This window comes from Molossus molossus, unplaced genomic scaffold, assembly GCF_014108415.1.
Source record: "Molossus molossus isolate mMolMol1 unplaced genomic scaffold, mMolMol1.p scaffold_m16_p_14, whole genome shotgun sequence".
In the NCBI taxonomy this organism is placed as follows: domain Eukaryota; kingdom Metazoa; phylum Chordata; class Mammalia; order Chiroptera; family Molossidae; genus Molossus; species Molossus molossus.
In genome coordinates, this window is record NW_023425349.1 from 793,007 (window position 1) to 1,065,910 (window position 272,904).

The window sequence follows — 272,904 nt, forward strand, 5'->3', positions numbered from 1 at the left end:
GTAGGATAAGTTTGCAAACGTTCTCACACTCCTCCATGACGAGGACACTCAGTCAAACTTGGCTTGGCACTGGGACAGGTTTCCCAGCACACAGCAACTACCGAGGGGCAGCGTCCATGGGTGCTGCAGGGGCCAAGAGCCCTCCAGGCTGGGAGCAGGCTGAGTGCAGCCAGGAGGCCACCGGGCCTGAGCGTAGCCAGCCTGGGAAGTGGGAGGAAAAGATGGCAGGCAGCCCAGGCCCAGATGCCACGTAAGGCCTTCTTCTTCCCCTGAAGAGCTTGGCAGCCACAGGAAGGCTGCGCACTGAGCAACAACACTGCGAGGAGGCTCCTGGGAGCAAAGCACGGGCTGTGGTAAAGGCAGGCGTGGCCCAGCGATGGCCCCTGAGCAGAGAGAGCCAGACCCCAAAGGAAAGGCAGTGCTGTCTTCTCCAGGTGGTGCCGTCACCGTGGTGAGTCCTGCAGGAGCAGGCCCAGACGTCGGGAGAGCTCAGTCCACACTCGGCAGAAGGTGCCCGTCAGCCCTCCAAGCAGTCAACACAACCCAAACCTAGAGGCCAGGCCAAGGTGAGGCTGGCTGAGGTCGCTCAGGGGAGGATGCAGAACAGGGCCCTGGCACACTTCTGTGCCCAGAGGTGGGGCTCAGGGGAGGGTTCTGCACACAGACCAAGAAGAAAGGCTCCCTGGGGACCAGAGAGTGAGCTGTTCTGGAAGCCCAGTGAAGGACACTCACTGCTCCTTCCTCCCTGGACTACTACGCCAGATGCTATCGAGAGGTGGAGTAGAAGGCTGAGGACTAAACTGCGAACTCACAACACCAAGGTTAATGGTGCCTGCTCAGAACAGGCTCAAGAAGGCGGGCTTGGCAGGTCCTGGAAACAGCAAAAGCAGAGTGAAGTCTGAGAAACTGAGATTTAATTTACAAAAAGGTGAAGAAGCATGTGAACGCAAATGTCCATGTTTTCAAAGCCAGGACAGCAATGAACATTCAAGCTGAGAAGTAGCTAAGGCATCCATTGTGCCAGCCCCTCGGAGCTCCCGAGGCCTGGGGCAGCACTACCCAAGCCTCCACCTTCTATTCCATTACCATGCACACCTTGAAGGACCGGATAAAGATAGGGAACAGCAACACACACCCAGTCGCTGCTTCCTGGGCTGACCACAGGCCTGCCCTCCAGATGGTCCAGCAGCCACAGCAGCCACAGCAGCCGGCTTCCCGACTGCTGACTCATCGCCCCCCGGCCGGCCCTCTCTCACCCATGAACTGGGAGCATTCCTCCAGCCTTGCATTCAGCCCTCTTCCTGGACAATGGCTCTCTCCTCCTCGCCCTAGACTACAGGATTCTCGTCCTAGACAGCCCAACGTTAACACCACCCAGGACTTATTCAGGCCAGGGCAGCACCAGCAAAAAACAGGGAGTGAGTCACAATGAACAGCAGAAACAGGAGTCATTAACTTTAACAAATTTTGTTTAAGCCCTGGCCGGTATGGCACAGTGGTAAGAACGTCCCCCATGGACCAAAGAATCTCGAGTTCATTTCCGGCCAAGGGCATGTAACTCGACTGCGGTTCATCCCCAGTCCCAGTTGGGGCTGTGCAGGTGGCAACCAATTGATGTGTCTCTCTCACATCGATGGTTCTCTCTCTCCCTCCCTCCCTCCAGCTCTGTCTGAAGATTAATTAATGTAATCCTCAGGTGAGGATTCAAAAAAACAAAATACAAACTTTGTTTAAGCCAACAGATATCCAAGGCATCCTCATGTCAACATGTAACCAACATGAAACAATTAGTATCAGAAAATAATTCAAACTCCAGTGTGCATATCACAGGCGGCACATGTCAGCTCGTACCGACACATTCCCAGCATTCGGGAAGCAGGCAGGGCTGTGGCCAGCCTGCTGGAGATGGCAGCCACCTCTGCACTCCAGTCTATACCTGTGCAGAAGACAAATCTGCTCCAAGACTCCACCTAGAGTCCTGAGCAAAGGCCCTGTGGTCTCACCTGAATGGCTGAGCGTTTCCTCTCCGCGCCTGTGACACTTGATCTTCCCTTCACAGCCACCGTCAGCTCTGACTGCAGTCTCTCCCACAAAACAAGCACCACGCTCATTCTCATCTGGCTCCCAGTGCAGAAGCTGACACAGAAAGCATTGAACGTTTGCTAAAAAAATGAACGAACAATGGATACATGGTTCCTGCCTGCACTTGGAAGCCAGGCCACCACCAACACAAAGTCAGAAGCCAGTTCTGGCTCCTTTTCCTTTTACGTTGAGTTACACGTTTACAAATCACTTAAAATGTGCCAGATAACATTCAAGGTGTTGCTGGAAAACTAATAAATGCTAAAGCCCTACCTTCGAAGAGTTTACAGTCTGGCTACCGAGATGGTGGTAAAGTGCTGTCCACCAGAGGCCAGCAAGCACAGCCCACTGCCTGTCCCTGCCAGCCAGGAAGCAAACGGCGGCTTTAGGTTTTTACACACACGTTAAAATCATCAGATGTGCACATCAGGGCACACATGGCTAGGCTCCCGTGTCCACAGTGGTCAGGGGTCTGCATCTGTGATGGGACGCAGAACGCGGTGATGCAGGCCAGCGCACAGGCACCCGGAGGACCACCCCAGCACCCTGCAGCCAGACTTCCTGCGGCCGTAAGCAGTGTACGCCACAATAGAGAAACAAGGAGGGACGGTGCACTGGGAATGCCACGTTGTCTGCCCATGGTCACTGGCACTGAGTCAGAGGACACCTCAGCTGGGGTGAGAGACAATATTCGTTGACATTACAGACAAAGTGCTCACTATACACTGCACCCCTCCCAGCAGAGGAACGACCAGAAAAGTCGGACTATTCCAAGTGAGACGGACTCGAGCAGAGCTGCGCCGACTCACCACAAGCACACTGCTGGAAGCAAGGCCAGGGAATCCTGGATGCAGCAAGAGAAGCCGCTCACACACAGGGACACCAGTCAGACGGACAGTGGTTCTCATGGAGACCTCGGGGCCAGAGGCAGCAGGGGACACACTCACAGTGTTAAAAGAAAAAGACTGTCGACCAAGAATTCTATACACACAAAGTTTCTTCATAAAAGAAGGAGAAATTAAAGCATTTCAAGATACACAAAGGGATGATCTGTCACTGGCAAACCCACCCTTCAAGAAACACCGAGGAACTCCTTCATACCAAGGACACTAGACAGGAGCGTAAATCCACACGAAGAAATGAAAGAGCACCAGAAAAGGCAACTGCGTGGATAAATGCATAAAAGACCGTATAAGTTTATTTTTAATTGTAACTCTTTTTTCTCCTGTATGATTTAAAAGACAACAGCACAAGCAATAACTGTAAATCCGTGTGGATGAGCATACAATGTATAAAGATGTGCTTTGTATGAAAATAACAGAAGAAGAAGGTCAAAAGCAAGTTTTTGTATACTATTTTAATACAAGTGGTATTATTTCAAACTAGATTATCAATTAGAATACTAAATAGTAATCCCTAGAAAAACAAATAAAGAAATAAAAAATATAGTCAAGCCTGGCTGGTGTGGCTCAGTGGTTGAGCGTCGACCCAGGCACCAGAGGTCACCGGTTCAATTCCTGGTCAGGGCACATGACCAGGTTGTGGGCCCAATTCCCAGTGGGGGGCACGCAGGAGGTGGCCAATCAATGTTCCCTCTTATTGATGCTTCTATCTCTCTCTCCCTCTCTCCCTTACTTTCTCTCTAAAATCAATAAAGAAAAAAATTTATTTTTAATATGTAGTCAAACAAGCCCGGGCCAGTTTTGCTCAGTGGTTAGAGCATCGGCCTGTGGTCCAGAGAGACCTTGGTTCGGTTCCCACTAAGGGCACATACCTCGGTTGCGGTTTGTCCCCGGCACTGGTTGGGTCGTGCAGGTGGCAGCCACTCGATGTGTCCCTTTCACATCGATGTTTCTCTCTCTCTCTCTTCCTCTCTCTTCCTCCCACTCTATCTGAACAAAAAATGGAAAATGTCCTCGGGTGAAGTTTAAAAAAAAAAAAAACAATCAACAAAACAGGGAAATCTAGGAAATACCGAAATCAAACAACACACTTCTAAATAACCCATGGATCAAAGAAATCACAAGGGAAAACAGAAATATTATGAACCAAAAAAAAATAAAAACACAGTATTTCAAAATTTATAGGAGGCAACTTGATTTTGTTTCTAGAGCTACCAAAACAGAATATACCATCCACTGGGTGAATTAAATCACAGACACTCAACCTCAGTTCTGGACCCCAGCAGTCCAAACTCCAGGTGTCAGCCAGGTCATGCTTTCCCATGGCCCGGGAGCCGTCACCCTGGGCTCTCCGCTGCGGTGTTGCCCGGGCCCCTGGCTTGTAGGCCATCGCTCCCGGCACAGGGCTGCCGTCACTGCGCCGTCACTGCACCGTCACATCACCTTCCCTCTGTGCACGTCTGTGTCACAGGCATTCTCGGCTCTTATGCTGACACAGATCGCATCAAATTAGGGGCTCACCTACTCAAGCACAACCTCATCTGAATGCATCTGCAATGACCCTATTTCCAAATAAGGTCACATTCTGAGGTGGCAGGAGATGGGACTTCAACATATCATTTTGGGAGACACAATTCAACCCACAACACAGCTGAAGAAGTGTTCTGAGCCCAGCCGGTGTGGCTCCGTGGCTGGTGTCGTCCCACGGACGGAGCCGTCCTGGTTTGATTCCCAGTCAGGGCATACGCCCAGGTGCAGGCTTCATCCTCATACAGGGCGTGCAGGAGGCATTCGATTGATGTTTCCCCCACATCGATGTTTCTCTCTCTCTCTCCCTTCTTCTCTCTCTAAAAAAATCAATAAAAACATTTTTTAAATGCAAAATAATGTTATTTTTCTAAAGCGTTTTAAGGAAAATGTATCACTTTGAACTTCTGTATCAAAAAAAAACCTCAAACCAAGACCCTAAGCTTCCACCTTGAGAAACGAGAAAAAGGGCAAACAACATCAAAGCAAGCAGAAGAAATGAAAAAAATAAATGAAGAGCAGAGTAGAAATAAATAAAATGGAGAAAAGAAAAACAATACAGAGTAGCAACAACATCAAGGTACTCCTTGGAAGTCTCACTGTGCCTAGCAAACCTTTGGCCAGTCTGACCACGAATACGGAGAGGACTGAGAAACTAGGATCGGAGCAGAAGATGAACATGACTACCACCTCTCTAAAAAACAGAAAAGACTGTAAAGAAATACTATAAGCAGCCGATGCCAACAAAGGAGACACCCTAGAGGAAATGGATACATTCCAGAAAGACACTAAGAGCAAAGAATAACTTGAGTACACAAAAAACCTAACTACCTCTAACAAGTAGAGAGATTAAATTAACAATCAAAATTCTTCCAACAAAGAACAGCCTAGAACCAAATGGCTTACAAGTAGAGAGATTAAATTAACAATCAAAATTCTTCCAACAAAGAACAGCCTAGAACCAAATGGCTTCACAGACAGGTAAATTCTGCCAAACATCTAAAGAAAAAATGCAGCCCTTCACAAACACTTCTATAACACAGAAGGGATGAGACACTGCCCAACGCACTCTAGGGCCAGTCTACCCCGACACCAACGGCACAAGACGTCACAAAAACAAAACAAAACAAAACAGAAAAACTACAGACCAGTACAATATCCCTTATGAACACAGATACAAAAACACAGATACAAAAATCCTCAACAAAATACTAGCAAACCAAATGCAGCCAGATGTAACAGCATGAGACACCTGATGAAATGCATTTACTGCAGAAACAAAGTTTCTTCAACATATGAAAAGCAATGTACTGCACCATATTAATGAAGGACAAAACCATAAACCATATGGTCATCTCAACAGATGCAGAAAAGCATCTAACAAACACAAACCCACAAAGTAGGAATAAAGGGACTGTCAAGACGGCGGGCAGGTAAACACGGGATCGCCTCCTCCCACAACCATGTCAAAATGACAACTAAACTACAGCACAACCATCCTTCAGAACCACCTGAACGTAAGTCCTACAATGAGGACACTGAAGAACCACATGGAGACTGATAGGAGGGGTGGAGGCAGACGGGCTGGTCCCACACCCACATGTGGCAGATAGAATCAGGAGGGACACCTCGGCTGGGAAGGTCCTCCCTGAGGACTGAGGGGTCCCCGACCCACACCAGGCGCCCCGCTCAGGGTTCCAATGCCAGGAAGAGAATCCCCATCACTTCTGGCTGCAAAATTAGTGGGAACTGAGGCTGAGGGAGGCTGAGGCTGCTGGAGCCCCTGGCAGCTCCTCTTAAAAGGGCCTGCACGGACTTACTCAGACCAGCTTCCTGTGCACTCCAGCGTGGGGGAGGCAGCTTGAAAGGCACCAGAGACATACCGGGAAGAACTGTGTTGTTTGGCAACAGGCGAGACAGGAGGGCCAGCTTTCTCTCGGACACATGCTGGCGGAGGCTGATGTTCCTTTGGGGAGCCCTTCCCTGGGAGGCAGAGGGCAGCCATAGCTGGGCCTCCAGCACCCTGGCTCATTCTGTTTGCCCCGCCCTGGTGATTCCCTGAGGTCTTGCCCTACTCAACTTTTGGGCCCACCCAAGCTGTCTCCAGTGGCTTTACCATAGGATTGGCCTGTCTTGGATCCTGCTTTAGAGTTTCCTAAAATCTCTCAAACAAGCAGCATCTGGCCTCAGCAAGCCCCATACCTCTCGTTAAGTGGCCCCAGGCCTGGCACTAGAAGCAACCAGCCTTGGTTCACAACTTGGTTTTCCTGCACACCTCCAAGTCCAGCACAAGAAGCAGCCATCGGCAGATCACTCTGTAGCTTATGCCTGGTGGCCCCGGGTAGAACACAGGCAGTGGCTGATCTTGCCCCAGAGCCAGCACACCCAGTGGACAGCTTCAGACCACATCGAAACACCACCACCCAACCACCTCCACAAGTGACACACTCAATGAGCAGACTCAGTGGGTACCAGAGCCCTGCTGAAGTAAGTCTTGCTCTGTGTGGTGGGCCCTGCACAGCTGATCCTCCAAGGTAGTCAGAGGCCAATGGTCAGTGGGTACAGCCAGTCCTTGCAGCTGATCAGCCTGAGTAAATCCCTCCCATTGATGTGCCAACAACAATCAAGACTCAATTACAACAGAAGGGTATACAGTCCGCACTAAGGGTGCACCTCGTGGGCCCAGACAGGGTGATCAGGGAGGCTGTGCCACTGGACCCACAGGACACCTACTATAATAGGCCACCCTACCAAGCCTAGGAGACGTAGCAATTCTACCTAATACATTGAAACAATCCCAAGGAAACAGCCAAAATGAGGAGACGAAGAAACATATCCCAAATGAAAGAAAAGAATAAAACTCCAGAAAAACAACTAAACAAAATGGAGATAAGCAATCAATCAGATGCAGAGTTCAAAACACTGGTTATAAGGATGCTCAAGGAACTTAGTGAGACATTCAAAGAACGTAGTGAGAACATCAACAACATACAAAAGGACCAGTCAGAAATGAAGGATTTACTAACTGAAATAAAGAATAATTTACACAGAATCAATAGTAAAGTAGGTAAAGCCAAGAAGCAAACCATTGATTTGGAATATAAGGAAGCAAAGCCACCCAATCACCCCTGGCCAGTTTGGCTCAGCAGTTGAGCATCAACCCACAAACCAATGAGTTATGGGTTCGATTCTGACCAAGGGCACATATCTCGGTTGTGGTTTGTCCCCAGCCCTGGTTGGGGTGGTGCAGGAGGCAACCAGTCAATGTGTCCCTCTCACATCGATGTTTCTCTCTCTTCTCCTTTTCTCTCCCTTTCTCTCCCTCCCACTCTGTCTGAAGATAAAGAGAAAAATATCCTCAGGTGAGGATTAAAAAAAAAAAAAAATCAGAACAGCAAAAAGAAAAAAGAATCCAAAAAAATGAGGACAGTGTAAGGAGCCTCTGGGGCCACTTCAAGTGTACTAACATTCACATCATAGGGGTGCCAGAAGGAGAAGAGAGAGAGAGCAAGAAATTGAAAACCTATTTGAAAAAATAATGATAGAAAACTTCTTTAACTTAGTGAAGGAAACAGACATACAAGTCCAGGAAGCACAGAAAGTCCCAAACAAGATGAACCCAAAGAGGTCCACACCAAGACACATCATCATCAAAATGCCAGTGGTTAAAGACACAGAGAGAATTTTAAAAGCAGCAAGAGAAAAGCAGTTTGTTACCTACAAAGGAGCTCCCATAAGACTGTTAGCCGATTTCTCAAAAGAAACTTTACAGGCCAGAAGGAAGATATTCAAGGTGATGAAAAGCAATGACCTACAACTAAGATTACCCTAACCTACAAAGCTATCATTTAGAGTCGATGGACATATCATGAGTTTCTCAGACAAGGAAAAGCTAAAGGAGTTCATCACCACCAAACCAGTATTATATGAAATGTTGAAGGGTCCTCTTGAAGAACAAAAATATGAACAATAAAATAGCAATTAATACATATCTATCAACAACTAAATCTATAAACAAAATGAGCAAGCAGAACAGAAACAGACACAAAGATACAGAGAACTTTTTGTTGCTTGCCAGATGGGAGGGGGCTGAGGGGATGGTTGAAAAAGGTGAAGGGACTAAGAAGTACAAATTAGTTGTTAGTCTGATGAACCTCAAAGCGAAGGGGGGAGGGAGGGCGCGATGAGATAAATCAAAGAACTTCTATGCATATATGCATAACCAATGGACACAGACAATAGTGTGCAGAAGGCAAGAGGGGGGCAGGATTGGGAGGAAGGGGGTCAATGGGGAAAAGGGGGGATCTGTAATATATGCAACAGTAAAGGTAAGTTAAAAATAAAGAAATAAAAGGAGTAAAGGAAACCCTCAGCCTGATGAAGAGCATCCACGAAAACCCGAGGCTGACTCCGTACGTGATGAAAGGCTGACGCGTCCCCTGAAAACAGGTGACACGGGGAGGGTGCTTCACCACTGCTCAACTTTTTCCTGGTGGTCAGTAAAAGGAAGCAGTCAAGGAAGAGAAAGGAAAGGTGCCCAGATCTGAAAGGAAGAAGTGAAACTAGCTCTCCTATTCCCAGTGACATGCTCGCGTGCAGAGATAACCCACAGGAACCCACACACAAACACGACCGCACTCACAGAATCCACAGCAAGGCCGCACGATACAAGATCAACATGCAGTCAGCTGCCTTTCTACATACTACCAATGGCCAATCCAAACGTGAAATTAAGAACACAGTTCTGGCCCTGGCCGGTTTGGCTCAGCGGTTAGAGCGTCGGCCTGCGGTCCAGAGAGACCGGGTTCGGTTCCCGCTAAGGGCATGTGCCTTGGTTGCAGTTTGTCCCAGGCCCTGGTTGGGTTGTGAGGGTGGCAGCCACTCGATGTGTCCCTTTCACATCGATGTTTCTCTCTCTCTCTCTCTCTCTCTCTCTCTCTCTCTCCCACTCTATCTGAACAAAATATCAAATAAAAAAAAAAAAGAACACAGTTCTACTACAAAAGCATCCAAAAAATACTGAGACATATACGCAACAAAAGAAATGCAAGATTAATAGGACATAAAAATCTGGTTCAAGAAATTAAAGACTTAAATAAATGAGCACATCTGTATCCACGGATCAGAAGACAACATTAAGATGACAACACCCCAAACTGATCTACACATTCAGCACAATCCCTGCCAAACCCCAGAAGGCTTTTTGGAGATATTAACCTGATCCTGAAATTCCTAGGGCAGCGAAGAGACCCGACCGAGCTTCAAACGTCTTGGAAAGGAAGGATGGAGCTGGAGGGCTCACCTGTCCCCTTTCCTTTCACTTATCACATGGCTCTGGTCCTCAAGACGCGGTGATGCTGCGGGAAGGACAGACACGCACAGACCAAGGGAACAGATCTGAGAGCCCAGGAGTAAACACTCACACTTATGCTCAATTAATTTCCAACAAGGATGCCAAGACCATTCAATGGGGAAAGAAGTCTTCCCAACAAATGTAGGGTTGGGCCAACTCGACGTCCACATACACAAGAACACAGCTGTGCTCCTACTACTATTCACAGGATACTATATATTATAACTCTGGCATCCTCCACAGAGATTAACTCAAAATAAAGATCTAAATGTTATAAAACTCTCAGAAGAAAACAAAGCTTGTGACTTAAATTATCAGGCAGTTAAATGACACCACAGGAAGAAACAGAAAAACGCCTTCATGGAAGCGTGAGTGCTTCAGAGGACACCACAAAATCAGGGATGGAAGAACAACTCACACAACGTTTACCTGCGAACCATTAACCTATTAAGAGACTTGAATCCAAAACACAAGCAGATCTCGAGATACTGTGGGTCGGTCCAGTCCAGACCAATGCCCTAACGAGAATCCAATTCTTCCTGCTGGTTGTGGGCTTGCCTGCAGTTTGTAAAAGAAACACCACCTGTGGAACGTAATGAAGTGAAGCGCAGTAAGACAAGGTGTGTACAGAGATCTCTTACAGTCCGTAACAAAAATACAACCAAATTGAAAATGGGCAAAAGATTTGAATTCCTACAAAGAAAATATCTCAATAGCTAATAAGCTCACAAGAAGATGTTCAACTCCACTGATAATCCAAACACACAGTGAACCCGCAATGCAGGTGCCACTTCACACTCACTACGAAGGCTACTCCGGAAACATGGACTGTGACGAGTGCGGCAGGGATGCGGAGAAACTGGAACTCACACCTTGCTGGTAGGAACATAAAAGTGTGCGGCCACCCAGGAAACAAGCACAGATGGAGCTGTCATGACCCAGCAATTCCGATGCCAGGGTCAGACCAGGGAACGCAGCAGAGGTCCACGCAGGCTCGGACTCGAACATTCACTGCAGCCTCCACCAGCTGACGATCGTGCAACCAGCCCAAAGGTCCACCTACTGACAACCAGATGAACATATGTCCATGTCCATACAAAATGCTTTGGTTTTATCCTCACCCGAGGATATGTTTACTGAGGGAAGGAGGGAGGGAGAGGGGAGGAGAGAGAGAAAAACATCTACTGGTTATCTTCTGTATGCATTCCAACTAGGGATCAAACCTGTAACCTAGGTGTGTGCCCTGACCGAGAATTGAACCCACAACCTTTTGGTGCATGGGACAACGCTCCAATCAACTGAGCCACCCAGCCAGGGCTACGAAATTCGACCTGATCATAGAAAGGGCAAGGCACTGACACATGCTACAACACGGGTGCCCTTGGAAACACTGTGCTAAACGAAAGACAGTCGGAAAGGCCACCTGTTGTGCGACGGGCTCTATGTGAAGTGTCCAGAAGAGGCACCTCCAGAGACTGCCAGGGCTGGCGATGGGTGTGGGGTTTCCTTTCAGGGCGATGGGAATGTTCTAGATGTCAAAGGCGGTGATAGCCGCACAACTCTGAATGTAGGAAAATACCGCACTGTACACTTTAGTATGTACGTGAATTTCATAGCATGAGAATTACATTTCAGTAACAACTAATATGGCCCTGGCCAGTTTGGTTCAGCAGTTAGAGCATCACCTGTGGACCAAAGAGTCCCAGGTTCGGTTCCCGTGAAGGGCACGTACCTCGGTTGCGATTGTCTCCGGCCCCGGTTGGGGTTATGTAAGTGGCAGCCAGTCGATGTGTCTCTGTCACATCGATGTCTCTCTCTCTCTCTCTCTCTCTCTCCTTCCCTCTCTCCCTCCTGCTCTATCTGAAGATAAATGCAAAAATGTCCTCAGGTAGGATAAAAAAGAAAAAAAAGGAACATGCCCGTGAGCTGATACGGACGCTGGCAATACCTGTCGGTGTGAAGACATCTGCAAAGAGGAAATACTGAAAAATACCAAATATCAGCATCAGAAGAGGAACATCATCTCCATGACTCTCCCGACAGACAACACTAACTCTGAACCCCCAATAAGCAAAAGGTTATCCCTCCAGAACTTCCAACCTTCCGATTAGATCTGCATTTCCAGGGGAAACAGCAGTCGATTCTAACATTTTACTCTGTCAGCACTGTGGAATGACCCCTGACCTTGACTTTTGGTGCACAAAGCCTAAGCAGCTGCTGCCTGCCTCTGCAGGACAAGGGTGCCGACGGGAACGCACCTTCCCAGAGCCACCAAGCCCGCCTGTCCCAGTGAGGGCACCGCCCACTCCACTGTCCAGCAGAGCCCAGCCTCTGGCCCACAGCTGGTCTGGAGTCATCCTCCCCCTCCTCACCCGGCGCACCAAGTGGGCTGCCGCAGGGAAGGGCCCGGCCCACTCAGCGGTTGCTGTGAACCATCCACACAGCAGCCAGAGGGACCTTCCAAAATGTGAACTGCTCACGCCACACCCTCCTACAGCCTCCCACTGCCTCCACGAGGAGGACATGGACCCTGGGCGTGGCCTCCACGGCTCCTAGTCACCTCAGCTAGCTCCATGCACAGACACCCAAGGAAGATGACAGCCAAACATCCGCAAAACACTTCAACAGTGATGTCAAGACACTAATACTCGTAAATTTTCAAACGTTCTCAACTCCTAAGGTTCATTCCCACACACCGTGGGTCTGGCTCACAATCCCTAGGCCAGGTGGCCCTGTGGGCTCTCCTCCCCACAGCCACCACTGTGCCCTCCACATCAGAGACGCACCTTCTCTGCATTCACCAGGAGCAGGAGGTGGAGGCCCTCTGTGAACTCTGCTTGACCTTGGACGCCTTGCCACAGCAGCTCCCCACACGCGCTCGGGCAGGGCTGGCTCTAGCATTCACCAGTCGTGTGAGAACGTCAGCAAACGTCTCAAGAGCAGTGATACGTACCCCATGTAGGCGATGCTAACATCCAATAAGACAATGCAGCAGCAGGGCTTCCCAGGGTGCCCATGAGCTCGGCATGGTCAAACCCAGGGTCAATTCTCTGTCTCCGCCTCACAGGACCTTAGAATTGCTGAGAGCTGACCACTCCCGCCCTCACGAAACTTCCTCCTCACCCAAGTTCTACGATTTCAGCCCCTTTGCTGGCTTCCCTGGCCTGACAGTGTGACCTCAGGGGCCTGAGCCCACCGACCTCTTCTGCACGAGGTGCAGGCCTCTTCTGAACTCTGTGGCCCACCTCCTGCCCAGCATCTGCGCCTCAACGTCTAGTGGGCACCGCCAGCCTTCGTCCCCACAGACGACACCGCACTCCCCCAGGGCTCGCTTCTCTCAGCCAACACTCCCCTTCGCTCTCCCTTCACATCACATCGAGTGCGACCTATTCTTAGCATCTCAGCTGTTCCCACTCTTGTCCAAGCCCTGACCTGTCCCTGGGACTCCTTCCCTGTCTCCTGGATGTCCTCCTGTGCCTACCCCTGCCCCACACAGCAGCCAGAGCACTGCACCCACCCACCCAGACCCCTCCAGTGGCTGCCTGTCCACTCAAAGTACAAGACCTTACCTGGCCTGACCCCCTCGCTCCACCTCTGTGTCCTCCGCACCTCCACTGTGCCACAGCACCCTGCCCTCCTCCAACCATCAGGTGACCATGGGCAAGTGACTCACCTCTCTGGCCTTGGTCTCACCTTAAGGCTGGGCTAATAGTTCTTGACAAGCAAACAAACACCCACCCCAGGGAAAGAAGCTTTCCGTAACTCGGGAAGGGCCGCTTTGTTTTAGTGCCAGGCTACCTGTCACAGTGGTCTCCCGAACGATAGCCAGCAGAACTCCCTGCAGGTGCGAATGGCCCTGACACCACGCACGGCGAGAAGAGCAAGCACGCCCGGCCGGTGGTGCTCAGTGGTTGAGCGCCCTCCCATGTACCCCAGAAGGGACACATGCCTGGGCTGTGGGCTCAATCCCCCAATAGGGGCATGCAGCCGGCAGCTGATTGATGTTTCTATCTCTCAGGGATGTTCTCTCGTTCTCCTTCTCCCTTCCTCTCTCTAAAAATCAACGAAAACATATTTTAAAATAAACAGAGAAAATGCAAAACAACCTTGAAAGAACACACGAGATAACCCACAGTTCACACACATCCCAGACCTCAGGATCTGCACATTACGACCTTGATCTGAAAGCCAATCTGTGCCGGGGAGAGGCCGCCCTCACTGACTGCTCACACACTCACACATCAGAGCGAGGCCCTCACTGACCGCTCACACACTCACACATCAGAGCGAGGCCCTCACTGACCGCTCACACACTCACACATCAGAGCGAGGCCCTCACTGACCGCTCACACACTCACACATCAGAGCGAGGCCCTCACTGACCGCTCACACACTCACACATCAGAGCGAAGCCCTCACTGACCGCTCACACACTCACACATCAGAGCGAGGCCCTCACTGACCGCTCACAACACTCACACATCAGAGCGAGGCCCTCACTGACCGCTCACACACTCACACATCAGAGCGAGGCCCTCACTGACCGCTCACACACTCACACATCAGAGCGAGGCCCTCACTGACCGCTCACACACTCACACATCAGAGCGAGGCCCTCACTGACCACTCACACATCAAAGCGAAGTCCTCACTGACCACTCACACACTCACACATCAGAGCGAGGCCCTCACTGACCACTCACACATCAGAGCGAGGCCCTCACTGACCACTCACACATCAGAGCGAGGCCCTCACTGACCACTCACACACTCACACACTCACACACCGGAGCAAGGCCACGCTCCTTAGCAGAGCAGGCGGGCCTCCAGACGCTGTCATGACAGCGCTCCAGAGCTCCCACACACGAGATGAACAGTGCTCTCTGGCCACAGAGGTCACCCTACACAGCAAGGCTAGGTAGTGGGCTCAGCCTACAATGCCAGCCGACGCCTGACCCTGCTTGCTGAGGCCTGTGAAGCTTCAGTGATGACCCAATAGGCGCTGCTTCCCTGGAGCTGTGAGCTCCGCCCTCCCTGCTGGGTCCCTAGAACCAACCAGCCTCCTCTGCACTTCCGGGCAGAATAGCCCCTCACCACAGCCTCGACCTGAACCTCGAGGACCTCAAGAATGCTAGCTCTCTGCCCAGCAAATGTCTTCTTCTCTCAGCTCCCCAAACAGCACCTCAGCAAGGTCCTTGCTCACCAAAGCTTCGCCCAGTGCCCAACACCTCTGGATAGCATGGCGATGTGCACGATCCCGGCCCCTGCCCCTTCTGGAATGCCCATTGCACTGCTCTGTCCACCCGAGGTGCCAATGCAGACAGGGTGCCAAACAGACCCCACTCCTCAGCCCAGAGTGCTGAACTGGGATGGGGAGGCTGCCCCAAATCCCAAGCAATGCTAATGATGTCTGACAAAACCAAAATCAGGCCCCAGCCGGGCAGCCCAGCTGGCTGGGCACTGTTGTGTGCACAAAAGGTTGCTGGTTCGATTCCCATCAGGGCACATGCCTGGGTTACAATACAGGTTCAATCCCCCAGATGGGGTGTGCAGGAGGCAACTGATCAATGTTCTACTCTTATATCAATGTTTCTCTTTCTCTCTCCCCCTTCCTCTCTCTCTAAAAAAACAAAAACAAAAATTAATACAAATATCTTTTGTTTTTTTTAAATCCTCACCAGAGGATATTTTTCCATTTATCTTCAGATAGAGTAAGAGGGAGGGAGGGAAGGGGTAGGGGAGAGAGAGAAACACTGATGTGAGAGAGACACGTCGATGGGCTGCCTCCTGCACGACCTGGACCAGGGCCAGGAACCAAACTACAACGGAGGTACGTGCCCTTGACCGGAATCAAACCCACGACTCTTTGGTCCCATGGGCCAACACTCTAACCACTGAGCCAAATCAGCCAGGACAATAAAAAAAATCTTTTAAAACAGAACGAAACAAAAAGGGACCGCACACCAGGAGAAAGGGCCCAAGCCGAGCCCGCGGAGGTCGGTGTGCAGAGCAGCACAGGGAGAACACAGAACAGCCACGGCATGGGCACCCTCCTCCAGAGGGTTCCCGACCAGGCCTCCGCACCTGCCAGGGTCACTGCTGTCCTTGACCCCCCCTCCCCCAGTCATGACAAGCATGCATGAGCCCGACAGCTTCTCAAAGGATACAGCTGTGCCCACACCAGGGAGGGTTCCTCCAGCCTCAGGACCCAGCAGAGTGAACGAGGACAGGGACTAAGTCCACCCATTTCTGTAACTCACACACATCTTTGTTTTATTATTTTTTATTTATTGATTTGAGAGGGAGAGGAAGGGAGAGAAAGAAAGAGATACATGGATGTGAGAAAGAAACATCGATCGACTGCCTCCTGCACACCCCCTACTGGGGATTAAACCTGCAACCCAGGCACGTGCCCTGACCGGGAATTGAATTGGGACCTCAGCCCATGAGTCGACATTCAACCACTGACCCACACCGGCCGGGCTCACACGCATCTTTAAAGCAAAGTTAAATGATCCAATACAACAGTAACCGGAGGCACAAAGGACGGCGGACAAGCCCACCCAGGTCTAGCCAGTGTCTCGACCACACAGTCCTGAGCACTGCTTGATCCCATAGTTCACAGCAGACAGGGCCAAGAATGGAGACAGAAATCAGACTAAACAAGCAGCAAGGGTTACATGCTCCCTGGCAAGCTGTGCAGGAAGCCAGAAGAAGCTGCGCCCGAGGGGCACCTGCCCATTCGAATGGCCTGGCCGAGTACACTCAGGAGCTTCCCCGGTTCACAGCCGAGACAATTAACAAGTAGGAAGCCTGCCCGGCCATTGTGGCTCAGGGGACTGAGCGTCATCCCACGGACTGAGAGGTCCTAGTTCGACTCCTGGTCAGGGCACATGCCCAGGCTGTGGGCTCGACCCACAGTGGGGAATGTGCAGAGAGCAGCCGATTGATGTCCTCTCTGACATTGATGTTACTGTCTCTAAAAATCAATCAATCAATCATTAAACATTAAAAAAAAAAAAAGTAGGCCCTGGCCGGTTTGGCTCAGTGGTTAGAGCGTTGGTCTGCGGTCCGGAGAGACCCGGGTTCAGTTCCCGCTAAGGGCGCGTGCCTCGGTTGCAGTTTGTCCCCGGCCCTGTTTGGGTTGTGCGGGTGGCGGCCACTCGATGTGTCCCTTTCACGCTGATGTTTCTCTCTCTCCCCCCTCTCTTTCCCTCCCACTCTATCTGAACCAAAAAAAAAAAAAAGTAGGAAGCTTGAGTTTACTGATTCTCTGACTTCTAAAGAGGTTTTACTTGTTGGCCAGACTGCCTGGCTAAAAACACCACAGGACACCACGTCACCCCTTTCCCTCTCCTGTGAAACAGAGAGATGGGAAAGTAACCCTACCTGCTTGATAGGGTTGTGAAGGATTAAGGAGAGAACCCCACACAAATCACTATAGGGTACTTAACTCTAATACACACTGGAAAAAGAAACAAAACCAGCAGACATTACCATGAGTCTCACTCTCCCTGATCCCAATCACAGGAACACAAGGATCCTTGCCAGGGCCAATGAGGAGGCCACCAGGTCACATAGGTCTCATGTCTGAAAAATAATGCAGCTCGTCCGCCTGGTGGCACCGGACTAGGTGCCGGCAGCAGAACCCAGCGAGGATCCTGAGCTGCTGTGCTGACAACAAACCACTCCTACAAGTCCCAGTGTCTCCCACCCTGATTTTTATTTTTTACTCCTTTTTATGAGATAGAGGTATGGGGCCCTAAAGAAAGCTTCTAAAGCTTTCTCCAGCTATTGGGGTGACCTGGGTTAGAAATTGGCCTCATAAGACCAGTTACCCCGCCTCCAAGCCAGGATCTAGGTCAGTATGTTTAACGATGGCTTCCTCCTAATCTCTCCAGGAAGGCAGTGGGATCCTCCTGAGGGTCCTGCTCACAACTGCTCTCTCGGTGTAATTAACTGGCTTAGATGGGCCATGCCGCACTCCCTCCAGAAGGCTCCCTGGGAAACGCCGCAGCCCCCGGGATCGGCCAGTCCCGCAGCCACTCCCCAACTGCATGGCACCTCTGTGTCTTGGCTCTTTCTCCCTTGCTTAGGGATTAGGGACTACAGTGAGGACTCTGTGTATACTTGCCTGGGTCTTCTGAGCATTTTCCTAAACCCTGTTGGATTTGGTGTAAATCTTTCATAGAAAAAGGGGCATGTACTCTTGTAGGGGTCCCGATCAGTCCCACTACTTCTTGTGAAGGGCAGGTTAAAGAAGGCTGAAGAGGCCCTGGCCAGTATGGCTCAGTTGGATCAAGTGTCGTCCCATGCACTGAAAGGTCAAAGGTTCAATCCCCAGTTGGAGCACATGCAAGAGGAAACCGATCACTGTTTCTCTCTCATACCGATGTTTCTCTCTCTCTCCCTGAAAAAAAAAAAAAATCAACAAAACATAACCTTAGGTGAAGATTAAAATCATTTTAACAAGTAGGCTGAGCCCTGGCCGGCTCAGTGGTTACATGGATCAAAGGGTCACGGGCTCCATTCCTGGTCAAGAGCATGAACCTGGGTTACAGGTTTGATCCCCAGTCAGGCGCATGCAGGAGGCAAACAATAGATGTGTCTCTCACATCAATGTTGCTCTTTCTCCCCCTCCCGCCCTCCCTACCACTGTCTCTAAAACAAATCAATGGAAAAAATATCCTCGGGTGAGGAGTAACGACAAGAAAAAGTAGGCTGAAGAGGCCCTGCATGTGGGGGAAAGAGGACCGGAGCCTGGCTGGGTTTTTCTTCTTCCTTCGGGGGCCGAGGGTGGGACAAGGAGAAGCAGAGAAACAACCAGGAATTACGAAGGGGGGGCATGGTACAGGGGCAGGGTCTGTGAGTGGCTCAGTGATTAGAGCATCAGCCCGTGGACCAATGAGTCTCGGGTTCAATTCCAGTCAAGGGCACGTACTCGGTTGCGATTCATTCCAGCCCTGGTGGGGTCGTGCGGGAGGCAACCAGTGGATGTGGCTCTATCACATCAATGTTTCTCTCTGTCTCTCTCTCTCTCTATCCCTCCCTCCCACTCTATCTGAATATAAACAGAAAAATATCCTGGGGTGAGGATTTCAAAGGGTTATCCCTGAGAGCCCAGAGGCTTGCATGAATGGAACCTCTACCCTTTTCCCTGGGGAACAGCAAAGCAGGTCTAGCTGTGAGAGAAGATTAATGGAGCCACTGACGTGCAAACCTCTCTCTCCCGATTCACACGGAGTCCAGGCCTGTTCTCAGCAGCCCTGCCCTTTGAGAAGCCCAGTGCACCCCGGCCGGTGGCTCAGTGGACGGCGCGTCACCCCATGGACTGAGAGGTCCCAGTTCGATCCCGGTCAGGGCACATGCCCAGGTTGCAGGCTTGATTCCCGGGGGGGAGGGGGGACATATAGGAGGCAGCCTATCGATGTCTCTCTCTCTCTCTCCCTTCTCTGTCTCAAAAAAAAATCAATAAAAACATATTTTCTTTTAAAAGAGGCCTTGCCCTGGCTGGTTTCACTCAGTGATTAGAGCGTCGACCTGCAGACCAGAGACTCCCGGGTTCGGTTCCCACTAAGGGCACGTGCCTTGGCTGCAGTCTGTCCCTGGCCCCAGTTGGGGTCATGTGGGTGGCAACCAGTCTATGTGTTTCTCTCACATCAATGTTTTTCTCTCTCTCTTCTTCCCTGTCTCCCTCCAGCTCTATCTGAAGATAAATGCAAAAATGTCCTCGGGTGAGGCTAAAAAAATAAAAAGAGGCCTAGTAGGGAGAGGCAGCTACCCATAAAAGGAAAGGAAGTGTCCCTGTTAAACTACCCCAGAGTCCCTGAAAGTTGCAAATAAAGAAAAAATGGTTAGAGGACTGTAGGAGTTGAGGGCCATCCCTTTCCCTGGTTTCAGGGACCTTAGGGAGTATACAGAAAAGGTGTTTTAAAAGACCGGGGACTCAGACCCTAGCCAATGTGGCTCTGTTGGTTGAGTGCTGTCCCATGAACTAAGAGGTTGCAGGTTCAATTCCCGATCAGGGCACATGCCTGGGTTTCAGGCTCAATCCCCAGTAGGAGGCAAGCAGGAAGCAGCTGATTGATGTTTCTTTCTCGCCCTCTCCGCCCTTTTCCCTCTCCCTCCCCCTCTCTAAAATCAATAAAAACATTAAAAATAATAAGACTGGGAACCTTGGAGGGATCAGAACAGATCCCAGTGAACTTCGTATTTTAATTAGACTGGCCAGACAGAGTGCAAACCCTACCAGCCTTCTCTAGAAAGACCATAAATTGCTAGGTACCCCTGGGTACGAGAAGGCGCAGGCATTGTGGGAAGAATTTGCCCCCGTCCCAGAGCGGAAACGCTTAGTTAGGAAGGGAAACCGGAGGGATGGCGAGGGCCAAGGAGAGAGACCCATGGGAGACACGTGCAGCACCACGGCGCCAAGGAGGAGGCCACCGGAGGCTGCGAGGTGTAGACGGAGGGCGGCAGGCCAGAAGCAGGGCCTGCGAGCAAGTCACGCCGGGGCTGGCCGCGGCAGCGAGCGGCCAAGCAGGCTATCGGCAGAAGCTGGTCTTGGGAGGTGGGGCAGTAGAAGGTGTGGAACTTGGGAGATGCCGTGAGGGGCTGGTGGCGCCCAGAGGTAAGGCAGATACAGCAGGACCCCTGGTGACGGACGGACGAGGAAGGAGGATCCGAGGGCTCGCAGCCTCAGGCCTGGAGGTGTGCAGTGAAAGCAGTGAGCGTCCCGAGCTCGGAGGCTGGGCCGGGATGGCGAACCAAATGAGAGGGTAAGAAGGGGCAGAGTCAGGGAGCAAGCCCAAGCTCTCGGCCTTGGAGGCCAGCTTTCCTGTGTTGACTTCAGTTCTGTTTAAGATCTGTAGTCCGGACAAAACTCCAGGGATTCTGTGCAGGGGCTGGAGTGTTCTGCTTCTGGGCTGAGCTTAAACGGGCTGTCACCTCCCGAGTCACCAACCCTCTCAGGTGTCTCGTTTCTCCCCTGGCTAATGCAACCATGAGGACTCGCAGTGCCAGATGACCAACCTTCCCGTGCGCATCCCCAGACGAGTCCATTACTTCCTGACAGCTGAGCTGGAGCACCCGCACATCTTGAGGGAACCCCCTGACACCTCTGCAAAGATTCTTAATCACCTAAGGACACCCGAGATTCAAGCTGGAGGGAGGACATGCCCCCTTCTCTTCGGAGCCAAGGAAGTTCAGGCTCTTATTCATGCGGAAAAGTTTTGTTCAGACTCTCAGAAGGCAACTAACAAACTGCCAGTGTTCAATAGTTCCCTGGTGGTAGGTGCTGAGGAAGGAGACTAAGAGCACAAGGAAGCAGGAGGGAGCCATGCTGGACGGACGACTCAGGAAGCCAGTCTCAGAAGCGAAGGAAGAGCCCTCGGGGTGCAGCCTGGGCAAACTGCTGCGGCCTTCCTCTCCCCTGGCTGCAAGCCTTGGGGAACCCTGAGAGCTTGAGGAAAGGGAGGAAGGACGCGACCTGGAGAAGGAAAGCTCAGGCGTGCTGCAGAGGGGGTTCACTGGCAACGGCGAGGACAACCCAAGTTGGCGCCATACTGGTGCAAAATGGCAGTGTCAGACCTCGGCTCAGCCTCGGGACTCGAGTTCTAGCTAAGAAAGCATTCAGAATTGAGACTCAAACTACGAGACAAAGTTCACTTAGAAAGCCGCAGGGATAGAAGAAGTGAGCCACAGAAGACATGGGCTCAGGAAACAGGTGACAGAGGCAAAGGAAGGGCCCTGGAGCTTAGGAGAGACGGGTACGTGTCTTGAGAGGCAGAAGAGGGAGGAAAGGCGCAAGCATGCTCCAGAAAAGAGCAGGCGCCCTGAGATTTTAATTTATTGATTTCAAAGAGAGAGAGGAAAGGGAGGGAGAGAGAGAGACAACGATTAGCTGTTCCACTTATTTACGCATTCATTGGTTGATTCTCGTATGTGCCCTGACCAGGGATCAAACCTGTAACCTTGCCCTGGCCAGTTTGGCTCAGAGGTTAGAGCGTCGGCCTTCGGTCCAGAGAGACCCGGGTTCGGTTCCCGGTAAGGGCATGTACCTCGGTTGCAGTTTGTCCCCGGGCCTAGTTGGCTCGTGTGGATGGCAACCACTCAATGTGTCCCTTTCACATCGATGTTTCTCTCTCTCTCTCTCCCTCCCACTCTATCGGAACAAAAAATTGGAAAAAGAGGTCCTCTGGTGAGGATTTAAAAAAAAACCTGTAACCTTAGTGTCTCAGGATGACACTCTGACCAACTGAGCTTCCCAGACAGGGATCTTAATTGTCTGACAACTGCCCTGGCCGGAGTGGCTCAGCTGGAGTGTCATCCTGTGCACAAAGTCATGGGTTCAATTCATAGTCAGGGCATATACCTAGGTTGTGAGTTTGGTCCCAATCAGGAAGCGTGTGGGCGGCAACCAATGTTTCTCTCCCTCTCTTTCTCTCTCTAAAAAATAAATTAAAGCCCTGGCCAGTTTGGCTCAGCGGTTAGAGCGTCGGCCTGCGGTCCGCAGAGACCCGGGTTCGGTTCCCGCTAAGGGCACGTACTTCGGTTGCAGTTTGTCCCCGGCCCTGGTTGGTCGTGCGGGTGGCAGCCACTCGATGTGTCCCTTCACATCGATGTTTCTCTCTCTCTCTCCCTTCCTCTCTCTCCCTCCCACTCTATCTGTACAAAAAATGGAAAAATGTCCTCGGGTGAGGATAAAAAAAATAAAATAAAATAAAAAAATAAAAAATAAATTAAAAAAGAAAGAAAACAGAGAATACCAACAAAACCAAAAGTTGATTCTTTAAAGAGACAATAAAATTGGCAAAACTTTAGCTAAACTGACCAAGAAAAAAAATATATTGAAAGAAATTTTAAAAGACCTAAATAAAGGGAAAGACATCCTATGTTCATGGATTGGAAAACTTAATATCACTATCATAATAAAATTCCCCCAAAGCAATCTTACAAATTCAATGCAATTCCTGTCAAAAACCTAGACGGCTTTTTTTTTTTTTGCAGCTTGGACTCGCTAATCCTAAAATTTGTAAGGAATTGCAAGGGACCCAGAAGAGCAAGACAAAGCTGGTGAACGCACACTCCCCGGCCTCAAACACACCACAGAGCCGCGGTGCTCAGGAGTGTGTGGTCCCGCACAGGAACAGGCATGAACTGATGTGCCACAGTCAGAGTCAGCTGATTTACAACCAAGATGCCAAGATAATTCCATGTGGAAAAAAGTCTTTTCAACCAATGTAGCTAAGACAACTGGATTCCCACATGCAAAAGACAAAAACAGGATCACTCCATATATATAAAAATTATGTCAAAGTGGATCCCAGACAAAAACACAAGAGCTAAAACTACAAAACTTTTAGAGGAAAAACAAGACTTCATAACATTAGATTTGCCAACAAACTTAGATATGATACCAAAAGCACAAGCAAAAAAAGAAAAAAGTAGATAAATTGGACTTCATTAAAATTAAAAACATTTGCACTTCAAAGAAGACTATCAACAAAGTAAAGAAACAACCTACAGGGAGGTGGGCGTGGGGAGGGGAGGTTAGTAGGGGAAAAAGGAGAAGAACATCTGCAATACTTTCAACAATAAAGATAAAAATGAATAAAAAGAGAGAGAGCGCGCACCGGGCTGGTGTGGCTCAGTGGTGGAGCATCAACCCACGCATCAGGAGGTCCTGGTTCGCCCTGGCCCCTTTGGCTCCGCGATTACAGGGTCGGCTCACAGCCCTAGCTGGGGTCATGTAGGTCATGTAGGAGGCAGCCGGTCGATGTATCTCATGTATCTCTCACGTAGATGTTTCTCTCTCTCTCTCTAATATTTGCTAATCAAACACTATAAGAAATTTGTATCTACAATCTTCAAAATGTAAAAAACACAACTCAACAAGAAAAAGGCAATCCAATTGAAATGGACACAGGATTTCTGTAGATGTTTCTCAGCTGTAAAGAAGACGTACAACTGGCTGATGAGCGAATAAAAAACGCTCCCCATAACTGGTCATTAGAGAACTCCCGCCCAAACTGCAGCCACCACTTCACACCCTCGAGCACAGCTACAACCAGAAAGGCAGTTTGATGAAGAGCACTGGCAACAATGTGGAGAAACTGGAGCCCTGGGGATGTAAAATGCTACATCTGCTGTGGAGAACAGTGTGGCAGTTCCTCAAACTTACTGCAGGCCCTGGCCGGGCAGCTCAGCCAGTTAGAATGTCGTCCTGATACACCAAAGTTGCGGATTCGATCCCCCATCAGGGCACACACAAGATCAGCCAACGAACACATACCTACGTGGGACAGCAAACGGGTATTTCTCTTTCTTGCTCGCTTGCTCTCTCACAAGTCAATCAATCAATCAATAAACAGGCAAACCCCAAAAACGACTAAACGAAATAACCAAAATGCATACTGGCGCTTAACAACATTAGTCCTCAGAGAAATGCAAACTTGAACACACGACGCCCCGACCAGAATGGCTAAGAAAAGGACAATGATACTGGACGTGAGCAACTGACATCTCACACTTGTGACGTGCACAAACCCCGAATATGCATGTTCGCCATGACCCCACACGCCATCCTAGGTACACGCGAAGGAACGTGTGCCTGTCTTCCAGGAGACACACGCAAGGACGTTCACATCGCCTCTGCTTGGGACCCCAACACTGGGAACAACTCAGATGTCCACATGGAGAAAGATGGGGTGGGGGGGCACTCTGGTCAGATGATGCCCAATTCCCCACCAGTGAGCCACAGCGCGGGCGAGCTCACAGAAGTGTGCTGAGGGGGAGGCAGACGCCAGCGCACACTGCACGGCAGCCTCCGCATCAGGTCCACAGTCAGGTGGAACTCACCGCGGTTTCAGAGGTGGAGAAAGCAGTGACCCCTGGGAAGGACAGGACAGACCAAAAGGGCTCAGGGGCTTCCATGGTTCTGGTTATGTTCCCTGCTTGATCTAGGTACTGGAGACGTGTATGAAGACATACACATAACGTGTGCCTCTTTCTTTTTCTCTACAGAAAAAGATTTTCTGTAGAAAAAAAATCTACAGGTTATAGATTTACAGCCGTTCACATAGAAAATAACACAATAATTAATAAATGATAATACAAGAATAAACTCTATTTGCATACTCACAACTGAAAATCTACTTTTTCTTTTTCAATCCTCACCAGAGGATAGGTTTACTGATTTGAGAGAAAGAGAGAGAAATATCAATGTAAGAGAGAAACATCGACCAGATGCCTCTCCTGTGTGCCCCAACCAGGGATCAAACCCACAACTAGGTATGTGTCCTGATGGGGAATCGAACCTGAGTCATTGTGGTGTACGGGATGAAGCTCCAACCACTTGAGCCACCCAGCCAGGGCCACTGTACACCGACTGTGCCCCATTCTGTATTTGTGTCGTACAGTAAAAAAGTTTCCCTGATGCAATCCTCAGGCTTTGGTTAAAGGTCTCCCTGTTCCTGAATCTTGTTAAGGGCTGTGACTGGCAGACCACTTCTGTAAGAGGAGAACAGAAGGCAGACTGGGCGGACATGGGTGCACTTGGGTGCACTTGACCATCACTGGCCCACACAATGACGGCATTCTGTTTCGCCCCAGTGTTCAAGGAGTTCAGGACACAGGCAAACAGCGAGGCTGAGGAAGCAACCAGGACTCCCTTAAGCCTAGATACTAACCTTAAATCCTGACCAGGAGGCAACCCAGACTCCAGGAGAGAAATCAGCAACAATCAACTAGGCAAACAATGTTCGGGACACAGGACAGCGCCCTCCAGGCCTTTCTCAGGCCAGCACCTACCAGGAGGCTATGGGTGTCGGGTGCCTGCAGCAGCCGGAACCTGTGTCTCCCTTCCCACAGCAATGGCACTTCACGGCAACAAGCACTTTTTCCTTGCGATTTCAGCTAATAAATGGAGAGACTGCCATTTTGCAACCCCTGACGGTTAATGGCTCTGAGCAATAATATCAATGATTGTTAACAACAAAAAGCAAGTTGAACAGACTTATTATGCTGATTAAAACAACTCAATACTATACCAGTTCCTATGTACTCTTGCAAAAAAAAACAAAAAACATTAAGACAAACTTATACTGGCGGAGCCCCTTGCCCTGGGCTGTCCAACCGAAACATAATGTTAAGCCACAAGCTGAGCCATGTGTGTAATTTTAAATTTCTTACTAACCACATTTAAAAAAGAACTAGAAACACAAACTACTTTTAATGCTATTTTATTTAACCCAATATATCCAAAATACTGTATTCCCACAGGCAACCACCGCTTTAACGTATGAATGTGGCCCTTCAGGGTCCCTTTTTTGCATCAAGTCTGGGAAATCCGGTGTGTACTTGGCCGGTACACATCTCAACTCACACGGACCACACACAGCTCAGTGGCCAGCAGCCACACTCAGCAGCCACGAGGCTAGCGGCGACCCCACTGGAAGCCGCAGCTCCAGGTCTCAAGCATCCGTGACGGGAAACGTAAGGGAGGGAGCAGCATGTTAAACACATCAGGAGGATGCAATTCGCAAAATTAAGGTGATGGGAAACTTTGGAACATATGAACCACCATCTTCGAAACTTAATTGCAAGAGAAAAACAAAGACAGGGAACTCAATACATTGAGATTTAAGAGAGATCAAGGGCCATGAATAGGTCATACTTTGTTCCTAATCTGAAATAAGAAATCTGAACAATGACTGGATATTTACTGACTGGGACGTGAATACTAACTGCAATAGTCACAGATGAAACATGTCTGAGAACTGTGTCCAAGTAACTGAGGAGGGAGGGGACCAGCCATGAGCAGGGCACTGCTGATGCAGGGGCAGGTACACGGACTTCATTCTCACCATATCTGCTTCTGAACAGGTCTGAAACATCCCGTAACACAGTCTACAACACCTACGAACGACCGGCTTGTGTGCACCACACTGAAACACTGGGGGACTGCCAAGAAAGAGCTGAGTGGCTGGGGGACAAAGGGGGAGATGTCTCACTTTATATTTTCATACTTTTTGAGTTTAATCATGTAGCTGTCTTATCTACTAAAAAAATTAAATGTGCACATACAAACCCAGACACCATCCGCTGGCCTCTCTGCACCCTACCAAGCCACCAGGCCCAGGCCTAGGCACTGGCCCCTGCTCCCATGTGGGCCCTCCTTCAAGCCACTCACCACACCACAGCCAAGGTCATCTTTTAAAAATATTGTTCCAGCCCGGTTGGTGTGGCTCAGTGGCTGAGTGTCGACCCTGCACCCAGAGGTTGCCAGTACGATTGCCAGTGAGGGCACATACATGCCCAGGTTGGGAGTCAGATCCCCAGTGGGGGGCATGCAGGAGGAGGCCAATCAATGTTCTCTCTCATCAGTGTTTCTATCTCCCTCTCCCTCTCCCTCCGTCTCTCTAAAATCAATAAAGAAAAAAAAAATTTTTTTTAAAATATTGTGCCCTAGCCGATTTGGCTCAGCAGTTAGAACATCAGCCCGCGGACCAGAGAGACCCGAGTTCGGTTCCTACTAAGGGCACGTACCTCAGTTGCAGTTTGTCTCCCTGGCCCCAGTTGGGGTTGTGTGGGTGGCGACCAGTGGATGTGTCTCTCTCTCTTCCTCCCTCTCTCCCTAACACTCTTATCTGAAGATAAATGCAAAAAAAAAAATGTCCTCGAGTGAAGATAAAAAAATATTGTTCCAGCCCTGGCCAGTTTGGCTCAGCGGTAGAGGACCAATGAGCCACGGGTTCGATTCCAGCCAAGGGCACATACCTCGGTTGCAGCCCATCCTGTTCAGGGTCATGCAGAAGTCAACCAGATGTGTCTCTCTCACGTCAATGTTTCTCTCCCTCCCACTCTATCTGAAGATAAATACAAAAAAAAAAAAAAATCCTCGGTGAGGATTAAAATAAAAATATTGTTCCATGCCTAAAATCCTTCAATGACTGTCTACCCGCTTGTCACCACAATGGCATGACCCTATATGACCTGGTCCTGCCTCTCCAGCATCACCTCATAACCCCCACCCTTTCTGACCCAGTAATTCCACCGAGTACAGAGGGGTACATGCTCACCCAGTTCATACTCAAGGAAATTGGACGTCTGGGTATTAAACACCACATGGCTATTAAAAGTGTTAAAGATGCACCTATATGCATGTATGCATAACCAATGGACATAGAAACAATGCTAGGGGGGTGGGGGATGCAATGGGGAGGAAGGGGTCTAGGGGGTAAAAAGGAGAAACATCTGTAACAAAAATAAATTAATAAAAATTGGAGAGAAAAAAATGAAGTGTTAAAGATGCAACTGCCCGCAAGCAGAAAGCAAACAGCACACACTGATACAGCCGGTTTTCAACATGAGCATGCACATCGTAAGGTCAGAGAAGACATGACACAGCTGGCATGCTTGGGTTCTAGGTTTAAATTTTCTACATTTGCTAAAGCCCCTTATCTTTTCTTTGAAATGTACTTACTACACCTCAACACTCCAATTCCTGCCTCATCACCTTCAAGACCCGGAGGAACATGTCCTCAAGGCTCAGGTCTGGCCGCGGCCGGCAGGGCTGCACAGCTTAGGCCTTTCCTTGTTTTCCCTTCACTGATGCCACCTCATTTCCTGCTTGGTAACATTTGCTCTACCACACAACTAAATTCTGTAAAATCAGGCACCCATCTCAAACACATGTACACCCTCATACACAACACTTCAAGTGGCCCTTCATAAACAGAAGGTGTTCTATAAGTGCTTACAGACCCCTCAGAACAAGCATCTCAAATACACTCTGATCAGAACTTACAAACCTATTAAAAAGTGGGATACAGAAAACAGTCAAAAACTTCTTTCAAAATAGCCTGGCTGGTGTGGCTCAGTGGTTGAGCATCTACCAATGCACCAAGAGGTTGCTGGTTCAATTCCTGGTCAGGGCACATGCCCAGGTTCTGGGCCTGATCCCCAGTGCGGGGCATGCAGGTGATAGCCAATCGATGTTCTCTCTCATCGATGTCTTTATCTCTCTCCCTCTCCCTTCCTCTCTCTCTAAAATCAATAAAGAAAAAGCATTCAAAATAAAATACCACTGAGAGCGCTATTATTGGGAAAGTGACCTCTCACCCAGGAAGACACCATCTCAAAGGAAATGCCACCTTCCAAGAGTTTAAGGAACCATTTCAACTTCTTGTTTCTCAAAACAAATGCTTCAAAGAGATTTTCTCTAGCAAATGAAAGAGCCAGAAGTTAACTAAAAGCAGAGCAGTAAATGGGAGGACTTCTCGATTCTGGACCTGGTGCTTCTTGCTTCCCACCTGTCAGGTCACTGGCTCCACCAACTGCTCCCCCCTTACCAACGTAAGGGCGTTCATCCAGCACTGTAAGTCCAAACTTACATACAACAGTGACAAATGACAAAGAACATCACATTCCTAAAGAACCAAAAATATGGTTCTTAGGAGCTAAATTACTTTCAAAGACAAACTCAATAAAATGTGTCACATATACACCACTGTTTTATGACATGACAGGAAGTAGAAGCAGGAAACCAGGGCTCCAGCCCCCACGCTGGCACTGACCACAGGTGGGCTCTCCAACCACCAAGCTGTCCACAGACGTCCTTGTGGGCAGGCACGGGGCTGAGGTGCCTCACTGCCCTGAGTGACCCGTGAGACTCCAGAGCACAGACTACACAGTGAGATCCTTCCACAGGATGCTGTGTGTTCAGTGTGGCTGAAATTTTGCTTCTCGCCCTGGCCAGTTTGGCTCAGCAGTTAGAGCGCTGGCCCACGGACCTAAGGGTCTCGGGTTCAATTCTGGTCAAGGGCACATACCTGGGTTGCAGGTTCAATCCCCAGAGCTGTGCAGGAGGCAACCAATCAATGTCTCTCTCTCTCTCTCTCCCTCCTCCCCTCCCTTCCACTCTCTCTAAAAATCAATGGAAAAACATCCTGGGGTAAGGATTAAAGAGAAAGAGAAAAAGAAAATGCCCTTCCCTAGAGCTACAGTGAATGTTTCTGACTTCTAGATGGCAGGGTGGACATTCCACCCCCTTCTCTTATCGAAAGTCGGCTGAAGGGAGAAGAGGAAAGAGAAGCAGACTCCGCCTAGGAGCATGGGAACCTCCACAAACATAACTAGGGAGACGCAGGGTGGGGACCCCGCAGCACCATGGAAAGGCTCAGAAGTGGGCCGCCTGCAGCTAAGGAGGAGTGTGGATGTGAAATGCACGTCAGGAGCGCTGGGCTCTCAGGTGTCGAGGCCCCTGCACACTGGGGCAAGCACTCCTCTCTGTAGCCACGGAGACCAGAGGCCAGCTCTGCGGAACCACTGGAAATGGACCACACTTGGGAGCAGCGGGCACAGAGACAGGAGTAAGCTCCTCCACTGAAAACAGACATTCGGTGAAGGCTACCCACGGAGCCACAGGCAGGCCTCCTCCTCCCCCTGCCCTCTAGCCTTCGGGAACATCCACTCACACCAACAAGGCAAGACAAAGGCGAAAGACCCTTCACGGAAACCAAACCAGCAGACACTAACATCTGGAGGAGAGCCAACAAATACATGAGTCATCACCCTCCAACAAGTAAACAAGACCCCTAAACAGCTTTCCATGTTTATTACTCTTTTTTAAAAATTCTCACCCGAGGATATTTTTCCATTTATCTTCAGAGAGTGAAGGAGGGAGGGAGAGAGAGAGAGAGAAACATCGACATGAGACACATCAATTGGTTGCTTCCCACATGACCCCGACCAGGGCCGGGACAGTACCACAACCCGGTGCCCTTGACTGGAATCAAACCCCACAACTCTTTGGTCCGCAGGCTGACGATCTAACTGCTGAGCCAAACCGACCAGGTCTATTATTTTACTCTCAACGGTGAAGAAACAGCCACTGAACCGTCTCCAGCATGAGAGCAAGGTCCAAAATATACACATCAAAAAGCATGTAGGAGAAATAGGAAAAATGCAAGAAACAAACATTTTTTAATTATTTTTTATTTTTTTACTTTTAGAGAGAGAAGGGAAGGGGGGAGAGAGGGAGAAAGAGAAAGAAAGAGAGAGAGAGAGACATCTATGTAAGAGTAGAATATCAATCAAATAGGATATTTTCCCATTAATTTTTAGATAGAGTGGAAGGGAAGGAAGGGAGAGAGAGAAACATTAATTGAGAGAGACACATCAATAGGCTGCCTCCTGCACTCCCCCTACCGAGAATCAAGCCCAAAACCTGGGCATGTGCCCTTGACCAGAAATTGAACCAGCAACTTCCTGGTGCATGGGATGACACCCAACCAACTGAGCCACACTGACCAGGGTGGCTTTTTAATGATTCGTTTTTAACTTAACTGTAGTTTTATTTTTATTTTTTATTTTTTGGTACATGCCCCTAGCGGGAACCAAACCCAGGACTCTCTGGTCCGCAGGCCTACGCTCCAACCGCTGAGCCAAACCGGCCAGGGCTTAACTGTAGTTTTTAAAAAGCAACTAAAATTCAGATAAAGATATTGTACACATAAAACAAGAATGGGAGGCATTAAAAAAGAACAGAGAAAATATCGTGAAAGCAGAAGTTAAAATTCAGTGAGCCCTGGCCGGTTTGGCTCAGCAGTTAGAGCATCAGACCTTGGACCAAAGGATCTCAGGTTCGATTCCTGGTCAAGGGCACTTACGTGGGTTGCAAGTTCAATACCTGGACCCAGTCAGGGTCATGCAGGAGGCAGTCAATTGATGTGTCTCTCTCAATGTTTCTCTCTCCCTCCCTGCCTTCCACTCGATCTAGAAATTAAAGGGAAAATATCCTCCATGAGCAGGTCAACAGAGGGGAGCATTAACAACAAAAAAAAAATCAGTGAAAGAATTGGAAAGTAATAAAAAATACTCCCTAAAAAGTAGAACAAAAATATCAACACGTGACAAGGAGAAAACATGTTTAAAATGAGAGTACTAAAAAACCCCACATTCAAATAAAGGCATTAGAAAAGAAGAGCAGAGAGAAAATAGCCCGAGCACCTCTACTGCCTCAAATACATTGCACAGAAATGTCCTATAAATGGAAGGGCATCAATCTCCAGACTTCTGGGCCATTGAGCACACCACATGATAAATGAGAAAGGGCTACCACTGAGGCAAATCACGAAAAGTGGGGCAATCAAGGACGCAATGATCCCGAAAGTGAAGTTAGAAGGGAGAATGACGCTTACCAAGGATTAAGAATCAAATTGTACTTCTCAACAGCAACAATGAAAATTCTAATAAAAAATTATAAAAAAAAAACAAAAAAAAAACAACTCAACAATACTGGAACGATAACCATAAAATTAAAATTACTTCCACCTGGAATGCCAAGCTCAACCCAAATTGTCCTTGAAGTGTGTTGGTAGGACGAACTCACGTTCAGACACTCGAGTCCCAACAAACTCCTGCGAAGGGACTGGAGCCTGTGCCCCAGCACCAGGAGCATGTCAACAGAGGGGAGCCCTGACACAGGGTGAAGGTTCACTTCCCCAGGAAGGGGAAGACTGCCAAGGTGACAGTGTGCAGTAACCAGGAGGACAACCACCCTGACTAGGGCAGGGTGGCCGGGGAGCACCGGGAGACGCTGGTGAGCTCACAGGGCTGAGCGGTGAAAACTTAAAATGAAAAATGTTTTACAAAAAGAACATTATTCTGAGGTTCAAAGGAAACCGGACAAATGAAAAATAAGGCAATTATTAACTCCAAGGAAGAGGAAAAGGCTGTACAAAAGAAAAAATTGTAGTTTACTGTCCAGCTCAGCACAGCACAATAATGACCTGAACAGACCGATGGAGATTCTGGATATGGATTTAACCACAACTGTGAGTTACCTAGGTAACAGAACGTGAGAGAACCGAAATCACCTCTACCGTGAGTGGGAGCCCAAAGATAACCCCTAAAGTTGGTGACGAAAAACTAGAACAAAAAGAGCAGTACGTAAGGACACAGCACGTGACTTACGCCCAGAAAGCAGAGCTAGACTGACGAGTGGCTGCTGCCTTTCTGCAAGGGTCCTCTTTAAATATCTCTGGGCACTATCTGACTTTTTAAACTACATGCCTGTACATATATTACATTAAAAAGCAAAAGAAGAGGTTAAAGAAAGATACGCAGCAGCCACCTTGCCAGAAAAGTATAGGGCTGGCCTGGGCTGGCCTCCTGCTGAATGGTGACATTCTGCTGGGTCAAAAGCCTTAAGTCAAGTAGGCCACCCTGGGCCCTGGTGCTGGGAGATCCTGAACACACAGGAGACCCCAAGAGCCCCACGTACTAACCCACAGAGTGGAGGTAGGGGATGCACTCCGGTAGCTCAGAAGTTCCTTTTAGTGTCAAAAAGTTGCGACTATCCACTATAGTTCTGAATCGAGGACAAGAGGAAAGAATAGACGTGTTTTGCGAGCAGGGGCTCTCGGGCCAAGCCCCCTGAACCCATCACCTCTGCCACAGGTTCTGGAACCCCGGGCCTCACTGTGCCTGCTTCCTTGTGTGCAATGAGGATACAACAGCACCCACGTCCCAAGCACACCAGCAGGCGTTCAGGAGCGAGTTCCCGCAGAGGGAGCACTGGGGCAGCCCTGGACACAGGCAAGGCTTGGTGAACACAGGCTGTTGCCATCAAGGGCTCAGGAGAGCCCTCCCCTCCAGGCTGCCTGTGGAATCAGAGACCGCCGGAGCCATGTGCTCATCAAGTATTGATCAAAAGCCTACTATGTGCCAGGCACTGGACAAGCCCTTCTTCCACGTCTCGCTCTCCTCACCTGCAGCACGGGACACGGATGGGACACGGATGGGACTCACCTGGGGGCATGCACGGTGCCTGGAACACAGCAGGCGCTCAATTAAAGGTACCGTGAAGCATCACCCGGCTTCTCCCCCGCAAGCCTGGCGTGCCTTCGGAATCCAACGGACCTTTTTGTCCCTTGAAGGTTGCAGGAATCCACAAACACTCCTTGCATTGAGTTTAACGACTGCCCCGCGCCTCACTCCCCACAATGCAGGAGGAGAGACCAGTGAAGGCAGCGTGCACTGCCCGGATCACCCAGAGCGCTCTGTGCATCGGCTCGGCTTGCGGATCGCCCGCCGGCCGGCCCCGCGGCGCTCGCTGCACCTGGAGGGACTGCGGGGGACCGGCCCGGCCACCTCCTCCCCAGGCCGGTCCCGCCGAGAGCGCCCAGCCCTGCACGTCCACGCGCCCTCCGGCGGGAAGCCGGTGTCCGGCCCCGGGTCTGACTCCGGGGCCGCTACCCTCCGGCGTGAGCCCGGGGAAGGCCGGGAGCGGGAACAAAAGGGGAAGTTTCCCGGTCCCGAGCCCGGCCCGAGCGCGCACTCCCGGTCTGACAGCCGCCAGGCCCGGGCAGCATTGTCCGGGTGCAGCGCGCACCGCCAACTTTTCCTGGAAGACGCGGCCGTCCCGCTCGGAACAAAGTGGAAGGTCAGCGGGGCGCAGCGGAGGCGCCGGGAGCGCACAGCCTCGCCCCGCGCCGCGAAGTTGGCCGGCGCGCCCCACTTTCCTTTTTGTCCTCGCGGCTCCGCGGGCTCGGCCGGGCCGGCGGGGGCGCGGGCGGCGGCCGGGCCTCCCCCCCTCCGCGCCGCCCCGCCCGCGCCCCGCGCCCGCACAAAGCGCGCCCGGCGCCGCGCGGCCCGCACGCCCGGGGCCTCGGCCCGGCCTTGGCCTGAGGCGCGGCGGCGGCGGCGGGGCGAGGAAGCGCGGGCCCGTCCTCCGGCGCGGCGCCCCCGCCGGCCCGCTCGGCGCCCCCGCCGCGCGCCCCCGCCCCCTGCCGGCCCCGCGCAGCCCGCCCGCGCCCGCCGCCGGCCCGCCGGCTCCGCTCCTCACCTCGGCATCGGCGGCGGCCATGGCCCGGGCCCGCAGCGTGGCCCCGCCCCTCCCGCGCGCCATCGCCCCGCCCGCGCCTCGCGGCCCAGGGCGGGGCGGGCCGGCCGAGCGAGTCTGCGCCTGCGCCCGCGCCCGCGCCTGCGCGCTGGGGCCCGGACAGCGGCGTCCGCGGCGCGGGCCTGCGCCGGCCCGAACCGAGCCGCGCCGGCCGGGCGGGGGCGTAGCCGGGCGGGACGGCCTTCCCTGAGGCGCCGCGGCGGGCGGGCGTCGCCCTCGCGTTTTCATAACTCTCCTCTCGCCCCACTTAGGCGTTCTGGCGGGCTGGCCGGGGGCGGGGAAGGACCCCTGACCTCTCACCCCGGACACGTCGTTCCGTGGGCCCTCTCGGAGGGCGGGCCCTGCCCTGCGTCCTAGGGCGGTGCCCGGCGGGGGGTGCGCCCGGCTGGGAGGTGGCCGTGGGGGGCTGTGCAGGTGATGGGGGATGCCCCAGCTGGGGGCGGTGTCCCGCCTGCAGAGCCGCCCCCAGGAGCGGGGGGTGGCCCGGCCCGGTGGGGACGTCTCGCTGGGAGCGTGAGCGTTGCCTCGGTTGAGAGGTGCTCCGCTTCGAAGGCGTGGCGACGAGGGGCAGTGCCCAGTTTAGGGGTGCTCCAGCCAGGAGTACGTCGGGGCTGTGAGGGCGGATGCTTTCTTGGGGAAGGTGCCCCACTAAGATGCGCCCAGGTTAGGGACAGTGTCCTGATGGGGGAGCTGCTCCCGTCTGGGGATCCCCTGGTTAAGGGAGATGCCTGGCTTGGGGGTGCCCCAGCCGGACAGCGTCCCTGAGCACCCCAAGCTCCGTGCCCAGCACCTGCCTGCCTGCGCGCTCGCCACCCAGTGGGCACAGGGCTGGCAAGACCGCCTGCCCTGGACGGCGCTGGCCGAGCCACCCGTTCGCCACATCCAGACCCGCGTCTCCCCTCCCCTGGAGCGCGAGGAAAGAAGCATGGGCCGAAATTGGGGTTTTCTGGCCAGTCTTCGAAACAGGAACTGAGGAGGTCGAGTTGAAGGTGAATCTGCCCCCCAACCCCGCGGAGGCACAGTCTCATGGAACAAAGATGCCGGGAAAACGCCAACCTGTCATTGACGGCGCACAAGGCGCGGAGGAGGAAACGGACCCCTCGACCTACCGGAAAACCTTCCAGGTTTTCTTTGGGCAGCCTAAGCCCAAAGGCCAGGGACCCCCGAGTTCTGTCTGGAGCCTCAGGAGCAGTGTTCTGTCTTGGTTCATACCACCCAATCTGACGCACCTTCACCCACACCTGCCTCTCGGGCTGTCCTCTCCATCTCCACTCCTGCCTTGCGCCCTAGCCTGTCCCTTCCCTGAAATGCTTTTAGCTCAGGCATCTGAGGAGCTCACTTCTCTACCATCCTTGGGTCTGAATACTATCTCTTCAGGGAAACCTTCTGGAGCCTCACAACTTAAAAATTATACTGCTTGGGCCCTGGCCGGTTTGGCTCAGCAGTTAGAGCGTCGGCCTGCGGTCCAGAGAGACCTGGGTTCGGTTCCCGCTAAGGGCACGTACCTCGGTTGCAGTTTGTCCCCGGCCCTGGTTGATTGTGCGGGTTACTCGATGTGTCCCTTTCACGTTGATGTCTCTCTCTCTCTCTCTCCCTCCCTCTCTCTCTCTCTCTCCCTCCCACTCTATCTGAACAAAAAATGTCCTCGGGTGAGGATAAAAATAAATAAATAAATAATAAAAATTATACTGCTTGGCCCGGCCAGTGTGGCTGAGTGGCTGAGCGTGGACCCATACACCAAGAAGTCACCAGTTCGATTCCCAGGCAGGGCACATGCCCAGGTTATGGGCCCATACCAAGTGGGGGGCATGCAGGAGGCGGCCAATCGATGTTTCTATCTACTACTCTCCCTCTCTCTCTAAAATTAATAAAGAAAAAAAATTTTTTTTAATTATGCTGTTTGCCCTGGCTGGTGTGGCTCTGTGGTTGGAGCGTCGGCCTGTGCACTGAAGGGTAACAGGTTCGATTCTCCATCAGGGGTTCGTGCCTGGGTTGCAGATTCGATCCTGGGGCCATATGTGGGAGGCAAGCAATCAATGTCTCTCTCCCCACTCCTTCCACTCTCTCTAAAAATCAATGGGAAAAGTATCCTCAGGTGAGGATTAACAAAATAAATAAAGTTATCCAAACTTAAAAGAAAAAAAATGTTACAGCACCCCAGAACTTCCCTGGTTCATTTTACTCCATAACCGTATTTTTTAGTTTTTGTTTTTCCTTTATTGGTGTTAGAGAGGGACAAGGACATAGAAACATCCATGAGAGAAACATTGATTGGCTGCCTCTTGCATGCCCCTAACTAGGGATTTGGCCCACAACCCTGGCATGTGCCCTGACTGGGAATGGAACAGGGGACCTCTTGGTGCAGGAGTCAATGCTCAATCACTGAGCCACACTGGCTGGGCTCCATAGCTATATTCTCTGTCTTTCCCACTACAATGTAAATTCAGAAGGCCAGGGAGCTTTGTTTTGTGTGCCCTAGTGCCTAAAACCATAGTTAGCGTATAGGGTTCAAACATTTGTTGAATGAAGATATGAAGGAAAATTCTTTACCAGGCAAATAACAAAATAAATGAAACGTCAGAAGTAGGCTGCACATTCCTGAATTGCACCCTAAGCGCAATCCACCCTTCCCCTTGCATGATCACAGGTAACACGCCAGCTGCTGTTCTCCACACATGACGTGTTAACGCTAACCATCAGGTCAGTCATGAGATAGACGTTGTTCTTATCCATAGTCTGTAAATGTACAAACCAGAGCAAGAGAGTTGGGTGGATTCAAGGCCACCCAACTGTCAAGAGGCAGAGATGTGATCTGAACCCATGTGGACTTTCCTTTCAACTGAGGCCACAACTTCTGGCAGATGAATTAGATGATCTAATCATGACATACTTTGTGCTTTTCTCCAGTGTTTACCCTCTCCTTGCCCCACTCACTAACACATTTCCAACAGCAAAGGGTGGCCAGTGGGATGGGTGCAAAAGTGATACAATCTAGTTCCCAGCCCGTTCCCCCAGAAGTTGGAGGGGCAGGCCTAGTAAGCTGGGTGAGGGTGAAACCCATAACAGCTACCCTGTATCCAGGGGTGGAAGTCTGGACTAGAAAATGACAGCTACATCACCAGGCCCAAATCCTCCTCCTCTAGACTGTTTATTATGTTCAAAAAATAAACTTGTCAAGTTGGGGGCACAGGGACTTGACCTGTCCCCTCATAGTCCCATGAGCTTGTTATAGATCAAGGTAACTGAGACCTGTGGCCAACGTCACCCTTCATCATATGGCAAAGTCTTAACCCCACCTCCAGTGTTTCCCAAAATGTGTCCGGGGATACTGGTAAGGTGGAGCGTAGAAAGTCAGCAGGATGCCCCTTTGGGAAACGTCTTTCTGCAAACCCTGCCGTTTATTTGCTCTTGGGTTCCTGGAGTCCTAGAGAATCCGTTGAGACGCAGACCTCGGGAGCAGGCCGTGTTCCTACTTGGATGGGAGGCGAGGAGCAGCATCTGAGTCCGACGTGACACTTGAGGCCAAGGCTAAGGACAAACCTCCCCCTTCACCCCTGCGGGACTTCCTTGGGCGCAGGTCTAAACCGCGGTGCCTGCAACGACGGTGCTGCCCGGACCGCCCAAGGTGTGTGTTTGTGAGATGGAACAGGGTGGTCTTCTCCCCCTGACAAACTCATTTTAAATACACGCTGGGGCTCCAGACACGAAACCCAGCTCCCAGGGCACTTCCTTAGGCAGAGCCGGGAGTCCGAACAGCTAAGGTCCCGGGTTCAAATGACCCAACATGCTTAGCTCCCAGGGCTGGCCCCATCTCTGGGGCCCCAGCGCTCGCTCCCCCAGCCCGCGACACCCAGAAAAAAGAGGGGCTCGGGGCCGCGGAGGCGCGCCTAGCACCAGTGGGGCGAAAGGGGCTGGAGCCCTAGATTTGGCGGCCGAGAGGGAAGTGTCGAAGGGGGAGGGGCCTACGGAAGGGGCGTGATGGGAGGGGAGGAGCGAGAGGGGCTCCTGCCTAGAAGGGGCGGGTCCAGAAAGGCTCAAGCCCAGGAGGGGGCCGCCCGGGGGAGGGGCCTAGAAATGGATGAGGGCGGGCCCGAGGGCCCCAGGCTGCGCTGCGCAGGGCGGCCGCAGGAGGGCGCCTGAGAGGCCGGCCTGCGCCCAGCGCTACAAATGAAATGCTTTATTTACACCGTGTCTGTCCAGCCCTGGCGGAGAGAGGCCGGCTGCAAGTGGCCTGGAGGAGGCAGAGGGGCCAGCGAGTCCTGAGTGGGCCGGGCCAGGCCAGGAGCAAAGACACGAGGCCCTGGGCACCCGGTCCTACGGTAGAGGTCAGCCAGCCCGGAGAAGGCAGTACGGGGTCAGCTCCCGGGGATCAGGCCGGGGTCCGCACTGCCGCAGCTCTGTTCATAGGACGGTGGGGCCTCTGCAGAGAGAGAGTGAGGTCCGCATAGGGCCCATGGCGCCTTCCCACCCAGGCCCCAGGCCCCCACTCACCATAGGGGTGGCCCCACAAGCTGTACTCCGGTGGCAGGACCGAGGTACTGGTGGTGGGCACTGGCCCTCCAGACCCGTCTGCGAAGTAGGGCACAGTGGCACCTGTGGAGATGCACAAGGCAGGGGGCAGAGGGTGGGAGGCAGGGCTGCCGCCCTGAGGACAGGGTTCAGGGGCGCCAGACGCCGCACCAAAGGTGGCAGGCGGCAATGGCTGTGAGTGCCTCTTGTCTGTGAAGTGGGGGTGGCGAGCCACAGCCTCGGCCTCTTCCTGGGGTGGTGCAGAGGGCACCACTGAGGACGGAGCCCCAGGAGGTGGCCCAGGGCCCGGCTGGGGACTCAGCGGAACTTGGTTCACTGCGATATTGCCGATGAAGACCGGGAGGGTCACCGAGGCTTCAGGCGCCTTCAGGGAGACCTGCGAGGGATGGGTGGTGAGGGTCCAGACCGCCCGGCCCACTCTCCCCAGTCGCCCCCAACCCCAGTACCTGCAGGTAGTAGTCCACGTGGATGAGGGTGCAGCCTGGCAAGGCTGACTGGGGCAGGGCGGGCACCAGAATCTGCTCTTGCCATTGCGTCCGCCTCCAGGCCTTGACTCCGGCGCCCTCCACCTCCGCGATGGTCCGCACGTCATAGATCCAGCGCTTGGCCTTATAGGACACTTTCTGGGAAAGGGCCGGCCTGTGAACCTGGGCAGGCAAGTGACCTATCCCTCCACCATCCCATGGGGACTCTGACCTGCAGCAGACTGGCCACCACAGGGCCGGTGTCCTTGCCCGACTGGTTCTCGATGTCAGCCTGCAGCCGCAGGACCTGTCCCACCACATAGCCTCGCAGGTCTGTGCTGGCCGTGAGGACCACGCTGCCCGTCTTCACCAGCTTGTAGGAAAACTTCTTGGTGGTGGAGGCCACATTGGGTTGCTTGAGAAGGAGGGTGGAAAGGGAGTTGGTGGTGTGGGCAGGCTGGACCCCTGCGGACCCTGGACAAGCCCACTCAGCCCTGCCATGCCCCGGCCCTGGACAAAGCACAGTCGGCTCAGGACAGAGAAGTCACTGTTCTTCTAGACCCTTGCCCTCTTACCTTGGCTGGGGACAGGGCATCAGGTAAAGGTGGGGGCCACCCTGGGGCCACTGGCCCATCCTCACCTCGATGTCTGGGATGCTGTTCAGGTTCAGGGGGCTCAAGATGTAGAACACACAGCTGCACTGGTGATCCTTAGAAAAACGTGGCGTGTCGATGGTGGCCCTCACCTGGTACACAATCTTCCCAAAAGGGCCCTCGAAAGACGTGGGTGCTGTGGCTGGAAAGAGAACATAGACTGGCACCCAACTGCCCCCTCCACCTCCCACCCACCCCCACTGTTACCACCAGGACTGGCCAGGCTGGGTCCTCACCAGGAAGCAGAAACTGGAAGGGGAAGTTGTGCTCTCCAGTAGGCAGGCTCCCTGCAGAGACAGGAGGGAGGTGTGGGGGAGAGGGGACCTCGAGAGCCCAAGGTGACCCCAAGACAGACGCAAGCACTGCATCCAACCAGCTCACACTACATCTGGTCTAGCTGCTGGGATTCCCAGCACCACAGCAGCTCAGGGCCAGGGCCTGGGCAAAGGATGGGGGGGCAAGAGTTTGGCTTGAACAACGGGGACTCAGAACTGTTCCAGAGAAGAAGCTGGCCCCCTTCAGCCACCCAGCCCCTGTCGGGCGATGCCCAAAGCCGGCCAGGAAGAGAAACCCACCAGAGTGCACAGTCGTGGGAGAGGGTGGGCCAGTACGGTGTTCCCAGAGGCAGATGGAAGAGTGGAGTGGACATCCAGGCTCCCACACAGACTCACCTTTGTCAGCCAGCGACAGAGCGCTGTTGAAGTAGCCCTCCTCCACCATCCACGATGCATCGTTGGCCTTGCTGGAGACCCTGCAGGCGCCCGTGCAGCTCACCCGAATGGCTGCAAGAAGCGGGGGACGGTGAAAGCCCCGCCAGCTGCTAGCCTGGCCCCTCCCTGCCCCCAGCACAGGGATTCAGGCAGGGCTGGCAGCACCCAGGAGCCAGGCAGCCCCACCCAGTTGGGCCCTGAGGAGGCCAGCAAATGGTTTGCTGCCTTTTAGGAGACAGCTTCAGCCCATCCCCCATCCCAGTGTGTTGACAGGGAGCCAGGATGGTGAGGCACGGAGTGACATCTGTTCTGCAGCCCAGGAGGGCCCCAGTGGTCACCCAGAGGACCCCTGGGCAATCCCAGCTGGATAACCTTGGCTCCAGCCACTCCTGGGCCCACCAGACCTATGAAAACCCTGCTCTCTATAGGGGATGCTTGGGGCATGGATGAGGAACTGAGGCCTATGGGGCTGTTGACCTCTGACCCCACCTTCTACTGCCTCACAGCCAAGTCAGTTAGAGGGGGCGGCACCCCTTCATGCTCCAGGAAGCTAACTGCTAGCCCTCACGCTGCAGGAATGTGGTCAGACCCGCCTGAGTAGAAAAGTATCCAATGCTGACACACTGGAGTCAAGTGTGGGGATACTCTTGACTTCCTGGGCCAGTACTGCCCAGGAGAGGTGATTTTCTGCATCCAGAGAAGTCTTGGTCCTCTCCCCCACTCCCCGGTGGAAGCATCCAGCCAAGAACCATTAGCAGCTGAGATTGCAGCGCATCACGCATGCTCAGAGTCCAATGTGATCAGAAGGCTGTGGCTGGACAACCAGCCCAGCGAGGGTGGTCACCACAGCTGGGAGACCCAAGCAGGCAGAGGGGCAGAGGCTTGGTGACAGGTGACCTTGCAGTTCCACCCCTCCTCTCTCAGCAGGGCTGAGTCAAGGCCAAAGACTTCAGCATCCCTGCCCAATTCTACTTCCTCCTGCTCTGAAGGGTAGGTGACTCAGAATCTGACACCTTACTGATAGAGCCACCAGGTAGGAAGGTGCCCAGGGCCAGGGGTCAGCCATACCAGCCATGTCCATAGTCTCCACAGGGTGACTCCACCTTGCTGACACAAGCTTCCTGTTGGTCACCCACAGCACACCCAGTCTCCTTCATGACCCTGGCTTGTCCTCCATCCCTATCAGCACTGCCAGTGACCAACCTTCTGCCTCTGTGCCAGCCCCGTCTCAGCTCTGGGAACTCAGCCCCCTGCTTTCTGACCCACAGTCCGTCAGCCAGCCCCTCTGAGGTCCAGACCTAGAAGTGTTTCCACCCTGACATTGGGAACACCAGGGCCCCTACAGACCAACACAGCCCCAGAGCAACCAAGCAGGGGTATGAACAGGCAGAGAAGGAGAGAGGTGACTGTGACAGGAAGAAGATGCCACACTGCTCTTACCCTCCCCGTGAAAGGGTGCAGCCCCCTTGGATCTAGCTGCCCTAGGGATGCTGGGATCAACAGAGTATGCCAGGAGGGCTGCAGTGGTCCCCAGACTAGCCCAATACCAGCCAAGCACTGCCAAGTGACCCCAGTGTATGACACACACAGCTGAAGAATGCCAGGCCCACCTCTGTCTGATTTCCTGCCCACAACTCCTTGAGACAGAATAAAACAGTTGTTTCAAACCACTTAGTTGAGTGATGATTTGTTACTTAGGGGTTTACATAGTAGCAAATAACAAGAGCAGATATCCACCTCACTAGAAGTCAGGGAAACTCAGAGGGCTTACCATTGTAACCCATCAGACTGGCAAATAGTCAGCATTTTGATGTGTTAAGAGGAGGTGGGATATGGACACTCCCTTAGAGTAACCAAACACAGGCCAACGCGAGCCTGGAGGCGCGCCAGTCAGGATGGGCCCATACGAGGGGGCCCAGCTGTTCTTAGAATCTCACTATTTGCCCAGGAGCCTTGTGCGCCACTGCTCCTAGGGGCAAACAATAGGGGCATAGCCCATGTCCCAGAGCACAGTGGCTGAAAGACTCACCCACCCAGCTGGCCCTGGCCCCCAGAATTCAGGTGAACCCAGCACCACAGCAGCACAGGGCCATGGCTTGGGCAAAGGATGGAGGATGAGAGTTCAGCCTGAATAACAGAGACTCAGAACTGTTCCAGAGACTGGCGCCCAACCCAAACCCAGGAGAAGCTGGCCCTCTTCAGCCACCTGGCCCTATCAGGTGATGCCCACCCAGCTGGCCCGGGCCCCCAGAATTCAGGTGAACGAGCTATGGGGGCACCTGACCCCAGAAAAACAAACAGTATCAAACCAACCTTGGGTGACCCCAGAGGGGCCCAAGTTCTGTAACTTTCTCAATGCCCATGCAAAGAGCCCCAACATGTACTGACACAGAGGCCCCTTGGGGGAACCCTGACTGAACAAGAAGCCTCCAGTCATTGTCTTGGAGTCAAAACATCCTGTTCCTGTCCACCCCCTTCTCCTAGGGGAACAATGGAAGTGTAGAAGATGAACACACATCGCAAGCTGTCTTGTCCCATGCTGGGGGCATCTGCTCCTGGAGCAGAGCACAGTCATCACACCAGCATGTGTGCCCATTGCACAGGACAGGGGCAGGTGTGTTCTGGCAAGGCGCAGCCTCCACTGCACAGCACCGAGTGCGGCTGCAGAACCACCCTGCTGTACCACAGGTCTGACGCTGTCAGCTGTACCGGTGCTCAGGTGTATAACAGAAGGCAGGCACTGCACTGACGGGTATCTGTGTATGGACAGTTGGGCTGCTCTAATTCTCTAAGGAAAATCGCCATGTGGGTTGTGTTCCAGAGTGACTTTGAAACTTCCCTCTCGATCCAACACTTCCACCGGTCCAGCAGCCCTCCTCCCTTGCACACCTGCAGTATGGCCATGAAGACTTCCGCTCATTCCTCATCTGGTCCCATAGGTCTCTCCCGCCCTCCGCCAGCTCCCACAAACCTGGAGCAGCCTGGCCTTTGCCACGTCCTTTCACTAAAGCTCTAGCCACAAGCCACTTCTCTTTGTCCTGGTTCCAAACCTGTCACATGAAAATAACAGCACCCCTCTCCCAGGGCTGCTGTGAAGATTCATAGACTCGGACCACTGGACGTGGGGAGGATGGTGTCTGGCCCGTGGTGAGAGCTCAGTGAGCTGGTGGAGCTGGGGACTGGCTGCTGTCCCTTCCTCTATGTCCTTCTCGGGCATGGAGGACCTCCCCACTGTATCGCTGGCTGGTAGTAGTTCAACAAGTATCTTTTCAATCAAAGAAAAAGAAAGAACCACAACCATTCTTTTCCCACGCCCGGGCAGGGCTTGGAAAAAGCCCCAGAGCGACTACAGCACCCACATTCCCTCTGCTCCCAGGGGTAACCTGAAACAAACCCTCTTTGGCCTGAAGTCAGTGGCCCTTCTAGTCCCCTGCCCATTCCCTCACCTTTTCCTCTCCTACTGAGAGCCAGGAATCCCTGTGCTGTGCTCTGAGGGTAGAGCCCTACGTCCCATCCAGGTCCCCGTCTACACCTCAGACAGCACACCTCAGACAGGAGGCCAGCACCTGTGGAGAGTGCTAGCTAGCAAGGGCCACTGCAGCAACTGGATGCCCAGTCCCAAAGCCCCAGATGTATGCACCAGCACAGGGACAGGCCAGGAGGGCTCAGGTTAAGTTCCCAGACACCAGCTGCGCCGGGGCCTGGGGCACACAGGGATGAGCAAGACACCCCAGCCCACAAGAACAAGCTTAGACTGGATGTAAGGGGGTGCCCAGGTGCCCAGTGGCCCTGCTGGGAACCCGCAGATTCGGCGGCAGGACTGTCTGTGAAGCGAGAGAGCCCGCGCCAGTAGCCTGGGCGTGTGGGGGAGAAAGCCCAGCCTCCAGGTAAAGACCCAGCAGGTGCGAGGCGCAGCGGACCCCGGAGCCCGACCGGGAAGCTCGAGGCGGGCATGTGTCCAGGTCACAGTGGGCTCCGTCAAGGCTCTAAGCCCCCACCCACGAGGCAGAGAACAGGAAGGGCAGAAGCGGAAGACTGGGCCACCCAGGCCTCCCTGCTCTGCTCCGAACGCAGCCGGTCTCCCACCCCGGAAGGTCTGCACAGCCCCGCCAGCCTCGCCCAACACTTCCCGCACCCGGGGGACCCGAGAGGAGCCCACACGAGCCCCGGGCCGGCGGGAGGAACGAGGGGGGTGTCGCCGGCTCAGCGCCACCAGCAGCCGCTTCCGGGAGCCCCAGCCCTGCCCCAGGTGCTGGCGCAGCCACCTGAACGCCGCCCGGCCCGGCCCTCCCCGAGACGACCCGGTGCCCACCTCGGAAGGGCAGAGGCGCCCCCAGGCACACGTGCACGGCCCCTGCCAGCGGCTCCCCCGGGCTGTAGACGACGCGGCCGTGGCTCAAGCGGATCTGGAAGAGCTGCACCCGCCCCATGCCGCCCGCGGGCCTGACCGGACAGCCGCTCACTGCCGCCCCCACCTGCCTGCTGGCCCGCTGTGCTCTGGGCGCCGCACCGGTCCGGCCCGCCCTCGCCCCCGCCCCCGAGCTTGGCCCCACCTTCCGGCCAGCCCGTTCCCCGGCCCGACACGCCCTCGGACACGCCCCGCCCGCTCTGCCCGTCCCCCGCCCGGCCACGCCCCCCGCCCGGTCCGGCCCTCGGCCCCGCCCCCGCCCGCTGATCGACCACGCCCCTTGCCCGCTGGGTTTGGGGCCCTGTCCCCTCGTCTCCTGCCGGTCCCCATCCCGACGGTCTGCCCGCAGCCCCGCCCCTGGCCCGCAGGGTGGAGGTCCGGCGCGGGTCCCCGGAACCCGGCGCGCGGGCACACCTGCTGCTCCGGGACAGCGGCCCGCTCACCTGCCGAGGGGCGGGGCCATGGCCCGGGCTGGGGGCGGGGCCGGGTCGCTGGGGGCTCGCTGGGAAGGGTCCCTCGCTGCGCTCAGTGCGTCACCCCACGGAAGGACGTCAGGGGGCGGGCCGGCGTGTGTGCGCCTGCGGCGTGCGCGCCGCGGCCCGGGGCTCGGCGTGGGGTCCCTGGGGGCGGCCTTCGCGCGGAGCCAGCGGCGAACGTGTGGGTGCGGGGCTGGAGACCAGGGCGCGCGGGGTGGAGGCTGCGTCAGGCGGCTTGTGCCTGACTCCAGGGCGCCGAGGGTCGTTCTCCGATTTATCGTCCTTAAAAGGCGGCTTTGTGGACAGCGAATTGTGGCGGGGGGCGAGTGCACGCGGGACACCCCGAGAGGCCTAGAGGGAGAAGGCCGTGCTAGCCCGGAGAAGCGGCGTGGGCGCCCACTGCTCGTTAAATATGCGTGCCCGAAGGAGGGCGTCGGGGTGACGCGAGGTTTTTGTCCAGAACAGCTCTGTTAATGGGGTTGCGTTTTCTGATGAAGAAAACTGGCCCAGATAGAAGTCGTTTGGGATATGGGAGAAATTCCTGACCTGCAGAGTCCGAGATGTCCACTGGACACCTGTGCATGAGTTTGTGGGAGACAAAGGACCTTGTGTGTACAAGTCAGGGCGCTGATGACATTCGAGTTTGGGGTGAAAGCCACAGAAACCTAATCTAGCCCTCCAGCAAAAGAAGGGGGGACTTACAGGCTGGCAGGGTCCTGATGGGCCAGGTGAGGAAAGGGAGGTGCCAGGGAGCCCTGGAAGGCCAGGGGTAGGCAGCCAGCGCCAGGCCCCACCTGGCTTGGTGGATACTGGTGTTCTCCAAAGAGAGTCTGATTGACCATGCTCTCAAAACTGCAGATGGGAAACTTCTTGAACAAGGAGTTCAGGGTGCCCAGGGGAAGGAGGAGGATTGTGGGCATCCCCAAATGCCAAATATCCACAAATGAAGTCAAGCGTTGCTCTGCGGAGTGGCTCAGTGGTTGAGCATCCTCCCATGCACCAGGAGGTCGCTGGTTCTGTGCCTGGTCAGGGCTCCCGCTGGACTTGCGGGCTTATTCCCCAGTAGGGTGCATGCAACCTATCAATGTTTCTATATCCCTCTCCCTCTGAAATAAAAAACAAACATATTGGAAGAAAGTGTTTCCAGACGGAGGAGACAGATGTATGTTGGCTGCAGCTGAGGTGGAATAAATAAGAACAGAAAACGGGTGGTCTTCATCCCAGGGTACCCTCTATCTCCCACAGTCAGACCCCACTTCAACCTCACAGCCTTGATTCTGACCCCATAGCCCACCCATCCCCTGTTCTGGGAACTGCTGCCTGGCCCTCGCCTCTGCCATCATCACCAATGCCCTGACCTTTCTTTCAACATTCCTTTCCTCTTGCTCTCTGGAACCTGGGTTGTTTCCCTGGCCTCTCCAGTATTGATGTTTATTTTCTCTTTTTTTTTGGTACGTGCCCCTAGCGGGAACCGAACCCAGGATTCTTTGGTCTGCAGGCCAACGCTCCAACCGCTGAGCCAAACCGGCCAGGGCATGTTTTCTTTCTTTTAAAAAAAATTTTTTTTATCCTCACCCGAGGATATTTTCCATTCATCTGCAGACAGAGGGAGGGAGGGAGAGAGGGGGAGAGAGATAGAACAACTGGTTGCCTCCTGCAGGACCCTGACTAGGGCTAGGGATGAACCACAACTGAGGTGAGTGCCCTTGAACAGAATCGAACCCGCGACTCATCGGTCTGAAGGCTGATGCTTTAACCAGTGAGCCAAACTGGCCAGGGCTCTTTTTTTTTTTTTTTTTTTTTTAGTATGTTTTTATTGATTTGTTTTTAGAGAGAGAGGAAGGGAGAGAGAAACATCGATGTTTCTTACATCAATTGGTTGCCTCCTGAACACCCCCTACTGGGGATTGAGCCTGGAACCTGGGCTTGTGCCCTGACTGGGAATCGAACCAGAACTTCTGAGATCATGAGAGGATGCTCAGTCCACTGAGCCACACAGTCAGGGCTAGATATTTATTTTCTTTCTTTTTTTTTTTTTTTCAATCCTCACCCAAGGACATTTTTGCATTTATGTTCAAGCAGAGCGGGAGGGACAGAGAGAGGAAGAGAGAGAAAAACATCCATGTGAGAGAGACACATAGGGTGGTCGCCACCCACATGATCCCAACTGGGGCTGGAGACAAACCCCAACCAACCGAGGTACATGCCCTTAGCAGGAACTGAACCCGGGACTCTCTGGTCCACAGGCCGACACTCCAGCCACTGAGCCAAACCGGCCAGGGCTAGATGTTTATTTTCACACAACTCCTGTGCCTCTGGGCCTGGAGGTAGTGTGGGTGCCCTCCTGATCCCTATGACCACTTCCAGACCATTTCCCTGTCACCCTAAAAGCTCCCAGCATAAATTCATTTTCTCAGAATAAGAGCCCACCACCCTCCACCATTCTCATCTTCAATGCCAAGTGAGTCCCCCTTATTTCTTGGTGAGTTCAGCTCTTGGTGGTTTTCAACCCTCTGGTACCAGTTTGCAGAAATTCTTAGTGACTTCAGAATCCTCATCGGTGATCCTTCCAAACTTCTGGCCTCTATATCTGAAAATGTACCCAGGATTTGTTTTAACTGGGTGAGGGACAAAGAGACAACTGCTTGAAGGGAGAGTTTAGTGCTTACCCAAAAGGAGGGGACCACCACACCACACAGCCACGTAGGGAAGTGCTAGGGTTGGTCAGCCCAGAGCCCTTGCGTTTTCTGTGGGAAGTAATGGGTAAAGCAAAAGAGGCTGTGAACAATGTCAGTGTGTTGTAGGGGTGGTCTCTAGTTGTCCAGTACCTAGCCCTGGGGTGATAGAGACAGAAATACTGGTTTGGTGAGTTAGATAAAGAAGGTGGTTGGGGGTGTAGGTTCTGGATTGGTTGGTTTGCATATGAAAGGTGTGGTCTCAGGAAGTTGTTTGCTGTCTCTAGGAATTGGCCCTGGGTGGGGCAATCTCTCCTCAGCCATCAAGCTCCCCCACCCCCCCAGATGTCAGAGCATCCTAAATATGAAAATAAAATAGCAGTACATCTCTCTGTCCCATGACTCTCATCTAGGAACTCCAGTCGACTTCTGCAGCTCCCTCCAGTGGCTTTGTTAGTTTGTCCGCTGAGATGTCTGCCAACCCCTTTTTCCATCCCTTTCTGTTTGCGCTGTTTCTCCCATCAGAAGGTGGGTTCCATCCCTTCCCATGCAATCTGGGCTGCCCTGGACTTGCTTTGACTGCCAGTCCTGTGACCAGAGATGCTGGAACAGTTGCAGGGTCTCAGGAGGCTTCTCATTTCGTTAGCATGGTGTGTGAGATGCCATGGAAATATGCCTGGCTACCCTGCTGGAGAAATCTCAGAGAGAGAGAGAGAGAGAGAGAGAGAGAGAGATTGCCTGGACACGTGAGAGACACTGGCTCAGACTTCCTGCTTCAGTCACACCCATGGACTGTGGCTGAGTGGCCCTGGCTGCGTCAACTGTCTACTATTGCAGAACAAACCGCCTCAGTTGATTGATTACTTACTGTGACAACTATGCTGCACTCAGCTGGTGCTCTTCTGCTCTGTGTAGCACCTGCTGAGGAAGAATCATCCAGGACATCTTTGTCACATATGTATCTCATGCCTCAGCTGGGGTGGCTGGGATAGCCCACATCTGGTAAGGTGACATACCAGGTCAGGTATCTTCCATGAGGCCTCTCCACATGGCTGGTTTGGGGTTTTGCACAGCATGATGGTCTCCAGGTAGACTGATTACCTGGCGGCAGGCCACCAAGATGGAGGAAGGTGAAGCTGCCAGTCCTCAGGCCTGGGCTCTGAAGTCCCAGAACTTTCTACTATGTCAAATGCATCAAAACAGTCACAGGACCAGTCAGGTGAAGCATCACACACAAGGAGAAAAGGAGTTGATGGTGATAATTTGAGATAACTGACCCTACCAGCCAACAGCAGAACCAACCAGCTGAGCCCAATCTAGATTACAGAACCACGAGAAAAGAGTGGTTTTAAGCCAGGAAGTTTTGGGGTGGTTTGTTATGTACCGATAGATTACTGGAACAGACATGGGTACTTAGAAGTGAGATACTGACACAAAATTCTGGAGTGTGGCACTGACTTCGGAACCAGGCAGCAGGTGGACATGGGCAGGGCAGTGAGAACATTGTTGATGGAGCCTGGAGAGAGGGTGTTCCATGTAAGGTATTGGCAGGAAAATGGTGAGACCATTGTCTGTGGTAATGTGGAAAATATAAAATATATCTAATGATCTGATTTTCCTGGCACAAAGTTTAAAGGGCCAACTGGCTTCTTTCCATACAAAAAGCCATACCAAAACAAAAACAAAAACAAAGAAACGCCATACAGGCTAGGGAACCTTCCTAAAGACAGTTGCAATGTAGCTTTCGTCTAATGAAGTGAGTTGTAATTTGATACATAGAGTATCCATCATTTTTTTAAAAGAGTTGTATCTGCTTGAACTAAAATGGTCAGAGTTAGAAATAAATGGTGTCTATGGGCCTCTAACTTTCTACAGGCAAGAAGTAGGCTAAGAAAGCTATTCAGCTGCAAACATGGGCCACTTCCTAGAGAAAAGGGAGGATGACAGGGACTTCAGGGCCCAGAGCCCAGAGGGAGAAGCCAAGAACTGCTAAAAACAAACAAACAAACAATAAAACAAACAAATAGTATATTAGGGAGCCTCTCGAAGGGAGCAGACAAACCCTGATCTAGGAACATCATGATAGATGTCTGCTTATATTTCAAAATTGCTATGGACCAGTGACTCTGGCATTCACTTCTTTTTGAACCAATGTCTGTCACAGCTTGTGTTTCACCATGGAATGTTGGGCGTTAGAGGGTAGATAATATGCCTCTGAAGCAAGAGGGGCAACACCCAAGGTGCCTCATCCACAATTGGCCCTTGTGCACATCATAAGACACTGGACTCCAAGCCTAATGCCTTGATGAGATGGTAATTCCGGGGGTCTTAGTAGGCCCTTAGTGTGATCTTCATGTATAAGGGGCCAGAGGACAGTCTAGGGTGGGCTGTTCTACTAGTAGTGCCCCAATGAACTACATTCCCAGAACTCGTGCTCTGATGCACAACCCTCCTCCACTGACTCAGCTTGCCTGTGTGACTTGCTTTTTTGGCCAGTAAGACTGGCAAGTGTGATTCCATTAGAGGCCCAATCATTGATTGCTCAATGGGACGTCAGCCCAGCTATCCTGCCTGGCCATGTGGGGAAACCACAGATGAACAGAAACCACACAGAGAAAGGATACGTGGAAGAGAAATAATGTGCTGCAGTCAAATTCCCAGAGGAGTGCAGCCAAAGGAAGGACCCAGCTGACACCACGTGGAACAAAAGATGCTGTCCATCACAGAATTGTGAGAAATAATAAGTCAATGTTGTTTTAAGCCATTACGTTTTGGGGAGGTTTGTTAGACATCAGTAGATAACAGAAAAACATCATCCTCACCAACAGCTGCAGCCCCCTCACACTCAAGTCCACGTTCCTCTGTTCTAGTCCGCTCCATGGAGCACCCAGACCAACCCACCTATCCTGCCCCCTCGGGTGTTTTTCCTCCTTTTCTCATTCAGCTCAAATGCCATGGGCAAACATTAAGACAACTCTCTTATTTATTTATTTATTTATTTATTTATTTATTTATTTATTTATCTATCTATCTATCTATCTATCTATCTATCCTCACCCGAGGACATTTTTTCATTTTTTGTTCAGATAGAGTGGGAGGGAGAGAGCTAGAGAGAAACATCGACGTGAAAGGGACACATCGAGTGGTTGCCACCTACACGACCCAACCAGGGCCGGGGACAAACTGCAACCGAGGTACGTGCCCTTAGCGGGAACCGAACCTGGGTCTCTCCTGACTACAGGCTGACGCTCTAACCACTGAGCCAAACCAGCCAGGGCAGGACGACTCTCTTTTAGGCTCTCCCACCTCCCTGCCCCCTCACCTCACTAGCTTCACTGGGCACAACCCCAATCTTGGCTCAAGCCATGCCTCTTCTTGCTTCCTCTGAAGAATCCTAAGTAGGCTGGAGAAAAACACAGTCGCTCTGACTGCTCCTCGTTAGTACGGCCAGGCCATCCTACTGTGCCTTCCAAGCTCTTTCTAGGAAGTCCCTGAGTCACTCCTGGTCCTCCCCTTGGACCAGCAACCTTTGCTACGTTCTCCTTCCTTTCAACTGATCACTTTGTTTTCTGCTTAACTGAAAAAGTAGGAAGTTCTCCTCAGAAGAGAACTCCCCAGACTCCTACCTCCACACACACTCACCCCACACCCATCACTGAGCAGCCCCTGCTCCAACCTGAAGCCTCTCGCCTCTCCCGTGAGATCTTCCATCTCTTTCCTGCATCATCGACGTCTCCTTTTCTTTGGGATCATTCCCTTTGGTGAATAAACATGCTCATTCCTCTCCCACTATAAAGTCGACTGCTCTCTCGTTGGCCCATGGACCAAAGAGTCCTGGGTTCGATTCCGGCCAAGGGCATGTACCTCAGTTGTGGTTCATCTCTGGCCCTGGTCAGGGTACTGCGGGAGGCAACAATTGATGTATCTCTTTCATATCGATGTTTCTCTCCCCGCCCTTCCACTATATATAAAGATAAATGGAAAAAATATCCTCTGGTGAAAATTAAATAAAAAACAAATTGCCCTGGCCGGTTTGGCTCAGCGATTAGAGTGCTGGCCTGCGGTCCCGAGAGACCGGGATTCAGTTCCCGCTAAGGGCATGTATCTCAGTTGCAGTTTGTCCCCAGCCCCAGTTGGGGTCGTGTGTGGCAGCCACTCGATGTGTCCCTTTCACGTCGATGTTTCTCTCTCTCTCTCCTTCCCATTCTATCTGAACAAAAAATGGAAAAATGTCCTCAGATGAGGATATAAAAAAAAAAAAAGAAAACCATTTTTCAATAACAGTTGAAATTCAATAGTATATTAGTTTCAGGTGTACAACATAGTGATTAGGCATTTATATAACTCTTCACCCCAATAACTCTAGTACCCACCTGGCCCCATACACTGTTAATACAATATTCCCCATGCTGTCTGTACTTTACATCCTATGATTTTTTTGTGTGTGTTTGTTAATCCTCACCCAAGGATATTTTCCATTTATCTTCAGAGTGTGAGACAGAGAGAGAAACATCGATGTGAGAGAGACACATTGATTGGTGCTTCTCGCATGACCCCAACTGGGGCCGGGGAATCCAGCCTGCAACCCAGGCACATGCCTTTGACCAGGAATCAAACCCGAGACCCTTTAGTCCTTGGGCTGACATTTTAACCACTGAGTCAAACCAGCCAGGGAAACATCCTATGACTGTTTTTATATCTGCCAATTTGTAGTTCATTAAAAAAAATTTTTTTTCTTTATTGATTTTAGAGAGGAAGTGAGAAGGAGAGAGATAGAAACACTGATGAGAGAGAACATTGATTGGCCACCTCCTGCATGCCCCCCACTGGGGATTGGGCCCACAACCTGGGCATGTGCCCTGACCAGGAATCAAACTGGCAACTTCTTTTTTTTTTTTTTTTATCCTCACCCGAGAACATTTTTCCATTTTTGGTTCAGATAGAGTGGGAGGGGGAGGGAGAGAGAGAGAGAGAGAGAGAAACATCGACGCGAAAGGGACACATCAAGTGGCTGCCACCCGCGTGACCAACCAAGGCTGGGGACAAACCAACCGAGGTACGTATCCTTAGCAGGAACTGAACCCGGGTCTCTCTGGACCGCAGGCCGATGCTCTAACCGCTGAGCCAAACTGGCCAGGGCAAACTGGCTACTTCTGGGTGCCTTGGTTGATGCTCAACCACTGAGCCATACCAGCCATACAATTTGTAGTTCTTAATACCTTCACCTCTCCAACCACCTCCTTCTTCCATCTGGCAACTATCAATTTGTTCTCTGTATCTATGAATCTGCTTCTGTTTTGTTTGTTGTTTATTTTGTTTTTTAGATTCTGCCTATCTGTGAAATCATGTGGTATTTATCTTTCTCTGTCTGAATTTATTTCTCTCAGCACAATATCCTCTGGGTCCATACACGCTGTCAGAAATGGTAAGGTTTTATTCTTTTTTAAAATATGTTTTTATTGATTTTTTTCAGAGAGAAAGGAAGGGAGATAGAAACATCAATGTGAGAGAGATACATCAATTGGCCACTTTCTGCACACCCCCTACTGGGGATGGAGCCCACAACCTGAGCATGTACCGGGACCAGGAATGGAACTGAGACCTCTCAGTCCATGGGACAGCACTCAATCTACTGAGCCACCCAAAAGCGGAATTGCTGGGTTATATGGCAGTTCTATTTTTATTTTTCTGAGGAATTTCCACACTGTTTCCCATCCTGATTGCACCAATTTGTAACCCCAGTAACAATGCGCGATTTTATTCTTTTTAACGGCTGAGTAATGTTCAACTGTATATATGCAGCACTTTTTCTTTATCCACTTGTCTACTGATGGGCACTTAGGTTGCTTCCATATCTTGGCTACGGTAAATAACACTGCAATTAACATAGGGGTGCACTTATCTTTTCAAATTAGTGTTCTGGATTTCTTCTGATAAATATCCCAAAGCGGAATTGCTGGGTGATATGGCAGTTCTATTTTTATTTTTCTGAGGAATTTCCATACTGTTTTCCATCCTGATTGCACCAATTTGTAACCCCAGTAACAATGCACGAGGGTTCCCTCTTCTCCACATTCTGCCAACACTGGTTTGATTTATTGATGACACCCTACTGACAGGTGTGAAGCGGTTAGCTCCTTGTATCCTCACTTCTGTCTCAGTGTAAAAGTCAGAGTCCTTGTAAAACCTGTTGCTCCTTCTGCACTCACCTGGTCCGTCTTCAGACATGCCAGAGACGTTCCCAAGGCCTGGGCACTGGCTCTTCCCGCTGCGGGGATGCTCTTCCCCACGTGCCTACACGACTCACCTGTCTCCTTCCACTATTCAGACTGACTGGCCAATGAGGCCTACTCTGCTCACCACCAGGACCCCCACCCCTAAAGCTGATCCACGTGTTTCCCCCATGGCAGTTATGGCTTTCCAACAGGGCACATAACGCACTTATCATGGGCTTTTTCTGTCTCCCTCCCTGGAATGTGAGTAGGGGCTTTACGTTTGTCTGCACCGGTGCGGAGCAGTTGCAGTGGGTCCTGGGAGCGCTAGCCACGCTGGAGTGGTTGCCAGGAGGCACGGGTGGTAGGCAGGCCGCCAAAGACCGCAGGCCCAGGAGTCCCTGCACAGCGCCCCACCTCAGTTCGGGAGCCTGAGCCCCAGGGAAGGTTGGTGTATCCTGGGGTGGGGGCGGCCACCGAGGTCCTGACCAGGCCCCCATGGGGACGAGACGCGGTGGCCGGGGAGGGAGGAGGGCGCTCGGCTCGGGCTCCTTCCCACGTCCTGCAGGCGTCGGCCTCCGGCCTGCTTCACCGCGGGCGGGAGCTCCGGGGTGCCGTCCTCACCCCGAGCGGACGCAGGACCGTTTACGGGGAGCCGCTGCGAGTCCCGCACAGACCCCAGCCCGCGGGGCCCTCCGGACAGCCCCGGGGCGCAAAGCCAGGAGCTCGCCGAGGGATCCGGGCGGCGCAGGGGCGGGGCGCGGAGTGGGGGTCTGGGTCTGGGCCCGGGCGCGGGATCGGGGTTCCAGCGCGGTGTCGGGGGCGCGAGCCGCGGGAGCCCGTGCCCGCACAAAGCTTCCCGCGAAACTGACGTACGCGGGGCGGCCGCGCAGGCACCGCCCCCCGGCCGCGCCCCTCCCCCGCGCTCGCCCTGCGCCTCGGCGCGCCGGCGCACTCGCCAGCTCCCCGTTGGCCGCGGCGGGGCGGCGCGCGCCGGCTGGTGCAGTGCGCGCCCCGCCATTGGCCGGGCGGCGGCGGGCGGGGGTGTGTCCGCGCCGCACCCCGCCCTCGGCCCCGCTCGCGGTGGTGCGCGCGGCGGCAGCGGCGGCGCGTGGCAGGTCCGGCGGGCGCGAGGCGGCGGCGGAGGCGGCCTGATCCCGGCCCAGCCTCGTCCCGCCCGGCTGCCCGGCCCCGACCCCTGCCCGCCCGCCCGCCCGCCCGCCCGGCTCGCCCGGCGCGCCGCGGCCCCGCCCCGGCCCGGCGCCTCCCGAGGGAGCCGCGCCGCCGGCCGAGCGCAGGCCTGGCCATGACCGACTTCAAATTGGGCATCGTGCGGCTCGGCCGGGTGGCCGGGAAGGTGAGCGGCACGGGTCGGGGGCTGGGCCGGTGGGCGCGGCGCCGGAGCGCGGGGCCGGGCCGGGGGCGCGGGGCCTGGCCGGGAGCGCAGGGCCCGGCGGTTGTGCGGGTGGCGGGCCGGCAGCGTGTCCCCGCGGGGCATCCCCCCTCGGGCCGCGGCCTGGGGCTCCGGCCGTGTGCCGGGCCCGGGAGGAGGGGGCCGAGGGCTGCACCTGCGGCGCGGGGACCGCAGCGCCCATCCGATGCGACGCGCTCGCTCCTTGTCAAGACCGGTGTGTGCGCGCCGCTCCGTGCCTGCGGGTCCCAGTGGAGCCTCGCACAGGTTTCACGCTGCCAGCGGTGGCCACATCTGGCCGAGCCTCGGTGGGCCTCGCCAGAGCCGGGCCTCCCTCTGCTGCTCTCCCTTACCTGGCCCCGCCCTCCGCGTGTTCGAGGCCGGGGCTTCCTAGCACCTGTGGGCATTGAGGCTTGGCTGTTTCCAGGAGCCGGCCGGCCGTGCAGCTGCACCAGCCGCGGACCTTACCCTGGATGGGAACCCTGTTCCCATCACCAGCGGCGGAAGCTTCGGGTGGGAGAGAGGAGCAGAGGCAGTCAGATGAAGGTAAAACGGATTCAGACCCTAGAAACAAGCTTTCCAAGCAAGAGTGAGACTGGTCCCTTTGGGAGCCGTTCCCTGCCCAGCGTGCAAGAGGGATGTGGCTTTCTAACTAGGGAAGGGTGGGCTCCCACCAGCTCTGAGGCCCCTAACTTAGTGAATGGTTACATTAATGTCACCCTTGAAACATTTTACTCGGAACAAAAAAAGAAGAAGGAGAAACCAGTGGGCAGCTGTGTGCTGACTACCCTACCTAGTGAGTCACCATGAATTTAAACCCGGATGTTCTGCCTCAGTCTTGCTGCTCCCCTCTGCTCCAGCGAGGCCCACCCTGTTGGACTAGGTTTATTGGCACGTTAAAACGCTCAGAGTAGAGGCTGGCCAACACGGCGGCAGTTCTTACGGTTAGCCTCGTGCGGACGGGAAGTGCAGCCTGGTACCTGCTCCTCTGGTACAGTCTTGGGTGGGGAATGACCAGCTTTGGCAGCGGCTACCTGCTTTCTGTGGTACACTGCCCCTGCCCCTCGTCTGTTGATCTCTTACCCCGAAGGGGCCGTTCCTGCCTGTGACTAGGACCTGACCCGGATCCCAAATGTAACTTCTGAAATGTGGTTAATTTGTAGACCAAGTACACCCTGATAGACGAGCAGGACATCCCGCTGGTGGAGGGCTACTCCTTTGAGGTAAGGATGGCCTCCCTCTGCTGGCCTGCTTTGGGCCGGTGCCTGGGGAGGGTCTCAGGGGCGGTTTTCTTCCTGGTGATGGAGCATCTGTGAAGCTCCATTCGGAACATAGGTCTCGGCGCTGCCTCAGCGACGCCGATGCTCCCCAGCGGCGCCGATGCTCCCCAGCGGCGCCGATGCTCCCCAGCGGCGCCGATGCTCCCCAGCGGCCACCCTTGCTGCCGTTTTTCCTGAAAAAGAGGCCCAGCTATGTCCTGTTTGTGACTGAATTCCACTGGACAAGCCCTGGTGCCTTCAGAGACTGTCCACCCACCCTTCCCCTGGCCTGGACCCTGTCCCTCCTGGTGCCCAGTGCTCTCCTTTCTGTCACGCCACTGGCTCCACCTGACCAGCTTCTGTTCACGCCCCAGGCCGCAGCCCTGCTCCTCCCTTTCGGAAGTCCTCCAGGAGACAACCCCGCACCCTGGTCTCAGCCTTTCCTGCTCCTACAGGGGTTGCTTGTGTAGGGGTTTGTCTTTCGCACCGGACTGTGGGTTTTAAGGGTAGGGAGGCTCCTTTCTCTGTGTCCACAGCGTTGTGCAGAGTGGCTCGTGAGCGTCTCCTGCTGGAGTGCAGGAGCGTGGGACGTGGCTGGCGTCTCGCGCTGTGCGTCTGGGAGTCTCTGCAGACCCCAGGGTCCCGGAACAGGCCTGGCTCTGTCCCTCTGGCTTGTTCACTTCACTCGGTTTTTCTAGGAGGTGTTTGAACTGTTGCTGAGAATCGGAGGCTTTCTAACAGACCTGCGTCTTGTTCCTTCTCAGGCCCGGATGGAAGTAGACGCAGATGGAAATGGTGCTAAGATATTTGCATACGCCTTTGACAAGAATCGAGGAAGGGGCTCAGGAAGGCTCCTTCATGAGCTGCTGTGGTGGGTATTTTCTTTTTTTAAAAAAAAATTTTTCTTTACTGACTTTAGAGAGAGAGGAATGGAGAGGGAGAGAGACAGAAATATCAACGAAAGAGAACATTGATTGGCCGCCTCCTGCATGCCCCCCATTGGGCCTGGGCCCACAACCTGGGCATGTGCCCTGACCGGGAATCAAACCAGTGACCTCTTGGTGCAGGGTCGACGCTGAACCACTGCACCACACCAGCTGGGCTGTGGTGGGTATTTTCGAGCTGCTGGGTCCTGCCTGAGCCCTGAGGTACATGGAGGACGAGGAGCCAAGGCAGGCCCCCCTCCTCCCCCCGCCCGCGCTCGGGCCTTTGTGCTGTGTACTATGGCACCAGTGGGGCAGCCAAAGCCTCCAGACCAAGTGCTCTTTCTGTTCTGCTGCTCAGAACACACCGGAGAGCACACAGCCCCCTCGGAAGGGTGGGGCTGGTCTGGCCAGGCTCCTCCTGAGCCTGTCATTGGATGTGGGGAAGGGGCTGCTGTTCTGAGCGTGCACAGTGGGACCGCTCAGGGTGTTTTCTAGGTTGTGTGTTACATGGTTTGGGTTCCAGCCTTGGCTCTCTGCAGCCTAGTTTTCCAATCGGTCCTGAACCATCAATGTGATTGGTCCTCTTTGGGCCACGGACAGACACCCTTGGATCCCTTGGGGCATCCTTGCCCCTGATGTGTCCGCTCTGTGATGGGGAGCCCGTTCAGATCACATGGCTGCAGTGCCGGGAAGGTCTGGGAGGTGGATCGAGAGAGTCGTCTGTTTCCTAGGGAGCGGCATAGGGGCGGCATCGCTCCCGGGTTTCAGGTGGTGCATCTCAACGCTGTGACTGTGGACAATCGCCTGGACAACCTGCAGCTGGTGCCGTGGGGCTGGCGGCCCAAAGCAGAAGAGACCTCCAGCAAACAGAGGTGGGTCTTCTCAGCCCGGCGGTGGCGGCAGAGCCGTTCTTGAGGACGTCCTTTTCCAGGCTCCTCACCAAGAGGGGCCCGTCTCTGTGCTGCTGCTTCTGTGGTGTGGGGACCTTGGTTACTGTCCCTTGAGGCATGGGGTCCTCCCTTTCTTCTTCCAGGCTGGTAAGGTCCTGACGATTATCTTTTTTGGGGGGTTCTTCTGAGAGTCGGCTCTATTGCGAGCAGGGTTGTCTATGCTGGATGCCCGCACATAGGTAGGACTCCTCCATGTCCCCGAGGCACGACACAGGCCAGGTGTCCCTGGCTGCACATGCATCTTGGGCTCCGAGGGGGCTGTCTGGGGTTTCTGTGCCTGTCATCAGGTCTCCGGGCAGCTTTTCCAGACGTGGGCAGCGATGACTCCCAGCGTCAGACGTAGTGGGGCTGGATAGGTCAGCGTGTCTCAGGGTCTGGGCGGATGGAGACTGGGTGAATGAGCTGTTGCAGCTGTTATCCTCAGGGTCTTGACAGAGCCCTGAGCAGGGGAGTTGGGAACAGCGGATTCCAAGGCCAAGCTGGTTGGTGTGGAGGGGAAGGTCCCTAAGCACTCAGGAGGCCACACCCAGCCCACACTTGGGCTCTCTGGAGGTTCCCGCACACAGTGACTTCCTACCAGGCTCTGCAGAACAAGGGGCAGGGTTGGGGTCCAAGCCTCTGAGCTCCTCGTGATAAAGTGTGGCCCTAAAATTCCCTGTTCTTGAGGGAAACTGACCCTTTTATAACAGTCATCCTCATAGGTTTTTGGTTTAAAGTGACGGCCCTGGCTGAACAGTTCATTAGAGCATCATCCCAGTACACAAGGTTTCGAGCCTGACCCCGGCCAGGGCACATGCCAGGGTCAGCCGATGAATGTGAATGGGTGGAACAACAGATCGATGTTTCTCTCTCCCCCTTCCTCCCCTTTTCTCTCTCTCCCCCTTCCTCTCTTTGTCTCTCAAATCAATACATTTAAAAAAAGAGAGAGGAAAGAAAGAAAGCGACAGAAACTGGACCTAGCTCGGCAGAAGTGCAGACAGGGCGCTTGCTGGCTCTGAGCTGAGCTGCCGACTCACTTTCCACAGGGCCGTGTCCCGAGGCCTCGAGCGAGCCCCGGCCCCCAGTCCGCTTTCTTCGGCTCACTCCACCCAGGCACTGGGGCCGGAGGGCTGTTCCAGCAAACCAATCAGGAGAGGAGGGCCGCTAAGCGTGCATGGCTCCCCTGTGGCCCAGTGCGCACGCGTGTTCAGTGTTGATGCTGGGACCGGCCCTCCCCGACCCCACGCAGGTCTCCTACTGCCCACCCTGTCACCGAGCCATGGATCTGCTCCTTCCAGGGTCTCTGGGCTGTGAAATGTCATTCCTTCCTTTTTTAAAAATGTGTTTCCTTTATTGATATTAGAGAAAGAGGCAGGGAGAGAGAGGCAGAAACACTGATATGAAAGAGAAACATGGATTGGCTGCCTCTTGCACGCCCTTTATTGGGGATAGAGCCCACAATCTGGGCCTGTGCCCTGACCAGGAATCCAACCAGGACCTCTCAGTCCATGGGGCGACGCTGAATCAATCCACTGAGCCACATCCACCGAGCTGTATTCATATGCTTTGTTTTTAAGTTGTATTGTTTACTTTGTTGTTGAGTTTTAGTAGTTCTTTTTTTTTTTTTTTTTATCCTCACCCGAGGACACTTTTCCGTTTTTTGTACAGATAGAGTGGGAGGGAGACAGAGAGAGAAACATCGACGTGAAGGGACACATCGAGTGGCTGCCACCCACACGACCAACCAGGGCCGAGGACAAACTGCAACCGAAGTACGTGCCCTTAGCGGGAACCGAACCCGGGTCTCTCCGGACCGCAGGCCGACGCTCTAACCGCTGAGCCAAACCGGCCAGGGCTAGTAGTTCTTTATATATCCTGCATATTAATCCGTTACCAGATGTATTGCTTGAAAATATTTCCCTCATTCTGTGGGTTACCTTTTTTTTTTCAATCCACACCATTGCTCTCAAAGTGCAGGTGGTGCCCCCTCCCGCCCCCCGCCTGAGCTCACTCAGGGCACCTTGCTCAGCTCTAGCGTTAGGTGTGGTTCTTGTTGGGACACCGCTGTCCACTCACAGACAGATATTTAGAAGGGTGTGGAGCAGCTCACAGCATCGAAGGGAGGAGGACCAACCAGTGGCGGAAGAGGCGCCGCTGGGCCATAAGCAGGGAGAGGGCTGCCTGGTCTTGCTCAGGTGCCAGGGCTTGGCTGGGTGCTGGGTCTGAGGCCGCATGGTCCCGTGCCTGGCTGTCCATCAGTTCCAGGTGTGGGAGAGAGTCCTGCTTAGCACCTTTAGTGGGAAGACAGAGGGGGCTACATACTGGGTGTCACATGGAGATGAGCCCACATCCACTGGATAAGTCCAGTTGCCGTAACAAACAGTGGGGCGGGGCCTTGGGACAAGGGAACCCTGGTGTGTCCTGGACTCTTGCCCTTGTCACCTGTGCCTTGAGCTGGTCCCCTGCTCTCCTGCAGGGAGCAGAGCTTGTACTGGCTCGCGATCCAGCAGCTCCCCACGGACCCCATCGAGGAGCAGTTCCCCGTGCTGAACGTGACGCGTTACTACAACGCCAACGGGGACGTGGTGGAGGAGGAGGAGAACTCCTGCACCTACTACGAGTGCCACTACCCTCCCTGCACGATGATCGAGAAGCAGGTAGGGCTGCTCCGCTCCCCATCCCCTCGGACCCCTCCCTATGGCTCTCCGGCTGGGGGGCTGGGGCACGGGTCCTTCCCCACCCTGAGATGTAGTCTCTCGGGGTGACCTGTTCTGTGTCCTTTCAGCTCCGGGAGTTCAACATCTGCGGGCGCTGCCAGGTGGCCCGGTACTGTGGCTCCCAGTGTCAGCAGAAGGACTGGCCCGCCCACAAGAAGCACTGTCGGGAGAAGAGGCGCCCCTTCCAGCAGGAGCTTGAGCCGGAGCGATGACTGGGCGCGGCGCTCCCGGCTTCCTCGGACACCGCGGACATGGTGGTGGTGGAGCCCGGCTGTGCTGCAGACGCCAGCAGGAGCCCAGGGCGGCGCGGCGGAGGCCCTCGGCACGGGCACCTTGCGTGGCGCCGCGGTGCTCCCCGGAAGTGATCCCTCGAGTAGAGACCGCTGGGGAGGCTCCGCCAGGATGCTTCTCGTTATTTATATGTTAATATGTTTGTAAACTCATGTACAGTTTTTTTGGGGGGAGGCAGTGGGGGGGGGCTAGGAATTACAAATAGAATCGTTTGCTGTATTCCTCAAACAGCAGACGGTCAGGGCACACTTCTAAAACTGTCGTGGAGCAAAGCCGCTCCCCAGGGGTGTGGCCACAGGTGTGGCATCTACAAGGAAAGTAAAGTGCAGTCACCCAGCGTCCGCCACTCTGATCTTCACTCACTGCTGAGCATATTTCTAAATGATCCGGGCTCCTGGGGCGGGTGGGGCCCGCCTTGTTCCTGGGCTTCTCCCGAGTGGCTGGCAGGTGAGGGGCCACACCGTTCTTGCCCTGTGGCTGAGCAGCTGGCCGATGTGGAGCAGCTTGGAGTGATCTCAGCCCAGCTCTGCGAAGTGCTCACCTGGACTTGCTGCGTGGCTGGGAGCTCCGTGGGGCCTCTGCCCAGCAGGTCTGCTTGGACCCTGTCTGGACTGCAGCCGTTGCTCCCCGCCCACTGGCTGGGCCTCGTTCTCCCTCCCTGGAGCCGCCTCTGGACCCTTGGCAGCACACTGGGCACTGCCACCTCGGGGCAGAGAGACGGGCTGGTGTCCGGGTGCAGCCAGTTTGCTAGAGGCCTCCCTCCCTGGGAGAAGGAAGGCCGGCCATTCTAGCGCCGACTGCCGGGCTGGCCCTGCAGGCCCTGCAGGCCCTGCTACACCTTCCCCCTTGCCGCTCTGCTGCTGTCTTCCAGCGTTCCTGTGTGCCCACTGCTTTCTCTGCCTGGCACAGCCCCGGGGTGACCTTTGGTCTGTGAACTGACCTGGTAGCTTCTTTTGTGTGCTTGGTGTCCTGCTGGGCAGTGTGTCCTGGAGAACAGTGTTGGGAAACAGGTGGTCACACAGGGAACAGGAGGCCTTGGTCCAAACCCAAAGGAGGGGTCTTCTGAAGGGGAGAGGACTCCATGTGGAAGCTCTCCTTTCCACCGCAGGGCAGACACGGCCTGTTCTATTGGTCCCGGACAGTTTTGCTGCATACGGGAGGGCTGCTCCAGGTCCTTGCAGACCATAGGTTGCGCAGTAGCGGGCTCAGAGCTATCAGGGAAGGGGATGTGTATGATCCTGAGAGACGTCCCTACAGAGAGCTGGCTTGAGCTTGGGGGACATTTCCAGGCCGGGGGTAACTCCTGCTTCCAGAGGCAAGCTCTGGCCAGGACAGTTGAGGCAGGAGAGCCTGCGTAGATGGGCATGTTGTGGTTTGGGTGGTCTTCTAAGCATGGGTCCTGGGTGCTCAACAGTCTACCTTGAAGCAAAGGTTTCTGCGACAAGGAGGCACTAGGCTGCAGGCTGTGGGTTTTTTGTGTCCTTTGGGGAGTGGCCAAGTTGCTGCTGCAGCCTGTCTACATGCCCTGACCAGCACACACTTCTGCGGTCAGCTGTTTGTCAGAAAATTACATTGAAAGGGAAGCGTGCAGGTCTTGGCTGACTGCAGAGCACCATGCTGGGTCCTGACACGTGGTTGCTTTCCATAGTCTTGTGGCTCTCGTGGCATAGCCTGGACCTGGGGATCGCTCTCTGCCACGTGGGAGACAGAGCCACGGTGGGTGGCCGTCCCATACCTGACTGCTAAGCCCATGTGTGCAGTCTGCTGGTGAGGGCCCTGGGCTGGCGCTGGGAACAGGGCCTTAGGGCGAGAGCTGGCCCCAGGGCAGTTACTTCCCTTTGCTCATGTCACCACCTTGGTCCCCGGAGCAGAAGGTGCCGCAGGGCCCACAGACTGCTTCCCTTGTCCCTACCTGATACCCAGCCATGGCCCCAACCTCTTGATCTTTGTAGCCATCCACCTGAGAGCATCTGTAAAGTTCAACATTTAGAAGGTTCAACGTGGGGCTTGTTACTAACCTGTTGGGAGTGTGGTGTGTGGCCTGCAGACTTGACCCTATTTTTACCAGATAGAGGGTGCGGTTCAGGCATTGTAGAACGACCGGCCCTTTCTGCTGCTGGCCCAGAGGCTGACTCACATCGGTGTTTGTAGCCGTAGCCCTGCTTCCAAACTGCAGGCTGAGTGCCCTGGTGTCCATGTGGATTTGTCTCAGCACATCCAGGTTCTTGGCGCTGTAACCAGTCCCCAACTGGGTTGCTTAAAATAATGGGTTTTCTCGGTCCTGGAGGCCAGAAGGCTCAAGTCCAGGTGTTGGGTAGCACCAGCTTCCTCTGGAGGCCAAGAGAAAGGTGTGTTCCAGGCCCCAGGGGCTTCTTGTCTTGTGGCCACACCATGCTGTCTTTGCTTGTCTTCCCTCCGTGAGCGGGTCTCCCTGGCAGACCAAATTCCCATTCATAAAGACAGCAGCCATGGCCCTGGCCGGTTTGGCTCAGCGGTTAGAGCGTTGGCCTGCGGTCCGGAGAGACCCGGGTTCGGTTCCGCTAAGGGCACGTATCTCAGTTGCAGTTTGTCCCCGGCCCTGGTTGGGTTGTGTGGGTGGCAACCACTCAGTGTGTCCCTTTTACGTTGTTGTTTCTCTCTCTCTCTCCCCCTCCCACTCTATCTGAACAAAATATCAAAAAATGTCCTCGGGCAGAATAAAAAAAAAAAGACAGCAGCCATGGATTGGGGCCCACCCTAATGACCGCACTTTAACTGATCACCTCCACGAAGACCCCGTCTCCAAAGGCCACGTTCCATGGTGCTGTGGGACCACCACATCTTTTTGGGGACATAGTACAGTCCATAACAAGGTCCCCACCTCGCCACCCCCAGTCCTGTTGGGCAGAGGACACTGATTTTCTTCAAAGGCTTCAGTGCCTTCCCAGTCTCCCAAATCAGATGTGACTATGTGGGGTCCCCTCCCTCACATTCTAAGTCGGGGGACCCCTGCCCTGGCCAGAGGCCGGCTCTTCTCCGTGCCCTCCGGCACCTGCCCGCCCAGGGCCTCGTGTCCCCCCGGCTGGGCCGGCGCAGGTCTGGCCCCCCGCTGCGCAGTGCCGGGTGGACCTCTCTGGGTGGACCTCAGGGAAGGAGGGCAGCCGGCCCAGCCCCTTGGACCCTGGGCTCTGCTCCCCGACTGTCTCGGCCCTTTGCACGCCTCCACCTCCGGGTCCTGCTTCCCTCCTCCCCCGCTCCCCGCCGCGGGGCCCAGCCGGCCTGCCTTCCCCGCCGGACGCCGCTGGGCAGGGGCGCGCCCTGGCCCGCGGGGCCCGCCGAGGTCCGCCGCCGACAGGGGGCGCAGGAGCGCGGCCTCCAGGAGGAGCGGCGACAGCGGCCGGAAGTCCCGCCCCGGAAGGAGTCGGAGGGAGGGGCTGCGGAAGCCGAAGTGCCGGCCGGGCAGATCCGCCCTCTGCGCGCTCGCTTCCGCCGCGCATCCCGCCCGCTCGCTCCCCGCCGGCCGCCCGCATCCCGCCCGCATCCCGCCCGCATCCCGCCCGCACGCTGGCCTCGCCCGGCCCGCTCGCCGCCGCGTCCTCCGGGGAGACGGGCCGGCGCGCGCAGCTGCTGCAGGCGCTGGACACGGAGTTCCCGGCCGACGCGGTGGAGTGGTGCCCGCTGCAGGGCTGCCGCCGCGTGCTGGCCTGCGGCACCTACCAGCTGCGGGAGCCGGACAGCGAGGTGCGCGGCGCCGCCCAGGCCTGGGGGCGGCCCGGAGCGACAGCCCGCGCGGGCCTGCGTCTGCAGCGGGGAGCAGCCTCGTGCGCAGCCCCGGGGGGGACGTGCGGCGGGGACCTCGCGGCCAGGGAGCGGAATGCCGTCTGTGCGCAGCGCGGCCCCCCTCTATCGGTCCGGTCTCCCGTAAAGGGAGAATGGGGTCCCCCAGCCGCGGTGCTTAATCTCTGGAAGCACAGGCGCGGGTGCCAACCAGGACCCTTAAGAGAGCTGGGCCCGGCGCTGTGGCTCCGTGGTTGAGCCAAGAGGTCGCCGGTTGGATTTCGGGTCAGGGCACATGCCCAGGGTGTGGGCCCAGGCCCCAGTGGGGGGCGTGCAGGAGGCAGCCAATGATGTTCTCTCTCATCGATGTTTCTCTCTCTCTCCTTCTCCCTTCCCCTCTCTCTAAAATCAATAAAGGGAAAAAAAGAAAAAAAGAGCTGGCCCTGGAGCACAGGCTGTCCCTGTGGGGCCCTGAGCCCAGCTGGTCCCTGTTAGCAGGTTCAGAAGCAGCGCTGTGGCGGGCTGCATATCTGCACACTGGTTAATCCTGTGCAGGGGAGCAGAGGTTTCTCCAGCTCAGGCAGTCGGGGGCTGCTCCCAGGCGGGATCCAGTCTCCGCAGACCTCTTTCCCTGGTTCCCTGTCCCACCGTCAGGGTCTGTTAGGGTAACCCGGGCGCACCGGCATCTCTTGTAGAAGGACCTGGACAATGTCGAGCCTCAGATCCGTGTCGGCCGTCTCTACCTGTACATCTGCAATGAGGTCCTCTCTGCTTGCCCCCTGGTTGAGGTCCAAAGGATAGACACCTCTGCCATCCTGGACATGAAATGGTACAAACTTGGGGACAACCCCACCCGTCTGGAGTTTGTGACTTTGTCAGGGAGCCTGATGCCTGGCAGCATTCAACAAGATGGGCCAGTCTCTGAGCTGTGGGTGCGTTTCTTCACCGTCCTGCCCACCTGTGGGCACTTGCAGGAGGATGTAGACTTGGGTTCATTTCCTTTGTCAGTTTCTGAGCCCAGAGTTGGTGTCATTCTGAGACACGATGCTGGTGTTTTGATCCATAAGCCAGGGAATCTTTTTTTTTTTTTTTTTTTTATCCTCACCCAAGGACCTTTTTCCATTTTTGTAACAGATAGAGTGGGAGGGAGAGAGAGGAAGAGAGAGAGGGAAACATCGATGTGAAAGGGACACATCGAGTGGCTGCCACCCGCACGACCAACCAGGGCCAGGGACAAACTGCAACCGAGGTACGTGCCCTTAGCGGGAACTGAACCCGGGTCTCTCCAGACCGCAGGCGGACGCTCCAACTGCTGAGCCAAACCGGCCAGGGCAACCCGGGGAATCTTGTCGGAACAGAATTGTAGCCTCCAAAGCAATGTAGGGGCCGTAATTTAAGTGGTGTTACTGGGGTACATTATGCTCTCCTACGATGGGCAGGGCCCCTGTTCTGACTGGCGTGTGAATTCTTTCCTCAGGTGCCACATCCCGGTGGCCGATCGTGCCCTCTTGGGTGTAGCAGATGCTGGTGGGTTCATAGAGCTCTTCCAACTGGCGGGGTCCGAGGTCAGTGACTGGGGCTGGGCTTTGTCGGTTGGAAGGACCCTGAACGGAGAGGGTTTTGGAGGGAGGCTGATAGCGGCATTTTCTAGGATAGGTTCTGTGCAGCGAGGACTTGATCACAAGACGTTGGGAGGTAGCGTGCAGTCTATTTTAGATTATTTGGTTCTGCATCTAATTCTGAGAGGAAGTCATTTGTGTGTCACCAGCAGAGGACTGAAGTGACAGGCTGCTGGTCTACCTGTTGACGGACCTGCAGGTCCGTCTAAGGAGAGCCTGGACCAGTGTTCTGGGTGGATGCTCCCAGGTCCGAGAACAGCAGTGACTTTCCTAGGTGGGAATGGTCCTTCTCCCTGACAGTCAGGACAGCACATGACCCCTACGTGAACTTCCTAGGTGTTTGACAGAAGCCCCATGCAGTGATAGCCCTGGTCATTGGGGGCCCTGTGGGGAGGGCAGTGGACAGCCCACAGGACTCTGCCTGCCTCTGGGGGACACACGTCCTGCTGCGAGCAGGTTGCAGCAGAGGGCTTGTGTGGAAGGGGCCTCGCTTCAGGTGCTGGGAGCAGCAGCCCCGTCCTGGGAACGAGGGGGATTCTGGGGAAGGCCGTGGGCCCATAGACCAGGATTGAGGCGGGAGCAGCAGCCCCGTCCTGCGAACGAGGGGGATTCTGGGGAAGGCCATGGGCCCACAGACCAGGATCGAGGCGGGAGCAGCAGACCGAAGAGAGCTCCCTAATGAAGCAACCTGCCAGGAGCCTGTGGGTGGCATCAAGCAGGTCCAGGTAGCTTAGCTAATCTAACTTACACAGATCACAGGAGAGAGAAACAGTGTTTAAATGGCCGGTCGTGGCTTCTGAAAGGGGAAGCAGAGGAAAGTGTCCCTCGTCTGTGTCTCTGAAGACACAAGGTGCAGTGTTCCTGGAGGCCTGGGGAGCTGGAGAGCGTGCACCAGGGTGTTTCCCACCCCAAGTAGGCGAGTGATAGCATCTGGGGGCTGGGAGGGGCGGGGCCAGTGTGGCCAGCCAGGGGTCTGAGAAGGAGAGATGCCCGCTTGCCCAAGGTCACGGGTGTGGGAAGTCCTGCAGGGGTATGAGCTCCTGGAGGGCAGGCGCCAGTTTCTCAGTGTCCTTGGGCTCTGAGTGAGTGACTTCCCCCCTCGTTCCCTGGGGCTGAGAGAGGGAATGGCCGTCTGCACAGCTGGAGGCTGACCTCGCCAGGGTCTCGGGCTGCTCCCTTTGACAGCGGCCCTGTCCCTCCAGGAGAGTACCTTCACCCTGGAGCCGTGTGCCCGCGTTGCCCTGGACAAGCAGTGTCTGGCCTTGTCCCTGGATTGGTCCACTGGGAGAGCAGGAAGGTAAGGGCCGCCGTCCTTGCTCCGGGGACTCCCTCCTGTTTTCATGCAGGAGAGAATTAGAGCCGCCTGTGCTTCCCCCGACTGAGGCTTCCAAGCTGGGGAGGCCCTGCCAGTCCACCTGGGACAGCGCGGGCCTCCCAGATAACCAGCCTGGTGTGTGCATCCGCAGAAGCTGGCCCTCACTTGTTTCGACAAGCTAAGCGGTGGCTCTGGTCTCTGCCAGGTGCCCAGACAAGCCTCTTGAGAAGCATGTGCGTGCCAGGTCTGTGGAGAGCTTCTTCCAGGACAGTCTTGGGGGCACAAAGTGTCATCACTTGGGAAGCAGAAGAGGGTGATGCGTTTGGGTCAGAGTGACGTTCAGCTGCATTCTCTGTTGGTGCCGTGTGTCTAGGGCCAGTGACCAGTCCTTAAACATCATTAGCAGCGATTCCAAGGGGCAGCTGCACCTCCTGAAGGTGGACGGGGCGGGGCCTGGACTGCAGTGTGTGGCCACGTGGCAGGCCCATCACTTCGAGGCCTGGATCGCTGCTTTCAATTACTGGCAGACAGAAGTCGTGTATTCAGGTGGGTGCCCTCTGGGCTCGCCACAGCGCCATCACCGTCCCTCTGGAGCCTGGCGGGAGGAGTGAGCTCGCCCTGCGCGGCCACCAGCCTGGACGCGCTGGGGTGTTGAAGACCTGGTGCGGAGGGTGTGCTCTCTGGCGGAAGCTGTGGTCGGCCCCACCATCAGCACAGCACAGCGTGCTGTGGGCTGCGGGTCTCGAGCGGCACTGCCCAGGTGGGCAGGGAGCCCCGCCTCCGCCCTGTTGTTTGTGCCGAGTCTGGTAGGGGCCTCAGTCTGGCCTGGTGCTCGAGTCTGGTAGGGGCCTCAGTCTGGCCTGGTGCTCGTGGGCCCATGCTGGCTTGGGGGCAGGCTCCGCGCCGCTGCCGCCCACTTGGAGGGTTCACCTTCCTGAGGAAAAGGAAGCACGAGAGAGGTGGGGTCAGCCGACTTCCCAGGGCTTAGATTACTGTGTGTGGGGCTGCTCGGGGGGAGGAGGAAGGAACAGCGGCTGCCTCCAGCCTCCGACCCGGGCAGGGACTCTCACCGGAGTTGGAGGCGTTGGTCCCGAGAGGAGCTGCTGGATGTGCAGATGCAAAGATGACCCGTTCCTTCTCCGTCCGTGGCTGGGAGGAGCCGTGGGCTGTGCTTTCACGCAGGAGGCCGATGGCCTCGCCTGTGGAGGTCTGGCCAAGGCACCCAGGCAGGGGCCCCTTCAGCCCGTCTTGCTTGGCCCCTCGCCAGCATTCTGCGTGCTCCCTGGGTCTGGGCACCCGGGCTCCCCATCCTGCTCAGAGGCTCCTCCCTCCACGGGGACCTGGGTCACCCTCTGCCTCCGGTCATCGCCCTGTGGTGTCGCCTTCTGCACTCAGACACTGTCTCTTCCAGAGACGGCTGCACTGAGTGCTCACCTCGCCTTCGGAGCCCTGGGTCCATTTATCTGCCCTTGGCCCACACTCCCGCCAGCGTGCCCTGGACTCCCCCGCGAGCCGTGGGCGATGGCGCGTCCGCTCCTCCCCTAGCCCCAGCCCCAGGATAGGGTCTGGGGGCCGCAGTCATGCCTCCCGAGGGGCCACACCTTGTCGGGCTCTTCTCAGGTCTCAGATCGGCTGCTTCTGTCCCACCTGTCTGGGCCCGGTCGCATCTCGTTTGTCATGGCTCTTCCCAGGGCAGGTCCTTCCTGCATCGTCTGTGTCGGCCTTGCGCGGGCTCAGTGAGCGATGAGGGTTCAGGGTTTGAGGTCTCGTTCTTGGACTGGTTCTCCCGTGAGGCTCCGCTGACTCAGAGCAGGGGTATAGTGGGGTAGCAGGCTCACGTCAGGACCCGTCAGTCACCCTGCAGGCATTCACTGAGCACCTGCTGGGTGCCCAGCTCTGTCTGGGCGCTCAGGGCACATCGGTGAACGGGGGAAGTCCCTGCTTTCACTGAGCCCACACTGAGGAGATGGACGGACACTGCAGAGAGGACGGCAAGGAAGAAATTGCACAGGAGATCGGGGGTGCCAGGCGCTTCGGGAAGAGGGAAGGTAGAACAGAGTGAGGGCCCAGGGGTGCTGCAGGCAGGCGCAGATGGTCCTGTTGCAGAGCAAGGTCATGGTAGGCGAGGGCCTAGAGCAGCAATGGGCCTGGTGTACGACAGTGAGGAGCAGCACGGCCAGACGGCAGGAGGGCTGACGTCGAGGGTCACAGGGCCATGCAGGCCCAGGGAGGACCTTGGCAGAGCCTCTGCTGGGTCCTGGGAATCTGTCTTCCCCCGCAGGCGTCCTGTTCAAGTCTAAACACAGGTGCGGTGGCACAGGGTGAGTGTTCTGGGGCTGCCATCCCTGGAGCTCTCCTGCCTGATGGCCACCTGAAACCACCCAGGAAAAGCCCCCGCCCTGGGAACTTCCTCACAGATGTAAATTCTCTCCTCGAGAAATGGCCACTTGCTATGATAGCACCGTGGTCAGTGGGTGTTTCTCTTTCCACACAGGTGGGGACGACGGCCTTTTGAAAGGCTGGGACACCAGGAAACCTGCCACACCTGTGTTCACCAGCAACAGGTAAACCACGTGGGGCGAGCGCTCAGTGTGACAGCTGCGCTCCCGTGGTCTTCTCAGCGAGGTGGCCCTGCCTGCTCCTGCTGAGGCCTTGCCTTTCGCCCGCAGACACGCCATGGGTGTGTGCAGCATCCAGAGTAACCCCCACCAGGACTGCATCTTGGCCACCGGGAGGTGAGGCCCTGCGTCGGCACCCTGGGTCCATCCTGCATCTTTCCCTTCCTTTGTTTGGTTAATTCTCATCTCAGGATGTTTTTCCATTGACTTTTTGTTTTTGAATGTTTTTATTGATTTTTTTAGAGAGGAATGGAGAGAGAGAAACAGCCATGTGAGAGAGATGTACATCAATTGGCTGCCTCCTTCAGGTCCCCCCCACGGATTGAGCCTACAACCTGGGCATGTGCCCAATCAGAAATCAAACTGGGACCTCTTGGTCCATCAGATGACGGTCCATCCACGGAGCCACACCAGCCATGCCCATTGACTTTAGAGAGAGTGGAAGGAAGAGGGCGGGGGGAGATTGATGTGAGAGAGACATAGTGATTGATTAATTGGTTGCCTGCTGCACGTACCCCGAAATGGGCAGGGATCAAGCCTTCAGCCTGTGCCCTGGCTGGTTTAGCTTGGTGGTTACAGCATCGGCCCACAGACTGAAGGATCATAGTGAGCAGGAGGCAACCAATTGATGTGTTTCTCTCACATCGATGTCCCCCGCCCCAGCTCCACTCTAAGAATCAGTGGGAAAAAATATCCTTGGGTGAGGATTAACCAAAAAACATAAACCTGAAACCCTGGTATATGCCCTTGACCAGAAATCAAACCTGCAACGCTTTGGTCCCGTGGCCTGTGCTCTAACCGATGAGCCACACTGGCCAGAGCTCTTGCAGTTGCTTAGGGCTTGCTCTCAAATCAGGGAGCAGGTAAGCGAGAGGGGGCTTGTCCTGGAGAGGCGAGTGGGACTGGTCTCTGGGGAGATGTTCCATCCAGCAGGGGGCCTTGGGGAGCAGCTGGTCTTTCCTACCTACTGCCTGTGGTTCGGTTCCAGCTACGACGAGCACGTTCTGCTGTGGGACACCCGGAACATGACGCAGCCGTTTGCTGACGTGCCTGTGCAGGGCGGGGTGTGGAGGCTCAGGTGGCACCCTCTGCACGGCCACCTGCTCCTGGCGGCCTGCATGTACGGCGGCTTCAGGGTCCTCGACTGCAGGCAGGCAGTGGGTGAGTGGGCCAGAGGCAGCTGGTGGGGCGGGGCTCCCGGTTTCCTGTTCTGCACTCCCCCAGACTCCCCCATACACATCCCAGTGGCCCTCTAGGCCTTGTGATGGCACCACAGTCTCCACTGCAAGCACTCTGCCCCGAGCTGTGGTCCTTCCCTGACAGGTCCCCGGTTGTGGAACCTCCCGCATTGCAGGGGCCGTGACCCTGCCGGGGCCTCTGCCCCTGGAGCCTTTGCCCTTGTCATGTTCATAACCACCCTTGGCCCACCTTCTGCCTTGCTCTTCCTGCTGGCGGACGGTGTCCCAGTCATGCGTCAGCTTCCTCCCTACTCTGTCTCACACTTTCTGGGCAGAACTCAGCCCTGGTTGTACCCAACTCTGCTGTGCTCGGTTCCTTGTCTCCCTCTTCTGCCGCGGCCGCAGGCGGGCAGTGTTTGCCATTGTGGGGCGCTGTGTCTCGGCTCGGCCTCTGGGGGTCTCCTTCCCAACTTCTATTTTGAACTTGAGTGTCAGCCTATCTTGTTTCATTAAAAAAAGCTTATTGGTGTTTTATAGGGATTGCATTAAATATAAATGAACTTTAAAAGTGACTGACTTATTATCTGGGGTTATATCATTCAAGAAAAGGGATATGTTCCCGCTTGTTCAAGTCTGTGTTTCTGTGTACACATTGCCCATTTCTTGTTCACTTTATTCTTAAGTGGTTTATCTTTTATTGTTGCTATTTTAATGAAATAGTAACATTCTCTTTCATTGTATCTTCTAATTGGATATTGTCTGAGTATTTGAAAGCCATTAGTTTTGTTTTGTTTTTTTTTCTTAATTGATTTTAGAGAGGAAAGGAGAAGGAGAGAGAAATAGAAACATCAATGAGAACATCAGTTCGATTGCGGCCAAGGGCATGTACCTCAGTAGCCGTTCATCCCCGGCCCTGGTTGTGCGGGAGGCAACCAGTCAGTGTGTCCCTCTCTTGTAGGTGTTTCTCTCTCCCTTTCTCTCCCCTCTCTCCCTCCCACTCTATCTGAAGATAAATAGAAAAATATCCTTGGGTGAGGATTGAAAAAAAAAAAAAAAAAGATTTGATATTAGCATTGTTTGATTCATGTGAAAATCAAAACCAAGTATGGAATTATTTCTTCTCTTGAATAATTTACATGTATCATTTGGATTATTTTTTCTTTCAACATCTGGCAAAATTCTGAGAGACCCCGTGGGCCTGATCTGTTTTTCACGGTAGTTCCTTGACATGACACTGTCCTGTGTGAATCGGTTTGTTTACCCCGTCTCCACGGGTCAGTGTGGGTTACCTGGCTGTTCCTAGGCTGGTTCGTTTCATCTGCGGTTTGAAACTTATTTGCATAAAGATGTGTAAGGAAGTTACTTGTGATTTTTTAAAAAAAATTTCCTCTTTTTAACAGTGATTTCCTCCTTGTCGTCTTTATTGTCTTCCTCCTGTGGCTCCTTCGCTGTTGGGCATTTCGAGTGAGGAGTGCAGTTCGCTTACCTTTATCACCTTGTTTGTGCTAAGTGTTTTTATGTCGGAATTTTTCTCTGACTTAAGTCTGTCTTTAGGTTCTGATATGTAGTCATTTCATTTCCATTAAGAAAGAGAAATCCCATGATTTGAGTGTGTGATTCCCGAGCCACGCGCGGTGTGGTGCGTTTTCGCATTTTGGAAGCGCCATTCTGCCTCGGCTGTTTTCCGTTTCCTGGCATTCTGGCTGGAGATGCTACTCGCTGTCCTTTTTCTCCTTTACGGAACTCGGTCCTCTGTTGCCGACACGCACCCGAGTTCTCTGACCGTTGCGCGTGCACTGAGTCGGCTTCGTGGTTCCTGGGCAGCAGGAATACCTGCCCTTCCTGTCTCCAGGTCCGTCCAGGTGTTCATGTGGAGGGACAGGGATGGTTTCCTGGGGAGCATCTCCGCTGTCTTGGGAAGTTCAGGGTCTGGCTTCTGTCTGGAGCTGCCTCTGTCCACACGAAGCCCGGGACCAGGGGTGGGGTCTCCTGTGCTGTAGCTGTGTTGTTGGCGTGTTTTCCTTTTTTTTTTTTGGTACGTGCACCTAGCGGGAACTGAACCCAGGACTGTCGGGTCCACAGGCCGACACTCCAACCGCTGAGCCAAACCGGCCAGGGCAGGCATGTTTCCTTATTCCAGCATCAACCCAGTTTGCGCTCGGCCCCCTTCATCCTTGCTCATTCTGATCACGATTCAGGTCACCGTGGCACTGATCCCTGCACTGGGCGGCCAGCGATGGCCACCCTTTCAGTGTTGTGGCTGTCCAGCTGGTGGCAGTGTTGTAAGCCCACATCCCCAGCTCACTGGCTGCCGGCTTTCCACAGCAGCTCCTGCCAGCCTCAGCCCTGCCTTGGACCCCAGATCACCTCCGGTCTGGAGACACTCACTTCTTTTTCCGGTCGTGTGTTGCTTTCAGAGCTTCCAAGCTTTGCACCTTCTGGACAGAGGACCGACCTCTTTCCAGTTCCTGCCCTCCAGCCTCAGGGTTGCCATAGCAACTCACCATCAGGAAACTGCTCATGCTCAAACTCTTCAGTGACTCCTTCCCAAGCTGAAGGTCCCACTCTGTAACAGAGCATGCTGAACTGGGGCTGGCTCTGACTTTCCAGACGGGTCGCCGCTCCCCAAGGGCACTTCCACCACCTCCCCTTGTTGTGAGCCTCATTCTCCTTCCCCTGTGCTTGTCCCCCACTTCTCTGCCTGTCTCCCCTCCCACCTGGGTATCCCCTTTCCCTCTGCTTCAAAGTCTTCACTGGGAAGCTTTCTGGGTCCTCCGACTTGGAAAGCAGCTCACACGTGGGGCCTGTGAGCCAGGCCGAGTGCTCACGGGACTCGGTGCACTGCGCCCGATGTCGGCTTGCTTCCCTGCCGCTGCCCACATCCCGGCCACTCCTCCGTGACAGTGGCTGCTCTTTGCAGTGTCCCTTTGAGGGTGGGCAGGGCCATCGTTAGGGGGTGCCAAGACCTGCTCTGAGTAACGTTGCATTTCTGGTATTGTCTCGCTCCAGAGGAGAAGCAGGACATGTGCACAGTCTCCGCGTCCCACAAGTTGCCCAGCTCACTGGTGTACGGAGCCGACTGGTCCTGGCTCACCTTCTGCCCTGTACCACAGTCCCAGCAGTTGTCCAACATAGGGTCCTTTTCCTGCAGCGACCCAGGGGCCAGGACAGAAGACGTCGAGGTGGCAGGCCAGCCGGCAGGACCTCCCTCTCGCAGTTGTTTAGCAGACGATGGTGGAGAGGGTTGGATCAAGCCCCAGGTTGGAAATAAGAAGAAGACTTCTCTCCAGCCATCCACAGAGGGCAGGAAGGTCAGCAGCCAGCTGCATACCCCAGGGACCATGATCTGTGACTATGACCTGCATGTGGAAACAGCAAACACTGACATCAGCCTTCTAGCCACTTGCTCCTTCTATGACCATGTTCTTCACCTGTTGAAGTGGGAGAACAGCTGAGCGAGGGAACAGGGTGCTTGGTTTGAAATCATAAAGCCCGTGTCTGTGATGAACTGCCCTCAGACCATCTTACTGAGGTTCTCATTGTCTCGGAAGCTTAGTGTAGGGCTCAGTGAATCTCCGGAAGCTGCAGTGCAGTCAAGAAAGCAGTTGGGCCCTGGCTGGTTTGGCTCAGCGGTTAGAGCATCGGCCTGTGGTCCGGAGAGACCGGGTTCAGTTCCCGCTAAGGGCACGTACCTCGGTTGCAGTTTGTCCCCGGCCCTGTTGGTTGTGCAGGTGGCGACCACTCGAAGTGTCTCTTTCACATCGATGTTTCTCCCTCTCTCTTCCTCTCTCCCCCTCCCACTCTACCAAAAAACAAAAAATGTCCTTCGGTGAGAATGATAAAAAAAAAGAAAGAAAGCAGTTGGGCCCTGGCCAGTTTGGATCAGCGGTTAGAACGTCGGCCTGCGGTCTGGAGAGACCTGGGTTCAGTTCCCGCTAAGGGCACGTACATCGGTTGCAGTTTGTCCCCGGCCCTGGTTGGGTCGTGTGGGTGGCAGCCACTCGATGTGTCCCTTTCATGTCGATGTTTCTCTTTCTCCCTTCCTCCCTCCCACTCTATCTGAACAAAATATCAACAAAAAAAGAGAAAGCAGTTGGCTTCTCTTTAGTAGACATGGGCTGGGCCCTTCAATAGTGATTCTGGCATGGAGGTGTTGGCAGGCAGTGCAGGGCCTCTCCTGGCTTTCAGACTTGGCAGTTTTTTAGTTCTTCATACTTATCTAAGAAATATTTATATTAACTGAAGTGCCCTGATCGGCAACCTCTTGGTCCATGGGTTGACACTGAAACACTGAGCCATACTGGCTGGACACACTGAAGGTTCTTTTAAAAGCTATTTTATATCACCAGAGTAGTTGTATTTTTGTTTTGTTTTTTTAATGGATTTTTTTGAGGGAGAGGAAAAGGGAGAGAGAAATAACATTGATTGGCTGCATCCTGCTCGCCAACTGGGGATCGAGTTGGCAACCTGGGCATATGTCCTGACTGGGAATCAAACCTGGACCTCTCAGTCCATGGGACCGTGCTCAGTCCACTGAGCCATACTGGCTGGGCACCAGAGTAGTTTTATATTAACTTGAAAAAAGATCACCAGAAGTACTTTGCAGTAAGCAAAATGGTGTGTGAGCTGAGCTGCCATAGAGTGCTGGGAATTTGAGATGTCAGTGCAGTGGATTAATCGCACTTCCTCATTGTGGCTTTAGTGAACTGAATAGCTCCCAGATGTGTTGCCCACGAGAAATCCAGACACCCATCTGGGCTGGTGACTCTTGGCCCTCACAGACAAGTTCATTGTTGTCTGTCACAGGCTACTGGTGAATTGATCACAGCCCCAGTATTACTGATAGGAGACACAGGTGTTCTGAGTCAGAAATGCACTTCTAATTTGTTTCCTTCTTTCCCAACGAGACGCAAGGCAACATACCCATATAGGTTAGAAGGTGTCATAACTGACATTATTCTATGCTAAACAATCGGTGCCCAGCTAATGGGCCCATTTACTTCAATACAGAAATGTTGGCCCCTTGCCCTGGTGGGTTTAGCCAAGTGGTTAGAACGTTTGCCTTCTGACCAAAGGGCCATGGGTTCAATTACCAGTCAAGGGCACATACCTGGGTTGCAGGTTGATCCCTGGCCCTGGTCGGGGTCCTGCAGGAGGTTACCAAGACACAGATGTGTCCCTCTTTCCCTCCCTCTCTTCCAGTCTAACTATCAGGAAAAGGAAATGTTGACCCTTTAGAGTTTGTTAGGGTCAATTAAGTACTAGGCAGATCACGGAAAATGCGAAGGACCATCACTGAAACAGGCCGACACAGGAAACACTACAGGTTACTAGAGACCCGAGGGTTCGGGCCTGGTCTTGGGTCTGCCCCAGGGGAGCAGTGTCTTTCCCCCAGGGTCCCGCCCACAGCTCCATGGACGGTTCCTGGGGCTGCGCAGGGCCTGGGGATGAAGGAGCGGTGTCGTGGAGCGGAGCCTGCCCTGCTCCCCACGTCCGCGGGGAGCGGCTGGGGGCGCCGCCGTGGTCACTGCCCCCGACCCGCTGTGTCGCGCCCTTAAATTCGCAAAGACACACGCCCAGACACGCACTGTGGTAGCCACGGTCTTTAATAGAAGCCGGTGGGGCCGGGCCCGGGGGTGCGGCTGCTAGCGCGGGAAGTTCTTGGGGTACAGCTGGAAGAGCTTGCCGTCCTGCGTGGGCTCGAAGCCGTACTTCTCCAGGCGCCCGGGGTCGAAGGTGCCGTCCCTGAAGTCCTTCTCCACGGCGGGCGCCACGGCCTCGCGGAAGAGCTGCGCGGGCGTGAGCGGCGTGTCGGGGCCCGGCGGGGCGCGGTAGTTCACGTAGGGCTTGAGCTTGAAGCCGGCCAGCTCGGGCACCACCAGCTCGGGCACCATCTCCTTGACCTGCACGAACTTGCTGCCGCGGGCGTGGAAGCCGGTGCCCTTCGCGCCGCGGCTCTTGTAGAAGGTGCGCGGGCCCCGCTTGCTGGTCCACTTGCTCATCCGGTCGGCACCGCGCACCACGCAGCGGGCCGCCGCGCCCAGGAGCCCCATGCTGCCGCCGCCCCCGTGTGCGTGTGCCTGCGCCTGCGCACCAGGCCCCGCCCACTTCCGGCTTCGGCGTCCGGCTTTTGGCGCCCGGCTTCCGCCCTCGCGCCGCAGCAAGAGCCGCCCCGATTGGCTGCGTCGCGCCCAACGCGCAGCCGCGTTCCTGCGAGGGGGCGGGGCCGGGCAGCCCCTGCGCGGGAGAGCCGGTGTCGGTGCGCGGCCCGGATGCGGGCGCGGTGAGTGGCCGCCGAGCGCCCGGAGCTGGCGGCCCGGCCTGTGGGGAGGGCGGCCGGCAGCGCCCCCAGCGTGACCCAGGCCCATGCCGCTGGCGGGGCCCCGGGCCCCAGCCCGACGCCCCGAACTCGATGACGCCGTAAATCCGACACCCCTAACCATGTGCCCCTGTAACACCAGCGCCCTAACCCCACGCCCCTCCCCCACGGGTGCCCGTGTGCCGGTGACGCCTTGTAACTCCGACACCCCCTAACCTGTCTGATGCCCCTGTAACACCGTTGCCCCTTTACCCTGACGCCCCTGTAACCCCTGAGGCCCCCAACTCAGACCCCTGGTGATACTCCTGTGCCCTTCCTGCGCGGGCTCCGCAGACACGCCCTAACTTGCTGTTCCCCCTAATTCTGGCATCTCCAGCCCTGGACACCCCTAACTCTGATGACCCTCTCAGCCACACCCAGGGCTCTGCAGGCCCCCAAACCTGATCCAGGGACCTGTTTAGTTCTTCACTGGGTCCCCTTCCCTCTGGCCCCAGGCTGTCCCAGGTAGAGAAGCGTAGGAGGAGCTGCAGTGGCCTGTCCCCCCGCAGCTTGCGTATAGGGAGGCAGCCTGGTCAGGACAGCAGCAGGCCACAGACCGTCCGGCCCTGCTGGCCCTCAAGGAGATGAAGCAGAAGGGTTCCCGCTGTGGGATGGGGAGGGCACAGGACAGGTGCCCGCACGCCAGCAAACGCACCTGCTCCCCCACCTGCCTTCCCCGACTCCTGTGGGTGGGATTTGGGAAGAGACTAGCCCTCCCTTGTGGCCACTTTCCTAAGGGGCCTGTGAGCTACAGGGTGAAGGCCCCAGTGCTGGCCAGGTGAGCAGAGCTGGTCTCGGAGTTCGTCATCCCTGGACCCAGCACACCCACTTGAGGGCTCAGTGGCCCTTGGATGGGAGACCCCCAGGCATGGGCCACTGGGGGAGTGTGTCTCAAGACCCCCAGGCATGGGCCACTGGGGGAGTGTGTCTCAGCTGCTGTGCCCCCCCCGGCCTTTGCCCAGCTCTGAAGCTGGCATCAGCCTGAGGCCTTGGCCCGGCTGCTCACTGCCCTTGCTGGCTGGGAACTTGGCTGCAGTTCTAGGTGCCTGGGTGGCCACGTGAGGGAGGGTTGTTTACGAAAGTGGCTCCGGTGCTTCCGAATAGGTAGCTTCTCTTCGTGGAGGTGCTTCTTGTCTGGGTTTGCCTGTCAGTAAAGTCATAATTTTAAAAAACACGTGTTTATGGATTTCAGAGAGAAAAAGGGACAGAGAGAGAGAGAGAGAAACACCGCTCGGCTACCTCCAGCACGCCCTCTCCTGGGATTCAAGCTGGGGTCCAGCCTGACCTGGGCGTGTGCCCTGACCTGGAATTGAGCTGGTGACCTTTTGGAGCACAGGAGGACCCCTAAGCAACGGAGCCACACTGGCCAGGCCTGAAAACAGTTGAACGTGGAAAGGAACCCAGGGGAAAGGTGGACACATTGCTCTCCTGCGTGACTGCGTTGGTGGAACACTTGACCTCATTTGAATCGGTCTTTGTTCTTTCCCCTGGACCATTTGTTTCCTTTGTCGCCATGGGACAAGAGGAGGACCCCGGCCCAGAGGTATGGAGCTAAAGGGTTCCGGATGGATCGGAACTAGTTGGGGGCATTCTGGACCAGGGGAAAGGGTTCATGCAGCCTCTGGTCAGCTCCTTGGAGCCTACTGAGGGGGGGACCCTGTGTTTCCCTCCTCCGAGATCAGTTCCATGCCTTAGAGTCCCAGTGAGAAGCTGGAAAGTCTGAGGTGCCTGACCATGGAGGCTGTGCTCAGAGGCGGTGAGACACTGTGGGACCATTCCGTGGACAGACTTGCCGTGTGTGGAGTGAAGGGTGTGGTGTGGTCATGGGTCTGAGCATTCAGTCTGGGCCAGGAGGGGCTGGGGGCCTCAGCTCGGGAGCAAAAAGCCCCACTGCTTCCGTGAGTGTCCTGAACTGAGTGCAGAGGGTGAAATTCCTGGACACTGACCGGTTGTCCGGACACAGCACTTTGCTGGTGAGAACTGTTCTCGTCTGTCTGTGGTTCGCTGGCATCAGTGCCATGTCTGTTCCTGGTTCTCGGAGGGTCCGGCCGGCTGCGTTAGTCCTCGAGCTGTGTCAGGTCTGAGTGGGTTGGCAGGTGCCCCGGTCCCGTCCGGCTCCTGGTTCTCGGAGGGTCCGGCCGGCTGCGTTAGTCTTCGAGCTGTGTCAGGTCTGAGTGGGTTGGCAGGTGCCCCGGTCCCATCCTGCTCCTGGTTCTCGGAGGGTCCGGCCGGCTGCATTAGTCCTCGAGCTGTGTCAGGTCTGAGTGGGTTGGCAGGTGCCCCGGTCCTATCCTGCTCCTTGCTGCCTGGGGAGAGGCACGTGGACACGGAGGGTGGGGATCAGAATGTGGTTGTTTGCTGGTCTTATTTCCTGTTCATCTTCTCTGGGAATCGGCCAGCATCTGCCACACGGGAGCCTCTGCCTGCTCACCATCTGGCTTACTTCCCTCCCTCCCTCCCTCCCCACCCCCTCCTCTGGACTTCTGAAGCCAGGGGAGCTCTCCCCTGGGGCAGCAGGGGAGCAGGCTCATAGCCCTACTCTGCTGGGAGCTGGAATCTAACTTTCTCAAAGTCCAGATGGCCTCTTGGGGTTTCTCGGCACTGCTGGTGCTTGGGCTTCTGTGTGCCCTGTGGCCAGCTGTTCGAGGTCCTGTTGGTGACCAGAGAACATCGAGAGTCGGCCTTTACACCCCCTGTGGCCAGCTGGGCCTTTTCCCTGGACTGGCATCCTGAGTTCTCAGGGTGCAGAGGTGCTCATGACGTGTAACACAGCCGGCAGCTGGCGCTGCCCTGCTGTCCCGAGTGGTCATGGAAGCAGGTCTCTGCTCCGAGCACGTGGGCTCGGGCCCTCAGCTCCCAGAAGACTGCTTCTTCCCAGGGTCTCCCCCAACCAGGAGCTCTGTGCCCACTGCCCCGGGCAGCCATGCCTGCCCTGCCCTTCCTGACCCCGGTGCGCTCTTCCAGGCTGGCGTCTGTCTGGGCACTGCCCTGCAATCCTGGTGGCTGCAGCTGATGGAGCAGCATTCACAGGCTACCATGGTAACCAGCTCCCCCTGGGCCGGGCTCCCCCCTGGGCCGGGCTCCACCTGTGGCGGGGTGGGGTGGGCTCCCTACAGCCTTGTTGAGGGGTGCTCTGTCTGCCCCCTCGCCCAGCTCACGGGGATGGTGATCGGAGCCCTCCTGGCCCTCGTTGGCGTCACCATCGTTTTTGTGTACAGAAGGGTTAACCGATCCCGTGAGTATCGCTTCAGTTTCCAGCTCTGGTGGGAGGGACGAGGGCACCGTGACCTGCCTGCGTTTCAAGCCCCTGGTGGCGTTGCCTGGAGATTGCTGGCGGTCTAGGCGGGCGCTGAGTGCACAGGGTCCGAGTCTTCGCAAGCTTCTCTTGACTCTAGCACAGCTTCTGTGGAAAAAGCTGCCCTTGCTGGTCCCTTGGTGGGTGTGTACCAGCCCTGGGCCAGACGCTGCTTTTTCTTCCTGTGCTGGGTGCCGGGCCCGGCTCAGGAGACCGCTCTGCTCCCTCGCAGGACAAGTGCAACCCACCCCTCAGTACAGGTTCCGGAAGAGGGACAAGGTGATGTTCTACGGCCGGAAGATCATGAGGAAGGTGACCGGGCAGTGGGCTGGGAGGCCTGGTGGGGCTGGGCCGGGGTCAGAGCTCCGAGGCGGCTTTGGCAGGTGCGCAGAGACAGAGGCCTGTGGGCCCCGAGAGAGAGCGTTTGTCTCAACTGGAGACGTCCCTGGGGCGTGTGGGCACGGAGGGTCCTGGCTCCAGGCCTGTGGCTGGTGGTCCTGCCAGGATTTGGGGCCAAGTCCCCACAAGGTGGAAGCCCCCCTCCGGGGACAAGCAGCCGTTCCTGGAGACCCCCAGCCCGGTCCCAACCCTGAGGGCAGGAAGGACTCCAGACCGCCCAGAGGCCCCTGTACTTAGACTGCAGGCTCCAGCAGTCACTCTCGTTGCCTGGGTACACAGGTAGCGCGTGTCCTTGGTGGGAAACCCGCACCGTCAGACGAGAAGGTGTCCTGGTCTTCAGGTGCTGGAGACAGGAGCTCAGCTGGGGCTGCTCACAGCTGCGGTGGCCGCTCAGAGCTTGGACACTGCTGTGCCTGCCGGTGGCAGGGGTCAGACCTGGAGTGTGGGGACAGTGTGGGGCTGCCTCAGCCTAGCGCAGGGCCACACGGAGTGACCCCCAGCAAGTGGAAGGGGCTCGTGCATGTCAGGTGGGGGCCGTCCACCCCTGGTCCCACTGAGGACTGTGCAGTGACCAACTAGACCCAGGCGGAGGAGGACAGGAATGGGGTCCAGTGGTGCGGAGACACCTGGGAGGGAGTGGAGTTGTGACCACTTGCGCATAACGGAGCTGACACCCGGGGGCCGACACACCTCACATGAAGGCCGGCTGAGGGCAGGGACTGGCCCCCAAGGTTGAGACCTGGATCTAGCCTCTGCTTTTCACGCTGCAGGTGACCACACTCCCCCATACCCTTGTGGGGAGCACGGCCGCCCCCCGGCAGCGGGTGAGGAAGAGGACCAAGGTGCTGTCTTTGGCCAAGAGGTACTGGGACTGCCCTTCAGGCCACACCTGCCCCGCTGCTCTCCCGGGGGCACTGCTGTGTCTCCCCGCTGCGGGGGCCCAGCTCCAGGGTGCGGCTCTGCCTCTAGGATCCTGCGGTTCAAGAAGGAGTACCCCACCCTGCAGCCAAAGGAGCCCCCGCCGTCCCTGCTGGAGGCCGACCTCACGGAGTTCGACGTGAAGAACTCTCAGCTGCCCTTGGAAGTTCTGTACATGTTGAAAAACGTCAGGTAAGAGGAGCCGGGGGCAGGGGGCCATTATTGCTGGGGCTGCCGCAGCCTGGCGTCCGGACGCACTCCCCGGGGCCCCGATGGTTGGCAGAGTGTCGCTCCTTCCGGCTCTGCCCCGTGGTTGGAGGAGCCTCCTTACCCGTTCTTGGCTGTTGTGTTTACATTTTCACCTCCAGGGGAACTCAGAGCACGTGTGGGAGTGGAGGCTGGACCGAAAGTTACCAGTTGGTCCCTCCCCCATCCCAGGAGCCCTGCCTTCCCTCTCCTGGAAACCCGTCTCCCTCCACCATCTTCCTCCCAGGTCCCAGGAGTGTGTCCAGGCCTGGCCTTGGTTGTGCATCCAGTTCAAGTTCAGAGTTGCGGCTCCAGGGCTCTTTGGGCTGGAAGCAGCTCGCGGGGACTCCTGGAGGTGAAGCTCTGGTCCTCGTGGTGACTCCAGGCCGCAGCCCTGTGGAAGCCAGCTCTCTGGACCTGGCTGGTGGTCACGCTGGCCCAGATTCCTGTCAGTCTCTTCCGAAGGCTGTCCCGCTGGCCCTCCCTACTGGCAGGAGTCCATGTGTGCTGTGGTTCTTGCAGGGTCCTGGGCCACTTTGAGAAGCCACTATTCCTGGAACTGTGCAAACACATGGTCTTCATGCAGCTGCTCGAAGGGGAGCACGTGTTCCGGCCGGGGGAGCCGGACACAAGCATCTACGTGGTACAGGACGGGCGGCTGGAGGTCTGCATTCAGGATGCGGTAAGGAGTTTTCCATTGAGCAGTTAGTGCAAAATCTTGGCTTTCGGTTCTTTGAGAAAGAGGCACACGTCGGTCCCGAGCATGGGGACGGAGCCCTTCCCTTCCTCACAGGCTGCTGGCGCTCGGCGCTGCTCTGCCGGGACCCCTGGCGCTCTTGCCTGTTTTCGGGTATCACGGCTTGGGCTCTACGGGAATGAGTAGGGCACCCACTCACCTGGAAGCTGAACACTCGCTTCCTGTCCCTGTCAGATTGTACCCTAGCGCCGTCGCCAGGGGCGGCGACCTCAGGCCAAGCCTGCGAGGTCTGGGTGCTTTGCAGGTGGGCGTGTGGGTTCATTCGCCCTGTGGGGTGACCCAGGCTGCTTCCCACTGCTTGTTACTGTTTGAAGCCAATGCTTAGCGCACCCCGGAGGGCACGAAGTCGCTCCCAACATCAGGGACGCTCCCACCTGCCAGCCCCGGGGCTGGGCCCCACCCAGGTGGTTCCCGCACGCCCTGCGCTTCCCGCGTAGCCTCGTCTGTGGCTGGGCTTGCTGGGCAGTCAGAAAGGAATCGGCCTTCTCCCAGGTCCTCCAGTTGGGCTTCATGACAGCCCCGTCCAGGACGGTGGCCTGTGAGGCGGTACAGGAGCCGGGACAGTCGCCCGGTGACGTCAGAGCTGTGGTGACGTCAGAGCACCTTACTTACTTACTTACTTTTTTTTTTTGTTAATCCTCACCTGGGGATATTTTTCCATTGATAGAGTGAGGAGAGGGAGAGAAACGTTGATGTGAGAGAGACCCACCGATTGGTTGCCTCCCTCAAGACTCCGACCAGGGCTGGGGATCAAACCTGTAACCCCTGTATGCGCCCTTGACCAGGAATCGAACCCACAACTCTCCTGTCTTCAGGCCAATGTACTAACCGCTGAGCAAAACCAGCCAGGGCAGGTTAATTCATCGTTGAAGGAAGAAACATCTTTTAGGAACTGAGTGCAGCCCGAGTGTGGTGGTCACAGTCGGGCACGGCCACGCCCTCAGCCCCACCCTCAGCCCCGGCCTCCCCGCAGCAGCCCCGGTGCCCCGACAGCTCACCAGCTTTCATCGGTTACCCCGTGTCGATACTGTGCCTTCTCTGTGTTTGGACACAAGCACCGTCGTTACGGGGTTCACCGTCCTCATACAGTTAACGTCCCGTCCCGGCCAGCAGCCCAGGACTGGGTGCACGGTGCAGCCCAGGTGTGCGCGCCCTGTGACAGTCACACAGCCTCAGGGTCATTTCTCGGGATGTGTCCTGGTCCGGTGAGGCCCGTGCTGTGTGAGGCCACCAGCACCTAGTGGGCGTCTGTCTCAGTCCGTGGGGACCGTGCAGAAGGCCGTTGTTCATGCTGACACGTAGCGCGGGTCCACAGCCCCCCAGAGAGGTCCGCGGCTCTGAGGGCTAGTGGGGCTCGGGCTCGGGGCTCGGGCGGGAACAGGCCCTGCCGTGGGATGTTGTGCCGCCTGGCTGGGTTTCTTTTCTTTTCTTTTTCTTTTTCTTTTAATCCTCACTTGAGGACACTTTTGTGTTTATCTTCAGATAGAGCGGGAAGGAGAGAGGGAAGAAGAGAGAGAGAAACATCGATGTGAGAGACACCCATCGAGTGGCTGCCACCCATACAACCCCAACTGGGGCCGGGGACAAACTGCAACCGAGGTCCATGCCCTTAATGGGAACCAAACCTGGGACTCTCCAGTCTGCAGGCTGATGCTCTAACCGCTAGGCCAAACCAGCCAGGGCCTGGCTGGGTTTCTTCACTCTCTGGTCTGTTCTCCTGCATCTGTTCTCTGCTTTGAGTTTCTCACCTCTGGTCCCTGCGAGTCAGCAGGGTGTGGCCTCTGCCTCTCCGGACCAGACCACAGTAGAGCCCGGTTTGCCCAGGGCTGGGCCGAGCCCCCGACAGCAGATCTCTGCTCTCCCCACATGCAGGACAGCTCCGAGGTGGTGGTCAAAGAGGTGCTAGCCGGGGACAGCGTCCACAGTCTCCTCAGCATCCTGGACGTCATCACCGTGAGTGCCCCTGGTCTGCCCACCTTCGCCGGAACACAGGTCCCTCAGCACCAAGGCCAGGCATCCCCAGTGCCGGGCCCTGATCTGGAGGGGTGGGGGGGACCCCAGAGATTGGGGTGTAGTGGGAGCTACTCCATGTATTTAAGCAGAGCTGGGCATTTGATCTCCGGCTTGGGTTGTCTCTTAAACTGCTGTGTTTCGGACCGGGTCACACACACGTGGTCTGAGGTTCAAGAGGCACAGCTCCCCGTGGGGTGGAACGTTCCCCCTTCCCAGGAGGGCGCTCGGGTCTTCTGTGCTCATGGCGCCTTGTGTCCCAGCCTTCGCTGTTTGCTGCTGCAGCACTGGCCTCGGGTGGGCGATGCTTCGCGGATTCGAGGTCTAGTGTGTGGGACAAGCCTTAGGAGAGACTTGCTGGATCCCAGGGGTGCACACCCCTGACGGAGCTGAACCCCCAGTCACACCTCCCTCTACCTCGGCCAGTGGGTTTTAGCAGAAAACAGCTTTGGCGCACACCAGGGAAAACCCTTCTCTGTCCTCCCTGGTTGGGGCCGGCCCTGGTTTTCATGGCTGCGGGTTGAATGCCATCCCAGCCCTGTGAGCTGTGCCCCCAGCCTGCTGTGGTCCCCTCGTCCTTGGGTCTGTGGCAGGGCCACCTCCTCGCTTAGTGGGGAGAGGAGAAGGCCGGGGGGGGGGGTGACGCTTCAGAGAAAATAACTCTGTGGGATCAACTAACTCATCCTGTGGAAGGACATCATTTTTGCCCGACCAGACATTTGTGTTTGTTGTTTTTTTTAAAAGTGTAAATCTGTAAAATCACATGGAAAACTTCAAGAATATATTTGGTGGTATTTTGTTGTTGACTTTTTAGAGAGAGGAAGGGAGAAAGTGATAGAAACATGGATGTGAGAGAGGAACATTGATGGGCTGCCTCCTGCACGCCCCCTACTGGGGATCGGGCCCGCAACCCGGGCATGTGCCCTGACCAGGAGTCGAACCAGCGACCTCTCAGTCCCTGGGATGACGTTCTGTCCACGGAGCCACATGGCCAGGCACACCTGGTATTTTACGAAGCTCTGCCATCTGCCACTGCCCCTCCAGGAGCAGCTTCCATCGCTCCTCTGGGCTCCTCTCGTGTTCCGCACCCTTCTGTTTTAGCTTTCTGTCGACCTCCTGTGTGGGACCAAAAAGACAGACCCATCCCAAACATGTATTCACCTAACAGAATTTCAAAATACGTGATTTCAGGAGTGGAAACAACTGAAAAGGAGAAGCAGGTGCAGAGTCACAGTCGGTGAATTTAGCTTCTCTTTCAAGCGGCAGGTCAAGTAGGCAGGAAGCCTGTGAAGGCATGGAAGGTCTGAGCCGTACTACCCACCACTGTGGTTAGTTAATAACTGAACACTGCACCCAGCACAGCAGAACACACTGATACATTCCAGGGGATCGAAATCATACAAAGTCTGCCTTTTGATTGTGATGGTATTAAAACATAAACCAATAGTGAAATATAGAAAATCCCCTAAATATTTGGCTATTAAAAATACACTTTTAAATTAAATATTGATCAAAGAGAAATTATAGGGAAATAAAAGTATTTTAAATTAAATGAAAACACAACATACCAAGATTTGTGGAGTGCAGCTAAAGTAGTGCATAGAGGGAAATTTATAGCCTCAAATACTTGTATTAGAAAAGAAGAAAGGTCTCAAATCAGTGATCTAAGCTTTTAAGAAACTAGGAAGAGTGAATGAAAATACAAAGCTAACAGAAGGAAGAAAGTCATAAAGATAAAAGCAGAAATCAGATTGAAAATAGGAAAATAATAGAGAAAATCAACAAAACCAAAAGTTGGCTCGTGCAAAAGATCAATAGGTAAATGGAGAGGCCTCCAGCCCGACCATTGACGTGAAGGAGGAGACACACCGCGGACGTCGGGAATGAGAGCGGGAGCGTTTCTGTAGACGGCAGGCCTGAAAAGATGAGTGTGCGAGCAGCGTTGTCCCTGTCGAACCAACAACTTGGTTGAAATTGCTGAAGCCCTGGACAGAAACAAACTACCCACACTCTCGATGGGACGTAGGTTATTCGGGTAGTCCTGTGTCAGATTCGTGAGGAAAGTCCTTCCCGCAGGTGCGTGTGGGTCCTGCACAGACGGGAGAAGCGATGCCGGTTCGCAGGGACCCTCTCAGAGAAGTGCGAGGGAGGGAACGCCTCCCGATCCAGCCCGGAGCCCTGTCACCCCGATACCAGGCCGCAACGTCACAGGGAAAGCACATCGCCAGCCGGTACCCCATGAACAAAACCACAGAAGTCCTCCATGAAGTATTAGAAACCCGAGCCCCGCGCATGTTAGAGGGAAATGTGTAATGGTCGCAGGGAGACGTGAGACGGTCGCAGGGAGACGAGTGACGGTCGCAGGGAGACGAGTGACGGTCGCAGGGAGACGTGAGACGGTCGCAGGGAGACGTGTGACGGTCGCAGGGAGACGTGAGACGGTCGCAGGGAGACGTGTGACGGTCGCAGGGAGACGTGAGACGGTCGCAGGAGAAGTGAGACGTCGAAGGGAGCGTGAGCCGGTCTCAGGGATACGTGTTACGGTCCGCAGGGAGCGAGTGACTGTCGCAGGTGAGACTGAGACGTCCCCGCATGGAGACCGTGAACGGGCGCAGGATACGTGAGACTCGCAGGTAGACGTTGCGGTCGCATGGAGACATGAACGGTCGAAGGGAGACGTGAGACGGGTCGCAGGGAGACGTGTGACGGTCGCAGGGAGACGTGTGACGGTCGCAGGGAGACGTGAGACGGTCGCAGGGAACATGTGGACGGTCGCAGGGAGACGTTTACGTCCGCAGGGAGACGGATACACGTCCGCATGAGACGTGTGACGGTCGCAGAGACTAGTGGAACTGTCGCAGAGACTGAGACGGTCGCAGGGAGACGTGTGACGGTCGCAGGGAGATGTGTGACGGTCGCAGGGAGACGTGTGAGCTGTTCATCCTTCGCAGTTGGTCCGTGTGAACAGAGCTGTCCATCTGGGACCTGTGGCACTGTATTAACGAGGTCGCCCTGATGAATGCATCGAGAAAAGGAACAGGTCAGCGCAGTGAACCAGATTGGCATCCTGAGGAAAAGCCACACGATCGTCCCGGTGGAGGCAGGAAAAGCACGTGAAGGTTCTTTCCTGCTGGAACGCAGAAAGCTAGGAAGAGGTTTCCCAAATCCAAGAGGACACCCCTACAAACTCACAGCTACCATCTTGCTTGAAATGGGAGAGACTAGTTTTTCCCTCGAAGACCAGAATCAAACCCAGAAAGTCCATTCTCGCCACCGCGTCAGCACCACCTGGAGGCCCTGCCGGGTGGTTAGGGCGGGTACGGCGCACCAGGTGGTGTGGGGAACGTGGAGAACCCCGCAGAAGCCCCAGGATGCACAGGAGCTGGCGAGTGAGCTCTGAGGCCAAGGTCGGATCTAACACCAGGGCTTTCTAAGTGCCAGCGGCGAACATCTGGGAGTGGGACAGGCGAGAGCAGCAGCGTCTGTCATGGCACCAACCCCCGGAACCCTTGCTGGCCACGGGACCAGGCACGTGCAGGGTCTGGGCTGAAAACGTCACGTCGCTGGTCAGGGGCCAGCGGAAGGGGGAGCATGAAGACTCCACGTTGGTAAGAAGGCAAATCTCCCCACATCGCACAACGTGATTCCAAGCAAAGTCTCGGCAGGCTCTTTCCCCAGGACAGACGGATTGTGAAATTACATGGGAGGCAAGGAACTCGAATAGGTAAGAGAATCCGAAAGGAAAAACAAAGCTGAGGGAGTCACAAGACCTTGTTCACATCGTGCCACAGGGTGAGCGGGTGTTTGGCAGGGGTGTGGCTGTCTTGGGGGGTAGTCAGCAGGGACAGCCCTCCACCTGCAAAGCAGGCCCCTTGGCTCTGAGAGGGCCACGCACCTGCATGGGAGACCTGAGGCTGCACTTCGGGAAGGAGGTGGCGAGGGTGCCCGTGTCCTCCCGCTCCGCAGAGATTTCTCAGGTACGACAGAGGAGCAGTCTGGGAAAATTGGTTAATCAGACTTGAACACAAAAGACTTGTGGTCTGTGAAAGGCACTGTTGGAAGAATGAAAAGTCAATTCGTAAACTGAAGGAAAATATTTGCAAAGCACACACCTGAGAAGGAACTATGTCCTGAGTCTACGAGGAACTCGGTGTTCGGACACCACGAGTCACTGGAAAGCAGGGAAAGGTGCCAGCAGACACTCGGCCGGAGTCACGCTGTCGGGTCGGCGCACGCCGCAAGTGGGCATTTGGAACATGAAGGTGGGGACTGCGTGGGCCGCCTCAGCCCTGCTTGGATGATGGACTAGATGGAGGCTCCCACTGCTCAGCCTGCAGCCCCTCTGCTCCCTGAGGTCGGGACCCCCCCTGCGCGGGTCTTCCCTCCTGGTGTGGCACTAGGTGCTGCTGACCCTGGGGACTTCCAGGGTTGGAGGAGGTGACCATGCAGGTTCCCTGAAACTCTCACTCCTGGCTGGGGGTGCTGAGTGGTACAGCACGGAGGAGACAGCTGGGTGGTTCTGGGGGCCCGGCCAGTGGAGTGTGGACTGTCACACGACACCCCTGTGCAGACATCCCAGCAGCTGCCTGTGTGTGATTCCGAACCACAGACGTGCACCCTGCACCCCGAGGACACCGTGCTTCTGCGAATCAGCCTCGGTCTGGGCTGTCGGCAGTCCCGAGTGTGCTTGTGTCCCGGGCGTCTCACTGTGACAGGAGCCAGACCCTGTGACTCCATTTATGTGATTTGACAGAAGCAAAACCATCCAGACAGAAGAGAGCGGGGCGGTTGCTGGGAACTAGTGGTGGGAGGAGCGGGTGGTGACAGACAGCTGTGCCCCAGAGAGGGCAGCTTCGGAGCGGGGACCACACCCCGGAGCACTGAGCCTGGGCCTTAGGGCAGGCGGCCTCCTCGAGCCAAGCCTCCTCCTTGGGGCACACTGGGCGCGGCTCCCTGGGGGCCATGTGGCGCCAGTAGTCTGGCGCGAGCTGCGCAGGCTGGTGTCCTGCACTGCGTGGCGGGGATTGAGAGCCGGGTCTGCTCAGGACGCCGGGAGCCCACACCGCGCCTGTCATTGCAGGGCCACACTGCCCCCTACAAAACCGTGTCTGCCCGTGCCGCCACCCCGTCCACCATCCTCAGACTTCCGGCTGTGGCCTTTCAAGGGGTGTTCGAGAAGTACCCTGAAACCCTGGTCAGGGTGGTGCAGGTGGGTGCTTCTCAGGTACGGTCCCAGCTGTCACAGAGTCCCGCACGGGTCCCAGGAGGAGCCTGACCGCTCGGGCAGTGCGGGCTGCTGCGTGTGGGCTTCAGGTGGGTGCCGGGAGGACTGTGGGAGGTTCTGGAAACCTCGTATGCATGTCCTACAATAAAAATCAGTACTGTGACCTCAGGTCTTCTGATCTGCTGCTGCCCCCAAAAGTTTTTAAATTTAAATCTCGTTAGAAGTGATTTTAGATTTGCAGAAGACTTACAAATAACACAGAGCTTATGCCCCTGATGCTGACATCTTAGGGGACCTGGTGATTGTCAAACGGGTTCAGGTCCAAGTGGCCCCAGTGGGCTCATGCCCAGTACCCCTGCCGCCTGCAGATCATCATGGTGCGGCTGCAGAGGGTCACCTTCCTGGCCCTGCACAACTACCTGGGCCTGACCACGGAGCTCTTCAACCCCGTAAGTGCTGGGGGCGGCCAGGGGGCCTGCCCGGCGGGAGGCGGGTTCCTTTTCTGTGCCGAGTCCCGCATTTGGTCTGTCCCCAGCTCTGCTGGTCACCGGGCGCCTGCCGAGTGATGGCCTGTCCGATGGAGGCCGTCCCCTCTGGTGCCTGGGGTCCCTCAGCCCCGCCCTGTCTGTCCAGGCCCGTGAGGCTGAGCTGGTGCTGTGAGATGGTTAGCCCCCCCACCCCGAGTCCTTGGGAGAAGTCGATGGGACAGTTGTGACACGACCTGCTGTGTCCCCGTAGCCTGAAGAGCACCTGTCCCGTGAGCCTGGCACTTGCCAGGGGCCCTGGTCGGAGCCGGCCGTGTCCTGTGGCCCCGGTGCCGGATGTGTCTCCCCCAGCCCCTCCCTGACTCGGTGGGGCCCAGCTTTCTCATCTTTCTTTGCTGGTGTCTTAGGGCAAATCCTTTTCCTTCCTACGTGGTTTTTCATCTCAATGGAGAAAGTTAGGGTTTCTGACCACTTTGACTATTAATTAAACTTGCTGGGTCTTTGTCACTTTGAACAAACCAGTTTTCCTTTTTTTTTTTTTTTTTTATCCTCACCCGAGGACATTTTTCCATTTTCTGTTCAGGTAGAGTGGGAGGGAGAGAGAGGAACAGAGAGAGAGAGAGAGAAACATCGATGTGAAAGGAACACATCGAGTGGCTGCCACCCGCACAACCAACCAGGGCCAGGGACAAACTGCAACCGAGGTACATGCCCTTAGCGGGAACCGAACCCGGGTCTCTGAGGACCGCAGGCCGATGCTCTAACCGCTGAGCCAAACCGGCCAGGGCTCCTTTTTTTTTTTTTATTCTCACCCAAGGACATTTTTCCACTTTTGTTCAGATAGAGTGGGAGGGGGGGAGAGAGAGAGAAACATCAACGTGAAAGGGACACATTGAGTGGCTGCCTCCTGCACGGCCCCAACCAGGGCTGGGGACTCAACCACAACGGAGGTCCGTGCCCTTGACCGGAATCGAACCTGTGACTCTTTGGTCCGTGGGCCGATGCTCTAACCACTCAGCAAAACCGACCAGGGCTAGTTCTCCCTTTTTAAAAAAAATATGTTTTTATTGATTTTTTTTTTAGGGGGAGAGAGAGAGAAATGTCGATGTGAGAGAGAAACATCTATCGGCCGCCTCCTGCACGCCCCCCACTGGGGATCAAGCCCACAACCCAGGCATGTGCCCTGACCGGGAATCGAACCGGGACCTCTCAGTCCAGGGGATGATGCTCGCCCATGGAGACACATGGGCAGGCCCATTATTCATGTAACTGGTGTCCAAGTCGACCCTGGCGTCCCCCCAGGTGTGGCTGTTCCTCGAGGGCAGCACCTCCTTTCTTCCGTCCCAGGAGAGCCAGGCCATCCCCCTCCTGTCTGTAGCCAGCGTGTCTGCTGGAAAGGCCAAGAGGCAGCTGAGCAGCGGCCCCGAGGAGCGGCCCCAGCGGCCCCAGCGGCCCCAGGAGTCCTGCGACCCAGGTACTGGCCCCCGGGACAGGCCTGCACCAGAGCCCAGGCACTTCCCGCCCTGGCCCCATCACCCACTGCCGTCTGTCCCTGCTGAGGCGCTTGGTCCCGGGGAGAAGGTATTCTGGGGGAGCCTCTGGTTTTTGCTGCATCCTCGCTGCTCTGAGATCTCTGGGGGCCTTGGCAGCCACTTGGACGGGTGCTTGTCAGCCAGCAGCTGACAGCAGGTGACAGTCCGCGCTGCCCATGGCCGGGCCCTTCCTGGAGGTCACACGGCCTCACCTCGGGCCGATGGGCGTGGGGGCTTGCCGGGCTCACGCAGGTGCACCCTGAGGGCGCTTGGCTAGGAGCGGCCCGAGGAGAGGGCACCGCGGACCCCGGGGCCGGAGCCGACCTTCACGGTGCTCCGCCGGCCGCGGGGCTGGCCAGTTCAGGAGGACCCCCCAGGCGGGGCCAGCAGGGCCTGGGTCTGAGGCTGTCCCTTGCTCATCAGTCACCTGGCCAGGTGGGGACAGGTGCCGGGGATGAGGAGAGGCCCTCAAGGGCAGGCATGCAAAGGCTGTCTCCGGGCGGAGACATGGGGTCTGTGCCACTGTGGACAGAGCCCCGCCTCCACCGTGCCCTCCCGCAGACCACGGGGGCAGCTGGGCCGCTGCCTCAGGGCCCCTGCTGAAGAGGAGCCACTCCTTCCCGCTGCCTTCTGCCCGCGAGGAGAGGGCGGACCCGCTCGGCAAGGCCCAGGCCGGCGACCAGGCCGCTTCTGCTCCCCCAGGTGAGGGCCCTGTCCCTGCCCCGGGCTTACCCAGGGGCCCTGCACCTACTCTCTGGCTCTGCAGGCAGTGGTGGGCTTCTCCCCACACCGCCCTGTTTCACCACACCCCTGGCATCCACGTCCACGATGCCACACCTGTGGGCCCTGCGTGCCCCCTCCTGCCACTGGGGGTCGCCCACCAGCGCCACTGCCCTCCCCGTGCGGGGCTGTGCCCACCAGCTTGCAGATGTGCAGCCTCCGGAGACATTTCCCAGGCTGCTGGCTCTCACCAGGCTGAGGGTTTGTCAGTGCAGACAGGACTCTCGGCTGAGGGACAGGGCAGCCCTGAGTCTGAGGGCCACACCCGGTGCTGGCCCAGATGGAGGGCGCTGCCCCTCCGAGCCCTGGCTCGTGGGCCTCTGTCAGGTCACGCCGTGGCTGCACTTCCTGTGTTGGAAGCCCCCTGTCTTCCCTGCTGCCGAAGGGTTAGGGTGGGAGGCCTCTGCCTCTGGGGGAGCGCCGGCTCGGGCCTGGTGGCCGGCGGGCAGACCCAGCGGCCGAATGTGTAGCGCTGGGGCCGAGGTGGCTCCTGCTGGCACTTGGCGCGTTTAGAAGGCACCGCTGCTTGGTGGCTCCGCTCTCGGAGCTGAGTCTCATCTGTGGGTGTTGGCGGTGCCCGGCCAGCCCTGGCCGCCAGCTCAGGCCCCTGGTCTCCCCTCTGTCCACAGGTACCCCCTCAGACCTGCAGACGGCCTGTGACCGTGCCAGGGTCCCCCTGCATGCAGAGGAGCGCCCCGGGAGTGCCATGGCCAGCAAGGTGGGCCACCCTCACGCACCCCTTCCAGGCTCCCCCTGCACTGGTGACCCCCCGTGTCCCTTCTGACCCGTGTCCCTACTCTTCCCAAGGTCAAGAAGAGCGTGATGGTCGCGGAGACGCCCTCCGCTGTCTTCCACTACTCGGACTGCAGCTCGGACGAGACTCTCGCCAGCAGGAAGACAGACGCCATCTTCACAGCCGCCAAGAAGGACCTGCTGACCCTGATGAAGCTGGACGTAGGTGCCGGGCCCCAGTCCCCTGGCTGTGCGGAGGTGGGCGGGCGTCTGACCCCACAGAATCCGCCCTCAGCTCCCACTCCCTTCGGGCGCGTGTCCCAGGGCCCCCGGGGCCGGGCCAGACCCTCCTGAGCAGGACCCGCTTTGCGCGGGGTGGGGGGTCCTCGCCCCCACTGCACACAGGTGCCTGCTGGGGGGGGGGTTGCTGCACACCACCCGGGAGGGGTGCTGATGAGGGTAGAGCAACAGCGCCTGGCTGGGCCTCCGTCGCGGGCGCGGTGTTCAGCCCTTTGCCCTCACGTTTTAAGTGTGGTCCCTGTGCAGCCTCCCTGTCGGGCGAGGCTCCAGGCCACAGACCTTCTCCAGGACGCTGCTGCCCAGGGCCTGGTGCGGAGCTTACGTGAGCGCCCATCCGTGCGTCCTCCACGTCCGTGCTCCATGCTCCGTGCTGCCGGGGTGGAGGCGCCATCATCCTCTTGCTTCCGGGGCCAGTGCTTGAACGTGCCTGTCGCGTGGTGGGGACGTGTCTGCGACCCTGTGGGTGCGTCGTCCCCTTCCAGGCTGGCGGGCGAGGGCTCCGGTGGCCCTGCGTCCGTGCCAGCAGTCGGGGCTCCAGGTGGACACTGTGGCTCCTCAGAGCTCCCCAGAGGGCAGGGCTCCCGCTGTCTGTCTGCCTTTCCCTGCCGGCTCCGGTCACTCTGGTCCTGAGGCCGGAGTCCTGTGATGGGGACAGGCCGGCACGATGTCGCGCTGGCTTTGCCTTCGCGGGGTCCTGGGCGGGAGCTCCTCCGTCCTCCGTGCTTGGTGCTCTCTGCACAGCTCGGAAACACCTCCTCCCTTGCACTCCGTACAGAACACTTTCCGGGCGGCTGCCTGTCTCCTTGCTCTGCTTTCTGGGGTTTTCGGGCAGATGCAGTCAGTCTCCTGTGCGGGACTCGAGGAGGGACCAGATCATAGGCGTCTTTGCTCACGGCCAGTATTGGGGAGTCTGACCTCCTCCACTGCCCTGTCCTCAGCGCCGTCCTTCTGGGTGGCTCTGGTTTGCCCCGCGGGCAGTGCCGCTCTGCAGCGCCCCCTCAGGCCGACAGAGCAGGCTGCAGGCCTCGGGCTGATGGGAGAAGGGGCTTTCCAATGTCGTTCTCGTCATCTGTGCACGTGGCACCCAGCAGCATCCCGACTGGGCCAGTGTTCAGGCCAGTGTGGGGGTGAAGGAGGGCAGAGGGAGCCTCCCCTGCACCTTGGTCCCCCATTGTCACCGCTGAGAAGTTGTGCTGGTCTTTCTTCTAAGAGCGAGGCTTCCCTCTCACCGTGCTGGGACCTGCAGCCGCCTGTGGGGGGCAGAGTGCGTTCCTCCTGGTCAGTTCGCTAGGAGCTCTGGGCCCTCCGCCGTCCGCGTCCTCCACCGCTGTCAGCCTTCTCTCCAGGTGTCACCTCTGCTCGGTTCTCTTTGTGCTTGTGTCTCTCCTGTGGGGGTTTGAGTTAAAGTCTTGTACACGTGAATGTCAATGTTTTATTCAAGTTAAGCAAGCGTCTCCTGGCGTCTAGCCTGCTGTGGCCCGAGTCCCGCTGTGGAGACGGCTCTGCGCTCCAGCGCACGTGCCCACGGTCACCGTGCGGCCGAGGGTCTGGGCTATGCTGAGTGTTTCCGCCTGGCTCTTTCCACCGTCTGCACACTGGCCACCGTTGGCCTGGTGCCCTGTGTCCCTGTGCCGCGCTCAGCTGCTGGGCGGCGTACGTCCATGTGGACGTCCCACGAGACCGAGCTGATGTGCCTTCCTGCAGGGCCCGTCTGCTTCACCAGCCCTGGGCTCGCACGGTTGCGGTTCCCTGATGTCCGGGCTCCAGGACGGCCTCCGGAACTCTCGGTCCCCCCCCCCACTCGCGTCTCACCCACTGCTGGAGCGTAAAGATGATCCAGTTGACGTTTTCTCAGCTTTTATTTTATCTCCTGTCTTCAGTCATTGTTCACCTAGAATCTAATATCTTTTATCTTTCTACTCGTTGTGGAAAACTTGACGCATTAAGGAGGTCACAGTAACACTGAGGAGCTCGGCACCTGTCGCCAGCCGGGCGGCGCCTGCTCGTGGCTGCCTTTCTGCCTCTGCCCCTGCCCAGGCACGGGCCTTGCACACGTCCCCTCTCCGGGTTGGGGACCCTGTTCCAAGACACCACAGTGTCCTCCTCGCAGCTCAGGGTCGGAAAGGCCCGTGTCATCGCCTGCTCGCCGTGCCGCACTTCTCCAGGTGTCGTGAGCGTTCTCCTCACTGCTGATCAGACCTTTGAACAGGCCTCCCCGCCATGACCACTCATGTTCTAGACCAGTTTCAGGTTCACAGCAGAATTTAGAAAAATGTAGAAATTTTTCATGCCCCCCCTCCCCCGCACAGCCTTCCCGCCATCAAGGCGTCCAGGGGGTCCATGTGCTACACTAGATGGACCCACACTGCACCTCACCTTCACCCCAGCCCACAGCCATCGGGGTCACTCTTGGTGGGGTGTTCTGTGAGTGGGGACAGATGTGGGATGACACGTGTCCACTGTCACCGCGTCACACAGAGCAGCTTCACTGCCTGAAAATCCTGTGCCCCCCCTCCCCAGCCCCCCATCGTTCCGCTGTCTCCAGTCTGTCCTCCTCCAGACAGACGGAGCTGCCGTCACAGCGTGAGGCCTCGGCAGTCTGGCTTCTCAGAGTCACAGGCAGGTGAGGCTCCCCTGTCTGCGCGGCCTCAGCCCAGGTCTCTACTGCCGAGTAATGTTCTGGTCTGTCCTCCGTCCCCTACGGACGGGCGCCGTGGTGGCTCCCAGGTGTTGGGCGATTCTGAGCAAGGCTGCTGCGCACACCCGAGTGAAGGTGTCTGTGTGGACGAGGTGCTCAGCTCCTCTGGGTAAAGCGGTCTCCCACGCCGGCTGGTCGCAGCAGCAAGGACTTGCAGCGTGATGTCGGGGAGGAGCCGCGGGAGGGGGCGTGCTGCCTTCCCCCGGTCTTAGCAGGAGGCGCGGACTTGACCTTTAAGTACGATGTTAGCTGCCGGGTTTGCAGGTATTCTTTACGGAGTTGAGGGAATTCCTCTCTATTTCTGTTCACAGAGAGTTTTTATCACGAGTGGGGGTTGGGGTTTGTCAGGTGCTTTTCTGTGTGTCTGTTGACGTGATAGATCGCGTCCATTGGTTCTCCCGTGCGGACCCACCTTGCACGTCTAGGGTAACTTCCGGTTGGTTGTGGCGTATGCTTCTTCTGTGTGTTGTTGGAGTCGATTTGCCAGCATCTTGCTGAGAACATTTGCATCTGTGTTCACGGCAACAGTGTTTCCTTGTAACGTCTTGTTGGGTTACAAGGGTGATGCTGGCCTCCTGGACTTAGTTGGGAAGTGTTCCCTCTGCTTCTGTTGTCTGAAAGAGATTGCAGAGAATTGGTACAACTTCTTCCTTAAGTGTTTGGTGAATTCCTTTTTTTTTTTAATGGAACATGCCCTGGCCAGTTTGGCTCACCGGTTAGAGCGTTGGCCTGTGGACCAGAGAGTCCCAGGTTCAGTTCCCGCTAAGGAGAGAGAGGAAGGGAGAGAGGGAGATAGAAACATCCACGTGAAAGAGAAACATCAGTGGGCCGCCTCCTGCTCGCCCCACACTGGGGATCGAGCCTGCAACCCGGGCATGTGCCCTGACCGGGAATCAAACCGGGACCTCTCAGTCCAGGGGACGATGTTCCATCCACAGAGCCACACCTGCTGGGCCTCTCATTTCTGATAGTAAAAATTTGTATCCTCTCTTTTTTTTCTCAGTTAACCTGGCCAGAGACTTACCAATTTTGTTGATCTTTTTCAAAGAAACAGGTTTTTTTTCCCCCTCTATTGATTTTGTTTTCAGTCTTATCGATTTCTGCTCTTTTATTGTTTCTTTTTTCCTGCTTACTTTGGATTTAACTTGCCTTTTTTTTTTTGTTGTTTCCTAATTTGGAAACTTAGATGATTGGTTTAAAAAAATTTTTTTGTTAATCCTCAACTTTTTTTTTTTTAAATCCTCACCTGAGAACACTTTTCCATTTATCTTGAGCTAGAGTGGGAGAGAGAGGGAGAAACATCGAAGTGAGAGAGACATATCGACTGGTTGCTTCCGGCATGACCCTGACCAGGGCCAGGGACCGAACTGCAACTGAGGTACACGCCCTTGACCAGAATTGAACCCACAACTCTGGTCCACAGGCCAGTACTCTAACCACTGAGCCAAACTGGCCAGGGCAGGTCAAAGTAGTTTTAAATACGCCTGACCTATGGCTCAGTGGTTGAGCATCGACCCTGCACCAAGTGGTCACTGGTTCATTCCCGGTCAGGGCACATGCCCAGGTTGTGGGCCAAATCCCCAGTGGGGGGCGTGCAGGAGGCGGCCAATCGATGTTCTCTCTCATCGATGTTTCTATCTCTCTCTCTCCTTTCCTCTCTCTCTAAAATCAATAAAGAAAAAATTTAAAAAATGTAGATACATATATTCAAACACCTCTTGAGATGGCTTCTTTGACCCATGTGTTATTTAGAAGTGTGTTGTTAGGCCTCCAAGTGTTGGGATTTCCAGCTGTTCGCGTGCGTTGATTTCTAGTTTAATTCCATTGTGGTCTGCGAGCAGACACGACTGTCTCTGCTCCCGGAGTCTGTGCGGGCGTGGCCCATGGCCCAGAGCAGTCTGACTGGTGGGCGCTCCCTGTGAGCGTGGGAGGCTGCGCACTGCCTCCCGCTGAGTGTGCGAAGCCGTCGCCCATCATCCCCATTGGTCGAGGTAATCAGTTCAGCCACCTCCTTGCTGACCCCTGCCTGCTGGACCTTCCGTTCCTGACCGCGGTGTGGGGGTCTCTGCGTTTCAGTAGGCTGGCTCTCCCTGCAGCGCCCTCGGTCTCCGCCTCGCCCGCTCTGAGGCTGTTGCTGGTGCACACACGGTGTGCGCTGGGCTGCCGGGTCCTGCTGGAGAGCCAGCCCTCGTCACTCTGAGGCTGTTGCTGGTGCACACACGGTGTGCGCTGGGCTGCCGGGTCCTGCTGGAGAGCCAGCCCTCGTCACTCTGAGGCTGTTGCTGGTGCACACACGGTGTGTGCTGGGCTGCCGGGTCCTGCTGGAGAGCCAGCCCTCGTCACTCTGGTGCCCTTCACCCTGACACGCTCGTCCTGCAGCCGGCTTCGTCTGGGGCGGCCCCTGGGCACGGCCCCTTCTCCATCCGTCTACTCTGATCTGCCTGTGTCTTTGTTGTTATTTTTCTCTTTACTGATTTTGAGACAGAGGAAGGGAGAGGGAGATGGAAACACTGATGAGAGAGAACATCGATTGGCTGCCTCCTGCACACCCCCCCACTGGGGATCTGGCCCACAGCCTGGGCATGTGCCCTGACCGGGAATAAAACTGGCGACCTCTTGGTGCAGGGTCGGCGGGCTGCCTGTGTCCTTGTATCCCTAGGGGTGTCCTGCAGACCACCTGTCTTTCTCCAGCGTGTCCAGACCGCTGGCGTGTGAAAAGCGATGGTGTGTCTGCTGTTGCGTGGGCTTTGGTCACATCTTCACGCTCCCTCTTTGTTGCCTTCGCTCTGTCTCTACTTCGCCCCTTTCTCTCCCTCTGGTGGCTTTGAGCTCCTTTCTCAGCATCCCTGCCACACCACTCTCACTGTCTAGGGCTTTCCTGCCCCTGCCCCTGCGCTCACCGCTCACCCAGGACACTGCAGCACGGCTGTGGCACCGCAGGACCCGCACACGGGCTGGTGTCTGCCCCGGCTCCTGACAGCCTCTGAAGTCTCCTGGTGCCTCCTCACGGGCTCCTGGGCGGAGGCTGGTCACCAGGCAGCAAAGCCATGCTCAGGAGCGCGGCCTCCGGGGAGGGAGGGGCTGGAGCCTGTAATGCCTGCTCCGTGAAACCACATGGACGCACCTGGGCTCAAATGCGGAGAGTCCAGGCTGGTGGGCATGTCCTTACCAGGAGGGGCCGCCCCAGCTCCTCAGGGACAGAAGCTCCTGGCCCCGTGCACCTCTTCATCCATATCCCGTATCATATCCTTTATTGTCTGATGCCTTGGTAAACGGAAGTGTTTCTCTGAGTTATGCGAGCCGTTCTGTGAAACCATTGGACCTGAGGGGGTTTGTGGACACGATTTGCAGCCAAGTCGGACAGAAGTGTGGGTGCCCTGGGGACCCTCTGCTTGTGATTAGCATCTGACGTGGGGGCAGCCCCGTGGGCTCTGACACTGGCTCCAGGTAGTCGGCGTCAGAATTGAGTCCTCGGACACCCGCTGGTTCCTGGAGGGCTAGTGAATTGCTTGGGGTGCAGAAGTCCGCTCATTTGGCATCAGAGATATTCAGTGTGGAGAGAGAATCTTTCTCTTAAACACTGCACCGCTTTGCGGGTGGTGCGAAGGCCTTATAATAACAAAGTTCTTCTAACTCCTGCCTCTCGGCCCAGTCCCGGTCTGTGCTGTCCCACGTGACCTAACACGTAATCTAACACACGTGATCTGCTTGCACACGTGATCTACCGCATCGTTGCCACTTGTTTCCAACAGACTTGCTTGTTGGATAAACTAAGAGCGAGAACAGTAACAGTTTGTCTTGAAGCTCATCTCCCGTTCCACCAGCGTTCTTCTCTGCATGTAGGTCAGAGCTTCCAACCTTCATTTTCCTTCTCTCTGAAGAGCTTCTGACATTTCTTCCAGGGCAGGGGTACTGGCAACAGATCCCCTCAGCTTCTGTCTGTCTGAAGGGTGGTTTCTCTGGGTATGGAATTCTAGGTTGGTGGTTTTTTTTCTCATAACACTTAAAATATTTCCCTCCACTTTCTTCTTGCGTGGTTTCTAGGAAGTGGGAAGTAATTCTAATCTCACCTCCTCTACACGTAAAGTGTTTTTTGAACCGAAGGGATTCTTTCGGGATTTTTTCTTTTCTTTTTTTTTATCCTCACCTGAGGACACTCTTCCATATTTTGTTCAGATAGAGTGGGAGGGGGAGAGAGAGAGAGAAACATCAACTTGAAAGGGACACATCGAGTGGCTGCCTCCCGCACGACCCAACCAGGGCCGGGACAAACTGCAAGTGAGGTACGTGCCCTTAGCGGGAACCGAACCCGGGACTCTCTGGACCGCAGGCCAGCGCTCTAACCGCTGAGCCAAACCGGCCAAGGCCAGGATGTTTTTCTTTATCTTCGACGTTCTGTAACTTGAATGTGATGGCCCGGGTGTAGTTCTGTGCATGTCCCTTCTGGGTGTTCTCTGAGCTTCCTGGGCATGTGGTTTGATGTCCGTGAGCTCTGACAGCGATTCCTGCCCATATCGCTCCTGTTCTTGTCTCTCCTCCTCCTGGTGATGGCTGCGCCTCTCTGGTGGCCCCACGCCCTGGACACTCTGTCCTGGGGTTGTCAGCGTTTCTTCTGCCTGCTTCTCAGCCTTACTGACGTGTCCCCGGGTCAGGACTTCTTCCCGCACTGCGTCCAGGCCACGAGCAGCCCGTCCAAGGCCCTCTGCCTGTCACAGCCCTTTGCTCTTGGGGTTCCTTTCTGTCCTTGTGCAGGATCTCCGTCCTCTGCGGACGCTGCCCTCTGTCCCCTGCTGGACTTCATCTGCAGAGCCCTCCGCACATTCGTCGTCATTGCAGACTCCCGCTGATCACGCCCGCTCTGCCGAGTCTGCGTGTTCACGTGCTGGCTGGTCTCTTCACACGGGGCGTTTTGCCTTCTGGTGTGGCGTGTACATTTTTCTTGATAGCTGGGCATGATGCACACGGTCAGCGGGGCTGTGGTACTCCGGCCTTCAGTGATGGGGAGGGTGGGGGAGGCTCTGTGGCCCTTGGGCAGCTCTCGGTCTCAGGAGCCCGGCCTCTGTCCCGTGACCCTCTCAGTGCTGCCTGCTCTACCTCCGACCCCTCGGGACAGGGTGGCTGAAGGGGCTGGAGCTGGGCTCTGATGGACCCCAGCACGTGAGGCTCGGGTGCTGTTTCCCCGAGGACAGGACTGCTTGTCAGGAAACAGAGATGTTCCCTCCGAGGGGTCTCTCAGGCGTTCATGTGAGCCTGGGGGGGCTCCTGCGGGTCAGATCCACAGTACTGTGGGGCCCCCACGACTGGGTCCCCCGAAGTTCTCTCAGAGGTGTCTGCACTAAGCCCCCACAAGCAGTCAGCTGCCGCCAGGTTCCTGCCAAGCACCCGCCTTTCGGCGACCCAGCTCTTACCTGCTGGGTGGACGGGGACTTCCCGGCTCCTCCTTCCGGAAGCCGGGCGTCCAGGAGGAGCTCGAGGGGCTCCTGGTCGCGTTGGGAGGCGAGGCTGAAGGAGGCCCACATGCTGCTGGTTTGTTTCTTAGGTCTTTTCAAAAAACTTAAAAATTTTTTTTTCATTAATGAGAAATTTAAACACATACAGAATATATGGGAAATTCTGATGAAGGTGAGTACCCACCATCCAGCAAAGTGCCTCCCACTGGTGGCGGCCTTGATTCCTCTGTGCCCCAGGGCCCACCTGTGCCCAGGATCTGCCCCCACAGCGACCCTGTCATCATGTTGTCAGACTGGCAAGTTTTCAGTGTTTTCTCTCTAAAAACAGGCACTGGTTTGCCCGGCTGGTGTGGCTCAGTGGTTGAGCGTCGACCTTGCACCAAGAGGTCGCCGGTTCGATTCCCAGTCAGGGCACATGCCCAGGTTGTGGGCCCATCCCCAGTGGGGGGCGTGCAGGAGGCGGCCAGTTGATGTTCTCTCTCATCAGTGTTTCTGTCTCTCTCTCTCTCTTTTCCTCTCTCTATAATCAATAAAGAAAACATATTTAAATGTTACCTCTATAAAACAAAAACCAGTGCCTGTTTTAATTTTTTTACTATTATTACTTTTTTAAATAAATTTTTTTAAACATTGATGACAGAGAATATTGATTGGCCGCCTCCTGCACACCCCCCCCACACACACACTGGGGACTTGGCCCACAACCTGGGCATGTGCCCTGACCGGGAATCAAACCGCAACCTTGGCATGTCAGGGGCGACCCTAAACCAGCAGAGCTGTGTGGCCAGGGCCCGGCACTGGTTATAAGCAGCCACGATACCCATCTCTCCTCGCAGCGCGACAGTGGTTCTCCAATCTGTCTGTCAGTCAGGCCCCCATGTGCAGCCGCCTCGTGGATGTTGGGAGGTGGGGCCGCAGCCGGGTGGCTGCTGGTTCTCCAGGTCTTCCTCCTACAGAAGAGGCTGGGGCCCGGGCTGTGGTTTCCCTCGGCGGGTGGCAGCCTTGTGCCAGGGTCACAGCCCTGTGTGTGCTGATGGTCTGGTCCCGCTGTCCTTCCAGCTGACCACGAATGAGTCTTCTGGGTGTGTGTGTCCCGGTCTCGGCCCGGCCGGTGTCCTCCACCTTCGCAGGGACACCTCCCGAGTCTGAGTGCGTTCTGGGCGCCTGGCGCTCTGTGCTGCGGACCTGGCCCGGCGGGCACGAGAATGGGCATTCCCATGTGCTTGCCCTCTGCCAGCGCCTCTCCCTCCTTCCTCACTGTCCCTCAGGTCACGGGTTCAGGCGCACGGTGCGCTCTGAGCGGCCGCACTGTCCCGTGCCGACCTCACCACTCTGATGTTGGAGGCTGTGGGCCCCGTGTCCACTCCGTCTCCCGTGGGCCCGTGGAGCCTCCCCTTGAGCTCGTCCTCTGACTCCTCGTGTTGACTCCACGTTTCTGTGTTCAGGACCCTTCACTGCTAGATGGCCGCGTGACATTTCTTCAGGTCCCGGGGGGCACCGTGGTGTCAAGACAGGGAGACCAGGTGAGTGGAAGGCCGAGGATTGAGGAGCCGTCCCTGGAGCGCCCGGCACTGCGAGCCCGTGCTGGATGGAGCCCTCGGGCACGCCACGTGGGTCTCTTGTCACTGTCCCCGAACGGCTGCTTCCCTGGGCTTGTCCTCTTTGTAGGGGGGGTGCAGACCCGCACCCACACGCGTGCACGGACCTGCACCCACACATGTGTACACACCCACATGCGCACACATTTATACCCACACGTGTACACACCCACACATGTGTACACACCCACATGCGCACACATTTATACCCACACGTGTACACACCCACACATGTGTACAGACCCGCACCCACACACGTGCAGACCCACACCCACACACATGCTCGGACCCGCATCCACACACGTGCGCGGACCTGTACCCACACATGTGTACACACCCACATGCGCACACATTTACACCCACATGTGTACACACCCACACATGTGTACAGACCTGTACCCACACACATGCGGACCTGCACCAACACATGTGCGCAGACCCGCACCCACACATGTACACACTCACACCCACACGTGTGTACAGACCTGCACCCACACGTGTGCACACAGATGCTTACTGGTCTCCCTTAGAGTCAGGAAGATAATCCTGCTCTCAGGCCTCAGTCCTAGACGCAGATGAAAATAGTTGTGTTTCCTGAGCGCTTGGCATAGGAGCAGGCTCTCTGTGTGGTTTGCCTCCAAAGCCGCGTCTGCTGGCACAGCAGCCCGGGCCTGGGGCCCGCTGTCGGGGGCCCGGCCACCTTCTGCGGTGGCGTCAGGGCCCAGGGGACACGGCAGTTGGCACGGGCTGAGTCAAGCGAGCGCAGGACACGGAGGACAGCCCTGACAGGCAGCAGGAGCTGTGGCGTTGGGAGGCTTCAGTCCTCCTGAGGACTCTCATGGCCCCGCTCCCTCCCTCTCTTCCCTTCTTTTCTGTTTTCCTCTGAGGAAGCAGGCGGCTGGCTGACTCCCTGCCCCAGCTCAGCCCGAGTTGCCAGAGGGTGTGGCCCTGCTTGGGAACCCTCTCCAGAGCTGCTGTGGAAGGCTGTCCCCAGCCGCCCCGGGTTCGGGAAGGCCAGCCGAGCCGCTCTGGCCCTTTTCTGCTCAGACCACGGGGATGTGGTCCAAGGGGGCAGGGTGAGCGGTTTGGAAAGAGGACACATGATGGACACAGATACGTTGGGGTTGACATCAGAGTGGTTTTGCGGGCATGTTTGTAGAAGTACCCAAAACACCTGTGATGTGGGCAGGTGGGCGGAGGGGTCCACCAGCCCCTGTGGGACAGACCTGCGAGGACTCTGCAGAGAGAGCAGGAGGCATCCTCGCTGGCCGGGGGCCTGGGTGCTCGAGGGAGAGAGGTCGTGTCCTCATGTCTCAGGAGCGTGGAGCTGGCCCCGCACCGCGACACAGCGCAGGGTATGCGTCTGAGGCTGGGCTCGCTGCATGGCGCCTCCTGTAGCTGTGACGCCCAGACACCTGGGCGCGCCGCCGTCCCCAGCCCTGTGAGAGGCAGGCAGGGGACAGTGCGCCGCTTCTCTGGGGCGCCCGGCCACCCGGCGGAGCTGACTTCCTGGTCTGGGGTCTCCTGTCAGGACGTGAACATCATCTTTGTGGTCTCGGGGCTGCTGCACGTGTACCAGCGGAAGATCGACAGTGAGGAGGACAGCTGCCTGTTCGTCACGCGCCCCGGGGAGATGGTGGGCCAGCTGGCCGTGCTCACCGGCGAGCCCCTCATCTTCACCATCAAGGCCAACAGGGACTGCAGCTTCCTGTCCATCTCCAAGGCCCATTTCTACGAGTGAGTCCCGCCCGCCGCCCTCGCACCCACCTCCTGCCGGTGCCTTCCAGGTCCTGCCTCCGCTCCGCTCATACTTGAGGAGACAGGTGTCCTGGGGACAAGGGCGGGATGGTGAGGGGAGCAGGAAGAGGTGTCACGCGGCTGCTGCGCCCTCTGCCTCTGGGACCCTTGGTCCCACCAGCCCCTCCAGGCCCAGACATGTGAGCAGCCTGCTGGGGAGCATGGCTGGTCCCTTTGTATCTTCGAGTGTGTGTGTGTGTCCTCGAGTATGTCCATGTATCCTTGAGTGTGTCTGTGTGTCCATGTGTGTCTCTGTGTGTAGAGTGTGTCTGTGCTCACAGTGTGAGTCTGATGTGGCAGCTCCCACCCTGTGGCCATTGTCCACCTGCTGTCCCGAGGGTCCTCATACCCCCTGAGGTCTCACACACTAATTCCCGCCTTCCCCAAACCTGCCTCCTGAGCTCCGACCCATGCGTTGGCTGCTACAGGTGCCCCCTGGGCTGTCGCAGGGGCTTCCGCAGTCGGCCGTCAGAGCAGGGCGCCAGGTCCCTGCGTGCTCAGCTCTCACTTTGTCCCCTCAGTGACGGTCACTCATCTGCCCACAGCGCGGGCTGTTTAGACAGCTGCAGCCCTGAGCTGTTCAGTGCCCCTGCTGCTGCCTTCAGGGAGCTCCCACAGTACCGCGGGCCCCGCTTCCGCCTCACCCTCTGCAGCGCGCTGACACAGGGCAGCCGGGGGCAGGTCCATCATGTGGGGCAGGGACCCTGCCACTCATGGCCAGGACGGGCCCCATGCGTGGCCTGTGCTCCAAGGACACCGTGGAGTGGGTGACAGCTGGGAGGGGTCGCAGGCTCTCCCCAGTCCGCCAGCCTCTGGCACACGTGGGCAGAGGGGCAGGTGGTGACTGGGCCCTGTGCTCTGTCCCAGCCCTGGCCCGTTCGAGTCACCTGCGGAGGGGAGGCGGGGTTGACATGGTTGTGGTCTGGAGGGAGGCAGGCTGGTGGGGTGGCCGTGGGACACGGGTGGCGTGACTCTGGGCGCCCGGCAGGATCATGCGGAAGCAGCCGACCGTCGTCCTGGGCGTCGCGCACACCGTGGTGCAGCGCATGTCGTCCTTCGTGCGGCAGATCGACTTCGCTCTGGACTGGATGGAGGTGGAGGCCGGGCGCGCCGTGTACAGGTGGGCGCGGGAGCCAGGAGCAGGGCTGCGTGTGGCTCAGAGCTCGGGGCTGGAGGCTACCAGGCGGGACCCCAGCTGGGCACCCAGGCGCTGTGCCCGCCTGTGCACTCTGAGACACGGCGAGGCCACACCTTGGAAGGATCTAGCGGGAGGTGTCACAGCAGCTCAGTGAAGGTGCCGGTGCCCGGCTTTCCTGGGATCTCGGGCGAGCCCGGCTCCATGCCACGTGACGGCCGAGCTCAGGCCTGGGTGTCTGTTTCCATTACCGTTGAAAATCAAAACCAAGAAAATGTTAAATACTTAATCATGTACTTAAAAGTCGCCATAGACCTGTGACACGCTGGTATACCTACTTTCTAATGGAAAGTAACTATTTCCCAGAACAGAAAGAATTGAGTGAGAATGCTGTGCTTTTTTGTTTTGCTATGTTGGGTGGCTGCGGGCTGGGCCGGTGCCCTGCCCGTTCCCGACGCCCTGTCCTCGCAGGCAGGGGGACAAGTCGGACTGCACCTACATCGTCCTCAGTGGCCGGCTGCGCTCAGTGGTCCGGAAGGACGACCTCAAGAAGCGCCTGGCCGGGGAATACGGCCGGGGAGACCTCATCGGCGTGGTAGGCCGGGGCCTGCCCACTCGGTCCTGCCCTGGGGCATGCGGGCCCGCCGGGCTCCTCGTCTGGGCGAGGGGTGGGAGCCCTCAGGGTGCCGTGAGGAGGGGCGCCTTCCCGAGGCTTGTTTCCTGGCCGGGTTTCCTGCTCCCAGCCAGGGCTGCCGCACGGGTGGGGTCCACGGTCCGAGGTCTCCAGGCGGAGCAGGCAGGAGACCCCCACAGGCTCGGACGGTGCAGGGCTGGGCCAGCACCTGCCCTCCAGTCTCACCTGCACTCTGCCCCCGGCGGCCTGCAGGGCGTGGGTGTGAGCAGTGCGGCCCCAGCACCCAGCTTCTCTTCTGCAGGTGGAGACGCTCACCCACCAGCCCAGAGCGACCACTGTGCACGCGGTCCGGGACTCAGAGCTGGCCAAGCTTCCGGCAGGAGCCCTGACGTCCATCAAGCGCAGGTACCCTCAGGTAGGGGCTCTGAGCGGCTGCCTCCAGGCAGTGGGGTCCGTCGCACTGTGGGATTGCCACCTCCACGGGCCAGAGTGAGCGCCCCCGAAACAGCCCAGAGCAGCAGGTTTCACGGGTTTGAAGGACAACACGGGCCTCAGGCAGGTGGCCTGGGCGACTGCAGGAGGCGCGAGGGGCAGGGACAGGACAGGGAGGGAAGCCCGCTGGGCACAGCGTGTCCCGAGGCCGCGCCCGACCAGCTGTAGGACGTCGCACTGTCCCCGGCGGCGAGGAGTTTGCCAGAGTGGAGCCGATGTGATGACAGTGCAGCTGGGGGCCGGGGGGGGGGGGCACAGGAACCCAGGAGGCCCTGCAGCTCAGCCAGGGGCCGTTACTGTGGCAGGGTTTCTGGTGTTCACGTCGTCTGCCAGTGGTGAGGGTGTGGCGAGGACATCTGGAGCAGATGTGTGAGCAGGGACCAGCCCCGGGCAGCTCGGCCTTTCCGCCTGTCCGTCCCCCGGCTCCTGTGTGCACTCTTGTCCGCCGACACCTCGTTCCAGAACAGATGGAGAACCCACCAGTTTAGTACATGAAGTTACCGTGATTTAAGTCTCAAACTCACTACCAGTAACAGAACATTTTTGTTGCTGTTGATCCTCACGTGAGGATACTTTTCCATTGATTTTTAGATAGAGTGCAAGGGAGGGAGGGAGAGACAGACGGAGAAACACATCGATTGTGAGAGAGACACATCGATTGGTTGCCTCCCTCGTGACCCCAACTGGGCCCGGGATCGAACCTATAACCCAGGTACGTGCCCTTGACTCAGAACCGAGCCCACGACCCTTTGGTGCCTGGGCCGACGCTCTGACCACCGAGCACACTGGCCGGGGCGGAATGACAAGACTCATCATTGCTCTCAGTACGCAGCCACGAGTACTTGAGGTCAGCGTATGAGCTGTGAAGCCGTGTGCGACTCAAGGTGTCGTCCGTGTTGGGAAGTCGTCACGGTACGACCGAGTGGAAAGGAAGGAAATCTTTTAATTCTGTTTATTCCAGAACAAAACATAAGCTAAAACAAAAAGTTAAGAAACCGGAACAGCCCCGGCTGGTGTGGCTCAGTTAGTTGTGCGCCATCCTGGTTTGGGGTTGCTGGTTCGATTCCCGGTCAGGGGCGCATACCTGGGTTGCGGGCTCAGCCCCGGCAAGGGGTATGCAGGAGGCAGCCCCTTGATGTTTCTCTCTGTCTCCCTCTCCCTTCCTCTCTCTAAAAATCAATGAACTATTAAAACAGAAACAACTGGCATATATTTGGAAAAGGAGTAAAATGACATTTGGAGATAATGCGTATTTTAAAAAAATTTTATTTATTGATTTGGCGTGCAGCGAAGAGAGAGAGAGAGAGAAACAAATCAACATTGATTTGCTCTACGTATTTCTGTGTTCATTAGTGGTTTCCTGTATGTGCCCTGACTGGGGACTGAACCCACAACCATGGTGTGTGGGGACGATGCCCGACCCACTGAGCTGCACAGCAGGGCGTGTGCATCTCTTTTTACCTGAAAACTGCAAGGCAGCACCTGAGAATGTAGGCGGGAAAGGGGCACAGTCGTGGGTGAGCTCAGCGTGACAGTGCCCAGCGCTTCCTCTCCCTCCAGCCCGGTAGAAGTGGGATGGAGCAGCCCCGCGTTATCACAGAGCACCTAACAGCAGGGCTGGCAGGAAGGCTCTGCCTCGCACAAGGCGAAGTGTGGGGGCCTGGCTGTGTCCCCTGAGGGCGGCCGGGTCCATCACAGGGCAGGGCTCCCCTTGGAAACCAGGAGCAGCTGATGAGCAGGCGGAGCGGGAAGAAGGGGGACGCTGGACAGGACGATTCAGGGCCTGGTCCAGACAGGGCAGGATGGCGTGAGGTCTCACACGCTCACCAGACTGCTGGCCTGCCACCCCCAGACCTGGAGCGGGGCGCAGCCCTGGTGGCTTTGAGAACCCGGATCCTTGTTTTAAGTGGGTGGTTTGGGTCTGTTCTGTCTCTGCCCCAGGTTGTGACCCGGCTGATTCATCTCTTGGGTGAGAAGATTCTGGGCAGCCTCCAGCAGGGACCTGCGGCCGGTGAGTCCCCTGAGCAGGCCCGGCTTCAGCTTCTGTTGCCCTGGGACCGCCCGCTTTGGCCCGCTCCCCCCGCAGGGCACCCTCAGCACCCCCGCTCCCCCCGCAGGGCCCCCTCTGCCCCCCCGCTCCCCCCGCAGGGCCCTCTCTGCCCCCCCGCAGGGCATCCTCAGCAGACCTGCTCCCCTCTTCTGCAGTCGCCACCTCAGCACGGCACCCTAGGGCCCTCAGCCCCTCTGTTGGCCGCAGGCTAGTCCTCTGTGTCCCTCAGCTCCTGAGAGCTGGACACCAGCATCTGGGGGCAGGGCTGTGCCTGTGCCCTCCCAGTGCAGACCCGGCACAGTGTGGGACGTGGAGGGACGAGTGGGCAGGTGGACGGGCCTGTGCCCTCCCAGTGCAGACCCGGCACAGTGTGGGACGTGGGGGGACAAGTGGGCAGGTGGACGGGCCTGTGCCCTCCCAGTGCAGACCCGGCACAGTGTGGGACGTGGAGGGACGAGTGGGCAGGTGGACAGGTCTGTGCGGAGGCGGTGGAGGTGGCGGGCGCAGCCTCGCTAGTGGAGCTTGTCCCAGACAGTCAGCTTCTACAAGGCCTTGTCCAGACGCGACGGCTGCTCAGCTCCTGGGCGCCTGTGGACTTGGGAGATGCTGCTCAGCATGTGGTGTGTCTGTTTCATTGAGCTTTTAACCAGCTTGCACAGTCGTGTTTGAAGCAAGTTTCCTGAGGAAGCTTAGAGTTAGGTGTGATTCTGTCTTCCTTCTGACAACCTGTGTCATTTTGTTTGTGTTCAGACCGTTCACACTTAATGTAATTACTCACGTGTGGGGATTTGTCTGTCATCTCATTGTTCTCCGTCCTCTCGTTCTTACGTTGCTCTGATTCCTCTTCCGTCTCTCAGTCTCCTGAGCCTTTCTGCGCGTTCTGTCTGCAGCCCGGGGAGGTGCCCCGCCCAGCCCCGCCCAGCCCCGCCCGCCTGTCCCCTTCGCCAGCACCGACCCTGTTGGTGCAGTTGCACGCTCATCACTGTTCGGTCGCCCATCCTTCCTCTCACGCTGTGGTTGTTAATGTCACCTCTGCAGCTTGGCGGTGTGGCTCGGGCTGAGCGTCACCCTGCACCAAGAGGTCCCGGTTCAATTCCCGGTCAGGGCACATGCCCAGGTTGTTCCCGATCCCCGTTGGGGGGCGTGCAGGAGGCAGCCAGTCGATGTTCTCTCTCATCGATGTTTCTATCTCTCCCTTCCTCTCTCTCTCAAATCAACAAAGAAAAAATATTTAAATGTCACCTCTGCAGCCCTGGCTGGCTGGCTCAGTGGGTTGGAGCACAGTCCCGTACACTGAAAGGTCCCGGTTCAATTCCCGGTCAGGGCACATGCCCAGGTTGTTCCCGATCCCCGTTGGGGGGCGTGCAGGAGGCGGCCAGTCGATGTTCTTGCTCATCGATGTTTCTATCTCTCTCTCCCTCTCACTTCCTCTCTCTCTAAAATCAATTTGAAAAAACATCCTCGGGTGAGGATTTTTTAAAAAGTTACCGCCCTGGCCAGTTTGGCTGAGCGGTTGAGCATCGGCCTGCAGACCAGAGAGTCCAGGGTTCAGTTTGTGCTAGGGGGACGTACCACAAAAAGATAAAACAAAATAATAAAATAAAGTAAAATAAAATAAAATAGAATAAAAAATAAATAAAATAAAATAGAAAATTAATAATATAAATAAAAATAATGAAATAAAATAAAAAATAAAAAAAGTTACCTCGCCCTGGCCGGTTTGGCTGAGCAGTTAGAGCGTCGGCCTGTGGACCAAAGAGTCGCGGGTTTGATTCCAGTCAAGGGCACGTACCTCGGTTGCGGTTTGTCCCCGGGCCTGGTTGGGGTCACGTGGGAGACAGTCAGTCCATGTGTCCTTCTCAGTTGATCTCTCTCTCTCTCCCCCTCCCTCCCACTCCATCTGAAGATAAAACAGAAAAAATATCCGTGGTCAGGATTTTTTTTAAAAGTTACCTTTACATACGTTGAAAAGCCCTTGCCCAGTGTCATGAGGCTTGCTGCTAGCTGTCAGGTGTGTCCAGGCTCAGGGGCGAGGGTCTGCTAGCCACCACCTCTGCCGCGCTCCCCCAGTGGCCCTAGGCTTCCGTCTGACCGTCCCTTCTCCCTGGAGAAGCCCGGCCGTCCAGCTGTGTTCTCTTAACTCTCCTTCACCTGAGCCACGTTGCTCCCCCTTCGTCCTGGGGACACTTGCCCTGCCGACCGCCTGCGTGGCGTGCCCAGCAGGTGGCAGCGTCCCCACTGCCTGGGGCCTGCCTCATGGTGCCGCTAGCTGCGGAAGTTTGATTTTGGGGTGACTGGGCGCTAACTTCCTTGGGGTCTGCTCGTCTCCGTGTGTTTGTATCTTGAATCTGGAAGCTCATGTCTTTCCTACGTCAGGGAAGTTTTCGGCCCCTTTTCCTCAGTCTTTGGCCTGTTCGCTGTCTGCGCCTCCGGGTGTCAGGCCTCTGCTGCCGTCCCAGAGGGCTGTGGGCCGCTGTCTTCATCTCCTCCCCCGACCTGATGTTCCTGTGGGCAGTGTCTTCGAGGTCAGGGCCCTCCGGGGAGCTGGGCCTTCTGCGGTGGCCGGTGCCCGCACCTGGCTGTGTGCTTGGGGTCGGAGGGTCTGTGCAGGAGCCAGGCAGCGGGCTGGGCACGTGGTCAGGAAGCCAGGAAGCTGGAACCCGGGGTCTGTCTGGAACAAGGCCACAGGAGGGCTGAGGCTGCCCCTGTGCAAACAGGCGATCCCACTCAGAGGAACAAACCTCTGCCAGGGACCCTGTGCGGAGCCTCGGGACCTGTGGGCTGTGGCCTCACTGACTCGCCCTCGCGCCTGCATTCGCTGCCCCGGACCAGTCCTCCCGCTCTGAGACCGTGGAAGCGTGGGTGCTGGTCCCGAGGCTCCTCGAGCATTGGTGGGACAGGGCTCCCGGGCACGGCGTTGAGGCCTCGAGTTCTCCGTCCGTGTGTGCGTCTCTGCTGCCCTCCTGTGGGCTGAGCGCTGGTGTGCGAGGTGGGAGGTGCCAGTGTGGCCGCACGGGGTGGGGGGCTGCTTGTGCCTGGGTGTCATCCAGAAACATCTAGTGACACCTGAAGATCGTCACGGAGGTGCCCAGTTCCTCAGGCCGACCCATGACCGGTCTTCCAGGTCACCAGTTTGGGCTACACTCTACCGGCAGCAAGTGGGATTCTGGGAACCCAGCCAGCAACCTGTCCACGGTGGCCGTCATGCCCGTGTCGGAGGACGTGCCCCTCACAGCCTTCGCCCTGGAACTCAAGCACGCCCTGAGCGCTATCGGTAAGCTCGGCCCGGGGCCCGAGGTCTGGCCGCACCCTCCTCTTGCCTCGGTCCTTCCAGTTTCTTCTGCAAGTGCACGGGGCAGGTGCCGGCCTCCACACCGGGCACACTGCAGGGACGGGGGTGCGGGCCGTGCGGAATCGCCCTTGGCCGGCGTCCTGACGCTTGGGTAGTGGTTTCCAAATTTCTGAGACCCTTAGAAATTCCCCAAGTCATGCAGTTCTCCCTGTTGTTCACGTGTCGCACGTTCTTGTGCATGGTGGGTGACCGTGGTGATGGACAGCCTGCTCCGCTGAGTCAGGGCTGCACCGTCAGACCCTGAACCAGGGGCTCGCGGGAAGGCAGGTGCGTCCTCTGCCCGGCACGGCGCTCAGTGCCCGTGGGGTGTGCCTGCCTGGACCGTCCAGACAGAAACGGCTTTCAGGTGGAAAGACACTACTGTAAATATTTAATATTTCAAAGTTACTGTCAGAGTGAAACTTGACAGCACAGAAAGCAGTACTTGCCCAGGAGTCTTTTCTCCAGACCGCAGGCCGACGCTCTAACCGCTGAGCCAAACAGGCCAGGGCGTGGGAGTCTTTTCTGTTCTAACCTCACCCGAGGACTGTTTTCACTGACTTGAGAGAGACACTGATCGGCTGCCCCCTGTGCGCACCCCGACGGTCAGACCTGAGCGTCTGGGCGTCTGGGCATCTGGCACTGTGCCCGACAACTGAGCCACCGGCCGGGGAGCCCCCACCCCGGCTTGATGTCGGTCTGATGACAGATGTTCCAGGAATAGAAAATTTTGTTCTTTCTCCATCAGCATTGGAAATTAGATGATCTTGCATTTACATGCTGAGGAGCTTCGGCTCCTGCACGTGTAGACGAGCAGACTGAGGTTCAGAGAGGCCCCTGTCCTGGGCCTGCCGAGCCCTGAGCTGGTGCCATGCTCCCAGCTCTGGGCTCAGCACCCACCTGACATCATGCAGACTCACCTGCCCAGAAGCGTCCCTCGGCCACAGGCCCGTCCTCACAGGAAGTGTGCGGCCTCTCGTGGCTCTCAGGACGAGGCCCTCTGGGCGGGGAGGGTTGTCCTGTCCTGTGGCTGCTGCCGTGAGGGCCTTGCTGTCCTTGGAGGTGGGCTCCCGGGCAGTTTCCAGACCTGTGGTTCTGTTTTCAGGCCCCGTCCTGCTGCTGACCAGTGACAACATCAAACAGCGCCTTGGCTCTGCTGCCCTGGACAGGTAGGCGGCCTGCACAGGGACAGCCTGGCTCCCTGCTCTCAGCAGGTCTGAGCACCGCCTGGGAGCGTACCCTGTCCACATGCACCCTGGAGTCTGCACCCCCGGGTCTGCCCCGCGTCCACACGCACCCTGGAGTCTGCACCCCCGGGTCTGCCCCGCGTCCACACGCACCCTGGAGTCTGCACCCCCGGGTCTGCCCCGCGTCCACACGCACCCTGGAGTCTGCACCCCCGGGTCTGCCCCGCGTCCACACGCACCCTGGAGTCTGCACCCCCGGGTCTGCCCCGCGTCCACACGCACCCTGGAGTCTGCACCCCCGGGTCTGCCCCGCGTCCACACGCACCCTGGAGTTTGCACCCCCGGGTCTGCCCCAGGTCTGCCTCATGTTTGCCCCAGGTCTGCGCCCCCTGTCTGCCCCATGGGGAGGCCGGCGGACCCCAGTGTGGTCAGCTCGCCAGGGCGGCTGCACGGTACTCACGTGTGTCTGAGCATCTCCCATCCACGGTGTCTGGAGCTACAGACACAGCGGGCAGGGCCTGCTCCACCGGGAAGGCCAGGGCTGGACTCTGGAGAGGCCCTTGGGGCTCGGGAGAAGCTGAGACGGAGCAGTCTCAGAGGGGCTGTGAGGACCAACCCCAGGACCCCATGCAGAGGGAGTCCTTCTTGCCCTGCACCTGTCCCAGAGCTCCCCAGGGCGGGGAATTCGAAGGTAGAGATGAGAAATCACCCCCGTGAAGGTGCGCCTCCAGTGGTGGCCCGCGGAGATGGGCTCTGGTCTGACCACAGGCGCAGAGGCCTGTGGGTGCCAGGAGAGCACCGCTGGGGGCTGTGCAGAGAGCCCTCCCCGGGCTGAGCCCTGCTGGGGGGGCTGTGCTGAGAGCCCTCCCCGGGCTGAGCCCTGCTGGGGGGCTGTGCAGAGAGCCCTCCCCGGGCTGAGCCCTGCTGGGGGGCTGTGCAGAGAGCCCTCCCCGGGCTGAGCCCTGCTGGGGGGCTGTGCAGAGAGCCCTCCCCGGGCTGAGCCCTGCTGGGGGCTGTGCAGAGAGCCCTCCCCGGGCTGAGCCCTGCTGGGGGGCTGTGCAGAGAGCCCTCCCCGGGCTGAGCCCTGCTGGGGGGCTGTGCAGAGAGCCCTCCCCGGGCTGAGCCCTGCTGGGGGGCTGTGCAGAAAGCCTCCCCGGGCTGAGCCCTGCTGGGGGGCTGTGCAGAGAGCCCTCCCGGGCTGAGCCCTGCTGGGGGGCTGTGCAGAGAGCCCTCCCCGGGCTGAGCCCTGCTGGGGGGCTGTGCAGAGAGCCCTCCCCGGGCTGAGCCCTGCTGGGGGGCTGTGCAGAGAGCCCTCCCCGGGCTGAGCCCTGCTGGGGGGCCGTGCAGAGAGCCCTCCCCGGGCTGAGCCCTGCTGGGGGGGCCGTGCAGAGAGCCCTCCCCGGGCTGAGCCCTGCTGGGGGGCCGTGCAGAGAGCCTCCCGGGCTGAGCCCTGCTGGGGGGGCCGTGCTGAGAGCCCTCCCCGGGCTGAGCCCTGCTGGGGGGCCGTGCTGAGAGCCCTCCCCGGGCTGAGCCCTCCTGGGGGGGCCGTGCTGAGAGCCCTCCCCGGGCTGAGCCCTGCTGGGGGGCCGTGCTGAGAGCCCTCCCCGGGCTGAGCCCTGCTGGGTGGCTGTGCAGAGGAGCCCTCCTCCGGGCTGAGCCTGCTGGGGGGCTGTGCAGAGAGCCCTCCCGGGCTGAGCCCTGCTGGGGGCCCGTGCAGAGGCCCGCCCGGGTGATGCCATGCTGGGGGGGCCGTGTGAGAGCCCTCCCCGGCTGAGCCTGCTGGGGGGCCGTGCGAGGCCTCCCCGGGCTGAGCCCTGTGGGGCTGTTTCTTTGCAGAGAAGCCTACCCGGGCTGAGCCCTGCTGGGAGGCAGCGTTTGGTGAGAGCCTCACCGGGCTGAGCCCTGCTGGGGGGCCGTGATGAGAAGCCTTCCCCGGGCCTGAGCCCTGCTGGGGGGCCGTGCTGCAGGAGCCCGCCCCGGGCTGAGGCCCTGCGTGGGGGGGCCGTGCTGAGAGCCCTCCCCGGGCTGAGGCCCTGCTGTGGGGGCCCGTGCTGGAGAGCCCCTCCCCGGGCGAGCCCTGCCTGGGGGGCCGTGCTGAGAAGCCCTTCCCCGGGCTGAGCCCTTCCTTGGGGGGGCCGTGGCTGAGAGCCCTCCCCTGTCCTGAGCCCGGCTGGGGGGCCGTGCTGAGAGCCAGTCCACGGGCCTGAGGCCCTGCCTGGGGGGGCCGTGCTGAGAGCCCGCCCCGGCTGAGCCCTGCTGGGGGGCCGTGCTGAGAGCCCTCCCCGGGCTGAGCCCTGCCTGGGGGGGCCGTGGCTGAGAGCCCGTCCCCAGGGCTGAGCCCTGCTGGGGGGCCGTGCTGAGAGCCCTCCCCGGGCTGAGCCCTCCTGGGGGGGCCGTGCTGAGAGCCCTCCCCGGGCTGAGCCCTGCTGGGGGGCCATGCTGAGAGCCCTCCCCGGGCTGAGCCCTCCTGGGGGGGCCGTGCTGAGAGCCCTCCCCGGGCTGAGCCCTGCTGGGCCTGCACCACACGTCTGCCCGCCTCTGGGACGTCCAGGACGCCACGTGGGCAGGCGTGTCTGCGGCAGGAGCACTGAGCAGCCCCGAGACCCGCGGGGACCCCAGGCTGGGCCCTCTCTGCCCCTTGGCGCCCGTCTCCTGGTCTCCCCAAGGGTGGTGCTCTGGCTCCCAAGGCTAGGCCTGCGGCTCCTGCCGATCAGGATGTGGTGACCATGCCCACCCGTGGGAGGGGTCTGCGGGACCATCAACCTCAATCTGCTCAGGAAAACACCCTGAGGTCGCCTGACCTTCGGCTGAGGTCCCAGCAGGGCGTGCACAGAGCCTCGTCTTCCTAAGCGAGGTCCTGGGTCAGCTGCAGATCCCGAGACAGATCTTCCTTCCGCCTCAGACCTGTACCCCTCACGTCTGTCTCCCATGCCGGCTCCCCAAGTCCACAGCCCCCTCGTCTGCACCCCCTCATCTGCACCCCCTCACCCGCACTCCCTCGCCCGCACCCCCGCCTGTGCCCTGCCCGTGCCCCGTGCCCACGCCCGTGTCGCTGCCCAGCATCCACGAGTACCGGCTGTCCAGCTGGCTGGGGCAGCAGGAGGACGTGCACCGGATTGTGCTCTACCAGGCGGACGGCGCGCTCACGCCCTGGACCCAGCGCTGCATCCGGCAGGCCGACTGCATCCTCATCGTGGGCCTGGGCGAGCAGGAGCCCGTGGTGGGCGAGGTGGGCTGGCCGGGGTGCTTCGGGGTGGAGTGGACAGTGCTGGGCTGGGGCCACGACAGGTCCCAGGGTGCTGGCTGGACAGGTCCTGGCCGGGGTGGCCACTCTCCCCTCAGAGCCTCTGTTGCTTTTTCCTCTGAACGAGCTCAGGACAGGTGGTGAGACACCCGGACATGAGGTCTGCGGTGGTCTCACTGCAGAGCGGAGCCGCGTAGTGCCCCCCCTCCTGTGAAGCAGGAGCCTGTCCATGCCGAGCACGCTCGCTGTGCACGCGGCTGTTCCACAGGGCTGGCGTCACGGCAGCGCCCTGCTTTCCATCATTTTGAACCCTCCCTGTCTGCGGGTTCCCACCACCGTCTGTCCCTGATCCCTGAACTGGGACGTCATTTCCTGAAATGGGCCCACCTGGACCAGAGGGTGTCACCTTTGGTTCACCCGATGCCTCGGGTGAGGCCTGGGCACCGTGTCCTCCCGCTGGGCACTGCCTCCTACTCACCCTGCGCACAGGTTCAAAGTGGGTGCTGCCGTCCTTTCATCGGTTCTTCTCCCTTCCTCCGCCTTCGCTGTGCTCCCTCCAGCTGCGCCCTCGCCTCGGGCGGCCAGGCGGCCCTGCTCCACTCTGCAGGGTGCAGCTCCCTTGCAGGGCCGCTTGCAGAGTTCATCAGCTGAGAAGGGCTCTGTGTTTGGGGAGGCGGCCCACGCACAGTGGAGAGGGGCCTGGTCACAGCCTCCCGCCAGGGCAGAGGCTCCACAGCCTGGCTGGTTCACAGGACCCGGCCGCCCTTGACCGCGGGCTCTGCTCCCCTCAGCTGGAGCGGATGCTGGAGAGCACCGCCGTGCGCGCCCAGAAGCAGCTGGTCCTGCTGCACCGGGAGGAGGGGCCGGCGCCAGCGCGCACCGTGGAGTGGCTGAACATGCGGAGCTGGTGCTCCGGCCACCTGCACCTGTGCTGCCCGCGCCGCGTCTTCTCCAGGAGGAGCCTGCCCAAGCTGGTGAGGGCCTCTCCTGCTCCTGCGCCGGCTCTCGGGGCCACGAGGCGCTGCTGTGCTCCCCAGGCCGGCAGGCCCCGGGGGGGGGGGGGGGGGGGCGGAGCCTGGGACTCCAGAGGGCCCTGGTGGGCTCCGGGCAGCGTAGCTTCAGGCAGAGGTGTGTGCAGACCCTGATGCCCCTTCCTTGGGGTGTCCCTGCCCTGGGATCCCGGGGGCTGGGTGGCAGGGGGGGGGGCGCAGAGGCTGCCCCCACATCATGCCTGCCCTCCCCCGCGGCTTGGTGGACACGTCCTGACAGCTGCATCGGGCTCCTGGGTCCGTACCCAGAGCCCCCTTGCGCTTTGGGGCTGGTGGGCTTTCAACTGAGGTTTGGGCTTTGTGTCCCTTTGGGGGCATCTCCGGGGTCTGGGCCCCTCTGAGGTGCTGACAGGGCGGAGTCAGATGGAGCCCAGCCCCTTCTTTGGACTCTCAGGTGGAGATGTACGAGCGGCTCTTCCAGAAGCCCCCGGACCGGCACTCGGACTTCTCCCGCCTGGCACGGGTGCTGACCGGGAACACCATCGCCCTGGTGCTCGGAGGGGGCGGGGCACGGTGAGTCCAGCCCCTGCCCACACACAGCTCCAGGCTCGCCTGCGGCCCAGAGCGCGTGGCCGGGCGGTGCTCCCGCTGGCTCGTGGTTGCCCTGTGGCCCAGAAGGCTCCATCGTCCTGTGTCTGTCTGGCCACCTGTGTCCTCTTCTGAAAGCTGCTCTGTCCTCTGCCGGCCTTTCCCAGGCCGGGGAGTCTCTCCCCACTTCAGCCCCTGCTCAGACACCTGCTGCCCGGCGTGGAGCCCGCTGCAGCCCCTCAGCGCTGTAGCAGCGCTTCCTTGGAGGGCCTCGGCCACATACTTCCGCGTGGTGTCCTTCTGACTCCAACATTTGCACCCTTCTCCCGAACTTGGTTCACGGGAGACATTCTCGAGGCAGACGTGGGGCTGGGGACGTGAGGAGGGTGGGACGAGGCCCCTGCAGTGCTGTGGACAGGAGGGCAGGGCGCCCTCAGCATCTGTGCTATGCTGGGTCCAGGGCCGGGGACGCCTGTGTGGGGAGCCCTCTGCCCCTGGGTGGTGGGCGGCAGTACTGCTGCCCAGTGAGGGCCTAGGGCGTCCCTGCGGCTGACGGGAGCTGCTTCTCAGCACTGTTAGCAAGGCCTCCCGGGAAATGTGTCTGAGTCCTGGCCCTCTGACAGTGCTGGGCACCTCTCCCCGGAGGAGGTGCCCCAAGGACCTCACCCGCCAAGTGAGCTGCGGAGGGGAGGGCCCGAAGGCCAAGCCCTTAGCAGGCGTGGGGGTGGGGCACCGAAGAGGGGCTCCTGCCGCAGACAGGCCTGCGCTCTCGCTCGGCCGCTTCTCTGGGTGGGTTACACTTCACACGCGCATCCCGCTGCCCGGCCAGGGCTCCAGCCTCTTCTTTAGAAAGGACCAGAAGACGACGCCCCTGGGCCTGTCGCCACACATCACCAGAGTGCAGACTGAGGCGCGGTCCGTACAGACAGGAAGGGGGCGGGGGCCGCCCCTGCTGGTCCTGCGCTCCTTCACGGCACATGCTACTGCCTGGAGCGCCCAGAGGGGGCTGGTGCTGTGGGCAGGGCTGTGGCAAGCGGAGTGGAGGCCCTGCATGCGGTGTCCTGTCCCACCTGCCGCTTCCCCCGTCAGCCTGCACTGGGGTGAAGCGTAGCACTGAGCTCACGCATCTGACGGCCCGAGTGTCCCCTGCTGCCGTACTTTTACTCCAAAGCTGAGCCGGGGACCCGGAAAGCAGGCGACCTGTGGAGGGTGCAGGCTGCAGGCAGGGCCCTGCTGGTCTTGAGCAGCTGCCCAGAGGGAAGGCCCGAAGGCCAGGCCCTTAGCAGGCGTGGGGGTGGTCGGCACATCAGGACGGCTCGCTCAGCTGCGTTTGTAATGAAAATTTAGTTTTAATCAGAGCACTACTTAGTTTCTCTAAGGCCCTGTGGTATTTATATACCACAAAATAGCAGTCCTCTGCCCGCCCTGCCCACGTCCATCAATGCCCCAGAGGTTTCCTCGTCTCACCGTGTTCTAGCCGTTTGCTCTTCTGTGTTTCTAAATCGCGTCCCTATTCTAGGATTTGTTTTTCTAGTTTTACGTTAGTCGTAACCTATCTCTTACGCAGTCAATCTGTGCGTCTCTGTTATCTCCATTTATCTGTCATCCATCACTGTCATACGCCTATCCATCATCCATCCATCATCTGTCATCCATCCATCATCCATTTGTCTGTCATTCATCCATCAATCATCTATCATCCATACCTCATCTCTCATTCATCCATCATCCATCTCCATCTGTCTGTGTATTCTCTATCATCCATACATCACCTGTCTGCCCTCTCTCTGTCTCACATCCATGCATCTTCTGACTGACTGTCCCCCTCTCTACCACTCATGGTCCCCGTGTGGTTCTCCTTGGCGGAGCCTGTGCGCACTGGGCACAGTGCAGAAGTGTGGCTAGATGCTTCCCTTGAGTTCATCAGAGTTGCAGTTTCCGTCTGCTCAGTGTCCCGGCCCCGTCGTCTGTCCCCAGCCCTGCTGGGAGCTTTGGCCTCTCGTGTGCTCAGCCCTCCCCATGCCAGCTGTTCTCCAGCGGAGCTGCCGGCTGTTGCCTTGGGATTTCCCTGCACCATCACCATGGGGACGGCCTTTGTCTCTCTCCTGAGTTCAACTCCATTTCCTGGGTTCCGTGTCTTCCTCTTTCTCATTATTTTCCTGATTTTGGTAGAGTCCATACTCTAGAAGTTTCCTCAAGAGAAGACATGTGGGAGGTGAAAGTTTCAGGGCCTGAGTAGCCGATGGCCTCGCTGTAGCGACTGTGGGTGTGGGGCTGCAGGTGCGGCGGTACGGCTGTTCCACTGTCGCTTCAGCTTCAGTGTTGCCGTCGAGAAGTCTGCTGTTACTCACGAGGCGTTTTCCTGGAAGTCTAGTCCTGAGAGCCCTTGAGGAGGGGCTGGGGCTGTTCCGAGTTCCGTTCTGCACTGGGTGCCTTGCCTCAGGGGACTTCTCCGAATTCACCCCCGGGCACTGTTCTCTCTCCCTGGAGCTTCTGGTGGGGACATGTCCTTGTCCATCTGTCCTGTTTTTCTTTTTGGGTGATTTATCGGAAATGTATCTTCTAATCGACTTTCTCTGCTGAGCTGTTCCTGAGGGGGAGAGCTGCTTCCATGGCTGGCTCTGCCGCCCTGCTGCAGCACTGAGTCTCTCTGAGAGCATGGGCACAGGTCTCACTTGCTGGCTCAGTTTTTCTGCCATGCTCGTCTGTCTGTGCTGTGGACATGTCGGCAGCGGCCCGGCCCCAGGCCGTGGTCTCCACACCCACTGCGCCGCTGCCGTGGACCCTGGGATATGAGGAACAGAACCGCTCCAGCCGCTGTGAAGTCCGCGTGTGTGCTGTCCTCCTGGACAGACACCGAGCAGCGGAGGGCCTGGTCGTGGGCAGGGGGCTTGCCCACATTCTGTCAGCACCGGGATCGGCAGTGTCCATGTCACGGTCCTCTGTGTGCCTTCCTTTGTGCGGTTCCACGTACGATCCCTACTGATGGTTAGTAGGTGGTTTCTCTTTGTTAGTGAGTTAAAGGTTATTTATACATTCTGATGACAAATCTTTGCCAGGTGTATTTATTGCTAAGATAATGTCTGACTTTTCATTTTCCTAATGGCATTTTTTATTGAGTTCTTACTTGTGGTGAAGTGATTCTCCAAGTTGTTTATGGTTATTCTGGTGTTCTGAGCCCTCTTGCCTGCCCTGAGGTTACAGAGATGTTCTGTGTTTTCCTCTAGCAGCTTGATTCCAGCCCGTGCATTTAGTCTGATCCACCTGAAATTGCGCTTTGTGGGGTCTGTGTCTCCTCCACATGCTTATCCAGTCATGGGGCACCGATTATTCCAGACTTTCCCTCCCCTCTGAGGCTCCTGGTGCATGTGCACCTGGCGCTAGGTGTCCCCAATGTGTGTCCTGTCCTGTCCATGATGGTCACGGCCTCCTTCACTGCAGCTGCTTTAGGCCCTTTGGACTTCCGTGTAAGTTTTAGAATTACGTACGTATTTTATGGGTTGTTTTTGTTGTTGTATCTTCTAAGTTTCATTTTCTTTTTTTTTGTGTAATGCATGCCCCTAGTGGGAACCGAACCTGGGCCTCTCTGGTCCACAGGCTGATGCTCAACCACTGAGCCAAACTGGCCAGGGCTCTAAGTTTCATTTTCAAACTGTTTGTTGCTGGTATACACAAAGACAACTGGTATTTGTAAATTGACATATTTTACAACTTCACTAAATTCTCTTATTTTGGTAGCCTCTTTGTAGATTTATTTTTGCATTTCCTGTGTATACAGTTATGTTTTTTGAGAATAAAGACAGTACTTTCTCTTTCTTCCCAAAATTGGTATATGCCTTTCATTTCTTTTTCTTGTCTCGTTGCTGTGGCTAGAACTTCAGCACCATGCCTGTGAGTGTGGACCCCACGCCTGTAAGTGTGGACTCCTCGCCGTGTTCCCAGGTTTGAGGGCAGCGCTCAGTGTCCACAGCATGTGCTCTGGCTGTGGTTTCCGGAGATGCCCTTTGTCAGGCGGAGGAAGTTTCCTCTGATTAGTTGGCTTGGTTTTATCCTGAATGGTTGCTACTGTAGGTCTGCGGAGATGGTGGGTGGTTGTCTCCTCTGTTCTGCTGATGTGAATCACATTGACCGACCTGGGTGAAAGCCGCCCTGCACCCAGGTAGACACCTGCTGGGCTGTCGTCCACGCACGTGTTGCCGGCCCCCGCGAGCCCCAGGGAGGAGGGCCCGTGTTCTCTCTGGAGATCACGTAGGTGTGTTTGCTGGCTTCCAGGCTGAGCTGGGAAGTGCTTGTTTCCTGGTCTCTGGGAGGTTTTCTGTGCAATGTGTGGTGTTCTTCCTTCTACGCCGAGTAGACTTCACTAGTAGGACCATCTGGACGTGAAATTCTCTCTGTGAGGACATAAAGATTCAGTTATTTTGATCACTGTGGTACTACTCAGTTTCTGTTTCTGCGTCAGGTCTGGTGACATATGTGTCTCCTGCATCTGAATGTCCCCGCTGCGGTGCACCGTCCACGGGTGCCTACTGCCTTTGTACCCGGAGCGCCGGACGGGCGCCTTCCCCTCTGGTGTTGGCCCCGATGGTCTCATCTTCATGTCTCTTCCCCAGGAGGTGTCGTTTGGAAGCACCAAGTCTTAGCCGTGTCCTTCCTCGCCCCGTGTTTGTCTTCTGGTTCGTTCTTTTCTGCTCTGACTGTCCTGTCTCCCTAGTGTGCTGCCTCTGATCTGAGTTGGTCTGTCCCCCCCGACCTCTGTGTGAAGGCCCGCTGGCGGACCCCCGGCGCAGTGGCCGCGCTCTGCCTGCTTTCTGGAGGACTGTGCTTTGTTCTCAGGCTGGTGTAAGGTTCCTTTCTGTCTTGGTTCTCAGTGATGTAAGAATGACTTTCTTTTTATTTATGCTTAGTGTTTATGACGCTTCAGTCATCATCTCTAGAACATTCCAAACCCTTTCCCCGCAGATACCTGCTTTTGTCCCAGCTGCCTGCTCTTCCCAGGCTCCAGGGACACGTGGGTCCCCCGCACCATGTCCCATGTGCTGTCTCAGCAGTCTTACACCTGTTACTGTCATCGTTTTGTAGCCCTCACGTGAGGATATGTTTCTACTGACTTTCAGAGAGTGGGAGGGAGGGGAAGAGAGAGAAACATGGGTGTGAGAGAGGCATTGATCACTTGCCTCCTGCACGACCCCGACCAGGGTCAGAGATCAAACCTGCAACCCAGGTGTGTGCCCTTGAGCAGGAATCGAACGCTTGACCTTCTGGTGTGGGCGCACACTGTGCCAGCTGAGCCAGGCGGCCAGGGCCGGTGTGCATGTCCTGGCCCTCTGTCTGCAGGCGCCCCGCCCGCCAGCGATGTTCTCAGCCCCGGTCCCCCTGCCCCCCCCCCCGCCCCGAGCCTCCTTTCAGTCCCACATCATAGCTCCCGACTGTCGAGGTCACAGGCATCACTGTGCTGCAGTGTGTGCACCGGAGAACGCACCCTTCGCCCTGGCCGCTTGCCTCCGCGGTCAGAGCGTCAGCCTGTGGACCAGTGAGCAGGCTCGATTCCAGCCGAGGGCACGGACCTCAGTTGCAGTTCGTCCCCAGCCTTGGTCGGGATCGTGCGGGAGGCAACCAGTCGATGTGTCCCTCTCACGTCGATGCTTCTCTCTCTCCCCCTCTCTCTACCTGAAGATAAATAGAAAATAAAATGTCCTCGGGTGAGGATTGAAAGAAAAGAAGAAGAAAGCAAAAGCTTACCCTATGACTGCATGCACCCCTCGGCGTCGGGCTCGCCCCCACGTCCCCTCCAGGAGTGTCCATTCTCCCCGCTGACTCTCCCCCGGCCCCCACCGTCCACTTCCTGCCTGGCTCTGAGTCCTCTGGGACCTTGGAGGCGTGGGTCCCCCGGGACTGTCCTGTGACTGGCTTCTCGCTGGACACGACGCCGTCAAGGGCCATGGTCTGCAGCCTGCGGGCTCCTTCTGGTTTCTGTGGAGGCGGGACGGCCCCAGAGTCTCCTCCGTGCGCCTCCTCCACCCGCCAGGGCGCTCAGGCTGCTGCCGCCTTGGGCTCGGCGGTCCTTTCTGGGCCGGCCGGTCTCTGTCCCCAGCTCCTCGGGTCCACGTCTGCTGTCCCCTCCGGGCTATGGTCACATGGCCTTCTCGTGCCAGCATTTCTGAGTGGTGGCACCATGAGGGGAACCGTCGCAGTAGTTGGAGGCTCAGCGCGACCACCTCAGTCCGATGCTGGCTTCCTGTCCCCAAGGGGCTCGTCTGTGTCCCCCTCACGCTGACCCTTGGGTTGTTGACCGGACCGCCCTTTCTGGTGGGCCTGGACTTGTGTCCCCTGCCCCTCCTGCGTCTGTCCAAAGCCTATTCAGTGGCGTCCTTCTCAGACGCTGTGGCTTGCTCTCAGGACACAGGCCTGGGAATGGTGTCCGCTGTTCCTCTCCAGGTCCTGTCTGTGCCCCGCTTCCTGACCCTTGGGCAGGGAGGAGTGGGTGGGACAGGACAGATGTCCCTGGTGCCTTCTGCCAGGGCAGTGGGTGTGGGTCCGGGCGGTGGCCCTCACTCCTGTTCTCTGTTCCCGGTTGGCATAGAGGCTGTGCCCAGGTTGGCATCATCCGAGCCCTGACAGAGTGCGGCATCCCCGTGGACATGGTCGGAGGGACGTCCATCGGGGCCTTCATGGGCGCCCTGTACGCCGAGGAGAGAAACTACAGCCAGATTCGGATCCGGGCCAAGCAGTGGGCGGAGGTAAGGGCCTTGCCCTCTCAGGAACAGTGGGGTGGGCACTGGACCACTGCCCTGCACGCAGCTCTGGGGTGGGCACTCGACCACGGCCCTGCAGGCAGCTCTGGGGGTGGTCACTGGACCACGGCCCTGCAGGCAGCTCTGGGGGTGGGCACTGGACCGCGGCCCTGCGGGCAGCTCTGGGGGTGGGCACTGGACCGCGGCCCTGCGGGCAGCTCTGGGGGTGGGCACTGGACCGCGGCCCTGCGGGCAGCTCTGGGGGTGGGCACTGGACCGCGGCCCTGCGGGCAGCTCGGGGGGTGGGCACTGGACCGCGGCCCTGCGGGCAGCTCTGGGGGTGGGCACTGGACCACTGCCACTGCCCTGTGGGCAGCTCTGGGGGTGGGCACTGGACCACTGCCCTGCGGGCAGCTCTGGGGGTGGGCACTGGACCGCGGCCCTGCGGGCAGCTCTGGGGGTGGGCACTGGACCACTGCCCTGCACGCAGCTCTGGGGGTGGGCACTGGACCGCGGCCCTGCGGCAGCTTCTGGGGGTGGGCACTGGACCGCGGCCCTGCACGCAGCTCTGGGGGTGGGCACTGGACCGCGGCCCTGCAGGCAGCTCTGGGGGTGGGCACTGGACCCCGGCCCTGCAGGCAGCTCTGGGTGTGGGCACTGGACCGCGGCCCTGCGGGCAGCTCTGGGGGTGGGCACTCGACCGCGGCCCTGCAGGCAGCTCTGGGGGTGGGCACTGGACCGCGGCCCTGCAGGCAGCTCTGGGGGTGGGCACTGGACCGCGGCCCTGCAGGCAGCTCTGGGGGTGGGCACTGGACCGCGGCCCTGCAGGCAGCTCTGGGCGTGGGCACTGGACCACTGCCCTGCAGGCAGCTCTGGGGGTGGGCACTGGACCGCGGCCCTGCACGCAGCTCTGCAGGCCCCTGGGCTCAGAGTGTGGCTTGTGAGGTGGAGAGGGAGCACGTGGGGTGTGATCACATCGGGGGGTCGGCTCCGGTTGGTGCCTCAGTTTTCAGAGGTGACTGAGGGCAGCGCGGACCACTGACAGGGCCACTGACAGAACAAGTCCACCTCACCCAGGTTCCGCTGGAAACGAGGCACAACCATCCTCAGGGCCATGGGGGAGCAAGGAGAGCCCCGGCCAGAGCCCTCAGTGGGGTTTCCGTGGGAAGGGCAGGGTCACGGCTTCAGCTCAGCTCCTCCGAATAATCCCTGTGCGCTGGGGACATGACTGTGCCCAGTTGTCTGGCCCTGGGTGAGCTGGGCAAAGGAATGTTGGCGGGTGTGAGATTTGGATAAAGGTCGGGGGAGGGGTGCCCTGGTCCGTTTGCAAGAAAGGCACCCCGGGCACCTGGGGCGCAGCCTCTCCCGGGGCTGTAAGACCCAAGGGCCGGAGCCCCAGGGACACAGGGAGGACGGTTGTCCAGAGCTGGGCCCGCGGCGACGAGGGCTGGGGGACGAAGCCCTGGCTGGAGCGGAGGGGCTGCCGTGTCCAGGGGCCGCTCAGCCTCCCCGCCGTGCGGGCTGCAGGCCACCCTCAGGCTCTGCGTGTCTTCCAGCAGAAACAGTGATACCAGAAGTGTTTGCCGAGGCCCTGGCTGGTGTGGGTCAGTGGTCAGAGTGTCAGCCTGTGCATTGGAAGGGTCAAGGGTTCAATTCCTCGTCAAGGGCACACACCTGGGTTGCAGGTTCACTCCCCAACCCCAATTGGGGTGCATGTGGGAGACAACCAATCGATGTGTTTCTCTCTGTATTTCAATGAAAAATACATCCTTGGGTGAGGATTAGCAAACAAAACAGAAAAGGCGACCAATCGTCCCCTGCAGCAAATCCGTGAGGACACTGCTCAGGGACGCTCTTCCCCGAGACCACTGCCCTCGGCGCTGCCTGAGGAGAGGCCAGGGCTCCGCGCCCGGCACTGGGCCTGGGAGCAGAGCCGCAGGGACGGTGCTCAGCCTCCGTGAGGGTCGGCCCGGGCCCGGCAGACCTCTCCCTGCCTGTCGGGTGCAGGTGTGGGCACCGCCAGGGAGCCCTGGGTGGACAGCCCACCTCGCCCTGTCCTGGGGTGCACTGGGGCAGGGCAAGGTGGGCCTCCTGAGCCTGTGTCCCCTGCCACACTGGGGATGGGGGGGGGCTGGTGCGGGCCCGGCATCCTGAGTGAGGGCCCTGCTGACTGGAGGGCTGTGGGGTGCCCCGCGCTGTCCTGGGTCCCTGCGTCCCTCTGGCTCCCCCAGGCAGGGTCTTCACACCCGGCAGGGTGCGCGTGGGCAGGTGCCTCGTCCCGCAGGGCTGTTGTGCACGTCCCAGGGGGGGCCCCGTCCCTGAGCCTGAGGAGTCAGGCAGCCTGGAACCTGGATGTCCTCGCGTGTCTGACTAGACCCTCACTGCAGAGGGCGGCCTCTGCCCACCCCAGGGGAGGGCTCTGGCAGGAGGGTCCTTGCAGGCCTGAGGCGCCCGCTGGGGTGTGTGTGAGGGCCACCCGAGCAAGGCCAGGGCAGCTTCCCTCCCCGGGAGGCCTCTGTGGGTCCCCTTGGGCAGGCTGGAGCTCAGGGCCCAAGCAGGAGCACGCCTCACTGCCAGGCGACTGCACAAGGCTATGCAGGTCCCCCCAGGGCCTCCCACGACAGGACCTCTGCCCCCCCAGGACCTCCGCCCCCCCGCGGCCTCCCCCCACAGGACCTCTCCCCCCCAGGACCTCCGCCCCCCCCCACGATCTCCCCCCCACAGGACCTCTGCCCCCCCAGGACCTCCGCCCCCCCACGGCCTCTGCCCCCCCAGGACCTCTGCCCCCCCAGGACCTCCGCCCCCCACAGGACCTCTGCCCCCCCCAGGGCCCTCCCCCCATAGGACCTCTGCCCCCCCTAGGGTCTCCACCCCCCACCTCCCCTTCATAGGACCTCCACCCCCTCATGTTTTACCCCCCCCAGGACCTCCATACCCCCAGGGCCTCCATTCCCCCAGGGCCTCCCCCCAACAGGACCTTCACCCCCCCAGGTCCTACCCTTCCCCAGGACCTCCATACCCCCAGGGCCTTCCCCCCACAGGACCTCGAGCCCAGCGCTCACCCTGCAGAGTCCCCCACCCCCAGGACACCCCCACGCCTCTGTTCTGTTTGCTGGGAGGGCATGGGTGCCCCCGTCCCTGCTGCCTTTCCCGGAAGCTCCTGCTGGTCTCTCACAGGGGCCTCACTGTGCCCCGTCAGGACATGACGTCGATGGTGAAGACCGTGCTGGACCTGACCTACCCCATCACCTCCATGTTCTCGGGGGCCGGCTTCAACAGCAGCATCTGCAGCGTCTTCAAGGACCGGCAGATCGAGGTGCTCAGAGGGCTGCCCGGGGGGCCCTGCCTGGCCTGTGCTGCACCCTCTGCACCCTCCATCCCTCCCTGCCCTTGGCTGGTGGCCAGGAGAACGCCCCTCTGAGCCCGTCCTCCCTCAGGACCTGTGGATCCCCTACTTCACCGTCACCACGGACATCTCGGCCTCGGCCATGCGGGTCCACACAGACGGTGAGCGCCTGCCTGCTCCTGGGTGGCTCCCGCTCTGGGCCCACGCAGGCCGAGGACGGCCGGCCTCCAGGAGCTGGGAGGCCCCAAGGTCACCAGAGGGAGCTCTGATGCAGAAACCGCCTGGCCATGAAAGACCGGTGTTGGGGGACTGCCAGGCGCCCAGATCCCAGACTGGGGGGGTGAACACAACTTGTGAGCTGAGTGGGGAGGAGGAGTGAAGGGCACTTGGGCTGTGGGTGGAGGGGGCACGCTCCGGCCGTGCGGGCAGAGGGGGGCGTGCTGGGGCAGTGGGGGCGGAGGGGGGTGCGCTTGGGACATGGGTGGAGGGGGGCGCACTCTGGCCGTGGGGGCACAGGGGGGCCTGCTGGGGCAGTGGGGGCGGAGGGGGGTGCGCTTGGGACATGGGTGGAGGGGGGCGCACTCTGGCCATGGGGGCACAGGGGGGCCTGCTGGGGCAGGGGGGGCGGAGGGGGGTGCGCTTGGGACATGGGTGGAGGTGGCGCACTCTGGCCATGGGGGCACAGGGGGGCCTGCTGGGGCAGCGGGGGCGGAGGGGGGTGCGCTTGGGACATGGGTGGAGGGGGCTCACTCTGGCCGTGGGGGCAGAGGGGGGCGTGCTCGGGCAGTGAGGTCGGAGGGGGCCGCGGTCAGGCCACGGGGGCGTGCTGGGCAGTGGGCATTTGTGAGTTAGGTGAGGACCCCGCATAGGCCAGGCTGTGCCGAGGGTGCAGGGCAGGGGTGCAGGGCTGGGAAGGCCCCTCTCTGCCCCTGGCATGGCCGGTGATCTCCCCTCCCCCTCCCCTGCCAGGCTCCCTGTGGAGGTATGTGCGGGCCAGCATGTCCCTGTCGGGCTACATGCCGCCTCTCTGCGACCCCAAAGACGGGCACCTGCTGATGGACGGGGGCTACATCAACAACCTCCCAGGTACTGCCCGCCGCCTCCGCTCCCGGTGCTGGTGCACGTTCTCCTCAGAGCGTGCCAAGGGTTACAGGCTGGCGCAGAGCAGAGAGCGCGTGCGCGCACACACGCATGCACGCACACACATGCGCGCTTGGCGTGAGTCCTGCCTGTGCTCCCGTGGTCAGTATTCAGAACCAGGGCCGTGGAGGGGCTGGGAGCAGCCACCTCCCGTCTGTGCCCGTGGCTGGGACCTACAGCCCACAGGTGTCATGTGCTGTGGGGCCTCCCTTGGCACACCTGCCACCTGTTGGACAGTTCAGTGTCCTCAGCTGGCTTCAGAGCTTGTCGGGAGGCTGCACCCCGACTTGGGGTCTGTGCACCTGTCCCGGGTGGTGACCAGGGTCTCCTCCTCCCAGCGGATGTGGCCAGGTCGATGGGGGCAAAGGTGGTGATCGCCATCGACGTAGGCAGCAGGGACGAGACGGACCTCACCAACTACGGCGACGCCCTGTCTGGGTGGTGGCTTCTCTGGAAGCGCTGGAACCCCCTGGCCACCAAGGTCAAGGTGGGCAGCCCTGGGGGTGCAGCCTGGCCCTTGCAGCTCTCTCAGCCTCCTGCCCCTGAGCCTCACTGCCCCTGCTGCTGGCCCAGCCCTGGGAGGGTCAGGCCTGCAGAGCCATGTCCCCCAGGGAGGGGGGGACCAGGGTCCGAGACGAGGAGGCTGTGCCGGGCAGGTGCTGAACATGGCGGAGATCCAGACGCGCCTGGCCTACGTGTGCTGCGTGCGGCAGCTGGAGCAGGTGCGGAGCAGCGACTACTGCGAGTGCCTGCGCCCGCCCATCGACAGCTACGGCACCCTGGACTTCGGCAAGTTCTCCGAGATCTGCGTGAGTGTGGGGTGCGGGGCTGGGCTCCGGTGCCCTCAGAGCAGGAGGTGGGGCCCCCCGGCGCCCAGTCCCAGGTCCCCTCTGTGTGTACAGGAGGTGGGGCCCCCCAGCGCCCAGTCCCAGGTTCCCTCTGTGTGTACAGGAGGTGGGGACCCCCGGCGCCCCGTCCCAGGTCCCCTCTGTGTGTACAGGAGGTGGGGACCCCCGGCGCCCAGTCCCAGGTCCCCTCTGTGTGTACAGGAGGTGGGGACCCCCGGCGCCCAGTCCCAGGTCCCCTCTGTGTGTACAGGAGGTGGGGACCCCCGGCGCCCAGTCCCAGGTCCCCTCTGTGTGTACAGGAGGTGGGGACCCCCGGCGCCCAGGCCCAGGTCCCCTCTGTGTGCAGGAGGTGGGGCCCCCCGGCGCCCAGTCCCAGGTCCCCTCTGTGTGTACAGGAGGTGGGGTACCAGCACGGGCGCACGGTGTTCGACATCTGGAAGCGGAGTGGTGTGCTGGAGAAGATGCTGCAGGACCGGCAGGGCAAGATGAAGGCCTGCGACGTGAGCGCCCAGCGGGCACCCTCCTCCCCCCATCCTGTGGCCTGTCTCTCCCACACACCACCCAGATAGGTGCCCTGCGCCCTGCAGCCGGCAGCCTTGGAGCACCCAGATGTTCACGTGCAGCACCTGCCATGGCCCTGGGGACTGTCTCCTGGCATCTGTCTGCTCTTGGGTCCCCCCTTTATCCCCTCCGGACAGGATGGCGGTCTGATTGGGGTGTCTGCTCAGGACTCTGCCCATCTTTCCTGCCTCTGCACAGGGGATCCTCAGCTAGGGTCCCAGGGGTTGACAGAGGGCAGCGGGCTGCGGGCCTGGCGGGCAGTCAGGGCTGCGGGCAGGGGGCACAGCAAGTGGTGCCTTTGCCTAGACGTGTCCTCCATCTCGGCCCTGCAGGTCCTCACCTGCCCCAATGCCTCCTTCACGGACCTCGCCGAGATTGTGTCACGTATAGAGCCTGCCAAGGTGGCCGTGGTGGACGGTGAGTTGGACACCCAGGACGTGTGCCATAGAGCTGAGGGGGCTGGTGGAAGTGGCCCTGGACCTGGTCGGCGGTGGGCAGGGACCTGGGCCATTGCCGTGTGGCCTGCCTGGGGAGACCGACACGGCCCTCCCTCTGCCCAGACGAGTCTGACTATCTGACCGAGTGCGAGGAGGGGTTGCCAGACGGCCCCCAAGATGCCTACGCTGACTTCCAGAGCTCCCCAGCCGACGTGGGCTCCGACTCGGTGAGCTGCCTGCACCGCCCTGGCCCCCGCACCGGCTCTGAGGCCCGACAGGCCGCGGTGTTCTCGCTACCTGCTGCCACCCAGGGCTGGGGAACCCCACCAGGGTCGCCCTCCAGCCTGTTCCCCCCTTGACTGTCTGCTTACAGGAAGACGAGCCCCCACTTCATCATCAGCACCCTAGCCTGGCTTCCCCCAAACTGTCCCAGGACGCCTTGACCGACCCCCTGGCTCTCTGACCAAGACACGTAGAGGTCTCCGCCCTGACCTCCCTGAAGCCTGCTCCTGCAGGGCACCGTAGAGGTCTCCGCCCTGACCTCCCTGAAGCCAGCTCCTGCAGGGCACCGTAGAGGTCTCCGCCCTGACCTCCCTGAAGCCTGCTCCTGCAGGGCACCAGCCCGGAAACCACAGCCCTGGGGCAGGAGCCCTGGTGGGGCCCAGGGCCGAGCTGGGTGTCAGCCTCTGCACTGCCGCTCCCGGTGGGGCACTTGGTCCTGGCACCTCCTGCTCACACAGCACCCTGGGCGCAGGCCAGCCCCTGCAGCCCCGAGGCCTCTGAGAGCCGAGGGCCCTGCCTCCACCTAGGCGGTCAATAAAAGCAGATCTGATTGTGTGGGCGTGTGGTCCCTGCGCCAGGCCCCCGTGGCGGAGAGCAAAGCCCAGCCGTGCTCGACCGGAGCCAGGGAGCAGCCGCCCCATCACTGGCCACTGGGGGACCACATCCCTGAGGCCTGGTGGGCATGGCATTGCCTGCCCTCCTTGGAGGTCACCACATGGGGACCCTAGGGCTCAAGACACCCCTCTGCGGGGATATGAAGCCTTCAGAACAGGAGGTGGGGCCCGGCAACCATTTCAGGCCCAGCAGGGAGAGCACCAGGATCTGGGGTGGAGCAGGGGTCGCCCCGCCAAGGAGACTTTCCCGGCCGCTGCGGCACTGTTCGCACTCGGTACACACAGGCCCCTCCACCGCGGACTCCCCCCCTTATTTCCAGTCATTCAGAGCTCCGGGGAAGCCCTTTGCACACCAGGACGGAGGACTGCCCGGCCTGGGGCTTTGGGGTCCACCATCCCTGCAGGCTCAGAGCAGGGGACGTGGGTCTCCGAGGGGCAGGCAGACCTCTGACCCAAGGCCTAGGACCCCCCAGACAGACAGGTGACCAGCCTGCCTCCTGGCTCCCAAGCTAGTGATGGGAACTGCGAGCCGGGAGCCCCGCCCCTGCCGCATGGCCAGGGCCGTGCTCTGACGTCACTGTCGGAGCTGCCCCCCAGGTCCTGACGTCACGCGGACCGCCCCTCCCAGCCAGGGCTCCGGACTGACTTCCCGGTGGGCGGCCCGCCCCTGACGTCACGGTGCACGCCCCGCCCGGCCCTGACGCGCGGTGGGCGGAGCGTCGCCCCCGGTCCTGGCCGCGGCTCCCGGTGCGGGACGCGCGGAGGGCCCGGCGCGGCCATGCGGGTCCCGGGCCCCGGCCCCAGCCCGAGCCCCTGTGCGGCGCGGCTACCCCGGCGGAGGCGGCGGGCGCGGGGCGCGCTCTGAGGCCGGGGATGCGCCGGCGCCTCGACCATGGGCGCCGCCGCCTCCCGGAGGAGGGCGCTGCGGAGCGAGGCCATGTCCTCCGTGGCGGCCAAAGTGCGGTGAGTGCGCCGGCGGCCGCCCCGGCGCCGCCTCCCCGCCCCCACCCCGCCTCGTGCGCCCCCACGCTCCCGGGTGGTGGGGCCCGGCCTCGGGCGCTGGGCGCAGGGGTCCCGAGAGCTGCGACCTTGGGTCTCGGGGTGGGCTGCGCGCGCCCGCCCTGGGGGATCCCCCCCTCGCTGGTGCCAGGCCCGGGATGGGGGGGGTGAGGACCCCGTGCTGCTGCTGCAGAAGAGGCCAGGGCGGGCCGTGCGCGCTGACGGCGCCCTGCTGTCCACTCTGCAGAGCCGCCCGAGCTTTCGGCGAGTACCTGTCCCAGAGTCACCCTGAGAACCGGAACGGTGCAGGTAGGCGCACGTGAGCAGTGCCGGGATGGGTCTGTGCGCAGCCCTGCACCCTCGGCCTGCTGTCCCCTGCTCCAGGCCGGGCCCAGCCGGGGGGCCTGGGGGCTCCGGCGTGAGAGCGCAGCTGCCCTGCTGGGCCGGCTGCCTCATGCCCCCTGCCCTCCCTGGCCCAGAGCCCCAGGAGGAGCTCAGAGTCACTCATCACCATGGCACCCACCCAGCCTGGGCTGTTGGCATGGCAACCGGCCTCCTGGCACCCCCAGGGTTGGCACCATGTCTCTGGGGGCCAGCTGGTAGGGGGGAGGGGAGAAGTTGGCACTGGGCACATGAGTGCGGTGGCAGGCTAGGAGGTGGCCTGTTTATTCCTGCCCCACCCGTCACCCACAGGTAGCTGGTCCTGTTGTCCCCTCACACACACAAGGGGCTTGGGGCCGGCTGGAGGGAGGTGGGAACCTCTAGGAGGAGCCCCAGGCTCCCACATCCAGGCCAAGCACCCATCGGGTGTCCTCTGCCCTCTGAGTACCTGCAGACTCACCTGGCACCTCTTCCCCAGACCACCTGCTGGCTGACGCCTACTCTGGCCACGACGGGTCCCCCGAGATGCAGCCAGCCCCCCAGAACAAGCGCCGCCTCTCCCTCGTCTCCAACGGCCGCTACGAAGGCAGCCTCTCCGAGGAAGCGGTCATTGGGAAGCCAGCCGGAGAGGGTCCCCAGCCCCGTGTGTACACCATCTCCGGGGAGCCCGCCCTGTTGCCCAGCCCGGAGGCCGAGGCCATTGAGCTGGCGGTGGTCAAGGGGCGGCGGCACCGGGAGCACCCCCACCACCACAGCCAGGCCCTTCGCGCCAGCTGTGAGGACGTCAGCACCCCCTGTCAGAACTGGGCCGGCAGCCACCAGTGCTCCAAGGAATGTCCGGGGTGCGCCCCGCTGGCCCCCGGCCCCTCCCCTCGGGCCTTTGGGCTGGACCAGCCCCCTGTGCCCCAGCCCACCAGTCGCCGCAAGAAGCTGGAGAGGATGTACAGTGTGGACCGTGTGTCTGGTGAGGGGGCTCGTCTCGGGCACGGGAGGACTTGGGCGGAGTGCTGGTGCTGGGGTCTGCCCGCAGCGACCATCATGAGGCTCAGGCAGGCGGAGGGCGCCCAGGTCGGAGCAGGCAGGCAGTGTCCCTGGCACCCTGTCCCGTGCCCCGTGGTCGACTTTGGCGCTGCCAGCACCAAGTCAATCAAAGAGTGCCTCCCAGAGGAGGGGCCCGGCAGGGTCTTGAGGGTTGAGCAGGCAGGAAACATGGCTTAGTTGGAAGATTGGGCTGCCTCTGAGGAGTCCCCGGGAACAGCCCCTGCTCTGGGCCCACCAAGCAGGGCTCCCACATACTTCAGGACGTATGTAGCTGTTTGGAGCCTGGCCAGCCGGTGGGCCTCTTCCCGGGGTTATCAGGCTGTGCCTGAGGCTGGGGACCCCAGAGGCTCACTGTGTCTTGAAAAGGTCTCCCTGGGACACTCAGGCAGCCCGGTGCCTCCTGGCTGTGCTGCCGCCGCCTCTGAGGACACCTCCTGGGCATCAGGGCACAGGCCTGGGGGGTGGGCAGTTCACCTCCACAATTCCATGTTCCTGTGAGGGACACAGGCGGGGTCGGGCAGGGGTCAGGGTGGGAGGATCAGAGCGACGTGATTGAGCCTTCAGCCTTGTCTGGGAGCTGCAGTGTCCACGCTCCCTGCTCCCCCCTGGAAGGGTCTGGGGGGAGGTCTGGCTCAGCTCACACGTGTCCTGCTGCAGAGAAGGCCCCGCGCCCCCAGGAGGGCTGCGGCCCTTGTCCCCGCCCCCCCTTCCCAAAGGGAGCGTTTGCTGGGCACCCTGGGGACAGGCTGTCCTTTCAGAGGACTTCTCAACAAAAGGAGAGCCGAGCAGAGACCATCAAAGCGTCACGAAGCCACTGAGCCGTGCCGGCCCCAGCAGCTGAGTGGGTGCCCGTCGCCTCGGGGCCCCGGGCCAGCCTCCGCTGGCTGCCTCAGAAGCACCCCTTCCCCACCAGGGACCCCCAAGCCTCCCTGGTCACCGCTCCTTTTGTCTCTTCCAGACGACACTCACACCCCTATCCGCACCTGGTTCCCCAAGGAAAACCTCTTTAGCTTCCAGACGGCAACCACGACTATGCAAGCGTGAGTCATGTCCTTGACTTGTGCCCCAGCTCGGGGCCTGGCCGGGGCCTCTTCTGGGCTTCGGAACTAGTCCCGGACCCTCTCTTTCCCCTGAGCTCCACAGGGGTGCTTGCTCCTGAGCAGCCCCCCTGCCCAGAAGTGGCGTCACTCCGAGGGAAGGCAAGCCAGCTGCTCTCCCCCCCACGCGCTCAGCCGGTCCCTGTTCCTCACGGGTCCAGCCTGAGGCTGCCTCTGACACAGTCACCAGTGGGGGGGTTCTCCTGGGCCTGTGTCACCCAGCGCTGCCCACGAGGCTCTGCCCTCAGGCACGCCCCAGACTGCAGCTTGCTTCTGTTCCGTGTGTGCCCCGAGTGACCACCACTTAGGAGCCCCTGGAGGTCTGCCCTTCCACACCTGTGACACGCGTCTGGGTTTTCTATCCTGGGGTTCTTCCCAGGGGCGTCCTTTGTTGTAGTGTGCTCCACACCAAAGAGGTGCCCTCCCCACAGGCGACCCACCCTGGGGCCCAGAAGTGATGCCACCACCCCCTTGGGTCCCCGGGCTAGCAGGGCAGTCCGGCCTCTGTGCTGGCCTGGCATGTCACAGCACCTGGGCCATGGGCCATGGTGACTGGTGTCCACGGCCCTTCTAGGGGCTGGCCCACAGCGTGCAGCGCCCTGAGGGTACCTGGGGTACTTGTGGGGGACTCTGAATCCTAAGGAGGGCACTGACCACGGGGAGCTAGCTGGGCTGAGCGGTCAAAGCTCACTGTGTCTTCTCTCTCATGCTGCCCCTACCGGCCGTACCTGCAGCATCTCGTAAGTACCCGTGGGACCTCCAGCCTGAGGGCATGCGATTGTCCCTGGGGCGTCCCCCCCAGTAGGTTTGGGCAGGCCAGGGATCTGGGCTCGACTGTGAGGGAGTGCGGTGTCCCCGCGGGCACCGAGGCTGCAGCGGGCCTGCCAGGGCCGGGCCAGGACAGGGCGAGGCAGCCAGGACCCCTCTGCCAGGCCCAGCGCCCGGATGTCCCACTGGTCCCTGCGCTCGCGCCTCTGTCCCCTCGTGTCTGTCCCTCTGCCTGTGGCCAAGGGCAGTGCTGACTCCTGGTTTCCCAGGGTGTTCAGGGGCTACGCGGAGAGGAAGCGCCGGAAGCGGGAGAATGAGTCTGCGTCTGTAATCCAGAGGTAGGGCCTGCCAGCCTCTCGCCACCAGGGTCCGTCTCGTGTCTGTGCTGGTCCGGCCAGCAGACCGGATGGGGGAGGGGTGGTGGCGACCACTGGCCTGGCCCTGCTCTGGGGACGCAGCAGGCAGGAGAGGCCACGTGGCCTGGGCGCCCAGGACTTTGTTTTGGGGGACAGTCACGGTTGTCTCTCTCTGGCCTGCGAAGCCCAGAGCTGTGGGGTCAGTGGCAAGGCTAACCCTCCCCAACTCCTACCTCAGGGATGTGTCCAGGAAGCTGTCTGTCCATTCAGGCTTCAAGCCTTTTAGGGCACAAAGTTTGGGGAGAAAGAACTGTCCCTGAGATGGCCCAGGGACGTGTGGGGGAGGGGCATCTCCTGCAGGCCCCAGACCTGCCTGTGGGTGATGCAGACAGTTGCGCTGCCCAGCCAAGGGCAGAAGGCAGGAGCCCTTGACCACCGGGAGAGAGGCTGGCCTGGGCCAAGGAGGGAATGGGAGGGCAACACAGTGGAGGTGGGGTGTTGAGCGTCCTAGTCACCAGGGGACGGAGGGTGGGGTGGCAAGAGTCGCTTGATCAGTGTGCCTTTGTCCAGGCCCCAAAGGGGAGCCCTGGAAGGGTCACAGTAAGGAGAGGGACAGGGTGGGGTTTGCCTCTGGGTGGGTTGTGTGGGGGCTCCGGGAGGGCATCCTTCTCTGAGTCAGATGTGGCACTAGCAGTGGAGGTCAGGGGATGTGGGAGCAAGGACCACTCCCCACCCCCCTCGCAGCCCCTGGTGCTTCTATCCCCCCAGGAACTTCCGAAAACACCTACGCATGGTCGGCAGCCGGAGGGTGAAGGCCCAGAGTAAGGGGGTGGGGAGGCGGGGGTGGGGGTGGGGGCGGGGTCCTGCTCTTGGCCGGCTGGGCTTTGAGTGCTGCTCGCTCTGCACGGAAGACCCCTAAGGCCCACGCCCGACTGCAACTTGCCCCTAGTGCAGCGCCCTGACACCCCAGGCTTTATCCCTAACCCCGCCACAGCACCCGCAAACTCTGCCCCTAGCCCTGCCCTGGCACCCCCATTCCGCCCATAGCCCCGCCCCCACTGGCGTCCTGGGGCTCCGTCCCCAGTGCTGCCCATACTTAACCCCACCCTGCCCAGCTGCATCCCCAGCTCCACCCCAGCGCTCCCAGACTCCGGCCATAGCCCCCCACGCCCCCCAACACCCCTACTCTTCCCACATTGGCGTTCTCCATTGCCCCACCCTGGAACTCCCCGACTCTTCCAGATCCTGCCCGAGAGCCGGCCCGCCATTGGCCCAGCCCACCTCTGGTTCCTCGGGCTCGGCCCCCCGGCCTCCCAGGCCACGCCCTCGCACTGGGCCTGGCCCCGGCCCCGCCCAGGCCCCGCCCCGCCCGCTGAGGCCTGACGCGGGCTCTGCTCTCCCCGCAGCGTTCGCAGAGCGGCGCGAGCGGAGCTTCAGCCGGTCCTGGAGCGACCCCACCCCCATGAAAGCCGACACTTCCCACGACTCCCGAGACAGTAGGTGCCCCGCACAGGCCAGCCCACCCCTCCCCAAGGCTCCCCTAGGCCCCCAGGCCCCCAGCTCTGCTGGGCGGGTCCCCCGCCCGGGCAGCTAAGCTTCTGCGCTTCTGCTCCGAGCTTCAGATGAGCTGTCGGTAAACCCGAGCGCCTTGCACCTCGGCGCTTGCGGGCAGAGTAACGCACCGCGGTGGTGGGCCGGGCAGGGCGCCTGTAGGCCTCTGCTCTCTGCCTGTGCGCTGCCTCCTCTCTCCGAAGCCTGAGGGGCACGGGCTGCAGTGCTCAGCTCCTTATTGATCCAGGGCACCAGGCGCACCTGGCTGGAGCCTACACCCGCATCCTGGCTCCCGCCAGCCTTGCACAGGGGTCCCCTGGCCTCCCCAGTCGGGCAGCTTCTGGCCAGCAGCAGCCAGTCTTGCCTAGCTGGCGGTGACCTTGGCTCCACTCCCTCACCCATCCTGTGTCCTCGCTGGCCTGGAGGACCCTCCAGGATGTGGCTTGCCCGCTCTGTCTACCACTGTCTCTGGGAACTGCAGCTGGGCAGGAGGTGGGCTGATGGCCCGCAGCCCCGTTGACCCACCCTGCTCCTCAGGTAGTGACCTGCAGAGCTCACACTGCACTTTGGACGAGACTTTCGAGGACCTGGACTGGGAGACTGAGAAGGGCCTGGAGGCGGTGGCCTGTGACACTGAGGGCTTCTTGCCGCCCAAGGTCATGGTGAGGACTGGCCACCCCAGTGCTTCTCCATCTGGTCTGCGGAGGGCTTCCTTTTTCCTCCAGGAGCTCCACTGTTTCTGCCTGGGAATGACGCAGCCACTGCAGGGTTTGGGGTGGTTTCTCACCGGGCTCCTCTGTGGGCTGCCTGGGAGTATCATTCATCTGCTGGGGGTGGGGCTGACCTCACAGGGGCTCCTACAACCCCTGGCCCAGAGGTGGCCAGGCCCTTCCTGAGCAGTTCCCTGTGCTGTTCCCAGCTCATCTCCTCCAAGGTGCCCAAGGCTGAGTACATCCCCACCATCATCCGCAGGGACGACCCCTCCATCATCCCCATTCTCTACGTGAGTGCCCCCCGGCTCCGCCTGTCCCCCAGTGCTGGGTGGGGGTGCTGCCTGAGAGGGCCTCTGACTCAGATGTGGCCTGTGTCTGTCCCAGGACCACGAGCACGCCACCTTCGACGACATCCTGGGTATGTGCCCTGCATCCCCACCGTCTGCTGGGGGGTGCGCTGGGGGTGTGCGCAGGCTGTAGGGAGCACTGGGGGGCAGCGCTCACACCTCTCCCTCTTCAGAGGAGATAGAGAAGAAGCTGAACATCTACCACAAGGGTGCCAAGATCTGGAAGATGCTCATATTCTGCCAGGTGAGGCTAAATGCTTTCCTGCTGGGGAGGGGGGTGGATGCCACCTGGTATATGTGTATTGGAGGAGCATTGAATGGACACCTCGTGTGCAGCCTGTGAGGCTGACCACAGTCTCTTACAGGGTGGCCCAGGACACCTATACCTGCTCAAGAACAAGGTGGCCACCTTTGCCAAAGTGGGGAAGGAGGAAGACATGATCCAGTGAGCAGGCAGGGTGGCTGTGGGGGCTGGGGAAGGGGGCTGGGGACATGACCCAGTGAGCAGGTGGGTGGCTGTGGGGGCTGGGGACATGATTCAGTGAGCGTGGGGGCTGGGGAATGGGGCTGGAGACAGGTGCACCCAACCCACAGCCCCTCCCCAGAGGCTTCTGTCTCAGCTGGGCCCTGACCCACCCTGCGTCACACCTGGGGCCTGGGTTGGAGAACACCTGCTCGCCCTTTTCCCACCAGCTTCTGGAAGCGGTTGAGCCGCTTGATGAGCAAAGTGAACCCAGAGCCGAACATCGTCCACATCATGGGCTGCTACATTTTGGGGAACCCCAACGGGGAGAAGGTACAGGGACCCCCAAGCCCCACCTAGGCATCTGGAGCCCTAGACCCATGAAAAGGGTTAATAGAATGCCCCCCACCCATTTCTCTCCAGATTCTCTTTTCTTCTCCCTTTAATACCCCCAGAGAAACCCCTTGTACCTCAGCCCAGCCAGTTGGGGGGGTTCCTCCCCCATCATGCCCTCAAACTCCTTCCCACCCCTGCCCTGAACTCATGGCCCCGCCCCTCCTTTCAGCTGTTCCAGAATCTCAGGACCCTCATGACCCCTTACAGGGTCATCTTTGAGTCCCCCCTGGAGCTGTCAGCCCAAGGTGAGTTTGTGAGGCTGGTTCCCAGCACTCGGGGTGGGGCCTAGGAGGCAGCGCCCCCTTCCTCCAGCCGAGCCCTGAGCCCTGAGCCCTGAGCCACAGCCCTGAGCCCTGACCCTCTGCTCGGCCATAGCCCCGCCCCCGCCCAGGGCCCGCCCGAGCCCCGCCCCACTCTGCCATAGCCCCGCCCCGGGCCCCGCCCCACCCTGCCATAGCCCCGCCCGAGCCCCGCCTCCGCCCTGGGCCCCGCCCCGCTCTGCCCTGAGCCCCGCCCGCGCCCCCAGGGAAGCAGATGATCGAGACCTACTTCGACTTCCGGCTGTACCGCCTGTGGAAGAGCCGCCAGCACTCGAAGCTGCTGGACTTCGAGGACGTGCTGTGAGGGCGCCGCCGCCGCCGGGCCGGGCCGAGCCCGGTCCTGGTCCTGGTCCTGGTCCTGGTCCTGACCGGCCCCTCGGGGCAGCCTCACCGCTCAGGTTCGCGCGACGCCCGGAACAAGTGCAATTTCCTCCAGCCCGTGGGAGCGGGTGGCGTGCGTGGCGGCCGCGCGGGGCCCGCGCCCGCGAACCCATCACCAGCACCGGGCTGGGCCGCTCGCGCTCCTCCCTCTGTCCCGAGGGAGCTCGGTGGAGGGCCCCCGCCGCCGCCAGGCCTGGCCCGAAGGACGGGCTGTGCAGGCCCCGGGGCTGGGCCCCGTGGGCGCCCCGCGCTGCTCCCGGCCTGGCTCCGCGTCCCAGGCCAGAGCCCGCCGCCCGCCGCCGGGGCTGGGCTCGCACCCCGCCTGGCCCGCTGGGGGCGCTTGTATATAGCGGGGCTCGGGGGCAGGCCCCCTTTGCAGAGCCCGCGTCTGAGGCACCTGGCTGTGCCCTGCTGGGGCGGGCGGGCGTGTGCCGGGCCCCACCGTGTACGATACCGTGAGTGACCATTAAACCTGACCCTCCGCTGCGGCCGGCTCTGCTGTTTCCGTGCCGCCTGGGCGACCCCCCTGGGCGCAGGGCCTTCTGGGCTGCTGTGGGGCCGCCTGCACGCACGGCCTGGACGGGTGCTGGGCTGCTGGACCTCCCAGCCAAGGGAGGGCGCTGCAGGGACGTGGGAACCGAGGTCCTGGAAAGGGCCGAGCAGCTGGGGAGGTGAGAGTAGAGACACCCTGTCCCTTGTCCCTTCTGCTCCCACCCCCAGGGGAGCAGAGGACCACCCCAGTCAGGTTATTCTCTATGTGGTCAGCAGTGTGGCCACAGCAGAAGGCCAGGAGTGACCACTGGACCAGCTGCCTCCCTTAGCCTGTCATTTCCAGATGTGCATATTGCCACACATCCTCTAGTGACCGAGCTGTCACTAGACACAGACAGGCCTGGCTACCCCAGGGGCCCAGGGACTAACAACTGGGGCCAGCTGGGTCACCCAAGGCCATCAAGGCTGGGGGTGGGGAGAGGCCTCCAGCCGGTGGCATGGGTGCAGGCTGGAGGGGGACCTGGGACCTGGGGGCACCACCTTCCTAGGGTGGGCGTACCAGCTCGGGCCACAGCCCTTGGTCACCAGTTGTCCCAGGGCATCCCAGATGGGCTGGGCCCTGAGACCTGGCACTTGGGGGTGCCAGGATTTCTGTTTGTGGACAAGAGCCCACGCAGGCCTGTGTGACAACACTCTCCAGTGTGGCCCACCTGTCTGCACACGCTGTGTTTAGAAGGCACGTTCATCACGTCACCTGCAGTGCTGACCCCAGGACCAGCCAGCAGCTGTGTGCCCTGCCCCTCGCCTGGCCTCTAATGGGGACCCTGCAGTCTAGGGTGGTTTCAGCAAGTGTGCCACCCCACAGTCCTGAGAGTCGGCTGCAGTGGGTGAGGGCTGGGAGGGTCCACCCATAGGAGGCTCAAGGTTTTACCACACAAGGTTCCATTCACCGTACCCTTCACCGCCAAGGAGAAGCGTGGTGAGGGAAAGGTGGCAAACCCAGAAGGTGCCGGGGAACATGGAAAAGCATTTTGGGGAAAGTACACCAGTAAGGGGATAGCAGAGGTACAGCCAGGCTGGGTGAGGACAGCACAGCGCCATCGCCACCCCAGGTCACTGCAGGGCAGCCTGTCCACCGGCCCCAGTTGAGACACATAAACAGATGGTTGGGGAAGAAATACAACACACGAGAGAGAGTGTTAATTAAGGTTCTTAATATAGAAAAAAATTTTGTGTATTGATAAGAAAAAGCCAATAGGGAAAAAGGAGCAAAGGTCTGAAGAGAACTCAGTGGAAACCAAATAGCCAATAAATACATGGAGATTCTTAGCCCCATTCGAAATTGATTGAAAAACAACAGAAGGAATGAGGTGTTGCTTCTTACTCATTGGTTTGGCAAAAAAAAATAAAAACAAGATATGTTGGTGAACGTGTGGGGAAAAGGTAATGGGGCTTGTTATGTCCTTTTGAAATAACCTGGCAACCTGAAATGTAATGAATCGTGCTGAAATATAAAATCTGGACAAATGACTAGCTAGGAGATTGAATTAGTAATCAATAACATCCCCCCAAAAAGTCCAGGACCAGATGGCTTCATGGGTGAATTCTACCAAACATTCAACGAATTAATGCCAATCCTTTTCAAACTATTCTTAAAAAAATAGTCTGAGGCCAGCATTACCCTGATACCAAAACCAGACAAGGATGCCACAAAAAATTGCAGGCCAATATCTCTGGTGGGCATAGATGCCAAAATCTTCAACAAAATATTAGCAAATGGAATTCTACAATACATTAAAAGGATAGAACACCATGATCGTGTGGGATTTATTCCAGAGATGCAAGGATGATTCAACACCTGCAAGTCAGCGTGATACACCACCTACAAATGAAGGACAAAAATCATACAATTCTCTCAACAGATGCAGAAGGCATTTGACAAAATTCAGTATCTGTTTATGATTTTTTTTAAACATCCTTACCTGAAGATATTTTTTTCGTTATCTCCAGACAGAGTGGGAGGGGGAGAGAGAGAGAAACATCCATGTGAGAGGGACATATTGACTGGTTGCTCCCCGGAGGATCCCGACCAGGGCCTGGGACAAACTGCAACTGAGATACATGCCCTTGACTGGAATCAAACCCCCGACTCTGGTCCACGGGTGGACGCTCTACTGCTGAGCCAAACCAGCCAGGGTGATATCTGTTTATGATTTTTAAAAATCTCAACCAAGTAGGTACAGAGGGAACATACTTTGACATAACAGAGGCTATATATGACAAGCCCACAGCTAACCTCATACTCAGTGGTGAACAAGACAAGGATGTTCACTCTTGCCATTTTGATTGAAGGTCTAGCCCCAGTAGTCAGGCAAGAAAAAGAACTAAATACTTCCACATTGAAAAGGAAGAAATAAAACTCTCACTACTTGCAGATGGTGTGATGTTATGTATAGAAAACCCTAAAGACTCCATCATCAACTATTAGAACTAATAAGTTCAGTAAAGTTACAGGACACAAAATCAATGCACAAAAACCTGCCGCATTTTTTTTACATTCATCTTGAACTGTCAGAAATTAAGAAAACAATGTCATTTATAGTTGCATCAAAAAAAAAAAAAAAGTAATTACCTAGGCGTAAATGTAACCAAGGAGCTGGAAGACCTGTATATTGAAAACTATACGATTCGAATGAAAATCGATTGACAAAGACACAAACAAATGTAAAGATGTTCTGTGCTCATGGATTGGAAGAATTAATATTGTGAAAATGTTCATACTGCCCAAAGCAATATACAGATACAATGCAATCTCTATCAAATTTTCAATGTTTTTTGAACAAATAAACCTGAAATTTATATGAAACCATGAAAGATCCCAAATAGCCAAAGCAATCTTAAGGAAGAAGAACAAAGCTGGAGGTCTTTCACCCCCTGCTTTCAAACTAGATTATAAAGATATAGTAATCAAAACAGTATAGTGCTGGCACAAAAGCATATCAGTGGAACAGAATAGAGAACCCAGAAATACACCCATGCATGTGTATATGGTAAGTAAATCTATGACAAAGGAGCCAGAAAACATGCTCTGGGGAAAGGACAGTCTCTTCAATAGATGATGTTGGGAAAACCGGACAGCCACATGCAAAAGAATGAAACTAGAGCCCTGGCCAGTTTGGCTCAGCGTTTAGAGCGTCGGCCTGCAGTCTGGAGAGACCCGAGTTCGGTTCCCGCTAAGGGCACGTACCTCAGTTGCAGTTTGTCCCCAGCCCTGGTTGGGTCAGGTGGGTGGCAGCCACTCAATGTGTCTTTCACATCGATGTTTCTCTCTCTCTCTCTCCCCCTCCCACTCTATCTGAACAAAATATCAAAAAATGTCTTCAGGTGAGGGTTGAAAAAAAGAATGAAACTAGGCCCCTATCTTACACCACAGAAATTAATACAAAATGGACTAAAGAGTTGGACACAGCCCAGCTGGTGTGGATCAGTGGATTGGAGGTCAGCCCATGGCCCTCATGAAAGGTCTGGTTTCAATTCCCAGTTGGGACACCTGCCCAGGTTGCAGGCTCGATCCTCCAGTAGGAGGCAGCTGATCGATGTTTCTCTCTCACACCCATGTTTCACTCTCTCTAAAAAAACATTTTTTAAAAAAAGACTTGGACATAACATTCCTACTCTCCTTGACATCAGACTTGGCAATGATTTTTATTTTTTATTATTTTTTATTTTTCTTTATCCTCACCCGAGGACATTTTTTCCATTCTTTTGTTCAGGTAGAGTGGGAGGGAAAGAGAGGAAGAGAGAGAGAGAGAAAAAAACATCGAGTGGCTGCCACCCGCACGACCAACCAGGGCCGGGGACAAACTGCAACCGAGGTACGTGCCCTTAGCAGGAACCGAACCCGGGTCTCTCTGGACTGCAGGCTGATGCTCTAACCACTGAGCCAAACCAGCCAGGGCTTGGCAATGATTTTTAAACCTGACACCCAAAGCAAAAGCAGCAATAAACAAGTGGGACTACATCAAGCTAGAAAGCTGCTGTACAGCAAAGGAACCATCCCCAGGATGAAAGACAATGGGAGAGCCCTGGCCGGTTTGTCTCAGCGGTTAGAGCGTCGGCCTGCGGTCCGGAGAGACCCGGGTTTGGTTCCCGCTAAGGGCATGTACCTCGGTTGCAGTTTGTCCCCGGCCCTGGTTGGGTCGTGTGGGTGGCAGCCACTTGATGTGTCCCTTTCATGTCGATGTTTCTCTCTCTCTCTCTCCCTCTCACTCTATCTGAACAAAATATCGAAAAATGTCCTCGGGTGAGGATAAAAAAAAAAAAAAAAAAAGAAAGACAATGGGAGAAAATAATTGCAAACCATATATCTGATAAGGGGCTAATACCCAAACTATATAAAGAATTTTAAAAAACTCAATAGCAAAAGACAACAATAAAAAACAATGCAATGAAAAAATGGGCAGATCTTGTCAAAACGTATGGCAGAGACCTTAACCTAGAGTGGACTCAGGAGGGCCTCTGGGAGGAGCTTCTCACTTCCATCGGGAGGACCCCCACATCTACAATGGAGCTCTGGCTGGTAACAGCGCCCCCCTTAACTTCCTCTCCTCTCCATAAAATATTTCCTCCGTTTTCCCCTCGCCATGGCCACCCATAGGAGATTGCAATTCTTTCTTTTCTCACATAAATCCTTTTTGGTGAAAGAATACCTAGTTGACATTTGTGTAGGACAGTCTGGGTAGACATTTTCCCAAAGACCTGGAGATGGCCAACAGGTCCATGCCAAGATGCTCAGTGCCCTAATCATCAAGGAAACGCAGAGATACCACCTCTCGCCTGTTAGAATGGCCATCAGCAAAATGACAAGAATTGAGTGTTGCTGACGATGTGGAGAAAAGGGACCCCTCATGCTCTGTCACCATGGAAACAGTAGGGCGTTCCTCAAAAAATTAAAAATAGAACTGCCAGGTGATCCAGCAGTCCGAATTCACTTCTGGTGATTGACTTGAAGAACAAAGCCCACGTATATCGAAGACAGGTGCAGCCCATCGATGGCGGCGTTCGTTCAACAGCCAAGCTGGGAAGTGACCGGGGTGCCCCCCGACAGGTGGATAAGGGAGGTGTGGTTCACATGTACAGTGGAACTTTTGATCAGCCATGAAAAAGAGGGAAGTCTTACCCGGCCGGTGTGGCTCAGTGGTTGAGTGTCGACCCTGCACCAAGAGGTCACCAGTTTGATTCCCGGTCAGGGCACATGCCCAGGTTGTGGGCCAAATCTCCAGTGGGGGGCGTGCAGGAGGCGGCCAATTGATGTTCTCTCTCATCGATGTTTCTATCTCTCTCTCCCTCCCTCTCTCTAAAATCAATAAAGAAAACAAAACTTTTTTTTAAAAAGAGGGAAGTCTTGCCATTTGTGACAACATGGATGGACCTCGAGAACATTAGGCCAAGACAAATAGTGTATGATCTCTTACTTGTGGAATCAAAGAGAACAAAAGAAAAGCAAAAGACTCATAGATGAGAACAGATTGGTGGCTGCAAGAGGTGGGGCGGAAGTGAGGGAAGTGAGTGAGCTGTTGTTGTTTTAGTTTAAATACATTGAATTTTTTTAAATGCACTGGATCTGCCCTGGCTGGTTTGGCTCAGCGGTTAGAGCGTCGGCCTGCAGTCCGGAGAGACCCGGGTTTGGTTCCCGCGAGGGGCGCGTGCCTCCGTTGCAGTTTGTCCCCGGCCCTGGTTGGTCGTGTGGGTGGCAGCCACTTGATGTGTCCCTTTCACGTCAATGTCTCTCTCTCTCTCTCTCTCTCTCTCTCTCTCTCTCTCTCTCTCCCCCTCCCACTCTATCTGAACAAAACATGAGAAAATGTCCTCGGGTGAGGATGAAAAAAATAAAATAAAATAAAATGCACTGGATCTTATTCCAAAAAGTAGAAAACGCTGTTTTAAAAAGACCTAAATCCTGCCCGGCCGGTGTGGCTCAGTGGATTGAGCGTCGTCCCAGGGACTGAGAGGTCCCGGTTCTATTCCTGTCAGGGCATGTGCCCGGGTTTTGGGCTCAATCCCAGGTGGGGGGCGTGCAGGAGGCAGCCGATTAATGTTTCCCTCTCACATCGATGTTTCTCTCTCCCTCTCCTTTCCTCTCTCTCTAAAATCAATAAAGAAAAATTTTTAAAAAGGGAAGTCCTTCATATTTGTAGGCAAGCAGTTTACACCAGCATCACCACCAGCACATGAGTAAACGTGTTGTGTTTTCTGTGACGTTACCATGGCTACGACCACACTGGGCGACAGGAATCTCCCAGCTCCTTGCGGTCCCGTAAGGACCGTTGTCTGTGTGGTCAGGAGACCAGAACGCGGCCAGGCAGCACACAACTGTACAAAGATTTACTCAAAACGGACCACAGATGCAAATGTGCACCGTGAACCCTGAAACTGTCGAAGGACATCCTCGTGACCGGGGCTCAGGTGAAAAGTTCTCAGCGTTGACATGAAAAGCACCATCTATAAACCGATTGATACACCGGATTTCATCAAAAACTTAAACTCGGCTTTGTGAACTACACCTTGAAGACAGTGAGGGGACAAGCCGCCGACTGGAAGAAATGTTTTCGAACCACACACGTGACAAGGAACAGATCTGGAATAAATAAAGATTTCTCTCAACAGGAAGAAATCAAACAAGTCACTTTGAAAACGGAGCGTGTACGCAGACTAGGCCGCGGCAGGGCTGGCTGTCAGCGCTGGCTAGAAGGGAAGCCAAGGGTGTCACCCCACCCAGCAGACCGGGGTAAGCCCAGATGCCCAAGGCAGGCTCTCCTGCCGGAACGCGGGCGGTTTCGAGTCCAGTTAAACGCGTTCTGAACTAAGGACCCAGCGGTCTGTCTCCTGGGTCAGTCCAGTGGAGACCTGTGCTTGAATGTCCCCACACTGCTTCAGGGTCGGAAAGCAGAAACTCCCGAAGTGACTTGGACGGGGGAGGCCCAGCTGTGCAAATGGATTGGACATGGGCACAGAGGAGGGACCCCCGGTGCCCACAATAGCCAATGGGCCTCGGCCTCGTCCTGAGTGGGAGAGGCCAGGCTCAGTCCATCCCCGGGGCTTGTCCCCAACGACAGACTGTTGAGAGGGAGCTGATGTTTGGAGCGGGCGGCCAGGTGGGCGTGACCACAGAGGTGCACAGGAGGGAGGGCCGGGCTGTCTGCACAAAGGGACAGTCCTGGCCTTTGCTCCGGCTGAGTCCTCTGCCCCCTTCTAGTCACCTGACTCTGTCCTCTCTGCACCCTGAGCCCGGGCACTGTCTTCCAATTGGCAGAAAGTGGGGTCGGAGGGCAAAGTCTGAGCAGCTTCCCAGGAAGGGCGGGGCCCACCTGCCTGGGTTCCAGAACAGGACGGGCAGAGGGAGGTGACACGCCTGGGCAGCAAGTGGAGGGGACAATGTGGGCAGCTAGGGGTTGGGGAGACCCTCAGTGGCGGGGGCGATAACCCTGTGCAGGGGCCTGTACTCAACCCCACTGAGCTCCAGTCCCTGGTCTGTGAGCTGGGGTGGGCAGCTCCGGCCTGCAGTGCCCATTTCCAGGCTCAGCTACCTGCCCGGCTGCAGACCTGGGTCCAGGAAGCTGGTGACTGACGGGGTGGGGAGGAGGGGAGAGGCAGGGCAGCACCTGGCAGGTGCCGGAGGGACCGCAGTCTGGATTCCCCCTTGCTGCAGCCGCTTGTCCGCCAGCCCAGGTGAGGGGGCTGACCCGTCCGGGGGCTGTCCTGGTCTGAGGGGGCTGGCCAGTTCTGGGAGGGATGACCCATCCTGGGGGGCTGTCCTGGTCTGAGGGTGCTGACCAGTCCTGGGAGGGCTGACCCATCCTGGGGGGCTCTCCTGGTCTGAGGGTGCTGACCAGTCCTGGGAGGGCTGACCCATCCTGGGGGGCTGTCCTGGTCTGAGGGTGCTGGCCAGTTCTGGGAGGGCTGACCCGTCCGGGGGGCTGCTTGGTCTGAGGGGGCTGGCCAGTCCTAAGGGGGTGCTGACCAGCCCTGGGAGGGCTGACCCATCCTGAGGAGCTATCCTTGTCTGAGGGACTGACTAGTCTTAAGGGGGTGCTGACTAGTCCTAAGGGGGTGCTGACCAATTCTGGGGCAGGCTGTCCTGGTCTGAGGGGCCTGACCAGTCCTAAGGGGGTGCTGACCCATCCTGAGGGGCTGTCCTGTCTGAATGAAGCGCACAAGCTGTGTCTGCCTTCTTGCGGGAATAGGCGACATCATACAAAATCACTTGAACCCCCAAGTGCTACCGACTCAGAGATCGGGTTCCTCTGGGCCGTGGTGCCAGCTGGCCCAAGGCTCCTGGTGACCCGTGTGCTCGGCCGCTCGAGAGGTCCCTGCGCTCCTGGGTCAGCCGGCCAGCTGCTGAGGGGCCGTCTGAGGCCGCCCGAAGCTCCAACTCAGACCAGAGAAGCGGGAGGTCGGGTTTCTGCAGACCGGCTGCCTTGGTCACCTCCGCCCCAGCCCTTTGGTGCAGGAGCCTCCCGGGACCCTGCCAGCCCCGCTCACCGGGTCACAGAGGTCACCTGTGCGCTCCGGCCGGGCTCCGGCCTGACGCCGGACTCCCAGGGAGAACAGGCCGTCTGGAGGGGCCTGCGGTGGGGCCTGCGTCTCCCAGCTCAGCGCAGAGCCGCCTGCAGAGCTGGGCTCCTCCTCTTGGGGGACGAGGCAGGAGGGGAGCGCGGGCCCTGGGAGGGGTCAGAGGGCCAGCTGCCCAGATGACTGTCCTCCATGCGGCATCACAAAGGCGCTGTCCCACTGTCAGGGCCCTGGTGCCCAGCTCCCACCCCGTCCACTGCCTGGGCACCCTGGGCTCCTGAGGCGTGGCCTTTGGCCCTGCCCACTGACCCAGTGAGGTGGGCTGGACACCCCCAGATCCAGCCCTGCCCCCACCATGAAGCTGACCGGCAAGGAGCGGGTGCTCGCGGCCCTGCTGGGGGCCACCGCGGCCTTGGCCGTCACTGCGCTCATCCTGATCCTGGTGGAGGCCACCAGCGTCCGCCTGCCCACGGACACCAAGGTGCACCCCGGAGCCCGGGCGGGGAGGCTGGCGGGGCGGGGTGCACCAGGCCCCTGCCCTCCTGACCCTGGTGTCGTTACCAGTTTGGGATTGTGTTTGATGCGGGGTCCTCCCACACGTCCCTCTTTGTGTATCGGTGGCCAGCGGACAAGGAGAATGACACCGGCGTGGTCAGCCAGGCCCTGGCCTGCAAGGTGGAAGGTCAGTGGGCTGTCTGTCAAAGGTGGGTGGTGTGGGGACTGGCCACCCGCTGCCTGGCTGGGCTTCTCAGCTGGTGGAGGGCTGGGAGGTGGCACAGGCTGGTCTCCATCCCTCAGTAGATCAGCAAATTAACCCCCAGGAAAGGGGACTCAGAGAGGTTGAGTGACCTGTCCCAGGTGGCACAGCTGGTCAGCGGGGCCCCCCCTGAGCCTGCAGAGACCGCGATCAGCCCTTGCTGCCTCTTCCAGAGCCGGGGGGCTCCCGGGCCTGCCCACACCCTCCAGGCTCTGCCTCCTCCTCCTGCGGTGCCCTCCTGTCTGACTCCCTCTCCTTTCTCTCTCTCTCTCTCTCAACCTTTATTGTTTTTTACTTTTTTTAAATCCTCACCCAAGGATATTTTTCCATTGATCTTCAGCTAGAGTGGGAAGGAGGGAGAGAGAGAGAAACATCGATGTGAGAGAGACACATCGCGTGTGGTTGCCTCCCGCATGACCTTGACCAGGGCCGCGGACAAACTGCAACCGAAGTACGTGCCCTTGACCGGAATCGAACCCGCGACTCCTCGTTCTGCTGCCCAGGCTCTAACTGCTGAGCCACACTGGCCAGGGCTTGTCTTTATGATTTTAGAGAGAGAGGAAGGGAGAGGGAGAAAGAGATAGAAACGTCGAGATTGGCCGCCCCCTGCATGCCCCCCACAACCTGGGCATGTGCCCTGACCAGGAATCGAACCCGGAGCTCTTGGTGCAGGGTTGATGCTCGACCACTGAGCCACACTGGCCGGGCCCCTCTCCTTTCTGTCATAAGGACCCTTGTCATGGGATGTGGGGCCCTCGAAGGGAATCCGGGGCGACCTCACCTTGAGGTTCTTAATTACATCTGCGAAGACTCTCTTTCCAAAGAGGGTCACGTTCGAAGGTTCTGGCAGGGGGTGAGGACGTGGACACACCTTTTGGGGACCACTATCCAGCTCTCCACAGGCCCTTTCAACCCAGCCAGACTTCGGGGCCTGGAGCCGGGTCCTCGGGTGCTGTGTTTCAGGGCCCGGAATCTCCTCCTACACCTCCAACCCTGCGCAGGCTGGCGAGAGCCTGCGGGGCTGCCTGGAGGAGGCGCTGGCCGTGATCCCAGAGGCTCAGCGTCCGCAAACACCCCTGTTCCTGGGGGCCACGGCTGGCATGAGGCTGCTCAGGTGAGGTGGGCGAGCGTGGAGCCCATAGGTGGTCAGGGGCAGCCGTGAGGGTGCTCACAGTGCCCGGGGCAGGGGGGCTCCCAGCCGTGAGGGTGTTCACAGTGCCCGGGGCAAGGGGGCCCCCAGCCGTGAGGGTGTTCACAGTGCCCGGGGCAAGGGGGCTCCCAGCCGTGAGGGTGTTCACAGTGCCCGGGACAAGGGGGGCTCCCAGCCGTGAGGGTGCTCACAGTGCCCGGGGTAGGGGGCTCCCAGCCGTGAGGGTGCTCACAGTGCCCGGGGCAAGGGGGCCCCCAGCCGTGAGGGTGTTCACAGTGCCCGGGGCAAGGGGGGCTCCCAGGCGTGAGGGTGTTCACAGTGCCCGGGGTAGGGGGGCTCCCAGCCGTGAGGGTGTTCACAGTGCCCGGGGCAAGGGGGGCTCCCAGCCGTGAGGGTGTTCACAGTGCCCGGGGCAAGGGGGGCTCCCAGCCGTGAGGGTGTTCACAGTGCCCGGGACAAGGGGGCTCCCAGCCGTGAGGGTGTTCACAGTGCCCGGGGTAGGGGGCTCCCAGCCGTGAGGGTGCTCACAGTGCCCGGGGTAGGGGGGCTCCCAGCCGTGAGGGTGCTCACAGTGCCCGGGACAAGGGGGGCTCCCAGCCGTGAGGGTGTTCACAGTGCCCGGTGCAAGGGGGGCTCCCAGCCGTGAGGGTGTTCACAGTGCCCGGGACAAGGGGGGCTCCCAGCCGTGAGGGTGTTCACAGTGCCTGGGGTAGGGGGCTCCCAGCCGTGAGGGTGCTCACAGTGCCCGGGGTAGGGGGGCTCCCAGCCGTGAGGGTGCTCACAGTGCCCGGGGTAGGGGGTCTCCCAGCCGTGAGGGTGCTCACAGTGCCCGGGGTAGGGGGGCTCCCAGTCGTGAGGGTGTTCACAGTGCCCGGGGCAGGGGGGCTCCCAGCCGTGAGGGTGCTCACAGTGCCCGGGACAAGGGGGCTCCCAGCCGTGAGGGTGCTCACAGTGCCCGGGGTAGGGGGTCTCCCAGCCGTGAGGGTGTTCACAGTGCCCGGGACAAGGGGGGCTCCCAGCCGTGAGGGTGCTCACAGTGCCCGGGGTAGGGGGGCTCCCAGCCGTGAGGGTGTTCACAGTGCCCGGGACAAGGGGGGCTCCCAGCCGTGAGGGTGTTCACAGTGCCTGGGACAAGGGGGGCTCCCAGCTGTGAGGGTGCTCACAGTGCCCGGGGTAGGGGGGCTCCCAGCTGTGAGGGTGTTCACAGAGCCTGGGGTAGGGGGGCTCCCAGCTATGAGGGTGCTCACAGTGCCTGGGACAAGGGGGGCTCCCAGCCAGCTCCAGCCCTGGTCCCCCCTGCACAGCCAGAAGAACAGCTCTCAGGCGGGGGACATCTTTGCCGCAGTCACCCAGGTCCTGGGCCAGGCTCCCCTGGACTTTCGGGGTGCTGAGCTCCTGGCCAGTCAGGATGAAGGTGCCTTAGGTTGGATCACCATCAACTACGTTCTGGGCCTACTGGTCAAGGTGCCGCGGGCAGCCCCGGGGTGGGGGCTGGACGTGCAGGGCTGGGTCCGCGTGGCTGGTCCTGGAACCCGGCGCCCCTCTGTGCTTAGTACTCGTTCTCCGGAGAGTGGATCCGGCCTCCGGAGGGGACGCTGGTGGGCGCCCTGGACATGGGCGGGGCGTCCACCCAGATCACCTTCGTGCCCGGAGGCCCTGTTCTGGACAAGAGCACGCAGGCCGCCTTCCGCCTCTACGGCTTCGAGCACAGCGTCTACACGCACAGCTACCTCTGCTTCGGGCGCGACCAGATGCTGACCAGGCTCCTGGCCGGGCTGCTGCAGGCGCAGGTGGGCTGCCCCGGGGAGGCTCTGGGCTGCCCGCCCCGGCAGGTGCTCAAGGCCGCCTCCCGCCCTCCTGCAGAGCCGCCAGGCCCTCCGGGTCCGCCACCCCTGCTACCACAGCGGCTACCGGGGCACGGTGTCCCTGGCCCCCCTGTACGAGTCGCCTTGTGTCCAGGCCACAGCGCCCCCAGGCCTCCCCCAGAGCCTGACCGTGGAAGGAACAGGGAATCCCAGGGCCTGCGTGTCGGCCACCCGGGGCCTCTTCAACTTCTCCAGCTGTGAGGGCCGAGAGGACTGTGCCTTCAACGGGGTCTACCAGCCCCCCGTGCGGGGCCAGTTCTATGTGAGCACCGGGGTCCCGCCCCTTCTGAGCCCCAGGGGCCTCCTGCCAGGTGGGCCAGGGGGGCTCCTGGGGACTCGGCAACCCGCTGTGGGGTCGGGTGGGGCCGGGCCTGCCTGGGAGCCGCTCCCCTGCAGACACACCTGTCCCCCCACAGGCCTTCTCCAGCTTCTTCCACACCTTCCACTTCCTGAACCTCACCTCCAGGCAGTCGCTGGCCACCGTCAACGCCACCGTCTGGGACTTCTGCCAGAAGCCCTGGAAGCTGGTGGGTGGGTCCAGGGCCCCCGCCTGGACAGCTGGCTCGTGGCTCTGGGGGAGCCATGGAAGGGAGGACACCCCTCGGCCTCAGGTGGGACCCACCCCTGGTGCTCCGGGAGGTGTGGCCTCACCTGGCTCCGACCTTCCTGGCCCAGGTGGAGGCGGCCTGGCCCGGGCAGCAGCCCTGGCTGCGTGACCACTGTGCCTCGGGCCTGTACATGCTCACGCTCCTGCTCGAAGGCTACGGGTTCACGGAGGAGACCTGGCCCAGCATCGAGTTTCGCAAGCAGGTAGCTGCCTCCCAGGCCAGGAAGGGCGGGGGCTGAGTTTGGGGGCGGCCAGCAAGGCCCTGACCCCCGTGTATCCCGCAGGCTGGAGGCACTGACATCGGCTGGGCACTGGGCTACATGCTGAACCTGACCAACATGATCCCGGCCGAGGTGCCTGCCCAGTGGCGGGCAGAGAGCTATGGCGTCTGGGTGGCCAGCGTTGTCTTCGTGGCGCTGACCCTCGCGGCCATTCTCGCCGCTGCTGCGGCCCAGCTCCTCTGGGCCCGGGACTGAGCCGGCACCCCCGGGAGAGGCCCAGCTCCACAGCCCGGTGGGGCCACTCAGCCTGGACGCCTGAGCTACTGGGACTGCCCCACCTCCTGCCCCGGGGGACCTCTGGGGGCTTGTCCTGGGAGCTCTGGCCAAGGGCACTGCATGGCCGTCCGAGCCCCCCAGCCCTGCACCTGGGGCCCTTCTCCACTGTGCTCTCCAGGACAGGGAGGCCTTCTGCACAGGTGCAGCTGGAGGGCCGCTGGCTGCCCCTGTTGCGACGGTGTGGCCACACGGAGCCAGGAGTGGGGAGTGACGCTGGCCCAGGAAGGGCCTGACTCCCTGGGAGGGGCGGGGGGCTGGGTCCCTGGCGACAGCAGAGCCTCAGGAGGAGGCCGGGGGAGCCCCATGTCATTGGCCTAAGGGACAAGGGGCTTCTCTGGAGCAGCACAGCCCACACCTCAGAAGCCTGGTCAGGCCCTCCCAGTGGCCGAGCCCAGAACACTTCCACGCCCTGGGGGGGCAGGCTGCTTTTATTAAAACCTCCCTCCTGCCACCGGCTCCTCAGGGCTGATCTTGCGACGCAGGTGGGCGGCTGTCGGGGCTCCTCAGGCGCTGGCCGGCCGGGACCACAAAGCACTTGGGGAAGATGCCGATGCGGCCGTCGCTGTGGCCCTCCAGCCACGCCGGGTCCACTGCAAGGGGCCAGGGCCATGAGGCACGGCCACTCACAGGCCCCACGTGCCCGGCAGCCCCAGGGGGACAGGAGAGGGCACTGCCCACCTTCACACAGAACGTCCACAGTGTCCCCCGGCTGCAGGTCCAGGTCCTCGGGCCCCTGGGCGGAGTAACGGTGCTGGGCCACCACCTGGTAGAGGACGGGCCGCCCGCCCGCTGCCTGCGGCAGAGGGACACTGCAGGGCTGGCTGGGCACCGGAGCGTCCCAGGCCTCCCCTGGGGTCGCCGGCCCGGGCCCAGGCTGGTGCTCTCCCAGGCTCACCTGGCACCGGAGCTGCAGACCCGTGGGGCCAGAAGCCGCCAGCCGCCAGGCCCTCTGCAGCGCCCCCTCCTCGGGGAGGAGCACCCAGCGCCCCGCGTCCCCCGGCTCTCGGTAACTGCAAAGGGACTCATCAGTGTGGGCAGCGAGGGGCTGTGGCAGGGTGCTGCCCTCACACCGCACGCTGATGCGTCCAGCTCTCCTCCAGCCGCAGCCTTGCGGCCCCTCCGGGGGCTCCCTCCCCGGGCCTGGGCCTGAGAGGAGCCCACCTGAGCTGCCCGCACTGGGCCTGGCGAGGGAGGGCTTGGCTCAGCAGGCTCCTCAGGCTGGACAGGTCAGCTCCTCGCGGGGCCTTCAGGGCCAGGGTGAAGGCACACTGCACCATGACGGTCACCAAGGATTCGGGGTCCCCTGCAGCCACTTCCTGGGATCAGGCAGAAAGGCGGTGGTGGGTCTCTGAAGCCCCCAATATTTTTTAAATGTTTTTTCAGAGAGAGAAGAAGGGGGAGAGAGAGAAACGTTGATGTGAGAGAGAAACATTGACCAGCGCCTCCTGCACGCCCCCTACTGGGGGCTGAGCCCGAAACCTGGGCATGTGCCCTGACTGGGAATCAAACCAGGACCTCTCAGTCCATGGGACACGCTCAATCCACTGAGCCACACCAGCTGGGCTGAAGCCCCAAATCTTCATGGCTGGGACGGGATTTGGGCTGGGGAGGCCAGGGCAGGGACTGAGGGCGGGAGGGGCTAGGGCTAAGGGACCATAAGGCTTCTCAGCCGGGGTCCCCAGGGCCAGAGGACAGGCCTGGTCTCAGGGCCCTCAAGTTCCTGGGGAGTATGGACCTCTTACCCCAGTACCTGTGGGATCCTCAGAGGGTTTAGGGTCTGGCCCCCCAGCTGCCAGGAGCCCTGCGGAGGGGCAGAGCGGAGACTCAGGTGGGGGGTGCCCCCCAGAGGGGAACCTGGAGGAGCTGCCAGAACCGCCACCCACAGGAAGCCCCAGGCCACCAGCCTCCTCCTTGGGGGTCAAAGCGGCCCCCCCAGCACATCGGTGCCTGCTCCCCCCGCAGCGGCCCCCCAGCACCACCACTCAGGACGTCCTTACCTGGAGGAACCTGTCTTCCCACTTGTTGCGTGTGGGGTCTCTGCAAGGGAAGCCACAGGCTCCGCTGGGCCCAGGGTGGGGCCGGGCCTGAGGGGCCTGGGATGGGGCTTTGCAGGTGGGGCTCAGGTAGGGTGGGCAGGGGTGGGGGCCAGGCAGGGTGGGCAGGGGTGGGGGTCAGGCAGGGTGGGCAGGGGTGGGGGCCAGGCAGGGTGGGCAGGGGTGGGGACCGGGCATGGGGCCTTGAGGCTGGGGGCCAGGCAGAGTGGGCAGGGGTGGGGCCGGGCATGGGGCCTTGAGGCTGGGGGCCAGGCAGAGTGGGCAGGGGTGGGGCCGGGCATGGGGCCTTGAGGCTGGGGGCCAGGCAGAGTGGGCAGGGGTGGGGCCGGGCATGGGGCCTTGAGGCTGGGGGCCAGGCAGAGTGGGCAGGGGTGGGGGCCGGGCATGGGGCCTTGAGGCTGGGGGCCAGGCAGAGGGGGAACATCGGGGAACACAGTGAAAGGCCCTTGATACGCTGAATGGACAGTTGAACTGCCCTGTGTGTGGCAGGACCCCAGGCCTGGTGCCGGCTGTGGGCACCACGCTGGGCACACCTGCCAGTGCAGCCCGTGTCCCTTCCTCAGCCTCACGTCAGCACCTGGGGGCACCCACGTCCAGGACGGGAGGCAGGGGTGCAGGCCAGGCCAGTCTGTGCACTGGGAGCCTCAGCATGTCGCCCCAGGTCCCCAGCCTGACAGGAAGCCAAGGCTCCATCTCCCAGCGGGCGAGGCGGCTGCCTGCCCTGTCCTGAGACCCTGTGGTGCCAGCTGGGCCGCTGATCAGCCTGGAGAGGGTCTCCCAGCACCTTGGCTCCCACCCACCCCGCCCAGTTCCCTCACCTGCTCATCACAGGTGACAGGTGGGCAGTGACCAGCCTGCCCTGCCGGGCTGGGTCCGACCTCCATGTCCGCATCGGGGGGCATCCTGGGGTTGAGGGGAGACCCGGCTCTGCAGGGGCCTGTGTCCTGGGCCCTGGGGGAGGGGCCCGCTCTCAGCGCTCACTTCTCCCCGATGCAGCCCGCCCAGCACCCCTCCCCTGAGAGCCCTGAAAAGGCAGGCCTGAGGGGAGCCCCGCCGAGAGGGGAGCAGTGTAGAGTCCGGCTGAGGTTTGGGGGCTTGCTCTGTGCCCACACCCTGTGCAACCCTGACCACCACATGGGAGCGGCCCTCTCTCCAAGGCCTGGGTGGGGCGGTGGGTGCTGCTCACGGCACAGCACAGCCAGCCCGGGCCCCGCCCCAGGAGCCTCACTCGGACCCTCCTGCCGCCTGGAGCCCACAGAGGCCCGAGCGTGTCCGATGGGAGCAGGACAGGCTCAGGACAGGGAGCCTGGGCCCCGGGACAAATGGGGACGTGGGGAGGGCTGAGAGGCTGGAGGCCTGGTAGTGGGGGCTCCGGCCAGTTTCAACACGAGAGAGGACGGAAGGGTCCTGGCCCCTGGCGGGGAGCAGCCATACGGGGTGCATGGGGCTCCACCCCCCGACAGGAGAAGCAAGCACACAGGGGGACCCCCTTCCTACCTTGGGCCAGCCCGGGGCCTGGTCCCACCATCCGCACCCCGGACCTGTGGGCAGAGTGGCTTCCTGCTCAGCAAGCGGATGCCCATGGGGAGCCCGGGCAGGTGGGTGGACAGTGTCTCCCCAGGCCAGCCCGCGTGCTTTTCGTGCACTGGCACACGGGGTGGGGCAGCCACCCCCAATTCGGATTCGAGGAGAGTTGGGGAGCCCGGGCAGGGCTCAGAGCAGGGGTAGCACTTCCTTCTTTGGGGCAAGGTCTGCAGCACCCTGACCCCGACACCCAGGGGAAGAGGCTGGGCTGCAGGGCAGGCGGCCACCCACCTGGGGCTGCTGAGGCCAGGCGCCCTTGTCTTGGTCGTCGGGCACACCAGAGGCCACCACCACCTGGTGAAGGTCAGCGGGGCAGCCGGTCAGGAGGCACCAGGGCCCGTGGTGTCTGGTCGCAGCCCACCCAAGTCTCCTGGCCCGTGGCTTCCAGGGCACACGGGGGCCGGCCAGGTGCAAAATACGCTTCATAAAGGAAAACGTCTTAACTTACTTCGTTTTAACTTATTTCTGACACTTCAAAAATATTTCTGCTCCTCAGAAAGTCTGCTGTGACAAGGGGACGCTAACTGGACAGGTCAGTGCCACTCAGAGCCCGTCTGCCACTCAGCGTGCAGAGGCGGGTGTTCGGCTCACGACCCCCCCGAGGCCGCACAGGTCACACGCTGGACCCGGTGACTGTGGGGTGTCGAACTGGTCCAGGGGCCACCAGCTCAAAACCAGAGTGACTTTGGCTTTGAGCACACAGGGACTCACTTCCCCGCACCGGCCCTGCCCCGGGGCCGAGCTGCCCTGGTGTCCTGTGCTGGTGTGCTACCAGCTGGCCAGCCTGAGCCGGGTGGGCTCGCTGTGGCCAGGTCCTCATGCGGCCTCCCTGGGCCTGGAGCTCTGAGGGACATGCTGAGGCCCGGCTCTGTGTCCTGGTTTCTCGGGCCTGGGTCTGGGAGCTCTGGTTGGAGACATGCCCCCAGCCCTGTGCCCACTCTCCCCCGACCGAGGCCTCGGCAGGGACGTGCACCAGACCCCATGTGTCCCCGTGAGGACACCCTGTGAGCTCAGCAAGGCCTGGCCGCCTCCCTCCGTGGCCTGCTGGGTGCCCTCTTACCTTGGCCCTGCCCAGGAAATCCACAGGCTCCAGGTGCTCCAGGTACCGCCTGTGGGGCCGGAAGACCTCACCCCTTGGGCCCCGCCGAGGCTGCAGGGGAACCTGTTTCTGGGGGAGTCGGCCCACGTCTGACCAGGCCCGCACCCGCAGAAGCCCGAGCCCGCTGCAGAAGGGGTCACGGACCACCACCGTCTTCCCAGAGGCCACGGAAAGCCCTCGCCTCCACACCTGGGCACACGGGCCACCTCCCTCCAGGAGTTTCCTCATCTCAGAGTTGGTCCTGGGGGGTCTATACATACGTGAGCCCCAAACTGCGGGCTCTGGGCCCCAGCAGCCAATCTGGGTCAGCTCAGGAGCCTGCGGGGGCTGGCCTGCTTCTCCCCACCCGCCCCCTCACCTGCACTTGAGCCAGGGCGAGGTCCAGGTCACGGCGGGCCCCCTCCGGCCCCTTGGCGATGGCTTCCTCTAGGCTCCCGGTGGCCTCGGCCCAGCGCCCCAGCCTGCACTGCGCTGCCGCCACGCTGAACAGGACCTGGCGGCCAGGTGAACAGTGAGGTGTCGGCCAGGACCCGCCCTGCGCCCACGGCCGACTCCCAGCCCTGGTGACCCCTGGTGACCCCTGGTCCGGCTGCCACCACTCCCCAGCTGCAGCCAGGGCTGTTCTTTCTTTCTTTTTTTAATTCTCACCCCAGGATGTTTCCCATTGATCTTCAGATAGAGTGGGAGGGAGAAAGAAACATTGACATGAGAGAGACACATCAACTGGCTGCCTCCCACACAACCCAGACCAGGGCCAGGGACCGAACTGCACCCGAGGTACGTGCCCTTGACCAGAATCGAACCCGCGACTTTGGTCCACGGGCCAAGGCTCCAACCGCTGAGCCAAACCAGCCAGGGTTTGCCAAAGCTCCTCTGGCCCCAGCCTCACGGAGCCTGCCTGGCTCAGCGGCGGTCACTCCCAGGCCTCCCTCCGGTGGGCCATCGCTCTGGCCCATCTCCCCCCTCTGGGGCGTTCTCCAGCCTGTCTCACCCCGTTCTACATCTGGCAGGACCCCTCCATGGCCCCTTCCTCCCTGTGCTGCACCCCAGGGTCTCGGCTCCGCCTTTCTCTGTCCTGTTCCCTCCCTGCCACGCAGGAGGACTTTGACGGACACATGGGATTGGGTTAAAGCTGTCGCCAGGGACCTGCTGGGGGGCAGCGAATCTTCTCCCAACAAGAGAAACCTGTCTCTGCGGCCTGGTGGGTGACACCGTGCTCCTGGTCAGCCCTGGGGATCCTGTACAGGGCTGGTGGGAGTCACCTGGGCGGGGGGACACAGGCGGGCTGCGGACCGGCACCTGGCGGCCTTTCTCCACGATTCCCTGAGGGCCCAGGCGGTGTGTTCCCAGGCTGGGCCAGATGCAGAGCTGACCAGAGCCCACAGCCACACTGTGCTTCCTCCACCTGCCCCCCCCGCCCCCCCCACCCGCTGGAAACACTCCTGGTGCCCCACCTCGACCGAGCCCCCAGCCTCCTTGGGGTAGAAGAGCGATTGGCAGGGGCTGGGGGCACCTTGGCCACAGGGAGCCTCTGTCCACATGGACCCCCTGTGACAGTAACAGACAATGGGGCCCAGAGCCTGGGGCCTGCAGAAACCAAGGGTCCCGGGAGGACCACTGGGCCACCTGCCCAAGGACAGCACCCCAGAGGCCCGGCCAACCCCACCTACCCACGCTCACCTCCCAGGCCTGTAGCTTGAACCTCAGGCCCAGCTGTGTGTAGTCGATGACGGAGTTCCCCCTCAGCTGTCCCAGGGCCAGCTGGAAGTCGGACAGGGCCTCCTGGAACCTGCAGTGACCGGGCGCCGGGTGACCCAGGGCGAGGGGCGGAGGCAGGAGGCCAGGGGGCCGGCAGAGAAGGAACAGGAGCCCTGTGCTCACCTCTCCAGCTGGAAGTGGGCCAGGCCTCGCTGGAAGAAGCCCACCGCCAGGTAGGCGTCCTTGGTCACTGCTTGGTCAAATGCCTGGGAATAAAAATGCTTGTGGAATGCCAAGGTCTGTAACCTGCCACCCCGTGTCACAGATGCAGCCCGGGCAGATGACCAGTGACGGGGCCAAGACATTCCATCGGCCCCGTGACAGCCACCTGCGCCAGGCCAGGGGCCCTCAGACCTCGTGCCTGTGCGTGCACAGGGCCATTCAGGTCCGTTCTCTGGTCCCCACAAGCTAACCCCCACCCCCACCCCTGAGGTGCCTTTGAGGGGCTCAGAGCACAGCGAGGTAATGTCACAAACCAATCTGTTTACCACAAGGACGAGGAGCGCCGGCAGGACACAGTCCCGCACATTGATGGCTTACCTCTGGGGGATGCGGTTATGCAAGTGTTTTGCCTTTTGTAAACCCTATTTCTGGCAGCTCACACACAGTGACACACTTCTTACCCAGGAGAACCAGAAAGGACAATAACACAGCTCTCCCTTAAACCACACTCCGAAGTGACGTCACCTGTTCCCAACGAGGACAGAGACCGTGGAGGAGCATCATGGTCTCCCCTTCACAGGTCTAGCCGAGTGGGGGGCTTGCTGAACCGAATCTGACCCAGTGGTGAAGGTGCGCCCACATGCTCTGTGTGGGGACTGCTCGGTGCCTGAGACCCGTCTGCTTGCTGCTCCGCCCTCCGGAGCAGCTGGACCAAGGCTCACCAAGGCTCACCCAGCAGAGTGACGCCCCAGCAGCCCCTCCTCACCCTGAGCTGCTCCCCGAAACAGTGAATGGTAGCTCCGTCTCTTCTAAACATCTCCCTATTTCCAATGTGCCTGTTCGACTATTACTTAATTTCATTGACTATTTTTTTAATCCTCATCCAAGAACATTTTTCCATTTTTTTTAATCTCTTTTTTTTAATCCTCACCTGAGGACATTTTTCTATTTTTTGTTCAGATAGAGTGGGAGGGAGAGAGAGAAAGAGAGAGAGAGAGAAACACTGATGTGAAAGGGACACATCGAGTGGCTGCCTCCCACACGACCAACCAGGGCCGGGAACAAACTGTAACCGAGGTATGTGCCCTTAGCGGGAACCGAACTTGGGTCTCTCTGGACCGCAGGCCGACGCTCTAACCGCTGAGCCAAACCGGCCAGGGCTTCATTGACTTTGGACAGCTCTGGGCTCCCCCTCTCAGGGAGGTCCCCTGCCTGCATTCCCTCTCTAGTTAAATCACAGTTTAGCAGAAGCCACGGCCGGATGGCCCGACACCTGTGGTTTACTGCTGAACCACCTGCTGTCCAGAGATTGGACCCCCTTCCTCAACCTTTACACTGAAAGGGTTACCGAGAACTGTGGGTTCGTATGCGAGGTCAGAAGTGACGGAGGGTCCCCTGTGCACTCTGCCCAGTCCCTGCTGACGGAGGAGTTTGGGGGACACTGACGTGGACATTCTTGCAAGTCACACCCTCTTCTCAGACAGAAGTTGGGTAACTTGCTTCGCTGGTGAACAAAAAGCCTTTAAAGGGGCAGAGTGGCTCTGGGCTGCCCCCAGCGGAGCCCGGTGTGTGTGCCGCAGTGCACCCCTGAGCTCTTGGTTCTGTTTTGGGGAGCAGGTTGGGAGACAGGTGAGCACTCACATCTGGGGTTTAGGCAAAAACTGCCTCCTCCTCATCACCACGGACATCTGCTGAAGCCCCCTGCCCCAAACTCTACACCCTGGGGGACAGCCCGATCCAGCCTCGAGTTTGTTTCCAGGTATGTTAGCCCCTGGACGGTGAGAGTTGGTCCCGCCGTTCCCCAGGACTGCCGGGGCTGGCATGTGGCCACCACATAGTGGAGGCAGGAGGAAACCCTGCACCCCGGTGCTGGCCCTGACTCAGCTGAGGGCGAGTCCCCCGACCCCACGGCTCCCACTTGCCTTAGGTGTTCGCTGAGGCAGAGCATCGAACGCACACCTTCAGGGGACCTCGGGGGAAGGGGGGGACTGGGCGCACCCCGGAGCTGGGTCTGCATCGCACCGCGGTTGACCCGGCGCCAGGGCCAGAGAACAGCCCCTGGAAGCAGCCTCGGCACCAACCCTGGGGCGCCCCGGCTCACCTGCAGCGCGGCCTGCGGGTCGCCGGCCAGCAGGTGCACGCAGCCCACGTTGAAGCACATTTTGGCGGGCGGCTCCGGGACGCCGGAGAAGAGGCGCAGGGCGCAGCCCCAGTCCCCGCGCTCCACGGCCTGCGCGCCCCGGTGCCAGTCGCGCACCAGGTCCCCGAGCGAGGGCATGGCGGCTCCGCACCTGCCTCCCGCGCAGGCCGTTGCTTCCGGGCAGGCGGCGGGGGCGTCCCGGGAGGGGTCCGGTGGGATGCCTGGGGGCCGGGGACCGCGGACAGGGACGTCGGGGTCCGGAGATGGGTCGGCAGTGGGGCCCCTCCGAGAGCGGCGGGGTCGGGGGTGAGGACCGCTGGGCACTGGTCCGGGCAGGATGTCCGCGAGCGCCAGGTGCGCCACGCCTCCCGCGGTCCCTGGCGCCCCCTGGCGGCCGAGGCCCCTTCCCGTCCCCGCGACAGCCCCGCCCGCCCGGCATGGCCCCGCCCCGGCCCCGCCCCCACCCGCGGCCCGGCCCCTCTGGCTATGGCCCCGCCCTCCCCGAGGCCGCCCGCCTGACACGCCCCCAGAAGCCCCGCCCCTCCGGACGTCCGCCCAGACGCTCCCAGCGCTCGCGCTTCGCCGGCAGCCGCCTCGCGCGCGCCGGGTGCTGCGGCCAAAGCCGTCCGGGTCCGTTGCCGCCGCCGCCGCCGCGGCCGGGTCAAGGTTCCGGGCGGACCCCGCGGGCTCAGGTGAGTGAGTCCCGGGGTGCGCGCCGAGGAGGGACGGGCTCGGGGGAGGCCTGGTGTCCCGGGCGCTGCGGGCAGAGCTGCGCCTGGGGCTCGCCCCGGGCCACGGACGCCACCCACGCGTGCCCGCGCCGCAGAGGGGCGCCGGCGGCAGGCAGCGAGGGCAGCCCTGCTCCCCCCAACCGCACGTCCCTCACCAGCTGCCCCCGCGCCCAGACTTGGGGTCTCAGCGAGCAGGCGGAGCCCAGCCTCGTCCCGCTCCGGGCTGGGTTGTCCCCACGCGGGGAGGGGCCCTGCTGACCTTAAACGTGGAAGTTACTTTACCAGCAAAATGGGTTTATTTGGGACCATTGGACAGACTGGGGGGGCGAGGAGGGGTCTGACCCGTCCGCCGGAGGGGCTGCTGGCGGGCGCCGTCCTGGGGCGAGGGGGTGTGACAGCGCCCCCTTCGGGCCTGACCGCGCTTGGATGAGGGAGGCGGGAGATCCTCCGGAACCGAGCCCCCGCTGCACAGGGGGACAGACCCCGCTCAGGGGGGACAGACCCCACGGGGGGCGGACAGACCCCACACAGGGGGACAGACCCCGCTCAGGGGGGACAGACCCCACGGGGGGCGGACAGACCCCACACAGGGGGACAGACCCCGCTCAGGGGGGACAGACCCCACGGGGGGCGGACAGACCCCACGGGGGGCGGACAGACCCCACGGGGGGCGGACAGACCCCACACAGGGGGACAGACCCCACGGGGGGCGGACAGACCCCACACAGGGGGACAGACCCCACGGGGGGGGGACAGACCCCACGGGGGGGGGACAGACCCCACACGGAGGGGACAGACCCCGCTCAGGGGGGACAGACCCCACATGGAGGGGACAGACCCACACGGGGTGGGGGACAGACCCCACACAGGGGGACAGACCCCGCTCAGGGGGGACAGATCCCACATGGAGGGGACAGACCCACACGGAGGGGACAGACCCCGCTCAGGGGGGACAGACCCCACATGGAGGGGACAAACCCACACGGGGTGGGGGACAGACCCCACACAGGGGGACAGACCCCGCTCAGGGGGGACAAACCCCGCGGGGGGGACAGAGCATTGCTTTTTTTTTTTTAATCCTCACCTGAGGATATTTTTTCCCTTTATCTTCAGATAGAGAGGGAGGGGGGGAGCAAGAGAGGGAGAGAGAGAGAAACATCGATGTGAGAGAGACACATGGACTGGTTGCTTCCTGCACAACCCCGGCCAGGGCGGGGGACCGAACTGCAACTGAGGAACATGCCCTTGACTGGAATCGAACCCGCAATTCTTTGATCCATGGGCTGATGCTCTAACTGCTGAGCCAGCCAGGGTGCATTGCTTTTTTTTTTTTTAAAGATTTTTAATCATTGTCGGCATTTTTTATTTTAATTTTTAACAAATCGTCACCCGAGGATATTTTTCCATGATGTGTCTCTCTCATATCAACTAGTTGCCTGCCACACGAGCCCGACCAGAGCTGGGGACAGACTGCAACCAAGGTACGTGCCCTTGGCTGGAATCAAACCTGCGACTCATTGGTCCTTGGGCTGATGCTCTAACCACTGAGCCAAACAGGCCAGGGCCAGATGCATTGGTATTAAGGAATTAATAGTTCAAACGGTTGTGGGGGCTGGGAAGTACGAAACCTGCAGGGAGGGCTCCCAGGCTGCATGGCCGGGGCAGAGCTGATGCTGCAGCTCCGGGGGCCAAATCCCCTCTTCCCCGGGAATCTCCGTCTTTTCCTCTTCAGGCCTTCAGCTGATTGGATGAGGCCCACCCACCTTACGGAGGGGCGTCAGCATTACTACAAGGCGTCTGTTTTAAATGTTCACCTGGTCTAAAAAATACTTTCACAGCAACACGCGACTGTGTTTGACCAACTATCTGCGCACTGTGGCCTCACCATGTTGATTGATACACGAAAGTATCCAGAAGTGGACCCCAAGCATCAGCACCCACAGATCTGCCTCCCCTGAGAGTGTTCCTGCTCCCCCGAGGGCCTGCCCCCTGTCTGGCGTTGGTTCTGGAGCACAGATGTCAATCAAACGAGCAGAAATTGGATATTTGGGAATTGACTGCAGCCCAACACAAAGTTTTTTCCTATTTGAACAATGGCAGTTTCCAAGGTGAACTAAAATGCCACCCAAGGGCTTTCTCTCGGGAAATAGAAATAGCCTGGATGTCACTGATGCTCGGCATCCAAGGTCAGCTCGGAGAGGCCCAGGCGCACCCTGGGCTGTGTCTTTCCCAGAGTTCTTAGGGCACCTCCCGGCTCAGGGCCCCGGTGTCGCTGCTTTTCCCTGGAGGGTCCATCTGGCGCCCGCAGCGAGCTCACCTCTCCCAGGCCCACCACTTCAGCCTGTTCACGGCTTGTGACCGTTAACATGTTACTGAGGCTCCCTCCGCCCGTCCCCCTCCCCAAACTCCTCGAAGAAGAACCCAGGGAAGACCAGGGATGACCAGGAAGACGGACGGCGCGTTCCAGCGGGTGCTCTGCTCCAGCAATGGAAGTCGGCCAAGAGCAGTCTCCTTCGAGGGTCCGAGTGAAAGGAGACTATAAAATGGGGAGTTTTGCCCTGGCCGGTTTGGCTCAGCGGTTAGAGCGTCGGCCTGCGGTCCTGAGAGACCCGGGTTCGGTTCCCGCTAAGGGCACGTACCTCGGTTGCAGTTTGTCCCCGGCCCTGGTCGGTTGTGCGGGTGGCGACCACTCGATGTGTCCCTTCACATCGATGTTTCTCTCTCTCTGTTCCTCTCTCTCCCTCCCACTCTACCTGAACAAAAAAAAATGGAAAAATGTCCTCGGGTGAGGATTAAAAAAAAAATAAAATAAAATAAAATGGGGAGTTTTCATTCACTCCTCAGGGTCCAGGTGGTGCAGACCTGGGAGGTAGGTAGGTGTCCTGGTGTCCTTGGGCCTGGGGCCACCTGGAGGCACAGGGTCCTCCCTCCACTGTCACAGACCTGCGCTGGCTGCTGCCGCTCTGAGCTCGTCCCCTTCAGCCTCGCCGTGGCACCTGTGCCAGATGAGTGCCGGCAGTGTGTGGCACCCTCCGCCCTCACCACACCAAGGGCTGCGCGTCCCCAGCCCCGCGCCACTGTCTGCAGGGAGACGTGCAGAGAGTGAAGGGTGGATAGCAATAAAACAAAAATGGCCTGAGCCAAAAGGCATAAACGCCCCGTGAAAAGAATGAATGAGTGATTGAACTGCACCCAGAAACACTGGAGGGACGAGGGCGTGTAGGAGCTTCCCAGGAGTAGTGACAGGCCCCTTATGAAGGAAGGCACAGGCTGCTCTGGGTGTCGGAAGGGAGAGGGATATCTAGGGACCACTGGGAGAAAAAGCAAATTGAAGAAGCCTGTACAGTGATACCTCGGTTCTCGAACATAATTCGTTCCAGGAGGACGGTCGAGAACCAAATTGTTCGAGAACCGAAGCAATGAAACCCAATAGGAAATAATGGAAACTGGATTAATTCGTTCCAAGCCCCAGAAAATGCCTATTTACTGGCCTAATTTGTATATAATATGTAGAAAAACATAAGTCTCAACAAGAAATAAAAGTGTACAGTATGTCTAAGGGTTAAATTCAGTGTAAAGCGTGACTCTCTCTCTGCACTCACACTGATGACGCAAGCAAGGCGCGCTGGGCCGAATGAACGCCATTCGGCTCAACTCGGCTCATCTCGGAAGTTCGAGTTCCAAATATTTGTTCGGATTCCAAGAGAAAAGTTTCTCGAATCTCCTGGTCGAATACCGATTTGGTCGAAATCCGAGGCGTTCGAGAACCGAGGTATCACTGTATTTAACCAAAAAGCATCCATCTGCGGTGGGAAAGGAAGCCAGGCCTCAGGCGTCAAACACAAATAGAAGAAACCAGGAGGAAGCGGAAGGTGCTGATGAAGAGAAAGGCTTAATTAACTTAGTACTAAACCAGAAAGCATAACATCCATAAAACCAAAGACTAGTTCTTGAAAAGGTCCCTGGAATTGACTTCTGACAGGACCAAGGGAGAACAGAGGAGGAAACCACTGGACACGCAGGCCAGGAGGGACCAAGGGTGTCACCCCTCTCTGGGCACCCGCTGAAGCTTCCGGAACAATGTGGAACCTCCCCGAGGGGCTGACTCCAGCCATGCAGCCCCTGAGAACGGAGCCCAGGGCAGAGGCTCAGAGCAGGAGACAGTATCACGGACACTACGGGGCCAGGGCAGGGAAGGTCCCACTGGCAGGCGCCACCCAGCAGCTCCCACCGCACAGGTGATGTGCTCTCGGCCACATGAGTGCGCTGTCTGCAAGGCGCCCCCTGCCTGTCCTAGCGGCCGCCCCCAGAGACTCTGAGCCACAGCTCCAGTTCCGGAGCCCACAGGTCAGACAGCCTGTTTGGCAGCAGCAGGTAACTACGAAGACAGGTTCGGAGCCATCAGGCCGACCACCAGGGCAGAGCTGGATCCCCAAAGACCACAGACCGTGGCCAGGAGTGGCCTCGCGCACCTGTCACTGCATCAGGCTACTGGAGGGTGGCAGGTGGCACCATCTCCTGAAGCTGGGGTTCCATTGTTTATTTTAACTGTTGAAAGTAGTGCTTGGGGGTTTTCTTTTTTCACGGGTACAGAGTGGAGCATGATGTTGTATAATATTTAGAAAATGCAAAAAAATACTAAGACCTGGCAGTCTGCACCCCCCCCCTCCGGGTGCCCGGGAGTCGGGAGGAGGCCTGGGGGTCTGTGCCTGCGCGCTGCTCAGTTCTAACAAGGGGTCTGCGCATCCCCTGCACACGCCGCCGCCGGTTAGATGCAATTTGTACCACACTGGGAGCATTTTCTTCTATAATGTGGGTGTTTTAAAATTGATTTTAGAGAGGAAGCAAGAGGGGGAGAGGAAGGGAGAGGGAGATAGAACATGGATGTGAGAGAGAAACATCGATCAGCTGCTTCCTGCACACCCCCTACTGGGGATTGAGCCTGTAACCCAGGTGTGTGCCCTGACTGGGAATCCCACCAGGACCTCTCAGTCCATGGGACAACACTCAATCCGCTGAGCCATACCGGCGGGGCTCAGTGATTATACTTTTTATTGGAGAATTACCATTTAGTTCTTTTATGTACTAGTTTCATGTCATTTCCATCCTCTCCTTTCTGTTTACTCATAGTTTCCTGTAACTTTTGAACGTGGTTTTTTTAATCCATTCTCTGAACACAGTTTTGTGAGAGTCTTTGCTAAATCCAACATCTGAGCCACCTTGGAGTTGCTTTCTGTTATCTGTTTTTAAAATTTTCTTTTCTTTCACTGTGGGTCTTATTTTCTTTTTCCTTTGTAATCTTGTGATTTCTATATTATGGACTGAAGATTCTGAATGATGCATTGTAGAGACTCTGGATTCTGTTATCTTCCTCTGAAGAACGTTAACTTTTGTCCTGGTAGGCAGTTAATTTTTAGCTGATGACCTTGAACTGGGGGGTGTGGCCTGACATTTTGTTGGGGTGGGTCTTTATCTTGGTGGGACTCAATCTACAAAGTATCCCCCTGTGGATTTTACTGGGGTGCAGTTTTACATTTAGGTCTAGGATGGGGTTCACTCTAGGCATGGTCCTAAGGTGTGGACTTTGTGGCATCTCAGCTGGAAGCTGGGGTGTTGGCCGGGCTGGTCTGCACCGCTTGACTGTTAGGGGTCTCTGTCACCCTCTCTGCCCTGGGACAGCTGCCTTGGGGATCCTGCACTGCTCTCCCATATTTCTGGCGCACCCTGAATAGCACCCTGTCCCACCAGTTCCTCTGCTGGGCAGCACACTGCTTGCTGGGCTGCAGGTCAGTCGTCTTGGCTGGAGGTCACCCCCAGGGGGAGCTGGCTGTCCTGGGCCCACCTCGGGCACTGCCCCCCTGTTAGGAAGCAGTCACACGTGTTCTGATGTTCAGAAGCCAGCTCCCTGAAATGTGTCTCCGGTTGACGTGTTTTCATCGGGAGGGCTGGCCGGGCACCAGTCACTCCACATGGCTGGAGCGGAGCCTGGAGCCAACTCCAGGAAAGCGAAGTCACATGGTCCACGCGGCTCAGCTGTGAACGGCGTTTACACGGTGATGCTTGTGTCTCCCTAACAGTGAGTCCACGGAGGACACAGAACTGTTTTAGGGCCCTGGCTGGTTTGGCTCAGTGGTTAGAGCGTCGGCCTGCGGACCAATGAGTCTCGTGTTCAACTCTTGTCAAGGGCACCTACCTCGGTTGCAGTTTGTCCCTGGCCCTGGTTGGGTCATGTGGGAGGCAGCCAGTCGATGTGGCTCTATCACATGGATGTTTTTCTCCGTCTCTCTCACTCCCCACCTTCCACTCTATCTGATGATAAATGGAAAAGTATTCTCAGGTGAGGAATAAAAACAAAAACAAAAGAAGAACTGTTTTAGGAGGTTGCAGGGGCATGGGCACGAGGGTACAACAGTGAGCCCTCACCTTTGAGCTGGTCCGTCACAAGTAGGACAGGACATTCAGGAAGTAACCGCACCATGTGTTCCTCAGCAACATGGGTGCAAACAGCCAAAGGGGCAGCCGAAGGCACCCCTGGATGCGCCAGCTCTGGGTGGGGCTGCCTCCCTTGCCGTGTCGGTCCCGACGTGCCTGGCGGGCTGTGTGCGGCGCTGTGATGCCCGCCAGACTGCACGTGAGCAGACGCTTGTAACGTACAGGTTACAGGGTACTCGCCACAAATGTGGGAACGTGTCCTAGTGGCCCCTGGGACTGTCATGGTGCAGCGGCCTGGGTGATTTCGGGCTGGGTGAGCCCATGCAGGGGAGCTCATGGTGCTCGTCACGGGTCCCCCGCTGAGGTCTGGCAGGCGAAGCCAGGGCTGCGGGTCCCCCGCGCCTCTGAGACCACAGAGCTGGGCCCTGCGTGGCCGGCCTGCGGGATCCCTTCTCCCTTCCTTGTGGAACCCAGAGCCTACTTGTCCCTCTTCATAGTTCCACACTCCTCGAGCCGCCTGCACCCGCCCCTGGCCCAGCCCGCTCTGAGGATGGACCCCGGACACCCCGCTGCTGGTGACCCTGCCGGCGGTGACCCTGCTGCTGGTGACCCTGCCGGCGGTGACCCCGCTGCTGGAGACCCTGCTGGGGGTGAGTGCTGTTCCAGGGTGAGTCTGTCCTGCTCAGCCCTGAGTCCAGGCGGACTGCATTGGGCTGGTGTGGGGAGGTGCGGGGAGTGTGCGTGAGTGGGGTGCTGTGCACGGTTACACATGCATGCTGGGCGGGGACCCCAGGTGGGAGGCGTCGGGGGCTGTGGCTTTGCGTGGGCTGTGGCTTTGCGTGGGCTGGGGCGCATGGGGCGCCTCCCGTGTGGAGGTGAGTGTGCAGGTGGCGCCAGCCCTCGGGTGCAGGACACGTGGCCCCACTCACTTGGTGACTTACACAGAGCTGGCTGCCGTGACCCAGGACCTCCCAGGGCAGGGTGCGTGGGCCGTGACCCGGGACCTCCCGGGGGCAGTGCGTGGGGCTGGTGGGAACCAGGGCTCCTCTAAGCGCCTGCGCTGCAGCCACACTGTCTGCCGTCCGGGTTCCGGGCTGGACACAGAGGCATTCTGTCTTTCTTGCCAAGAAGGGGCAGGGGCACTGGACACATCTAAGGAACAAGGGGCCCGGCCAGGCACTGTGAGCGTGGGAGCCCAGGACCCCACGTGGTGCCCCCAGCCCGCGCCCAGGCCCGGGAGGGTGTGCAGGGTCAGCCCGGCGTCCTGCCCTGGCGGAGTCAGGAGCCCCGGGGGAGGCAGTTCTGCTTTGGTGGCTATGGACGTGGTCAGCAGAGAGCTGCTTCCTGCTCCTCACCTGGAAAACCGGCCGCAGGCGTCGCAGCGCAGCTCTGACTAGGCTTTTCCCAGAGTTCTCCTGGTGGCCTCCGGACTGGGCCATCGTGTTGGGGGTCCGCTCTGGCCATCGGGCCAGCCAGAGACAAGAGTGGGGACCCAGGGTGTGGAGGTGCAGGAACCCAGGGTCTTAGGGGACAGGGACCCCGGGTCTTGGGGGCTGACAGGGGGCTCTGGGAGACCCCAGGCTGGGACAGCCCTCTCAGTGAGCATGTCCCCACCAGGGTCTGTGGGCTCGCGATGGGTTTGCCCGTGTCCCCGGAGCTCTGACATCGCTGAGGCCCCAGGCCTGCTGCTGGTGGCCTTCCCTCCCGAGCCTCCCCGAGCCGAGAGAACGTTCTCAATCGAGATGTCTCTGGATTCAGTGTTTTCCTCCTGAAAACGTGGCCTTCGCACAGCTGATCAGAAAGGCCGCGTCACTGGGGTCCGGCCGGTGCCCGATTTCAGGGCCCTGGAGTTCCTCGGGACATTAGGGAGTCGGGTGCAGCAGCCCCCAGAAGCCTGTCTCCATCCCCCTCACAGGCCTGTGCCGCCTGGGACCACAGCTGTCTGTGAGGCTGGCGCCTGGGACCAGACATTGGGTGGGGGCATCTCCCACCGGGGCTGTGGGACCCGCCTTGGGCTGTGATACTGAGGCCATGGAAAACCCCGCACCACTAGGGGACAGCTCACCCTCCTCGCTGCGACCACCACAGGCTGCTTAACCCCACGTCTCCTCGTCAGAAAGACGGCTGCAGCCAGCGCTTGGCTCCGTGTGAGCCGTGAACACGGAGCTGCAGAGCGAGGTGCCGTGAGGGTGTTCGTGATGGTTTGTCCTTGATCAGGTGGAATTTATTTTGCTGAGGCGTGAGGGCGGGCCCAGCTTTGGGCTCGCCGGCTCTGCCACCCCACACTGTTTCCGGGACAGCTTTCACGGCCTTGCAGTCTCGCAGGAACGGAGGCCCCGGGGTTCTTGCCCCGTTTCCTTTCTCTTTTCTTTTTTTAATTAATCCTCACCCGAGGACATTTTGCATTTATCTTCAGATAGAGCGGGAGGGAAAGAAGGAGGGAGAGAGACAGAGAAACATCGATGAGAGAGACACATCGACTGGCTGCCACCCACATGCCGCCAAACAGGGCCAGGGACAGACCGCAACCGAGATCCGTGCCCTTATCGGGAACTGAGCCCGGGACTCTGTTCCGTGGGCTCTAACTGCAGAGCCAAACTAGCCAGGGCCTGTGTTGTCAATTTTTTAAAAATATGTTTTTATTGATTTCTCTTTTTTTAGAGAGAGGAAGGGAGAGAGAGAGAGAAACCTCCATCTGCTGCCTCGTGCACGCCCCCTGCTGGGGATCGAGCCTGCAACACGGCCTGTGCCGACGGGGAATCAAATGGGACCTTGAGTCACAGTAGCCAGGTCCAGTAGTTTCCGCAGCATCGGGCAGGCGCCTGTGAGCACCTTCTCCCGCAATGCAGGTCGGGGATCGGCAGGCTAACTCTGGGGTCCCCTCTGGGTCCCGTCTGCTGCAGGGCCTGGCGGATTGTCCTCCCTCAGTTCTTGGGGAGATTTGCTGCTGAAGCCACCAGGACTCCTTGTCTCCAGATGTGAGCTGGGAAGTCCGTCAGGAGCCTCCCCTCTCCCCACACAGGGCTCACGTTCCGGTTCTGACTCTGACCCCTGACCCCACCACGTGGAGGCCTGGGTGGGCCTCAGTGTGGGCCAGGGCTTCTCTGCCCCCGGGAGTGGTCAGGGGCAGCTGGGAGCCCAGCCCCTGGCCCCCCCTCCTGTGCTGCCGGCTCAGCCCAGTGGCCCGAGAGTTCCTGACAGAACAGGAGGAGGTTTTTCTGGACGTTTCTCGGGTCCCGCGCTCAGTAACCCCTCAGCGCAGTGGGGAGGCTGCTCATGGAGGAGGGGAGCTTGGAGGCCTGGAGCTGGGGTGGGCAGAGGTAGGGGTGGGGGCAGAGGTGAGACTGTGGGGCTGCGCTGAGGCCCAGAGGGTGGGAGGCCGTGGGGTGCGGGGAGGCCCACTGAGGCAGCCAGGGCGCTGGGCTGTGGGTGTCCCAGAGCTGGGTGCCTGGGCTCCCGGGCTCCCGGGTGGCAGTGACCTTTCAGACCAGCTGACCCTCCTTGGTGCTGAACTTGGACCTGGCCTGAGGGCGACCCTGATCTGCCCTGGGCTTGGGGTCCCAGCAGGGTCCTCCCGGCCAGCGCGGGGCCGAGTGGGCACTCCCTCTGCTCTCCAGGCTGTTCTGCAGGGCCTGGGGCCTGAATGAGTAATGGGGGGCAGGAGCACTTGGCCTTCGAGGGCAGCTCCGGGGAGCAGCCAGCCTGGGGCGCAGCAGGAGCCAGGGCGCAGGAGCAGGGAGGCTGCAGCCGGGACCACTCTGGGCCTCGCAGTGGGTGGGGGTGGGCTGTGACATGACGTGGAGGGGTAGGGGGCCAGACCCCACTGGACATGACCCTGGTCAGTGCTCTGGGCTTGGCCTGCTGTCTGCCACCGCTCCCTGCCCACACGGCTGGGCTGTTCTGAGACCTGCTACGGCTGAGATGCGCACCTGGGCCACGGGTGGAAGCCACGCAGTGAGCGGCACAGGCGGCCAGGGAGGGACCCTGGTCACTCTGGGAGAGGGCACAGGCCTGTGGAGAGGCCCACCCACCACTCAGCCCTCCATGGCCCTGTCTCGCCCCCCAGGCCAGGACATGCTTGTGCTCCTGCAGACCCTCCAGACGCCGTGGTCCACGCGGGCGCTGCAGCAGGTGAGCACACGGCGGTGGGTGCTGGCCGCCAGCCTTGGGCCATCCCGTCTGAATGCTCAGATGGACACGGGCCCCTGAGGCCCAGAGCGGGAGGGAGGGGCCACCACCCGCCTCTGCACAGAACAATGGACCTGGTGGCCATGGACGTGTGCTATGTGTGGCCCCCTGAGGGCCGGTTCACAGCGGCCTCTCCCAGGAGGGCAGCCAGACAGCTCGTCTGGACATCGAAGGACACGTGGGTCCGGCCGGAGGAGGGGGTCCTGGCAGAATCCTGCAGCAGCTGCACCCCAGGCCGCGTCCCCCTCGTGGCCTGTACCGGGAGGGCCGCTCTGCCTCGTGGGCCCCAAGGAGGCGAGGGCGCTGCTGATGTGGCCCCTCCTGCCCTACACTTTGCTCCGGGAAGACCGGAGGCAGAGCTGCCCAGGCCGCAGGCCCCCTGCTGGCCAGAGGGATGAGCCGGGCCACCCACAGCCTGAGGAGGGCAGGCGGGTGTTCGGGGGCAGGGCGTCATCTCCGCCCAGTTCTCAGCTTGCTCTCCGCTCCCACCGGCTTCCTGGTGCGCTCCCACCGGCTTCCTGGTGCGGAGGGGCCTGCTGTCTGGATCACAGGGCAGCCAGACCCCCGGGGTCGCCCCACCTCTGCCCTGAGGACAGGCTGCGTGGCGTGGTCGATAGCTGCTCTCAGCTGCCTGCCTGAGCCTCAGGCCCCGGGGCGCCCCGCCGGCTGTCAGCTGGACAGACTTGGAGTTGTGAAAAGCCAGAAATTCTGCACCTGTTACGTTTTTGTGTCCCAGCCTGTGTTTCAGAGTAAGGAGCGTGAGTGCGCCGTGAGTGGCGTGGATGGGTTTCCGTGTCTGAGACACGCCTTGCGCGCTCCCTGGTGCCTGCGGCTTTGCGAGCCTGTCTGCTGTCTGTCCTGGTGTCCAGGTGACTGGCCTCACGAGCTGGTGGGAGATGCCCCTGCCGTCCTCCGGGACAGCTGGTGGTGAGGCTGGAAGGGCAGAGAACAGCCCACTCAGGACCTGGTTTCCTTCGTGGTCGCGGCCCATTCAGACCGCCTCTGGCTTCATTTCTCCGGGAAGCGTCTGTGCCGTCAGCTCTTCGTGGTCTCGGGATCTCGGCCGCGGGCTGGGGGCCGCAGTCTGTGTCCCACCCGGTCCCGGTGGCTCTGCAGCTCGTGCCGCCCTCCCCGCCTCCTCGAGCCCCGGTCCCTCACTCCAGTCTGTCTGCTTTTCTGAGCCGCATCCACGGCCGTCGCCGGCTCTCACGGGCTTCTGTGGTCTCTGTCTCTGCTTTCTGTTGTTCGTCACGGGGTCTCCTCGACCGCCGTGCGACGTATTTCACGCACACACACGTCTTTTTCTTTGGTGGACGAGAGGCTGGTTCTGTGTTAGTTCGTATGAGTGTTCAAAGTGCCCTGACTTGGCGGTTGGTGCTCGAAGCTTCTGCTTGGTGGGGACACAGGTCCCCTCCGCTCATGGGTCACTCTCCAGAGCTGGTCTGGGGTTTCAGTCAGTGGCCAGTGCCACACTCCCCCTGTCCGAGCTCAGACACTCGTGACTCCCCGGGACCCGACCTGAGCAGGGGTGGAAGGCAGCAGGCAGGGCAGGCTGGGAGCGTGTCCAGTTACAGCCCACAGGGGTGGGGTGTGAGGGGTGCAGCTGTGGCCTGCGGATGAGGACACAGGCGGCCCGGGACACCTGGCACTGACGGGCTGGCTAAGTGGCAGCAGTGAGCAGGTGGGTGTGCGGCGCAGGGACCCCAACAGGACATGACAGGGAGACTGGAGGCTGAGCCTGGACACCTCTTGGGGTTCACAGTAGAAGGAGGAAAGAAGTGGGGCTGTGGGGGGCCGTGGGGGGCTGTGAGGGGCTGTGGTTGTTTCTCCGAGATGGGCGGAGGCCTCAGGGTCGGGCGCTGATGGGAGGGAGCAGGCCTTGGCAGGACAGCGGTGGGGTTGGGAAGTCCTCGGAGCCCCTGTGTGGGGACAGCAGGAGAAATGGGGGGCGGGGAGGGTGGGAAATGGGGCTCCAGGCAGCGGTGAGGCCTCTGGAGCTTGTTAGAATGCTGGTTCGGCCTGGCTGGTGTGCTCAGTGGCTGGGCATCACCCTGTGCACCAGAAGGTCATTGGTTCAATTCCGGTCAGGGCACATGCCCAGGTGGTGGGCTCGGTCCCCAGTGGGGGGCGTGCAGGGGGCAGCCAACTGATGTCCTCTCTCATCCATGTTTCTCTCTCTCCTTCCCTCTCTGAAATCAATAAAAACACGTTAAAAGCCCTGGCTGATTTCGCTCAGTGGTTAGAGCATTAGCCCTCAGACCGGAGGGTTATGGGTTCAGTCCCTGGCGAAGGGCATGTACCTGGGTTGCAGGTTTGATCCCTGGCCCCAGTCGGGGTCGTGCGGGAGGCAGCCTGGCAATGTGTGTCTCTCTCATCCACGTTTCTTTCTCTCTCCCCTTCCTTCCCTTCCATTCGCTTTAAAAATCAGTGGGAAAATATGCTTGGGTGAGGATTTACAAAAAAGAAAGAAGAAAGAAGAAAGGAAGGAAGGGAAGGAGGGAGGGGAGGGAGGGGGAGGAAGAAGGGGAGATGCCGGTTCAGGGGTGCAGGCAGCCCTGCTGAGCTCTCGCAGGCTCTGGGCCCCTGGGCCCCACTCAGGCCCCAGGAGCTCGCAGAGTGACCATGGCAACACCGAGCCCACCAGGCAGGGCGGGCACTGGGGGCAGAGCCCTGAGGACCAGGGTGACCTTGCGCACAGCCCGCGGGGGCGGGGGCGGGAGGAGCGTCAGGAGGCCGGAGGGAGAAGACGGCGTCAGCCTGGGTCTACAGCAGCGACCCCTTTGGGGGTTGAGCGACCCTTTCCCAGGGGTCACCTAAGACATAACAGTAGCAAAATTACAGTTATGAAGTAGCAACGAAAATAATTTTATGGTTGGGGGTCCCCACAACACGAGGAGCTGTCTTGAAGGGTCGCGGCATCGGGAAGGGTGAGAACCACTGGCCCACAGGGTGGTGGACGTGGACGTGGGCGTGGAGACCCCCGGGCTGAGGGCAGGAGCAGAGCGGGAGGGGCGCAGGGGCCTCAACCCTCCAGGGCGAGGGGCTGGGACCGAGGCGGGTAGTGAGTGACCGGGGGTGCTGGACCCGAGGGTGTGAGGTCCACCCTGGGCCACGACTAGCCGCCTGCGCCAGGGTCTCCACCTGCTCCGAGTCGTCCTTTATTCCTCTCTCAACGTTAGGTGCAGTTACTCGTTTTCTACCCCAGGTTGACGTCCCGTCAACCCTTGTCTTAGGGCCTCAGTGACCCACACGCCTGGGCGTCTGGGTCTCCACGGTGAGCTCCTGTGGCAGCCCCTCTGGTGGCCAGGCCCGTGGCGTCACCAAGACGGACGTCCTGGATCCCAGGTGTGATCAGCTCCGGTCCATGAGACACGGAGGCCCACCGTGAGCAGCCACCATCCCCAGGGCACCCCTGGGGGTCCCAGCCCCCAGCCCCCCGCCCACCCCTCCAAGGCAGCCCTGGGGTCCCGCGCACCGCACCTCACTTCTCGCACGCCGGTGTCCTTTCTCGGTGCTGTGCGGGACAGGCGCCAGGTCCGAGCTCCCCAAACACTCGAAGGGCTGACCTGGTGCCCTGCCCGGCGTGCAGATTGCCCGAGCCTGGTGCTTCCCTCTCGGCGCCCGTGGACGCTCACTCCTGGGAAGGCGCTGTCCAGCCCTGGACGCTGGGGCCAGGCTGCTCCCTCAGCCCCTGCCCAGCCACCTCCACACGAGCAGGTCCTCTCGGGGCCCCTCCTTCCTGCGGCACAGCCAGGCCCCGCTGCCCGTCTCCGGTCAAGGAAGGACAGTGACTCCTTGAGGAAAGCCTGCATTCTTGTGGCCACTCGTCAGTAGGCGCTTGGCCAGAGCTGGGGACGGCTCTCCCGGGCGGGGGCCAGGCAGGCAGAGGCTGGGCGGGGCTGTGGCTCAGGCCTCGGGTGGAGTCTCATTCCCACTGGGGAACTGGCTTGTCGGGGACGGGGAGCCACGCGGTCCCACGGGCCCTCCAGCGGTGCTCCCGAGCCTCGGAGCAGCTATGCTGGGGCTGTGGGTGCGGTTAGGACCGACGCCCAAAGCAGCGTCTCTGCATCTGTGCCTCCCGTGAGCAGGAGGTGGTGGCTCAGACTGGGCTGTGTCCTTCACGCCTTCCTGGGGAGGGGGCGTTGGTGCGGACGCTGCCCTTCCCCCAGCGGCACAAGCCGGTGGGAATGAGGCCTCTGCCCGCCCGTCCCAGAGGGTGACAGTGTCACCGCATTTGAGACTGTTCTCAAGTCTGTCCAGCAAGTTCCAAAGGCTACAGCGAGGGCAGCTGGGGCCCCACCTCCTTGCAGGCAGGCTTGGTGTCAGGGTGGGCGTGTGATGTGTCCGCTGGTCCCAGTCTCACGCCGGTAGCTCCACCTGGGGGTTCAAGAAGTCGCTGTGGCCGAGGAGGGACTTGATTGCAGGGTGTGTCTGTGACCCGGACAGCTGACTCGGGCAGGGCAGAGCCAGGGCCCTGCCGACCAGGTCTCTGCGTCTCATGGCCACGTGGAGGGCACAGCTGTAGAGTCTGTGTGACACGCACACTGTCCCCTGAAGTCGGGAGGTGGACACTACATGTGCTGTGGGGTTCTTTCTGCAGGAAGTGGAGAAAAACCGAAGGCATTTTTCAGTTTGGGTTTTTCCTTCCTTTTGCCTGGTCCCCGTGCCTGCTCGGCCCCGCCCACCGTCACCATCTCTGGAGCGTGATCCCTGTGTCCCGCGCATGCCGTGAGGTGGTCAGGGTGCAGACAAGTGACTCGAGCCCCTGGACGGAGCGTCTCCCTCTGTCTGGCCTGGGAAGCAAGCCCTTGTTCTTGGGGCTGTCGGTGCACACTTGACCGCTGCCCGGCCCGGGGCAGGAACAGCAGGCCCTCGGCGCGGAGACCTCACGGAGGCCAGGGTGCTGCCGCTGTGTCTCCTGACGGACTCGCCTTAGCTTTGCCCTGCACGGCAGGGCTGGGGGCTGAGTGACTGGGGCTCGTGTCTCCGCCCCACAGCTCGAGGAGGAAGCCTGGCGGGGATTCGCTGCCCTGGACGACCCGCGCGCTGGACTCCTGGACCTGCTGGGGAGTGTCAGAGGCTGGCGCTGGAAGGGCTCCTCCCTGGAGACCTGGGTCACCTGTGAGCTGGAGCGCTGGCTGCAGACACAGCCTCCCCCGGGGCCCGCCCAGGTGAGCCCCTTCTCCACCCCACCATGCTCCGAAGATGGCTTCCTCCCACCCCACCCACCCTTCTTAGCACCGTGGGCTCCGTGCCCAGCTGATGGGGCCTCTGCAGCCGCTGGGTGGCCTGCGTGGTGGGAGCTGGGTGGCCGTTGCACCTCGGCCTGTGGGCTTGGCCCTCAGCCCCTGACGGCCACCTGTCTCCTTCACCGGAGTCCCCAGCCTCTGGCCTCGCCTGCCCTGCACCAAGCCCACAGCCACAGGACGCCATCACCGCTGAGGCCGGCTCTTGGCTTCCAGGGCAGCCCAGGGCTGAAGCAGCTGCAGGCACGTGTGCTCGGGGTCCTGGCTGAGTGTCCCCCCAGTCTTGTGGAGCCGCTGGTCAGCATCTTCCAGCTGCGGGATGCAGACCGGAGCCACCTGCTGGCCCATGTGCACGGGCTCCACCAGGAGGGCAGGTTCAAGGAAGTGAGTGTGGCCCCTCGTGGACTCCACCCCTCCACTGTGGGGGTGCGGGGGTGGCTCACGAGACCAGCCGTGCGGGGACCCAGCTCGAGGCCATGCCTGATGTCGGGGTCCCGGGAGCCCCAGGCTGTGCCCAGGTCTACCTCGTGGTGCCGTGGTCCTTGCGCTCTGTCCAGCACGGGGACACCCGGCTCTGCCCAGAAGTTGTGTGTCAGGGTCACTGGGCGTGTCAGGTCCCCACCCGCCTGGAGATTGGCCACTGTGCTCCTGTTCCCACAGCTGGTCTGGTCAGTGACCGAGTCTGTTCGACATCTGCAGGAGCAGCCCCACCCCCACCCCAGAGCCCTGGGTGCTAAGGGGCTGCGCTGTGGGTGGTGCCCCCTCTTGCGTGCTGGCAGGGTGGCTTGGACTGGGTCAGGCGGCGGTGGTGACCAAGGGTGCTGTGGGCTCCCGGCACCAGGCTCAGGCAAGACTCGCACCCGCCCGCACTGGCGCCCCAGGCCGGCCCCCAGCATCACGGTCGTGTTACCTGCGGAAGTTCAGCGAGGGGCACGGTGCTGGCACTGGGGGTCGTGTCGGTGACGAGTGCCCAGTCCGAGCTGTGCATTTGGTGCCCGAGAGGGGGGTGGTTTTGCCCCCTTGCTGTGGGAAGGCAGTGGGGCTGGGCAATGGGACCTGGGTCTGCTCCGTCTCCTTTGTAACAAGGAGCTTCTGAGGGAAAGCGGGAGTCTGGCCAGGGGCCCAGGAGTGACCCGGGTTCGAGGGAGGCCACAGGGAGTGGCAGGCCTGCGGCGAGCACGGGAGGCGCCCTGGGCCGTGGCCCTGAGCCGCTGCTGCAGGCGCAGGAAAGCCCGAGGCTCCTCGCGGTGACCAGTGAGCCAGCGTGGGGAGTGGTGGGACCTGTGCCCAGCCGGCAGGGACGAGGGCGGGGGGGGGGGGCGTCCCGTGCAGGGAGGAACCGGGGTCTGGCGCTGAGTCTCAGCCCTGCTCACCAAAGCCACAGCTGCCTGGGTCCGAGATGAGCCTGACCAGGGACAGCGGCAGCCAGGACACTTGCCCCGCGTGGGCCCGCGTCCCGGAGGGGAGGCTCAGTGGAATTTGGGCGCCGGGCTCAGAGGTGTGTGCCAGGTGTGGGCAGCTCGGCCGCGCCTCGTCCCTGTCACCCCACCGGTCGGGCTCTCGTCTGCCGGCTGGTGAATGGCTCTGAGACACCAAGATGGCCACTCGGGACAATGTGGGGCCGGCCGCTCCGGGCGTGAGGCCCTTCTCGGGGGGCTGAACGGGCCGCGCCTGTGAAGAATGCAGGACGCAGAAGACAGGCCGGTGCTCCGTCTTCTGTCACACGCGGGCTCTCAAAGGGTGTCTGGGCCGGCGCACCGCCCTCGCGCCCCGAGGCAGGGTCCCCACACAAAGGGGCTCTGTCCCGCACGGCTCCTGCGCAGGGCAGCCATTGTCCCCGCGGCCGCGGCAGGCGGTGTACGCTCCAGTGCCCGCGCCCGAGGCCGCATTCAGGCCTGTGCTCGGATCAGCGGGCACCCGACTTAATGCGACGCGGTATTTCATGTCCAGGCGGCGGCTGGCTCTGGGCGGCATGAATGCCCGCTTTTGTCTCCTGAGTTATTTTATTTACATTTTTTAAACAGCTTATTAAGGTAAAAAGATAGCTTTGCTTTAAGTGGGGGGGGGGGCTTGGCTCCAGGCCCAGCCACGCCACAGAGGTGGGAGGCAGGCCCGTCCTGGGGTCCGAGGCCACTGGAGCAGGCAGCCCAGGGGCTCTGGGGACCCTCTGCCCACGTGGCCACCCTGGCGCCTCTGGGCTTTCTGCTATTTTCCCCAAAAGCAGCAGCTCGGGGGCCAGTCTGTAAGGTTCCCGCAATCCCCCGACCCAGACACCAGGCAGCCGGGGTCTGCCCTGGAGGAGGTGGCTCAGCTGCCAACTGCACCCCCAGGTCACTGTGGCCCCCCAGATGGAGTCAGGGCGCCGTGTCCCGTACCTGTGCCCTCCCCCAGCCCAGCCTCGCAGAGCCCGGAGGCCATGCTGCTCAGCAAGGACAGCTCCTAAACTGTCCCTGGGGTGCCCATGGCCTCCAGCCCAGGCTCGCTGGCCACACCCCGGAGCATCCACGCGGGCCGCCTGGCCGGGAGAGGGCACCCTGGGCGCGTGGAGGGCTCTGTTCTGGCCAGAAGGCTGGCTGCTCTGGGGAGACCGGGGGAGGGCGGGAAATCCTCCTGATCGTGTCCCTGTGCGGCACGTAGGGTGTGCACCCCCCCAGTGAGGCCTGAGCTCTGGGCACGGCCCGCCCTCCACACTGGCCCCGCCTTTCCACAGCACTGGACACCCCCGCGCCAAGGACCCTGGCCACAGCACTGGACACCCCCCGTGCAGAGGGCCCTGGCCACAGGGCAGTGGGCAAGCGGGCTGGGTGGACACCGAAGGCCCCTGGGATGCTGCTGGCTCCTCGGGGGGAGGGAGTCCTGGCCGGCAGAGAAGGGGGAGCCTGGGGGCTGGAGAACAGGGCGGGGCAGTGCCCAGCCAGTGTGTGACCCTCTCCTGACCACCTGCCGCCCAGGCCACCATCCCAGGCCACCTCCACTAGGCCTGAGGCCTCGCTCCGGGATTCAGAGGGTTTTTGGACGGGTGGGGCCCACAGAAGGCTGGGGCCTGAAGGATGATAAAGTCTTGTCCTCAAAGGAGCTGGACCTGCGTACTTGCAGGCTAATAACACTTCCTCTGGCCCTGTGCCCCCTCCCCCGGCCCTGTGCCCCCTCCCCCGGCCCTGTGTCCCCTCTCCCGGCCCTGTACCCCTCCCGGCCCTGTGCCCCCTCCCCGGCCCCGTGTCCCCTCTCCCGGCCCTGTACCCCCTCCTCCGGCCCTGTGCCCCCCTCTCCCGGCCCTGTGTCCCCTCCCCCGGCCCTGTATCCCCTCCCCTGGCCCTGTGTCCCCTCTCCCGGCCCTGTACCCCCTCCCTGGCCCTGTGCCCCCTCCCCTAGCCCTGTGCCCCCTCCCTCGGCCCTGTGCCCCCTCTCCCGGCCCTGTACCCCCTCCCCTAGCCCTGTGCCCCCTCCCCTGGCCCTAGGCCCCACCCTCCCACCTTATGCCCCCTTTCCCTGCCCTGGGTCCCGGGGAGGCTGGTGGAGGCCCAGCTCCTGGACTCTGGCCAGGCTGTGGAGGCACTGGGTCAGCGCTACACAGGGAAGGGCCCCGGCCTGCACCCCCTCTAGATCCGGCTGGAGGCCTGAGTGAGCCTTTCCCAGGCCGCTATTTTGGTCCTTTCTGTGAGCCGTGCAGGGTGGGTGGCTGCCCCGGCGGTTATTTTTGCTCATAATGGGAGCACGACGTATGGAAAGTATTAATAGCTCGGCCTGCGCTACGTGCTGCAGCTCAGGGCTGGCGCGTTCTCACTGAGTGGCCTGGGGTCAGGTCCGGTCCAGCCGCGGCCCTGTCTGAGGGCCAGCTGCGGGGTTGGCCTTCTGCCTCTTGTCTGCCCCCACCCCCATCCTCTGCCCACTCATCAGCAGGCCCTGGTCGGGGCCACCTGGGCCCAGCACCCACCTCCAGACCCCGTGCAGGCCGTGCCCCAGCCTGGGAGGCATGGGTCATTCCCACCTGCCCCCTGTGGAGTCTGGCTCAGTGCAGGGGCCTTGTCTGCCAGGACACCACAGGCTGGACTTGAACAGCCCCCGTCGCTGTGCCCGCAGTGACGGGTGGTGGCCAGGCATCTGTGCAGAGGGGCAGGAGCCCCACCATGGCTGCCTGCCCCCAGCCAGTGTAACCGCTCCTTTGTGTTTGCCAGGCTGTCACGCTGGGCACGAGGCTGCGGCTGCAGCCAGAACTTGACCTTGAGAAGGTGAGTGTCTTTCTCGTGTGAATGTCAGGTTCCAGCCAGGATGCGGCCCGGGTCTGGCAGGCAGGCAGGCAGCTCCCACCTCTGAGCCCTGGGCTTTGCTCCCCACGGGGGACAGGAGTCACATGTGACCACCCGACTGTGTGAAGGGGACTGAGCCATCAGCGGGCTTTGGCATAACGTGCTCAGAGCGGCCATCCCCAGGAGCCACGAAGCCAGCCTTCCTCTGCCCAAGGGGGCCAGAGGGGCACCCCGTCCAGTCAGATCCAGACAGCTTGACCTACGAGGTTGCTTGGGGGAAGCTGAAGGGAGTGAGGGCCTTTGTTGAGTCCTGATTCTTGCAGGGGGATGTGGCATTGCCCAGGCCCAATCACAGCAAGGGGCTCCCTCAGGGCCTCCTGAAGGACCTGGGCAACTGGGAGGTCTGTGGTCGTGAGCCAGGCCAGGGGCTGGCACTGCACCTTGCCCACGGTGAGGTGTGTCTGGGCTTCCAGGCCCACTGCCGGTGGTGGGCCTCCAGTGCTTCGTCATGGAGATGTAACAGTCACAGAGCTGCAGGGACAAAGCCCAGGGAGCGGTGGGGGCCTGTGTGTGTGTGTGTGTGTGCGCGCGCATTCACGTGTGAGGTGTGGTTCATGCAAGTGTGTGCTGTGTGCACAGGGGCTCGGACACCAGTGCTGGGTGAGCACACCGCACTCTGAGCTGGGGTGTGCGGGTTCCACGGGGGGCTGTCGTGCTGGCCTCCGAGCTCCGCGAGGCCCTCTGGTTCTGGCGCTTCCTGCACCGGGGCGGGGGGGTGGGGGTGGGGGTCAGGGTCTCCAGCCTGAGGGTATCCTCTCCGGCAGATGAGTGCCCCCCTGCTCCTGCAGGACAAGGTGAACCTCGTGGAGCGCTACGTGGACGGCTTCCCGGACCTCCAGAGGAGGCTGCTGGCCCTCATGGACTCCTGGTGCCAGCCCGGCCTTGACATCAGTGTTGTCGCCCGGTGAGTCCTGTGGGGGAACAAGGTCTCCGAGGGGCTGCGTGCAGAGCCCAGAGGCGGACACTGGCAGGAACTGTGTGAGGGCGCTAACTGCCCTGGCACCGCGCCCATCTGGTCTTCTCCTCGTGGAGTGTGCGCTGCGTCGGCCGTCCCGGCAGTCACAGAGAGCAAGCGGATCTGTGTGCATGTGTGTGCACAAGTGTGTACACGTGTGTGTGAGATACGAAGGTGTCACTAGAAGGTGGGGCACAGGGATGCGTCTGGGGTGGCCCCAGGGTGACACAGAGTCTGGGACGGCTCTTAGGCCACCTCTCCACGCAGCCCGGGGTCTCACTTGATAATCTGACCCAAGACTCCCAGCAGGGTCGTTGGACCCACTGTCCCCTGGAGCAGTGGCCTGCGCACGGTCACTTTCTGGGTTTGCTTCCTCTCCCCAAACATGGGGCGCATTCTGCCGGTCCCCAAGGGTGGCTGTGACATCACACACACGAAGCTGCAGGGCGCACCTGGCACCAGGCAGGCACAGGTGGCGTCTGTTGTCCTCGCTCTTGCTATGTATTCAGAAAGAGGGTGACACAGAGCAAAGCAGTGATGGGGTGGATGTGAAGGGGAGACACGGGTGGGGAGTCAGATGTGACTGTGGGAATGGGTGTGAGTGAGTTAACGTTTCCCAGTCTGGGCCCTGACAGGGCCTGGAGGCAGTGACACCATACAGGGCGCACACCCCGGCTCCCAGGTCTTGGGCCCTGAGGACCGTGCTCAGGGAAAGGAACCAGGGCCCCTTGGCGGACACACTGGGAATAAGAGCCGCCCTGGGACGGCATGACTGCCCGGGTGGTCCGAGCGAGCGGAGGCGGGAGGGAAGCTGTGCAGCCGAGCGGCCGGCAGTCACCCGTGAAGTCCCGGGATGATGGCTGGTGCGGGCCGTGGGGCGTGCCAGGAAAGAACACGCAAATGACCTTCATCAGCGGTGAAAGGGCATCGCTTCGGGCCCCACAGACGTTCAGTGGTCAGGAGAGACGCCAGTGACACACACACCGAGAGTGTAGATGGGTAGGTCAAATTCTTGGAAAACAAAACTTACCAAAACTGATACCAGAAAAAACAGAAACTTCGAATAGTCCTATACCTACTCAACAAATCAAACGTGTAGTTTAAAACTTGACTGTGAAGACGACTTCGGACCAGATGCCTTCGCTGGTGAATTCTTTCAAAGTTGCGGAGGAAGTCGCTGCAGGCGGTCACAGGAGCACCCAGAGAACGTGAAAAAGACACGAGGAGAAAGGGAAGTAGAGTCTGTGTACCTCAAAGACATAGATACAAAAATACTGAACAAAATATTAGCGGTCAAATCGACTTACACGTTCTAGAGTTAAACTGAGAAGAGCCCTGGCCGGTTTGGCTCAGTGGTCAGAGCGTCGGCCTGAGGACCAGGGAGTCTTGGGTTCAATTCCAGTCAAGGGCACGTACCTTGGTTGCAGTTCGTCCCCGGCCCTGGTCAGGGTCATGTGGTAAACAAGCAGTCACTGTGTCTCTTTTGCATCAATGTTTCTCCCTACCACTCTGTCTGAAAATAAATGAAAAAATATCCTTGAGTGAGGATTAAAAATAAAAAGAAGAAAAAAATGAGAAGCAGCCCTGGTTTGTGTGGCTCAGTCGGTTGAGCGTTGTCCTGTGCACCAAAAGGTCACCAGTTCGATTCCTGGTCAAGGCACGTGCCCAGGTTTCGGGTTCCATCCCTGGTGAGGGTGTGTAAGGGAGGCAACCAATCCATGTTTCTCTCCCTCCCTCCCTCCCTCCCTTACTCTGTCTCTAAAATCAATAATACATATCCTCGGGTGAGAATTTTAAAAATATGGCAAGTGAGGGCGTGAAAAGATGCTCCATCGTATGTCATCAGAGGAGTGAAACCTGAAAGGAGAAGCAACCACAGGCCTGTCAGAGCGGCAGACCCAGGGCAGACCCGGGGCAGACCCCGGGCAGACCCCGGGCAGGGCAACGCGGCGGCTGGAGGACAGGGAGCAGCGGAACGCTCGCCCCCTGCTGGTGGGGCTGCGGGCGGTGCAGCCACTTCCGAAGGCAGGTTCTCCGGTTCTTACAAACCAAACCTCTAACCACAGGACCCAGCGATGGTGCTTTTTGGTGTTTTACCCAAAGGAGCTGAGCACCTCGTCCACACAGACACCTTCACTCGGGTGTGCACAGCAGCCTTGCTCAGAATCGCCCAACACCTGGGAGCCACCACGGCGCCCGTCCGTAGGGGACGGAGGACAGACCAGAACATTACTCGGCAGTAGAGACCTGGGCCGAGGCCGTGCAGACAGGGGAGCCTCACCTACCTGTGACTCTGAGAACCAGACTGCCGAGGCCTCACGCTGTGACTGCAGCTCCGTCTGTCTGGAGGAGGACAGACTGGAGACAGCGGAACGGTGGGGGGCTGGGGAGTGGGGGGCACAGGATTTTCAGGCAGTGAAGCTGCTCTGTGTGACGCTGTGACAATGGACACGTCACCCCATGTCTGTCCCCACCCACAGAACACCCCACCAAGAGTGACCCCGATGGCTGTGGGCTGGGGTGAAGGTGAGGTGCAGTGTGGGTCCATCGAGTGTAGCACATGGACCCCCTGGAGGCGTTGATGGCGGGGAGCAGACACCTGGGAAACCTCGGTGCTCCCTGCTCAGTTTTGCGGCAAACCCAAAACTGCAATAAAAAAAGCAAAGTTTATTTCTTTAGGAAGCTAGTGCCCCATGATCAAGGAGAATTTACTCCAGGAATGCAAGGGTGGTTTACCCTTCAAAAACCACTCGGAATCCACCCCGGTAACAGTTTAGACAGCAAACCACAGAAGCATCTCGACACCTGTAGAAAAAGACGGTAACACCCCAAAGCTGTTGGGGTGAAAGTCCCCAGCAAACGACAAGTGGACGGGGACTTCCGGAACCGGGCCGAGGATACCACGGGGAAAGAGTCACAGCCCGCGAATGTGCCGAGTGGGACTGCTGCGCAGTAAGCTGCGTGTCTGGAGCGGGCGTGTCCATGCGGCGTCCGCACCACCCGGACCCACCGCGCCCGCGCCCCGGCCCTCGGTGCCCGGACGGTGTGGAGGCGGCGCTGCAGGTGCAGAGGGCGGTGCCACCTGCCGCGGGAGCTCCCGGTGTCCGTTGGAGGTACAGCTGCTGCGGGCCTCCGCGTGGGCTCGGCCCTCACTCCGCGGGTGGGCACCCAGGAGGGCGATGGCCGCGTGCAGGGCAGCTGCGTGTTTCCCCGCAGACACTGTCACGCCGCCCGAGTCCCCTCCCTGCGTCTCCACGGCCACGGGTGACACGGAGCGAGTTCTCGGGGCTCCCTGGCCGGCGCTCGCTGCTCCGCGGGCGGGGGGCTGCATCTGTGCGTGTTTTTAAAATTGTTTGTGGTTTTCATACGGCTGCGTTTTGAGAGATTTGAGAACAGACTGATCGCGTCTCCGCCTCTTGGCCAAGATCAAGCGTAAGAAAGACAGCCTGGGCTGGAGGCCCGGGTCGGACGCGTGCGGGGGCACTTCACCTGGTCTCCTTGTCGGCGTCTTTCGGAGAACAAGTTCACTCTCGAAGTCCCGTCTGTCCCTCAAGGACATTGAGGCGCTTCCCCTAGCTTACCGGTGCGAGCACGTTCTGTTTGTTTCTAAAGGTTTTATCATTTTAGGTCTTTATGGTTCCTTTTTAAATTTTTATTTATTTTTCTTTGTTGATTTAGAGAAAGAGGAAGGGAGAGGGGAGAGAGACAAACATCAGTTGGCCGCCTCCTGCACGCCCCCCACCAGGGATCAGGCCCACAACCTGGGCATCTGCCCTGACCGGGAATCGAACTGGCGACCTCCTGGTGCAGGGTCGACGCTCAGCCACTGAGCCATGCCAGCCGGGCAGTTCCTTTTGTAAAAATCCTTACCCAACGAGCCCTGGCCAGTTTGGCTCAGCGGTTGGAGCATCGGTTTACAGTCCAGAGAGACCCGGGTTCGGTTCCTAATAAGGGCACGTACCTCAGTTGCAGTTTGTCCCCAGCCCTGGTTGGTCATGCAGGTGGCGGCCACTTGATGTGTCCCTTTCACATCGATGTCTCTCTCTCTCTTCCTCTCTCTCCCTCCCACTCTGTCTGGACAAAAAATGGAGAAATGTCCTCGGGTGAGGATAAAAAAAAAATTTTATCCAAGGGTATTTATTCCATTGATTTTTTTTAGAGAGAAACATCAGTGTGAGACACATCAGTTGGTTGCTTCTTGCGCATGCGGGGCTAGGGATTGAACCTGCAACCCAGGTGCGTGCCCTTAACTAGGAATTGAGCCCGAGACCCTTTGGTGTGTGGGCCGAGGCTCTAAGTACACAGCCACACTGGCCAGGGTGGTGACTGGTTATTAGATGGGTCTGGGTTTCAGTTCTTTTTTTCCCACATGGTGGCTAATTGTTCCGTCAGCATTAGCTGTCACTGTCCTTCCCCCAGTTCCTGGTGCCTTTGTCCGGGGTCCGTGCGTGTGTCTGGCCCAGCCCGTCCACCACCCGCAGTACCACACGCTCTGACTGTGGTAGTCGCGTGTCTCGAGGATTCCAAGCGTGTCCCCCCTTCTAGACCGTTGCATTTGCACGGGAATTTGAGAGTCTGTTTCTGGACTAGCCCTGAAATCACCTCCTGGGCAGGACGGCACGGCCAGGGTGCGGGCCTCGGGCCTCGCGGGAGCCGGAAAACGTGCACGGACCACGCAGAGGCAGGAGCAGACCCTCAGAGACCCTGCACGCAGTAAGCGCTGTCACCTGACAAGGGACCTGGCCCCGCAGCACGGGCTGCAGCCGGCCGCCAGTGAGGAGCGTGATGCAGCGCTTCGAAGACGCCCGTGAAGACGCCTTCCCAAAATACTACAGAGCAAATCAAGAGAAGCAACATTGGAGAGAAAGATGAAAAAGATTAGACATTCTCTCAAGAAGGTCCAATAGCCAAGCGACAGGGATTCCAGGAAGACAGGAGGGCGACCAGCGTGGAGCTCGTGCAGCCCCTCCCCAGGCTGGGAGAGGCCAGAGATGCCCACACTGGCTGAGAGCCCTCAAACCCAGAACCCTCAAAACCAGAGCGAACAGGAGCTAGAGGGGGTTCCGAGAGCAGCGCCTGCTCAGGTCTGGGGTTACTGCAGCCCAGTGTTGGCTCAGCCCGTCTGGTGAGCTGCAGGACAAGTCTCGGACCATCTCCAGTACCACTCCACAACCCGATTGTGGGAACGTAGTGGGGTCTGCAGCCTGGCAGGGGGAGAGGGCACGGCTATCCTGGACCCCGATGGGCAGGGGCCCGGGGAGCAGCCCGCAGCTGGCAGAGCAGGGGCCCTGTTCACCTGTGTTGACCTGGGGTGAAGCGGGCTCAGTCCCCAGGACAAACCCCGAGAGATGTTAACCCCTTGAGGAGAATGTGCTTAGCACGGTTGTGATATTCTGACCTGACTGGGGAGGACGGGGAGGGGAGCTGAGGTCAGACGCCCACAGGCTGGATAGTGAGGTCCCGGAGCAGGTGTGGCGCTCGGAGGCGCTGCTCGCGCAGGGGCTGGCGCCGGGGTACGGTGCCTCACTGCCTTTTCTATACGCCTCGCAGAACCACCTGACCTTAACACTGCTCTTCTGACTTCGCTGGAAATGGAAATCTTGAAGATTCACCCAAAGAGAAAGCAGTGCTGGCTGGAGCCATGTCTCTCTTGCAGGCGGTACCCGCAGGTGACCTCCCTGAGGCTGGAGAAGCTGAGCCCCCGCGTGCTGAGCCGGCAGGTCCTGCGCCTCCTGGAGCGCTACGGCCTGGACCCAGGTGAGCGAGGCTCCGCACCTGCACCGTGCAGCGCCCGGCTGCGCACCCAGGGGTGCCAGGGCTGTGCTGCCTGCCGGGTTCAGGCCACTCAGGACCCACTGGCCCTGGTGACACCTTCCTGTCTACTGCCTGCTCCCCCTTGCAGCCCGCCCCGGGCCTGGTCACCAAGCAGCAGCCACCTGTGAGCCCTCTGCCCACCTGGGGGACCCCTGGGAGGCTGGGCCTCTGGGTGAGGACCACCAAGGCTGCACCTGCACTGTGCCCCTCCCCCATGCCCCTCCCCCTCCTCTTCCCTCCTCCCCAGGGTGACCACAGGCACCCTTCTCTTTGGTTCATCTCAAAGGCAAAGTCTTTACTAGATCATGGAAATTCTGTCTGAGTCCTAGTGTTCTGAGACTTGGTCAGGGATGGTGTTGAATTTTGTCACAGACCTTTCCTGCATCTCCCAGGGTGAGGTGCTTTTCCAGACCACAGGTGTCGGGACTGTGACTATGGCTCCTTAACTGACCTTCTGTGTCATACCAGCCTTGCATCCCTGGGGAGCCTGCCTGCCAGGCTGCAGGTCCGCCCACGCCACCGCCAGGCCGTGTGATGTCCACGTCTGTGTGCGCGGCGGACCCGGGGTGTCTGAGTCCGGGTGTGCACGAGGTTCAGCCGGCCTCTGAGAAGGGAGTGACCACAGCCCCGCTGTCCTCTGAGGTCGCCTGAGACGGGTGATTTCTTCCCCAGGGGTACAAATGGCCTGCGCACCAACCCCGCTCGTGGGACCGTGACCTCTGACACAGCCCAGCCCAGGTGCTTTCGGTTCCGTGGGGACAGCCGTCACCGGGGCCGTGACACCCCGCGCCACCTGGCAGCCTCTGGGGCCTTCTCTCTTCCCTTTTCATCTCCCTCCATCAACCGCACTTGAAGTGTTGGCTTCTCCAAAGAACTAGCTTTGGGCTTTTCTGCCAAGTTGAGATATAATTGACCTGTAACATCGCACTGGTTTTAGGTGCGCAACGTAATGGTTTGATATTTGTGTATATTGTGAAACGGTCACCACAGTGAGTTGAGCAAACATCCGTCACCTACACAGTTATCTTGTTTTCTCGTGTGAAGACGTTCAGCCCGTATGCGATGCGGGTATTGTTAACTTCGGTTCCCGTTCTGGGCGTGGCTCCCGGAAGTCTTCTCTCTCTCCCTCTCTGTTCATCCTCACCTGAGGATATTTGTTCCATTGATTTGTATTTATCTATTTTTAAATATTTTTTCTTTATTGGTTTTAGAGAGAGGAAAGGAGAGAGAGAGAAACATCGATGAGAGAACATCGATTGGCCGCCTCCTGCATGCCCCCCACAACCTGGGCATGTGCCCTGACTGGGAATCAAACCGGTGACCTCTTGGTGCAGGGTCGACGCTCAGCCACTGAGCCATGCCGGCCGGGCTTTCCACTGATTTTTAGGTAGAGTGGAAGGGAGGGAGTGGGGGGAGAGGGAGACACACACACTGATGTGTAGATACATCGATTGGTCAACTCTCGAACACACCCCACTGGGGCCAGGGGTCGAACCAACAACTCAGGTACTCGCTCGCCCTTGACCAGGACTCGAACCCTTTGGTCCTTGGGCTGACGCTCTAACCACTGAGAAAACCGGCCAGGGCAGGATTTCCTTCTTTTTAAAGGCTGAGTGATATTCCATCATCTCTGTGTTCCACCTCTGTATCCACTGGGCGCTGATGGACACGCAGGTTGTTTCTGTGTCTTGACCGCTGTGAATCAGGCTGCAGTGGACACGGGTGCAGCTATTTCTTCAAGACACTGATTTCATTTCCTCCAAACAAATGCCCAGAACTGGGATTGCTGGGTCCTAGGTCATTCTACTTTTCATTTTTCTGGGGACCCTCCGTACCATTTCAGTGGCTCGGCAGTCTGCATTCCCACCGTCAGGCGCGAGGGTCCCCTGTCCTGCACCCCCACCAACAGCTGTCTCTTGTCTTCCGGTGACGGTCATTCTAACAGGTGCGAGGGGACATCTCACTGTGGTTTTCATCTGCATTTCTCTCATCACTAGTGATGCAGAGCATCTCTCCACGTTCCTGTGGCCTGCTTGGGTGTCTTCTTCAGAAAAATGTCTATTCATTCCTCTGCCCGTCGTTAAATCAGATTATTTAGTGGTTTTTGTGCGTGTAGGGGGCGTGTTTTTGTTTTTGTTATTGAGTTGTATGAGTTCCTTATATGGTTTGGGTCCTAACCCTTATCCGATACGTGACCTGCACATATTTTCGCCCGCTCCGTGGGCTGCCCATTCACTTTCCAGCGTGTTCCTGTGCGGCACAGAGGTTGGCGTGGCGTGGTCCCACGTGCTGACGTTTGCTTCTGTTGCCCTGCTTTGGGCTCTTTCGTTCCCGCCTGGTGTGCGCCTCACCTGCCCGCCAAACTAAAGGTCAAGCCTTTCCGCTGCTTGACCAGATCCCACGTTTCAACGTACAGTATCGTTGTTACCGTTCAGCTCCAGTTTCAGCCACACTTTGTTCTTCTTTTGCCCGTGGGTTAGTTAGAAATGTGCTTCTCTGCTTCCAAGCCACGTGACATTTTGTCGTCTGTCGGGTTTGGTGTGTTCATCTCATCGTGGTCAGAGACCGTGCATCCTGAGACCTTGGATGGGCTGGGACGTATCGTCGGGAGGAATTCAGCCTCTCAGAAAGCTGTTGCTCCTCTTCCCTCTGCTGCTCAGACAGCCTTCGCCGTGTGGGGCTCAGCGGGCGGGGCTCAGCGGGCGGGGGCTCAGCTCAGCGGGTGGGGGCTCAGCCGGTTGGGGCTCAGCGGGTCGGGGCTCAGCGGGTCGGCCGGGGGCTCAGCGGGTCGGGGGCGGGGCTCAGCGGGTCGGGGCTCAGTGGGTTGGGCTCAGGGGCTCAGGGCTCAGCTCAGCGGGTTGGGGCTCAGCGGGTGGGGGCTCAGCGGGTCGGGGCTCAGCGGGTCGGGGCTCAGCGGGTCGGGGCTCAGTGGGTTGGGGCTCAGGGGCTCAGGGCTCAGCTCAGCGGGTTGGGGCTCAGCGGGTCGGGGCTCAGCAGGTGGGGGCTCAGCGGGTCGGGGCTCAGCGGGTCGGGGCTCAGCGGGCGGGGCTCAGCGCTTAGGGGCTCAGCGGGCGGGGGCTCAGCTCAGCGGGTGGGGGCTCAGCGGGTGGGGGCTCAGCGGGTCGGGGCTCAGCAGGTCGGGGCTCAGTGGGTCGGGGCTCAGCGGCTCAGGGCTCAGCCCAGTGGGTTGGGGCTCAGCAGGTGGGGGCTCAGTGGGTCGGGGCTCAGTGGGTTGGGGCTCAGCGGGTCGGGGCTCAGCAGATCGGGGCTCAGCAGGTGGGGGCTCAGCGGGTGGGGGCTCAGTGGGTTGGGGCTCAGCGGGTCGGGGCTCAGCAGATCGGGGCTCAGCAGGTGGGGACTCAGCGGGTCGGGGCTCAGCAGATCGGGGCTCAGTGGGTTGGGGCTCAGCGGCTCAGGGCTCAGCTCAGCGGGTCGGGGCTCAGCAGATCGGGGCTCAGTGGGTTGGGGCTCAGTGGGTCGGGGCTCAGTGGGTTGGGGCTCAGCGGCTCAGGGCTCAGCTCAGCAGGTCGGGGCTCAGCAGATCGGGGCTCAGTGGGTTGGGGCTCAGCGCTTCACTGCAAGGACGCTAGTTACAGATTTCCTTTTCCTCACTTTGCTTTGGATTTGTTTTTGGTTAACCCTCACCTGAGGATATTTTTCCATTGATTTTTAGATTGAGTGGAAAAGAGAGAGGGAGAAGGGAGGGGGAGAGAGAAACATGGGTGTGAGAGAGACACATTAATTGGTTGCCTCCTGCACGACCCTGACCGGTCTGGGGATCAAACCTACGACCCTTCGGTCCACAGGCCGACACTCTAATCGCTGAGCCAAACCAGCCAGGGCTCATTGGGCTTTTGAATCTGTGGACTGGTGTCCCAGGCCCCTCGGGGCGTGGAGGGGGCCGTGATGCTGGGTCGGAGAGTGTGGGGTGGAGGCCCTGGGGCCTGCGGACCGGGCCTGAGCCGCACTGTCTTTCAGCTTCGTGTCCCCACGCTGTCAGCCAGCGGCACCTGGCGGCCCTGCGGCACCTGTGCTACAAGCGGTTTGTGGAGGTGCGTGTGTCCCCAGAGGCCTGACCCCGGGCCTGCGGTGGAGGGGCCCACGCAGGCGGCATCTGCACCTGGGGTTGCTGCTGGAAGCTGACCTTGGGGCCCCTTTGCAGGGAAGCATGTCTCAGGAGAGCTGGGCCGACCACGTGCGGGTGAGTGGCCTGCGGAAGCCCAGCCTGGTGGGGGCGCCCGCTCCGGGCAGGGGCGGGGGTGCCCCGAAAGTGTGTGTGTGTGTGCAGACAGGCCTGTGGTCCAAGGCCCCTGCAGGTCGGTGGGAGAAAGGGCCCCCCTTCTGCAGCAGCCTGTCCTTCAGGTGGAGCCGGAGGGGGACCCTGAGTGGTCCTGGAGGAAGGGGGTCGTGGGGCCCCAGGCGCAGCGTGCGCAGGGCCCGGTCAGCGGGACCGCCCACCTCTGTCCTGGGCAGGCAGCACACTCTGTTGTCCTGCGTGGCATCCAGTGGGGGGCAGTGCTGAGCTGCCCCTGGCGTCCCGTGTGGGGAGTACGGTGAGTCACCGGAGAGGAACGCGGACCCCGGCAAGGCCCGGAAGGCCAGTCCCTGTGCCAAGGCCGAGCCTGCCGGAAGGGCAGCGGACATCCTGAGGAATGCGGAGGCTTCCACATATTGTGTCCACGTGGGACCTGCAGCCGGCGGGAAGCCGGGGGTCTGAGGCCGCTGGGGTGCAGAGCTGGCTGTGGGGGTGGCCAGCAGGGCCTCTCAGGGTTTGGAGGTGGGGAGGGCAGGGGACCCCAACTCTCATCCCTTCCCACCGAGTGGCAGCAGCCTGTGACCTCACGGACATGAGGCCTGGGCCAGGGCTGGGCCCCTCGGCTGGGCCCGCCGGTGGGGCTCCCTGGGCCGAGCTGGGGTGGGAAGGCCCCTGCTCCACGCAGGACACTGGTGGGGGGCAGTCTGCGGACTGGAGAGCAGCTCCGGGAGGTCCCATGGTCACTGCTGCCCGAGGGCTGCCTCTCTGTCCACTCTCCGGACTGTGGGCTCAGGAGCGTCCCACGACCTCCCCCTCTCCTGAGCATGGTGGCAAACCCAGAGCAGGGGCGAGGGTGCCTGCCGCCCAGGAGACAGGGCAGCTGTATTGGGAGCCACCCGTGGAGTGGAGAGGGGTTGAGGGTCAAGGGCCGGGGAGGAGCAGGGTCTGACCATGGTCCACAGGATGAGCAGGTCTTAGTCCTGGTGGCCCGAGGAGGGGGTGTTGGCAGTCCTGGCAAACAGGGTGGAGTGAGGGTGTGGACCTGGGGAGCGAGGCCTCGGCTGAGGGCAGGGCAGGGGCAGTCGACCTGTCTGGACAGTGGCTGTCACCCCAAGCATCTCTGTTGCGGGGGCCACTGCTGGGCTTGGGGGCTTTGGGATTGTCTGCACCCCACCCTGCGCCCCCCACGGAGCAAGGTGCCACAGCCCACCTCCTGCCCTGTCCCCAGGGCCTGGTGGGGCCTAGCCCGTGGCTGCAGGAGCAGTTGCTGGCCTCTCAGGCCGACGTGGCCATGGCTGCCCGCTGTGCCCAGGACCTGTCCCTGCCCGAGGACCAGCTGCCGGCCTCGGTGGCCACAGAGCTGCGCCGGCTCCGGCTCCAGGAGAGGTGAGCACCCCAGGCTTGGGGGCCGACGAGGGGCACATGCCTTGGGTCCCTGTCCCTTGGGAAGTGGCTCCGTGACTTGTATATGCGAGTGGTTTGGACATTAGACACAGAGAAAGCCAGGAATGGGGGGCACCCCCGTCCCCAAAGGGCAGGTAGGCAGAGTGCATGAGACAGAAGGGTCCCTCCTGGGAGCCCAGCAGCCCAGCTGCACCCCCAGGGCCTGTAGCCCCGGAGGGCAGACCCGCTCAGCCAGGTCAGGATGTGCTGGGGGGACCCCGGGACACCAGGTGCCACAGCTGTGCTCCTCCAGGACGGCCGAGGTGCCCTCCAAGGACACGAGGGGCCAGTGCTACCAGCTGCCCATCGCCAGGGAGGATGTTCGCTTCCTGGCCACGTGGCAGGACCTGGCCAGGCACGAGGAGGAGCTCCTGCAGGTGGGTCACCGGCTGGGGCTGCTGCTCGAGGTCGGGGGGCTCTGTCCACACAGGACCCGCTGCACTCAGCTGTCCATCCTGCCTCGTCCCCTGGCGTCCCGCATGGCAGGGCACCTGCACCAGCTGATTCACAGGCCTGGCCCCTTCTGTGCGGAGTGGGGGACGGCCCCACGTGTGTGGGGGCTCACCGGTGGCCACGCCCTCCCAGCAGAGGCACCTCACCTGGCCTTGGGTCCTCGGGGGCCAGGCAGGCTGGCTGTGCCCTTCTGGTCCTTGGCCACAGCCCCTCAGGCCTGCCTCTGTCCGCAGCCCGGCCAGGTGGTCGGCATGGACCTGGAGTGGAGGCCCTCGTTCTGCCCGGGGGGCCGACCCCAGGCGTCACTCATGCAGGTGGCCGTGGAGGGCCGCGTGTTTTTGCTGGACCTCCCTGCGCTCTCTCGGCCGGCAGGAGGGCGGACCTCCCAGGCCTTCTCCCGACTGGTGTCCCGGCTGCTCTCGGACCCGTCCATCACCAAGCTGGGTGAGCACAGTGCTCGCCTGCCCATCCCTGCCTGCCCAGGGAGGGTGCTGGTGGAGCAGGGCCCCTTCCTTAGGTGCTCACTGCCCAGTGGCCCCTGCCCACAGGTTACGGGATGGCAGGGGACCTGAAGAGCCTGGGGGCCTCCTGCCCCGCCCTGGCCCAGGCGCAGAAGCAGCTGCAGGGAGGCCTGGACCTGCTGTGGGTGCACAGGCAGGTCAGTGGGGTGGGGTCTGTCCTCTCGGTCCTTCCCGGGGGGGGGGGGGGGTCACTGCTCTGGCTCCCCCAGGAGCTCTCGGCGTGACCTAGGGGTTCAGACGTCAGTCCGCCCCAGAGCTGACCGGTGTGTGGCCTTGGCCCTGAGACCCCGCACAGCGGCCGTGGCGTCCTGGCCCTGCACTGAGTGCTGTGGGTGCAGGGCTGCCCCAGAGCCCACGTGGGCGGCGAGGGCACGGGTGGTCCCCCGGGCAGCCTCACCGAGGGCCCTGTCTTGGCAGATTCGGGCCGACATGCCTGCCCTGCGTGTGGACGGGGCTCAGGGGACGCGGGGCCTCAGCCTCCTGGTGCAGCAGGTGCTGGGCAAGCCGCTGGACAAGACACAGCAGCTCTCCAACTGGGACCGGCGGCCCCTGCGGGAGGAGCAGCTGCTGTACGCAGGTGCGCCCCGCCCCACCCCGCCCGCCCCGCCCCGCCCCGCGCCCACCTCCGGCCTCCCGGGCAGGAGGCTAAGGCCGGTCCCTGCCCACCCAGCTGCCGATGCCTACTGTCTGCTGGAGGTGTACTGGGCACTGTGCAGAGAGCCTGCCCGCTTCCAGCTGTCGGGGGACCTGGCCAGGAGCCCGAGGCTGGGGCACAGCAAGAGGTCGGGGGCCCCGGAGCCGCCAGGCCCCCAGGAGGCCTCGGCACCACCCCAGCAGGTGACTGGAGCCCCTCGGGGTCCCTTCATAGGATTTTCCGGAAGGAGGATCACTGTCCATAAAACAGGCACCTTGCGTGGGTGGAGGTCTGGGGTGGGGGAGGCCTGGGTTCCTCCCCCTAGAGAGAAGGGATACACTGTGGGCAGCCTCCTGGAGCAGGGGGTCCCAGCCCCTCCCGATACCAGGCCAGCGTGTTCCCTGAACCCCACTTCAGAGTACACGGGACCCCCAGGAACCAAGCAGGCTCCTCTTGGAGTCCAGCGTGGGTGACTCTGTCATGTTATCTGTTTCCTGCATCGAGCTCATGTTGCTCGATTCTCTTTATAAAGTTTTTCTGAAAAAGAGCAACCAGCCCGGCCGGTATGACTCAGTGGTTGAGCGTCAACCAAGAGGTCGCTGGTTCAATTCCTGGTCAGGGCTCATGCCCAGGTTGTGGGCCCATCCCCAGTGGGGGGCATGCAGGAGGCGGCCAATCCATGTTCTCTCTCATCCATGTTTCTCTCTCTCTCTCCCTCTCCCTTCCTCTCTCAAGTCAATAAAGAAAAAAGTACTTTAAAAGATTTTTTTAAAAGAACGACCACACAGCCCTGGGCCCCCACTCCCACCGAGCCGGGGCAGGTGCTGAGCAGGGCTTGTTGCAGGTGCCCGAGGTCCCGGCCAGGGCCTTCCGCGTGGTGTGTGACAGGATGCTGCAGGGGCTGGCACGCAGCCTGCGCTGTCTGGGCGTGGACGCGCTCGCGCTGGGTCCCGGCGAGGGCCCCCGCCAGGCAGCCGAGGTGAGTGGGGCCGTGCGGCCCGGGTCCTGGGTCCTGGGTCCTGGGACCCGGGCGGTGTGGGCGGCGCTGCAGTGGCGGAGGGCACGGCACCCCTGGAGCCCCAGGCACAGCGGTGGCTGCCCGGGCTGGGGTCTGCTGGCTGGAGCCCTTGGGCGGTCCTGTCCCCGGGGTGCCCTTTGGCATCTGGAAAGGCTGAGGGCTGTAAGCCCTTCTGTTCTCTGAGAAACCAGAGTGGATGCCTGGCGTGCGTGCAGGGCGCTGTCCATGCGGCACCGGTCACTCGCGGGCTCCTCACGCCCACGGGGGCTCCTCACGCCCACGCGGGCTCCTCACGCCCACGCGGGCTCCTCACGCCCACGCGGGCTCCGCTCACCCACACTGGGGCTCCACGGGGGAGGGGGCCCCGCCCCAGGGTCATGAAGAAACACCCAGCCCTGGAGGGCAGTCCAGGGTGACCCACCACGTGGGTCAGGGTGATCAGAACCATGGTTCTGCTTCTCCGCAGACTTGTCTGGTTATCTGTGCAGGTCACATTCGTCAGATAAAGTTCCTCACGCACGTCTTACCAAAACGGTCACAAGACCCTGGCTGGGTGGGAGAGACACGGGCCAGCAGCACCCCCAAAGGGCCCACAGCACAGGGAAGGGTATGCTGTCTAGTCAGGCGCCAGCCCGGTGGGGGCAGGGGGACCCCCACTCCCTCGCCAGTGGGGGGGCTGAGTTGCCCTGGACCCGAGCAGCTGTCTCCAAAGTCGGGCTGGAACTTGGATGGTGAGTGTCTTTAACAGGCGCGTTGAGATACAGTTCACACCACAGAGGGCACACGGTCAAGACACCGCTCGGGGCTGCTCGTGAGTCCGAAGCCCTGTGCAGCCGTCTCCAGTCAGTGCCCGAGAACAGTCATGCCCGAGGCCCCGCCCCCAGGCCCTGGCTGGGAGAACGGACAAGCCCCATGTCCTGAGGCTGTGGGGGGCAGGCCTGAGAACCTGCCGGGTGGGACCCCCACCTCCTGCGTGGCCCCTGGCACATGTGAACGGACGTCCACTGTCTCCCCCGTCTCTGGCCCCTCCCAGACCACCTCTCCCAGAGGCCTGGGCCCAGTGTCCAAGGAAGGTTGCACCCAGGGTGGCGATGGCCAGCATCCCTGCAGAAAACCCACCTGCCCCAGCCAGGGTTGTGTCCAGCTCACTGGGGCGGAGACGCGTGTCAGCCTGGCTTTCCGAGGGCTCCAGGCATCAGCGGCGAAGCGGCCCAGCAACCAGCAAGGAAGTGTCTTCCCACCGGCCCCGAGGGTGCCTGGGGTCTCCAGCAAGTGGAAGGCAGGCTCTGACCCCATGATCCTCGCCCTACCCCCGAAGTACACCTGTGAACTGCACGTCGTGGGAAAGGCTCTGCAGCTGTGTCTTGTGGAGCTCGGCCTCGGGCAGATCACTGCAGTTGTTCAGGGGGCCCGGTCCCCGCAGAGCCCTCAGCCACGCACAGGGAAGGCGGAATCAAAGGCCACACGTCAGGGCCTCGGGACCTCAGTCCTGCGGCCACAGGGGCTGCATCCTGCCGGCGCCCCAGAGCCTGGGAGCGGGTGCTTCCCGGGGGCCAGCTGCCAGCACCTGGGCTTCGGCAGGAGCCCCGAGCGGAACACGGAGCCCATGACCAGTCCCCGTGGCGCTGCTCTGACCACGTGACACGCTGCAGCAGCATTAGAAGAACACGGACTTGGGCCCCCGAGTGCGGCGGCTGGGACACGTACCTGAAATGGGGGTGGCTTTGAAGTCAGGTCGTGGCGGAGGCAGTCGGTGTTTTGGAGGTCACGACAGGAAAAGCGTGGGAGTCTGCACAGAAACGCAGGTGCGAGGGCCTGGTGGTGACGGCTGGGACGCCAGGTCGCAGCAGAGGGAGCTGCGTGCCCCGGGACACCTGCAGAGCTGAGGACAGACTGCAGGGTGAGGGGTGGAGGGAAAGAGGCAGAGGCAGGGCCGAGGTAAACACACTGACCTGGATGGAGCTGGGACACTTAGTCCAAGAACAGAAAGGTGACCATTCGTCAGACCAGAGGTGCCCAGCGCCCGAGGGCATGGGGAGCCACGGATCAGGGGTGTGGTCACCGAGGACCGGTGGCTCTCCAAGGTTTGGCCAAACCCGAGCCTCAGCCACCTCCGCAGGAACCAAAGTGAGAAGGAAGTCCACCTGTGGGCGCGGTGCCCAATGGCTGCAGCCCCCCAGTGGCCACCACAGCCCCGTCAGGAAATCTGCTTACACACAGCGGCGGCTTCTCTTCTGGGAGGCCCCTGTGACGTGGGTCAGTGCCGGAGCAGCTCCAGGGACGGTCTGCAGACTGAGTCCTGAGCAGTGGTTCTGAAATCGGTCTTCCACGGATCGGTCCTCCGGTGGGAGAGGTCTGAGCAACCGAGCCCGCGCCACCTCCGGACGCTCCGGTCAGCGACGGGTCAGGGCGCTGGGGCTCCGCCGGGGAAGCCCGTGAGGGCCTCCCTCCAGCTCACCCTGCACGAGGGACCAGAAGCTTCAGCGTCTGCCCCCAAAGGAGCCGCGACCTGGGGCCGCAGAGCTGGAGGGGCTGAAACCGAACCCAGAGTTTCACCTGTGCGTGGCCGGGTGACAAGCAGCAGCACAGCCGCTGCCCTGGCCTGTGCGGTCCGCACTCCCTGTCCTGCCTGTCCTATGAGGCCGTGTCCTCGGCCGATCGGCCTCCCGCGATGACCGGTGAGGTGGAGTGTTTCACGGGACCACCGGCCACTGGAGCCTTGTGTGGAAACCAAGCGTGTGTGACCCTGTCCTCAGGAAGGCCTGCTCCCCAGGCTGGCCCTCATCCGGCATCTGGGAGCTGCTGGTCAACAGCCCCCCGCAGATACAACACTCCCCAGACTGTCCCAACGGGGTGGCGTGTGTGGACCCAGCGGTCCCTTCGGGAGTCTGCAGCCGGGTCCATGCCAGCCAGAGGTGACATGACCGCGCGTCCCGGATGGACTGCTGCTGGTGTGGGGGGTCACGTCGCATGACCACCGCCACCCACATGCCCTCTGTAATGGATCTTGGCCATGAGCACAACCACGGGCCAGGCGGTTTGGGGGACCCTCCCACCAGTCTGCTCAAGGCCTGTCCGACAGCTAGTTCCCCTTGAGACCTGCGGGGCCAGGCCTCCTTCCTCCTGCGGAGGTCTAGAAACAGCTGGGGTGCTCGGAACTGCTGTCGCCGAGTTTGGGGTGCAGGGGAACACTTATCATAGCTGGTCATCTGCGTGAGTATTGATCTGACTGCTCCGACCTGTTTCACAGCCTTGATCACCAGCCTGCGCGTCCTTAGCTTTCGCCCGGGACTGGGCGTTTTGGTCGCTTATAAATTAAGTCTGGTTTCCTGCCGGCACGGGAACCGCAGGGCCAGAGTTCCTGGTCGCCTCTGGGTCGACCCCCTATCCGGAAACCTTGCGAAACTGCCTGTCAGTTCTGGGGTTCTCCGCGTGGGCGTGTCATCCGCACACGAGGACGGTTCCAGTCCTTTCCCAGCCTCCTGGCTTTTCTTTCTTTGCCTCATCTCACTCTCTTGGCCGAGGCCTCCGGGACAGGGCCGTGCAGGTGGTGGCCGGTGTCGTTGGATTCAGACGGAGCGTTCAACACGAAGCACAGTGGGCCCCACGGCCCCGAGGACGTCCCGCGACCCCACATGGGCTGGGAAAGACCACTCATCTGCAGCCACAGAGAGAATCGGGGGGGGGGGGTCTCCCCTTTCACCCGTGAACATGACCTTTTCCTTTGGAACTAACTTGTCTTTTTCCATGTTGCTGCTTTGGGTTTGTGGCCCCTGTCTGGGGGCTCGGGCCCATCTTGGGAGCACGTCCAAGTGGAACTTTAATCTCCCATCACCTTATTTTCAAGCCTTATAGACAAGTTGGGGGTTTGGCCTCTTCCGTTTCCTGCAACTCTGCATGACACGTGGCCGGCTGCTGTCCGGGAGGAGCTCCTGGTGCCGGCTTCTCTCTGTCACCAGCTGCACCCTCTCGGTCACGCTGGTAACCTGTGCCTTCCCCTGGGGCATGTCCCACAGAGCTGTCGCCCGGGCCCGCGGCGCGGCCTGGCCACGGCTGTGACAGCGACAGCGGCGACGGCCTGTGCACCTGCAGGCGTCCGTCAGTGAGCCTCCCACTTGGCCATGTTGGACCTTTCTGTTGCATTTTTTGTTTCTATCTCATTAATTTCTATTCTTATCTTTATAGTTTCCTTCCTTTGCTTTCTTGGGGTCATTTCCAAGTGGAGTGCTTCACTCTTTAATTCTCAGCCTTTTAAATTTTATGATGTAAACATTCGAGACCATAACTTTTCCTTGAAGTACTGTTTTCAATGCATTCCATGAGCTTTGTTTTTTTATATGTCGTCTTCTCATTATTTGGTTTAGTCCTGATCTTTTTTTTTTTAATCCTCACCCGAGGACATTTTTCCATTTTTTGTTCAGATAGAGCGGGAGGGAGAGAGAGGAAGAGAGAGAGAGAGAAACATCAATGTGAAGGGACACATTGAGTGGCTGTCACCCACATGACCAACCAGGGCCGGGGACAAACTGCAACCGAGGTACGTGCCCTTAGCGGGAACTGAACCCGGGTCTCTCTGGACCGCAGGCCGACGCTCCAACCGCTGAGCCAAACCGGCCAGGGCCATTTTTGAGTGTCTGTTATAATTACTTATTTGACTTAGTTCTTTAGAAGGCTGTTTTTGTTTTTTTTTAATTTCAGAAAGCTTGGAATTTGGGAGTTTTTTCATTATCTTTTTTTAATCCTCACCCGAGGATACTTTTTTCCATTTTTATCTTCAGATAGAGTGGGAGAGAGAGAGAAACATCAACGTGAGAGAGACACATCGAGTGGTTGCCATCCACACGACCCCGACCAGGGCCAGGCACTGAACTGCAACCGAGGCACGTGCCCTTGACTGGAATCGAATCTGCAACTCTTTGGTCCGCGGGATGATGCTCTAACCACTGAGCCAAACCGGCCAGGGATTCGTGATCCTTTTAAACAGATTTCTAACCTAGCTGAATTATAGTCAAGGAGCTTAGTCCGTATACTGCCAATTTAGATATTTGTGAGGACTGACTTGGTAGCCACCGGGGTGATCCTTCTTATAAATGTTCCATGTGGACTTCAAAGCATACATATTCTCCAGTCATGTTCATCCCGCTCACGCACACACACACACACACTCACAGTCATACACACTCACAATCACACACACATTCACTCACATAGTCACAGTCACACACAGTCACACTCACAGTCATACACACAATCACACAGTCACACAGTCACTCACATAGTCACACTCACATAGTCACACACAGTCACACTCACAGTCACGCACATGCACACAGTCACAGCCGCACAGTCACACACACACTCATAGTCACTCACAACCGTGCACCCACACTCAACCACACTCACACTCATAGCCACACTCAGTCACACTCACACTCATACAAGTTGCTCACGCACAGTTGCTCACACAGTCACACACATTCACATAGTCGTATACACACACAGCCACACTCACAATCACATACACACATAGTCACAGCCGCACACACAAAGTCACTGTCACACTCAGTCACACACACAGTCGCATACACACAGCCACACACTCATAATCACGCACACACAGTCATAGCCACACACACAGTCACACAATTCTCAGTCACACACACAATTGTGCACTCACACTCAGTCACACTCACAGTTGCACACACTCAGTCACACTCACTCATACAAGTTATACACACTCACAGTCATACAGTCACACACATCCACACACACTCACACTCAAATCACCTGTGCTCATTTGACTGTTTTTCTGCCTGATTCAATCAAAGACCGAGAGAACTATAGTGAAGTCTCCTGTGATGGTGGATTCATCAAATTCTTGATGGTCATTTCAGTATTTATTTGTTAAAACTTGTTATTAGGCATACGTGCACACGATTTTTAGAATTATTCCATTCACTCCACCGCCATTTTTTCTTCCAATATTTAGAATTCTTGTATCTTCCTCTTGGGTGAACTCTTGTATGAGGTGAACCTCTTTGGCTCTAGTAAAACTTTTTACCACAAAGTATATTTAAACTAATATTAATACCATTTCCAGAATTCTTTGATTAGTATTTGTATATTATTTTCTCACCTTTTCATTTTCAACATTCCTTTTATCTTATACATTCGGTGTATTTCTTATAAACTGCTTCTAGCTGGATTTTTTTTAAAAAACGTACTCTGACAGCCTTTGCTTTTCAACTTGCTAATTTAGTCCATTTACATTTTTTGTAATCAATTTTTGGGTTTAGCTGTACTGTCCTGATTTGTGCTTTCCACTTGTCCTACTTTTACTGTTCCTTTTTCCCTTTCTTGTATTCTTTTAGCTTTTTCACCCCCGTTCTATTTTTTCCTCTATTAGTTTGAAAGTTATAAATACTATTTCTATTCTTTTAAGGGTTGCCCCAGAAATTTGAGCACGTGTATTTGAGTTCACAGTGACTCAAGTTAAAACTAACACAGGCACCTCCGCTCAGTGTAGCTTTCTCACCATTTCCCATCTTACCTGTTATTATTTTCCATCATTTTAACAAACTGTGCTGTTTCTTAATTCTGCCGATTAGACGTCATATTTGCTTTGTGTGTATGATGGCTCTGAGTTCACGCGGTGTGCATGTGCATGTGCACGGACATGCTTTAAGGAAAACCAGCTCTTTTTTTGCTAAAAGATCTCCCTTTGCTATGTCCTTTCATTGGGGCCATTGTCCCCAGCACGTTTCTGCTCCCTCTCTCCCCTGGAAGGCAGTGCTGCCGGTCTGCAATGCTGATGTGACAGAACTTTGGAAACAGCCCACGGTCGCTTGTGTCCGCGGCTCCTGTCGAGCTGTCTGCGTCTGCCCTTTGTCAGCTCTCTGGAGCTAGTCGGGACTTTCTCTCGACCGCCCTTTCGTTGGGTTCTCTCCTCACCTCAGTTGCATTTTTAATACTTTTATTCATCACATAGGTGTGTATTCGTCATCGCTAGAAATAATCACTTGCTTTATTGCTTTTTTCTTCTGTCTTGTGGTAAAATAGACATAACAAAGTGTATCATCTTAACCATATTTGAATTTGCAATTCATTGGCATTAAGTACATTCACAATGTTGTGTTACCATCGCCACTATCTATTTCCAGAATTTTTTCATCATCCCAGACAAAAACTCTGTCCCCATTAAACAGTCATTCATCACCCCTTCTCCGACTCTGGGAACCATCCTTCCGTCTGTCTCCAGGAATCTGACCTTCCCCAGTCCCTCATATAAGTGGAATCATACAGTAGGTGTCCTCTGTGTCTAACTTACTTCACTGAGCATAGTGTCTTCAAAGTCCATCTGTATTGTAGCATGTGTCAGAAGACCCTTACTTTTGTTTTTTGTTTTTGTTTTTGTTTTATCCTCACCTGAGGACATTTTTGCATTTATCTTCAGACAGAGCAGGAGGGAGAGGAGGGGAAGAGAGAGAGAGAGAGAGAGAGAGAGAAACATTGACATGAGAGAGACACATCAAGTGGCTGCCACCAATGCAACCCCAACTGGGGATGGGGCCAGACCGCAACCGAGGTACATGCCCTTAGCGGAAACTGAACCCGGGACTCTCTGGTCTGCGGGCCAACGCTCTAACCACTGAGCCAAACCGGCCAGGACGACCCTTACTTTCAAAAACAGAATAAATGCCATGCATGTGCATGTGTGTGTGTTTTGTGTTTGTTAATTCATTTGCCTGTTGATGGACATTCAGACTACTTCCACCTTGTGGCTACTGTGAATGATGCTGTTCTGTACCTTAGAGCACAAGCATCTGTTTGAGATTCTGCTTGAGATTGTTTGGGGTATAGACCCAGAAGTGGACTCGCTGGGTCACATGGTCATCCTGTGCTTAACTTCTGAGAAACTGCCGTACTGTTTCCACGGCGACCGCACCGCTGTGTATCCCCGCCAGCAGTGTGTGAGGCCCCGCTATCTCCATCCTCACCAGCACGCACTTCCTTCTCCTTCCTTCCTCGTTTTTTAAAAATAAAAGTCATCATAATAGGTGTGACTTGTGTCACTGTGGTTTCGACTTGCATGTCTCTAATGATTAAGGGTGTTGAGTGTCTTTTCATGTACTGCTTGGCCATTTGGATGTCTTCTCTGGAGAAATGTCTATTCAAGTCTTTTTCTCTATTTTCCAGTTGGGTTATTTGCCTTTTTGTTGTTAAGTTGCAGTTCTTTATGTTTTCTGGACATTAATCCCCAATAAGATATATGATTTGCAGATATTTTTGTCCATTCTGTATGTTTGTTGTTGTTGTTTTTAACTTTTTTGACAGTGTCCAATATGTACAAAAGTTTTTCATTTTCATGGACATCAGTTTATCTGTTTTCAATTTTGTTGTCTTTGCTTTGGGTGCCATGTCCAAGACATCACTGCCGAATGCAATATCATGACACTTTCTCCAGTTCTCTTTTGAGAGTTTTGTAGTCTTGCCCTGGCCGGTGTAGCACAGGTGGTTGGAACATCATCCTGTACGCCAGAAGGTGGCAGGTTCAATCCCCACTCAGAAACGAGCCCAGGTTGTGAGCTTCATTCCCCAGCTGGGGCGTGTGTTTTTCTCTCTCTTCCTCTCTCTCTAAAAATCAACAAAAAAGAATTAAAAAAAAAAGTTTTATAGTCTTAGCTCTTACGTCCTTGGGCTGGCCCCTTGCATCCTCAAAGACAACTCGTGACTCCTAAGCAACCGTGCTGACCACAGCGACATCACCGTGCCGGACATTTCCGTCTGCCACACCTCACTGGCGGGCACGTTGCCCGGGTCGTGTGGGCCCTGTGCTGGATCCTGAGTCTTTGCGACGCGACGCGACGCTTGCGGACTTTGACACTAATTCACGTTCTGCCTGACAAGAGGTTCCCGCCTCCTTGTGCGCGGTCTCCGCCCCAGACCTGGAGCTGGCCCTTCCTCCTACAGGCTCCGACTTCCCGCGGCGTGGGGCCAGGCAGACACCAGTCTGGACACAGGGCTGGTTCTTGTTTCTAGGCCTTCGCAGCGGGGGAGTGATGAAATACGTACGTGTATATGTATATGTATATGTATATGTATATGTATATGTATATGTATCAGACGCTTATACTTCCATTCCTCTCTGGGGCTCGTTGCACAATCCCCTTCACTTTAACCCAGATCTCCTTTCTCAGCTGCAGAGCCTCCCACTCATGACATCACATTACTGTCTGTTTTGTGTCACCATCCACACACAGACGTTTCAGAATAACAACGTCCGTGTCCTCACCAACACCAGGATCCCTGCAGGGTACGGCCACTTGCGGTCTGTAGTGCGGTGGCCTCGAGACATGTGGTCAGTGTGCTGCTTCCCTGTGCCTGGGACACTTCCCTCTTTTCGGTTCAGTTCTTTCATCTGCTTTGGATTTTTACTTTTTCATCCTCACCCGAGGCTATCATTCCATTCATCTTCAGAGAGAGTGGGAGGGAGGGGGGGAGAGAAACGACAACTGGTCGCCTCCCACGTGACCCTGACCAGGGCCGGACACGTGCCCTTGACCAGAATCGAACCCACCACTCACTGGTCTGCGGGCCGACACTCTAACCACTGAGCCAAATCAGCCAGGGCTCCTTTGGATTTTTAGAGACAGCTTTTTAAATTTAATTTTGTTTGCAATTACGTAAAATCTTTGCAGGACTCTAAGACCAAATCTCTACAACGAGGCAATGCCCAGGACAAACCCAGGACGGGGGGCTGCTCTGGGCACGCGCGGGATGCACGTTTACCACAAGCAGGAGGACTTGGGCAGGCCCCAGGCAGAGGCCACTTTGGGGACAAAAGCAGCCCCACCCAAGGTGGTGGTGTGCCCTTCACTGGTCGTCTTCTCTCCTGCACAGGTCGCCCGGCAGGAGGGGAGGGTCATCCTGACCTCGGGGCAGCCGTACCACCAGGTGAGCACCGCCTGCGCCCGCCCCCCAGACCCCCAACTCCGGCTCCGCAGTGGGGCGAGAGCAGAGGGCTGCGTCCTGGGTGGACCAAGGGGCAATTCTTGGGCCCCGAGCTCGGGGAGGGGGTGGCCTGGGGGTTCTGGGCTCAGCCGCATCTCCCCGCAGCTCCAGGCACAGGTGGGGGCTGGGCGCTGCTTCCGGGTGGACCGCTCCCTCAAGGCCCAGCAGCAGGCCAAGGCTGTGCTCCGGCACTTCAACGTGCGCGTTGCCCACGCAGACATCTTCAGCCGCTGCCAGGTGGGTCTCGTGCCCCAGCCTGCCTCGGTGCCCGTGTGAGCCCTGGGGCTGCCAGGGAGCCCCTGTCACGGGAACCGGGCACGTCCCTGGAGGGTGCTGGGCACCAGAGGCCCTGAGCCTTGGCGTTCCTGCTCATCCCGCAGTAGCCACTGGCTCAGTGGGCAGTGTGCTCCCTCCTCCCCACCACCCACACACCACGTGCCAGGTAAACAAGGGCTCGGGAGGCACTGTCACCTGGGGCCGGGAGGACGGACGCAGGCGGCTGAGGTCCAGGGAGCAGCTCGGCCGGGACGTCCTTGGGATTTGGGGAATGTCCTGCACCCAGGGCTGGCCTCCCGCCGGGCCTCTGGACGGAGTGAAGGAAATCCTGGGAAGTCCTGTCTGGCTGGGCTTCTGGTGCAGAACATTCTGGAGTTTGGGCCACAGAGAGGAGGGGCCCGAAGGGCTGCCCCGCCGGCTCATTCCTGCACCGGCACCTGGGGCAGGCGCCCAGCACAGTGCGAGGAAGAAGGCCAGAGGGAAGCCCCTGTTTTCAGGCTGGGCCCCTGCCCTGCCAGGACCACAGTGGCCCTGGGCCACGGGAAATGAATCCCAGCCTTTCCCTGGCTGAGCTGGGGAAGGGCAGGAACTGTGTCTGCTGCCGCTTTGTACTCACGCTGGCGAGTGTTGTAAAGACCCCAGGACGTCCGGGAAGCAGGGAGGCATTTTAATGAGCTTTTCAGGGCCTCTGCTGGTGCGTTTTCTTGAGAAAACAGGAAGTTGGGGAACTGGGAGGAAGTCCCCTCTGGCGCCCTGGGAAGCCCAGTGCTGGGGAGCAGCCTGAGCTCCATCAGACCCCCGAGGGCCAGGCCCGGAGGGCGGCCTGGGTGAGGCCGCCGCGTGGGGGTTGGGCTGGGAGAGTGCCTGGGGGGCCGTGGGGCTCATTCACAGGCTGGGAGGCAGAGCTGCCCCGAGGGGACCCGCAGGTGACCGGTGGGAGGGCAGTGCCCAGCGGGGCAGCAGTGGACAGACCAGGGGGCGGGGGGCCAGAGAGCAGGTGTGGCGCCTGCCCAGGTGAGGGGCAGAGGGCTCAGAATCCGGTTCCAGTGTGTGGCCAGGTCCCTAGGTTTTCGGCTGAGCCCGTGGTCGGGGAGGGAGTGTGCTGGTCTGGGCTCTGGAGTCTGGTGTGGGGACAGGGCAGGCACCAACCCCTGGGGGTTGGGACGTGGGGAAGGGGAACGGGAGCCTGCCCGACCTCCTGCTTGTAGTAAACGCTTTCGACATGGCGGGAAGGGGCAGGGTCCCAGGCAGGGCCGGTGTGTGGCCCCAGCGAGGGGCTGGCGGTGCAGGGCAGTAGGTGATGGGAGCCTGATGTGAGGCCAGACGTCAGGGCCCGTGGGCCTTGGTCAGGGAGTGGGGACACCAGGGCCGGGGGGCCACCGAAGCTCACAACTGTGCAGCAGCCCCAGCTGGGCTCAGGCGGGGTGTGCCCAGGGCGGGGCCCCCTGGGGGGCAGACAGGTGTTTGGGGGACGTCCCCAGGCGTGCACAGGCCCAGCTGGAAGGAGCATGAACAGGACCAGGGGAGCGAGAAGGGGGTCTCAGAGAAGCCAGGATTTCCGCATCTGAACCTGGCCTCAGTGACTGCGGCGGTGTTCCGGGCACAGTGGGGGGACGAGCTGGCGCGTGGTGAACCAGCTGGTGGCGTGAGCGCCTAGGCCAGAGGCCGGGCTCCCAGTCACCAGGAGCAGAGGCAGCTCCCTGCTGAGCTGCCACACGGGGTCCAGGCAGGCCTCAGGCTCGCTCCCACCCTGCCCCTGCTCCCCAGCCTGCCTATGTTCCTGGTGAACCCCAGAGCTCAGCCTGAGCAGCAGCTGGGAACAGCTGACCACCAGCCCTGCACACGGCCACCCCACTCCCAGCCCACTGCCAGGGGAGTGCTGTTCGCAGGGCCGGTCGAGGTGGACCAGAGGCCCGCCTACAGGTGGACACCAAGCCCAGAAACGGTGCCACACACTCACCCCACGGTGATGGCCGGAGGCTCAGCCTTCACAGTGACCGGGCTGCTCCCTGGGCTGCAGACCCCGGCTCTGTCCCACAGGTCGCAGCAAGGGCTGGGCTGGCTCGTGAGCCCATCTGGACATCAGGGGGCGCTGGCAGGCAGAGCGGGCCCTCAGACTGCCCCAGAGGGCTTCTGTGCTGTGCTCGGCGGGGGGCCTGCCCTGCACCCCAGCGGCCTGCGCACCCTGGCCACTGGCTCGGAGCCTCCGCTGCCCCGACCTGGCTGGAGCTGGCCGCCTCCCTGGAGAGCTCCCGCCGCCAGGCCGTTTCCATTTCTTTTCCTTCCTTCTGCTATTTTGGTGCCGTTCCCAGAGGGAAAACCCACCACGCGTTCCCAGAGCAGGCCCAGCCGCGCTCGGGCTGGCGCGTGGAGGGCACTCGGGAGAGCGAGGTGGGAGAGGGCCACAGGCTGGCCGGGGTCTGCAGCCTGGTCCCCGCACCGCCTGGCCCCCAGCAGCATGACGCCGCACCTGGCGGGTGCCCTGGGCACTGGGATTCCACTGGGATGCCCGCTGTGGGGACAGAGAACCCCTCCAGCCACGGGCGGGCGGGGAAGGGGCAGTGGGCTCCTCCCAGAGGGCAGGGCTGTGACCCCTGAAGCTGGTGATCTGGGCCTGGGATGATCCGTCAGGAGCGGCTGCCAAGAGGCCGTTCCCAGTGCCGTCCACCATGGGAAAATATTTTATCAAAGAAATTTGAGTTTAAAAAAAAGGCCTACGCACGAACCCTGACATGGCCAGGCAGAGCGTCTATTTTTACTGTCCCTCCGGTCCCCCCGCCGCGGTGGGAGCCAGAGCCCGAGTGGCAGGAGTGTCCTGGACCTCAGTGCTGCTGGCCCCGGAAGTGGGCACCCAGAATGCAGCTGTGAAGGGGGCTCATGGTATCTGCCCCCAGTGCCCACCCCAGAGTCCAGACCCAGGGGGTAGCCGGGAGGCCCATGCCCGGCCTCGTCCCTGGGCCGGGAGACCCTGCCTCTCTCCTGATGACCAGCCCCAGACGGAGGGACAGACAGGAAGAGGCTGAGCTGCACTGACCCCACCCCTCCCCGGCCATTGTGCTCGAGGCCCCCAGCCCAGTTCCCACACTCGGTGCCCCCGGGGTCACACAGGCACAAAGGCTGTGGGAGGGGTGGCCACCGCCCTGCTCCTGAGGTGGCAGGAGGGGCCACCACGGGGAGCTCTGGAGGAGGACGGGGCAGGAGCAGCCGGCCTGCCAGCCTGGAGGGTCCAGTGTCTAAGGCTCAAGGACAGTGGGAGCCACCAGGCAGGTCCCGGCAGGGTTGGGGCCCGACTATGGATGCTGGTGGGGATGATGGCCGGACGGGCAAGGTCAGCACAGCCCCCAGGAGTGACAGCAGGGTGGGGTGGGTCGAGGCTGGTCACAGCATCCCAGGAGGCCCCCCGGGCCCCCCCACAGCTTGTGGGCCTCCCCGTCTGCCCCTCCCCCTTCCAGAAGAGCCCTGGGTCTCAGCCGGCACCCAGCCTCAGTTCCTACCAGATGGCCCTTGAGGGACCAACCCAGACCCCACCACCCTGGGGCCCCTGGCTCCTGGTGGCCCTGATCCAACCCCTGAGCCAGCAGGACACCCACACCCTTCACACCACAGCTCAGCAGCTGCCGGACATGGCCACCTGGCAGGCAGCCCCGGCCCCTCAGTGTGTCGTCCCGGGACCCACACCAGTGCTCAGGAAGGGAGGTGTGAGCCCCAGCCTGGTTCACACCCTTTCTCTCACCCGTGCCTGGGGGGGCCAGACCTTTGTCCTGACAGGAGCTTGTGATGGGTGCTCCCATCAGCGGTCGGGGGCCCTCCAGACAGGCTTCTTGGGCTGCACCCCTGGATTTTGACAGAAGCATGAAAACATGTCCTGCCCACTTCCCAAAGGGGTGGCAAGCTTACAGGCTCCACTCAGAGGCCGAACCCAGGGGAGGGTGGGCATGCTGCCCGGGCTGCTGTGGGAGACGGGACTGCGGGCCACACATGCCACCAGTCGGGCTTCAGCCTGTCCAGTGCAGGCCCACCCCATGGCAGCCGAGACAGGCCCCTGGGAGCTGGGGGAGGGCGGCAGAGAGGCCAAGAGCTAGACCGGCTGGCACCCCAACGCCATCCCCTCAGGCCTGGGCCCCGCCAGCTGAGAGAACCCCGCCACGGGTCAGAGGAGCTGGGTCTGCCTTCCCTCGGCGCCTCGCCTCTGCTGGCCACTGTCACAGTCCTGCTCCCGGGAGCCCCGGCCATCCAGCCACCTGGAACCGCTGGCCAGACCTGGCAGAGGCCAGCCCCCCCGACCATCGCCCCCAGGGCTCTGCTGCGGCCTAGACCTGGGCTCGGAGAAACAGGGAAGGCGGGCAGAGTGCCCACAGCGTGCCTACCACGTGGCCAGGCCTCCAAGGGGCAGGCGGTGGCTCGGGGTCTATAGGACCCGAGGCTCAGGGCTGGGCTGGCGGCACCTGGTCCTGCGTCAGCCACTGCGGCCCTCGAGCCACATGCCGTGCAAGTCCGATCCGTGTCCACAAACACCTCAGTGTGCCCAGCCCGTGGCTGCTTTCAACAGGCTGCAGCCCCCAGGAAAGGTCCCCACACCTGGCCCCGCCCCCGCCTGCAGCAGGGACTGACTACCCAGGGGCCTGGCTGGCATCTGAGAGGGGGCGCTCCTTACTTGGAGGCAGTTGCAGCCCCAAAGCAGAAGTGGGGCAGGGCCAGGAGCAGTCAGCGGCTGGGCGGGTGGCCATGGGGCCTGGATGGGGGGGCAGGACAGGCTGGTGGCCTCGGGTGTGAGGCCCAAGGGGCTGCCGGTCAAGGAGGCATGGGCAGCTGTGGCTGGAGTCTGGGAAAGGTCCTCAATGTGAGAGAGCAGCGTGTCCAGGCAGCGCCGGCTCCGTCCATGTCCTGAGGGCAGGAGCCTGTGTAGACAGCCAGTGCAGCAGGACCCCTATGGACATGTGTCCCCCACCTGCCTGGCCACCTCCCCCTCTAGCTGCACAGAGTAAGACAGGGGCCAGGGAGGGGGGACTTCCCACCCCCCGGCAGCCCTGCTCTCTGCCCACCCACCCGCCTGAGGCTGTCAGAGCCCCTGTGGGAGCAGCCTGGCTGGCGGGTTCTGGGAGCCATCTTCTGGCCGGATGGGGCCTGAGACCCTGCCAGCCTGGGGGGCCGGGGGCTCAGGAGAAGGAGCCGTGAAGGGAGAGATCTGCTCAGCCAGCCCTGCACCCTCCCTGGAGGTGTGCTGTGGGGACCCCAGGAAGTGGGGAGAGCCGGGCTCAGGCAGCAGCTGCTTCTCCCCATCTCGGAAAATCCATCTGATGAGGTGCAGGTGTTTGGGAGGGGCAGGGAGGGGCAGAGGCAGGAGACCCTACACTATGCTCACAGATGCGGCCCCTCCGTACTGCCAGCCCCCCACTCACATCAGCCCTCTGTAACCGTCCTAGCACACCCTAGCTCCTGCGGCATCTGAGGCCCTACCCTCTCCTCCTGCCCTGCCAAGCCCCAGTGGAGGTGCTGCTTCCTCCAGGAAGTCCTCCAGGCGCCCAGCCAGCTCTCAGAACTGCTCTCTGTAAGAGGACTTTGGTACTCTCTGTCTTCCTGGACCCTGACCACAGAGGCCAGGGCTGGTCCCCTGGCCCTGGTGCAGCCCTGACCCAGTGGGTGACAGGCCCCAGGCTGTCCTGCTTGGATTCGGGGTCTGCCACCTGAGGTCTGAGCGCCCGGCTCCTCTCCTCTGGGGCAGGGGGGGCATCCCAGGGCCGCCCCGACCCCATCGGGTGGACTCCCAACTTCCCCAGCCTGCTGCCCGCCACCCCTCCCCATGGCCCTGGGCGGACGGGGTCCCCCAGCCCCCTCCCTAACCCCGCAGCCCCGGTGGGAGGAGGCGCCCACCCGACCCCCGGAGCCCCCGGAGCGCTGGGCGGGCCAGGTCCCCCCGCGCCCCTCGCCCTCCCCCCTGGGCGCGGGAAGGCGGGCTGCAGGCGGCCGTTTGCTTTTGAATCTCGGCCGGCGCCCTGAGTGGCCCTTTCAAAGGCCGGCCGGGGGCGGGAGCGGTTCCCAGGCGCGCCCCGCCCTCCCCGCCCGCCCCTCCCCCCGCTTTCCCACGCGGCCCGGCCGCCGGCGGGTTCTCACGGCCGCCGCCCCTCCCCCGCCTGGGAACGGCCCGCTGCGCCGGGGTGCCCGGGAACCCCGGCATGGGGGGCGCCTCTCGGGCTCCTCGGGACGGGGTGGGGGTGGAGGGCAGCGGGGTAATCGCCTGGGGGGCGCTCCGACGCCGCGGGGGGCGGGGTATGTGCCGCTTGGGAGGTACTGAGGGGAGAGCCTCGGGGAGGGGGAGGGGTGTGCTGTGCCGCCTGGGGGTTACTCTAGGCCACCCGGGAGGGGGTGCCTACTGAGGGGCCTGGGGGGTGTGGCGCCACCCCCCCTCCCCCCCAGGGCCTAAGGCCAGACTGAATTTGATTTCACCCAGGACAGGTGGTTGCCCCGCACCCACTCACGGAGAAACCTAGGGGGATCCCAGAGCTGCCTGGGGACCCCGAGCCCGGCCGCCCCCTGGGGCCTCGCCGCTCCGCCGGAGCCGGGCGGGCGGGCGGGCCTGGGTGTGCAGCTGGCAGGTACGCGCGGAGCCGGCCACGTGCGCGCCCCGCACCGCCCGAGGTCGCACCGGCCCTGCCCTCCTGGAGCCCCGCGCTGGTCCCCCGCAGCGCCCAGGGGGCGGGGCGCCACCTGTCCGCCCTTGGCTCCCAGCCCCCCGCCCACCCAACGGGCTGGATTTCGGGGTCTTACACGGAGGGGCCTTGGAGAGCCTGCTCTGGGCTCTCCGCCCGCTGACCCGCACGGTGGGTCTGCACACCGGGCCCTGAGGGGACCAGGGGCTGTGGGCGGCACAGGGGGGGCAGAGCTGCCAGGGTGGGGCTGGGCACTGAGTGGGAGGCCTGCCCACTCGTCCTGTTGCAGCCACTTCCCAGGGCTCAGCCTGCAGGCCCCAGAGCAAAGGGTCAGACCCTCCCATTGCCCCTGGCCGGGGGGACCTCGCAGGCAGGGCCTCCCATTCAGACTCCAGTGTCCTGGACTCCGAGTCTGTCCTTGTGCCCGGGGCAGCTAAGACAGGGCTTTCCTCCCATGCCAACGCCCCCCTTTTCCTCCCTCACCATCGGAGGGACCAGCACAGGTTTGCCCCAGCGTGGCTGCGGGGCCACTGCTGGTCTGGGCCTCCCCAGCCACTCGACGCGTGTTCTGGGTTTAGGCCGGAGGCTCTGCTTCCAGAACGTCAGGCAGATGTGGGCCCACTGGGGCTAAGGGGGGTCCCATTCGGGGTGCCAGACCCACACCTCCCTGTGAGGCCGAGGCCCAGACTCAGGGGTGCCAGCCTTGTGAAGCTACATGAGCCAAGAGCCTAACCGGGCTGGGAAGTCCCAAATGCTGTTGTCCCCTCCCCCACCTGCCTTAGAACCCTCGCACCCTGAAAATGCCCCGTGGGGTGCTCACACAGACACGGGTCAGCAGAGCACACAGTCACGGGCTCCCAGGCAGACCCGGCTCAGCTGCCCACTCTCCCACCTCTCACGCGTGGGTGCTCATGAGAGGCACCTGCCAAGTGCCGGCTTTCACATAGCATGCCCAGACCTGGCCGGCCTGGGGACTCCTGGAGCCCCAGGACCCAGGGCCCGACCCCCCACAACCTGCAGTTTGCTGAGAGCGCCTGAAGCCCATCCCCCGCTGTCTGTGCAGACATTGTCCTGGCCCCACAAAGGGGATGGGCAGTGGCCCGGTGGGGGAGGGGCCGGCCCGTGGGAATAGACCTTCTTGAGCCTGGGGGTGGGGCGCACGAAGCTAGGCCCCTGCAGGGCCACTATCCCAGGTCTCAGACGCTGAGGACCAGGCCAAGGCTGGGGGACCAAGCCTGCTTCATGGGAACAGAAGAGCCAACCCACACTCCCCAGCCAGGAGCCTGCCTGGGGCCTGGGGCCTGGCCCTCCTGCCTCTTCTGTGTCCTGCCTGTGGGTTGGGGGTTGCACCCCACAGTGTCCTGCGAACCTCACTGTGGGCTGTCTTTGAGGGGCGCGGCCACAGTCCTCTGGCCCCCACCCCAGCCCATCTGCAGTGGAAACCAGAGCTGAACTGGAGGGACAGCGCCCAGTGCAGGGCCAGCGCTGTCTTTGTGGGCAGAGTTGGGTAACACACTTGTCCTGGGGGAGGGCCATGTCACCTCTGGGAGCAGATGGCTCGGGCCCCATCCGTTGCTCTGGGAAGGCGTGGGAGACTGAGGTGTGGAGCTGACCCAGGCTGGGCGCCGACCTGCTTCCTCCCGGCCGGCCCCACCTCCATGCAGGGATCAGGTTAACACCCCAGGCCAGGGTCCCTGTCCCAGCCCCTTGTCCCTGGACCCAGCACCATTTGTTGGGACATCTCTGGGCGGGGGTCAGGTGGCCAAGCCAGCTGGCGAGGCCTCAGGACCCACCTGTCCCAGGATAGCAGGGACCAGACGAGCAAGTCACCCCGGGGCAGGGACACTGGTGTCCTGAAACCGACACATCCGTGGTCCCCCTCCCAGACGTGGTACCTGAGACACTGCTGTGGAAGGTGCGGAACCACCTGAGGCTGAGCGAGGACGAGGGTGACTGACGTCCATTCTCATCTGCGTCTGTGTGTGTGTGTGCATCGCTGTTCATTCCTCTCCTCAGTGAGAGGTGACCCACTATTCCAGAGCAGCTCCTCAGCCCAGACCCAGGCCCCTCTGTGGGGTCAGAAATCCCAGCAGGGGCTCCCCAGGCACCGTGGGCCCTCATCCCCCTCCCCCATGGGGGGCCTGGCTCTCCCTGGGGGCGGGATGCGGGCTGGGCAGACTGAGTCTGAGCCTCAGCCCCTCCGGCCCTCAGGGGGGAGCCCTGGTTCCCACAGCCTGCCCCTTGCCTCAGGGTCCCAACCCTCCTGGGATGGGCAGAGCAGAAACCCCTCAGAGCAGGACGCCAGAGCGGCCTGGCACCATCTCCCCTGGAAGGTGGGGCTGGGCCTGCTGGGCAGGGAGGGCTGGGCTGGCTGCAGGCTGGGCAGGGAGCCTCACCCCGGCCCTCCTGCGGAGTGGGCCCCTCGCTGGGCTCCCAACCTGGACAGGCCGCTTGCGCTGCCCGGCACCCTTGGGAGCACGGCTCTCTCTCCTGCTGCTGCCGGCCAGCCCCGGGGGCAGCACGCATCACGCCCTCCCCTCTGCCTCAGTGCCCCTGGAGGGGGCCGCAGGGTGTGGAGGTGGCCACACGCCTGGGCACGGTGAGCTGCACTCGGTGGTGTGAGGGGCCGTGGGCCCTGGAAGAGCAGGTCGGGGGCCCCTCCAAGGCGGCCTCCTGCTGGTCCACGTTCCTCTGCCCTGGGGCCTGCGTGCCCTCCCCACCCCACGGGGTGCCGCCGCCTGGTGTGTGCGCAGGGCAGTGCACGTGTGGCCCCTGCACCCAGGCAGCGGGGCACCCAGGAGTGCGAACCCAGACATTCCTGGGGGCATGGTTCAGGACAGACACAGTGACCTTGCCTGTGGCTCAGCCCTGGCTCAGCCAAATGGCTTCCGTGGCAGGTGTGGCTGGAATTCCTGGGCTCCGAGCAGACGTCAGGCTGGCTGGGCACCTGGGAACTGACCCCTCCAGCTGCCTGCCCCCAAGCCTCAGCCTCAAACCCTCTGGAAGCCCAGCGAGACCCACCTCCTGGGGAGGTGAGCGGAGCAGCCCTTTGGCACCCTCCCCAGGCCCGGGGCCCAGGGGCTGCAGAGGGCAGGCCGCCAGGTTGGGCTCGTCTGGCGGGGGGTCCACAGGCCCCACAGTGCCCAGGGCCAGTCCCTGTGGGGGCCCAGCCCCAGGAGACGCCTTCATGCCGTGGGCTCCTGCCCCTGCCCAAGGTTGTCCCTGGGCTGCGGGAGTGGGGAGGCAGGCGTGGCCCCCAGCAGCCTGGGGAGCCGTGGGAACCCGGCTCAGGCGGACCCCTGGGACCAGCGAGCCAGGAGCCTTCCCAGCCCCTCCTGCGCGACTCACCTGGCCCCTCCCTCCCAGCCAGGATCTGGGGGCGTGGCCAGCCCAGCCCTGCCCTCAGGCTCCGGGCTGGATGGGGGTTGCACAGAGACTGTCCTGGGCCCCCAGGCCTCCCCCTGGTCTTACCCAGACCCACAGGCGTCCCGAGGCTGGGGTCTGCACTGCCCACCCAGGAGGTGGGCTCAGATGCCACCTGCTCACCCCTCGGCGGGCAGGACCCCGTGTGGGGCCCTGTGACTAAGCACGTCGGCCCCTCAGAAGCCCCCTTTCTTCAAGAGGGGAGGCCAGAGGCTCTGCTGCCCCCTCGGTGTCAGAGAGAGGCCTAAGGTAGACGGGCACTGAGCCCATGACTAGGCGGGCACTCTGCCTCCCTCAAGGGGTGGGCACTGCCCACCCAGGGCAGGTGGTCAGGCAGCGGTGGCTGAGCCATGGGGCTGATGGGAGGTGGACGAGGAAGCCCTGGGTGCCAAGCCCTCCTGCAGATGGGAAACGCAGGGCAGAGGGCAGGAGAGCAGGCACGAACCGGCTCTGCCAGCCCTGGGGTGGGGTGGGTGGGGGAGGGCCTCTCAGGGCCCTATCGGGGTGACAGTGGGCAGCGGCCGTGGGAACACCGGCAGTGGTGGTTCCCGAGGGTGTGGCCGGGTCCCTGTGGATGGCACCGAGCGTTTGTCTGTGTGCAGTGACTCAGCGTGAGCTGGCAGCCCCGCCCAGGTGTGCACGCCAGGCCCAGGTCCTGGGAAGGCTGACGGACCCCTGGCAGAGCACCCACCCAGCCTCCCTGGCCCGGACAGGGAGAGCGCGGGCCGGTGGCAGCACAGGGTTCTGGCCGGCAGCCCCTGAGACCTGCGGCCAGGGGAGCAGGGCGCACAGCAGGCCCCCGGTGCCAGAGGCTGGCTGAGTGGGCTGGCAGGGGCGCAGGAGACCCTCGCGTGGGGGAGGTTCTGCCTGGGATCAGCCCTGCCCCAGCCCAGCCCAGTGCTCAGGCAGAGGCCGCCCCACCCGCCGGCAGCCCCAGGCTTGGCCCCCTGGCCAGCTGCAGTGCAGGGGGGGGCATGCAGCAGTGAGGCCACAGGTAAAGCCCAAGGTGTCGAAAGGCCCGTGGGAAAAGGGCGTGTGGGGGCAGGGTGGGTGATGCCCCTGACGTGGGCTCACCCTGCAGCTCCCGGGGCCTGAGGCCACCGCCTACCCACCTGCCCCAGAGCGTGTCATCCAGGGCCCTTGCCCAGCTCATCCAGGAGGGGCCGGGAGTGATCACAGGAGCTCAGACAGCGCCCGTCCCTCCTGTGCCTTGGGAATACCACCCCAGGCCCTGCCCTGGGCTCCTCCTCCTCCTCCCCCCGAAAGCTGGTCCCATGTCCTTGGTTGGGCTGTGACCAGTGTCCCATAGGCACCTACACATAACTGTCTGGGGGCCAGGTGAGTGCGCCCCACACACCCTGTCACCCAAAGGAACCCTGGGGTCCAGACCCACCCTTGCCAGGCGGCCTTCAGGGAGCAGCCCTGGGGCAGCTGCACGGCGAGGGCGGGATGGGCCTCAGAGCCCGCTGTGTCCCCCACAAAGACCCTGCGTGAGAGCACAGCAGCTTTGCCCGTGGGCCCTGACGGACTTGGTGCCCGGCCCCGAGGCGGCAGAGAGAGATGTGGACCTGGCTCTCCCCAAGACGGGCTGTGGGGTCAGGGCCGCCATAGGTGTGGCCGTGCCCACCATGACCCCTAGATGCTGGGCCCTGCGTCCCCCACCAGTGCTGAGCCAGCCCAGGGGCTGGGGAGGACAGCCAGGGTGGTGGCAGTGCCCTGCAGGGTTTCGGGAGCCGGAAGAGGCTGCCCAGGGCCCACTAGGAGCCATTGCAGTCAGGGGGGGCCCCCAGGAAATGGCGTGCCCCTGGTACTGTGTTGTTTGTCTACACGAAACACTCTGCAGACCCAGAGCTGCAGGAGCACGGGCTGAGGGGGGGGGGCGGGGGGGGCCTGCCCCCCTCAGTACCCTCTTTGTCCCCAGGCCTGTAACTGTGACCAGTACCTGAAGGTTCCCAAAGACCTGATGAAGCAGCTCGTGTGGCTCAGTGGCCGCTGGGAGGACCCTGGCAGCGCAGGTGAGTGACCCCACGGGTGGGCCGCGAGGGCTTGGTGGGGTCTGGCGGTAGCTCAGGGGTGCAGGCCGGGATGGCGGCGTGCTGATGGGAAAGAGCGCTCCAGCAAGATTGGGGCGCAGGCAGACCCGGAAGCTGAGGCCCGCAGGGCCGCCCCGGGTGGTGGACACCCCTCTCTCCCCTGGGCCCTGCTTGGCTGCCGCTCACCCTGGCCGAGCGTGGGGCGCACCCGGACACCGGTGCAGCATTCTCTTGCACGCCTGTGCGCCGATGGCACCTATCAACCCGAACAGGGCTGAGCCTGGGCAGACAAAGGGCAAGCCTGGGTATGCACCCCCAGGGACCCAGCCTCAGTTCCCTTTCTGTAAGATTAAAAAGAGGAGGGTGCAGGGCACCCAGCGACTGTGAAGGTGCCCTGCCATTGGAACCAGTTTCTCCTGCCCTGCGGAGAGGGGACCCAGCCGAGGGCCATGCGGGGAACCTCTGGCCCCTCCTCAGGGGAGGGCAGAGGTGGGGTGGGTCAGGGCATCGCAGGGACCTCTTGTCGGTCATCCTGAGGCCAGATGCCTCTCCAAGAAGCTGATGTCCCCACCCAGCTGCTCCTGTCCTTCCCACCTCCCTCTGAAGTCCGGGGTCAGTGCAGGGGCCACCGACACAGAGGGTGAGCTGTCGTGACCCCTCTGTCCAGCCCTGGGCAGCTCTCTGCTGCAGCCTTGACACACTCAGGGCCCGAGCGGGGTGGAGCTCGGGCAGTGCCCTCTGAGGGACCACGGCTGCTTGGCCCCCACGCACCCCCCCAGAGGCTCTCACCGGTCCTGGAGCGGGGTGGGGGGCAGCACCCCTGTGGGCTGTCTGGTGTGTCGGGAGCTACCGGAGAAGTCCTGGGTCAGACGGGCTGGGTGGAGGCAGGGAGGCCAGACGGGTTGTGGGGCCGGGGGCGGGGTGTCCCCCATTCAGACTTGGCTCTAATTTATCTGGAGCTGTCTGTAGAGAAATGTTTGCCAAGCAAATTACGAGGGTCAGCAGGACTAAGGAGGCCGCTTCTCCCACCTGCTGCCGGGGCTCCGCTGCCGGCCTGCAGCTGCGCTGGCCCTCCGTGGGGGCAGCCTGGTGGCTCCCTGTGCTGTCCTGGGTGTGGGGCGGGCCCTCGGGTCTCTCCCCCCAGGTCTCCAGCACCCCGAGTTCCAGCGTCCCCTGGGTCCCCACCTGCTGGCCCTGGTGCTGGCTGGGTGTGCAGCTGGGTCCTTGTCAGTGGGCTTATCCCATCACTGCCCACCGTGTTCACGCGCCTTCATTATGATCCCGTGTCCAGAACCTCTGAGCCCCAAGAACGTTCCAAGGTGTGAGCTCCCATGGGAGGAGGCGGCTGGCACCCTGCCCTCCGCCCTCTCCACTGGGGTTGGGGGAAGAGGCCTGTTCTCAGGAGTTCTTCATGTGCTTGATTGACAGGTGATGAGGCCCAGAGTGAGGACACACAGGAGCCAGGTGAGCCCTGGCACTGCCCACGGAGCACAGGGACCCCAGCACCTGGCTTCACCCTAAGATGGGATTCGGGTCCTGGCCCAGTAGAGGGACCGCTGTGGGGGTCAGTCCCTGTGCCCTAGGCTGGGGGTGGCAGGAGCAATGGGGAGAGAGGGCCAGGGGTCCCTGGGTGGGATGAGGCAGTGTGTGGGGGGGCACATCCAGAAATGTGGGGACTCAGGGTGGCTGCTTGTACCGGCCCAGGCTCAGCGCCAGAGGAGACGCCGGGGGGCTGCACCTATGACCCCCCTTGCCGCGGCCTGGAGGAGGCAGACCTGCAGCTCCGGGCCCCAGCCACACTGAGCAACGGCACCCAGCTGCAGCTGGCGGGCATCCCCACGGGCGTGCTGCGGCGGCCGGGCCTGCAGCACTTCTACTGCTGCGTGGGCTGCGGCAAGGTGTTCTGGGAGGGCTCCCACCTGGGCCGCGTGGCCGCGCAGTTCCGCGAGGTCCTGGCTGCTGCGCCCGGCTCCCGTGGGCCCGTCCCGGCCAGCAGCCCTTCCTCGGGGTGCCCCAGGCCCCCGGGGCCTGCACCATGAAATAAAAGTGGAAGAGGCCCACCTGCATGGCTGTGGCCGAGCGCTCACTTACGAACGTGGCTCGTCGCACACACCGGACACCTGCCGCGCAGCTGTGGGGCCGGGGCGAAGTGCTGTGGTCCCTGTGCGGCCCCTGCCCAACACTGCCCTGTGCTCGGAGCGTCACCCCACCCTCCCTGCCTTCTCAGGCCAAGAGCCATGCCCCTGGCCAGGCAGGACAGGGCCCCAGCCAGGGGGCCTCCAACCCCAAGGAGCGTGGATGGTGAGGTCCTGCGGTGCAGGGTCCCTTAGGCCAGGCCGGGGGCACTTTCTAGGGAATGGCCCCAGCCCAGCCCGGGGCACGAGGCAGGGCAGCCGCCCTGGGGGAGGCACCCCTGCACCTGCGGCCCTGGCCCCCCACTCTCCTTCCCTGGTCCGGGCTGGGTGGCCCCCTCCTGGGAGAGACCAGCAATCACATTACAAGATAGGGCCCTGCTCACACATGCTGTGCCCACTTGGGGGAACCGAGGCTCAGGCTCGTGATAGCTGACCCCATGGAAGGCCTAGGGCGCCAGTGCCAGGTGTGGTGCAGAGCAGGGGGTGCCAGGGGACGGGGCCCACAGGTAGAGGCTCCTGCCAGGTCAGGCCTGGTCCCAGACCGCCCACCTCCTCCTGCTCACCCCCCAGGAATGCACCCCTCCCTCGATCACATCCCTTTCCTGTTCTTCCTGCGGATCGGAAACCAGCTTAGACCTGGCCCAGGGGCCCAGGCGGAAGCCTCCGGGTGTCAGGCCTGAGGCCTGTGCCGGGCCTCTGCTTCCACCCAGGGCACCTGCAGGTGTCGGAGTGACGCCCTCAGGTGCGGGGGGCACCGGCCATGCCAGGCCAGCCCCTGCCACAGGGGCGCAGACTGAGTGTGCAGGGCGGGGCCAGTGGGGGTGCACAGGTGTCCTGCCAACTCCACATCCTCTCCTTTCCTTTGGAGCACCCGCCCTGTGCCAGGTACCTTTCCACTGTGCGCCCAGCAGCCTGGGGCCAGCTGGGCCAGGATGCCCCTCCCAGCGGGCAGCCTGGACTTCCGGCTCCCCCTGGTCACTGCTGAGCCCCAGGTCAGGCAGGGGTGCCAAGGTAAGCAGGCAGGCTGGACCCCACCAGGGATGGGGACCCTCTGCAGCTGGGGGGCAGCTTCCAGAAGGAGGACCTCCGGCCCGGCGTCCTGTCCCGGGGAGGCAGACGGACCACACTCCTTCCCTGGTAGGGTTAAGAGGAAGCAGCAGAGGTGCCCGGCCCTCTTCCCAGCACAGCTGCTTCCTGGAGACTCTGCTCTGACCTGGCCCTGGCGCTGCAGCCAGCCCTGGACAGACGGAAACTGGACTGGGGAGAGGCCGGGGACCGCAGGCTAGGGGACAGGAGGCTGTGTGTCCTTCCTGTCCCCCCTCAGGTCCAGCCCCAGCCTCACTCTGCCCTTCCAACTCTGTGCGACCTCCAGAAAAAGCAGAGGACATCTGACTGGGGACACCTGGCCCAGCCCGCCTTCCTGCCTCCCGAGCCCTGTGCTGCCCGGACTGCTGTACCCGCTGGGACCCCCTGAGCTCACACTCGCTGCCAGCCACCCTGGCTCTGAGGCACCCCCATTGGGGTCCTGAACCTGCCCCAGCCTGCGGACCACCTTAGGACCCCTTCAGAGCTGGGGTCAGACACCAGGCCCACAGGGTGGGCTGCGGCCTCGTGCCAGGCAGTGCCTGAGCGGCCAGGAGCCCACGATTGTCTGCCGCAGTTCCTGCCCCAGGCGTCCTTCCTGCGCACTGGCCGCGCTGGCCAGGCTGAGTATTTGTTATTTGATCTGTATCCTCAGCTCGGCCCTTCTACCAGGTGTCTGGGCTGCTGGGAAGAAATCCTCTCCTCTTTCCCACGCTCCCGACACATTTTAATGAATTAGCTGGAAGCCCCGCCCCCACTGCCCGCCTGCCCGAGGGCCTACTCACCCTCCTTCCCCTGCCCACTGCCTTTAAGGTGGCCACAGGCCTCAGCCCCGCTCCGGCCAGCCGCCCCATCCGTGCAGTCCCTTCCCCCGCCCAGACCTTCCCAGCCTCCAAAGAAAATGGGTCCCCAGAGGGAGAAGGGGTCTCTCTTCAACTCTGGCCTCCTCCGGCCATCCCCCCAGAGAAGGAGCGGGTCCAACCTAGTAGTCAGGGTTGGGTCTGTCCCCCCAGATTCCAGGTATGGCTTCTCCTTCAGAGCCAGTGAACCACTATACCCTCACACACACACACACACACACACACACAGGCTCAGAGCCCCCGGGAGCCCCTCCCCTTCCCACCGAGGCATTTGGAACAAATGTCCTCCTTTCGGAAGCGTCTTTCAGCAAACGTGTAGGCTGTGTGTGGGTGTGGACCAGCGAGACACGGAGTGAAATTACCTCTGAGCCACAGTGACGGGGCATGAGCCTCGGGTCCAGCAGCTCCCCGTGGACAGTGTGACAGTCACCTGAGCCCGCAGGAGCAGCCGGGCAAGGGGGGCAGGCCCAGGTACACCCATTTGACCCGTACTCACAACGACGCTGGGTAAGGTGGCCAGCAACCGCAGGCTAGACTCCGCGGCCACTCCAGCCACATGGCCCCTGCCGGGGGGCGCCTAAGCTGCCAATTTCATGGCCCGTGGTGGCGGCCGCGAGTTCCCACACTGAGCTCACAGGGCCCCTTTGTCTGCCCACCCTGACACCCGCAGAGGGTGTCAATGGGACTTCTCTCCCAGGCTCTGCTCCCGGGCCCAGCAGAGTCTCCAGATGCCCTTCTCCAGACCAGGGGGCCTGAGCCCACCAGAGCAGGGGCCTGTCTGTGAACCCACCACCTTCCGGAGACAGCCCTAGGCGCTGCTGGGCCCTGGCAGATGCATGAAGAACACAGACATGAGGAGGAAGCAACCCTGGCCCATCCGAACATGTCCTCAGAGCACACCTGCCCGTCCCGGCCACCCTGTTCCAGGGAGCAGGTGGACTGGCCCTGCACAGCGTCGCATGCTGACCCAGTCCAAGGGTCCCTGTCCTGGGTTTGGGCCCTGGTCCCTGGTGCTGGGGAGTGGGGGGCTGGGGTGATCAGGAGCCAGCTGTTCACAGTTCGGCAACAACTGATCCCAGGCCCCCTTACTGAGCCAGGGACATACCCTCACAGGCTCCGGCAGTAGTGGCACCCCCAGATCACACCAGCGGCCAGGCCAAGTGCAGGGCCTGGGCTCATAGCTCCTGTCTCTGCTCAGGCAGACCTTGCCCACCTGCTCAGGGCATAGTTCCTGAGCTGACCGGCTAGACCACCAGCTTCGGGAAGTCCAAATCAAGGGAGGGGGGGCTTGCTACCAGGAGGACGGTAGGGGAGTCAGTGGGGGTCAGGTCTGAATGCCGCTGGCCAGAGGCAACCAGCCCTGCAGGGGCCTTGCCTGGTTGTTCTTGTGGTTTGGCTGTGACCCCTCCCAGAGCACCGAGCCAGGTGGGGGCACGCCCACGTGGGTCCTGAAGCATGGGGAGAGCCCATCGCCAAACAAGGCCTAACAGGGTGGTCTCCCCAGCTGAGGCCCAGAGCTGCCGCACGGGGAATTCCCTGCAAGTCCCTGCGCGCCGCCTGCAGCTCTGAGAATCTCTCCTTCGTTCCGGCGACCACAGCCCAGCTATAAACTGTAAAATCCTAATGAGGAAATTTGGCGGCAGCGTTAAGAGTGTAAATTAAAAATGGGTTTGCAGTTTGGAAATGAGTCAGTTCAGAGCAACCCTTGGTGCCTTACCTGGGGCTGCGCACCTGGCCAGCCCTTCCTGTCCCCTCTCCTGCTGATGGGGTAGAGCAGGAGAGGGAGGCGGGCCCTCGGGTCCTGGACTGACTGCCTCCCACCCACCTCCTTCCCCCACGCGGTCCCCAGCCCTGGGCTCCCTCATCGAGAAACCCCCCTGCTTCCCCAGGGCAGGGCTGGGTTCATGACAGTCAGGCTGGGGAACAAACACGGGGTGACCCGGGCCGCCGGGGGAGCAGTCCTCATGCGGGAAGGGCCCGCGAGGCTGAGGCCACACGCCCGAGCTGTTCGTGGAGAGGTCACCGCGTCGACCTGTGTCCCGGGGGCCGGGCTGCGCGGGTCTAATCTGTGCGCGCGTTGGTCACGTTGAGAACGCGGAGGGTCCGTGGCCTGCGCGTCCCAGCAACGCGGGGCGAGATCGGGGTCTCCACCCGGACCTCCAGGGTCTGAGATGCTCGCGAACCCCCGCCCAGGACAGGCCGCCCTCGGGTCCACGTCGGGTCGCGCCCGGGCCCGGTTCTGCCCGCGCTGGGAGCTTGGAATTCCCCGAGTGGCCGGAGGGAAAGTGGGCGGGACGACGGCGGAGACACGGAGGGCGGGGTGGAAGGGCGGGGGCCCAAGGGGGCGGGGCGGCGGCGCGACGGAGCGAGGACCTCCCCGCCGGGCTCCCGGCCCCGTCTCCGCGCCGCCGGCGACCAGCGCCCCCTGCCGCGCAGCGCGCCGCCCGGACACGCCCCGCCCCGCAGCGCTCCGCCCCGCCCCCTCGCGGCGCAGCCCAATCGGCGCGCTGCCGGCGCGCACGTCACGAGCGCCCCATTGTTATGCAAATATAAAGGAGGTAAAAGGCGCCCCGGCGCGGCCGGCGGGCGAGTGCAGCGGCGCGTGGGGAGGCGCGTGGGAGCCGCGTGGGAGCCGCAGCCGAAGCAATCAGGGACCCGAAAGCGCGGCGCCGCCGCCCCGGCTCGTCCGGCCCCCGCGAGCGCAGCGCCCGCCCCGATCGCCCGCTCGCCCGGGCGCGGCTGAATGCGGCGGGGGCCCTGCGGCGGCGGCCCCCGGCCCCCAGCGCCCGGAGCGCCCAGGGGCGGCGTGCGGGGCCCGGGGGCGCCGCGCCCTCCATGCGCCGAGGCGGGCCCCGAGACAGCCTGGGGCCCGCGCCGCAGCCGCAGCCGCAGCCGCCGCCCGCGCTGAGCCCCGGCCCGGCCCGCGGCCCGCGCCCGGCGGCAGCATGAGCCAAGCCGAGCTGTCCACCTGCTCGGCGCCGCAGACGCAGCGCATCTTCCAGGAGGCCGTGCGCAAGGGCAACACGCAGGAGCTGCAGTCGCTGCTGCAGAACATGACCAACTGCGAGTTCAACGTGAACTCGTTCGGGCCCGAGGGCCAGACGGCGCTGCACCAGTCGGTCATCGACGGCAACCTGGAGCTCGTGAAGCTGCTGGTGAAGTTCGGCGCCGACATCCGCCTGGCCAACCGCGACGGCTGGAGCGCGCTGCACATCGCCGCGTTCGGCGGCCACCAGGACATCGTACTCTATCTCATCACCAAGGCCAAGTACGCGGGCGGCGGCCGGTGATGCCCGCCCGGACCGACGCCGACCCGGCCGGCCGGCCGCGGGCCCCGCGCGGGCCGCCTCTGCTGTCCCTTCCCGCCAACTACCTCGGTGTGCGCCCGGCCCTCGGCGCCGCGGCCACGGCGAGTCCGGCGCGAGCGTCTGGCCCACGGGACCCGCGCGGCGTCCGCTCTCCGGGGTCGGCGCCCCCCGGTGGCCGCCCGGGGCCGGCCCGAGCGCTTCCCACGGCCCCCGCCCGCCGCCTCCCGGGTGGGGGCGGGGCAGGGCTCTAGCCCCTTTGAAATTTGAGTCTCGCCACCAGCAAGTTCGGAATCCCGAGACACCGGATCCTCCGCTCAGAGTGTGTTCTCCGGAGGTGGGAGGCGGGCGGCGGGGGTGCCAGGCTCGGGGCGCCCCCCGCCCGCGGGACCTGCGGCCGACGCGCCACGGAGGAGGCGCTCCGCTGTGGCTGGGGTTCTAAACTATTTATCGTGTGTGTATATTTGTGGGTGAAGTTTGTGCGCCTGGGTTTTTTTTTGTTTTTGTTTTTGTTTGTTTGTTTGGAAAATATTGTGCGTGGTCAATGTGGTTATGGGGGGAAGATGCATTTTTTTTTTTTTTTTTCCTAGTCTTAAAACTAAAAACTTGAGTCTGTCATTTCTTGGTTGCACTGAAAACACCGCCCAGCCCGATGGCTTTCCCGTGCCACTTCCTCTCGCTCCTGTTTCTCTTCCGCACCTCTCCCCACTTCTTTCAGTCTCCCCTCTTCTGTCCCCCCCGCCCCCGCTTCTCTCTCTCACACTCACGCGGTTCGTGTGAGTTTGGGGAGCCCTCGGCCTCCTCCGCTCAGTGACCGGCCCCATCCCCAGCCTGCGGGTTTGCGAGGTTCCCGCGGGGGCCTGGGTGCTCGGGTGAGGCGGTGATGGAGGGGTGCTGGGGACCCTACCTTGTCTAGCGAGTCCTATTGTAGTGAACAGTCGGTTGCACACTTTTTAAAAAAAGTAAATGGATTTGCCACGATTATATGTCATAACATTTATGACAATATAAAATATTAACATATTTTAAGCCAAGTGTTAGGTTTATTTTTTGAATCTTGGTTATAAACCCAATTTTAAAGGGCGTTGTATCCAGCGTTGTGTAGGCAACAGTGTACCCATATTTATATTTTTATAAAATACCTATAAGACTGTGAATCTCTTGTGCTAATTGCTGGGTGAGTTGAAGGACCGTTTGCCCCTCTTCAGCCTCCCGGAATTTCAAGAACCCGATTCGAATCCCAAAATCCTGCCGTGGGGGAGGGGCCGCCGGGAGGGCTGCCGGGGGACCCGGCCGGAGGCGGTGCGTCCGCGTCACTTTCAGTCCTGAAAGGCGCCCTTCCTGGTCTCCGAGGTTCCGATTTTCTATGCAACCCCACACCCCTTGTTGTTTTGATCCTGAGAAATAAAAGGGAGACTGAATTATTCAAATTTAAATGAGGCTTCCTGGGTAGAAGTGCTGCTGACCCTTCGTGCAAAAATGGGGAGCACTTGAGGACACAGGTGGGTGGAGGCCCTTTGTACGTGGCTGGTCAGATTCTCGAAGTCATCTGTGGCTTTATATAAAACCTTGTGTGAGAAGAATATATTGATAATGTCAGTGGAACAAGCAGACATTGAAACAGGCACAGATTACTCCAAAAGGAGTTTTTCTGTATATTTTTTTCTAGATGCAAATAACTTTTTAATTATGTTAATTAATGTTAAGACTTTCTAGGCTTCTGGAAGCTGTGTATGGGTCCCGGTCTGATCACTTCTAACTGGATGAAGTCTGCAGCCCATTCCTGAGTGTACGATATACTTGTAGCCCAGCATGAAAAATTTATAAATAAATTTTTCATTGACCTTTTTATATTTAAAAAAGTGTGTTGGTTCTTCTTGGGCTTGGCACCTGAGGGTCAGGCTGCAACATGCTGTCTGTGGGTGATGTCTACACAATGCTTGGCTCGTTTTCACTAAAGACAGAGCCTGGGAAACTGGCTCTGGGCTGGGCTCCACCGCCAGCCCAAGTGGGCCACATGCAGGACTTGGGAGGTGCCGATGCAGGGCCCCCGGAGAGCAACCCGTTTCTCCCCGCAAAATGTCTAAGGCCTCCACGTGGAAAATTACGCTCAAAGCTTTTCCCGCCCCTGACCCCCAGCCAACCTGAGAGATGGGGTCTTTGGGAGAACGGGCCCCTCTTCTGCCACTGTGGATTCACGCTGGACCACCTGCTGCAGAGAGGGCCATCTTTTAAAATTGGGGGGACATCAGAGTTGCTCACTCCTGATGCGTGAAAGGCCCCTTCCTCCTCCCTGACCCCTGGTGGTGGCCAGGGCCAAGGAGGCCAGCTGGGCCCTGGAGCTGGCTGCTCCCTGCAGAGCTTTGCTGGAGTGGAGGCCAGAGTGTGTCTGGATGTGTGCAGCAGGTTTGTCTGTTCCTGTCCCTTTTAAGCAGAGACGTGGGCCCACCCCCAGCTGCGTGTGGGGCGCCTGCAGGGAGAGCTGGACACCCACCCCAGCAAGAGTAGCCCCCCGGAGGAGCGGAGGGCAGGCAGAGCCCTCAGGCCCCTCTGCAAGTAGCTGAAGGGCGGCAGCTTCCCCGTCAGCCTGCTGGACTCTGCCCTTCCCAAGCTGGAAGCTTTGCCGTGCCATGTGCCACTTCGTGTCCCCCGCTCTGTCCTGACCTTGAGGGCTTTCCCAGCACACTGGTGCCACAGCATCCTGTCCCCCGACTGGCCTACGAGACTGGGGCCAGCCGTCCTTAGACACCTGTGGAGGTGAGTGGAACATTTGATGCAAATAAGCCCTTGGGGAGGAGATGTCTGCGGTGCTCACAGCGAGCTTGGAGGCCGGGGGCCGAGGGTGTCAGCTGCGGTTTCCTGGCCGCAACAGGGAAAGTGGCTACAAGAGCCTGGAAGTGGGGGTACCTGGAGACTGAGGTCAGGCCTGGGCACATGGGCATGCCACAGGAGTGGGGGTAAGCCAGCTGAAGACGGGTCAAAGGTGGCGCTGTTTTCGGCCTTAGCCTTTGGGTGGGGACAGCAGCCCCAACTGCCCTCGGTGGAAAGGCCAGCCAGCCAGTGGGACCTGGGGCCTGGGGTTCTTTCCAGCCACATGGCTGCTCCCACGCAGGACTGTCTGCAACTCCACATGTTCTCTCTTCTTAAAGACACAGACTGAGAAAGGCTTTGCTGTTCCCAGCAGGGACAGTTTTCTCTCTGTGTGGCTCCCCAGCCCCACGACGGGGAGCCCCGGTAGGTTGCTGCCGCTTTTCTGCCAAGGCCTGTTCTGGGCACAGACAGCCCTCCAGCCTGGTCTTGGTGGCAGTGAGGGACTCCAGGTGTGCTGAGGACACACTGGTCACCTTTTCATTGGCAGAGGCCCAGGAAGCCCCGTGGGGACAGGGTACAGGGCAGACCCTTGCTCCTGGACCTTGGTGTTCAGTAAACAAACTGGCCCCAGGTGTCACCTGGGGGTCCCCATCACTCCTCCCCAGACAGGCTTCCTGGAGCAGAAGCATCTTGTCAAGCCTCTGTCGTCAGGGTGAGAGAGGAGGCACAGCTGGACTCTCCCCGGCCTCTGCTCTGCAGGTGTGTGTGGCCAGGTGAGGGCCCCAGCCAGGGACACCAGGACACCTGGAGCTGGGGGCTCTGGCAGGCAGGGGCTGGGCCACTGGGACCCCTGGAGTGGCTGCCTGGGGAAAGGAGGCAGATCAGATGGACCAGGGCCCACCTCGCTCCTTCAGCCAAGGGCACTGGTGAGTCCTGTCCAACTGTCTGTATCTCTGACCTGACCCGGGCCGGACACAGGAAGTATTTACTGTTGGAATAGATGCCAGAGAGAGACCAGGAAACGCAGGAAAATAGTCAGCCAAAAAGAGTTATGTCTAAAGGCAGCAGCGTGGGAGCCAGGACAAAGTTGGCCAGAAGAGGAGAGCAGAATTTGGAGGCCAGGACCAAGAGCCAAGAGCCAGGAGACGGGTTAGGAGGACAGACAGGGGCTGTCCCCGGAATCTGTCCCCCAAAGGCCTTGCAGCTCAGCCCAGGCCAGCACAGACTGGGGTGCACATCGGCACAGGGGCACAGCCCTGCAGCTCTGACCTCAGGGAGCCCCAGTGCTTCCTGACCTGTCCCAAGGAGCCCACAGGGAGGCCTGCGTCCACCTGGACCTCTAAGGATGAAGAAGCCCGTGCTGGGGCAGCTGGGGGACAAAGCCTGGGGCCAGGGAGTGAGGGTACAGGCCACAGGGGGCCGTGGGAGGTCTGGGAAGCGCCTGGACGACTGCCCCTGGCGCCTCCCGCGCAGCCCCCCTCCCGGGGGTTCAGGTCTCCGGAGGCCGCCCGCCCTCCCTCCCCGCGGCCCGCGCACGCCGCACACCCCGCCCGGCGGCCCGGGCTCGCTCCCACCAGCCCTCCCCGCCCCTGCCCGGCGCATTCTTCTGCTCTACGTCGGACCGTCCCTCCGCGCGTCCGTCTGTCGGTCTTTCTTCTCTCGCCCTCTCCAAAGCCGCGGCCCCCATTCATTCCCGAGGCCTCTGCCCTTTCCTCCGCGGGTCCCCGCTCGGCGAGCAGCTGCTATGCTAATGAGGCGGGGGGCGGGGGGCGGGACCCGCGCGGGAGCCGGCGGCGGGCGGGGCAGCAGGGGAGCTGGGGAGGGGCGGGGTCGGGGAGCCCGGCGGGGTGGAAGGCTGGGTAAGCGGGACGGGGGCAGGCGAGGGGAACCAGCGTGGGGAGGCTGGGGTCGGCCGTGACGGGGGAGGGGGGGCCCCGGCCGTGGGGGGCCTGGCAGGTGGGGGGGCGTTCACAAAGCCGGACCGTCGTATTCAAAACCAGGGGGCCATCCAGGGCCGGTGGGGGAGGGCCGCCTGCACACCCGCAGGCGCACCTGGCGGGATGGGGTGCGGGGGGCCGCCCTCCGCTCGCAGCCCGCCCCGCGAACCCACTCGCCCGGCGCGAGGTGGGGGTGAGCGGTAGAGACCAGCTGTCATCCCCGTCCTGGGGTCACCGCCTGGAGCCCGCAGCTCGACCCGCCTTGTCCCTCGAGGCGCCCCGCGCGGGTGGGTGTCTGAGCGGAGAAGGCCGGTTGGACGCCCCTGGCCGCCCAGGACCGGGTAGTGGGACCCCAAAGGCGTTACAGTGGAGGGGCCCCCAGAGGCGACAGCTGAGGACCCCAGGCCTTGCCGAGAGGGGTGAGGGGTGGAGACGGGGCCCAGCTGGAGACGGGGATCCTTACAGCCGCTCGCCGGCATCCGAGGGGCGACAAGGGGTAGGGGCGGGGCCCCACTCGCGCCCCACACCCCGGGCAGGAATTCCACGAGTGGGGACGGCGGCAGCGTCCGCAGCGGAGGGGGAGCTGCCCCGGAGCAAGGCTCGGACCCGGGTAGGAGCGCCGGCCGAGGACCGCGAGCGTGGGCCGTGCTGCCGCCCCGTGGCCGCGGCGGGCACTGCGCCCGGGACTGGGTGGTCCGCGGGAGGCAGGGCCCCCGCCGGCGCTTCGCTGCGAGCAGGTGTCCGTCCCCGCTGCAGCAGGCGCCCCGCACCACCCTCGCCGGGTCGGGAGCTTGCGCCCCGCTTCCTTGGAGCCCAGCGCTGACGTCAGAAGCTGGCTGGCAGGGCGCCGCCAAGGGCCAGGGAGGAGCCCCGAACGGTGGAGGGGCAGGCTGGCCGCGGAGGAGCCTGGCCGGCAGCGGCTGGAGGGGCGGGGTAGGGAGCCAGAGCAGTTCCCATGGGAGTGACCAGGCCGAGGCCAGCCCCGCGCAGTGAACTCCAGCGCAGCCGCCACAGGCTTTACCCTGTGTGAGGACCAGGTGACGTGCAGGTGCCCCGAGGAAAATCGAGAGAGGGTGTGACCTTGGGAGAAAACGCCCAGCAGGCCCTGGGCAGCGTTGCTGGAGTGACAACCCTGCCCATTTGGGGGGCTTGGAGAGGATGAGAACGGACCAGAACATAAGAGCACCCGTGGAAGGGCTGGCATAGAGGCCCCGGCCAGGTGGTCCGGGAAGGAGGTTAGCCCACTGCCTGGCAGGGAGGGCCCTGGGCAGGGCCAGCCGCACCTTCAGCATGTTGACCCCATGGTGGCTCCTGACTTCTGCAGTCTCCACGAGGAAACCAAAACCCGGGCCTGGGGTTACAACCCCATCACCATCCTCATCAATATCTGTGGCTCTCCGTTGGGCTGAATGGAGAAGAGTATATACCAGGGCCCAGGGCCATGAGTGGGCAGTTAGCAGGACCCAGGGTCCCTCAAAGATTTGTGGACATGGCCACCACATGGCACACTTGGGGACACAAACCACATCTGTCCCTCAGAACCATCAGGCCAGTCATGGGGTGCTACCAGGTCACCCCCATGGAGCCTAGAGCCTCAGCAGAGGGGACCGGGGGCGGTGAGGCTCTGATGGCCTGGTGGAGGTTGGCAGTGGACTTGCAGATTCTTCTGGCCTTCGCCCTGCCCCCCTCCAGCAGTAGTGCCTGCGCCGAGGAAAGAACCACTTCGTTCGAAGTCACGCCCATTCAGAGGTGGAGTCTGACGACCAGATTCACCCCCAGTACGGGGGCTAAAACCTACCTCTGCAGGTCGGGCCTCTTCGCTGATCCTCTGTAGACAAGAATCCCCAAGGAAGCCAAGCCCACACGTCCCATAAACTTCCCAGAGATATGGCAAAATTGTAAATAGCCGTGGTGTAAACAACACAGTGCATTTCTCATCAGGGTTGTGCTGTAGGTGGGCCTGGGCTTGCATATGGCCTTAGGGTACAGGCTCATCAGATAATGTTGTTCTACTGGGTGGGCCTTTCGTTCACATGGCTCAAAGCAGCAACTCAGATCCAACCATCAAGTCTACATTTCAACCACGAGGAAGGAGGAGGAGGAGGTTAACTGGGGATTAGCCAGGGGTTAACTTGTGTCCTTCCCTTCCAGGACTTGGCCTAGAAGTTGCTCTTGCCAAATCTGCTCACATCTCATTGGCTAGGACTTAGTCACATGACAAACCTCGCTGCTAGGGAGGCTGGGAAATGTAGTCTGTTGACTTTTTAAATTTTTTTATTCCTCACCCAAGGATATGTTTCTATTTATCATTAGATAGAGTGGGAGGGAGGGAGACAGAGAGATACATTGATGTGATAAAGCCACATCGACTGGTTGCCTCTCTCATGACCCCACCAGGGCCGGGGACAAACTGCAACCGAGGTCCGTGCCCTTGACTGGATATGAACCTGTGACTCACTGGTCCATGGGCCCATGCTCTAACCGCTGAGCCAGACTGGCCAGAGCTGTAGTCTGTTGACTTTAAATAGATATTTGTTGAGCAAAATGGGTTTATTCTGGAACAACAGACATTTCTAATTCAGGACACGCAGTTAGAGATTAACCAGGCACCGTCTGTCCCGGAGGACAAAGCAGAGCACCTCTCTCGTATACAGGAAAGCGGCGGATGGGAGGGGGTGTCCCAGGGAGGCCATTGGAGGAAATGGGGAGTTGGATGTGCAGTAGCTTTCCTTTTCAATCCTCACCCGAGGATATTTTTCTATTTATGTTCAGATGGAATGGGAGGGAGAGACAAGGAGAGAAAGGGAGGGAGAGAGATGTGAAAGGGACACATCGACTGGTTGCCTCCCACACGACCCCAACCAGGGCCGGGGACAAACTGTAGCCGATGTACATGCCCTTGACCTAAATCGAACCCGTGACTCCTAGGGCCACGAGCCTAGCTCTACCGCTGAGCCAAACTGGCCCGGGCTGCAGTAGCTTTTCGTTGGCTGGGTTGTGAGTCCCTCACTGGCTGAGCTGTTGCAGGGCTAAGAGAAAATCTCCCTCCCCTGGGGTAGTAACTTAGAAAACGTCTGTTGGAGCTGCAAGTGTCTCTTCCTGTTTGGGTGATTGACAGTCGGTGGTTGCATGTCCTTCCCCACTACAATTTACATGAGGTTCTGTTTGTTACTCTTCGTGTCTTTATTATTTATTTATTATTTTTTATCCTCACCCAAGGACATTTTTGCATTTATCTTCAGATAGAGCGGGAGTCAGAGAGGGAGGAAGAGAGAGAGAGAAAAACATTGATGTGAGAGAGACGCATCGAGTGGCTGCCACCCACATGACCCCAACCAGGGCTGGGGACAAACTGCAACCGAGGTACAAGCCCTTAGCGGGAACTGAACCCAGAACTCTCTGGTCTGTGGGCCAACGCTCCAACCACTGAGCCAAACCGGCCAGGGCTGTTTTTCCATTTTTGTTCAAAGTGGGAGGGAGAGAGAGAAAGAGAGAAAAAAACATTGACATGAAAGAGACACATCGAGCGTCTGGCTCCTGCACGACCCCAACCAGGGCCGGGGACCGATTGCAACCGAGATATGTGCCCTTGACCGGAACTGAACCCGCGACTCATTGGTCCATGGGCCAACGCTCTAACCACTGAACGAGACCAGCCAGGGCACTCTTCACGTCTTTATTTGAGGCTCTGCCAGCTTAAAATGGGGTCACAGAAGGGCTGGGGTAAGAGTGGGTGTGTGGGTAGCTGTGCCGCCTGGCGACATCAGCACCCAGGTCTCCGTGCTGTATGCTTGGCCTCGTCCTTCCTGCTGGGGACACAGGCAGCACTCGGGCACTGTGGCCTTGTGTGCAGAACTCTCTAAGAATTGAAACTGCCCGACGGTGGAGGAACAGAAGGAAAGACTGAAGCCCTCCTGAGGGCAGCAGAACAAGCTGGTGCTGGCTGGGGCCTCCATCTCCAGTCTGACCCACGCACATGCACAGGCGCCAAGGACAGCAGGGGACGGGGCTGGCCTCGGGCACACTGTGCAGTGACCAGTCTGGTGCACACAGCTCAGTCCTGCCCTGCGCATGCGGCCTGTTCTCCACAGCAACATGGGTGCAGGGGAGGCAGCAACCAGTGTCTGTGCTCCTGCTCCCCGCCCAGGAGGAGCTGTGGGCGCCCAGGAGGAGCTGTGGGCGTCAGCAGCACGGTGCTTCCTGAGAGCAGAGGGGAGGGGGGAGCAGAGGGGAGGGGGGAGCAGAGGGGAGGGGGAGCAGAGGGGAGGAGAGCAGAGGGGAGGGGGGAGCAGAGGGGAGGGGGGAGCAGAGGGGGGAGCAGAGAGAGGGGAGAGAGGCAGCGAGGGGAGGGGGAGCAGCAAGGGGAAGGAGACAGAGGGGAAGAGAGCGTAGGGAGGGGGGTGGAGGGAAGCAGAGGGGAGGGGGGAGCAGAGGGGGGGGAGCAGAGGGGAGGAGAGCAGAGGGGAGGGGGAGCAGAGGGGAGGGGGGAGCAGAGGGGAGGAGAGCAGAGGGGAGGGGGGAGCAGAGGGGAGGGGGGAGCAGAGGGGAGGGGGGAGCAGAGGGGAGGGGGGAGCAGAGGGGAGGGGGAGCAGAGGGGAGGGGGGAGCAGAGGGGAGGGGGGAGCAGAGGGGAGGAGAGCAGAGGGGAGGGGGGAGCAGAGGGGAGGGGGGAGCAGAGGGGAGGAGAGCAGAGAGGAGGGGGGAGCAGAGGGGAGGGGGGAGCAGAGGGGAGGGGGAGCAGAGGGGAGGGGGGAGCAGAGGGGAGGGGGAGCAGAGGGGTGGGGGAAGCAGGGTGTCTGGGTGAAAGTCCCCTGGGCTCCTGCTGCCTCAGCCTCCCTCGCCCTCACCCCTCCGGGAAGTAATAAGTAACCAGCACCTGAGTTCTCAAGGTCACCGGGAGATTAAACGCTCCTTCTCAAGGCGTCTTTTCATTTCAGTCGAGGCTGACAGAAGACTGTTAGGCTTATCATTTATATTCCAGAGAAGCGATTTATGGTGGTATCGTTTCCATACCATAAAATGCGCCATTAGAGTGTGATAAGTATTGAGAGATGTTTACAGCCGCATAACTAATGACCATAATCAAAATACAGAGCGTTTCTGTCACCCTCCCAAGTTCCCCAAGTCCCTCTCCATTCCCTGGCCCCAGCCCAGGCCACCCCTGCCCGATTCCCAGCACCACGGAGTGATGGCGCCTGTTCTAGAACTGTCTATCAAAGGATTCCCGGGGTACATGCTTTTCCTGCCCTGCTCCTGACACTGGGCACAATGCTTCTGAGATTCACCCAGGTCAAGTGCAGTAACTTCCGGGGGACGGGGCAGGGCTTTTTCCCCTTTTTTCTGTTGTTTTCACTAGAAAAATCTGGCTGAAAACAGGAATGTTTTCACTGGTAGTTTTCAGTGAGCAGAATTATTTTCCTCAGTGAAGCTCTGGCATCACAAGGACAGGCCGAGAACCCAGGGGGTGGGCACAGGCCCAGCGTCCCCAGGGACTGTCACCGTCCATCTCCTGGTCTGGGCACTGAGCCCTCAGGACTGGGAGCCCTGTCCCAGAGCCTCACCCAGGAGACTGTGTGGGCTCCCTGCTGCCAAGGCGGCTTGAGACCCCGGCCTCTTCACTGTTAGAAGTGCGCTGCGGCCCCTCACCTCGCTGCGTACCCACTCACCTCGCTGCGTACCCACTCACCTCGCTGCGTACCCACTCACCTCGCTGCGTACCTCGCTGTGTACCCACTCACCTCGCTGCGTACCCACTCACCTCGCTGTGTACCCACTCACCTTGCTGCGTACCCACTCACCTCGCTGTGTACCTCGCTGCGTACCCACTCACCTCGCTGTGTACCCACTCACCTCGCTGTGTACCTCGCTGCATATCCACTCACCTCGCTGTGTACCCACTCACCTCTGCCTGCGTACCACTCACCTCGCTGGTACCCACTCACCTCGCGTGGGACCTCCGCTGCGGTACCCACTCCACCTCGCTGTGTACCCACTCACCTTGCCTGCGTCCCAATCACCTCGTCTGCGTACTCGCAGCGTACCTCACTACCTCGCTGTGTAACCCACTCACCTTGTGCGTACCCACTCACCTCGCTGCGTACACTCGCTGCGGTACCCCTCACGCTCGCTGCGTACCCCTCACTTGCTGCGTACCACTCACCTCGCTGCTACCGCGCTGCGTACCCCTCACCCGCTGTGTAACCCACTCACCCTGCTGCGTAACAACACCCCGATCTGGGACCTCGAGGTGTTAACCATCACAGTCGCTGCGTACCTCGCTGGTACACTACCTCGCTGTGTACCCACTCACCTCGCTGTGTACCTCGCTGCGTACCCACTCACCTCGCTGTGTACCCACTCACCTTGCTGCGTACCCACTCACCTCGCTGCGTACCTCGCTGCGTACCCACTCCCCTCGCTGTGTACCCACTCACCCAATCACCCGATCCCTACCCACTCACCTCGCTTGTACCCACGCCCTGCTGCGTACCCATCAACCGCTGGTACCTCGCTGCGTACCCACTAACGCGCTGTGTACCCACACCACCTTGTCGTGCGTACCCCTCACTCGCTGCGTACCACTCACTCGATATGTACCTCGCTGGTACCCACCACCTGTGTGTACCCACTCATCCCTGGGTACCCAGCACCTTGCTGCGTACCCAACTCACCCCTGCGTACCCACTCCACTCGCTGCGTACCTCGCTGCGTACCCACTCACCTCGCTGTGTACCCCTCACCTCGCTGCGTACCTCACAGTACCCCCTCCACCCCTGCTCACCCAACCCACCTCGCTGTGTACCCACTCACCTTGCTGCGTACCCACTCACCTCGCTGCGTACCTCGCTGCGTACCCACTCACCTCGCTGTGTACCCACTCACCTTGCTGCGTACCCACTCACCTCGCTGCGTACCTCGCTGTGTACCCACTCACCTCGCTGCGTACCTCGCTGCGTACCCACTCACCTCGCTGTGTACCCACTCACCTTGCTGCGTACCCACTCACCTCGCTGCGTACCTCGCTGCGTACCCACTCACCTCGCTGTGTACCCACTCACCCGCTGTTTAACCCACTCACCTCGCGGTGTACCGCGCTGCGTACCCAAGCCCCTCAACCTGCGCTTGTTACCCACTAACCTTGCTGGCTACACACTCACCTTGCTGCGTCAACCACTCACCGCGATATGTACCTCGCTGCGTCCCCACTCACCTAGCGGTGTGCACCACCCTCGCTATGGTAACCTCGTGCGTACCCACTCCCTCGTCTGGTGTACACCACTCACCTTGCTGTTACCGGTCGCTGCGTACCCACTCACCTCGCTGCGTACCCACTCACCTCGCTGTGTACCCACTCACCTCGCTGTGTACCTCGCTGCGTACCCACTCACCTCGCTGTGTACCCACTCACCTCGCTGTGTACCTCGCTGCGTACCCACTCACCTCGCTGTGTACCCACTCACCTCGCTGTGTACCTCGCTGCGTACCCACTCACCTCGCTGTGTACCTCGCTGCGTACCCACTCACCTCGCTGTGTACCCACTCACCTTGCTGTGTACCCACTCACCTCGCTGTGTACCCACTCACCTTGCTGCGTACCCACTCACCTCGCTGTGTACCTCGCTGCGTACCCACTCACCTCGCTGTGTACCCACTCACCTTGCTGTGTACCCACTCACTTTGCGAGGACTAATATGCGAATTACCAACGTCATGGGACACAGTTGGTACACAATAGTCAATACTGAGGAGCCGGCCAGCTCTCCCCAGTGAGGCCACAGAAGGCTGCGGAGGGCACTCCAAAGGCCCGCAGTGAGGGTCATGGTCTGGAAGAGGCCCCAATTCGTCCCCGATTCACCCCCAGACCCGGTGTGATCGCTCCCTGCCTGACTCCCGCAGGGATGTGCATGTGTGGAAATGGACAAGATTATTTTAAAAATTCATTTGGAAAGACAAATGACCAGAAAAGAGACAGAATGATCTTGAAAATAAAGTACAAAGTGAGAGGAGTCCCAGGACTTCAAGACTCACCTCCACCACCGAGACAGTAGTATTGGCAAGAAAAGAGACATGAGTCACCGAGGTCGACCAGAATCCAGAAATAGCCTCACACACGAACCGTGAAACTACTTCTAGCAAGTCTCCAAACACGACTCAATGAGGTAAGGACAATCTCTGCAACAAATGGCACATCACCAACATTGACCCTTACGGAAAGACAGGAGCTTTGAACCTTACTTCACACCATTTACGAAACGAATTCGAGATGGGTTACAGACCTAAACGTAAATGTATAATGAAAATTGGGGGGAAAGGGGACAGCTGTAATACTTTCAACAATAAAAATTCCAGCCCTGCCCTGGCCGGTTTGGCTCAGCGGTTAGAGCGTCGGCCTGCGGTACAGAGAGACCCGGGTTTGGTTCCCGCTAAGGGCACGTACCTTGGTTGCAGTTTGTCCCCGGCCCTGGTTGGTCGTGCGGGTGGCAGCCACTCGATGTGTCCCTTTCACATCGATGTTTCTCACTCTCTCTCTTCCTCTCTCTCCCTCCCACTCTGTCTGTACAAAAAATAGAAAAATGTCCTCAGGTGAGGATAAAAAAAAAAAAAAAATTCCAGCCCTACCTGGTTTGGTTCAGAGGTTAGAGTGTCGGCCCGCAGACCAAAGAGTTGCATGTTCGATTCCGGTCAAGGGCACGTGCCTCGGTTGTGGTTCATCCCCGGCCCTGGTTAGGGTCATGAGGGAGGCAACCAGTCGATGTGTCTCTCTTACATCAATGTTTTTCTCTCTCCCTCCCTCCCTCCCACTCTATCTGAAGATAAATGGGGAAAAAACAAAAAACAAACATCTTGGGGGGAGAATTTTTTTAAAATTCTAAATATATATATATATATATGTATATGTATAATGATACAATTGTTATAAGAGAACATAAAAGATTAACTTCATGATCATGGGGTAGTTGTGTATTTTTACAACTTTTTTCCTTGATTGATTTTAGAGAGAGAGGAAGGGAGAGAGAGATAGAAACATCGACGAGAGGGAACATCGACTGGCCGCCTCCTGCACGCCCCCCACTGGGGATCAGGCTCACAACCTGGGCACGTGTCCTGACCGGGAATCGAACCGGCGACCTCTTGGTGCAAGCTCGATGCTCAGCCACTGAGCCACACCAGCGGCAGGGTAGGCATGTTTTCCTAGAGAAGCACAGCACTGTTGACCTTAAACAAACAGACCACCAGACAGTTCTCCAGCAAAACGGGTTTATTCCAAAACAGTACGGAATTGCAATCAGGACGTGCGGCCTGATGGCGAACCACAGAGGAGTCCTGAGAAACCAAGCAGAGGAACCTCTCACAGGAGAAAAGGAAGTTAGGGGTACTGTTCGCGCCAGTTCTGTTGGGCTCTGGGGTCCACATCGGGCAGGAGAGACCCCTGTCGGCCTCCCTGCTTCATGAAATGAGGTTTCAGTTTACTCTTTTGTACATTTCCCCTTTCGATCAGGGTCTTTCTCCTTAAGCATCGCTGATCAAGAGTCAGGTTTTTCCCGATCCGGCAACCTTTCGTCCCTCGCGCCAGGAGGAGCCCGTCCTGGGTGTCCTGTCCCGCTCAGGAAAGCGCACAGGCTGGAAAACCGTCCAGGTCACCTTGGAGGGACAAGGAGGGGCCGCAGGGAGATCTGTGGGGCACCCTTGCTCCAAAGCTGGGATGTTATCAGGACCGTGATCGTCAGAGGTGGTGAGTCAGCTCGGCAGGCTTGGCAGCCAGCTCTCCGTGGGCCTGGGCCGCTCCTGGGAACTGTCTCAGGAGGTGTCCTCGTGCGTTCAGAGCAGCGCCGGTGTGCGGGCGCGGTCAGGGCTGGGTGTGACTCCCAGTCTGTCCCCTGGATCTTGGCAGTGCACGGGTTGCTGTGTGCCTGCCGGGCCTTTCCGGGGAGGCTGAGGACAGTTCTCTTGTTGTTTGTTGTTTGAGGCGTCTTTTCCGGTCACCAAAGTCTGCAGGTTGCAGGGTGGGTGGCGAGGTGTCATCTCCTTGGAGGGCGGTGGAGAGATCCCTGCGACAGCTTCGTTTTCGTCAACGAGGCAGCTCTGGACCGCTCTGCAGTGTCCCCTCCTCAGCTGCGGGCCGGAGGGGCGGGAGCCAGACCGCAGAGGGCACAGAGGGCGGGCTGATGAGCCCACAGGGGTGGATCTGACATTCGGAAGGGCCAACAGAAATGCTCGGGGCTCAGGTGGTCGGAGGGTCTCACACATTTTGCCAGTTGAGCCCTAACAATGCTGGCAGTGTATTCAACTGCCCCTCAGGGTGACTGATAAGCCCAGTGAGACTGTAAAACCAGCCAAACAGCACAGACGTGTTGCAGCACCTGACCAGGAAAATGGGTTTCTGGGCCCCTGTGTGGGTCCAGAGGAGCTCCCCAGGTGGGCCACTTTCTCCGACCAAACTTGAGCCTGTCTGCAAGGAAACGGCTCCATCCGGTGAGAAAACGCCAGACCGTGACTGAGCTACCCACACCCAGGAGACAGGAGCTACAGGAAACTGTTCCCAGACCCCCAGAGGTCCGGAGGCAATTTTTTTTTTTTTTTTAATCCTCACCCGAGGATATTTTTCTATTTTTTTGTTCAGGTAGAGTGGGAGGGAGAGAGAGGAAGAGAGAGAGAAACATCAATGTGAAAGGGACACATCGAGTGGCTGCCACCCGCACGACCAACCAGGGCCGGGGACAAACTACAACCGAGGTACATGCCCTTAGTGGGAACCGAACCCGGGTCTCTCTGGACCGCAGGTTGACTCTTTAACCGTTGAGCCAAACCGGCCAGGGCCGGAGGCAATTTTAAATGTCCAGGGGCAGCCCAGCGGCGTGGCTCGGTGGACTGAGCATCATCCCTGGACTGAGAGGTTCTGGTTCGATTCCCGGTCAGGGCACATGCCCGGGCTGCGGGCTCGATCCCCAGTAGGGGGCGTGCAGGAGGCGACCAATCAATGTTTCTCTCTCTCCCTTCCTCTCTCTCTAAAAAAAAATCAATAAAAACATTAAAAAGAAGGAAGGAAGGGCCCTGGCCAGTTTGGCTCAGCGGTTGGAGCGTCCACCTGCGGTCTGGAGAGACCCGGGATCGGTTCCCGCTAAGGGCATGTACCTCGGTTGCAGTTTGTCCCCGGCCCTGATTGGTCGTGCAGGGGGCAGCCACTCGATGTGTCCCTTTCACATCGATGTTTCCCTCTCTCTCTCTTCCTCTCTCTCCCTCCCACTCTATCTGTACAGAAAATGGAAAAATGTCCTCGGGTGAGGATTAAAAAAAAAAAGAAGGGAGGGAGGGAGGGAGGGAGGGAGGGAGAGAGAGAGAGAGAGAGAGAGAGAAAGAAAGAAAGAAAGAAAGAAAGAAAGAAAGAAAGAAAGAAAGAAGAAAGAAAGAAAAGAAAGAAATGTCCAGGGCCAGGCAGACTCTCCCTGGGCTGTGGCGCAAGCGGACCGTGGGCACAGCCTCCTCACTGGCCCATTGCGGACTCTCCAATGTGCACGGTCGGTGACCCGTGCCCAGTGCTTGTCCAGTGGTCTGGAGGAAAACCGAGTCTCCAGGAGGACGGACCTGTTACTCGGTCTGAACGAGTTGCCCTTTTTATCAAACCAACAGTCGGTGGGTGTCCGATCTGTTTGCCTCCTGAGGCCACCTGCGGGGCTTCTCTGGACAGTTCTAAGGCAGCAGCTCAGAGATGCTCCTGCGGACATGACGGGCGTGGCTGCCGCCGGCTCCTTGGGCAGCATTCCCGTGGAAGGGCGACAGGAGACTTCCTGTGGCTTCCAGGGGCCATGACTAGCATGCCCTGGGAGTTTTAAAAATCTTCACCCAAGGATATGTTTTTATTAACTTAGAGAGAGAGAGAGAGAGAGAGAGAGAGAGAGAGAAACATCCACGTGAGAGAAACATCATCGGTTTAGTAAACAGAGGCCGGGCCTCGCGAGGGGTTGGGACTGTTGGGGCCGTAGCTGACCAGCCTGACAGTCCTGCTGCGGATGCCAGTTCTGGGGCCTTGGATGCTTAGGGTCCAGGAAGCTGTGCGGGTCCAGGTGCAGCCCTGGTTCTGATATCAGATGCTCAAATATCAAACCTGGGTTTGGGCAAACTGCCAATTTTCCCTGGCAACCGTAAGTCCCTTAAAGGCTAAGAGCCTCAGTAAGTGGATGCTGTCTTCCCGGGAGGAGGCCTGGGAGGAAGCAACCAGGTGGAACCTCTCGGGAAGGGCCTGTCATCCAACTTTGTCCCAGGACTTGTGAGAAGAGGACCTCTCAGAAAAACCCAGGGCTACACGGGCCCGGTGAGTCATTTCCTTTCCACGTGAAGCACAGGCATTGGCGTCATCGCCCGAAATCTGCAGAAGGCGTGGCGGGAGTTAGTTCCAAGAAAGCATTTCCTTCCAGCTGGGATGGAGGCCAGCATCGAAGGGTCAGGGACGGGGTGTCCAGGGATGACCGGGCAGTTACTGCTCCAGGTCCTGGACGTGCCCAGCCCCGGTGTGGCCGGCTCACAGGTGAATCGGTTACTGGAGCAGGTGCAGGGCCAAGGCCCCGGAGTCCTGTGATCTCGACAGTGGGCACAATGCCCGGCAGGGCCTCTTGGGAGAGAGTAATTCTGGAAGAGGCTTTAAGATTCTGTTTGAATCTTAATAGGGGGTGTGCTGGGGATTCGGCCACATCAGCCACAGACGCTGCCCATAAAGACGGGGCAGCTGACTCTGGGGGAGCAGTGGTCAGTGCTCCCACTGGCCTTCGGAAACGGAGCAGAGAGATGTCGAGGGACATTGAGTTCCCCTAATTATTCTGACAACCGTCAAATTCTAGGGTGATGGTCCCCGCTTTGGGAGAAATTCCAGCACAAGACTCCTCTGGAAGCCTCAGCCTAGTTCATGAGCAGAGGTGGGGGGACTAGGAGAAAAGGGTGGGGACCTCTCAAAGGGCCCAGACAAAAGGGGACAGGCTCAAAGTGAGGAGCCTGTGAGGTTCACTGGAGACCCCATACCTGCATGCGAGGCTCACAGCAGGGGGCTGGCTGAGTGCGGCCTCAGTGTGACTAGGACAGAGATGGACGCCCAGTCTGGAGGGCGGAGGACGTGGACAAGCCCCGTAGTCCCTGGAGCCCCATCATTGGGAACTGGGAGGACATGGGAGTTGGCTGGAGGGCTCAGGGTACCTCAAGCTTACGTTTGTAAGGTCCCTTTTCCAGTGTCCCGGCACTTTGCAGTCATAGCAGAAAGTAGGGGTTTGGTGTTTTGTATGGGGACCTTCAGTAGCTGGACCGAAAATGAAGAATTTTAGCTTTTTCTTTCCACTGAGGATATGCTTATTGATTTGAGAGAGAGGAAGAGGGAGAGAGAAAGAGAAATGTAGATTGGTTGCTTCCTGTACACACCCTGACCAGGGGTTGAACCAGAAACCTTGGTGTGTGCCCTGACCAAGAATCGAATCTGCTGCCTTTTGGTGCACGGGACGATGCTCCAACCAACCAAGCCACCGGCTGGGGCTAGCGGCTTTCTCTCAGGTGACCCGTCTGTGACGTGAGCAAGCCGGTTTGCCAAATTAAATCTGTAGTGGACATGGTTTCCCACATCCTGGTCCTTTTAGTGGAAGAGAAAGGTCCCTGTTCAGTCCCTTAGTAAACAGAGGTCAAGGCTACCCCCATGGAAGGCAAGCCAGAATTTTCCTTCAAAACCACCTGAGGGCCCTGGCCGGTTTGGCTCAGCGGTTGGAGCGTCGGCCTGCGGTACAGAGAGAACCATGTTCGGTTCCCGCTAAGGGCATGTACCTCGGTTGCAGTTTGTCCCCGGCCCTGGTTGGTCGTGCGGGTGGCAGCCACTCGATGTGTCCCTTCACATCGATGTTTCTTTCTCTCTCTCTTCCTCTCTCTCCCTCCCGCTCTATCTGAACAAAAAATGGAAAAATGTCCTCGGGTGAGGATAAAAAAACAAAAACAAAAACAAACCACCCGAGGTCGACGCTGGCAGTGGCCAGGCGGCCGGCAGCAAGGCAGGATTCTGCTTCAGTCAGCAGGGTGCCTGCCGGGAAGCCTGCTGTCCTTGCTGGTGGAGGTCTCCAGCCAGTGTTCTGGGATCCTGCCAACACCTGGGGGTTTTTGTTTTCTTTTGCTTGTTTATTAGCTATAATCCCCAGAACTTCTTAATCTTTTAAAAAGTATTTTAAATTGAGGTAACACTGGTTATTAAGATTGTGTAGATTTCAGGTGTGCAGCATTGTAACTGGACATCTGTCCGCTCATGTGTGCTCACCTCGGGAAGTCCAGCCTCCTTCCCTCTCCATGGAGGGAGGTGACCCCTTCACCCATGCACTGAGCACGAGCAGAACACAGCTTGCTGGGTTAGGGAAATATTCTAAGCCCGAATTGTGACGTTTGCACAACTCTGTATATTTACTAATTCCAGGCACCGGGACCTAAATCCCTCCCCTTGGCCAGAAGACCTCGGCCCAGGTCCGCAGATGGCGGGGGCAGGGGCTGCGTCACCCGGGGCCATCAGGGAGCCGCTCTAGGACACCTGCCCCGGTGGTGCCGAGGGTGGGGGTCGAGCTGAGTTCAGAGGTGGGCGGCGCACACCTTCCTGCCGGGCACACTGGCACCTGCTGGAGAACCGAGCTCTGGCAGGGTCCGCTTCACCTTGGCGGTGCGCCCCCCCGACGGCCCCCAAACTTCCGCCCCCCCTTTGGGGACTGGCTGTTGTCGGCGTACTTATTCTCTGTGCATTTGTCTCCCCCCGAGGTCATGCGTCCCTCTCAGGTGGACTGGACACTCAGTAAGTGCGGCCGGGAGACGCGGGACCCGCTCCCGCGGCCACCGCAGCCCAGGCTGACCGGCGCGGCCACCAGGCGGCAGCACTGAGGCCGCCCTCGGCGTGGGGCTGCGGGAGGGGTGAGGGCCACCTTCCCAGAGTCTCCGCGCAAAAGGCGACTGCAGAACAGGGGTGGGCGCGGGCTGCCGGGAGCCCCGGAGGGTCTGGGTTGGCAGGGGTGAGCTCCCCCCAGGCCTGGGGAGCAGTGGGGCCAGGGCTCTGCCCCGGAATCTAAGAAATGCGTACCTCTGATGCCTCCCCCAGGGCAGAGCTCTGGAGAAGGCTGGGGGCCAGGGCAGGGAAATCCGAGAGGTCAGTCCCCCACTTGGGCCACCTCCTGCCTCCTTCACCCTGACAGAGCTCCCTTCTGGAGCATTCCACTGGACCTGTTCACACACCCACGCTGCTGCCTCCGGGGCCTAAGAGGACACTATAAATTCAGGCCGTTTCCCCAAGTCACGGGGCTGGAGAGGCACCCTGACCTCCCGGTCCCCAGGGTGAGCAGGTGTGCAAGCAGTGGACTGGAGTGTGTGCGTGTGTGACGGCTGCTGTTGTCGCCCCACTGGGCAGGAGCACAGACAGAGCTATAGGGGGTCCCCAGGGTGAGCAGGTGTGCAAGCAGTGGACTGGAGTGTGTGCGTGTGTGACGGCTGCTGTTGTCGCCCACTGAGCAGGAGCACAGACAGCGCTATAGGGGACCACCTGTGTGACACCAGTGAGATCACATCTTCTGTACCATGGGGACAGACTGCCCATCTCCTGGGGTGCCTGTGACGTGGGGCACACAGTAGGCGCTGAGGACTGTGGCCGAATTAAGAACCCCGTGGGAGCAGACTGGGGAATTTGGGGGATTGGAATTGGACTTCTGAACCATCTGGGCCGCCAGAGACAGATTTATTAGGGGCCTGGGGCAAATCCACAGGGTCCCCTCCCCCCCACTGCCAGCAAACCTCCGGTCCTGCCTGCTAGTGACCAGCGCATCCACCGGCACCTGTGCTACAAGAGGTTCACCCTGGCCACCACCTGCTTGCAGCCAGTGACAGCAAACTCGCGGCCGGCGACGTGGTAGTAGCTGAGCTGCTCGGCCAGGAGCTCCGCGCGGGCCTGTTCGGGGAAGAAGCCTTCCCCGGCCATCTCCTCCCGGAAGCAGTTGACCACGTCCCACTTGTCCAGCAGCAGGAAGGGCACGACGGCCGAGGCCTGCCACAGCGGGTGCTCGCGGACCAGGAGCGCCTTCAGGCCGGCGCGGAGCTCCTCCTCCGAGCGGGCGCGGTGGGCGCCGTCGCGGTGCGGAGGCAGCGTGCGGGACGCGTTCTGCAGCACGAAGCGCGTGACCTCCGCGCCCCCCGCGCTGCTGAGCAGCACGTAGACGGCGTTGTGGAAGTGGTGGGGGCGCTGCGGCTGCAGGAGGCCGTGCAGCTCATCCAGCAGCGCCGGGGGCATCAGCTCCACCTCGTCCAACACCAAGAGCGGGGTCTTCTCCTCGGCCTCGGCCTGCGCCACCACGTCGGCCACATGACGCGCCAGCTCCTCGCGACAGTCCTGCGCGGCGCGAGACTCCGGGCAGTGGTGCCCTACGTGGTACTGCAGCACCAGCGAGCTGTCCTCGAGCACCGAGCGGAAGTGGCGCGCCAGCAGGCGGCCCACGTGGCTCTTGCCCACGCCGCTGGGTCCGTGCAGCGCCAGGAGCAGAGGGCGGCTGTGCACGTGCGTGGACAGGTAGTCCCGCAGCAGCGCCACGATGCGCCCCACGGCGGCCGGCTGGCCAAACACGGCGCGCTGCAGCGCCTTCTCCAGCCCGTCCAGGTCATAGCGTTGCGCGTTATCGTCCAGGTTCTCGATGGCGTTGAGCACCTGGAAGCCCACGATGGCCACGAGCAACAACAGGCATCGCTGCGCGCGGCTCTGGCGCTCCGCGCGCGGCCGGTACTTGCGCGAGGTCTCGGGGTAGAGCACCACGCGGCTGCGCCGGCGCCTCTTGCGCGGCGTCGTCGAAGGCAGCTCGGCGGGGCCGTCGAAGGTGAAGAACTGCGGCTGGTCCGGGCACCTGCGCGGCTCCAGGGCCCCGGCGTCCGGACCGGCGCCCGGCGTCAGGAGGCGCCGCTTGCGCAAGAGGCACACGCGGCGGCGCAGGCGGACCACGGCGCGCAGCGGCGCCATCACGCTCGGGCCCGGGGCGCTGCGGGCCGCGGCCACCGGCTCCACGCTGGGCTGGCCACGGTCCATGGCGCAGGGGTGCGCTCGGCATGCAGGTCGCCCTCCCTGCAACAGGAAGACGGGAGGGGACTGGGACCCTTTCCCAGGGAGAGCTCACCCCCGCGGGAGGCCCGGAGTGCGGCCGCGCTGCCCCAGGCCAGGCCTGTTCCGGGCCTGGGGCCGGAGGGTCGCCCCTCTGACCAGGAAGCAGCTCCTCGCGGGGCCCCATGCAAATCCCTCAGGTCCTCCCATAAACAGCCGCGGGCCCTGAGGAAGTGGCTGGGGATGGGGGGAGGAGGCGCAACTTATCGGGCAGCTTTATCGGGCAGCCTCCCGGCTTCCCAGAGTCGGTGCCGGCCAGACGCCGATTAGGGGTGAAGAAGGGTCAAGGCCGGACCCCGCCCCCGCCCGCAGCTCCGACTGCCAGGCGCCTGGGGCCCTCGGTGTACCAAGAGGGGGCCACTGGGAAGCAGAGGCCCCAGCACCCCCTGGAGTTGAGAGACGCCCCACGCACTTAAGAACACTTGGGGGGAGGAGGGTCTGGCCAGAACTTCTGCTTTTGAGAATGGGCCCCAGCGGTTCCCAGGCAGAGCCCAGGCCTCCCAACCCCCGACCCTCCAAGACTAGGATCCTCCCATCATCCCTCCATTGAACACTGACAATAGGGCGGCCAGGAGCCCCCGAGACGGGTGGGGGTGGGGTGGGAGATGGACAGAAAGTCAAGAGCAGGAGGAGAGAAAAGCCACTAAGGAGACAGCTGAAGAGACGTGGGGTGCAAGCCCCTGGCCCCCAAACCACCCCCATACCTGCAGCGGAGTCAGGCCAGGCTCCTGCTGACCCCCAGCCCCCCAGGGCAGCCCCCTGCCTGCGCCAGACACCGAGGCCTGTGACAGGAAGCAGAAAATGCCGCTCCCCGTGAGAGTCCGACTGGGGTCAGGGGCCTGGGGCCTCGCTGGACCAGCTCAGGCCTGGAGGGCAGTGGCACCTGCGGGTCCCCAGGGAGTGTCCAGAGTGGAGGAAGCTGGGGGAGGTTTCCGCTTCTATGCAAAGGAAGTGAGTCAGGGGTGTGTCGAGGGCGGGACTTAGGCTGGACGGAGGCGCCCGAGAGGGAGGCCTGACTGGCTGGCCTGGTCCCCTGACCAGAGGGTCACCTGCCCTTCTCAGCCCTGCAGGCCTGGGCTACCTTATGAGGCTGAGGGCACCCCCTCCACTGGGACCCCACGGGCCCTTGCACCTCCATCTGCCCTCCACAGACACCCAGCACCCCAGGGCTAGCTCTGGCATCTGATCCCCCACATGGCCCCCTGGGGGGTCTCCACCTTCCTTCCTATTCTCCTCTCCCCCAACCCCTCCTTCCCCTTCCCTGACCCCAGTCTGGGAGCCCAGAGTAGGGCTCATTTCCCTTTCCTTCTTTTCCCTTCCTCCCGGTGCCCCAGCCCGGAGCCCCCAAAGACAGGCAGCACACCCAGAGACAGGGTTCCGGCGCTGGGGGAACGGCTCCCAGGGCTCAGGGCCTGGAGGCAGAGCATTCAGAGAACTGGGGCCCGTCCCTGGCTTCAGCTTCACGTGGCCCTCCTGCCCTGCCGGCTCGGCACAGACGGCCTGCCTGGGTGTCCCACCCTGCCCCCCATTATGGCCAAGGGACTGCTCTCTGCCAGGCCCAAGCCCATCCCGAGTGGGCTTGTCAACAGTGATGCCCAAACCAGTCCTGGCACCTGTGTCCCACAGGCCTGGCTGTCTCTCCTGCCTGGGGTCCCCCCACATAGCCCCCCTGTGCCTTCTCCGCCCCCCTGCTGCACACCTCTGCCCCACACCACAGGCCCCTCCGCTGCATGGCTGGTCCCTCCCCTCCGGCTGCCCTGCGCCCCGGCCTGCATCCTGGAGACAGTCTGTGGCTTGGGGCCTCCTGTTCCCTCCAGAATACAGGATTCACGGGCCTCGTGGTGCCTCACGGCGTTCCTGTCCGTCCATCTGTCCAGTGCCTTCCGGCAGCATCACCACACCCCACGAACCTGCTCCCTGTGCTGAGACACTACTGCTCCCCGGGACCTGCTGTCCCCTCTGTGCAGGGCCAGGTGCGAGGGGAGCGCTCCATGTGGCCCGGGGGTGCTTTAAGCCCACACCCAGGACTTCCTGGAACCAGGCCCAAGGACACTGTCCAGGCCCTGCCCCTGCCCCAGCACGGAGGCAGGGGTCCTTCCTGTGCACAGGCTGCGTCTAATGGGAGGAGGGCGGGGTCAGGCAGGCCTGTCCCCATTGGCCAACTGGCTGCTTCTGCTGCAGGCAGACCCACCAAACCCTCTGGGGCCCAGAGGAGGGGGCTCCTACACAGGGTCGGAGAAACCGTGCCCCAGAGGGCCCCCCCCCAGCAGGGTCGGTGGTGAACCTGAGCCCGGGGCTAAGGCCGCAGCCTCCTGCACCTCCACCCCCATCTCCAAGGATGAAGGGGCCCCAGGACCCCTCCTGTCCCTGTCCCACAGGACCAACCCCACCACACCTGGACTGGCTCTGGGCGGCCTCCCCTCCCACTTCTACCCCCACCCCCGAATTCAGTCCCTTCGCCTCATTGCGCCCAGCCCCCGGGGGTGTCTTCCACAGGCTGGCCTGGAGGCGGGGACCCTGTGCCCTCCTTCCGGAATTCCCACGTGGACACACATCTGCAGACCACACCTCCCACGCCCCATGCTCCCTCATCCCCCCTGGGCTCAGGGTCACCGCGCTGCTGTCTCAGGGTCACTGGACTATCCCAGGCCTCACAGCCCCGAAGGCGGACCTCCAACTGTGCTCCTGAACCCCGCCCCAGCGGTCCATCCATCCCCACCCGCGCCCGCCCCTCGTGCGCCCTCAACCCCGGGCCCCTCATCCCCTTGTCTGGGCTGGGGACGCCCAGCAGTGCTGGCAGCTCTCTGTCCATCTGACCTTGACCTCAGGGGTACACAGGGTCGCCTGGCCCCTGGATCCTCCCATGGCCCATCTTTCCTCACCCTCTCTCCTGGGCCCACCTCCCGGGTCCCGGCTCCCTGCTTCCCCGTCTGCACCCGAGTTGCCTCTCCTGATAAAGTTCCTGCTCCCACAGGGTCTGTGCCCCGTCTCACACTCGGCAACACAGCTGCCACTTCTCCCCCGCTGGGCCCTCCCCATCAGCGCAGACGTGCATTTCTTCCTTCTCAAAAACACAAGCAAGGGCCTTCTGACCACCCTCCCCCACATCTTCACTTCCCTCAGCCCCCTCCCCCACCCCTGCAGAATGGCACCTGTCAAGGTCGTTGACCTCCATGGAACAGGACCCGCAGCATGTCACCCATGGTAGGGGGCAGTAAGGCCTGCCCAGGGTGGACCATGGTCCCACCTGGTGGCTTTGAGCAGTCTTGACAAGACAGCCATGCCCAGGCCTTCCTGTGCCGACTGCCCCAAGATGGAAACACCCCTAAGGAGGCACCTGGTCCCGGGTGCCCCTAACCCCCAGAAGGCACAGAAAAGCTCATCCGATGGATTTACCAAAATGTGTTTTATTTACAAGAGCCCCCGTATACAACAGCTGACAGTGCAGCTCAGCAAGGGGCACTCCACCCCAGGTAAACGGAGGCGGGGCAGGGCCTGGCCTGGCCTCAGCCAGGCCTGCTCCACAGGGGGCCGCTGGCCAGGGCAGGAGCGCCCCCTGCCTTCAGGTCCTGGTGCAGCGGACTGTCCACTGTCAAACACACAGGTCCTCAGAGGGGCCAGGCCGACTCAGCCAGTTAGGATCTGTCCCCTGCCAGCCGCCCACTTCCCTTGGAAAGCAGGTGGCATTCTCCTCCCCCTTTGCTGCCTGCTGTCCCCTACGGCAGAGCACACCCACGTGGGCGGGGAGCTACCCACGGGGAGGCAGTGAAGGGCCAGGTGGGCAGGGCTCAAGCCAGGGGCAGGGACATGGGTCCTATTCATGGGCACACAACACTCAGGACCCAGGTCAGGGTGGGGCTGAGGTGTAGGGGAGGGCACCCTGCCCGTGGCATGACCCCAGGGTCCCAACTGTGCCCACCCCCCACCCCCATAAACACCACCCTGCCTCCAGGAGACACGGCCCGCAACCTCAGGTCCAGAGAGCCTCTTCTGACCAACCAGGGCTGTGCCGCAGGGGCCCTGCCCAGTCCCCAGTGGCCCCAGGGAAGGCATCAGAGCCCGGCTGGGGCGGGCACGGTGGGGAGGGGCAGCTCTAGGGCCGGGGTCTCAGCAGCGGGGGCCGGGCTGGGCTTCCGGTAGTCCAGTTGCTCCAGCTTCTCGCTGAGCTGGGAGTAAAGCTCCTTCACCACCTCTCCGCTCTGCAGAGAGCACGGGTTGTGGGGACGGCCCAGGAGAGGTCCGCCTGGCACCCCCCTCCCCCCGCCGGGTGTGGGTGGGCCACACTGACCTGGCTGGTGGGCTCCAGCGCCTTCTGCAGGGCCTGCAGCCTGGAGGGCGCCACTCGGTGGTGCAGGTGCAGGAGGAGCCGAAGCAGGTGCCTCTGCACATTCTCCTTCCTGGAAGGGGCCTCAGTTGGCTGCAGGGCCCACCCCCACCCTGCCCCCACCCACCCCCAGCCCGCCCAGCAGCCCCAGCCCCGCACCTCGGGGCGGCGGTGAGCAGAAAGCCCTCGAACAGGCTGCTGCAGAAGTCCTCTAGGGCAAACTCCTCAGCCAGCAGCACCAGGTTCCCCATGAACAGGTGGAGGAAGATGTCGCTGAAGGCCAGGTCGCTGAAGGTCTCCACTGTGGGCACAACAGGCCAGTCCCTCATCACCCATCGCCTGCTGGAGTCAACCCTCCGCCCCTCCCTCACCAGCACCGAATCCTGGGGGACAGCACAGCAGCACTTCTGAGAGCCACAGGTGGGGCCTGGACAGGCAGGGGCAGAGGCAGGGGGAGACCCAGGCCTCAGCAATGAGGGAGGCATGGCCACAGGGAGATCCAGGAAGGCGTGGGAGCCGGAGGGGCCTCCGGAAGACAGAGGAAAAAACAGAAAGTGGAGCGAGCCACCCAGGACTCTCCATCCCCGTGGAGGGGTGAGACCAGAGAAGATATTCCTTCTTTTGTGGAAACCACAGACATCAAAACCCGAAACACACCACAAAATAAGTGCCATGAATCTCTCATAACCGGGGAAACAAGCTCCTCATTAGCATCCTGATGAGAAGAAGCCATCTAAACAAAGGTGTAACCACCAGAACTGTGGTCCTGACCAAGACATGGGCCCGAGACATCAGGGCATGGTTTATAAAAAGGCTCTTCTTAATCTACAGGGAATCAATAATAGAATGGTAAAGCAAAGAAGCAAACCACTGATTTGGAATATAAGGAAGCAAAACACACCCAATCATAACAATAAAAAGAAAAAAAGAATAAAAAAAAAATGAGGATAGTATAAGGAGCCTCTGGGACAACTTCAAGTGTGCCAACATTCGCTCTTGGGGGTGCCAGAAGGAGACGAGAGAGAACAAGAAATTGAAAACCTCTTTGAAATAATAATGACAGAAAACTTCCCTAACCTGGTGAAGGAAACAGACATACAAGTCCAGGAAGCACAGAGAGTCCCAAACAAGATGAACCCCAAGAGGCCCACACCAAAACACATCATCATCAAAATGCCAAAGGTTCAAAACAAAGAGAGAATCTTAAAAGCAGCAAGAGAAAAGCAGTTCATTACCTACAAAGGCGCTCCCATAAGAATGTCAACTGATTTCTCAAAAGAAACTTTGCAGCCCTGGCCGGTTTGGCTCAGTGGTTAGAGCGACGGCCTGCGGTCCTGAGAGACCCAGGTTCAGTTCCCGCTAAGGGCATGTACCTCAGTTGCAGTTTGTCCCCGGCCCTGGTCGGTTGTGCGGGTGGCAGTCACTCGATGTGTTCCTTTCACATCGATGTTTCTCTCTCTCTCTGTTCCTCTCTCTCCCTCCCACTCTACCTGAACAAAAAATGAAAAAAATGTCCTCGGGTGAGGATAAAAAAAGAAAAGAAAAAAAAAAGAAACTTTGCAGGCCAGAAGGGAGTGGTGAGAGATATTCAAGGTGACAAAAAAGCAACAACCTACATCCAAGATTACTCCATTCTGCAAAGCTGTCATTTAGAACTGATGGACATATCAAGAGTTTCCCAGCCCTGGCCGGTTTGGCTAGGCGGTTAGAGCGTCAGCCTGAGGTCCAGAGAGTCCCGGGTTCGGTTCCCGCTAAGGGCATGTACCTCAGTTGCAGTCTGTCCCCAGCCCTGGTTGGGCTGTGTGGGTGGCAACCACTCGATGTGTCCCTTTCATGCTGAAGTTTCTCTCTCTCTTTCCCTCCCACTCTACCTAAACAAACAAAAAATGGAAAAATGTCTTTGGGTGAGGATAAAAAAAAAAAAAGACAAGAAAAGAAAAATCTAAAGGAGTTCATCACCACCAAACCAGTATTATATGAAATGATGAAGGGTCTTCTTGAAGGAGAACAAAAATATCAGCAATAAAATGGCAATTAATACATATCTATCAACACTTGAATCTACAAACAAAACAAGCAAGCAGAACAGAAACAGACTCATAGATACAGAGAACTTCCAGTTGCTTGCCAGATGAGGGGATGGGTGAAATAGATGAAGGAATTAAAGACAAATTAGTTGTTAGACTGATGAACCTCAAAGGAAAGGGGGCAGGGAGGGCAGGATGAGAGAAACCAAAGACTTCTATGCACACACGTATAACCAATGGACACTGACAATAGTGTGGGGAAGGCAGGAGGGGGGCGGGACTGGGGAGGAGAGGGAAAAAAAAGGGGAGACATCTGTGATACATTCAACAACAATAAAGATGAGTTAAAAAAAAAAAAAAAAAGAATGCTCTTCTTTCCTCAACCACCGCTCTGCTGCTGTGCTGGACGGTGGGACTTCGTGCCGACCACCACGAGGACCACCACAAGGGGCCACACGCAGGTGCCCATGGAGATGGCGGTGGGCACGGGGCTTCCAATCCCACAATAAAAAGTAAAAGATAAACAGGAAAGGATTGTAATCTCGACACCCGTCTTGACTAGAACCACCAGTAACGGAAAGGACGAGCAGGTCTCTCCCTGCCGTGATGAGACCCGCACCCGCGGGGGCTGCAGGCCCTGGGGACACTGCACTCCGGCTGCAGGACACCGTCTCCAGCCAACGCTCAGAACACAGACAGAAACCAAGGCACAGAAACAAACAGAAGGAGGGGGCACCCACGTTATTTACAACCCTGACCCCGGATGTGTCCAATCAGACACAGCGCTGGCCAGAGACGCGTCCAGCGACCCAGGAGCTAAGGCGTCCAGGATGGGCTGAACCCGCACAACCCGCAGGGCCCAGCTGAGAGGGAGGCAGGTGCAGGAGGGCAGAGGCAGAGACAGCGTGAGGAGGAGGAACTGGACGGAGGGGCTGTGGAGGGGGAGGGGGAGCCACCAGCCAAGCATGCGGGCGCTGCTCCTGCCTGAGGAGACCCGGCGCCCGGCCTCACCCAAGCCCCCAGGAGGAGCCTGCCCTGCCACCCCTGCCTTCACCCCGGGACATGCACTCTGGACTCTGACCCCAGAACAGGAAGAGAATGAGTTCATGTGTCGGGTTAGACAGCGGCTGGGTGGAAATGAACACCCCCAGACACAGCTCCCTCCACACAGGCAAGTCAGGAAACACGTGCTTCCTCGTTGGAAACGTCAGTGACCTGGAACGTCAGTGGCCTTCACGGAGAGGCCTCAGCACCCCAGAAAGGCCTGGGCCAGCAGAGGCCGGTAGCCTGTACAGTGGGCGGCCGTGAGCTCCCGGAAGCCCATTCTCCCCGCTGCACCTGCACCGTGCTCAGGGGTCCACTCAGACCTCTCTCTCTCTCTCTCTCTTCTTCCTGGCTGGCAGCAACCGCCCTACCCCGTCCTCCCAGGGAAGAGGCCTTTTCACCTCTCGGGCCCTCTCGCGATGTCTGAGCACTTCGAGGCTGCACACCCCTTGCCCACCAGGATACTGAGGTGGCTCTCCCAGCCCTGCCGGAAGGACTCTCCCCAACGGTGCCGAGAGCAGAGGGCGTCTGTGAGCACAAGGCTGAGCTCCTCGCGGTTCTGCACCGATGACCTCCGGGAGACACACCCTGCAGTGACCAGGCCTGCAGCAGCGCCTGCACTCACCCAGCCCGGGCAGCAGGCGGAGAAGCGCATTCTTGTTCCTCTGTTTGGTGATGTGCAGCACGTAGTACAGCCCGACCTCGCAAGCCATGCGCTGCTCCTGCAGGTACCTGCGGGGCACCACCGTGAGCAGCCCGCACACAGCCTCCCGGGCCGAGGTGCGACCCACACCCTGCCCCCCAACAATACCTGGTAAAACCCTCCGGAAGCGTGTTTGGGTAGGTGGCCGGAGCCCTCTCCTCGGCAGGGAGCTTCTGGTCCACGTTGAAGGCATAGTCGTCCACCACAAAGGACATGAGGGTCGGCAGGAACTTGGTGATGAGCTCCACCTCCTAGGGCAAGAGGGCAGAGAGCTCAACCTGCCACAGCCCACCCCTGCCCTGTCCTACCCGCGGCCACCGTCCTGATGCCAGCCCCCAGCCGCTCACAAGAAAATTGTACAAAGACTTCTGCCCGAGTCCCATTACCATCTTGGGCTCCTTGAAGACCTGGCTGTCGATCATGTCCCATGCGCCCTGGCCCAGTGCCAGCAGCCTAAGCAGCAGGAGGAGGTCAGGGCTGTCCTGTGGGGGAACAGAACCTCAGCACCAGCTCCCTAGTCCTCACTACCCCCGACCTCCAGCGTCACTCAGCAGGGTCCCGGTGCCGGAGCTTCACACAGGCTCCCCTGCAGGGTTGACGCGTGGGGTGCGGGTGCTTATCCCGGCAGCATGGACCTGGCCCCACAGCTCCGCACCCACACGCCCACCCGAAAGGCAGCCCGTGGCCGGCCCAGTGCGCTCACCCTGGGCAGCGTCTCCTGGCCGACCAGCTCCTGCAGGTGCCTGACAGTGCTCAGCGACAGAGTGTTGATGGCGAAGGGGTCGCACAGGATCATGGACAGATCCCTGAAAGGCAAGCCCCCAGCATTACCGTGGGAAGCTGCTGCTCCACGGAGGGTAGGCCATGGGCTGGCTGCCGCAGACTGACCCGGGCAGACGGCCCCTCCACACGGAGGGAGCTCACCCCACGCTGGCCTCCCAGAAAAAGCACAGTTTGAAAGTTGTAGTTGATTTACTCAAGTCACAGAGAAGTTAACGTCCTCCAGAAAATTAAGACCAGGTCTGGTTCTGAGAACCTGACCCAGGCTCCCTGATTTCAGCCGGGGTCCCAGAGACAATTCTAGGGAGAAACGGGCACAGTGGGCCCCCAGGCGGGGCTCACCACCCACCCCTCAGGCCTAAGAGGCCGCGGACACCACAGCCAGCCCAGGGCCTGGCCTGCAGACCTCTCAATGTCGGCACAGGACGCCAGGCAGTTCTAACACACACTGGATTAAACACTACAGTGGACACAGCATGCTCACCGGAGGCCCCTGGACAGGCCCTGGGGCTGGGGGTGTGCACAGAAGGCCAGCTCTTACCCCAGGACTTGCTCCTGGCCCTTCCTCACTCCGTCCAGGAAGCCCTGCAGCTCCCGGGCCCTCTTGCTGTCCACGAAGCGCTCGCGGATGCAGGCGTCCAGGCACCAGGTGAACTGCGGGGAAGCAGTCAGGACGTGGCCAGAGGCCGAGCTCCTGGGCCCCTCCCGAGCCTAGGTCCTGGGGAGGTGTCAGGGCCCCTCCAAAGCCTGGTTGGAGCCAGGACCTATATCAAGATTGATGCAAAGGCAAAAGGCCTGAGGCCCTGGGTCCCCACCAGTCTGGGGGGGGGGTGTGGAGGACACAGTGTTTGACTCTCCTTCTAAAAAGGGTCCCCTGTCTGGCAGCCCCCACTGTGGGGTCTCAGAGTGTGACACCACACACAGCCCCTCAGGAGGCGATGCCACCTCAGCCACACAGCACCCATGCCAGGGACCAGGGCAGTGCAGAAAGGGCAGGTCCTGGACCTTGGTGCTCGCCAGAAAGCAGCCAGAGGCCCCCCAAAAGCCGGAGGAGGCTGGAGAGGGAGAGAGAAGCCGAGGAGGAGACCAGAGGGAGGGGGGCTGGCGGGGCCAGGGCAGGGCAGTCAGGGACTCACCTTATGGCAGGGGTCCACGGAGCAGATGTCGCCCACGTCCAGGTCGTGCAGGGACATGAGCAGCTCTGCCCTCAGTGTGCAATAATGCACGTTCCGTGTCCGCAGGAAGAGGGTCCGCAGGAACTGCAGCACCATGTCGTACAGCTTCACGTTCTTCCCCACCATCTGGGTCAGCTTCTGCACCACCTGGAGGGGGACAGCCCCGGCCACGGCGTCACTGACGGCCGCTGGGACAGCATCGCCCGCCCCCCTGCCACGCGCCTTTCCTACTGGTCCTGGCAGGTCTCCTCTCTCATCAAACACTGGCTCCGTGTCAGGTGGTGGTTCTGTGCCTAAGGGATGAGGCCCATGTCATGCCCACTGCACCTCCCTCCTGGATGGGTGGGCATCCAGGGCCCAGGTCAGGCACCTTCCGTGACCCCCACCTCACGGGGCAAAGCCAAAGTCTCCACAGTGCCTTCAGGTGCTCCGACCTCACCCCACCCCCCTCGCATGCTCCTTCTTGGCTCTGGCCACTGCGCCCTGGGACCGCCCACCTACCCCTCCCCCAGCCTCTGCTCACACCTCCACCTGGCTCTTCCACACCCTTACATCTCTGCAGCCCTGGTCCACCCCTCAAGCTCTCAGTGACCGGTATGGACACCTACTGCATAGTGTCTGCCCCCCCATGAGACTTAAAGTGCCCCACATAGCACCCTCCAACTCCAGGGTTGCTGAAGGGCCCAGGCACCTATGACGGGGAGTCGACACTCAAGAAATGTTTGTCAAAGCAACTAATGAATCAAACGTAAAAGCAGAAGGCAACTTGAGCTTAACTGAAAAGACTTGCCAAGCTGCAAAGCACCAAGAGCACAGAACCTGGAAGATCCACACCTGGGCAGTGCTGCCAGTCCCTGTTACCAGTCACTGGGCAAGCCCGCCCTTCCGGGAGCAAACCACCCATGCACGCAGGGAGCGAGGGTGGGGGGCCGCCAGGCAGCCCCTCGGCCACCCCCTGCACACAGCCCGCACCTGCCTCACCTCGCCCTGGCGCCTCGTCCTGGGGGAGGGACTGAAGAAGTTGTGCAGGACGGAGAGCTCCGAGCTGAAAAGCGCGCTCTCCTTCTCCAGGATGTACTGCTTCAGCAGTGGGGACACCTCGTCGCCAAAGAGCGCCTGGTTGTCCTGCCAGATCTGCCGCTTCACCTCCACAGCACAAGCCCGGTACAGCTCCTTGTCCGCCATGACCAGCTTCAGCTTCTTCTCAGGGACCTGCGTGAGCACACAGGTCCCCTGTGAGCAGGCCTGTGTCCCAGGGTCTGCCTCAAACAGGTCGAGAGGCCTCGTCCCTCCCCACTTCCCCCACAGCAGAGACCACTTCAAACCCAGCCCCTGAAAGGAGCACCTGCGACTACCCCAGGCCCTGGCAGGTACAGGCAGCCACGCTAAACACACAGTCTTTCCCAGAGAGGAGCCACACCCCCACGTGCGTGCCAAGCTTCGGTCTCTGCGGGGCTCGTCCGGGAGGAGGCAGCTCAGAAACCCTCCCAGGAGCTCGGCGGCTGTGCCGGCCCCAGGGCTCTGACCTTGGGCAAGTGCTTCATGACGCACATCACCACTGGCTGCAGAGACGGCATCTTCACCAAGGAGAAACTCTTCTCCAGAAGGTCTTCCAGTTTCTTGTACCTGGAAAGACTCGAATGACTTAGGAAGCAGCACGGAACCCACTCAGGAGCAGCTGCCTGCCTAACCCAACAGAAGAAGGCGAAGGGATGCGTGTCCACAGGCGGGACGCACCGGGGAGAGGCCCCCTTTCCCAGAAAGGCCGTGTAGCCAAGGGAGCAGGAAGTAAATGCCAGCCAGGCCCCGCACGGAGAAGGGGCTGCCATGGCACCGGCCCGCCTACCTTTCCTCGGCCTTCCCCTCCGAGGCGATGGCTGACACGCGCTCCAGCAGCTTGTCCCGCAGCTCGTCAAACACGGACTGGTGGAACTCCAACCGAGGGGTCCCGTGCAGGTCCAAGAAGGGCAAGGCCGACTGCAGGGACGGCAGCAGCACGCCGTTCTCTGTCTGGGGAAGCAGAGGGGCAGCGTGGGGTCAATTCTGCTGACCTGGGGGCAACCACTGAAAGCACAGTCGCACCCCGTCTGGCAGGCACCCCGGGTGCCCGGAGGCAATAGGGAGGCAGCGGCAAGGATGTGCCCAGCAGCGCCGGGTGTAACTACGAAAACCTGGCGGCTCCTCGACGCGCATCCATGGGCACTGGCGCAGGCCACCTGGTCCGCCAGCCCGGGGACAGACGGGGACGGACCCCGCCCCCCGCCCGCCCCCCGCACGCCCCCGCCCGCGCCCCGACCTGAAACTGCTCGATGGCCTTCAGCGGTTCGGTGCAGTTGGTCAGCGTCTCCTTCAGGTCCTCGCCATTGGCCACGCCCAGGTCCTGCAGCCCGGCGAACATCGCGGAGGGCCCGGCCCCCGCCCGGCCCGGCGCCCCATTCCCGCCGCGCTCCGCCGGCGCCGCCGCGGGCCCCCCAGCAGCCCGCTCGCCCGGGCCGCGGGGGCCGCCCGCGCTCCGCTCCCCGGCGCCCTCCAGCTCGGCCTGGCCCCTCCGCGGCGCAGCTCAGCCCGGCCTGAAGCCGCCCACTTCCGCCCCGCACGGCGGGTCCGCGCGCCGACGCCGCCCGGCCGGAAACGCTGCCGCCGCACGAACGTTCCTAGGAGCCGGCCGCGCCAGGCGGAGGGGCCGAGCGCCGGCCCGTGTTCCGGCCGCCGGGGCCCAGGGCTTCGCCGCCCGCCGGCCTGCGGTCTGGGCGCAGAGCCGGGGTGCGGGCCCGGCGGGCACAGGGCGCACGGCGGGGCGCTTTCCTGGCTGTCGGAACCGATGCTTCGGCCGGGCGTCCTTGACTGCGGGGACCCGCGCTGCGCTCCGCGGGGGCTGGGGGGCTGGGGCGCTGGGGCGCGGGCCCGCCGGCCAGTGAGCCCGTCCCATTCCCGCCGGGGCGCGGACCTCGGTGGGGACTCGCCCCTGCCGGGGTTGCGGGAGGCAGCCTGGCCGTGTCGCTGCCATGCGGGTCGCTCTGCCCTCCCCCCCTCCACCTGCAGGCATTGGGGCACCAGCACGTAAGGAAAAGGACTTCCGGTCTAGATGGGGCCCAGGTGAACGGGGATCGCCTCCTCCCACAACCATGTCGAAATGACAACGGAACTACAGCACAACCATCCTTCAGAACCACCCGAATGGAAGTCCTGCGATGACGACCCTGAAGAACCACATGGAGACTGATAGGAGGGGTGGAGGCGGACTGGCTGGCCCCACACCCACATATGGCAGATAGAATCAGGAGGGACACCTCGGCTGGGAAGGTCCTCCCTGAGGACTGAGGGGTCCCCGTCCCACACCTGGTGCCCCGCTCAGGGTTCCAGTGCCAGGAAGAGAATCCCCATCACTTCTGGCTGCAAAATCAGTGGGAACTGAGGCTGAGGGAGGCTGAGGCTGCTGGAGCCCCTGGCAGCTCCTCTTAAAAGGGCCTGGACTTACTCAGACCAGCTTCCTGTGCACTCCAGCGTGGGGGAGGCAGCTTGAAAGGCACCAGAGACATACGGGGAAGAACTGTGTTGTTTGGCAACGGGCGAGACAGGAGGCCCAGCTTTCTCTCGGACACGTGCTGGCGGAGGCTGATGTTCCTTTGGGGAGCCCTTCCCTGGGAGGCAGAGGGCAGCCATAGCTGGGCCTCCAGCACCCTGGCTCACTCTGTTTGCCCCGCCCTGGTGATTCCCTGAGGTCTTGCCCTACTCAACTTTTGGGCCCACCCAAGCTGTCTCCAGTGGCTTTACCATAGGATTGGCCTGTCTTGGATCCTGCTTCAGAGTTTCCTAAAATCTCTCAAACAAGCAGCATCTGGCCTCAGCAAGCCCCATACCTCTCACTAAGTGGCCCCAGGCCTGGCACTAGAAGCAACCAGCCTTGGTTCACAACTTGGTTTTTCCTGCACACCTCCAAGTCCAGCACAAGAAGCAGCCATCGGCAGATCACTCTGTAGCTTATGCCTGGTGGCCCCGGGTAGAACACAGGCAGTGGCTGACCTTGCCCCAGAGCCAGCACACCCAGTGGACAGCTTCAGACCACATCGAAACACCACCACCCAACCACCTCCACAAGTGACACACTCAATGAGCAGACGCAGTGGGTACCAGAGCCCTGCTGAAGTAAGTCTTGCTCTGTGTGGTGGGCCCTGCACAGCTGATCCTCCAAGGGAGTCGGAGGCCAGTGGTCAGTGGGTACAGCCAGTCTTTGCAGCTGATCAGCCTGAGTAAATCCCTCCCATTGACATGCCAACAACAATCAAGACAAATACAACAGAAGGGTGTACAGTCCACACTAGGGGTGCAGCTCGAGGATCCAGCTGTGTTGATCAGGGAGGCTGTGCCATTGGATCCTACAGGACACCTACAAATATAGGCCACCAACAATAAGCCTAGGAGACTTATGTAGCAACTCTCCTAATACATAGAAACAATCGCAGGGAAGCAGCCAAAGAGGAGACAAAGAAACACGTCCCAAATGAAAGAACAGAACAGAACTCCAGGAAAAGAAGTAAACAAAACAGAGATAAGCACTCAATCAGATGCAGAGTTCAAAACACCAGTTATAACGTTACTCAAGGAACTTGGTGAGATATACAAGGAACATAGTGAGACTTCCAAGGAACTCATTGAGAACATCAGCAAAATAAGAAAGGACCAGTCAGAAATGAAGGATGCACTAACTGAAATAAAGAATAATTTACAGCCCTGGCCGGTTTGACTCAGCTGTTAGAGCGTCGGCCTGCGGTCCAGAGAGACCCGGGTCTGGTTCCCACTAAGGGCATGTACCTCGGTTGCAGTTTGTCCCCGGCCCTGGTTGGGAATGCAGGTTGCAGCCACTCGATGTGTCCCTTTCATGTCGATGTTTCTCTCTCTCTTCCTCTCTCTCCCTCCTGCCCTATCTGAACAAAAAATGGAAAAATGTCCTCGAGTGAGGATAAAAAAATAAAAATAAAACCTGATAGGCTAGATTTAGAAGTTCCCATTGAGGGCCATCTTCCAGTTTTTATAACTTTCTCCTACTGTCTGGGGCCGACTGAGAGATAAATCTCAGGTTTACGATGACAGTCCCATCTGGGCTGGTGGGATCTAAGTTAGTACATCTCGTAGCCTGTGTAAGGCGGGATAGAAAACTTGCAGGGTTTTCATTCCTTTCCTGGATTATTTCAGACAGTTTTGCATAGTTAACGGCCTTGTATGAGGCTTTTTTAAGTCCCTCAATGAGACATCTTACCATATGGTCCCTGACTTTCCCACCCACCCCATTGTCCTCATAATTCCACCTGGGGTCCTGGCCAGGGATTGCTTCGGGCCCTACTGGGTTAGCGGGGGCCTGTTGTCTCAGGAAAGTGGGGTCTCGGTTATTTAAATATTTTCAGAGTGCCCCAGGTCCAGGAGCTCATGTTGAAAAGCCCAGGTCACTCCTTATGGGCATATTTAACTAAATGGATAGATTTGACCAAAAGTAATTTAGAATATCAATGGCCATTGTGGGGAACCTTTAAGATTTCCAGCCCTGGTCGGTTTTGCTCAGTGGTTAGAGCATCGGCCTGCGGTCCAGAGAGACCCGGGTTTGGTTCCCGCTGAGGGCATGTACCTCGGTTGCAGTTTGTCGCCGGCCCTGGTTGGGTCATGTGGGTTGTGACCACTCGATGTGTCCCTTTCATGTCGATGCTTCTCTCTCTCTCCCTCCCACTCTATCTGAACAAAAACTCAAAAAATGTCCTCAGGTGAGGATTTAAAAAAAAAGATTTCTAAACTTCCTTTCTTTTGTTTTGGTTTTGTTTTGTTTTTTAATCTCACCTGAGGACATTTTTACATTTATCTTCAGATAGAGTAGGAGGGAGAGAATGGGGAAGAGAGAGAGAAACATTGATGTGAGAGACATATCGACTGGTTGTCACCCACATAACCCCAACCGGGGCCGGGGACAAACTGCAACCGAGGTGCGTGCCCTTAGCGGGAACCGAACCCAGGATTCTCTAGTCCGCGGGCCAACGGTCTAACCGCTGAGCCAAACCGGCCAAGGCTTTTTTTGGTTTTTGTTTTGTTTTTATATTCCTTACCTGAGGATATTTTTCTACTTATTATCAGATAGTGTGGAAGGGGGTGCGAGAGAGAGACAGAGACAGAGAGAAACACCGATATGATAGAGCCACATCGACTCGTTGCCTCCCGCACAACCTGACCAGGGCTGGGGACAAACCGTCACTAAGGCACGTGCCCCTGACCAGATTAGACCTGCAACTCATTGGTCCGTGGGCCGACGCTCTAACTGCTGAGCCAAACCAGGCAGGGCAAACTTCCTTTTTTTTTTATTGATTCTATGGAGAGGAAGGGAGACAGAGAAAGAAACATAGATTGGTTGCCTCCTGCAGGGGCCCCACCTGGGGATTGAATCCAAAACCAGAGCATGTGCCCTGACCGGGAATTGAACCCGCCACCTTTTTGGGGTACAGGATGACGCTCCAACCAACTGAGCTACACCAGCAGGGCCAAACTTACCTTCTTAAAACCGGACAATAACAGTGCTAAAATAGGCAAAGGTGAATGGAAGGCCTATTTCGAGTGGTATAGGCTACTAAACTTTTAAAGAGGAAAAAAAAAAAAGCTTCAGAGACTACCTGCTGCCTGGCCCATGTGGCTCAGTGGTTGAGCGTCAACCCTGCACCAAGAGGTAACTGGTTTGATTCCCAGTCAGGGCACATGCCCAGGTTGCGGGCCTGATCCCCAGTGGGGGGCATACAGGAGGCGGCCAATCGATGTTCTCTCTCACCAGTGTTTCCACCTCTCTCTCTCTCTCTCTAAAATCAATAAAGAAAAAATGTTTTAAAAAAAGAAGCGGCCTGCTCACCTGCAGCACAGTACTGTCTTGCCTTTCAAATGTACTTCAATGTCTCAGGGACCACCTCGGAGCGCTGGTCCTCTTCCCCAGCTCCTGCAGCGTCTGACCTTCCACTGCCTGCTCCTTGCTCTGGGGCCCTGCCCCAGGTTCAAGTTCAGTCCTCTGAGGATCCCAACAGACCTTTCAGTTCATCCGATCTCTGCACTAAAGCTGAATGACAAGCCATAGTTAGAGAATTCCCTATGGTGACCGAGGATCCTCCCAGATTTGCTGAAGAGGCTGACCTAGATATTCAAATCCACCAGCCTGGGTTTCCTGATTTATGTCAGCTAGTTCATTGGCCCGTCGGTGGACACCTGGCTTGGCACCGGACGAGTCTGCCATGCTATTACCATCCTGGAAGGGATTTAGAAAAGCAAGCCTCTGCCCTGGCTGCTGTGGCTCAGTCGGTTGGGCTTCTTCCTGTGCCCAAAGGTTGCTGGTTGGATTCCCGGTCGGGCACATGCCAGGGTTTCAGGCTTGATTCCAGTAGGGGGCGTGCAGGAGGCAGCCAGTCCATGTTTTACTGTCACATCAATGTCTCTCTCTCTCTCTCTCTCTCTCTCTCTCTCTCTCTCTCAAGATCAACACAAATACTTAAAAAACAACCCCTCCTAAGTGTTGGCGGGATCCTAGTACCCTGGCTGGAGACCTCCACCGAGCAATTTACAGGAGCCTTTCCGAAAGCCTGTTGATTGAAGCAGAATTCTGAGCTCCTCACAGACCCTGATGAACCTGCTCATGGCTGTTATAACTGACCTCAGACACTTCCTTTTTCTTTATTGATTTCAGAGAGAAAGGAAGGGAGAGGGAGAGAGAGACAGAAACATGGAAAAGAGAGAACATAGATTGGCTGCCTCCTGCACGCCCCCTACTGGAGATCTGGCCCACAACCTGGGCATCAAACCAGCAACCTCTTGGTGCGGGGTCGACACTCAACCACTGAGCCACACCAGCCGGGCAACCTCAGATATTTTCATTTTTATTTTTTTAATTTGGGTTACTTTTTTCACATGGGCAGTTGGGTGAGGTAGTGTCAGAGAAGAAGTAGAGACTGCAGACATCTACATTCTGAGGACTAAATACAGTGACTCGGGTACCTTGCCACAAGCTGTGCTTGGCATAGACCCAGGTTCCGATGGCAGCTCTGGGACTCTAGACAGGTTTCTTCACTTTTCTTCCATTTCCTCGTATAATATCAACCCGTAGAATTCCAAATAAGAAATATACAGTCTGGCCCTGGCTGTTTGCCTCAGCGGTTAAAGCTTCCAGCTGTGGACCAGGGAGTCCGGGTTCGGTTCCCGCTAAGGGCACGTACCTCGGTTGCAGTTTGTCCCTGGCCCCAGTTGGGGGCGTGTGGGTGGTAGCCAGTCAATGTGTCTCTCTCTCATCGATGTTTCTCTCTCTCCTTCTCATCCTCCCTCTCTCCCTCCTGCTCTTTCTGAAGATAAATGCAAAAATGTCCTCGGTGAGCCCTGGCCGGTTTGGCTCAGCGGTTAGAGCATCGGCCTGCAGACCAGAGAGACCCGGGTTCGGTTCCCGCTAAGGGCGTGTACCTCGGTTGCAGTTTGTCCTCGGCCCTGGTTTG

The 272,904-nt window shown here is 59.7% G+C and overlaps 12 protein-coding genes across 22 annotated transcripts; 7 read left to right on the forward strand and 5 right to left on the reverse strand.

The window, feature by feature from the left end:
* Nucleotides 1-38,949: 38,949 nt before the first annotated feature.
* Nucleotides 38,950-45,577, reverse strand: ARRDC1 (arrestin domain containing 1). Its single transcript, XM_036261171.1, has 8 exons — nucleotides 45,438-45,577; nucleotides 41,087-41,197; nucleotides 40,652-40,702; nucleotides 40,403-40,557; nucleotides 39,995-40,177; nucleotides 39,745-39,921; nucleotides 39,260-39,674; nucleotides 38,950-39,188 (listed from the first exon to the last, which is right to left on the reverse strand). The coding sequence occupies exons 1-8, from the start codon at nucleotides 45,553-45,555 to the stop codon at nucleotides 39,124-39,126; spliced, it is 1,275 nt and encodes a 424-aa protein (XP_036117064.1). The 5' UTR covers nucleotides 45,556-45,577; the 3' UTR covers nucleotides 38,950-39,123.
* A 10,625-nt stretch (nucleotides 45,578-56,202) lies between these two features.
* Nucleotides 56,203-62,419, forward strand: ZMYND19 (zinc finger MYND-type containing 19). The gene is made up of 6 exons (XM_036261526.1): nucleotides 56,203-56,253; nucleotides 57,471-57,530; nucleotides 58,331-58,437; nucleotides 59,224-59,364; nucleotides 61,898-62,078; nucleotides 62,207-62,419. Exons 1-6 carry the CDS (start codon nucleotides 56,203-56,205, stop codon nucleotides 62,348-62,350), a joined length of 684 nt encoding a protein of 227 aa, XP_036117419.1. The 3' UTR covers nucleotides 62,351-62,419.
* Nucleotides 62,420-67,018: 4,599 nt separating this feature from the next.
* On the forward strand, nucleotides 67,019-76,437 carry DPH7 (diphthamide biosynthesis 7). Of its 3 annotated transcripts, XM_036261888.1 has the most exons (9): nucleotides 67,019-67,117; nucleotides 67,663-67,750; nucleotides 69,007-69,101; nucleotides 69,493-69,665; nucleotides 71,614-71,683; nucleotides 71,789-71,854; nucleotides 72,726-72,898; nucleotides 75,925-75,982; nucleotides 76,067-76,437. In XM_036261888.1, exons 1-9 carry the CDS (start codon nucleotides 67,095-67,097, stop codon nucleotides 76,368-76,370), a joined length of 1,050 nt encoding a protein of 349 aa, XP_036117781.1. In that variant the 5' UTR covers nucleotides 67,019-67,094; the 3' UTR covers nucleotides 76,371-76,437. The 3 variants fall into 3 exon arrangements, with proteins under 3 accessions (XP_036117781.1, XP_036117780.1, XP_036117782.1); XM_036261887.1 differs by having other exon boundaries at nucleotides 75,925-76,437; XM_036261889.1 differs by lacking the exon at nucleotides 75,925-75,982 and having other exon boundaries at nucleotides 67,027-67,117; nucleotides 76,067-76,247.
* A 2,066-nt stretch (nucleotides 76,438-78,503) lies between these two features.
* MRPL41 (mitochondrial ribosomal protein L41) lies at nucleotides 78,504-78,989 on the reverse strand. The gene has a single exon (XM_036261856.1). The coding sequence runs from the start codon at nucleotides 78,966-78,968 to the stop codon at nucleotides 78,561-78,563; it is 408 nt and encodes a 135-aa protein (XP_036117749.1). The 5' UTR covers nucleotides 78,969-78,989; the 3' UTR covers nucleotides 78,504-78,560.
* A 153-nt stretch (nucleotides 78,990-79,142) lies between these two features.
* PNPLA7 (patatin like phospholipase domain containing 7) lies at nucleotides 79,143-135,042 on the forward strand. Of its 2 annotated transcripts, none has more exons than XM_036261617.1 (36): nucleotides 79,143-79,198; nucleotides 80,466-80,816; nucleotides 82,238-82,312; nucleotides 82,427-82,508; nucleotides 82,801-82,880; nucleotides 83,738-83,829; nucleotides 83,937-84,077; nucleotides 84,654-84,813; nucleotides 86,761-86,841; nucleotides 91,979-92,107; nucleotides 92,491-92,571; nucleotides 93,955-94,081; nucleotides 94,701-94,841; nucleotides 95,549-95,637; nucleotides 95,727-95,873; nucleotides 105,545-105,622; nucleotides 107,229-107,434; nucleotides 108,483-108,614; nucleotides 109,101-109,224; nucleotides 109,565-109,678; nucleotides 111,697-111,766; nucleotides 114,930-115,079; nucleotides 116,242-116,305; nucleotides 119,384-119,552; nucleotides 120,359-120,541; nucleotides 121,011-121,129; nucleotides 127,725-127,881; nucleotides 131,075-131,191; nucleotides 131,313-131,382; nucleotides 132,191-132,307; nucleotides 132,700-132,848; nucleotides 133,018-133,170; nucleotides 133,605-133,709; nucleotides 134,103-134,187; nucleotides 134,331-134,434; nucleotides 134,581-135,042. In XM_036261617.1, the coding sequence occupies exons 2-36, from the start codon at nucleotides 80,787-80,789 to the stop codon at nucleotides 134,668-134,670; spliced, it is 4,011 nt and encodes a 1,336-aa protein (XP_036117510.1). In that variant the 5' UTR covers nucleotides 79,143-79,198; nucleotides 80,466-80,786; the 3' UTR covers nucleotides 134,671-135,042. The 2 variants fall into 2 exon arrangements, with proteins under 2 accessions (XP_036117510.1, XP_036117511.1); XM_036261618.1 differs by having other exon boundaries at nucleotides 134,641-135,042.
* Nucleotides 135,043-135,995: 953 nt separating this feature from the next.
* Nucleotides 135,996-143,879, forward strand: NSMF (NMDA receptor synaptonuclear signaling and neuronal migration factor). Of its 6 annotated transcripts, XM_036260920.1 has the most exons (16): nucleotides 135,996-136,066; nucleotides 136,350-136,411; nucleotides 136,962-137,447; nucleotides 138,483-138,564; nucleotides 139,356-139,361; nucleotides 139,659-139,727; nucleotides 140,514-140,566; nucleotides 141,152-141,241; nucleotides 141,834-141,958; nucleotides 142,216-142,299; nucleotides 142,394-142,427; nucleotides 142,530-142,600; nucleotides 142,722-142,801; nucleotides 143,050-143,152; nucleotides 143,385-143,460; nucleotides 143,742-143,879. In XM_036260920.1, exons 1-16 carry the CDS (start codon nucleotides 135,996-135,998, stop codon nucleotides 143,837-143,839), a joined length of 1,590 nt encoding a protein of 529 aa, XP_036116813.1. In that variant the 3' UTR covers nucleotides 143,840-143,879. The 6 variants fall into 6 exon arrangements, with proteins under 6 accessions (XP_036116813.1, XP_036116818.1, XP_036116816.1 ...); XM_036260925.1 differs by lacking the exon at nucleotides 141,152-141,241; XM_036260923.1 differs by lacking the exon at nucleotides 139,659-139,727.
* Nucleotides 143,880-153,334: 9,455 nt separating this feature from the next.
* Nucleotides 153,335-157,834, forward strand: ENTPD8 (ectonucleoside triphosphate diphosphohydrolase 8). 2 transcript variants are annotated; one of them, XM_036260927.1, is made up of 9 exons: nucleotides 153,335-153,460; nucleotides 153,544-153,661; nucleotides 154,700-154,850; nucleotides 156,191-156,350; nucleotides 156,440-156,670; nucleotides 156,750-157,013; nucleotides 157,168-157,278; nucleotides 157,427-157,561; nucleotides 157,643-157,834. In XM_036260927.1, exons 1-9 carry the CDS (start codon nucleotides 153,335-153,337, stop codon nucleotides 157,832-157,834), a joined length of 1,488 nt encoding a protein of 495 aa, XP_036116820.1. The 2 variants fall into 2 exon arrangements, with proteins under 2 accessions (XP_036116820.1, XP_036116821.1); XM_036260928.1 differs by lacking the exon at nucleotides 157,168-157,278.
* Nucleotides 157,835-158,345: 511 nt separating this feature from the next.
* Nucleotides 158,346-166,850, reverse strand: NOXA1 (NADPH oxidase activator 1). Its single transcript, XM_036260847.1, has 14 exons — nucleotides 166,674-166,850; nucleotides 164,534-164,616; nucleotides 164,333-164,441; nucleotides 163,011-163,145; nucleotides 162,614-162,721; nucleotides 161,785-161,847; nucleotides 161,467-161,510; nucleotides 160,788-160,920; nucleotides 159,913-159,952; nucleotides 159,658-159,716; nucleotides 159,077-159,231; nucleotides 158,811-158,925; nucleotides 158,594-158,708; nucleotides 158,346-158,505 (listed from the first exon to the last, which is right to left on the reverse strand). Exons 1-14 carry the CDS (start codon nucleotides 166,848-166,850, stop codon nucleotides 158,375-158,377), a joined length of 1,467 nt encoding a protein of 488 aa, XP_036116740.1. The 3' UTR covers nucleotides 158,346-158,374.
* Nucleotides 166,851-167,398: 548 nt separating this feature from the next.
* EXD3 (exonuclease 3'-5' domain containing 3) lies at nucleotides 167,399-227,967 on the forward strand. Its single transcript, XM_036261661.1, has 25 exons — nucleotides 167,399-167,404; nucleotides 168,876-168,924; nucleotides 174,373-174,525; nucleotides 177,942-178,006; nucleotides 183,061-183,234; nucleotides 183,526-183,693; nucleotides 187,485-187,538; nucleotides 188,381-188,520; nucleotides 194,228-194,328; nucleotides 198,364-198,437; nucleotides 198,548-198,586; nucleotides 199,869-200,026; nucleotides 200,337-200,460; nucleotides 200,770-200,980; nucleotides 201,085-201,194; nucleotides 201,475-201,634; nucleotides 201,728-201,894; nucleotides 202,536-202,670; nucleotides 212,610-212,663; nucleotides 212,826-212,957; nucleotides 222,541-222,675; nucleotides 224,988-225,081; nucleotides 226,528-226,563; nucleotides 226,804-227,073; nucleotides 227,945-227,967. Exons 3-25 carry the CDS (start codon nucleotides 174,426-174,428, stop codon nucleotides 227,965-227,967), a joined length of 2,724 nt encoding a protein of 907 aa, XP_036117554.1. The 5' UTR covers nucleotides 167,399-167,404; nucleotides 168,876-168,924; nucleotides 174,373-174,425.
* A 4,131-nt stretch (nucleotides 227,968-232,098) lies between these two features.
* LOC118630213 (NOTCH regulated ankyrin repeat protein) lies at nucleotides 232,099-232,467 on the forward strand. The gene has a single exon (XM_036262001.1). It carries the CDS (start codon nucleotides 232,123-232,125, stop codon nucleotides 232,465-232,467), a length of 345 nt encoding a protein of 114 aa, XP_036117894.1. The 5' UTR covers nucleotides 232,099-232,122.
* A 20,038-nt stretch (nucleotides 232,468-252,505) lies between these two features.
* Nucleotides 252,506-255,251, reverse strand: TOR4A (torsin family 4 member A). Its single transcript, XM_036261600.1, has 2 exons — nucleotides 255,061-255,251; nucleotides 252,506-254,320 (listed from the first exon to the last, which is right to left on the reverse strand). The coding sequence occupies exon 2, from the start codon at nucleotides 254,282-254,284 to the stop codon at nucleotides 253,055-253,057; it is 1,230 nt and encodes a 409-aa protein (XP_036117493.1). The 5' UTR covers nucleotides 254,285-254,320; nucleotides 255,061-255,251; the 3' UTR covers nucleotides 252,506-253,054.
* Nucleotides 255,252-257,743: 2,492 nt separating this feature from the next.
* Nucleotides 257,744-266,977, reverse strand: NELFB (negative elongation factor complex member B). 2 transcript variants are annotated; one of them, XM_036262063.1, is made up of 13 exons: nucleotides 266,706-266,977; nucleotides 266,256-266,419; nucleotides 265,936-266,035; nucleotides 265,391-265,621; nucleotides 264,371-264,556; nucleotides 263,776-263,888; nucleotides 263,158-263,260; nucleotides 262,841-262,936; nucleotides 262,563-262,705; nucleotides 262,377-262,483; nucleotides 258,840-258,981; nucleotides 258,645-258,753; nucleotides 257,744-258,555 (listed from the first exon to the last, which is right to left on the reverse strand). In XM_036262063.1, exons 1-13 carry the CDS (start codon nucleotides 266,805-266,807, stop codon nucleotides 258,409-258,411), a joined length of 1,743 nt encoding a protein of 580 aa, XP_036117956.1. In that variant the 5' UTR covers nucleotides 266,808-266,977; the 3' UTR covers nucleotides 257,744-258,408. The 2 variants fall into 2 exon arrangements, with proteins under 2 accessions (XP_036117956.1, XP_036117955.1); XM_036262062.1 differs by having other exon boundaries at nucleotides 265,382-265,621; nucleotides 266,706-266,825.
* Between the last annotated feature and the right edge of the window lie 5,927 nt (nucleotides 266,978-272,904).

Excerpts from the sequence above, each read along its gene's own strand:
- ARRDC1 (XM_036261171.1), bottom strand. The coding sequence starts at position 45,555 with ATGGGGCGGGTGCAGCTCTTCCAGATCCGCTTGAGCCACGGCCGCGTC. Across the intron at positions 39,922-39,994 it reads TGGTGGCCAGTCTGCTGCAG|AAAGTGTCCTATAAGGCCAA; the intron begins GTCAGAGTCCCC and ends GCCCTTTCCCAG. Across the intron at positions 39,675-39,744 it reads ACGTGGACTACTACCTGCAG|GTCTCCCTGAAGGCGCCTGA; the intron begins GTACTGGGGTTG and ends CATCCCTCGCAG.
- ZMYND19 (XM_036261526.1), top strand. The coding sequence starts at position 56,203 with ATGACCGACTTCAAATTGGGCATCGTGCGGCTCGGCCGGGTGGCCGGG. Across the intron at positions 57,531-58,330 it reads TGGAGGGCTACTCCTTTGAG|GCCCGGATGGAAGTAGACGC; the intron begins GTAAGGATGGCC and ends GTTCCTTCTCAG. Across the intron at positions 58,438-59,223 it reads CTCCTTCATGAGCTGCTGTG|GGAGCGGCATAGGGGCGGCA; the intron begins GTGGGTATTTTC and ends TCTGTTTCCTAG.
- DPH7 (XM_036261887.1), top strand. The coding sequence starts at position 67,095 with ATGGGCCAGTCTCTGAGCTGTGG. Across the intron at positions 69,102-69,492 it reads TCCACTGGGAGAGCAGGAAG|GGCCAGTGACCAGTCCTTAA; the intron begins GTAAGGGCCGCC and ends CCGTGTGTCTAG. Across the intron at positions 71,684-71,788 it reads CCTGTGTTCACCAGCAACAG|ACACGCCATGGGTGTGTGCA; the intron begins GTAAACCACGTG and ends TTTCGCCCGCAG.
- MRPL41 (XM_036261856.1), bottom strand. The coding sequence starts at position 78,968 with ATGGGGCTCCTGGGCGCGGCGGCCCGCTGCGTGGTGCGCGGTGCCGAC.
- PNPLA7 (XM_036261617.1), top strand. The coding sequence starts at position 80,787 with ATGGGACAAGAGGAGGACCCCGGCCCAGAG. Across the intron at positions 120,542-121,010 it reads GGAGGAGCCTGCCCAAGCTG|GTGGAGATGTACGAGCGGCT; the intron begins GTGAGGGCCTCT and ends TTGGACTCTCAG. Across the intron at positions 127,882-131,074 it reads GGGCCAAGCAGTGGGCGGAG|GACATGACGTCGATGGTGAA; the intron begins GTAAGGGCCTTG and ends GTGCCCCGTCAG.
- NSMF (XM_036260920.1), top strand. The coding sequence starts at position 135,996 with ATGGGCGCCGCCGCCTCCCGGAGGAGGGCGCTGCGGAGCGAGGCCATG. Across the intron at positions 139,728-140,513 it reads TCTGCGTCTGTAATCCAGAG|GAACTTCCGAAAACACCTAC; the intron begins GTAGGGCCTGCC and ends CTATCCCCCCAG. Across the intron at positions 142,300-142,393 it reads CCATCATCCCCATTCTCTAC|GACCACGAGCACGCCACCTT; the intron begins GTGAGTGCCCCC and ends TGTCTGTCCCAG.
- ENTPD8 (XM_036260927.1), top strand. The coding sequence starts at position 153,335 with ATGAAGCTGACCGGCAAGGAGCGGGTGCTCGCGGCCCTGCTGGGGGCC. Across the intron at positions 153,662-154,699 it reads CCTGGCCTGCAAGGTGGAAG|GGCCCGGAATCTCCTCCTAC; the intron begins GTCAGTGGGCTG and ends GCTGTGTTTCAG. Across the intron at positions 156,671-156,749 it reads TCCTGGCCGGGCTGCTGCAG|AGCCGCCAGGCCCTCCGGGT; the intron begins GCGCAGGTGGGC and ends GCCCTCCTGCAG.
- NOXA1 (XM_036260847.1), bottom strand. The coding sequence starts at position 166,850 with ATGCCCTCGCTCGGGGACCTGGTGCGCGACTGGCACCGGGGCGCGCAG. Across the intron at positions 162,722-163,010 it reads TCGCCCTGGCTCAAGTGCAG|AAACAGGTTCCCCTGCAGCC; the intron begins GTGAGGGGGCGG and ends CGACTCCCCCAG. Across the intron at positions 159,953-160,787 it reads CTGTCACCTGTGATGAGCAG|AGACCCCACACGCAACAAGT; the intron begins GTGAGGGAACTG and ends CTTCCCTTGCAG.
- EXD3 (XM_036261661.1), top strand. The coding sequence starts at position 174,426 with ATGGACCCCGGACACCCCGCTGCTGGTGACCCTGCCGGCGGTGACCCT. Across the intron at positions 201,635-201,727 it reads GGAGCAGCTGCTGTACGCAG|CTGCCGATGCCTACTGTCTG; the intron begins GTGCGCCCCGCC and ends CTGCCCACCCAG. Across the intron at positions 201,895-202,535 it reads CCTCGGCACCACCCCAGCAG|GTGCCCGAGGTCCCGGCCAG; the intron begins GTGACTGGAGCC and ends GGCTTGTTGCAG.
- LOC118630213 (XM_036262001.1), top strand. The coding sequence starts at position 232,123 with ATGAGCCAAGCCGAGCTGTCCACCTGCTCGGCGCCGCAGACGCAGCGC.
- TOR4A (XM_036261600.1), bottom strand. The coding sequence starts at position 254,284 with ATGGACCGTGGCCAGCCCAGCGTGGAGCCGGTGGCCGCGGCCCGCAGC.
- NELFB (XM_036262062.1), bottom strand. The coding sequence starts at position 266,807 with ATGTTCGCCGGGCTGCAGGACCTGGGCGTGGCCAATGGCGAGGACCTG. Across the intron at positions 262,937-263,157 it reads GCCAGGAGACGCTGCCCAGG|GACAGCCCTGACCTCCTCCT; the intron begins GTGAGCGCACTG and ends GTTCCCCCACAG. Across the intron at positions 262,484-262,562 it reads CTTCCGGAGGGTTTTACCAG|GTACCTGCAGGAGCAGCGCA; the intron begins GTATTGTTGGGG and ends GGTGCCCCGCAG.